Below are 272214 nucleotides of genomic sequence, written 5' to 3' on the forward strand. Positions count from 1 at the left end.
GGGGTGGATCCCCTCACCAAAGGCTCGGGAGTGCATGAGCAACGATATGTGGTGAGCGACGACATAGGTGAAGATGGTGGTTTCAGATCAAGCTGAAAAAACTCCCATGGCCACCAACAATCTTCCATGTGGCCCCACTGGCCATCGGGATCTGCGCTCTTGAGGGCAAGAATGCTAAGAGGGGGATACTGTTACGCGCATGCCGCCGGCCTCCGTGTCACCTCAACCAACCGCGAATCCAATCACACCACCCACCGGACTCCGACCACTTCCCATTACCTACTAATTTCATTTCACCAGTATCATTTCACATCCATATTTCACATTGTAATATCTAGACCCTGAACTTGGTAACGAATACCAACACCGGAACCCAATGGAACCCGACTCAGAATTAGCTACCATTAGTATATAAAGCCATGTACATCATCATAGCTACTCAGTTCGAATATCAACTTGGATAAGCCATCTACACTTTGTACTCACTCCTCCCTATCTCATCCGTCGGATTCCACTCCGAAGGATACTCCTGTTCACTTCTCTGACAGAACTCCGTTCTGTCCATCCAGATCCTTGGGCTCCGACTCAAGGGTGACGTTGCCAATAGCTTCGTCAATGCCCACGCACTCCGCCGGACTCCGTGCATGCACTCAAGCCCACTCGATTGGCACGTTCCTAACAGAGGCTCTGGGAGTGAAAAGTGATAGGGTGAATTTCACCATCTTCAAGATAAATAGAGAGGATAGCTGTAATTAGGTAATCAGAGGCATCAGTTTCCACCACTATCTTTTGATCAGAGATCCAGTGGATAAGGATGGAAGCATGTGTAAAAACATGTTTCAACTCATTGAAGGCAGCCAAGCATTTATCATCAAATTTCCATGGAGTTCCCTTGCAGGTGAGTCATGTAAAGGGAATAATGATATTGCTATATTCATGTATGAAGTGATAGCAGAAGTTGGCAAAGCCAAGAAAAGATTGGATATCCTTGACTTTTCATGGCACTGGCCAGTCAACAATGGCCTTGACTTTTTCTTCAGACATGCAAAGTCCTTCAGTTAATAGGATGTAGTCTAAGTATTCCACAGAATCCCAGTTGAATTCACATTTAGAGCCTTTGCAGTAGAGTTTATTAGCTCTAAGCTTGTGTAGGACCTCACAAACATGTTTCTGGTGATCTTCTGGATTGTTGGAATATATGAGGATGTCATCAAGATAGACTACTACTAATATATTGAGCATGTCAGAGAATATATCATTCACAAATCATTGGAATGCCATCAGAGCATTTGTGAGACCAAAAGACATGACATGGCATTCAAAAGAACCATAATAGATCTGGAAGGCTGTTTTCTATTTGTCCCCTTTAGCTATGCAGATAAGATGATAGGCATGTCAAAGGTCAAGCTTGGTGTAAATGTGCACAGAATGGGCAGAGTTAAGGAGATCAGAAATGAGGGGAAGAGAGTAGCAATCCTTTTTGAAGATTTTGTTTAGGCTATGGTAGTCAACACAGAGTCAGAGTTCACCAGTCTTCTTCTTGACAAATAGAACTGGGGCCCTATGTGGAGAGCAAGACACAGTAATGAACTCATTGCACAGATTATCATCAATAAACTCTTGTAGAGCCTTGAGTTCAGATTCCAAGAGGGAATAAATGGGTCTGAGTGGTGGAGATGTTCCTTTCTTGAGGTTGATTTTGAGGTCATACAGCCTGTATTCAGATAGCTTTTTGGAGAGAGTATCACTGAAGATGTCTGCAAAATCATAGTACTCTACTGGCACTGATGAAAGATCTGCCAGTTCTATGGATGTGGCTTTGGCTCTAATATTAGGTAAGAAAGACTGCAGTGTGAACTGCTGAGCACTTTCTTCTGCACTGACTCAGACAAATGCAGCAGCAGATATGATAGAGATCTTTGGGTGTGCTTTTATAGTAAAGGATTCTGAGAGAGGGTAGGAATAGATGGGTTTATACAGAATCAGAGCCTGCCAGCTACCTGGAGCAGATTTAGAATGTGGTGAAGTCTCAGAAGTTGGACTGATGGAGTCCAGTGGGCACAGAAGTCCCAGAATTGAGCTGGAGGGCTCAGAGAGAGGTGAACTGTTGTCCTGTGGGCATGGAAGTCCCAGAGATGCAGTGGAGGCTGTGAAATTAGTTGGAGTGGAATCCTAGTTGCTTGAATGGAAAGTGATGCTGTTTTCAGCCCAGTCAATCAGTGGATTGTAGCAGGAGAGCCAGTTGTATCCTAGGACAAGATTGCAAGATAAATCCAGATGAGTGACATAGAAGTCAATGGGGAAAGTGTCTCTAAAAGGAAAATAGATAGGAATAGTTGCAATTTGAGATATGCAGCTTTCAACAGAGCCATCAAATAATCAGAGTTGCACACTAGGGATGGTTTTAATAGGGATATCATTGGCAGCTATGTACTTATTGTCAACAAAGCAGTGGCTAGAACCAGAATCAATAAGAGCAAGAAAATGCAGAATGGTAGAAGCTGGAGACCTATCAGACTTCATACTAGTTGGTAATTCTGCTGAAAGTGGAAGGTGGAAGGATTGATTGGAAACAGATGTTGCATTGAGGGTGATGACCTCCAGTGTGTGAATAGAGTCAACACAACCCTGAACTCACATAGAAAGAACAGGTTTGCTTTCTAGTTTTCCAACTCAGTTGGAGCTGGTTCCTTAGGAGTGGTGTCTACTTCAGCTGTACAACCCTTGGTAGAGGCCACTGCCTTCTGCTTGTTGCAATCCTTGGTCTTGTGTTTGGCTCCACAGAACATGCAAAAATTGTTCTGGCACTGGCAGTTTTTTTCTTCTTGAGTAAGATGGCCATCTTTGTCTAGTTTATCAGCATAGAGCTTAAAGATGGTAGATTTTGGTGTGAAGCTGGAGTCTGAGGAAGAAGAGTTGGACTCCTTGGATTTGGGATTGGAGGATTGGTTGGAGATCTTATTGTCTCAGTTTTCATAGGCAATTTCAGTCTTCCAGGTCTAGTAGTGAGCATCAAGTTCTTGAGCAAGAAAGTGCATGTCACAAAGGTTGTTTGGCTTCCCATAGTGGGCCATGTTATCCTTGATGCAGGTACAGAGGCCATGGTAGAAGGCATGATAGAGGAAGTTGTCTCTGTACCTGATTTGTGAGGCATACTAGTTGAATTGGACCATATACTTCATGATCTGGTCTCCATCATGCATCTGAAGGTATTCTAATGCATCTTCAGCATCTCTGATGACATCAAAGGGGCTGAAGTTGCTGCAAAGCTCATCCAAGAAAGTCACATAGGAGAATTGCCAGGCTGGTGGATTCTGCAGATTGGGGTTAAGAATGTTTAGTTTGAACCAGTTAAGCATGGTGCTGGCCAGGAAGAAAATGGCATAGTTGACCTTGCTAGTATCCATTGCAAATGTGGTAGATCTGTAATTGAAGTTGAACTGAAGAGAGATGATGAAGGCCTTCAGTTTATGAGAGTCAGAATCATCAATTGGTTCTAGTTTCTTGACTTTGGTGTGAATAGTGGCTGGCTTAGAGTTGTTGAGAGAAGTGGAGACTCCTTATAACAGATTTATGAATGCTAAAAACATGTCCTGCTGGTTTGGATTGTTGCTTTCTGTGGGGCCATTGGAGCTGCCTGGGCCATTGGAACTATCTGAACCTCCTGGTCCATCTAGTCCATCTGGCCCTCCTGACCCTTCTGAAAAAGGGTTTGGTGGGTTACTATCTGGTTCCCATCAGATGAGAGTATGAATAGAGGTGTCTTCACTTCTGCCCTCCAAGTCTGGGCTGTCTGAATTTCCATGCATGTTGCCTAGAGATAAGAGGTCTATCAGAGAGTCAGTTTGGGCACTGTATATTAGGCTGGCCTGTTGGACTCTGTTGGTTGGCATGCTGGTGGCATCAAAAGGGTTAGAGGAATCATCATAATTAGATTAGTAGGCAGTGAAGCTAGAGTGGATGTAAGTTTCCCTACAAAAAGGTTGTTCTCCACCAGAGGCCAATCCAAAAAGGCCTGGTTGTTCCTTTAAGACAGAGGCCAGAATGTCTTCCATGGAAAACATGTTGTGATGGGTAGACTGGGTTTCTTTGGGATCAGCTTCTGTGGGTTGGATAAATGTGGTGGATATGATAAAAATTTTCAACTCAAGGGTTTGAGTTCAAATATACTGTTAGGAACATGCCAATTGACTGGACTTTCATGCAGGTGTAGAGACTGGCAGAGTGCATAGGCATCAACAAAGCTATTGACAATGTCACCCTTGAATCAGGGCCTAAGGATTTGGATGGATAGAATAGAGTTCCATCAGAGAAGTGAAGAGGAATATCTTTTAGAGCAGAATCTGATGGATGAGATAGAGAGGAGTTGAAGTGAGCATAAAGTGTAGATGGCTATCCAAGTTGATATTCAAACTGAGTATTTACAATGCTTATACATGGTTTATATACTATTAGTAGTTAATTCTGAGTTGGAGTCTATTAGGTTTTAGTATCAACTGTTTGCTACTATATTTGGGGTCTAGATACTAGAATGTAAAATACAAATGTGAAATGGTAATGCTAAAATGAAATTAGTAGATAATAGGAAATAAGCAAAGTCTAGTGGAATTTGTGGTTGAATTTGTGGTTGGTTGAAGTGACATAGAGGCTAGCAGCATACATATAACAGTCTCTTAAGATCAGAGAATACAATTGTGAGAGGACATATCAGAAGGAGTAAGGGTTCTCAAGGAATATTATGTCATTTGTGCTTGCCCATAAGGCAGGGGTTCACAAATTGGGTTGAGATTGGATTGCATATTGTTTATCTTCATATTTAAGACAAGCTAATTCTCATACATGTCTCAGACAATGTTCATGCTTCTGTGACAGGTTCATTGATGATATAGAGTCAGGTTGAGTGGACAAGTGCTCACAGCATTTGAGGTTACTGGCCTTGTAGTGTGAGTGATGCCATTAAGATATCTGACATTGTTATCATTGATGGTTGCTGAGAAATGAAGCACTTTGTCTTGAAAGAACTGAACAGATGACCTGACTATGTTGATCTCATATCCCTTATGATGTATGAGATGAAAGAGTGAAAGCAAGTTATTGTGAAGATCAGGTATGTGCAATACATTCTGGAACTCAACAGCCTCATGGACCTCTCTACTCCTCTCTTTAGGCTCAAACATAATTGTCTCCATATCTGCTCAATAGATGACTGAGTTGTCTGCTAACTAAATCAAAACTATATATAGTGTCCAGACATGAAACCAGTCTTGATGATGGCTCATGTGAGATGAAGCTTCTCTGTGTTCATATTTCAGTTAGATGATGCTGGAGATAAGAGATTAATACTTGCTTAGCTGGTGGTCTCTTCTGCAATGTTTGACTTCTCTGTCCTTGCCTCCCTTTCTTCTTGTCCAATTTTGTATTCTGACATTCTTAAGTGTGCTACATAGCTTGCTTCTTGGCCTTATGTTTGCTGAAACACTTCTCTTTGGTATGTCTAGAGTTGATGCACCAGCTGCAGGTGGTATCAGGTCATATAAGCAGCTTGAACTCTTACAGTGCTCACTTTGAATAATGTTGCTGAAGTGGTATCATGAGAGTTGCACTGCATCTCTTCAGTGTGGAAGGCAAGAACAAGTTTGTTGAGACTGAGAAAATAGAGGAGAAGAACTAATAACACAAAATTATTATAATTAGATGGAAGAGCACAGATAAGAGTCATATATTGAAGCTTTTCATCAAGTTGATTGATAGTGAACTTTTTGAAGTGGAGTGCTTTGATATTCTGTATAGCCTGTGAGATATATCCAACAAGAGTAGAGAGAGATTCTTTGTCATCCTTTTGAATGCTGAATAAGATATCATAAGCATTAAAACAGATGCCTAGTTTTTGCTATTGATAAATGTCTTTCAGTTTTGACCATATAGCTATGGGCTTACTCATAAGGAGACTGATGTAAGCACAATGTGATTCATCAATGCAAAGCCAGAGGTATTCTGCTGCAGATGAATGAGCCTGAAGATAAGTCTTTATCTCCTTCTTTTCAAGCTTTGTGGGTTCATTAGGGTTGACTTGCTCTAGCAGCTCCTTGGTGCCATTGAAGTGGCCAAATAGCCTCTTGATACATATGAAGACCTCAAATGAGGGTGCAAAGTGATTCTAATTGCCAGCATGGAAGTTGAAAAAGCCATATTTGATGGTGTTGATAATATCTGAGTTATTTATCATAGTGTGAGAAAAAAAAAGACAATTCAGGTTAAAGAGCATGTGATGGCCCATGATAGGTGGATGTGACTTTTAAATGGATAGTGATATCTCTTAGAAAAGTGAATGAGACTTCAATGTCTAGTGAATGGTTTGTGAGAGAGAACAATATTTTTTCTTGACTTAGTAAGGTGTGAAGCCTATAACATGTTGAGAGCAGGTTGTATAGTGCAGTGAGAGAAGTCAGATCTGGAGTCAAAGATCAAAAGCTGAGGAGTGTTGACCTTTGATCTTCAGTGTTGATAGCTATGATTATATAAGATAAAAGCAACATGGAGAGTGTTCCACTTCAACATATTGATGCCAGGAGAGAGAGAGTTTGGCTGGCTTGATTATACTTGATCTTGATGCTGAGAAGATAAGATGTTGAATGAAGATCACAAAGCTTGAAGTGCTTCTTGAGATTATTGATGCTTTGTGACACCTCTGGTGTTTTTGTGATAATGGCCAGAGTTGCATGCAGCTGCTTATGCCATTCTTGCTCTGCCTGTTTCAGTTTATATGGAGACTTGAGAAATGCCAGACCCACTTCTTTCCTTTCTCCTCAAACTACTCTGGCTTCCCTATATACATCTCTTTTATCAGCTTACCATCAACAAATGCTGATTGTTATGATTTTTCTATTTATCTTATCTTTTATTTTACTTTATTGAGGTGCTTATCTTATCTAGAGCATCTATCTTGATCATAAGGAGATTGCTTACACAATAGACAGTCCATGCTGTTATCCTTTAGAGCACAACAGACAATACTCTATTGTTCCACTCTCAACAACTAGATATAATAGTACTATAGCATAGAAACATATAATTGATAGAGACTATATTTATCAGCTATGAAATATATATAAGTAGTGTAGCTCTCACTGTAGTACATCAGCTTCAAGCTAAAGTTTATTCTATACCACTCTTTTTTTCTCAAGCCTAACTTGCTATGGCCTTGTAATGCACATTCAGAGCACACAATAGTGTACTTTAGCATGACTGTATAAACTCAATACAGTGCTAGTTTATCATGTGTTCTGATCATATGTCAAGCAGGTCTAACACTGATGAGATATTAACACTTTATAGCTCTAAGTTCTTGAGAGCTCCAAGTGCAAGAATAGCTTATAGAGTGGCCTATTTTGGTGTTAGAGCTATCCAGCCTATCTCTGTAAACTAGCTACACATATACTACTCTATTTGTAAACTAAAAGTCATTGGATTATCTCATTCTACTGAGTCAACTGGAGAAAGAGATTATTCTTACAATCCTATTATAATTCCTATCATCTATCTTCAGTGAACATATGTTTCAAATATTTAATAAACACCTGCATACCATGTTATCTGATCCACATTTCACTTTGTGGTTTGAAGCATATGTTTAAAGAGTTGTTCACTCTTAATCCTATCTCTAAAACTTGGTCTAATAGCATTCAAACAGCTAAGAATAACTTTCTGCTTATGCAGCAAGAGGCTCAGTTGAGCAGTGAAGGACAATCCAGATGCTTCAGAGAGAAACCTACTAGAGGATTTTTTGGCAAATGCTTCACTCTCCATAATTTCAATCAGTGTGGATCCTATGAGCAAACAAGCTCCTTTCTGCCTCTGTGCCTTTGATATGACTCCATCAGACATTGAGCTGATATATGTAGAGCAATCTCTCCTGGAAAACAGGGCCAGTCCTTTCTTGTTAAATGGAGAGATGACTTGCTTCTCTATATTTCTGATTGCAAGCCTGTTTTCATTCACTTTGACCTCATCTTTTATCAAGCTAAGCCCACAGCACACTATAACATTCACATCACCTCTCTCTGTACTTGCTCTCACTATGTATTCATGAAATGCACTTGTAACTGAAGTACATAAAGTGATCACTCTATACAATTTAAAAGAATGTGAACACTAACTCAAAAAATACAAATTATGACACAAGTTCCTAATCTAGTGCACAATATAACTTATAGTCCTCCAATTAGTAACTTCCCTTCACTCAGTTTTATATTCATTCCATAAAACATGTCATCTGCTTTAAAGAATCCTGAAGTCATAGAAATGTATCTCAAGAAGAAGATTTCAGCAGAGCAAATGGGAGAAGTATGAGATATAAGACTAGTATGCTCTATTTTAAATAATATGATGCTTTAGAACCTCCAATACTCTTCTATTACTTTATATGTTAGTTTTCAATTAGCTAATATCTGGATATTGGTTAATACTTTTATATAAAAATATATTATGTCTTAAAATAATTTATTAAAAACTTTAATAGCAATATTAGCTGATGTTATGTGTATGCAACTGGACTCCACTTTACACCACCAACACTTTGTCAACTATCAGATCCCACTGAAGTCCAACAAGCTGCTATTTCTTTTTATTTGATTTTACCTTTATCATTTCACATCTATATTTTACATCTTAATTTCTAACCCAAAGTTGGTAACAATTAGTTAGCATCAGAATTTATCAGACCCCAACTCAGAATTAGCTACTACTAGTATATAAGCTGTGTACATTCATCATAGATACTCAGTTCAAATATTAACTTAGTTCAGCCTAATAATCTTATCTTCACTCCAAGCTCTCCTCTAAGTCTAATAGACTCCACTGCATTAGAATACCTCACCTTCTATTTACTCTCCTTCCTCTGATGGACTCTGTTCTGTCATCTTGATCCTTTGGAATCTAACTCAAAAGTGACATTGCTAAAGCTCATGCACTCTGCTAGTCTCTATGCATATAATCAACTTCATTCTATTGGCATATTCTGTTAAACCTGCTCAACACATGATAAGAACATGTGGTAGACTGATACTGTATCATATTTGTATAGTCACATCAGAGTTCACTAAAGGTGTTCTAATCAGTGTATCAAGGTGTTTCACAGAACAAGCTCAAGAGGAGAGAAGTAGTATAGATAAACTTTAGCTTGAAGCTGGAGTGTTACAGCAAGAGTGATCCTATTTATATATAGTTACTCAAATAATAAATATAGTTTCTACAAATTGTGCATCTTTGTGTGCTGGTACTATAGTGCCTGATCATCAAGAGCAAGATAATATGATATTGTCTGTGGGCAAAGTGGGTGGCCTATTGTGATTAAGTAATTATCTTATGCTCAGTTGTTGAGTGTCCAAGATAAGATAGACACCCTGATAAGATAAGATAAAAGACAAGAAAAAATAGAAAAATCATAACATTACTCTTTTATTAAAACCATTCTGATGGCTCAATTAAGAAATAGTTTATAGTTATAAATTGCAGTGTCAGTATTCATGTCACATTCATCCACACACTAATTTGACTCTAGGCTATACCCCTTCCACTTAATGAGATATTCAACATGAGAACTGAATCTGGCACCATGGCAGCCACAGGTTTTATGAAGCTGGTGATCAAGCACTTGTTCAATTTCATAATATTCCTTGTCTTCAATCAGATTGGATTCAGGAGGAGGCAGCATTTCCTGATTAGAGAAGATGGAGAATGTGTATGGTGATAGGAGGATCTCATTGAATATGGGTTGTACCTTCCATGTGGCAGGCAGTGCAAGTTAATAAGCTAAAGCATCAATCTTTTTTGTGATGGAGAAAGAGCTGGTACATTTGTTGGCAAGCTTTTTCTTTGAGCATGGGAGATGGAGATTTGATGTGTCAAGCCATACTCAGTCCTCAATATTATATTGGATGGCAAGGTGACAGGACTTATCATATTGATGTTTCATAGTGTCAGCAGCCTTCTCAAGGGCAGTCTTTGTTTTTTCATGTATCTTGGCCATTTGTTCTATGAACATTGAGAAGATGAAGGTTATGGCATAGTGATATGATGAAGCAGTAATGTGCAGATGTCACCCATGATTAATGAAGAATGGGGTCTTGTCAGTAGCCATATAGATGCAGTTGTTGTGTTGGAAGGCTGTGAGCAGCAGCCAGTTGGCCCAGTCATCTTGTCAATGATCGATGAATATCCAGAGATACTTTTCCACCTCTTGATTGACTCTTTTTATCTGCCTGTCTGTCTGTAGATAGTAGGCAGTGGAAATGTTACTCTAAATCTGGAGTAAGTGATATAGATCCATTATAAACTTTGAGATAAACTGTAGCTCATAGTCAGAAATTACTATCTGTGGCATGCCATATTTGGCATAGACTTTGTCCTATAAGATCTTAATCCATTCTTTGGATGACAGTTCTATTGAGCACATAATAGAAATGATGGCCTTAGAGAAGTGATCAACTATGATGATGATAGCATCATAGCCATGGCTTTCTGATAGGCCAGTCACTATGTTCACAGAGATGTGTGTTTATAGTGCACTTAATATCTCATCTGGATGTGGTGAGGCCACCTTTATCTGTGTGCTTGACTTGGTGCATTGGGAGGTTTCACAGGCCTCAACATACTTCTCTATGTCTACTCTCAACTTCAGCTACCAATATTCTCACTGATAAACCAGAAGTTGTCTGTTCAGACTCTCTGCAGGCAGAAAACACAAAACCTATTTTGATAAGTGAAACTAAGACACAGAATCTGAAGGCTGGTCTAAGTGAGTCTAGTCATGTACCTCTGTATGGTGACTAATCTTTAAAGGAGTGTAGCAAGAGGTGGCTACAGGGGTATGAGACTCTGAATTGTTTACAGTGACTCACAGTATGTATATGAATTTTCCTATAGTAGGAATATCATATAAGGATCTGGACACTGGGTGGTGCAACCTATACATGGTGCAAACTTTTAATGCTGGAATCCTATATGCAGTTCTGATGAAGTCTAATGAAATTGTTAGTGTCATCTAGTTACTCTTTAAGTTCTTTTATTAGATAAGAGAGTGAGACTCAGATAGAAGCAGCAAAGAAGGAGATCCACATTTGCCCATGACAGTCAACAAGCTCTTATGAAAGGAGAGACTATGCACTGCTTGCTCTCTAATGCTAAGCTGGCAGAACTGCCTCAGAAATGGGTGGATGCACCAGAACACAAGAGCCCACTGACAGCAGAGGGTCTTAGCTGGTAGCCCTGTCACTCTGGCAAGGCAGGCTGTTTTATCCTGCTGGGAGGTCAGCAGCAGTCATAAACTGAGCAGAGCAGACTCACACAGAACCAAATTGATTTGTGGATCCACCATGCATGGGCCAGCTTAAGCTCTGACTGCTCACACTGAATCAGATCTGCTACAATGAAGTCATAAAGTGAGTGGACATGCTCTGCTGTCCAATGCAAAGGAATGCTCTGCCAGTATTCAAATTCAAAGTCAGTGAATGAAGAAAGGGGCATGATAGGTAATGCTGAGAGAGACATTGAGGTGAGTCAGTCTCTGGTCTCCATGTCTTTATACCTGACCATGCTGACTGTGGCTGCACATTAGAAACCCACCACCTTCTTGCCTTCATTTCTGCTAGCATGTTCTATTGCTTGGTGTGAGCTCTTGCCTGCTTCTTTTCCATTCAACCACCCACTTCTTGAGCTTCCTTTTCTCATTAATCAGATGACCAGTCTTGAGCTTCTTTCTCTCATCAATGGGGGTGATACCTTCTCTGCTTCTTTTTCATGTATTTGCCTTCTTTTTCTGTTGATCAGGGGTGCCCTGACCCAGTGGAGAGATCCCTGTACCTGTGAATTCCCCCAGCAGCACTGTCTCTGCAGTGGGCTCAGTTCTTGATCCACTTTTTTCTTGGCTGGTGCCATCCACTGCCCATGGCTACAGCCCTGCATATGTAAATGGCAGGTCTCTCATGCCATACTGCTGACCACATAAGCCAGTTGGTTGCTTATCTCTGATAGATTATCAAGGGATCACTACTACCAGGCTAAAGGAAAGCTCATCTCTTAACCACACAAAATCTGACGGCTTCGACCCAATGTCTTCTTCTTTTCTTTCTTCTTGTCCTTGGTGATCCATGCGTCTCTGTCCATACTCTTTACTGAGGTTCAGGTAACAACAAGACCGCCTCTGCTTGCTACGATCCTCAGCTTGGGAAGAAGACATGATTTCTCCGCTATACAGTGGTACATGTACAAGGACATCCTTTCCGAAGAATCAAGACAGCATCAATTGGGATGCAAGGGAACCTGGCGATAAGTCGGTGCGCTTTGGGCCCTTATTCCAAGCTCCTCGCTGATATGTAATTGACACGTCTACAGGTGGTCTCGTTCCTAACCAAGGAAGATATCCGGCCTATCCTTGGTTTGACATACTTCGCGAGGACAAGTGCCTGTTCAAGAATACGGTGCTCAGAGCTAACCAGCTACACAAGAACTACCGGGATCGGCCTCTGTTTGTACTAACAAGCTAATGTGTTCAAATTGCTCAGACGGTGTCTGTATCCTAGACGACTCTGATGTTCATCTTCCAGGGACCGTCACAAATGAGGTATTTACCGCAGTTCTCGCGTCTTTGGAGTAGATCCTCTCCTCGTGTTATTCTATTCTTTCCAAAACTAACCTATTGCAACTGTTTCAAGGAAGCGTATAGAGACATGCCAACTTACTCTTCAGAAAAATCAAAGACACTCTAGCGCCAATTGCCCGTCGACGGTGACCTAAGAGTGCGAGCCCTCGCTGTGAAGATGTCATGTTAATAACCGAAATTGTCCCATTGGTTGACGAACTGCGGACAGTGGCAACTCCGTAGGCTCGCTCTCCCCATACCGACGTTCACACATCACCGGCACATGGATCCTCAAAATTCAATAGGAATATTCACGAGTGATGCCTTAGGGACGTTATGGTGAAAAAACCATGCGCAGCAGTGCCAATAGGCAATTATTATCGTAAGTGCTGCGAATTTTCTCGTACTCACGTTTTATTTTTATATAACTTTTACTCCCTGGTTGAAGATACTATTAATAGCCCACCAGCAGGGTATAAAAGTCTGCCGCGATACCAGTCCTTCTCTGCATTATCTCATGATCCTGTCAAGAGTCGCAGTAGCTCTCTTGCTATCAAGCTTCTGTTCAGCGGCAGTCCACCATCTTTTTGTTGGAACCTTCTCCACCCATGCGATTTATGCACTGGAGTTCGACGACGAGACTTACTCGCTGACTCTTGCTGCGAACATTACAACACCCAGTGAACATCCGTGGATAAATCTGAGCGTGGGTGCTCATGTACCTCGCGCTGTTCTCTTGTCTTACCATCCACCTTTCTGCAGCATGACCGGAAAAGCCTTTACACGGCAAGCGACAGCGCATACGGATACTTCAATGTGGTGAACAGTACCAGCGTCACGTATAATGCATCCGTCCCTCTTGAGAGCAACTGTGCGCTTACTTCTTTACGACGTACATTGTTTCTATGACCTGACCCATTTCCTCTGATCAGGCTCATCCACTCGAGCTATATTTATCACCTCTTCCAAGGTCGAGCCCTACACCGTATACGGTATGTTGCGCGATCCTGCCTATTGTTTCGCTCACATTCCCGGATTCAGGAATACCCTTCGGAGACTGTGGAACCGTTATACCGGCCGACTTCTCATCCATTACCCAAAACTACACCTTCACATCGGGTTCCTCTGGCGTCCACGGTCTTGCTCTTCTTCCCAATAGCACGTATCTCTATGCTGCAGATGACAGCGACGACAAGATCTGGACATTCGGCGTCGACATCGCCACCGGAGAACTGACCGATATTGGAGTGTTAGACGCGCCTGCGGAAGGAAACAATCCCAGGCATCTAACAGTCCATCCGAATGGCGAATACTTGTTTGTCATCTTAGAGGTAAAACGGATGAAATGCTTTTTTTTTTTTGACTCAAGACTAAATTTCAAATTTTTGTTTCAGGAAGCGAACGAGGTTGCGCAGTACAGCATCGACGGGCAAACCCATCAGCCCGTTTACTTCAATGTCTCGTACTCTCTTCTCCCACAAGGTAAGCACCCCACGACACCATCAATTGCCCCAGCCAAGCAAGCAAGCAAACCAAATTAACGTATGCGACACCTTATACAGATTCCGATTCGACCACGCACTGGGCTGACGAAGTCCAGGTGTCCGCCAACGCGACTTACCTCTGGGCGACAACCCGGTCCCGTGAAACCAACGAAACGGGGTACCTTTCCGTGTTCAGCCTAAACGGAAACGGCTCCATCGCAAACCAGCTCTTCATCACCCCCACCACAACCTCAGGGGGCACCTCCAACGCCGTAAGCCCCGCATCGTTTGCGGATGAGTTTGCCGCCATCACGGACACATCCGTCGGGTTTGTCGAGATTTGGCAGCTGCTGGACGACGCATCAAACGCCACTGCCGTGGCTCACATCGACCTCGTCGACGGAGGGTGCTGCGCAAATGCCGTTTGGTATGACTGAGAGGTTATAATAATTTGATGTTACACAGACTTTGCGGTGGGCTGCCACCACAATTGGATGCGCTTGTTGTCTCACGGCACTACAGCCAACCGACTTCATGTGTGCAGCATGGAGAAATGATTTATTTCCGGGTGAGACCTCCGGAGATGGAGAGAATTCCGTATGTCCGCAACAGTTTCTTAAGTCCATGTGAATCATGAATTATGTATGTATAACAAAGCGAGTACAGATAGAAATTATTACTTGAAGTGAAGAGAGTTCAAAGCCTAGCGGTACGGTGTAAAGTGGTGAATGGATGTATTATATATGGTTCAGGATAGCCGACGGATTTCAACGGAAAGCAACAAGACGAAGAGAATGTTAAAAGTTCTTAGCTTTGCGGGTGAGGGAAAATGGGCAACGCGAGAGACAATTGCCTCAATGGGAGATACTTATATGCTGCTTCAGATTGTCTTTCCTGCCGAAAGACCTCAGGCAGCCTTTTTTCAGACATTTATGAGCTAGGGAGTTGTGAGCACCGGAACCGAGAGAAAAGGTCGAGCGCACGCTTTTGGCATGTGTGGAGGGCCCTGATATGCCTCTTCAGATGCTCGCCTCGAAAGAAGCACTTTCCGCATCCTTCGTACGCGCAAACGTATTGCCTTTCGTCCTTGTCGATACAGCCTATCTTCTTCAAGCCGAACGGAGTCGATTCAATCACCTCGTAAAGCCCTGCTTCAAACTGATCGTCTTGACGGAACTCCGGAACAACGGGAACTTTCCTTCCGCGACTTTTCTTATTGCCACGGTCGTCCTTCTCGCCCAAGTGCTTCGTCGTCGTGGTCGACCGAGTTCTCTTTCTGGGGTTCGAGGGTCCTGGACTAGGGCGGTAGGCCGAACCAGAATCCGATTCGTTGTCTCCGTGGTAGGAAAATTCGGATTCCGACCGTGGTGAATTGCTCATAGACTTCGTGTACGAGTTAGAAGCTGAGGACATCTCCGAGTTAGACTGTAGCATCCTAAATGGCGAGAAGTCCTGATAAGCGGGCTGTGCGTTTGCCTCAGGAGAAGGCAATGGGTCAGGACGTTGCTCCGGAAAGAATGAAGAGGATGCCGTGGACAATGAGGAAGATGTGAGTTCCGATACATTGACGCACATAAGAGTCGGTGTTGAGAGCGGCCACTCGGAGTCCGGCTCCAGTGGGGTAGATGGTGTCGCGGGAGGAGCCAAAGGAGGGTCCAAGTGAAATGTCGAAGTGTCGCCAGAAATGATGGGCGAGTCCGTTGGCAGAAGGTAAGAGAAAAGGTCTTGGAAGATGTCATCGGCGAAAATCATATCCGCGATAGCAGCGACATCCTGCCTGAAATCGAAGTCGGAGAGGTGGTCGTATGGGTCGTTCTGGGAAAACGGAGGACCTGAAGATTGGGTTGGACTCTCTGTCTCATGTGAATCCTCAGGCCGCGAAGAAGGGACGCCGTTCATCTGTAGAGGCTGGAAGTCAACGTTCGGGAGGGCGTTCATCTGCAGAGCGGTGGTGGTAATGGTTACTGCTGGAAATGACTTTGAGCCAAGTTTTTGCCCTTTTTATACGAAAACGCCAAGACAAATCGGGGATCCTCGATTATGTCTTGATTTCATATGCGAATCCAAAAGCAGATAGTCTTATATGCATCAGTTTATTTTAGATTTGCGTATGAAATCAAGACATGATCGAGGATCCCCGTATGGGGATAGCACTTGGGTTCACTGGTGTTGTCTTATGGTCACCTATGATTATTCATCTTGGCATATTCACCAGCTCCAAGAAACCATTTTTTTCTCTATGCAGCCCTACATTCTAAAGATATATGTACACTTGATTTTAATCTAGATGTGTGTCTAACATCTTCTATGCCAAAGCATTCACATTTCACAAGCTCCCTCTGCACTTGTGAAGATGAGTGGTTCATCATGTTGACTATACCACTGGAGTGGAATGAGGTAGGGATGGAGATCTGGGTCATTGCTGAGTTGGATCAGAGGTGCATTGTAGAGCATGTGTCCCCATTTGCCTGTCCACTGGTTCAATCTGCACTTTTAGTAGTAGATCCACACCAATGATGGCATCAGAAAAAAAAGAAAGAAATAAGGGCAGAGAGAGTTAGGATGCCCACACTGCTCACAATGCCTCTGATGATGGGATCAATGGGAGTGGAAGAGCCATTACTACTGGCAGTGTCATTCATCTTTTGTTGATGCCTGAAACACCTTCAGCCATCCAAGGGTATTCCACAGCTCCATGAGAAAAGATGATCTTCCACATTTCATGTCAAATGAATGTCATTTTTTTCAGTCTCATCCTTTTTGGTGAGTGAGAATGTGAGTCTGAGACTGGGCAACAGAAGGATCTAGCTTATTCTAGAGCTTGATGTATGACAGGATCCCTAGCATTGAGCCAGAGGGGGTTCAGAATATGTCTGTAGAGCAGATGGGGGAGTGTGAATAGTGACATCTGCTATCTGTAAGCCAAGCAAGCAGGAGCAGTAAGGAGACCATAAGGAGGCTGACACAGGTCAATACTCTTCTTTGGCTCCCCAGCTTGTCATGTATATTGGAGTTAATGAAGTAGGAGTGTGGACATGGTGAATGAGGAAAAAAAGTTTGAAAGAGAATGGATGCTAGAATAGAATGTCATAACATTAATCTCAGCATTTTGGTTGAAAGCTGAGATGTGCAGAATAGTGTGACATGCTGAAAAAAGAAGGAATATCAAATAGATAAGTGAACTTGTTTATATCATACTATTTCTATGTCTAACACTCTCCCTCAAAACATGTATGGTTTGCTTATATAATGCTCAGCACCTCTGCAAACTTCTTGAATTTTGGATGAGCCAATGGTTTTATGAGGATATCAGCAACCATGTTATCAGTTGGGCAGTATATCAGCCTGATGTGGCCTTGCTCAATGGTTTACCAAATGAAATGGCACGAGACTCCAATGTGCTTTGTTTATTCATAGAATACTAAATCTTTGGCAATAGAAAGTGCATTTTGACTATCAGAGAAGAGGATAATAGAGTTCATTGGGTAGATGAAAGAGTTTGCAATGAAGATGGAGAGCTCAGAGAGGAGTTTGTAAAGCCATATCATCTTCTCCAATGCTGGTGTGAGTAACATATTCAGATTTACCAGTGGAGACAGTAATGATTGGCTGCTTTTTTGATGTTCACATAACAGCACCTTGACCCATGAATAGGATAAATTCAGACATAGACTTTTATCCAGGCTGGTTGGCATATGCTGCATATCCAGGCATGTAATTCTGTGAATTATGACAATACATGGACTGTATTACAGTCTACTATGTGCACAATAAAGAATATAGCTAGAGCACAGTAAAATAGGACTTACATGACAGCTGGCTTGAGTGATGATAGATGGAGAGCATGGCCTAGCAGCAGAATGATATCAGAGGGGGTCATACTGCACATGAGGTTCCAGCACTTGACACTAATTGCACTAATACAAGTACAGAAAGACCCACTAAAAATAAAGAGCATATGATCAAAATATGATCAGGACTTTTGTTAGAAATGTGCCAGTTGACTGAACTTCTGTGCATGTGCAGAGACTGGCAGAGTGCATGGGCATCAATGAAGCTATTGGCAACATCACCCTTGAGTTGGAGTCCAAGGATTTGGATGGACAGAATGGAGTTCCATCAGAGAAGCAAAGAGGGATATCCTTCAGAGTGGAATCCAACAGACAAGATAGAGAGGAGTTGAAGTGAGCATGAAGTGTAGATAGCTATCTGAGTTGATATTTGAACTGAGTAGTTACAATAATTCTATATGGCTTTATATACTAATAGTAGCTAATTCTGAGTCAGATTCCATTGGGTTCCAGTGTCAATATTTGCTACTGAGTTCAGGGTCTAAGTATTACAATGTGAAACACAGATGTGAAATGATAATGGTAAAAATGAAATTAATAGGTAATGGGAAGCAGGCAGAGTCTGGTGGGTTTTGGAGTTAAATCCATGGTTGGTTGAGGTGATACAGAGGCCAGTGGCATGCATGTAACAGCTTTGCACATGACTTTGCATCACATTGATCAATGATGCATAGGTATTAAATTACCAAGAGACATGTTCTAGAACAGAGCATTAGTGCATAATGAGATAAACCTGAATATTGGAGAGATTGACTGAGAAATGAGAAGATTTGGTGAAAGAAATGACCAGGAATGATCTCAGAAGTCTAGAATAACTCCTGTGCATGGATTAATTGCTCTGGAGGAATAAGAAAGTGAAGAGACCAGTGGCCAGGCTACTAACAGAGATAACCAGTGTCAGATTGCATAGAAACAAAAGGCAGTCTGACCTGAAGCAGAATATGCATGTCAGACTGTAACATGCATGCAAATGATATGCCAGAGACTCTGGAATGGAGTCCTGTGCTTTGAAACTATATTTAGTGTGTCTCAGTAAGTACAGTAGTAGGCTATTTAAGTATCACATTATAAGAGTAGTAAACAAATTTCCAACCCCCCACAGTTGCAGTGTATTGGGCATAGAAAACCTTGCACTATAGCTCTGGGTTTGTGTTTATTACTTTGAGTGAGAAAATAGACCTATTATTGATATCATTGAGAGAGATTTGAGGACTGCATGAGGCACAAGAAGCTTGTAAGGGACTTGAATTTGAATTGATAAGAGATTTTGAATTGTGCCCTAGCCTGAGAATAAGAGAGCAGTGTCTGAAAGACACTATCTTGAGTTTTTGAGGTATTTGTGATGTGCAGCACTACAGGTGGCAGAGGTTTGAACTCTTTGGCTTGATTAATGTGGACTTTTTAGTTATTTCCACAGGTTGGCAGAGGTTTAAACTCTTTGACCTATAGACAGGGTTATTTGTGATATTTCCACAGATCAGCAGAGGTTCAAACCCTTTGGGTCTGTTGGACAGTGTTTTATTGTGTTTTGTGTCTCTGGATCACATAGGTTTGAATCCTGTGGGTTTATGATCAGTTTGAAAACTCATGCACAGAGGTTTGAATCCTTTGGCACTTGTGGACATATTTGTGATTGGTTTCTGCTTAGAGTGCAAAGCTTTGAGTTGTGTAGTGTATGTTTAGAGATTTGAGATTGATCTGAACTGTGCTTAGAAACCATTTTGAGAGTTTTATGAGAGTGTTTCAATGTATTGTATTGAGCTATAGTACTCTTTGCCTTAAGGCCCAGCAACATTTATTGGCACCTCTTGTTTTGATAAAACAAAAAGCTTTGAGACTTAGAGAGATCTGAGACAGTTGTATATGCACAATTGCTATTTGTGCATAGTGGAATTATTTGAGAAGACAATTGTGCTTGCTACAGATACTCTATCACATTATAATCGCCCTAATGAACTAAAAAGTGTTGTGTGTATGTTGGTGTGATTGTGATCAGTGAATAACACTCTGCTGTGACCATTTTCATCTTGCATGTATGCAAAACCACTTTATCACAATAGCCCTTAGAACTGATGCCAGAACCACCAATTATGATACATTGATTGTGTGTACTCTTGAGATAATAGAGGACTCAAAACCTGGCTTTTTGGTGAGTTGAACATAGGTCTTCCACAAATTGTGATAATGCTGATACTGGATAGCTGATTTTAGGGTGAGATCCAACTGTGACATATATGAGGGACTTTAGCAGCTCATGATAGAGTGCTTTTTCATGTGGCATAACAGATTCCATGGATATAGAAGGTGAATTCAGATTTAGATCAAGATTCATTTCTATTAGCATCACAAATAGTGCTATGTTCTGAACTCTGAATCATTTTATGATCTGGTCAATGTAGGCTGGCTGTCCAATGCTGATGGTGCACTTTTCCCAGTCTCAAGTGATATACATCCCCAAGAGCCAATGTATAGATCCAAGATCAACTAGCTCAAAATGTGAGCCTATTTCTCATTTGAATTAGTCTGATTGATTTTAGGAGTCTGCAATGATGATGAAATCATCTGTGGCAACTGTGATGATAGTATATTTGGTCTCTGATTTGATCCAGTAGAAAACAGCCTCATCTGCATTGCTAACAATGAATTCTAGAGAGATCATTGTTGCCTTCAGAGTCTGGTACCAGCCTCATCCTGCTTGTTTTGTGCTATACAGATATTTGTACAGCTTGGCACAAATCTTCTGACCTTTGAGGTGTTCCAGAATTGTGAAGAATTCTTCATATCTGTTTGAGAACTTGATATAGATTTTCTTGATGATGTCAGTATGCAGATACACATTTCTGATATTGGCTTGGTCTATGATTGCATTTTGAGAGGCAGCCATAGAGAGTAGGATGCAGAGAGTGGGAAGACAGACAACTGGAGCATAGGTGTTGAAGTAGTCAATGCCTTAGATCTGAGAGAATTCTTGGACTACAAAACAGGACTTAGTCTTTTTGGGCTTGTAAGTTTCATTTTGTTTGACCTAATAAACAAATCTTGTACTCATGATATTTGTGTCTATAGAAACATCTTCTCTTTTCATCACCTCCTATGCTTTCTTTTTTTTGTACTGCCTTATCTCTGTGAGCATTGACTCATGCTATTTTCTTTCATCAGAACTACTCAGTACCTCTTTCTCCACCATCATAGCATAGTTGACTGGTAAGTAGCTGTCTGGTTCATCATCATCATCATCATCATCTGACTTGTCTTCAAGTGTTGTTGCTGCAATTCTAGCTGTGGTGGGATGTTTGCACAAGTCTGGAGGTGGAAGTTGATCAGGTTTCAAGGCTGCAGATTGCTTAGGGTAGCTGGGTTGAGAGATAGGATCAGACTCTATGTCTATGAGTGGAGATTTGGGATGCTCTGAATGAGTTTCTGTGAGTGGTTTGTCTGGCAGATTTTCAAAGGGTTTAGAAGCAGTTGATGACTTTGGGAGAATAAGGTTGGTATCTTCATCCTCTCCCTTGACTATGAATGGTTCAGGAGTCAGATCATTCTTGTTGAAGTATATATCATATTCAATGCTGACTTTTCGCTTTTTGGACCAGTAAACTCTCCAGCCTTTGATTTCAGTATCAATACTCACAAAATGAGTTTCAATAGTATGCTCCTCAAGCTTCTCTGGTGCCTTTACTCAGATCCAGCATTGATATCCCCATAGGCAAAGATCTGAGATGTTAGGCTTCTTGTCAGTTGCTATCTCAAATGGAGTTTTCTCTGATGGTATTGCTTTTGTTGAGGTGCAGTTGTAGATCTATTTGGCATGCTGGTGAGCTTCAGCCCAGAGATACTTTGGTAACCCTGAACTGATTAAGAAAGCTCTAGTCATGTCCATCAGATAGCCATTTGAATGTTCAGCAATCTCATTCAACTGTGGAGAATCATGTACATTAAGGTGTCAAACAGTTTTCCTTGATTTAAAGTGCTGACCAAACTCTTCACTAGTGAATTCTCCTCTTTAATCTGTATCAAAGATTTTGATAGCCTCTATGCCTTGCTGGACCTTAATCCATATCTTGTAATATTTATATGATCCAAAGATACCTGATTTCTTTGATAGATATTCAGATTTTGATTCATAGATGTGTAGGTTATGAAATGTGCAGAAATAGCAGGCTCTCCCTAGTGATACTATAGATATCAGGCCTATCAGATCTCTAACAATCTTGTCACCACTATTTTTGACATATTCATACTGGCCTTGTTTTGGGAATAGCTTGCACTTTGCTTTGATCTTTACACAGATCTCACAAAATTCTGATTTAGAGTCAAGATTAAGCTCAATTCTTTTGATATAGATGAGAAATCCAGTGTGACTGACTTGTGAGAGTGATATGAGAGTGTAGGTTATTTTCAGTGCATGATATGCATTTCAAAAACTTGTGATGGTGGATTTCTATCCCTTTCTCATGAAAAATGGTAGTTGAAGATTCTCTTTTCCTATTGCATAGAAAACTTGGCCATTTGCAGCTTTGATGGGCTTCAGTTTAATTTTGGTGTAGTTTTTGAATCTCTGATGTTCAGGTGAGTATGTTTTTGATGCTTCACAATCTGCTAATACCATGACATTCTCTCCTTTTGCTGCATGAGTATCACTCTCAGCTCTGTAATCAGATGTGCATATCAATGTCACATTCTTGTGATCATTGTCATCAGCTATGACAGTGATAGCATGTTCATTGTCACTTTCATCAATAGCTGCAGATGCTGACTCCTTTGTCTTTTCCTTTCTCTTAGCCTTGTTCTGCCTTTCCACTACCTTTGCACCAACAATCTGCAATAAGATGGCCAGTTTTATCACATACTGGTTTTGTGCATTTGAGATGAGATCAATCAGATCTTTTCTTTGATTTTCCTCCAGACCTCTGGCCCTTTTCTTTGCTCTATCATTGAGCAGACATCACTATTTTTTTAGCAGTGGCCTTTAATGCAATCTCCTCATCTTATTCTTTATGCAGAGCTGCAACTAGGATGTCTGATGTCAGAGTCTTTCCAGTAAACTTGCTGGCAGTGGAGAGAATGCAATGAGTATGATCATAGGAAGGTGGAAGTGATTTTTAGATCATTGAAGTGTACTGATTACCTTCAATCTTCAGACCCATCTCTTCAATTCATTCACAGAGGATTTTTATTTTGGCAAGATGTTCATACATATTGCCTTCATCAGGGCATACCATATTTCCAAGCTGAGTAAGGAGATGCTCTTACACAAGATTGCTCTTGCCAGTTATGACAGTGATGAGCTTCTTCCAGATGAGAGCAGCTGTTGCCTCATCTTTAATCTCATTGAAGATAGAATCAGAAATGGCTTCATAAATGATATTACACATCTTTGTCTCTTTCTGCTTATATTCCTCCAGTTTATCCTCTAGCTTTTTTAGGTCATCATCTGAGAGTGGATGTGAAAATACAGTATTAGAGGACTGGTAGAAGTTTTTCTTGTGCTTGACAGAGTGCAGAAGTATGTGAGCTGTTTCTCAGAGGTGCTGGCTAAGACTCTTGTCCAGGAAGTTGGTGGTGAGCTTCTCTTCAAATGCTATCCAGTTTGATCTATTGTGTTAGACCCAAGTCACATGTGATCAGAGCATGTGGTAAACTGACACTGTATCATATTCATACAGTCATATCAGAGTCCACTTATATGTGTCTGTTGACTAAGTGCTTTAAGGCCTTTGCAAATTGGCTTGAGAGTGAAGTGGTATAGAATAAACTTTAGCTCAAAGCTGGGATTATAAAGTGAGAGCTAGCCTATTTATATACTACTCATTCATTGAGATAAATATAATGCTATTTATTGTGTTTGTCTAGATCTTTATGCCCATTGTCCTCAGGCATTGCTATTATCTACAAAAGAATTATTGTGCATCATCAAGAGTTGTCATTGTATTGAAAGATAATGATGGACTCAGCTTGTTGTGATGACTAAGCCTGTCCTATGGTTCTAAGCACTTGTCTAAGCATTCCAACTAAGCATAAATAGGGGTTAAATCAAAAGAAAGATAGAAAAATTGTAACATTATCCCCTCCTTAAGACTATTGTTCTGATAGCTTAATTTAGGGATAATTCATAATCATGTATTGCATTGTCAGCATTCATTCATTTTTTGTTGATCCACTAGTTAGATTCTGGGCTATAGCCCTTTCAGCTAATCAAATAATCAATTGTAATCATCATTCCTCTCCTCTCTTGCATGGATTTTGCAAAGATGGTGATTTAGGACTTGCTCAATTTCATAATGTTCTTTATCATTGACAAGTTCAGAGTCTGAAGGAGGCAGCCATTCTTGATTTGAGAATACAGGTGTGATTTATAGTGAAAGAAGTGTTTTATTAAAGACATTGTGAATTTTCCAGGCAGCTGAGTGATGAAGTTTGTATGCAGAGGTACCAACTGTAGTGATTATGAGGAAGGGCCCCATTTATTTGTCAGTGAGTTTCTGCTTCAGGTGAGGGAGGTGAAGGTTGATTGTGTCTAACCAAACCTTATCAGCAACATTGTAGTGATGAGCAGGAGCACAGTGTTTGTCATACTATTGTTTCATAGAGGAGGCTGTCTTTTTGAGAGCAGTGCATGTTTCTTCATGAATTTGGGTCATAGTATGTGTAAAGTCAGATGATGCAGGGGTGGAGGTGTGAGTGCATTTGGTATGAGAGATGTTAGGATGATAGCCATAATTGATAAAAAAAGGTGTTTTCCTGGTTGCTGAGTGTATGTAGTTATTATGTTGAAAAGTAGCAAGAGTCAGCCATTTGATCTAATTGTCCTGTCAATAGTTGATAAACAATTGGAGATATTTTTCAATTCCCTGATTGGCCCTCTCTGTTTCTCTATCAGTTTGAGGGTGATAAGCTGTGGAGGCATTTTGCCAGATGTTGAGCAGGTGATACAAGTCATTAAGGAACTTTGAAATGAATTGTAGTCTTCAGTCAGAGATTACAACTTGGGGCATGCCATATTTGGTGTACACCTCATTGCAGAGTATTTTGCTCCATCCTTCCAATGTTAGTTCCATTAAGCATGTGACTGAGATGATCACCTTAGAGAAACAATCAACAATGATGAGTATGGTATCATAGCTATTGCAGTCTGGTAATCTAGTAATCCTGTTGACAGAGATATGTGTCTACAGTGTTTGTGAGACCTCATTAGGGTGGAGTGGGGCAGTACATCATTGCATTATTGATTTCTCTCATTAGCATGTTTCACATTCCTTCATATAGTGCTTGATATCTTGGCCCAATTTTGGCCACCAGTACTCCTGAAGTACTAGCTCCTTGGTTTTGGTGATTCCTAGATGGCTCACAGTCACATGGTTGTAGCACATGGTGATAATTTCACCATAAAGTTGTTGATCCTGGGAGATGTAGATTTATCCATTATAATAGATTAACTCTTCTTCCTTCATTATTCCTTGCTCATGATTAAGGGATGAGGCCACTTGTTGGTCTTATTTACTGTTGTCCCTGGTCATGCTCTTGATCTATTTATAGATCTCCTCCTCTGATAGCATTATCATTGCTCTGAAGTGTTCAGGTTTTAATAATACCACTCCTTCATTATCCTCTCCTCTCTGATTATGGTCTGCATATCAGCTAAGAAGATTGGCTTTCTTGTTAGCCATCTCAGCCTTATGATGTAATATGTATTCATATTGAGAGAGCTCAGTCACCCATCATGCCTGTCATCAATTGAGTTTTTGAGGTGAACAGAAATATCTGAGATTTTGGTGATCCATTCAAACTTTGAAGATCTAAACTGTTTCAATCAGATAATAATGCTATTCTTCTAGAGCAAGCATTATTGTGAGTAACTCTTGTCATAGATCTTGTAGTTTCATTTGGTTACAGTCAGGGCCTTTGAGAGGAAGGCTACTGGTCACCATCTCTTGTCTTCTTTCTGAGACAGTACAGTGCTGATTGCTTCTTCACTTGAGTCAGCTTTAACCTTGAACTTCCCTTCTTGAGTTGGGATAGTGAGGATTACATTCTTGGTGAGTCATTGCTTTAAGTCATCAAATGCTCATTGTTGAGAGTCTCCAGCTCCATGGGGCATTCTTTGTCAGTTGCATCATTGGTCAGATGATTTTGCTGTAATCCTGAATAAATCTCTGATAGAAGTTCATGAAGCCTAAGAAGGATTGTAACTCCTTCTTTTTCATAGGCACTGGCCACTCCATTACTCTGGCCACTTTTACCAGGTCCATGCATATGCTCCCCTCACTAATGATTACCCTGAGATACTCTATTTCCAGCACCTTGAACTAGTATTTCTCTGCCTTGAGAAAGAGTTTATGCTTTTTCATTAGTTCAAGTACCTGCTGGACTAGGCACTGGTGTTCATTTTGATCCTTAGTCATGATAAAGATGTCATCTAAATAGATGGTGACTTTTTCAGTGGCAATGAGATCTTTGAAGATGTTGTTCATCATCCATTGGAAAGTTGTGGGCAAATTTGTGAGTCCAAAGAACATCACTGTTGGTTCAAATAATCTCCACTTTGTCTGGAATGCTGCCTTCCATTCATCACCCTCCTTGATATGCACATTGTTGTACTCCCAGCAAATGTCTAGCTTGATATGGCACTATGCCCCTCATAGCTTATCCATCAGCTTAGAGATCAGTGGTAATAGATAGTGGTTCTTGATGGTCATCTTATTTAGCTTTCAGCAGTCTTAGACTGGCCAGAGTTTTCCATCCTTCTTCTTGACAAAGAAGAAAGAAAAAGCCATAGAGGATTTAGAGAGTCTGATCTGTGCTGGAGAGATTCTCATCCAGGAACTTGTTAAGTTCTTATTGTTTCAGATTGCCAAAGGGGTCTGTTTTGCAATCTAGATTAGTATTGGCATTTAGGATCAATTTGATCATGTGATCCCAAGGCTTTGGTTCTGGTAATTCATTGAAACTCTCTTTCCTGAACAGATCCTGGTAATTGTGGGCCTATTCAGGGACCATTTCTTTGAATGTCTTCTCTTTCTTTTCTGCATTGGCTTTAGTGGCAAGGTTGTTAGCATGATGTATTGCTCAGATGCATAGTGCTTGCTGCATGTCTATAGCAAGAATAGTCTCTCTGTCCTTTATCTCCTCATCTCATCAGTCTTCTGGATTCTCATCCAGTAGTTCGAAAGGGATTTTTTGACAATAGTATCATACAAACATGATTTATCTGGTTTTTCAATTGATCAATGGATTGTGACATATTAGCCAATCATGGCCTAGGAATATTTCTTTTGTTTCTAGTTCTGTTACCACCAAATCAATTCATTTGAAGTGATCACCAATAGTTAACCAGAGTTCAGTGAACTTGGTTATTGAGCCAGCTTAGTTCTTGGTGCTATTCACATTATACATAGGTATAGGGGCAGCCATTGCTTGTCTGAAGAGTTGGTGTTTGTCAATGAAAGCTCAATTAATAGAGCTTCCTATACAGCCACTATTGATCAAGGCTGTCACCATATGTGTGGTTCAGTTGATGAGAGTTTTGATTTGAGCCTTTGTTGTCAGGTCTCATTCCAGGGTCTTGGCCTGATAGACATACCTTCAGGGTCTCTGGAGTTCATCAAGCCATTCTAAGGCTTAATACTATTCTGTCTTCCTCATCCTTTCAACCATTTCATTTATGACTTTTTTAGGATAGATCTTGTGTACTCAGTTTTTAAGTACTGCCTTCACTACTTCTTCCATTGTAGCATTTTTGATGGCCCTTCATGTCCATTCAGTGTTGAATGGTTTGAGCCAATGATTGGGAGTCTCTCTCTCTGTTCAGCCCATGAGCAGTTGAGTCTGTTGGTTTGGCAATTCCTTAAGTGTGTGTGTAATAGTAGTGGGCAATGATTGGAGTATATTCAGATGCTCATATAAGTTAGATATATTGGTATCTACAGAGGCACTATTAGTCCATCCCACAGCTACTGTACACACACTGTTCTGTTCTTTGGCCATCCTGGTAGAATCACTCACTAGTCAGCCCCATCTTTTATCTCTTTTATCTTTGTGTCTTTGCCAAGCTCTTCCTCTTTCTTCTGGAGCTCAGCAATCTGGGCTCATATGTCTTCATGGATTCATTTCTTCTTTGGGCAGTCCTGTGACATGTGTCCCTTCTGTCTGCAATTGAAGCATTTCCTCTCTTTCTTTAGCTGATCTATATCCATTGGCTTTCTGCTTCTGGTGTATGTTGTTTTAGTCCTGGTCTTCTGGATCCCATATGAAGGGGGCATTGGTTGATGAGATATTGGCTTTGGTGCTGGTCTGATTATCAGGCTTTGAGAGTTGTGGTTGGTTTGGTTTACAGTATTCCTGCAGGTTGGATTGCTCCACCTTCTGTTGCTGTCTCTCCTTGTACATCTCAATAATCCATTCCTTTCAAGTGTCATATCTCTTTGGGATATTCATCCTGATGTCTGATACTATCTTGATGTAGAATGGTGGTGCTCCTTGTTTAAGTGCTTCTACTATTTGTCCATTGTCAGTGATGTCATCCTGAATCCTGATGAGTTTTGCAAGCCATTCCAACTTATCAAAGTACTCTGTGGCCAGCTTGTCACCCATCTTATACTCCTTGATCTTTGATTTATGCACTTCTTGAATAGCAGGATCAATGAACTTGTCATTAGCATCTGTTTAAAGATGATCCAAGATGGCAGCTGATGATGCTGTCTGGTGGTCAAGTAAAAGTTCAGGGAAAGGAGAATCCACCACATTTTAGCTTTGTCTTTGAAGTAAGACATAGCAAATGCTACTTTGTTCATGTTGGTTCCAAGAAAGGCAGTGTAGACTTCAAAGTACTGTTCACAGCCTATGAGGAATTAGTTGATGTTGTCTGATGCACTCTTAAAAGGGCAGGGTTTCCAGAGTAAGTCAGAGTGGCACTGTAGAATAGTGGCATTCTCAGGTAATGCTCCTATTAGGTTTGGCCATTGATTAAAAGATAGTTGCTGCCATTCAGTCAGTGGTCTGGGGAAAGAATGAAGGGAGTTGTCATTGGTGACAGGGCTCCCCATTGGTCCTGCTTCTTTGCATAAAATTACCCCATTTTGCATAGTGAACTCCAGTCAGATAGCTTTGGAGCTGTCTTTGACAGGGTCCTTGCCACTTCCTTTGGCTTCATCTGATGGTGGTTGCCTGCTAAGAAGTCAGCTTCTCTGGCCAGTTCAGGGGTTTCAGAATCCAGTGGTTCAAGCTGTTGGTTGTTGTTGACTGTGAGTGAGCTAGGTTGCCATGCTTTGGGTTGAAGGGATGGAGTATGAATACCAGGTGTTGGTGGTTCAGATAAAGAGTACCATATACTTAGCTCACTTTGGTGTGACTGAGGGGGTCTACAGCATTGGCTGAATGTTATATTTTAACTTGTATGCTGGGAGTTGGCTGAGTTGGTCTTTCAGATGCCTTCTGTTATAAGTGTGAATAGTATGTTTAGTGGCAGAATATTATAAAATATCCTGCTGTTCCATATTATCTTCATATATATACTTCTGTCTCAGGCTTGACACTAACCATTTAGCATCTTGCTATAGAAATGCTACCTTCTCTTGGTATAGCTCCAAATATTCTTTCTCTCTGCTCCACTAAATTTCTTTTACCAGTGTCTCTTCATCTGTATCTTTTTTGACATGTTCTTATTCTCTCTACTTAAGAGGAATGTCTTAGGCTCTCCCTTCATTGTCCTTCTGTTCCCTGCTGTCCTCAGTGAGATAACTGTCATATTGGTTGTAAGTGAGTGATATCTGGGGTTAGATGGTTAATGAGAAACTGGTTGTTGTCTTGAGGATTGGTTGTACTGGGACCAGGTTGAGCAAAAGGCTGCTTGATGGATTTAGTGCTGATCTTGATGTCTCCTCTGTGGCTGCCCTGCACTCTGTGCTCCTCCAGCTCTTAGTGATAGTGGCAGAAGTTTCAATAAAAGCAGGAGTTAAGAAAGAGTGCTGCAATTCTTTCTTCTAGAAATCTCCAGAGGCCATGGTCAGAGACATGAGTGTTGAGGGAAACTCAAAGCTTGTAGGTATTAAGTACAGACTTAGTGTGTCAGAGAATAGTACTGGTGTCTGCAATACTGTCAGTTTCAGAGATAGGGAGATAAGTGTGCCTCTGAGTGGCTTCACTGGAGGTGACAGCCTTGGCTGATCCTGCTCATAGGTCAGTACTGGCAGAGGTATTTATTAGGCCCAGGTGGTGAAGAGGATCTGACCATGTGCAAGGTGAAAACTGATACAGCAGAGTGCTATCCACTGACCACACTCACACCAACATACACACAAACTCTTAGTTTGTGAGGGGATTATAATGCAATAAAAGTAGTAATCAACAAATATAATTGTCTTTTTCAATGAGTCCACAGTGTGCAAACAGTAATAGTGCATATACAACAGTCCTAGATCTCTCTAAGTCTCAAAGCTTTTGGTTTTATCAAAACAAGAGGTGGCAACAGGTGTTGCTGGGCCTCAAGGCAAAGGATACTGCAGCTCAATACAATACATTGAAACACTTCCACAAAACTCTCAAAAGATCCTAAGCACAGCTCAGATCAACTCAAAATTCCTAACACACACAATACATGACTCAAAGCTTCATGCTCTAAGCAGAAACGAATTATAAACACATCCACAAGTGCCAAAGGGCACAGATCTCTGTTCACAAGTTTCCAAACCAATCATAGACCCACAGGATTCAAACCTATGCAATCCAGAGACACAAAACACAATAAAACACTGTCCAACAGACCAAAGGATTTGAACCTTTGCCAATCTGCAGAAATAACACAAAAAGCACACACTAATCAAGCCAAAGGGTTTGAACCTCTGCCACCTGTAGCACCATATGTCACAAATACCTCAAAAACTCAAGATGATGCTCTTCAGACACTGCTCTCTTATTCTCAGATTAGAGTGCAATCCAAAACCTCTTATCAAACTGAGTTCAAGTCCTTCATGAGCTTTGATGCCTTGCTCAGTTCTCAATGCTCTCTCAATGATATTTGATAATAAGTTTATTCTCTCACTCAAAGTTACAAACACAAACCCAGAGCTAGAGTGCAAGGCTTTCTGTGCCCAATACACTGCAACTGTGGAGGTTGGAAACTCCCTTTTCTACTCATACAATGCTGTATTTAAATACTCTACTATAGTACTTACTAATACAATTCTACTATGGTATCTTCAAAGTGCAGAACTCCATGCTGGATCCCACAGATATTATTTGCATGCCTATCACAGTTGCCATGCTTATTCTCTTCTGGGCTAGGACTGTGTAATGTTTCCTTGCTAGCTGGCCTAGCCAAGTCTGCTCACTTTTTTATTTCCCCAGTGACACATCCCTGACAGCAGTAAACTGTTCTGGACCCCTAGAGTTATCTTCCATGTCTGGAGTCAGCCACAATAGTTATGTTCTCTTTTCCAGTGTCTTCACATTCCCTCCAGCTCACAAAATGCACCACTTCTGGCCTGACATGCACAAATTAACTCACCTAATATGATATGTGTCATACTTCAGTATGATGTAGAGTCTCTTGCTGTGTTAAGCATGCTAAGGCACTGTAAGTATGCATGTGAGTCTCTGAGCAGTACATGTGCTATTTATATCTGGAGGTAGTATTCCTCTATCTATTCCTTTGTTACCATCATTTTATTTCTCTATTCAGCATCCAGTTATTCAGATACCTTTCTTTGGGTCTCAGCTCTCTGTTCTAAGACATGTTCCATCAGTGCATCAATGGCTGTGCATCCTTCATCAATGTGATCAGGATTGCTGATCATATTTTGATCATATTCTTTTTATCTTTAGCATGCCCTCTTGTAATGGTATTGGCATGTTTAAGGCCAAGTGCTGGGACCTCATATGCAGTCTAACCCCTCTGGTATTAGTCTGCTACTAGGCCATGCACTCTGCTCCTTGTTACTTCAGTTTAGCCTTATGATGCCTAGGTTTCTGTGTGCTCTTATTCTATTCTCAGTTACATGCTTACTGAACTGAAATGCAGTCCATGTATTCTCAATTTTTGCAATTTTACATGCCTGAACATGGAGAGAGTGTGTCAGTGGCATGTGACTATAACCATGTGATAAACAGGTGCTGTATTGTGTTCATACAATCACACCTGAGTTCACTATATATAGATGCTAGCGTTATGCCTCAAGGTTAATACTAGTTGACTCAAGATAAGATAGTAAAATTAAGAATAGTTTGAGACTAGAGGTACATGGCATTGGCTATGCTACTTATATACCATTCATCTCCTAGATAAATATAGCACTACTAATTGTGAGTGTCTGTGTTATAGTACTTGTTATTCTAGGGTGTCATGGTTATCTATAAAAGGGGAATTGTCTTGTTGTCAAGATGTTGCTATGTGTCATGAGACAATGATTGATGTGCTAACTAAGATTGTCCCATAGTCCTAAGTGCTGATTTAAGCACTCTGACTAAGCATAAATAGAGATAGAAATAAAGATGAAAGGTGAAAAATCATAACATTATCTCCTCCTTAAGATTATCATCCTGATGGCTTAATTTAGGGATAGTTCATACTCATGTATAGCTGTATCCTTGTTCATCTGCTTCTCATTGACTCACTGATTTTATTCTGAGCTATAACCTTTCCAACTGATGAGATAGTCAATGGTTGTTGTCATTCTGTCCAATCATTCTGTCAGTAGTTGATGAACATGTAGAGATATTTTTTGATTTCCTGGTTGATGCATTCTGTTTGTCCATCTGTCTGGAGGTGGTAGGGGGTGAAGGCATTGCTTCAGATTCCAAGGAGTTGGTATAAGTCATTAAGGAACTTGGATACAAATTGAGGGCCCTGATCTGAGATTACAACCTGTGGCATTCCATATTTGGAGTAGACTTCATCCCAGAGGATTTTGGCCCATTCTTCTGATGATAGTTTGGTGGAGCAGGTGACTAGAATGATGGCCTTGGAAAAGTGATCAACAATGATGATGATAGTATTATAACTATTGCAATCAGACAGTCTGGTGATCATATCAATGGAAATGTGAGTCTATGGTGTCATGGGAATCTCATTTGGGTGTAGTGGGGCCAGTCAAGTCTTTGTGGAAGACTTGATTCTTTAACAGATTTTGCATGCCTTAATATACTTGTCTACTTCCTGCCCTAGCTTTGGCCACCAATACTCTCATAGTATCAGCTCCTTTGTTTTTGCAATTCCTGGGTGTCCAGCCATTGCATGATCATATGACATGGTGATGATTTCCTCTTGCAGTGATGATTGTCAGGGGATGTAGATTCTTCTATTGTAATAGAGTAGGTCATCTTGCTTCATGATGTCTCTTTTGTGATTTAGGAATGTGGTGATTCTCTGATTCCATAGGGCCAGTTGTCACATTACACTCTGTATCCTAGTGTGAATCTCCTCCTCTGTCAGCATCATCATTATATGGAAATGTTTCAGTTTTAATAATACCATCCTGTCATTATCCTCTTTCCCCTGGTCATGGTCAGCTTGCCAGCTCAGAAGGTCTGCCTTCTTGTTGGCCACCCTGGCTTTATAATGCAGGGTGTAGTCATCTTTGGCCAGCTCAGTGACCCATCAGGCCTGTCATCAGTTGAGCTTCTGGAGAAGGCAGAAGTATCATAAGTTCTGATGATCTATCTAAACCTCAAATGTCTGAGTCACCCCAATCAGATAATAGTGCCACTCAGCCAGCACTGACATAATAGCCAACAACTCCTTGTTATAGATCTTATAGTTCCATTCCATAGCTGACAGGGTCTTAGAAAGGAATGCTACAGGCTGCCATCATCCTTTCTGTTCCAGTGAGAGCATGGCACTGATGGCCTCTTCACTTGCATCAGCTTTCACCCTAAACCTTCTGTCCTGCATGGAAATCACCAGGATTACATCTTCAGCTAATTTCTTCTTTAAGTCATGGAACACAGCCTGTTGAGAAAGTCTCCATGTCCATAGGGCATTACTGGTAAGTTTCATCATTGGTCAGATGATCTTAATGTAATCATAGATGAATCATTGGTAGAAATTGGTGAACCCTAAAAACAACTGGAGTTCCTTCTTCTTTGTCAGCTCCAGCCATTCTGTTACTTCTGCTACTTTGATTGAGTCTATTTGTATACTCTCCTCACTAATGATGACTCCTAGGTATTCAGTATCTAGGACCTTGAACTTGCACTTCTCTGCTTTGAGAAACAGCTTGTGCTTCTGCATCAGCTTGAGCACTTGCTGTACCAGGCATCAGTGTTCTCCTTTGTCTCTGGATAAGATTAATATATCAGCCAGATAAATGGTTACCTTCCCCATAGTGATCAGGTCTTTGAAAATGTCATTCATCATCCATTGAAAGGTTGCTGGAGAGTTTGTCAATCCAAAGAACATAATGGTGTTGTGCTTGATAATGGCTAAGTGACTAAAAGAGGTGAATGAGGAATGAACTCTCAAACACCAACATCTAACCACTCAATACACAATCACCAAGTACAGTTGAGGTTGGTTGTTTCAAGTTTGTTAGAAGCACTCTTGCAGTCTTAAGTAAAATCAAAGAAACAGTCAATAAAGACAGTTATTCAACTCTCTCTTGCTTTCAAAGATGCAATACTCATGTGAGTAGTTTATAGCAATGTTTAAGTATAATTAGGACTTAGAATCAATGCCAAATTGCGCTCCAAATCAACTTAGAATATTCCAAAACCCAATGAACTCTAAAACCCAAATACTAAGTCTATCAAGCACTTAGGCTTGACTAGCTGCACTCTTGGCTGGCTAGCAGTCCTGAAAACCGAAGAACTTGTATTCTGATGCCGAAACCCTTATAGTTTGAAACCCAAATTAATCCAAAACCCAAAATACAGTTATTATTCCAATCTAATCCTCTCTAAGTGACAAAGCAACTTAAATAAATCACTAAGTTGAAGCAGAACTCAAAATCCATTGTCCCAGAGACTAACTACAGTGAGATAGAAGACTTGAACATGGAGGTGGATCGCTTGCTTGCTATTTTCCCCTCTTTTCTACTTTTATACATAAAAAATAGGTACAGAATCTATAAATAACATGTCTAAAATAATATTTCTCCTATTTGAAGCAGAATCAGGCTGCTATTTCAGATTGATGGCACTCCTGGACTCTCTTAGGTCTGCCCAGATCTGTCTGGCCACTGCACAGCTTTATTTTAAGCCTACAGTGTCTGTGGGTACCTAACTCCTTTCTGTCTACCCAGAGTTTTAATCCTCTGAGTTATTCTTAGTAGCTTGATTGATCAGGCCCAGTCAGACCTGGTCAACTGGTCCTATCCACTTTATTTCTCTCAATTCTAAGTCCCTTAGGTCACCTGATACCTAGAAAATTTGGACTTAGGCATTTGAGTCAAAACTCAGAGTGCTAGCTACAGATCATTGGATCCCTATTCTTACTACTCCTGGATGATGCTGTCTTTACTCAATACTCCACAACTGGCTATGGTATTACCCCTAGCTGTCTTAGAATATACTTGTCTTAGTGGCATGTAGAATTGGCCCTAGTTGAGGTACCATTTCTAAGTCCAACTTGGACTTAGTATTTTTCAAGGTGTGATGCAGAACTTTTCTAAGTTTGAACCTGACTTAGGATTTTTATCCTTAGGCCATGTTATTTTATAAAGTCCCTTTTGGACTTAGTATTAGTGACTAGCATGACTATCAGCTTGGAGCCTCAGCCATAGTTCTCTACTGGCTAATGATCCTCAGTTACTAGCATATTCTAGTGTGTTATGCAGAATTTGCAAATTATAGGGCTGGACATGTAGCCTGCATATCAATATACCACTCTATGTCTTGGCCCATTTTGGGCTATCAGTATTCCCATAAGACCAGCTCTTTTGTCTTAGCAATCCCTGGATGTTCAGCAGTCATGTGATCATGACAAGTGGCAATGATCTCACCATGAAGTGCTTGGTCCCTGAGAAGTAGATTCATTCATCATAACAGATCATTCTGTCCTCCTTCTTCATTCTCTGCTCATGGTTGAGAGATAGAGCCACTCATTGGTTCCATTTGCAGGTATTCTGAGTCATGCTCTTGATGCACTCATGGATCTCCTCTTCAGTCAGCATGATCATTGCCTGGAAGTGTTCTGGTCTTAAGATCACAACTTTCTTGTTGTCCTCTCCCCTTTGGTTGTGATCTGCTCTCCTGCTCAGCAGGTCTGCCTTCTTGTTTGCTATACCATCTTTGTGATGCAGCATATAGTTGTATTCTGATAGTTCAGTGACCTATCATGTCTGTCAGCAGTTTAGCTTCTGGAGTATATGGAAGTATTGAAGGTTCTGGTGATTGGTTCAGATTTCAAAGGTCTGGACTGATCTAATGAAATAATGCCACCACTCAGCTAGGATGAGCATTATTGTGAGCAACTCTTTGTCATATATCTCATAGTTGCATTCCATGACTGTGAGCACCCTGGATAGGAATGCAACCAGATGCCATTTACTGTCCTGTTCTTCAGAGAGGACAGCACCAATAGCACCTTTGCTTGAGTCAGCCTTGATGCAGAATTTTCTGTCTTGCATCAGGATGGCAAGGATTATGTCCTCTGCTAATCAGTATTTAAGGTCATTGAATGCTGATTGTTGGGCCAGGCCCCAGGTCTATGGAACATTGCTGGTTAGTTGCATCATTGGTCAGACTATTTTGCTGTAGTCATGAATGAAGCATCAGTAAAAATTCATGAAGCTGAGGAAGGACTGTAGTTCCTTCTTCCTTATCGACTCCAGCCATTCTGTGACCCTTGCTACTTTGATGGGGTCCATCTTGAGTTCATGAGGTCAAAGAACATGACTATGGGCTCAAATAGCCCTTAGTTGGTACAGAAGGTGGCTTTCTATTTATTGCCTTCTTTGATGTATATATTATTGTACTCCCAGCAAATGTCCAACTTGGTGTAGTATCAGGTGCCATAAAGTTTATCCATCAGCTTAGAGATCAAGGGGAGCAGATAGTGATTCTTGATCATCATCTCATTGAGCTTCTGGTAATCTTGTATTAGTCAGAGTTTACCATCCTTCTTTTTAATGAAGAAGAAGAGTGAGGCCATTGGTGAATTTGATGGCCTAATTCATCTACTAGAGAGGTTCTCCTCTAGGAACTGATTGAGCTTGTGTTGCTTGTTATTGCTAAGTGGATATATTTTGCAGTCCAGATTAGCATTGGCATTTAGAATCAGCTCAATTGCATGATCCCAAGGCTTCAGTTCCAGTAACTCATTGAAACTATCTTTGTCAAACAGGTCCAATAGTTGCATGCCCATTCAGGCACTATCTCTTCAAACATCTTGCTCTTCTTTCTCACATTGGCCTTTGCCACCAAATCATTGGCATAATGTATAGCATGAATGTGTATAGCTTTCTGCAGGTCAATGGTGAGAATGGTCTCACCATCCTCTATTTTCTCATCTCAACAGTCCTCTAGGTCCTTGTCAGGAAGTTCAAAGAGGATTTTTTAGCATTGACAATAGGCAAATGTGATACATTCAGTTTTCCAGTTGATTAGTGGATTGTGATGTATCAGCCAGTCATGGCCAAGAAATATTTTCTTTGTTCCCAAGTCAATGACAGCCAAGTTGATTCATTCAGAGTGATCTCTGATTGTGAGCCTGAGCTTGATGAATTCAGTAATTGAACCAGCTTAGTTCTTGGTGCCATCTGCATTATAAACTGATATCAGAGCTGCAGTAGCCCAAGTGGAGAGACTGTGCTTGGTGATGAAAGCTCTGTTAATTGAGCTGCTTGTGCAGCCACTATCAGTTAGGGCAGTGACTGTGTAGGTTCTTCAAGATGTGAGTGTCTTGATTTGAGCTTTAGCCAATAGGTTCTGATCCAGTGTCTTGGATTGTTGGATGAACTTCTGTGGTTCTCAAAGTTCATTGAGCCATTTCAGGGCTCAGCATTATTTGGCCTTTCTCATTCTCTTGATCATCTCATTGATGATTTCCTCAGCTCAGGTTTTGTGGACCCAATTCTTGAGCATGGTCTTTGCCATGGATTCATTCTTCACATTCTTGATGGCTCACCAAGTCTATTTAGTATTGAATGGTTTTAGCTAACCAGTGGGGCTTGCTGCCCCTGTTTAGCCTGTAGGCAGTTGAGTTTATTCTTTTAGTGATTCTTGTAATAGAGTGGTAATGTTGGATATATTTGAATGCATGCATAATTTAGACATAGATAATACTACAGAAATAATATCAGTCCATCCAGCATCTGCTTGTGACACACCACTTGATATTTTGGCTGAGTCAGCAGAATTGCTCACTGCTTGACCCCATCTTTTACCTTCTCAACCTTTGTGTCCAGTCCAAGGTTTTCTTCCTCCTTCTGTAATTTGGGAATCAGCATCCATAAGTCTTCTCAGATTCACTTGTTCTTCTTCTGTGGGCAGTCTTGTGCCATGTGGCCTTTCTGGCCACAGTTAAAGCACTTACCTTTCTTTTTGAGCTGATCCACATCTATAGGCTTACCCATTCCAGTAAATATGGTGTCTGTACCAGTTTTCTTCTCACTGTAGAAGAAAGTTGAGGTTGAGCCACTAGACTTGGTGAATGTGGTCAGATTAGAAGAGGTAGATTTCAGGCTCTGTCCCTGATGCTTCTGTCCTCTCATGGACAATATAACTTGTTCAGCCTTCTGCTGCTGTCATTCCCTATACATTATGATGATTCAGGCCTTCCACTTGTCATATCCCTTTGGAATATTCTGGCTAAGGTCCAAGATTATCTTGAGATAGAAGGGTGGCACTTCCATCTTCATGTACTTGACCATTCATCTGATGTCCATGATGTTATCATGGACTCTGGCAAGTTTGCTGAGTCATTCTAGTTTGTCAAAGTATTCAGTGGCCAGTTTATCAGCCATCTTGAATTCCTTCATCTTCTGCCAGTGTATCTCCTGGACAGCAGAGTCTGTGAACTTGTTGATAATCATTTGTTTAAGCACTGGCCATGAGGGCATCTAGTGGTGCTGCCATATGGTTGACCAGAACATAGGGGCTAATAATACTCACTATGTTTTTGCCTTATCCTCCATGTGAGTCATGGTGAACATCACCTTGTACATGTCAAGAAGGAAGTATGAGGTGAAGACCTGGAAATATTGGTCACAGTTAGTGAGAAATCTGTCAATGTCCTCAGATGCTCCTCTGAAGGAATGGGGCTCATGGATGAGAACCAGTTTGCAATTGAGGATGGTGGTGTCCACTGCAAGTGCCATCATCAGGTTCAGGATCTCACCAAATAGTCAGATATTCCAGAATATTAGAGATCCTGAGAATAAATGGAGAGAGCTATTGTCAGCAACAGGATTTCTCAGTAGCAAGGCCTTCTTGCATATGATGTGCCTGTTTTGGATGGTAAATCCTAATTCAAGTGCTTTAGAGTTGTCTTCTTTAGGCAGAAGGGCCATGGGGGCTTTTTGGCTTCTGCTGCCTTCAGCTTCATCTGGCAGCAGTTGACTAGCAAATGGTTGGTGCATAGGTTGAGCCCACAGGTTCTGATAAGGGTCCCTAGGCCAGAGTCAGCTCTGTGTGAGCTGGAATGCCATGCTACAGATGGCCAAAGTGGTGAATGTGTATCACATCAAGGTGCTTCATATTAAGAGTGTCATGTAAATGGTATGACTCAGTGCCACACTTGGCATTCACAGCATCAGTTCAATGTCAAACCTTGATTTGTATGCTAGTAGTGGTGCCAGCTGATATCCTAAATATTTTTCATTGTAAATAAAAATTGCCTGCTTAGTGGCTGCATCTTGAATAATATCCATGCACTCAAGTCTATCAGTGTGACATACCTTAGTCCTATAGGTGACACCAGCCAGGTGTCATCTCTTCATAGTGTGGCTGCCCCTTTCTGGTACAGCTGTAAAAATTCTCTCTGGCACTCCTTCTGTGCCTTTCTTGCTAATTCTTTTTCTGTTGAATGTTTCATAAATATGCTCTCCCACTCAGAGAGGAGATCCTCTTCCTTGTCACCCTCCTCATTCTCATCCTCCTCGATGAGGGAATTGTTGTCAAGCAGGTCATAGGTTTTTGGGATGACCTGGCTGCTGCTGCTAGATGCTGGGTTCAGCATCACTTGGTCTGAAGCAAAGAGAAGGCTCTCACTCTCTTTGCTGCTCCTTGAGAGCTTTGATCTGTATTGCTTCCACCACCACTGCTCTGTGATATCAGTGGAAGTTTCAGTAGAATCAGAGTCAGAGAAAGAGAGATGTGAAGTGCCTGTCTAAGACCTGCTTGAGATCTCTGGTGAGGTCGATGTGCTCCTCATCACCTCCAAGATCTTCTCTGTGACTAGGAAGGTCTATATCCTGGCCTGGAATATTGTTGGTCTTGGTGATAGAATCAGTCCCATATAATAATAGGTGGTTGTCATCAAGGTCAAGTGATGTCCTTCAGTGGATATTGTCTGTATAGATAATGCCTTTGGTGGGTGTCATCTATGAGTCAGGCTCAGATATGGCTGGGGTGCTGGGCTCCTGAAACAGGGTAGGGAAATCAATGAGGGTATAATCAATAGTGGAGGTTCCAGGGCTCCCTAAGCCCCTCCTCCAATCAGCTCTGTCTTGAGCTTGGAGATATCACCTGAAGAGAGCATCCTCTCAAGCTGCCTCATACTTGATTCATGTCTGCTTCTGGATGTACTTGGCAAGAGAGTTGGTACATGAAACTTCATCCTCTGGAGAGAGGACTGGGTCAACTGGGTTGATTGGTTGTACTGGGCTTGGTGGGCTCTGTACACTTCTTGCTCAGTGAGCCTCATAATGTCTCTGACATCACTCCAGTCAGTCAGCCTCTCTGGCAGCTGCTTGCCAGTATCTTTCTTCTGTCTCATAGTCATAGGCATAGAAGGGGTCATCAGTCCTGATGACTCTTGTTCTGTTTCTCTTGCTGTCAGTACTCTGGTTCCTGATATGGAGCTCAGCAGAGATACTCTTCCTGCTTCCTGTAGGCATTGCATATAGGAATCCATAGTTGCTGTTAGGTGGAGGACTTTCATTCCCTCAAGCCACCCCAGAGGCATCAAGGGAGTCTCTGGCATGATATCCAATGCTAGGCTCAGAGGGTATAGCTGAGAGGGTGCCCCTTGTCATAGGGATATGGCTGGGGATATCTGTGCACTCAACTGGTGGGATAGACATGTCAGGCCTTAGTCTTTGAAACCCTGTAGCTCAAGGATTGCTATCATCTCTGACAATTGCTGTTGGGGGTTATGGCAGATATTAATGTCTTTCTTCTTCTCTAGGATGCTCTTCAGATGCATCTCCAGAGACAGTTTCAGGTATGGTTCCTTCTGTGGGCTGAAAGGACTGTCAGGCAGAGGAAGGGATGTTGTGGAGGGGGAGGTCAGAGGTGACATTTCATAGAATATGTCAGATGTGCTGAAACTGTTGATAATGATGGATAGTTCAGATGGTGATTGATTGGCATTCTCAGCACAGCTGAATAATCACCAATAATCCTAACAATGTTCCAATGATGGAAGTGAGGAGTTCAAAGAACTTGTGGTCAAAGTTTGGGTCTGATAGGTTGATGGTGAAGGGCATTTGGTTTCTCAGCATGATTGGGCTTGAGAAAGAGAAGCTAGAAGCTTCAAGCTAATTGTTAAGCCCAAATAACATATGACTGAAACACATAATAAACTGACACTGCTTTGCATTCAGGCAGTCATATCAGAGTCCACTGTATGTATCTATTTGTCTATATGTTGCAAGGCCTTTGCAGTTGGCTCAAGATAAGATGGTGAAGAATAAACTTTAGCTCAAAGCTAGAGTATTATAGTGAGAGCTATGCTACTTATATACTATGCATCATCTGTCTAAAGATATTACTACCTAATTGTGCATTCTAGCATTATAGAGCATTTTGTCCAGTGTCATTAAGCTACCTACAAAAGGGTATTGTCTATCATAGAGTGGTTACTATTGTGTCAAAGAATAATGACTGACCAGATGTGTTGTGATGACTAAGCCTCAGTCCCATGGTCTTAAGCACTGGTCTAAGTGCTCTGACTAAGTGAAAATAGAGGTCAATCCCTTGAATAAAAGATAAAAATGAGGAAAAATCATAACACACTGGTGATGACAAAATCTGCAACAGAGATGATGGAAAATTTTGTATATATGAATGCCTATCAGAGTGAGATTCTTATGTCTGTCTAAATCAAGAGCCAAAGGTGTACTGTCATGTCTGAAATGTTCATAAAGCTTTTTGAAATATATCTAATGATATAATCAACAAAGAAAATAACAATAGTTTTCAGAATGCTTATACAGCATATATAATATCTGAAATGTCATTCTTGAGTAAGTGCTGCACAATAACTACAGAAGCAGAGAGGCTTACAGACTCCTACACCTGTAATAAATTTAAGTTGTGTTTCTTATCCTTATAGACAAGGAAAAGCTCATCAAATGTAGCTGCAACAGCAAGGAACTAAGCATGAAATATCAATTTGAAATTGACATAGATGTTATGGAGAGAAAGAAACATCTATGATAAAGTATGGCAAGATGGTATGAAAGTGACTACCAACTATAAGATCATGATGATCAAAGTTTATTTGAACAACTTTAAAGAATGAAGACATATGTTTTTATATTCTAATAGTATATAATCTGTGTAGCTCTGGCTGTGTCTTTTCACACATTAGAGTCAAATAAAATGCACATTTGAACACAAGAGATAATCAACATCTATATAAAAGTGAAGTATGACTCATGAAAGAATAAACTGAGATACACATTAAGCAGGATCTACAGCTAACAGAGAGAGCCTTAGATTTAGATTTATACAGATAAACACAATAAGAAAGGAAGATTACAGGAAAGCTCTTACAATTGAGATCAGAATCATGGGATTAGTATGAGTGCTTTTATATGTGCTGGAGGCCTCTCAGGCTGATACAGTCTGTCCAGTGAAGAGTTTTTGTGTGCACATGAGATAAAAACTGATACAGCAGAGTGCTGTCCACTGATCACAACTATACCAACACACACACAATACTTCTTAGTTTATTAGAGGATTATAATATGATAAGAGTAGCTATACCAAATATAATTGTCTCTCCAATGATCCACTGTGTGTGAATAGCAATAACATGAGTATAACAGTCCTAGATCTCTCTAAGTCTCAAAGCTTTTCATTTATAGAAAACAAGAGGTGGCAATGAATATTGCCAAGCCTCAAAGCAAAGAGTACTGTAGCTCAATAAAATACATGGAAACACTCTCACAAAACTCTCAAAAAGATCTCAAGCACTGCTCAGATCAACTCAAAATCTCTAACACATATAATACATAACTCAAAGCTTTGCACTCTAAGCAGAAACACTTCACAAAGAGTTAAAACCTCTGTGCACAAGCTTTTAAACCAATTGTAGACCCACAGAATTCAAACCTATGTGATCTAGAGACACAAAACACAATAAATGCTGTCTGACAGATCTAAAGGGTTTGAACCTCTGCCATCTGTAGTGCCATGCATCACAAATACCTCAAAAACTCAAGATAGTGCCCTTCAGACACTGCTCTCTTATTCTCAGGCTAGAGCACAATTCAAAACCTCTTATCAATTCAAATTCAAGTCTCTCACAAGCTTCAATGCCTCACTCAGTTCTCAAATCTCTCTCAATGATATCAATAATAAGTTTATTCTCTTGCCTGAAGTTATAAACACAGACCTAGAGTTAGAGTGCAAGGCTTTCTCTGCCCAATACACTACAACTATGGAGGGTCAGAAACTTCTATTCTATTTATACAACACAGTATTTAAATACTCTACTATGGTACTTACTAATATAACCCTACTATAGTATCTTTAAAGCACAGGACTCTATGCTGAATCTCACAGATATTATTCACATGCATATTGCAGTTGCTGTGCTTATTCTGTTCTAGATCAGGACTGTACTCACTCTTCTCTCACTAGCTGACATTGGCTAGCTAGGCTAGCCAGGTCTGCTCACTTTTTTATTTCCCTGGTGAAGTATTCTGATATCAGAGAACTATTCCAGATCCACCCTGATGCTATCTCTCATGTCTGAAGTCAGCCATAATGACTATGTTCTCTTTCCCAGTGTCCAGACATTCCATCTGACTCACAATATGTGCCACTTCTGGTCTAGCATGCATCACTTAATCCATCCAATAGTTAGATGTCATACCTTGGTATGATGCAGAGTCTCTCACAGTGTTATGCATGCTAAGGCACTGTAAGTATGTATGCAAGTCTCTGAGTGCTAAGCATACTATTCACTCTTTAGTAGTGTTTCTCTATTTGTTACTTTGTTGTCATCATTTTATTTCTCTGTTTAGCACCCAGTTATTCAGATACCTTTCTTTGGGTCTCAGCTCTCTGCTCTAAGGCATGTCCCATCAGTACATTAATGAATGTACATCCTTGATCAATGTGATCAGAATTGCTGATCATATTTTAATTGTACTCTTTTTATTTTTAGCATGTCTTCTTGTAATGATATTAGCATGTTTAGAGCCAAGTGCTGAGATCTCACATGCAGTCCAACCCCTCTGGTATTAGTCTATCACTAGGCCATGCACTCTGCTTATTGTTACTTCAGTCTAGCATTATAATGGCTATGTTTCTTTGTGCTCTAGCTCTATTTTCAGCTATATGCTTAGTGGACTGGAATATAGTCCATGTATTCTCAAATTTCACAATTTTACACATCTGAACAAGGAGAGGGTGTTTCACCAGTGTTCTTCCTGATTGCTAGACATACTCAGGATATCATCAAGATAGATTGTGACCTTTCAAGTGGCAATGAGATCCTTAAAAATATCAATCATCATCCACTGGAAAGTCACTGGTAAGTTGGTTAGTCTGAACAACATCACAGTCAGTTCAAATAGTCTTTGGTTCATTCAAAATTCTGCCTTCTATTCATCTCCCTCTTTGATTCACATGTTATTGTATCCTCATCTGATGTTGAGTTTGATGTAATATCAGGCACCACATAGCTTGTCTATTAGCTTAGAGATGAGCAGTAAGAGATATCAGTTCTTGATCATCATCTTATTGAGTTTCTGGTAATTCTGGACCAGTCAGAGCTTTCCATCCTTCTTCTTGATGAAAAAGAAGGGGGATGTCATAGGCAATTTGGAGGGTCTCATTTATCCACTAGATAAGTTCTCATTCAGAAATTTGTTGAGCTCTTGTTGCTCTGCATGATTGAGGGGATAAACCTTGCAATCAAGGTTAGCATTAGCATTGGGAGTCAGTTCAATGATATGATCTCAGGGCTTTGGGTTTGGAAGTTCATCAAAACTTTTCTTGCTGAACAGATTCTGGAAATCCCATACCTATGAGGACACTATCTTCTCAAATGTCTTGATCTCCTTTTCCATGTTGGCCTTTGCTGTCAGGTTATTAGCATGATGTATGGCTTGCATATGAATAGCTTTCTCCATGTCAATCATAAGGATAGTTTCCCTCTCTTCTATTTCTTCATCCCACTTATCTTTCTCATCCTTATCAGCCAGGACAAAAGGGGTTTTCTGACATGAGCATTTGGTGAATGTGATGCATTCTGTCTTTCAATTGATCAAGAAATTATGCTGTACTAGCTAATCATGACCAAGGAAGATTTCCTTTGTTCTCAAATCTATGATGGTGAGGTCAATGCATTTGGCATAATCCCCTATGGTTATTCAAAGTTTGATGAATTTGGTAATAGATCCTACTTGGTTTCAAGTCTCATCTGCATTGTAAACTGGTATCAGAGCCACAGTAGCCCTGGTAGAAAGATGGTGCTTGGTGACAAAAGCATAATTGATTGAGCTCTTAGTGCAACTGCTGTCAATCAGGGCTGAAATGGTAAATATGGATTGATTTGTTAAGGTTTTGATCTGGACCTTGGTAATCAGATCCTTCCCAGTCATCTTCTGTTGCTGGATATATCTTCAGGGTTTGCATAGTTCATCTAACCATTCTGGTGCACAATTCCTCTCTGTATTGTGTATATCTTCCATTATCTTGTCTATGACCTCTTCAGCCCATGCTTTGTGTATCCAATTCTTAAGTATGGCTTTTGTCTTCTATTCAGTCCTAGTGTTACAGATGGCTTGCCAAGTCCATTCAGTGTCAAATGGTTTTAGCCAGCCAACAGGAATCTCTTCTCTTGTTTGGCCTATAGGCATTTGAGTCTTCTTGTTTTGCAATTCTTTCAATGTGTTTAGAACAGTGGAGGCAGGTATATTCAAATGCATGTGTAAATAATCAGTACCTACAGAGCTAGCATAAGTCTGCCCAGCAGTATTCCAAGACACACTATTAAGTCCTTTGGCTGATCAAGTGGAATTGCTCACTCATCAGCCTCATCTTTTACCTCCTCAATCTTCATATTCTTGCTATTCTTTTTGATCACATCTGCTTCCTTTTGTAGTTCAGCAATCTGTGCTCTGATATATTTGCAGATTCATTTCTTCTTTAGACAGTTCTTTGACATATGACCCTTTTTCCCACAGTTGAAGCACTTTTCCTCCTTCTTTAACTGGCCTATGTTTATTGGTTTCTTCTGGCTGGTGTCAGTGGTCCCAGTTGTTATCTTCTGGGCAGAGTATATAGGGGTAGTGCTTGTCTTAGGTGGGGTGGTGATTGTAGTCATCACTCCCTTGTGGCTTTCTCCATTGGTCTTCTTGTTGGTCAATTGGTATCTACTCATGACCTTCTGCTGTTGTCATTCTTGGTTTATGACAGCAATTTGTTACTTCCACTCATTGCATCCTTTTGGAATGTTAAGTCTGATGTCTGAGATGATCTTAATATAAGAGAATGGTACTCTGAGTTTCAGGGCTTCTATCATTCACCTGTCTTCACTGATGTCATCTTATGTGCCTGCCAGTTTAATGAGTCTTTTGAGCTTGTTAAAGTGCTTGCTGGCTGTCTTGTCACCCATTCAATACTTCTTCATCTTGTTCTTGTGCATCTCCATCTTCTGGATGGCTGAATCAGTAAAATTCTTCTGAACTACTTCTTTAAATTGCTCTCAGGATAGCAGCTGATAATGCCTCTGGATTGTAGAATATAGTTTGGCAAGTTGTAGAGTCTACCATTCCTTCACTTTGTCCTTAAAATAGGAGGCAGCAAAGGTGACTCAGTATATATCACTGGTTATATAGGTAGAGTAGATCTGGAAATAAGCCTTGCAGTCAGTTAAGAAGCAGTCAATATCATTGGACTGCCTTTTAAAAGGGTGAGGCTTTCATACAAGGTCAGGCTTGCATTGAATTAGTGTAGCATCAGTGGTCAGAGGGTCCATTGGATTCAGATACTTATCAAATAGCAGGTTGTGATATTCTTATAGTGCTCCAAGGAATAAGCATAGTGATCTATCACCTGTGACTGGACTCTCAGTGCCTGTTGGCTTATCTCTCCTAATATGTCCATTGACAACCTTGAACTCTAGCTTTCTAGCTTCAGGATCATCCTAGTCTTCTTCAGCTGGTGGCTGTCCAGCAACAATCCAAATTCCTCAGCTCTTCAGTCAGAGAGTCCATCATGAAGTTGCTGATTCAGAGTGAGAGAAAAGATGCCAAAATGCCAATGAAAAGGAACAAACCAAAGGCATAGCATGAGTGGCTTATAGTGAGATTGAGTAAACTGAGGGTGTCAGAATTGATTGGATCAAGAGTGCCATGTAGATAGCTCATTGCAGCATGACAGGAGGGATTCTCAGCATTAGCTGAATGTCATATTATGATCAGTAGGCCAGTAGGTCAGCCATTGGCTCTTCAGAATAGGCTTTATTATATAAATATATTGCCTGTTCAGTTATACAGTACTGCAAAATGTCAATCTTTTTCTGGTCATCTATGATTAGATACTTCTTTTCTAAGAGCATCACTCTCTATATGATATCCTCTAGAATTTCTTAAGTGCACTTTCTGTACAATTGGTTAATTCTTTTTTCTGCCTCTAGCAGATCTCTCTGTTAAGTCATTCTTCATCAGTTTCTTCTTTCTCACCAGGAATGCTCTCTAATAGCTTGTACATTGAGAGAATCACTGGTGCCTCCATGATAACTGGAGGAATGTTCTTGCTGACTGGGTCTGGGGTCAATAGAAGGCTGGAAGGGTCCAGCAATAGGCTGCTGTCCTTTATTGTTAGTACTTTCCACTGCTTCTGCCATTATGTACTCATGATATTGGTGAATGAAGTTGTTTTTGAATAGTCTACCAACTCAAAATTGGAGAAGCCTTTGGATGATATTATCTCCAATATAGGTGGGCTCAGAGGTTCTAATTCTATATGTGAAAAGAGGAGTGACATGAGATCCAGAGGATGAGATGAGTTGTTTAGAGTATTCTAACTCAGATCCAGGCCAACTAGGCTTTTGGAAGGGATGGCAAGTTCTCTCCTGAGCAGTAAGTCTGTGACATTGAGGGTCATTGGTTGATCAGGATGCTGTGTTGCAGTTATCATACTGAGCATGCCAGTGCACAGTGCTGTGTTCTTCATACCAGTAGTTAAAATAATCTGGTCTGAGTACACCTGATGCAATAAGAGTATCTCTTGCATTACCATTGCTGTTGAGGTCAAGCTCTGAGAGGACACTCAAATACTTAGGGCTCAGGGTTTCAGACATGATATGATAGGTCAAGCTGAGGGTGGATGCTATTCTGGGAGAGATCTCAAGGGAGTCTCAAGCATAGTTTCCAATTCCATACTCAGAGGGAGTAGTAGAAGAGTCAGAAGAGAATATGGCATCAAAGATGTCATAGAGAGATCTTTAGTAAGTCCAGATGAGACTGGAGAAAAGTGTGCCAGAACTTGATTGAGATGGCACCTCTGCTGCTCCACTGAGAGACTGTTTTATTAGGGTCAGAGAGAGTATCAGAAGTTATCAGGCTGGCTGGCTTCTTCTCTTTGCTATTTGTTAATAGCAACTGGAGGTGGCTGATTGTCTTTGAGTATATTTTCTTGTGTGGGCTCATTGGTTCAGGGAGGCTCTGCTGAGAGGTCATAGAAGAGGAGGATGAGAGAGACATTTTGTCAAATTCAGTAAAAGGTCTGCAGAGATTAGTAGTATCAAATGATCCAAGCAGTCACTGACTGGTTTTCATAGCAAAGATAGACTATAACAAAAAGCCTGAGCAGGATGCCAATAATAATGCTCAAGAGCTTAAAGAAAAGAGTAGTGATATTAGAGGTTGTTGTCAGCATTCAGTTTCCTTCACCTGATGATGGTGTAAAGAAAGGGAAGCTAGAAGCTTTGAGCTAATTATTAGACTCAAACTCTATGTGATCTGAATACATAATAAACTAGCACTGTATTGTGTTTGTACAGTCATACTAGAGTCCACTTATTGTGTTGTATCAGAGAGTGTATCCAAAACAAAACAGACTAAGCTCAAAAAAAAGAATGATATAGATGAAATTTAGCTTAAAGCTGGGTATCTATAGCAAGAGCTATCCTACTTATATACTCATTTGTAAAGATAAATATAGTCCTCTACTATTATAGCTTTCTGTATTGTGATACTGTAGTGTCTAATTGTTGGATGTGCAACAAATGAGTATTGTCTATTATCAAAGCATGGTTCACTATTGTTGCAGCTTGTCTATTGTACTCATTCTCATTGTGTGGCAACTGTCCCATGATTCTAAGTGCTCTGTGATAAGATAGATGTCCAATAAGATATAATAAGATAAAAGAAAAAAGAAAAAATTATAACAGTATATCAATTAATCCATCCAATAGTTATATATCATACTTCAGTATAGCACAGAGTTCCTCACAGGGTTATATATGCAAGAGCACCATAATTGCATATGCAAGCCTTTGGTCATTATATGTGCAAGTCCATCACAGTTACATACACTATTTGTCCTTTGGTATTATTTCTCTTATTTATTACTTTGTTATCATTATTCTATTTCTCTGTTCTAAAGCATTTCCCATCAGTACATCAATAGATATATATCATTGATCAATGTGATCAAAAGTGCTAATTATATTTTGATCATATTCCTTTTATTTTTAGTATATCTTGTAATGGTATTAATGCATTTAGGGCCAAGTGCTGGAACCTCATGTGCAGCCTAACCCCTCTGGTATTAGTCTACCACTAGGCTATGCACTCTGCTCATTTTTACTTCAGTTTAGCATTGTAATGGCTATGTTTCTTTGTGCTCTAGCTCTATTTTTGGTTACATACCTAATAGACTGTAAAATAGCTCATGGATTCTCAAATTTTGCAATCACTATTAATCTCTCTAAATTGCCACTCAAGTGTGACTCCTGTATTCTAGAGAAATAGACTAAAACATCAATCCTAAAAACATGACAGGAGAGTCACAGAAAACAACAAAGGCTTGAGATTGTTTGAGTAGATTTGATTGGCTCTCAGGTGATGGTGTCACAGATAAGTACACAGTATGCCATAGACATTGTTGATGACTATTCCAGCTATGTATGGTCAGTACCTTTGCAGAATAAAGATGATTCTTTCTTAAAACTTCAAGCATAGGAACAGGCTAGAGAAAATGAAACAGAACTCTAAGTTGGAATCTACTGTATGGACAGCAGTGAGCTCAAATCTAACAAGATGACTATTTGGTTCAAGTTCTGCAGTGTTCAGAAACAGTTTACTGCTCTATACATGTCCGCCCACATTGGATGAGTTAAGAGACAGCATTGTGTCTTGATGAATAAGGCCTATGCTATATGACTGTACACATCATGCTCAGAAAACATTTGGGATGAATTCTATCTGACAGCTGCTTACTTTGATAATCTTACAGCTATCAAATCACCAAATGGCATGATGCCATATGAGAAGTGGCATGAGAGAAGACCAGATGTAACTCACCTGCAAGAAATCAGTTGTAAAGCTTTTATGCTGATTCAGAATCAATGTAACCTCAAGATACTATAATGCTCAGAGAAATATGTTCTCATAGACTACAATGCTAATTTAAAGACCTATCATTGTTATCACAAAGCATCCTGCAAAGTTATATCTTCTCACTATATTCAATTCATCAAGTCTCACCAACTCACTTTACAGCTCTCATATCTGCTCAACCAGATCAGAACTTCACCTTTCTATCATCCACTATCAGTGCTATCACTGAGACTCTACCCTCCTCCTCTCTTATCCTTGATGATGACCTGCCACTTGTTTCTCTCTCCCAACTGCAACTCATTCTGAAAGTGCCTACAAATCTGTGCCTTCTATTGTTTCAGACACTGAGAGGAATACTCCACCTGCTTCTTATTGCTCTGAGAGACTTTCCTCTGAGGTGACACCAACATTCTCATAGCTTGACTGTATATTATCTGAAGTAAGAGACAGCATACAGCACATTAGAGATCAGCAGCTGAATAGAGACAATTGCTCACCAAATTACATGCTACTCCTCTGGCTACAGTATCTGATCCTTCTAATACTGATGACACCTCTCTCAATGTTGATGACACTGCTTGCAAAGCTCTCCACACATTCCTGACTGATATGCTTAGCTCTGAAGCCCTTCTCACTATTGATGATCTCTTTTCCAATATTGAGCATGAAGTCTTGACTGTTATTAGCCTTGAGGATGAGCTTGCAACATGAGAGGAGGTAAAACAGTCTGCTGATGCTGACTGCTAGCTCACTGGCTACTATGATGAACTTCAATCCTTAAAGGACATAGAAGTTTACAAACTGGTCCTGCACTCCCCTGTCCTCCAAAGTCACAAGATCTGGAAGGGCTGGCTCACTTTTAAGATCAAGAGGGACAAACATGGTGATGCCATATAATAGAAAGTTCATATCATCTTCAAAGGCTTTGAACAGATTTTCAGCCATGACTACATAAAAACTACCTCTCTAACTGCCCAAATGGAGTCTTGGTGAATTTTGCTTCATCTCACAGCTGCTTTTGATTGGGATACTCAGTAAATTGACATTAAAACTGCCTTCTTATATAGCCTTCTGCCTAATGATATGGTATGAAGCAGAGTGGCCATATTTGGAATTGCACAATGAACAAGGCTATGCTTTCCTGAGGGTTTACACAGTTGAGTAGTGAGTATTGCATCTACTATTGGAAGACAGATACTGGGATCATAATGGCTGCTGTCCTTGTTAATGATTTCCTCTCTATCACTAGCTTAAAGGAGGAGAATGAGTTCTTCAAAAAGCAAATGAATCAGAAATAGATCATCTCAGACCTAAGAGAAGCCAAATTTTGTGTTGGTATTGCAATTCAATAGGATCATGCCAACAAGACTGTTGTACTATCTCAAATAGCTTTAATTGACTGGATCATCTGACAATTTGGCCAAGCAGATGCTCACCCTGCTTCTGCATCTATAGAACCCAGTCTTAAACTTAGATGATATGATCCATCCTCTTTATCAGATAAAGATTAAGCTACCCTCCAGAAGATGCCATATCAATCTGTTGTTGGATCCCTCATTTACCTTCCTGTCAGAATCAAGCCTGACATATCCTATGCAGTTCAACAACTGTCAATATTTCTGGATTGTTATACCTTCATACACTGGAATGCTGCCATCAGTATTGTCAGATATCTGAAAGGCACTATGGACTTAAAATTACATCTTGGAGATAAACTAGATCTGACCAACTTGATTGGTTACACAGACTCTGACAGGACTAACTGTCTTGACACATGATGGAGCATTGGAGGCTACTGCTTCTCTCTTGGATCAGAACTGGTGTCATAGAATGCTAAGCAACAGCAGACTGTAACCCTGTCTTCATGTGAAGTGGAATACATAGCTGCATGTGAGACTACAAAAGAAGCTATTTGGATTTGAGTGTCTGCTAAAAGGTTTGAGACTTAAACATGACCAGGCTACTATAATTAATTGCAACAACAGTAGCACCACAAGTCTCTTGGAAGATCCATCTCTCCATTCAAGAGTCAAGCATATCAATATTAAATACCATTTTATTTATGAATGTGTCAAAAACAAAGAAATCAGACTCAGCTATATTAATACCAAGCATAACATCACTGATTGCTTTACCAAAGCTCTAGATACCATAAGCTTTGTGTCTCTGAGGGGGTATATGGGGTTGCATAAGTAGAAGTTGAGGATGAGTGTTGGCATCCCATTGTTCTTGAGACAATAGATGTCAGATACACTAAAGACAAAAGACTTACCTTATTCATAGAAATTACATTGTCTATAGAGTGGCAAATGCCACTCAGTTGCAGTAGTATAAATACTTTGTAAATATCTAAAGCTATCTCAGTCAATTATGCTATAAGCCCCAGACTGAGATATACATTATCTGAGAGTTAGTTTCTCAAAAGCTGGAAAGCTGCAGAGTCAGAATGTGGTGATAACTGCAGTCCCAGGGGGTTATAGTGTATTGTTGCAAGAGAAACAGGAGCTGGAGCAGCAGATGTATGCAATAAGAATGCAGCAGACTAGCCAAGAGTCAGGAATGCAGACTCACAGTAAGGAGCCACCCCTAGATAAACTGTTAGAGCAAGAACCATCAGATGAGGATAGAGAGCAGACTTTTTCTAGGCATTCAATGAAGGCAGGCAGGAATCACACAATAACTCATGGAGTTTCCAGATCAGATTCACTATCACCTTCAGAGGATGTAAGAAACAAAAAGTGGAGAGAAGCAATTAGAGTTGAGATAGCAGAGAACTCATCTGATGATTCTGAAGCAGAATCTCTGTCCAGAACAGTGAACAAAAAGCAGGTGTAATTGGATCTCATATCTAAGATAATACTGACTGCATGCAGTGTGATGCTGGAGCTAAAGATACCATATCTCAATGTTCCAGATGTTATGAATGTGGACAAGAAGAGAGATCCAGCATAGATATTATTAAAGAAAACAGGATTTGTACCATATATGATCAAAGAAAAAGTGGTTGCTTATCAGTTAAAAGCACCAGTGAAACAGTGAGTTATTAGAGCAACTCATGAAGTCCCCCATAGCCATGACAGTTGGAGAATTGCTTGCTCTGTTGAAGGTTGGTAGTGTGATAAAGCAAGAGCTGACTATGAAAAAAGTATCTCTGAGAAAATTCAAGAAAAGTAGCAAGCAATAGTTTGGGCTAGTCATAAAAGAAGAATCAGAGCTGAAGAAAGATGAAGTCACTGAGGCTCTTCTATTTGCAGAGATGACTGAATGAGAGAAATAGATTGCCTAGAGATGCAGTATATCTATCAGAGATCCTATTTGAAGAAACCTTTATTGCCACAACAGAAATGAGAAATAGAGTCTCAGAAGGAGTGGTCATCTGGCAAAATTCTTTTGAGCAATATCTAAATGATGTAGCAGAGAAAGGAGAAGTTTCAAAGCAGGTCTATATGGCTAAAGACTCACAGACCTTATGCTCTGTCTTCTCTTTTATAAATGGCATGAAGCAGTTCAAAAACTTATATAATACAGACTCATAAATTGTGTTGATGTCTAGTTAAGTTGCTGAGAGTCTGAGTTTGATATATAACCCAGACAAAGTGATAAACATGCAATCCATAAATAAACAAGTAGAGAAGTTCCTCAGGATGGCAAAGAATATCCCATTCTTGTTTGGTGACATTACAGTGTACTTCTAAGTACATATCATTAAAGATCCAGCCTATGATGTATTGCTCAGAAGACCATTTGATGCATTGACTATGAGTACAGTGTATAACACTGCTGATGGAGGACAGACAATCAAGATAAAAGATCCTAACTCTATGCAATATGCAATGATACCCACATTCTCAAGAAGGCAAAAAAAATTCATAACACACAAAGTAGATGAGAGTTTTCAGTGATCAATGATTTGATTAATGATCAAGGAGATTTAGCACCAATAATTGAAACTGATCAAGATGGTGATCTGATAATCAGCAGATATGCAAAACCCATCAGATCACATAAATTTAAAAAAGAGGAATTGCAGGCAGTATATACTATCATCAGCTCAATGGTGTATGATGAGGATACAAAGGCACATAGGACTTTATCCTCATATTTTGGGGCACTTAAAGAAATAAAATATATGAAAAGACAGAGAAAAGGCACAGAAACATGCACATGACACATACACACAACTATGCAGAGCCAATCCAGATTGAGGTATAGAGATTAACTTCCTTAAAAAAGTCAGCATGGAGTATTCTCCATCTACAGTAGAATCTGTAAAGGATGTCTTTGTGACTAAAAAATATAAGCTAGTAGTGTAAAAAATATAGCCTATTACAGGAGGATTACTATCAGAGTTCCACATTGTATATGAAATCAGAGGAGATCCATTAGTCAGCATGCCTCAATTGAGTACCCACCCACTGGAATATACACCAACAGAAAGGTACACCTAAATGCAAAGAAATAATTGATAGAGTCCATGCAGAAGACTTTTTCTGGCCAGAAGAGCATAAGAAACTTTTTGTATTTCTTGCAAACTTTCTTCTCAATAGCTATGTGTCATAGGCATAACCAGGCACAATGATACTCAATCATATAGGACATGTCATTTCTAGTATACATGCAGTACTCTAATATAGTCCACAAGATCTATTGCAATGCATATGCAAGGCTTGCTGTAGATGCTTAAGCTATTCACAGCCAGTATATAAAAGGCTAGTATACTGCAGAAGACTAACCATGTGTTTTATTAGAGATTTATAAGGAATATTAGAAAGAATAGTGTATTATTGGCTATACAAACTTTTAAATATATTATGCTTCATATAAACCTCACAGTCTTGAAGGTTTTACATTATAAAAATTTTGCTATACTCACTAAGCTTAATACTGCAGTTACCAAGGCTGTTTAATATAGTACACCTAGTATTAGTAAATGAATAGTATAAGTAGAGTACTATATGATACAAGAGAGGACAGCATATTATAGAGACCCAGAGGGAGTTGCTTGCCTACAAGTACCCTATCTTGGATATCTTTTAGATTCAATACACACACTCAAAGTTATAGTTCTCTACAGCTCTTAGAGAAATAATAACTAGCAAACTTTCTGATTGTTATATAATTATTAAAACTTTAAATACTTATTTCAGCTTCAAAAACTATGCTATGCCTTTACAGATTACCTTTGCATAGCATTCTCAATATTTAAGTTCACTTGCATACATCTGTGCTTTAGAGAGCAGTCTAAAGCTAGGATTGAGCTCTTTAGTCACTAACAATCTAGTACAACCATTTCTGAATCTAGAAAACAACACCACTTGACTCTTTTAAGTTAGACACCTTAGATATTCCAACAATAATAGTTTGCACTACTTCATACCCAGATTCATATGACATTTGTTACAATTTTTCTACTTATCAGATATCTATCTAATCATAAGCATCTATCTCTTATCTATCTGGCTGGACTGGTAACCATGACCATACCAGATAGCTTATACCATTGTACTATAGCTCATGACCAATGACTTGACAATGGATAGTATTTAATTGTTTTATGCATATACCACATGCTCTTTAGTTTCAGACCACAGACAGATATAATAAGTAGAACTATATTTATCATACCCAGAAAAATATATAAATAGCATAGCTCACACTGTAGGAGGCTCAGCTTTGAGCTAAAGTTTATTCTATACCATTCACTCTTGAGTCACTTGCAAATACTTTGAATCTCATATCAAGTCAGACACTAAAGTGGACTCTGGTATAATTATACAAATATGATACAATGCTAGTTTATTATGAGTTTATACTCATATGATGCTTGAGTCTAACAATTAGCTTGAAGCTTGATCTGCCTTTCTCTCAGCTATTATTGAGAGTACTACATGAAATCTTCCCTTTACTTTGCTATTGCAGTTTTATCTCTGTTCTTGTAGTAACTCCACTTTTCATCTATCTCTTATGTCTACAGATAAAAAGTATATAATTAGTATCACAGACTACTAGCTCATTGGAACATCTACTGACAGAACACCAGACTCTCCTAGATCTGCTCTTATCCTCATTGTTATGAGACTATCAGATGCTATGAGTTCAGAATATCTGGATATGCAGTCCATCTTCTCTGCCAGGTTGAAGACACTTGCCTCTCAGCTGAGCAGAAAGTCCCACTTCCTAAAAGCAATCCAGAAATCCATACTATAAACATCAATGCCAAAGAAGGAGTCATCCTTTGAAGAGAGTATGGCAAAGAAACACCATTGGTCAAGATCTTCATCATAGATCTCAACAAAAAATGACAAAACTTAACAGAGAAACACTGCTCTGCAAGCCCTCCAGCCCTATCTGCAACTGACAGCCCTTCTGACAGGGCAAGTAGCTCTATCATCTCACTGATAATGACAGTGACTCTCTATCATCACCATGATGCTCTTGCCAAACCTGTAGCACTCCTCTACTCTGAAGAGAAAGATTCTCTTCTGATGGCTCTAATTTCAAAGCCTCCAATACTGCTGTCAGAGAAGATAGTGAAGTCCCCTGTGGACTGATACTGCAATGAGTATCAAGTGAGGATTAAACCTCTTTACCTCTCTACTTCCCTCCCTAAAGCCTCAGGGCTTTTCTTAGTCTAACTGCAAGAGCCACTGATGAAGTCTTACAAACTGTACAAGAGGCAGTCACTCAACATCAGGCCACCTCCCTTTAATAATGAAACTAAAAAAGGCTGGAGGCTCAATGACAATAAAAACAGAAGCTAGAATGAAAGCTCAACATATGATGTCTGGAGCAGAACCTTTTCCATGCCTCCTTCTATGCTCTCATACTCTGTATTGCTCTAGCCCATACCTATGAACAATAGCCTGTGAGATCAGTCACTCTGCTCTATACTCTCTCTCAACAGGTTGAGAGTCCAGTTACCTCCATCTGAGCTCTTATCATCTCAAGTGGCATGGATAAATATACCTAGCAAATTCATCAAGCTGAAGAGCTCAATTTCTGGGACCACTATCAGGCCTAGGAGGAATTAGATAGAGTATGAGCCTGACTTAAACAGAAGGCCTGATGGATTCAAAAGACAATAAAACAGGAAGAAAAAGAAGAAGTGGCTAAAAAAGGAGTATCAGAGGATTCAGAGAGAGACAGCATACACTCTGCCCACTGAGGCATCATGGTGCATGATAGACTTAGAATGCTGATGGGCTGAACCAGTCTGAGCAGAAGAGCAAGAAGAAATTTTTCAGTAATGTTATGGTTATCACTCTTTTCAAGTTTAACATGCAATATCCCTCTTATGCTTACCAGACACACTCTCTCTATAAAATCAGATGGAAATCTGAATTCATGCCAGCAAGTCTCTCACTGTTATAATTTTTCCTATCTTTTCTTTTCTTTTTCCCTTCAGAAATGATCCCTATCTTTGCTTAGTCAGAGTGCTTAGGCTAGTGCTTAGGACCATGGGAACACTTAGCTCAGCAATCCAGTCAGTCATCATCTTATCGCACTGCTGTGTGCTGTGAAGAGAGAGACAATGCTCCTTTTGTTCCCAAATAGCAGTGCAGCAGTAACAGCACAACAGCAGGACAACAGCTTTTGTGGAGAGCCTGGCAACAGCAGGGGTAACAGCTCTATGACAGACAATATCTTTTGTGAACTTCTATTAATAGTTAGATAACAGAACAGTATTTAAGTAGCACTGTTTTTGCTGTAGTAGCTCCAGCATTAAGCTAAAGTTTATTCTTCACCATTTACTCTCGAGCTCAGGCTTCTTGCCACATCTTGAACCACTACCACCATTGACTTTGTGAACTCAGTCAGTCTAATCCAAAGTGTGAGGTTCTGAACTGTTTATCACATGTTGATAGTCACATGAAATTTAGGCTTAATAATTAGCTTAATGCTTATCATTTCCTTCCTCAAGCCCAATTATGCTGAGGAACTGAATGCCCCCTGCCTTTAACCCTTCTGATCCAAACTTTACTCATGAGTTCTTTGAACTCTTGGCTTCTATCATAGGAATCTTGATCAGTCTATTGGTGATCATACAGCTGTACTGTGGACACCAATCGATCATAGCTTGGACAATCAGGCACTATCACAAATTCCAATGCATCCAAACCATCCTCTGCAATGTCACACCAGACCTCCCCCTTCACAACATTCCTGCCTCTGCCCGACAGTCCTTCTGATCCACAGAAGAAACAGACCCTGAAAACATCTCTGAGAGCTTGACTCAGGAACATCCTAGGGAAGAAGAGGAGCAGCATCAGCAGCACACATACCCTCTGTGATCCCTGTCTGCAATCATCCAAGACCCTGGAAACTCTTGGGCTACAAGGTTTTGACAACCCCAACCTGACACCCCTATTCTGTCCTCCAAGCATGGTGTCCCAGCAACCAGGATGACAACTCCCGTTCCTAGCACTGGCATTAGGTGCCATGCTAGAGACTCCATGGATGGCTCAAGGAACCATAGGTTCCAGAGGCCATGGATCCTGAAGATCAATGTCAGCACAAAGTAAAAGTACTGACCACAGGACAGGGATCGATAATGACCCCTACTGGAATGATGACAGCAATGAGTGCCACTGGTGGTGAACTGCTGCCATCAAGGCCAACTGGTTGGAGCACTGTGCAGCTAGCGATGATACTAGCAGAACAGAGGGCATACGAACAGTTTCAACAGAAACACAACCAACCTCAGCCTCTCCTTTAGTCCTCTCCAGAGAGAACCAAATTTGACATGCCCAAAACCTTCCCAAGTACAGGCAGAAGCAGGCACACATTGACAACAAAATCACAAGAGAGAATGTCCTCTTCAGGCAGTACCTCCAGGCATGAGCAGCAGAGGAGTGTTGAAGGAATGAGAGAGATAGTCAGACTACCACAGCTATTGGAACAACCACCCCTGACTCTCCATTCTGAGAACCAGCCACTCCCACCACTGAGTCCAACCCCTGGGCAGACCCCATCAGGAATGAGGCCCCAAGTCACCTCAGCAACAGCTGCCCACTATTGTATGGGACTGATATCATCACAGACACAGATGACATCCCCATATGAGAAAATGAGATACCAGAGGAGAGAGAGACCATTGGAGGGGACAATAAGAGTATTGACCCTACTGGTGATCTCAAGAAGTTCCTTGACAGGAACTTTGCAGCCCTATTCCTCAACCCAAAGTTTTACAGAAACTTCTGCTGGTATTGCAGAGCAATGGCACTGACAACAATAAGCATCGAGGAGCTGCCAGAGCAGCCTGAGCAGCCTGCTCCTCAACTCAGACTCAATAACACTGATCCCAGCATGCAACCTCAGCCCAGCCACCCTGAAGGTCTTCAACCCACACAACAGTTCCCTCCTAGAGAAAGAGGAGGTGACCAACATGGACAACAAGGATGAGGAGGAGGACTCTGATCAGGAAGTTGAAGATCCTCTCTCTGAGTGGAAGGTGGGATTTAAGCCCCTAACAAGGGAAGAGTTGCAACAGAAAGAACATGAGGTGTGAGAAGAGGACTTCATTCAGTTGTATCAGGAGCAGGTAGCTGAGTTATGGAGGGATGACTGCTGGCTGAAGTCATCCATAGGATGAAGGTATGCCTCTGCTGATTTTATTGAACAGGAGGAGATTTTACAATATGCAGCCACTGAGCAGGCTATTTTTAATTTTAATCAAAGATATTTACATTATCAGATGGGACCATTACTGCCATACAAGCTGAAGTATGGCAGAAGAGAGGCACCCAAGCCTTGGATGCTGAGTGTAATACCACCCAGATCAGCATACACTGCACCATCAATCTGATCAGCAACATCACAATATTTGTTCACTATGTTGGCCATTTGCAGTTCAGCATCTGAGCTGTCCCAATATCGACCCAAGCCAAATAGCCACTTCCCAAACCCATGGAGGTTCTCAGTTCAGTGATTATTTGCTGGACAACCACTGCCTGATGAAGCCAAAGGCAGTGGAGCAGCCCCCACAGCTTTGGAAGGAGATGGCTCTGATGCCATGGCCCAAAGATGGACCATCCAGAATAGGCAGATCATGTGAAAGAAGCCTCCCCCACTGGAAAGTCCCATTGCCAATGATGGATCTCTCCATTTGTTCTCTGGTCTGTCAGAAGGATAGGTGGGCCCACCTGGAGGTGCACCCCTAAACCTGATGTCTCCTATCGCCGCAGGGGTGCAGATTTTAAAGGTCATGCCAACCTTGGTATAGGATCTGCTCCCCTTCAAAGAGGCTTCAGATGACATCGATCAATTTCTTATGGACTGCAATCAATATTTCTAAGTATTCACCTCGTACTTCCTACTTGACATGTACAAGGTGACATACACTTTGACTTATCTGGAAGATAAGGCAAAGGTGTGGTGGGTGCTTCTTGCCCCTGCCTTCTGGTCAACCATGTGACAACATCACCACTACTCCTCATGGCCAGTATTCAAACAAATGATCTGAGACAAATTCACAGATCCAGCCATCCAAAAAGTCCACAAACAGAAGATGAAGGACTACAAGATGGGTGACAAAGTGGCCACCAACTACTTTGATGAGTTAGAACGACTCAGAAAACTTGCCAGAGTATGAGAAGACATAGCTGACATCAGGCAGATGGTCGAATATATAAAGCAAGGACTACCATCCTCATACCTCAAGACTATTTCTGACCTCAGCTATAGTATCCCAGTCAGCTATGAGGAGTGGAAAGCCAGAATTATCATCATGTGGTGAGAATGACAATGCCAGAAGGTGGAATCGTCCATCTTATCGTGGGATGGACATCGAACTCAGGGACAGGGCTGGAAGCTCTCTAACTCCTAGGCAACCATGTCATCTAGGCCTAGTGGCTCAGCCTCAACTTCTCAATATGCTGAGAAGCAAACTGGTACAGGCATGACATATACTGAAACAGGTAAGCCAATGGATGTAGATCACCTCAAGAAGAGAGAGAAGTGTTTCAATTATGGTCAGAAGGGCCATATAGCACGAAACTGTCCCCAGAAGAAGAACAAGTGACCCAAGAGGATATTTGGGTGCAGATTGCTGAGTTGATGAAGGAGGAACAAGACCAAGGAGGTAAAAGGCAAGGCTGAGCAGTGAGCAATTACACTGACTTGGCCAAAGAAACAAATAACAGATCACAAACTGCTGGACAGACTGATATTTTACCCTCTGTAGTACCATCCTCTATGTCTAAATTATGCATGCATCTGACTATACCTGACCCCATTATTCACAATCATAAATCGCCTAAGGAACTGACTCCAACAACTCAAGCGCTGACAAAGGGCTGAAGAGAGGCAGAGAGCCCCAAAGGTACATCATCATCAAAAGTTCATCAAGCTAAAAATATGAAACAGACTCAATCATCTTCAGGCCAAATAGGGGTAGAGAATCCCACTGATTTGCTGAAGCCATTTAACACCAAATAGACTTGGTGGGCCATCAAAGATGCAAAAGACAAAGTGGCAGCAAAGACAGTACTCAGGAACTGAGTATACAAGATCTGAGCCAAAGAAGTGATCAATGAAATGATCACTGGAATGCAGGCCATGGAATGGTGTTGAGCCCTAGAATAGCTCAATGAATTATATAGGCCACAAAAATTCATTCGACGTTCCAAGTCCCTAGGACAAGACCTATTGGCTAAAGCCCAGATCGAGACATTAATATCTCAATCTACCCATGCAGTCACTGCCCTGATCAACAGTGGCTGCATGGGAAGTTCCATCAATCAGGCTTTTGTCAACAAGCACTAATTGTCCATCTGGGCAACAGCAGCACCTATCCCAGTCTATAATGCAGATAGGACAAAGAATCAGGCCAGATCAATCACTGAATATGTGGAGCTTAGACTCACTATTGGTGATCATTTAGAATGAATTGACCTGACAGTAACTGATCTAGGAACCAAGGAAGTATTCCTTGGCCATGATTGGCTAATCAGACACAATCCACTAATCAATTGGAAGACCAGACACATCATTTTTGCTCAATGTCATTGCTGGAAGATTCCATTTGAACTACCAGATAAAGATTCCAAGGACCGATGAGATGAAGAGATAGAAGATAGTGAAACAATCCTCACCATTAACTTACAAAGGGCCATCAGCATTTGAGCAATACACCATGCTAATGACCTAGTGGCAAAAGCCAATGCCAGAAAGGAGGAAAGGACATTCAAGGAAATAGTACCTGAATGAGCACATGACTATCAGGATTTATTTGAAAAAGAAAGTTTCAATGAACTACCTGATGCAAAGCCCTGGGACCATGCCATCGAATTAATTCCCAATGCAAATGCCAACCTAGATTGCAAGTGTTACCCACTGGGCAATAACGAACAATAGAAATTAGACAAATTCCTTAAGGAGAACTTATCTAGTGGAAGGATCTGGCCATCAAAGTCACCAATGGCATCACCCTTCTTTTTCATCAAAAAGAAGGACAGGAAACTTCAACCAGTACAAGATTATCAGAAGCTTAATGAGATGATGATCAAGAATTGTTATCCACTTCCCTTAATTGCAGAGTTAATGGACAAACTCTGAGATGCCAAGTACTACACCAAACTGGACATTCAGTGGGGGTACAACAACATGTGCATCAAAGAAGGTGATGAGTGGAAGGCCGCTTTTTGAACCAACCACAGTTTGTTCAAGCCAATGGTTATGTTCTTTGGACTCACCAACTCACTGGCTACATTCCAGTGGATGATGAATGATATCTTCAAAGACCTCATTGCCATGGGGAAGGTAACAATCTACTTGGACAACATACTCATTATGTCCAAAACCAAGGAGAAACACTGAAGGATAGTATGACAGGTACTGTCCTTAATGAGGAAGCATCAACTTTTCCTCAAGGCTGAAAAGTGTGAATTCGAGGTATTAAAAACCAAATACCTTAGAGTCATAATCAGTGAAGGAAGCATCAGAATGGACCCTGTCAAAGTGGCAGAAGTGACTGAATGGCCAGAACTGATGAAGAAGAAGAAACTGCAATCTTTTTTTGGATTCACCAACTTCTACTGATGATTTATCCAGGATTACAGCAAAATAGTCCACCCTATGATGCAATTAACCAGGAATTTTCCATGGACTTGGAGAATTTCCCAATGGGCAGCATTTAATGACCTTAAATGCTGACTAGCTGAAGACATCATCCTGGTCATACCAAGCCAGAATGGAAGGTTCAGAGTGGAGGCCAACTCTAGTGAAGGTGCTATTGGAGCTGTACTCTCATAGGAACAAGATGGCAAATGGTGACCAGTCACTTTTATGTCAAAGGTGCTCACTGTAATAGAGCACAATTATGAAATCTATGACAAAGAACTCCTTGCCATAATGCTCACCCTTGCTGAATGGTGACATTATCTCATTGGAGTCAATCAAACCTTCAAGATCTGGACTGATCACCAGAATCTATGATACTTCTGACAACCCCAAAAGCTTAATCAAAGACAAGCCAGATGGGTCATGGAACTATCCAAATATGAATACACACTGCACCATAAGGCTGGAGCAGCAAACAAGAAGGCTGATTTCCTCAGCCAAAGAGCAGATCACAACCAAGAAGGAGATGACAACAAGGAGGTCATATTACTATGGCCGGAACACTTTCAGGCAATGATCATGCTAATGGAAGAGGAGATGCATGAATGCATCAAGAGTGCCACATGGAATCCCCATAAGTGGGATTAAAGAATTGCCTCATCACTCAACCACAAGCAGGGACTGAAGAAAGAAGGAGGAATGATCCACTACAACAGACAGATCTATATCCCAAGAGATCAGGGACTTCAAGATGACATCATCACCACCTGTCATGATCACATGACTGCCAAACACCCAGGAATCGCTAAAACAAAGGAATTAGTCTTGAGGAAATATCAGTGGCCAAAAATAGACTATGATATCACCTGATATGTCAAGGCTTGTGAGGTTTGCCAATGAGGTAAGACTTCAACACAATCTAGAGCAGCTCCACTCCACCCAAATGAGGTCTCTTCATCACCATGGACCCACATCTTGGTGGATATGATAACTGGACTTTCTGAAAGTAACAGCTATGACACAATCATCATCATAGTTGATCACTTCTCGAAGGTGATCATTCTGATCACCTGCTCAACAGAACTGACATCTGAGGAATGGACAAAAATACTACACAATGAGATATATGCAAAATATGGCATGCCTCAAGTAGTAATTTCAGACAGAGGACCACAATTCATGTCTAAATTCTTAGACAACTTATACCGACTCCTCAACATCAAACAGAATGCTTCAACAGCATATCATCCACAGACAGATGGCCAAACAGAATGGGCCAACTAAGAAATTGAAAAGTATCTCAGACTTTTCATCAGCTATCGACAGGATGACTTGATGGAATGGCTAGCACTCACCACATTCCAACACAATAACAGAATTTACTCAGCAATGGGTAAAACACCGTTCTTTGTGAACTATGGATGGAACCCATCAGTTGCGCAAATGAGGCAGATTCAAACAAAAACACTGGCATCAATGGACTTTGCAACAATGATATCAAAGATCTATGAGGAAACCAAGACAGCTCTCGAAAAGGCTGCCACAACCATGAAAAAGCAGTATGACAAACGCCAATGTCCAGCACACTAATATTCAACCAATGACAAAGTTTGGTTGGATACAACAAATCTCCACCTACTGAGACCAAAGCAGAAGCTCTCAGACAAACAGACAGGACCATTCAAAGTCATTGCCAAGATTGATAATTCTGCATACAAATTGCAACTCTCAGCAACTTGGAAAATTCATAATGTTTTTAATGAAATATTATTGACACCATATGTGGCTCCAGCCTTTCCAAATTAAGAATGACCACCTCCACCTCCAGCAGAACTCATTGACGATGAAGAACATTATGAAATTGATGAAGTGCTAAACCACAAAACCCAAAAGGTTAAAGCATGAGGCAGAGGTGTGAAAACAACTGTTGACTATCTAGTCAGCTGGAAAGGATATGGATCAGAGTCAAACCAATGGGTCAACAAAAAGTATATAAATGCAAAAGAGGCAATTCGAGACTATGAGCACAGGATCAACAAAATGGATATAAAGGAGGTCATGTTCAACATTATCCCTGAGCAAATACATCGACCTGCAGTCAAAGTCTTTATGGATCTGCAAACACATGCTATGACAGGTCCAGCAGATTGGCCATCTCTGATCAGCAAAGGACATGTTAGAGAGGATAGAGAGGCTGATGCTGTGACAGACGAGCCAGAAATGGTGCAACATACAGAACCAAGGTATCCACCATCTGCAGAAGTGATACCAGGGGACATACAATGAAGAGCAATCTCCAAGGAGGATGGAGGTGCTAACACTGTGTCTGGCCAGGATGACTTATCCTAACTTAACCATCAGAATGATAGTTTTAAGGAGAGGATAATGTTACAATTTTTCCTATCTTTTCTTTTTCCCTTCAGAAATGACCCCTATTTTTGCTTAGTCAGGGTGCTTAGGCCAGTGCTTAGGACCATGGGAATGCTTAGCTCAGCAATCCAGTCAGTCATCATCTTATTGCATTGCTGTGTGCTGTGAAGGGAGAGACAATGCTCCTTTTGTTTCCAAATGATGGTGCAGCAGTAACAGCACAACAGCAGGACAACAGCTTTTGTGGAGAGCCTGGCAACAGCAGGGGTAACAGCTCTATGACAGACAATATCTTTTGTGAACTTCTATTAATAGTTAGATAACAGAACAGTATTTAAGTAGCACTGTTTTTGCTGTAGTAGCTCCAGCATTAAGCTAAAGTTTATTCTTCACCATCTACTCTTGAGCTCAGGCTTCTTGCCACACCTTGAACCACTACCGCTATTGACTTTGTGAACTCAGTCAGTCTAACCTGAAGTGCAAGGTTCTGAACTGTTTATCACATGTTGATAGTCATGTGGAATTTGGGCTTAACACTCACCTCAGCCTGATATGCCAAATCTCTGGGCATACAGTCTCTATCTCAAAGCCAGCCAGAGTAGTGACTCTGCTACATCAGCAGGCTCTTTCAGAAAGAGCAAAGAATCAGAATGACTAAGTGGGCCACCTTTACCACCTCTGCCATTCTCCTCTACACCAATACCATTGAGTCCAGCAAGCTCAGCACAAACTCCAGCCAATAACTCAAGCTTGTGGTCACTCTCATAATCTTCTCTGAAGTTCCAGCCACTGAACCCTCTTCTACAGCCTACAGACACTATGAGCCTCTTAGCCCACCTGTAAATCTACTCTGGTCCAAAAACCAGATATGTTTGCAGATGCCTATAAAGACCTTGACTGGTTTATTGCAGGCTGCAAACTATACTTTGAGATACATAGTGTGTACTTTGGCTTAGACTCTCACCATATTATATTTGCAATCTTGCACTTTGAAGAAAAAGCCCAAGACTGGTGAGTACTTCAACAGACAGAATATTTTAGCAATAGCCATAGATACCACTGCTTTTCCTCTTAGAAGCAGTTTCAGGAAGACCTTGTCATGAAATTCTCAGACTCTGCTGTTGCTGATGTACACTAAAAAAAGATGTATGAACTTTGACAAGGATCAAAAACAGTGACTGAGTATTTCCAAGACCTCAAATGAGAAGCTAAACTGGCTGGCCTGTCTGATGACAAGGCTGATAGAGAGCACCTGGTGACTGCCCTCAAGCAAAGTGCCCACTAGAGCCACATCAAGATGATCAGTGCTATTGGAATCAACATGCTGAAGGGGTATGATTAGTAGAAGGAATGAGTTAAAATTATGGACTGAGAACAACAGCACAAACAGATGCAGAATGCTAGAATCTACACTAGGAACATATATCAAACCACAGAGAAAAAGGAGTTCTCCTTGACTAGAAGAAAGACAGTCACTCACTATTTCTCAGATGACAAAATAACATCAACTGGCACCATCTTTGGAGAGCAAGAAAAGCTCATGAACATTGACAGAATGAAGGAGAGCAAATGTTTCAATTGCAGTGAAAAGAGACACTTAGCAAAGAATTGCTCAAAGAAGAAGAGGATACATAAATAAATACATGCCCAGATCACACAGTTGCAGAAGAAGGCAGACACCATAGAAGAACCAAACAGCAAGAAAACAAAGATTGAAGAGATAAAAGATGAGGCCAGCAAGTGAGTGATTCCACTTATCTGGCCCAAGGACTTAACAGTGCACCCTCAAAAGCTGCTGATCAGACTTATAATATGTCTATAGGTACCTGTAATTTAAATACACATTTGAATATATCTGACTTGACCTCAGCACTGAAGCCACCTAAGAAATCACAAACACTAACCAGAACTCAAATGCCCATAGGCTAAACAAAGAGAGAGACCTCCAACAACTCTGTATTTAGATGGCTCAAACCATTTGAAACAGAATGGATTTGGCATGCCATCAAAAATACCAAAACAGAAGAAAAAGCAAAGATCATACTCAAGAACTGGGTATATAAACAGGGCTGAAAAGGTGATTGATAAGATGATAGAAGGAATGTGAAGAGCAGAATGAGCCTGGACACTGGAATGGCTGAACAAACTTTGAAAACCTCAATAATATGTTTGATAGCAGAAGACTCAGGAAAGAGACCTACAAGTCAAGGTCCAGATTGAAACCCTCAAAATCTGGACCATCCATGCAGCCATCACTCTGATCAACAGTGGCTGTATCCAAAGCTCAATCATGACTTCATTATTCAAAATCATCTCTCCACTAAAGTGACTGTGGCTTCCATCCTAGTTTACAACATGGACAGTACCAGAAATCAAGCTGGATCAATCATAAAATTCATTGAACTCTGTCTAGTCATTAGTGACCATGCTGAACAGATCAACCTAGCTATCATCAATCTAAGATCCAAGGAGATTTTTCTTGAATATGACTGGCTGATCTGATACAACTCTCTAATCAACTGAAAAACCAGCCAGATCACATTTGTGAGATGCCACTGTCACAAAACCCCCTTCATTCTATCAGATGCAGATCCAGAACATTTATAGAATGAAAAGATGGAGGAGGAAGAAACAATACTTGCAGTAGATATAGAGGAGACAATCCATATACACACTATGCACTATGCCAATGACTTAGTGGCAAAGGCTAATGCCACTAAAGAGGTCAAAACATTTGAAGAAATAGTTTCTGAGTGAGCTAAGGATTTCTAAAACCTCTTCAATAAGGAAAATTTCAACAAACTCTCTAACCCAAAGCTCTGGGATCATGTTATCAAACTAATCCCCAATGAAAACACTAATCTGAACTGCAAGGTCTACTCTCTTAGTTATGCCAAACAGTAAGAGCTCAACAAGTTTCTGGACAAAAATCTGTCTAGTGAATGCATCTGACCATCAAAGTTGCCTATGGCTTCATCATTCTTCTTTATCAAAAAGAAGGACAGCAAGCTACAATCTGTCTAAGATTATTGCAAACTCAATGAAATAACAATCAAGAATAAATATCTGTTACCATTCATCTCAGAACTCATGGACAAGCTATGCAGTGCCAGATACTACTCCAAGCTTGATATATGCTGGAGGTATAACAATGTCCACAGTAATGTTCTTTAGGCTCATCAACTTACTCATGACATTCTAGTAGATGATGAATGACATATTCAAAGACCTCATTGCCACTGGAAAAGTCATCATCTATCTCGATAACATCCTCACAATATTCTGAGATAAAAAGAAGTATCAACAATTTGTTCACCAGGTTCTGGCAATCATGAAAAAGCACAAACTATTCCTCAAAGTGGAGAAATGTGAGTTCAAAGTCCTCAAGACAGAGTACCTAGATGTTATTATTAGTGAAGAAAGGATCCAGATAGACTCAGTCAAAGTCAGAGAGGTGATGGAGTGGCTAAAACTGATAAAAAAGAAGAAACTACAGTCTTTTCTCAGCTTCATCAATTTCTATTGCTATTTCATCAAGGACTACAGCAAAACAGTGTGACCAATGACCCAACCCATAGGCAATATATCCTGGGCTTAAGACATCATGCAGTCTGATGCTTTCACTCATCTAAAAAGACAACTGGCAGAGGATGTCATCCTGGCCATCACAATGAGCAATGGAAGGTTCTGCATAGAGGCAGACCCCAGCAAGAAGGCCATAGATGCTGTCTTATTATAGGAATAAGAAAGCAAGTGGCAACCAGTTGCCTTTCTGTTTAAAACTCTCACTATGACAGAATAAAATTATAAGATCTATAATAAGGAGCTACTCACTATTATGCTTGCTTTAGTGTTACGATTTTTCCCTTTTTATTTTCTTTTACCCCTATTTATGCTTAGTCAGAGGGCACCGGACCACAGGAGAGCTTAGTCAGCACAACTAACTCACCCATCAAAGTCATTTCAACAATTAAGCCTAATGACATACAAGCACTCTTTTATGTATGGTAACAATGCTCAAGGACAATGGACACCATGGGCATGGATACACACAATAGGTAGCGATATTATTAGGAACGTTTGTTTAGTATTTAAGGACTAACACTCTTGCTGGTATACTCCAGCTTCGAGCTAAAGTTTATACACACCATTCTACTTCGAGTCAACATCTGATCTTATATCACAATAAATGGATATACACAAAGTGAACTCAGCTGATCCCTTGAAGTGTGAAGGGACACCTGTTTATCACATGTATTTGCTCACATGATGCTTGGGCCTAACAATTAGCTCGAAGCTTCTAGCTTTCCTTTCTCAAGCCCAATTGTGCTGAGAAACCAAATGCCCCCCACCACTTCTACTGACCTGAATTTTGACCATGAGTTCTTTGAACTCCTTTCCTCCATCATTGAAACATTGATAGGACTTTTGGTGATCATCCAGCTGTGCTGGTGATGCCATTCTATTACCGTGTGGGCTCTCAGGCATTACAACAAGTTTCTATGTATCCATGAAATTCTACGAAACATAACCCTGGATCTCCCCCTACATGACATCCCAGAATCCCGATGAATGACCTACCAGCCCCCAGAAGCCAGGCCTAGCAGCATGCATCAGAGGGATGGTGAAGAAGAAATGGGAGGACAACGCTCCCCCCGACTCAAAGACACAGACGATAGTGTCTCAAGAAGGCACAGTATATTCATACCAGGACTGCCCCCCAACCACGAAGATGAGGACCTCCCAGAAGATTTCTTCCACCAGTCTCCCTCCCCTGATTCTGCCCTCTGAGCCCCTGGAATTGCTGACCATGCCAGGGACTCTCTCGATGCCCCTCGGATGGCTCGCTGATCCAGCCCCCAAACTCCTAGCAGCCAGCCTCACAGCCCCTGTCCTTCCACCCAAAACAGCTCGCAGGTGGGCGGACCCTCTCCAAATGATGAAGAACAATGACGACAAGTATAGGAAGAAACCATACACTGGTACTTCCTGACCTGGGACTTCACTGTCCCTTTTGACTATGACGATGCTGTTCGACAAGAGGAGCGAAGGCAGTGGGATGAGCCACAGCCAATACGTAGTGAGTCAGAGGAGCAGCAGGAAAGAGAGGCAGCAGAGTATGATGAGCTACATAGAAACGAGCAGTGGGAGATTGAAAGAAACTGATTTGCCGCAATCAACAAAGGCAACTGATATGGACTATGCCCCAAGATCGCCAGTGTTCTCGCACCCATACAAAGTAACCCAGCCCTGGTTCCCCCTTTCAGAGAACCCAGCACCCTGAGCAGTGGATTCCCAGAGCACTGGGCAGATGGCACCCAAACCAGACAATACCTGAGGCCCCCCACTCCTGAGTATCCCCCCTCTTCCTGCACCCCCAGTGCCAATTCCACCTTCAGAAGTGATGAGTCCATTCTCAGACACTATGGGTTATGAGTCCCTGGGAATGCTCACATCCCCACCCGAGCTCTCAGGGGATTCCTCGGAAGTCGAGTTGTCAGGCAGCTTATTCACGATGACTACCGAAACAACATCCGCCTCTATCACGAGCAAGTGGAGGTGGCACAAGCAACAGGAGGAAACAGGTACCAGCCAGACATCGGGGCCTGATCAGCCTCAGTTTATCAAGGGCCCCTAGTTGCTGGACTGAGCACCCAGCCAGGAGAGCAAAGTGACAATACTCCAAGAGGCTGCGGAGAGTTTCTACACCCAGCCTGTCAGTTCCCTCCTCAAGGAGGGTGACAAGGATGAGGAGGAAGAAGAAACTGAGAGTAGTGGACCACCTCGAGGGCCCCCATACGATTCTTCAGAGGAAATAGATGAAGAAGAAGTAATGAGGCTCGCAAGGGAAGAAAGGGAACAGGAATACCAGGGGTATTATCTGCAAGGGGTAAATTTTCTATGGCATAGCAGCACTTGGCTGGCATCACGCATGGGACAATTATATTTACGTTCAGAACCTAACCAGCGAGTAGAAATTCTGAGATGGGTGGCCACTGATCATGTGACCCAACTGTACACCGAACGATACTCAGAGTATCCTATAAGCCAACCATCAGCGTACTCAACAAACCTCATCCGACCAATGCTGAGAACACCCCCCGTTAACCCATCCCAGGCCGAGTATCGGGCCTCCTCAGTCCAAAGCATGCCCACAATCTCTGATCAGTCCACAGCCACCATGGCAACTCGCCTAACCCGCTCCCATATACAACTGAGGGTGGAGTATCACAATTCTTAGACTGGCAAAGAAAGCCGACTATTAGGAGCCCAACCACCACTGGACCAAGCCAGTCCAAGCAAAAAAGGAAAGGAACCAGTATAAGATGACTCTGAGGCTGTCCATCTCGGATTCACCATCAGGGACAGGGTGATCATTTGGGCAGAAGAAACCAAAGGGAGCCCAGTCGCTGACAACCACTCCTTACACTCATTCCCCAGACTACCAAAAGAGTGGAACCAGCCCCCTTTCGATAGGTGGCCCAATCCAATAGGTGCCCTCTCCAACAATGCCAATGTCCTTCAGTGTCAATCTGATCTTCTTCGGAAACCCCACCCCTTCAAGGGGGTCTCCAATGACATTGATCACTTCCTTGTCGATTGCGAACAGTACTTCAAAGTCTACATTGGGTACCTAGGCACCAACATGAACAAGGTCACTTTTGCCACCTCCTATCTCAAAGAGAAGGCTAAAACGTGGTGGATCCTCATTTTCCTGAACTTCCACTCTAACACCTGGAGTCACTACCAGTACCCCTTGTGGCCAGTATTCAAGAAAATGCTAAATGACAAATTTATTGATTCTGCAGTGCAGGAGGTGCACAAGCAAAAGATTAAAGAGTACAAAATGGGAGATAAGGTGGCAACCGACTACTTTAACGAGTTGGAATGGCTCGCCAAACTAGCCAGAATCAGAGATGACACAGCAAACAACAGACAGATGGTGGAAGCCCTCAAGCGAGGGGTCCCCTCCTTGTACCTCACGATGATCTCTGCAATGAGCGTCAAAATGCTGATGCCAATTGGATATGATGAGTGGAAAGAAAGGATTGTTGAGATGTACAAGGAGCGACAAAGGCAGAAAGTGGAAGCATCAACCTTGCAAGACTACAGCAAGAGACCAACACTGCCAACCCCAAACAAGTCAGGGCAAACTGCTGGGAAATCATCAGGAACCCCTGCAGCACCAACCTATGGCAGCCAGAAAACCAGGATGGGAACGACATATACCGGTACCGGTAAACCAATGGACATTGACCGAATGAAGAAGGAAGGCAAATGTTTCAATTGCAGAGAGAAAGGGCACATGGCTAAAGACTGCCCGAAGAAGAAATGAACCTGTGAAGACATATGGGCCCAGATTGCTGAATTGCAAAAGGAGGATGAAGAGCTTGGGAAGGAAATGAAGATTGAGGAGGTAAAAGATGGGGCCGACCAGTGAGCGACTCCACTGGATCAGCCAATGGACTTTATAGTGTGCAGAACTCAACCATTGAACAGACTTATGAACCCTCTGTAGTTATGCCTATGCCAGTAAACATGCATTCGAATATACAGACACTTAACGCACACTCCAATGAGTCGAAAAAGAAACCTCAAATGCCTGCAGGCCGAACAGGGGCAGAGAGCCCCCTGAAGTGGCTCAAACCATTCGAGACCGAATGGACATGGAGGGCCATCAAGGAAGCCACCACTGAAGGCACAGCAAAAGCCACATTACAGGGATGGATACATCGAACCAGGACACAGGAAGTCACAGCTGAAACCATCAGCGAGCTAAAAGTTGCTGAGTGGGGACAGGCCCTCAAGTGGTTGGACGAGCTGAAAGGTCCCCAAAAGTTCATCTGACAAACCAAAACACCAGGCAGGGACCTGATGACAAAGGCTCAAATTGAAACCTTGACCAACAGGGCGATACATTCAGTGACCACCTTGATCGACAGCAGGTGCACCAGCAGCTCCATTAACTGGACTTTCATCCAATAAAACGCACTCCTCACCTGATCCACCACTGCCCCTATACCTGTGTATAATGCCAATAGAACAAAAAACCAAGCTGGATCAATAACAGAATTCATCGAACTCCATCTAACCATCGGAGATCACTCTGAATGAATAGACTTGGCTGTAATGGATCTCGGGACCAAAGAGTTATTCCTGGGCCATAATTGGCTCATCCGACACAACCCATTGATTAACTGGAAAACTGGATGACTTACTTTCGCCTGGTGTTGATGTCGAAAGATCCCTTTCGAGTTACCTGATGAGGATCTGGAAGACAGATGGGACAAGGAGATGGAAGATGGTGAGACCATTCTGGCTGTTGATCTACAAAAGGAAATACACATTCGGACAGTACATCATGCCAACAATCTAGCAGCTAAAGCCAATGAGGGGAAGAAAGAAAAAACATTTGAAGAAATGATGCCAGAATGGGCACAGGATTACCAAGACCTCTTTGAGAAAGAGAGCTTCAACGAACTCCCACACTCAAAACCCTGGGATCATACCATCGAGCTGATCCCCAATGCCAATGCCAACCTGGATTGTAAAACCTATCCCCTCGGCATCCAGAAACAACAGGAGCTCGACAAGTTCCTTGATGAGAACCTGTCCAGTGGACATATCTGACCATCAAAATCCCCCATGGCCTCACCATTCTTCTTTGTAAAAAAGAAAGACAGCAAACTCTGCCCTGTCTAGGACTATCGAAAACTGAATGAAATGACCATCAAGAACCGGTATCCATTACTCCTGATTTCAGAACTCATGGACAAGCTTCGTGGAGCCAAGTATTACACCAAGCTCGATGTCCGCTGGAGATACAATAACATCAGAATCAGAGAGGGGAACGAGTGGAAGGCAGCTTTTTGGACCAACTGAGGACTGTTCAAACCAATGGTCATGTTCTTCAGCTTGACCAACTCCCCTGCAACCTTTCAATGGATGATGAATGATATATTCAAAGATCTCATCACCACGGGGAAGGTTACAATTTACCTGGATGACATCCTCATCATGTCAAGGACAAGGAAGGAACACCGCAGTCTGGTCCGACAGGTACTCGCACTCATGAGAAAACACAAGCTGTTCCTCAAAGCAGAGAAATGCAAATTTGAGGTATTAGAAACTGAATACCTCAGGGTGATCATCAGCAAGGGAAGCATTAGAATAGACCCGATCAAAGTGGCAGGAGTGATGGAATGGCCGATGCTGGTCAAGAAGAAGGAGCTACAGTCCTTCCTCAGATTCACTAATTTCTACCAAAGGTTCATCCGGGACTACAGCAAGATCATCCGCCCAATGACTTAACTCACTGGTAATGCCCTATGGGGATGAGGGAACTCTCAGCAACGTGCCTTTGAAGACTTAAAGCGATGATTAGCTGAGGACGTAATTCTCACTATCCTATCCCAGAAAGGGAAATTCCAGGTGGAGGCCAACTCGAGCAATGGAGCCATAGGTGCTGTGCTGTCACAAGAACAAAACAAGAAATGGCGCCCCATCGCCTTCCTCTCCAAGGCGTTAACTATGACAGAAAGAAACTATGAAATCTACAACAAGGAGTTGCTGGCAATAATGCTCGCCTTAGAAGAATGGCAACATTATCTAATCAGAGCCCCCAAAACCTTTGAGATCTGGACAGACCACCAGAACCTCAGGTATTTCTGTCAACCACAGAAGCTAAATCAACAACAGGCATGATGGGTCACTGAACTCACCTAGTATTAATACACCCTTCATCACAAGGCAGAGATAGCCAACAAGAAAGCCAATCTGTTATCCTGCTGAGCTGACCACAATCAAGGAGGGAACAATAATGCCGGAGTGATAATGCTACAGCCTGAACATTTCTGGGCCCTAATCATGCCAACAGAGGAGGAAATCCATGAGCAAATCAAAAGCACAACCCGTGACACCCATAAATGGGATCAAAAGGTCGCCCCTTCCCTTAATCACAAATGGAGAATGACAAAAGAGGAAGGGATGATCCGATATGACAGGAGAATCTACATTCCGCGAGATCAGAGCCTGCATAGGGAAATCATTGCCATATGCCATGACTATGCCACTGCAGGACACCCAGGCATCACTAAGACCAAGGAGCTCATCCTACGAAACTATTGGTGGCCAAAGCTAGGAAATGACATCATGAAATATGTCAAAGCCTGTGAAATATGTCAAAGGGGAAAAACCATGACACAGCCACGAGTGGCCCCCTTGCATCCAAACAAGGTACCGTCCTCCCCATGGACACATATCTCCGTTGACATGATCACCAGACTGCCTAACTGTAACGGCTATGATGCGATCCTCATCATAGTCGATCGGTTTTCGAAGACTATCATTCCAGTTGCATGCTCCACAGAATTAACCTCAGAAGGGTGGGCTAAGATTTTGTGTGACAAGGTATATGCCAAGTATGGAATGCCCCAAGCCATCATCTCTGATCATGGACCTCAGTTCATCTCGAAATTCCTGGATGACCTATATAGACTGCTTAACATCAAATGAAATGCATCAACAGCCTACCATCCACAAACCAATGGTCAAACTGAGTGAGCAAATCAGGAAGTCAAAAAGTACCTTTGGCTATTTATCAATTACCGACAAGATAATTGGGTTGAATGGCTGGCTTTAGCTGCCTTTCAACACAACAATCGGGTCCACTTGGCTACAGGACAGACACCATTCTTCATGAACCATGGATGACATCCTCATGTCGCCCAAACAGCCCATCATAAAACAACAATGCCCGCCTCCACAGATTTTGCCATAACCATGACAAAAATCCATGCCAAAACCAAGACTGCCCTGGAAAAGGCAGTGTCTGCAATGAAAAAACAATATGACAAACACCGTCGACCGTCACTTACATATCATATCAACGACAAGGTTTGGCTCGACACAACAAACCTCCATTTCCCATGACCAAAGCATAAACTCGCTGATAAGCACACTGGCCCTTTCCCTATAGTCACTAAAATTGGGGAAAGCACCTACCAATTATGCCTGCCAATGACATGGAAAATTCACAATGTATTCAATGAGACACTTCTCTCCTCGTATATCGCACTGGCCTTCTTCAATCAGCAATGCCTGCCACCACCACCACTGGACCTCATCAATGATAAGAAGCAATATGAAATTGATCAAGTCCTAAATCATAAACTCCGAAAAGTCAAGGCACAAGGGGGTGGCATGACCATGACGGTGGATTACCTTGTCAGTTGGAAAGGCTACGGTCCAGAATCTAACCAGTGGGTCAATGAGAAACATATGACAGCAGATGATGCTATTCATGATTATGAATTATCCCTCAATTAAGCCATCGGGACGATGGTCTTAAGAAGAGGGTAATGTTATGATTTTTCCCTTTTTATTTCCTTTTACCCCTATTTATGCTTAGTCAGAGGGCACCAGACCGCAGGAGAGCTTAGTCAGCACAACTAACTCACCCATCAAAGCCATTTCGACAATCAAGCCTAATGACATACAAGCACCCTTTTATGTATGGTAACAATGCTCAAGGATAATGGGCACCATGGGCACAGATACATACAATAGGTAGCGATATTATTAGGAACATTTGTTTAGTATTTAAGGACTAACACTCTTGCTGGTATACCCCAGCTTCGAGCTAAAGTTTATACACACCATTCTACCTGAAGTCAATGTCTGACCTTATATCACAATAAACAGATATACACAAAGTGAACTCAGCTGATCCCTTGAAGTGTGAAGGGACACCTGTTTATCACATGTATTTGCTCATGTGACACTTGGGCCTAACACTTAGTGGAGTGGTGACATTACCTCATAGGTGCAGTCTGAAAGTTCAAGATCTGGACAGACCACCAAAACCTTCAATACTTTCACCTTTCTCAGAAGCTAAACCAGTATCAGATATGATAAGTCACAGAACTGGCCAAGTACAACTTTATGCTGCAACACAAGGTCAGAACCACTAATAAAAAGGCTGACCTATTGAGCTAATGTGCCAATCACAACCAAAGACATGATAACAATGAGAAGATGGTCATTCTGAAGCCAAAACACTTTCAAGCAATGATCATACCTACAGAGGAGGATGTACACAAATACATCAAAAGTACTATCAGACAAATAGAGCTGTGGAATCAAAAGATAGCTCCACCAATCAATCACAGCAGAGGAATGATGAAGGAGGACAATTTAATCTACTATGATGGATAGATCTATATACTCAGGGATCATGCTTTTCATAGCAAAATCATCATCTGCTTTCATAATCATATCACTGCAGGACATTCTGAGATCATCAAAACTATAAAACTAGTCCTATGCAAATATTGGTAGCTCAAACTGAAGATATGAAAAAATATGTTAAAGCATGTAAGACTTGCCAATAGATCAAGTCTAGTATGCAGGTAAAGGTAGCACCTCTACACTCAAACAAGATACCAATAAAAGAGTCTTTAACAACTTTCTGATTCATCATTACTCTATCCTTTCATTGGCTTGTGAGTTATAAGGCAAGATTCTAATCCCTTTTATTCCATATTTCCATTTTAGATAGGCTCCTGCAGCTTTAAACTGCTTGCTATTATCTATTACTCTCAAGAAAATACCACTCCAGCAATAGATGATGTCTTTAAACAACCATTCTGCTATCACTTGTGCTGATTTATTTGCTAAAGTTCTTTCCTCCATCCAGCTAGTTGACATGCAACATCCATGTACAATGTACTTATAGTGGTTTGATGCTTTAGGCATATGTATCATGTCTGCATGTAACATCTGAAAGATTGATGGCATAAATGTTACTGTTGATGGCCTTTAATAACCATTTTCTAGCACTGTTGGCATATCTCACAAGTGCTAACATATCACAGGATGCTTCATTCCATCTCTTGCCATCAGAATCTTTCTTTGATCAACATCTTAGTCACATACATTCTCTGATGTTCAAGTTGATCATACACAGCCTTCATTATATACATCCTCTTTTCTGAATAGATAATGAGCTTATACTCTGACTTAATATCCCATCTGTACAGCTTGCTTTTATCCACTATAAAATTCTTTGCATATCTTATGAAGTTCTTATATTGATCATCTTTGAATCCTGGAAGTCATGTGATAGAATTCTCATGCCACTTAATTACCTGTGGTAATTGTCAATCCAGCATTTTTGCATGTCCATTCCTATGGGACTCATCATGGCTCTCTATATCACTATGTAACTCAGCTGCATCAGACAGGATTAGCCTCACATTATGCAATACTGAGTGTGTCTCACTACACTCTATTGCCTCCTATATTACTTTATCCTCATGAAAGTCATATACTGCTCTTTCAATAGTTATGAAGCCATGCCAAATATCAATCCTGTCTTTAAAGTCTGCTATATCCTCTACTTCATCCTCAGTCTTGTTAATGAATTCTCAAGGATTCTCATCAAGTGGCTCATATTCATCTTCTGGATTAGAATATTTCTTGTCTCCAGATTGAAAGCTATACCCAGATAGCCCATCTGGTGCATGTCTCTCTTTAGGAATATGCATCAGTGTAAAGTGGAACATTAGTTTAGACTGGAGTAGTTTTATATTCAGTAATTATATTTTACATAGTTAGCAGTAGATAAAAGAGCAGTAGTTACACATAGATAGAGAGCTTTCAGACCTCTGCAGTCTCAATGCTAGCTTGAGAAGCAAGTGTCTAGATTAAAGGAATCAGTTTGAGGCTTTGAGCAAGAGAATATATTGAACTTAAATATTATTTTGAGTGATTTAAGATATGTGCAAGACTCATATAGCTTGACCAATAACAAAATGACCGTGGTTAATGTCGCTGTAGGGAACGAGCTTTTAACGGCCTCGGAAGCAAGAGCGGCTGCAGTCAGTAATGGGCCCGCCGGGGAGTGCATTCAGATTTTAGCCGCAACCGCGGGATTCTGTAATGACGCGCGTTTCGACAATACAGATGACGACTCACCTGTAGAGATTCGGAAGGTTCACGGTGATGCTACTGGTATGTATCTTAATATGGCTTTCCACTATCTTTCCACTTACACTGAGGATGTTTAGATACCGGTCTACTTCGCTTTTCAGAGAGCATCATGCCCATCGAGGACAGCCAAGCAACATGGATAGAACGTGCGAAGCTTGCTTTCAATTCCAGTATGCGCCTTTCTTTGCTAGCCACGTTATATTTTGATGATCTGTATAGAAAACAAATTTGCCATGAAACTACTACAAGCGGCGCTTCCCCAAGAGAAACCGATTACCTCAATGCCCATCTTTTCCAATGACAACTTCAACATGTCATCCGATTATATTTTATTAGTCAAAGGAGTAAGTCTTGTCCTGTGTTCACTGTTGTCGGCTATCTAAAAGCAATAGGCCCCTGAGATAGTATTACGCCGGTGTAGCCACATGATGGATTCGAAGGGATTGATTGTGCCAATGGACGAGACCATCGCAGACCGTTTATCGGCGATACAAGAGCAATTCGCGTCAAACGGCCAACGTGTTCTACTCATGGCAAAGAAGATCATTCATGGTTCCAAATTGCCGACAGACTTCTTCGTCGAATCTGGTTCTTTCCCTATGGAGGACCGTATTCTTGGCCTCAACTCCGACTTGACGGTGGTAGGTCTGGTAGCACTGATAGACCCTCCAAGAGATGATGTCAAGGAAACGGTTGCTGTAGCGTGCCGGGCAGTCGTTCGTTTTGCAATGGTTACAGGTCGGTTTTGGCATCGTAGGCGCTTCGTTTACTAAATCCAATCTTGAAGGTGACTTCTCCTCTACCGCTGCCGCCATCGCTCAGCAGGTGGGAATTATCACGACGCCAATGAGCGAAGTGAAGCATATTAAAGACCTTCCATACGACACTTCTCTAGAGTCAGTGGCTGAGTACGAACCCGAGATTGATAGACGTTCAAGTCCGGAAATGAGAAGTCTTGTCCTCAGTGGTTCTGACCTCGTCGGCATGACCGAGTCACAATGGAAACAAGCCCTTGCATTTGATGAGATTGTTTTTGCCCGGACAACCCCCCAGCAGAAACTCCAAATAGTGAAAAAATTGCAGGCGGAGGGATGTACCGTTGCAGTGACAGGCGATGGGGGTGATGCTTAACGGTTTCAAACTTACGCTATTTTTGCTCACATCACATCTTCTTATGCAGTCAATGATTCTCCTGCCCTGAAACAAGCTGACGTTGGGGTAGCCATCGCTGGAGGCTCCGAAGTCGCTATGGAAGCCGCGGATTTGATACTACTCTCAGATTTTTCTGCCATAATCACCGGAATTCAGTATGGACGGCTATGTTTTGAGAACTTACACAAGTCAATATTGTACCTCCTGCCTGCCGGTATGTTTACGAATCAATCCTGTCGTTACCATCTGCCTGACATGTGACTTAGGTAGTTTCTTAGAGCTCATGCCTGTTGTTCTGAACGTACTCACCGGGATACCGCAAGCGTTGAGCAGCTTCCAGATGATCATAATTTGTGTTTTTACGGACGTTTCTCCTGCGTTATCCATGGTGAACGAGAAGCCTGAAGCAGATCTCTTGTTACGCCGGCCCCGCGATCGTAAAAAGGACCGTTTGATCAACTGGAGACTTCTGCTGCATGCCTATTTCTTTCTAGGTATCATAGAAGCAGTGACGTCCATGGTCGGGTGAGTCTTCGATAACGATGCTACCGTTTTTTTTTTTTGAGTCGAACATGAACGTTGGAGCGTTCTACTTTGGATTTCAGCGGAATGGTGTTCCATTCTCCGCCCTGTGGCACAAGTATGGAGGCTACGACGCTGACCCTGATCTAATTAAGGAACTCACACACAAGGCATAGTCAATCTGTATGGCGGAATTTTGTTGTTTCCCGACGGGCCCATTGACAACAATCTGTAGATTTCTACAATTTAGTCATGATGCAGTGGTTCAATCTACTTCCCACACATACCCAAAGGCTGTCGTTGTTCCAGCAGAATCCTTTCGCTTCCAAAACGCGCAATATTTTCCTGTTCCCTGCTATGGCTGCTGCACTTGTATTTGCTTGGTCAGTTTCTCCCAGGTGTCTTCGCCGGATTTATATTAATCAATCCGAACAGTTTCTTCTCCTACATCCCTTGGTTTCAACAAGTTCTTTTGACGCGTGGAGTTCACGTGGAGTTCTTCTTCTTGCCGATTGCGTGAGTCATTTTCGTCTGTCCAAGCTGGGCGACATGGTGTTCAATCTTTTTGGTCTAGATATGGTACTGGAATGCTTTTCCTTGACGAGGCACGCAAGTGGTGGAACAGGAAGCATCCAACATCGTTCCTTGCACGAATTGCGTGGTAAGGATCTTGATTTCAACTGCCATTATTCTGTCTCCTCTGTAATAGAAACAAAGGAACAGATGTTCTTTATTAAATAAAGAACGTGTCTCGTTGATAAGTCTGAAAAAGGAGATACACTGGACGATCGAGACGAACTTTCGCTATTTTGTTTGTATCCACCATCCTTGCTCGGTGCATAGTTGGATGATTCCAGGTTCATCCATTTATCAGTTCTGGTTCCACATGAGTCTTGGCTGCCGAAGGTACATCTCATTCTCTAAATTCTTCGGAGGCATGGAAACACTCGTAATTAAACTGGCTCAATCAGGCAGTAAATGGAGATGAAGGCGACATAGTCTGTTCATACGGCTGATCCATATTCATCGCACTTTGCACATAATTCGTAGATTCTTCGTTCTCTCATGTAAGTTCGTGAACTATGTCGTAACTAGTACCGCCATCTAGGATGAGGGTTCCATTAGCAAACTGAAACACCCTTCAATTGAATTGATTGGGAGAGGGCTAGATCATACGCTCCAAAGGCCTTCCATTTTTTCAAAGCTATTTCTACTACTATGCGGGACGATAATAGGATGGAGGGTAAAGACACGGTCTCAATTATAGCATTATAGATGTTCCGAATAGCAATCCAGTATTACACGTGATAATCGATCAAGCCACCAGAGCGAAGCTCGCGCTTGTAAGGAGAGCCGAGATCCCGTACTCTTCCTTTGCAGCAGAACCTTAGTTCTATACAGGGCAAACAAGAGCGGGTTTCTGGCCATCCTATAAATTCTGACACAACAACCGGTGTCTAAGCTTCAATTAGTAAGAGAACAAACATCCAACTGTGCACTCACCGCCGCCATCAGGCTAACCGATAACCTCGTAATCCTTCATCTTATCCACCGGACTACTTTTGAGGGTGATCTTAACCTGAGGGACCGAGCCATCAAAAACCTCCTTGAGGGCATAACTCAGAATTTTGAATGCCTTGACCCCGAATTCAACCAAATCCATCTGAGCTATATCCTGCCCTCCGGCCAGCAAGGTATGAATCTCCTCCGCCGCCGCACGAAATACCCCATGCACCTTCTCCCGATGCTTCCCCTCCCACTGCGTCATGATCTCGAAAGCACGATGGACGGTCTCCTGGTTGATCTCATGGTAATTCACCAGCAGGACAAGCACCAGGTCCCGGAAATATTCGACAGTCGATTTATAGTCAGAGAAATCCTGAGATGCGTAGGATGCCTGATCAATGCGGAAGCAGTGCACTAACGACCAAGCGACGAGGCCCTGGAATTCCAAAATGATGAATAGCTTCTCTATCGCAGAGAGTAAGACGACAGCCGTTGCTGCGCTGATCGCTGAGCAGCCAAACGATGAGAAGAAGTGGCATGTAGTTGAACCCAGATTACGCACCTATGAAGACTCCCCGCTTCTTTGATCTAGGTGAACCATCCTTGCGATAAAAAAGGCGTCTGGTGAACGGGCTGGTGGTTCCTAGTGTACTGGCGAACGATGGTATGGGAGGCTGCTGGTAAGAGAATCGCCGGATAGTAATAGAGGCGACGGGAGCAGATATTGATATTCTGCCTGTATGCCGACTCAATAATGGAACCTGGCGCGCCAAGGGTCGGAACGTGAGCATCAACGTCAGCGGAAGAAGGGTGTTTGTGGCTGTGTTTATGTGCCGAAAAGCCGCACTGGCAAATGCTTCCTTTCAGTTTCCCACCGTCGCGCCATCAGCGACTTTTAACTTAGACAGCGAATTTCCCTGGACTATAATGAATGGTTCACAGATATTATCTCAATGCTACACTTTGTGCTCCAGCGTATACATGGAATGCAGTATCATCTACAGCTTCAAATTGTCATTTCATTTTCCAGACCTTTTCTTCAATGCTTTGCACTTCTGGACTTCTGGATACGGAGGTTCCACAAAGCTAGCGCGCAATGGTATGACACTCACCCAGCCATTTTATATTGCCCAAACCATCGGATCCAACAGGTAGAGACGATGCTACCAAAGGTCGCACCAAGCTCTCTCCGTCTGAGGCAACCACTGGAACAGCAAACCGCCAGATTTCTCAGCTCCCGGATCACCTCCGGTAGCTAGACCAGCAGTAGGATTCGCAACATTCACGAAATAAGCCTCCAGCTGCTTGAAAAGTCCTCCATAAGAGTTTCTTCGCATCGTCGTCCAGAAATTCTTGAGACCTTCCCCAGTCAAAAGTGCTCAAATAAGCAGGATGTTCACGTTGTAGAAAACCACCTCGTTGTCTTTGAAACCCCCTTTATCTTTCCCCCAGTTGTCCCAAAGATGATTGATGATTCGTATACAGAGTATATGGACAGGCTCGAAGAAGGTGGTCGACGTCGGACGAAGGACAGTTCCGTACGATATGGCAATCGATTGCGTTTGGGACAACGATGCAGACAATGCAGCGAAGAGAGAGTATAGGCTGCTGTATAGTGTCCCAGATGAATCACTCATACAAAGGGATGTGATATAATACGCACACGAGGAGTTCCTGCAAAGATCAGGACCGGATACCTGTGTTAACAGAAAGAAGGTCCATAAAATAGTAGCAGAATATGGGGCAGCGCACGTATAACGAGATCTATATGCCCGGGTAATAATTTATGCAGAGTGATATTTGTACATGCAGCTGACGTCTGCAGAGCTCTGAGCGAGTAATCATGGATTGGAAACTGCTTCATACACCGTCAAGAATTTATTCTGCCTGATCACAGTCAGTTGAGTTTCATTGGGGAAAAAATGGCGTAGACCGGCTATTTCTCTGTCTTTAAACTGTCGGGAAGTCGCAGATACTATCTGCAAGAAGAAGTCATTAAATAAGAGAGACACGTCGTTGAGCAACGCGCGAATCAAGAGCCTTGGGATGAAGATATTTTCCTTTCCTAACTTTGTCAATGCAGTATATTTTACCTGAGAGACTCCAAAAGGAATATCGGGGATCGATTCTAGAAAACCAACCGATCCACTTTTGCGAGCTTTGACTTTCCATCCTGATGTAAAACGACAAATAATCAATGTTTACTTACTGGCATTTGACACCATACCTAGTGTTCTGGTTAGATGCTGAAAAATAATCCGAAGACATAAGGTAATTCACGAGCATTCGGTGGTCCGTCGTCGTTCTAGATGAGCTTATCAAGAGACGATGTGTGTTGAAGCCAAAGCGCACAGTGAGAAGAACTATCGGGGCCATGGGGGTCATGGAAATCGGAAACAATATCAATGGAACCTAGGTAGAGTGAGCAAGGTATAATATCATGCGTTAACTGGTTGAGGAAAATCGACAGCCTAGAAGAACAGGAGAATTGAAGAATAACTCATGGAAAATGTTGCGGACGGATCATATCACTACAGGACCCTCAGGACCCATTTTCCAACTCGCTCGTCATTGATATTTGAATCCCCGTCGGACTCGACTTCACGGTCTTCAATTCTTCATTACAGACATGGTCGCACTAGCAAGATGATTAGGTTCCTGAGCAAGACTGACGTCAAGGCTTGGCGTGGAGAAGAAGGCCTTGATGCCATAAAGGCTGCACCAAGACCCCTTCCTCCGCACAGCATCATGGATTTCTTGAAGAAACAATTCGACAACGTTACCCACAGCGACCAGCAACAATCGGAGATAAAGCAGGAGAGTAGCGGTGGCTTCATGGAGAAGGTGAACAATGCTCTAGGAGGCGGAGAGGCTGGAGAGAAGAAGGAGGGTAGGCATGATTGTTTATATACAGTTGTAAATCGATGACTGACCCGATCGCATAGATCTCCTGGATAAAGGTGCGATTACTGCAAGATCGGTTGGGATCGTCGACTTAAAGGCTCGCAGGTGTCGACTTTGTCCAGGAGCATTTCCTGGGTCAAGGACAACAGTCGAATGAATCTGCCTTGGAGCAAGCCAAGGACGAGCAGATCTCTGATGCGATTCGGAGGGGATACAAGAGCATGACTGGGAAGGATTTCCCCATTGCCGATAAATCGTAGAATGCATAAGTGTTCATCGCGAAGAATTGGTACTGAAATGACACGTTACATGAAACCGCTCCGTGGATTCAAAACATTTTCACTCTTTGTTTCGTGCCTGTTAATCGATAATCAGTCAAAGTTCTGATCTTGAAAGGTCCACGACATAAATTCGAATAACGCAAAATCGGTCAAAACGCCGCTTCGGACGGAGTTGGATGCTCGTTCGCAATCAAGAGAAACGACCGGTGACCGGTCAGTCTAGAAAGGCCCGTTTACCCCCCAAAAAATGACCCTTGAGATTGCCTTGAAAACAGACAAAAATACGCAAATGTCAAGTGGTGACTATGAGGATTTCTTCAAACCATTCTCCTAAACCTGAGTACTAGCTAATGAGGAAAACTCCTGTAGTCGAATTTGGTAGACGCATGTGGCGGTCGTCGGTAGCACCCCATCGCCGTCAATTAGTCCGAATACATGCGGCAGCGTAAGGGCAAAGCACCAGGTTAATCCTTTTGTGGCACTAAAGCCACTGGCATGATAGCGGGAACTACTTATCGACAGAGTGAGCAATGGAGCAAATATTGCGAAGTAGAAAGCGTACGAGCTTGAGCTGGCCCAATGTGGATATACTCAATTTCGAAGCCGAGCCGCGTGTAATTTTAAATTCGGCATGTGCCAAAGACGCGGCACCTCTGCATTGGATTGCCATTTCTTGTCTGGGACAGGAGTTTCAGTAAAGACGCTGAGTAAACGGCGCTGTTACCTGTGCTCTTACTACATCAACTCGCTCATTTGCGCAGCCAAATGCTCCTCAAAACAATCTCCCTGTCCTAGGCGAACTTAAGCGACACACACTACAATGGATGACGGTTCGGAGCACGACGCTGGTGGCGCTATTACAACAAATGAGGGAACCAAGAAACGACGGGTGCAGAGGGCGTGCGATTTGTGTAGACGAAAGAAAAGTACGTGTTTCAATCGTTTCATCCTCGGAATACATTATCTGACCCTTGCTGTGCTATAGTTAGATGTATGAATTATTCGCGCTGCATCCACAGCATGGATTGACTCCCATCAACCTAGGCGATGCCTCGTCCATGCCCGACCAACGGTGCTCGATATGCGTAGCCGCTAATGTTTCCTGTACTTATCTTGAGGAGGCCAAGGTGACTTCATGCCTTCTGACGTACGGGCACGCGATTAACGTGTCTGATGTTTTGACGAATCGTTCGATAGAAAAAAGGTCCATCAAAAAAGTACATTAGTATTCTGAAATCTTCGATTAGTCCTGCTCATTGAATTCATCAGGTACATCCTTGAGTTAGAGACGAAAGTACAGAAGATGGAGAAGCTCTTGCACACGGTAAGTGAACTTTCCGATACCGAGGTCGATGCTGATTTTCTGGAATAGATGCTGCCGGAGGAGGAGCTCGAAGGGTACCTACACGACGAGTCTAACTGGAAGCACTGTGAAGACTTACCGCGGCGCGCCGGCACCGTCGAGTGCTTCACCACCGAAATAGAACACAAATATTTGATAGAACCCGAGAATGTTTTTCTGGAGCAAGCTTCGGAGTTCTTCAAGGATCAAACCATGGGCCTTCGATTCCTGGGTAAATCAAGTGGCGTCCACTTGATTCAATCAGCGGTGGATCTTAAGTATGGGGTCATAGAGCAGCCGCTTTACTTATTCCCCCACGTCAGGCCAGAGTTTTGGCACTCACCACGTTGGGAACCGAGCCAGCATGATCATTTTGTGACAGGTGCAGCCTTCACATTTCCTCCGGATGATCTTTTGTGGTCTTTGGTCGACATCTACTTTCAGCGCATCAACATCCTCGTCCCGCTCCTGCATCGGCCGACGTTCGAGAGGTTAATTGGAGAGAAACATCATACTCAGGACCACATGTTTGGTTCTTTGCTGTTGCTGGTGTGCGCTGTGTCATCAAGGTATTCAGATGATCCGCGCGTTCTGATCGAAGGAGAGGAGTCGAAGCAGTCCAGTGGTTGGAAATGGGTTCATCAAGTGATGGATACCCGTAATTGCAAACCGTTAGTAGGTGCGCCGTCATTATACGACTTGCAAGTGCTCTGTGTGAGTCTCTTTGACTGTTGTCTGTCGTAGAATGCTACATCGGTAACCCAGCTTTTTGCAGAATTCTTGGAGGGCTCTTCGGTACCTCATTTGGCGTGGACGGTCGTGGGTGTTGGTATTCGGCTAGCTCAGGACACAGGCAGCCATCGGCGAAAGGCGAACAATCCACCTAACACCGTTGAGGCTGAGATGTGGAGAAGGACGTTCTGGTAGGAGATAGCTCTTGCTGCCCTGTCAGTCCTCTGAATATCATGACAGGAGTCTCATATACATGGATCGAGTGATTAGTTCTCTTACGGGACGGTCAGTGGCTTTGTATGATGAAGAGTATGACTTTCTTCTGGTGCTTCCCTTACTGCTATATTGCTTACCGGTAACTTAGGATTGACGTCGACCTCCCTACCGAGTGTGATGATGAATATTGGGAAGCCTCTGACCCAGCACAGGCATTCAAGCAACCAGCTGGAAAACCTTCCGTCATTGCGTACTTCAATTGTTGTCTCAGACTCAGTCAGTTGTTGACGTTCTGCTTGCGCACAATCGTATGTGCATTTCCTTCCACCATTGTCCGATATGCTCAACCTGCACTGAACAGTACTCGGTGAAGAGGTCAAGAGCCTTGCTTGGCTTTCTCGATCCGAATTGGGAATATCAGGTGGTTGCGGATCTGGATTCGGCACTTAATAAATGGATTGACTCAATCCCTCCACATCGTACGCTTCTTTGCATCGTCTTTGGTCTTTCGTTCACTGTTATACAGTCCGATGGGATCCCAATCGCGTCAATCTTGTCCATTTCAATCAATCTGCGTCGTTGTATATGTACTACTATCACCTACAAAAACTAATCCACCGGCCTTTTATCACGAAACCACAAGACTCCAAGTTTCGATTTCCATCGCTTGCAATATGTACCAACGCTGCTCGTGCATCATCACATGTTGCAGACTTGCAACGTCGTCGTGCTGGAGTAGTCGCCGACAATGCTGTACGCCCTTTCTTCTTCTATTCTTTCTGGTCGATCTGACCTTTTGGATAGTTGTTGGCGTTTGATGCTGGGATTATCCTTCTGTTCAATATTTGGGGCGGGAAGCGTACGGGCTTGTCCTTGGACCCTTATAAAGAGATGGATGATGTCCATAAGTGCATGAAGGTTCTACAGAGCTTAGATTCACGGTCTGTTCGATGCTTCCGATGGTCACTTTTCTTGCATACTAACGTTGGCCACAGGTGGCACTTTGCGGGAAAGCTATGGTATGATATTATATATCTGCATGTTTAGGTCGATCCTCACAGTTTCTAGGGATATACTGTACGAGTTAGCCTTCGTGGGCGATTTGCCGTTGCCCAACACACCCTCCCCGAGTAACAAGCGAGAACGAGACGAGGATGAAGAAGAGCGAATTAGTGCCGAAAACTCGAACTACTCTTCTGAATCTTACCCCCTACCCGATGACCCGCAAGATGTGTCTACTTTTGACTGGCCTATTGAAGAGCCGGTATCGGTGCAGAACTTTGCATTGGACATGCCTCCGAAGTCTCTACAGCCTCAGAGTCATAATGTCCCGTTACCCATGAATAGCACTGAGCTTGGACGGGGCAATCCTACTGGCATGCCAACAGCGGAGGCTACGTATTATTACGACAGTAGTGATATCTTTACGGCGGAAGGTTCACGACAGATTTCGGAGGGAACGACAGGCATGTGGACGAATGACGACAATACGATAGCAATGTGGAACAGTGTTCCCAATACATTTGAGTATGTTTCTCGGTTTTTTTCTGCCGTAACATGTCTCAAGGATACCTTTCAGGATGGATGATTGGGATAATTACTTGGCTAGTTTCAATCTTTCTAATCAGAACTATCAGTAAAACACGATTGTGATGACCGTATGCTAATCATGTTGTAGTAGGACATACTTTACTTCTGGGATAATTATTTATTTTTTGGCCCAGTCGACGGCGGGTGAATTTGTTAACCCTAATTGAAAAAGAGGTCAGAGTAACACAGGGTAATCGAACCTTCTTTTTAACTTTCCATCTGTTAGCCTTTAGAATTTTGTGCGATGTCTCGTTCACGTCTATTGCGGAATGTGCCAGTACACCGTTGGTCTCCATTATGCGACTTAATTGTTGAGGAACTGTCTTGCAGGAAATATTAATTAATTAATTGGGGGTCCTATTTTGCAACAATGCCAGATGGCACGTGTTTCGACTGTATTCACATGTCCAGGATATAAGTACGTCCCATCATCTTCTCTTCCTTCTCCCATGGCTACCTCCAGTTCGCTCAGCAGCTCGTCACTGCTCGACGACCAAGATGAAAGCGTCAGAATTGCCGTCAAGGCCCTTGGAGACATGCGAAACGGGCATCCGTCGGCCAGAGAAACTCGTGAGCCTTTATCGCACGTTTTATCGCCTGATATTTAACTGCGATTTTGGATAGAGTCTGCAAATACTCCAGCTCTTTCTGTAGCTTCTACGTCACAGCCAACAACATCTCTCCCTAGTCCAAGCGTCTCTTCCATTGACGCCAAAATGTACGGAGGTGGAACAGCGCTGGAACCCGAGTTTGTGAAGCGGATGTCTCACCTGCCGCTGGTCAACAGCGCACTGAGGGTGTACGAGCAGGGAAAAGCAAGCTCCAGAGTTGTCAAGGTGTGTCGCGAGACGCTGTGGCGTGTGTTGTTCCTACTGACCTGGTGTCTTGCCAGTATGGTGCCGAAATGATGGAATCCGGTGTAAAGACAATATCGAAGCCCGTCATTGATCGGCTGCCAGTGAATGTCGAGCAATTGGACGAGTTTGCTTGTAGGCAATTGGACAGGGTGTGTAAATTTCCATTGAGAACGAGCCGCGCGTGCGGTGCACTGCGGATACGGGTAATCTTCCATGGTCGAAGCATAGGGCCTTAGCATGTCCGGATTTCGTCGACTGGATAACAGCAAGTTTCGAAGCGTTAGAGAGGATCACGGCTTTGCTCAATTTTGGGGGTCTTTGCTTGCACTGAATGTGGGATGCTGCTGGTTTTCCTGCATCAGGATTGTGGAACACGTCCTGTATACATGCTCCGGACGCGTCCAAAATCCCACAATCAGATAGCTTCTCTAACGTTTCGAAACTTGTTGTAAACAAAACCGATGGAACATCTGCGATCCGCTAGACCCCTTCAGGTACCGAGGGCGGCCCTGGATCCCATTTTGTTCTCAGGCTGGTGCAGCATGTTTCGAAGCGTTAGAAACACTCGAGGCTGTTCTCGATTCTGGCTTTTGCTCGCCCTGTTGGCGGTACAATGTCGGTCAAGCTTCGCTTACCTTCATTAGCTAAGGCTAACCATACTGCCCATCAACAGACTCGAGTGTCAAACACGTTCGTTTCTACCTCTTCGAAAATTGGTATAACCGCCATCCTGAAAACGAAGCGGATCTTGTGTCCCAGCTATCCTAGGAACGATTTGGTCTTTCTATCTCTTATCGGGAGCCACGTAATTGAGACAAGACATGCTAAGGCCTTCTGTTGTGTTTGGCCATTCAAGTATAAGCTAGGCTGCGCGCGCCCTGAATTGCAGACAACCGTCTTGCCTTCTGATCATCATGCAGACGAAACAATGTTAGTGCATGTCGCACGCTGGTACTCCGATCAGTCTATCATCCCCGATATCGGAATGCTCTTCCCTGGGGAGAGATCGGAGGGCAGCGTGCGATTATGTCCTATCTGTGCGGGCGCATGATTCTTGTCAAGCTCCAGGGGCTTCGGCATGTCTATTCGTTTCATTCTTGCATTTATCATGGAGAGGAGCTGTTTATTGATTCCCCTTTCTATGGTATTACAGCTGGACAGGTATCGTCGACCATCTTGCGATCGGGAAAGTTCACGAGAACGTGGACGAGGCAAAACACGTCAAGAATCAATGTCTTCGGATAGGGACGTAAGCGTGTCGCCTTCGGTAGAAGGCGATGATGCTAAGCGGGTGGGGATGTGGATAGACAGTGAGCCACTCCCTATTTCCCCGCATCCGTGATTTACAGTGATTTACAGGTACGAGTTCTTACGATCAGCGGCGTTCACCTACGCCGACGCCCGAAGTACCGGTAGAGGATGCTGATCAACAAGTTGCCCAAAGAAGCAGATGGCACACCGTACTGCTAGAAGCTGGAGGGTTGAGCGCAGCCCTGAGCGAAGAAAGCCTACGTCGGTTGCGATATTGTTTGAGCTGGTTGCAGGTGATCAACTTCCACTAATTTCTCCAGCACAATACTAATACAACCCTAGTATGCTACTGCTCATATTGACGCCCAAATTGTCGTTCTCCGAAACTTTGCTGCGGCGCTACAAGAGCGCCATTTTTCGAACCAAATTGGCGAGGGAGTTCCGTTATCAGAAGCTCACATGCATACCCTTGCGCATATACGTCAAGACATCGTGCATACTGTCCGACAGGTGGTCGATGTCGTGGGCAAGTACGCCGGTGGGGCTTCGTTGCCGGAGCCGGCCCGTCAGCGCGTAAAAGGTTTCATTCTCACATTGCCAAAGCGATGGGCCGCTGCGATGAGGAACGGCGCCTCTGCCGCTCCTCGAGGCGAAAATGAGCGGGAGAGCGTGGCTGCTGCTTCTGCGGGAAGGAGTCGGAGACACCATCAACCTAAGAGAGAACGCGGTGTCGCTTCCGTTACTGACACTCCCCAGCAATCACCAACCGCCTCTCCACGTATCCATCCCCGCACTATGGCGTCGGAAGACGGACACCGGAGGATGACCACGGACACAGCTATGGTTGCGGCCCAGCGGATACTCACGTTAGCGACGGAAAGTCTGGATATGATGCGTGGAGTCACGGGAGTCGTGAAGGATAGTTTGGATCGGGCTGATGCTTGGGTTGGAAGACTACGAACTGTAGGCATAAGGGGGGCTAGTGAAGGTGAAGAAACAGATGCCGAGAGGGAGAGTGTTGTGCCTCCATCACTGAAGCGGCGAGACAGTTTCGATATTCCGGGTCCGCCTACGGTGCCCGTGGATGCCCCTAGCCCTGATGTACGGCTTCCCTTGAGTAGGATGAGCCTTGACGAGGAAGACGAGGCTGAGGGTAGCGGGCGTATGGACGTTGACCCCGCTTGATGTCTAGAATGTAAGTGTGCCTGCACCCACAAGCACCCAGGTCTTCTAATCGGCATGTTCCTCAGGACTTCCATTCATTTCTCTTTACCTGTCTTTTGGACCTCCAGTGGGATAAATCCTTCTTATGCTGACTTTACTAACTTTACATATCTATCCATGTTACCACTTATCAAACGGGATATCCTTTTGAATTTAATTTAACCTCTCACTGTACCACCCTTGATGCTAAATATTTATAGACCCGGAGTCATATTTAATTTGTACTACCTGTACCATCATCAGCACATACAAATACGATGTATTTTGAATTATGTACCTTGATGGAGAAAAGAGGGTGGCGCTTTAGGTGAGTGGTTATCGCTATCTTTCTCCGTTTCTACTATGTTGCTCCGATAGACGGAACGTCCTTAGCCTCCTCCGAATAATGCATCCGGATGCTCGGGATCATGATAGTGTGATGTGGCGTTCCCACTTAACTTTATACAATGCATGCCCTATTATGGTGAATATCATGCACATGGACCAAGGTACAGGTACGCCAACGACCAACCAATTCATTACTCTGCAACGCACTAAGTACTGTAGATCATGATGACTGATGACTGATTCCGTCCATCGTTCGTTGAGGGGGGGGGGGGGCTAGACCGTTCTTGATCGGCACCACTACTACTGGACGAAGAAACGGTTCGCTTGTTCTGGCGGCTCGATAACTCGAAGGAGATGCTGTTTCGTGTCCCATTCGGTTTCGACGAATCTTTTTACGGTAACGATACGGTAGTATCACTCAGGCTGTTAAGTTTAGGCCGCCGATTCTCTCGTTTGGGAATCCCTTGTTCAATGCTCGTGCCAGTGGGCGTGCATGCGTGCTTGAACATTGAACACGGGGGGGGGCGTTCGGCATGTCCTCTTCGCCTACTTGCGTCTCTTTCAAACGGCAAACGGGTTTTTTTACGGTATCTGCGGCATGATGTTATCGAAGCTGAGGGAAATCAATGTGGGCTTGATGCCGTTTGTTTTTGGCGCTGCACATGGCACATGGTGCTGTTCACAGGCATCCCATGGCCGGCCTAATCATTTTCACCCAACCCAACCCATGTACTAGCATGACGTTTTGTAGGCGCCGATTGATTGGACCGCATAGGTACGAGTATGGGTTAGCGATTAACGAACGAAAACGGACGTCTCTGGCGTGTGTTTTTTTTTTGTTCTTTCAGGGCTGCGCTGGACGGGGGGGTGGGGGATTCTTTGATGAAGTCAATTAGCGAGTGTTGATAGAACCAACCCCCCCCCCTGCGTCGTGCGCCACGCTCCTGAAATTTCTGACTCGAGCATGATTGGTTCGGGGCGAAGCTGGTTGTTTCCGGGTGCTATCCTATCTTACGGGAAGCACCTGGTGCTGTCAATGATGATAATAAGCGCCATATGACGTCGGCGCAAATCGTGTTTTCTTTCGTTTTTGTCATGGCTTTAAACATGTTCCTCTCCGTATTTGTCGCGACGCGTGTAGATTGGCTCCCGACGGTGGCGGTATTGATAGATCCCTTGACGACACGGGTATGCCATGCCATGCCGTTGTCGGTCCTTTCTCTCGATGGCATTAATTTGGATAAACGAGAGTTGTTAGGGTCCAAGAGGTCTTGTGGTTTTCGGGCTTAGTTCAAGTTCAAGACAGTCGTAGCTTTGCACCCAATCAAATGTCAGGGTACGTTGAACTTTTTTCTTTCCTTTTCAAATATATCTGATTTTGCTCCGTTCATGATAGGTAGTGCTGATGGAGGTGATTCCCCGAAAATGATCTCAGGGCTGATGGCATCGGACTTGAGGCGTACTCCAATCCGGCGTCGGGCGATCCCCCACGAAAAGATGGAATATGCCAACTGCTTTACCCGACCCTGTCTGCTCTCCGTCGTCGGTATTAAATTTGATGCGAAATCAAATATACTACGGCGATCGATCGAGGAGGTGATGCCTAAATGCGGGAGGGGCGGTGAGCTCATCGCTGGGAATTGTTACCTGATTTGACCCAACCTACAAGTAATAGGCTGGTCATTTTGGAACCCCCAAGTGCAGACAAAACTATTTCCGGGGGAAAGGGGGAGGAGGTCGCACCTGTGTGGCAAATCAGCTATACCGAGGTCCTCATTCGCTAGACAAATCCAGTTACTTGACCTGACAACGTAAAAATCCGTGGTCCGTAACTCCATCTGGCTTAAGAGACATTGGACTACGCCTGAAGCCAAGGAGAAGACGAATGGAGGTTAAAGCTTATTAGACTCGATTCGAATATTTGCTACCTCTGTGGCGCGGTGGCGGTTATGAGAAGAACCGACGTGGTAGAACAGAGATTTTTCGGGGGCTAGTAACTTCAGGTAGTATTCCTTTGCAATGAGGGTTCTGCCAAATTGGTTTCCTTATGTCTTTCTCTACCTGATTTGTCCGTTTACAAAGCGGAACCTGTGGTCAAGAAGGCTATTCGCAAGAGCTCTTGTTCAGAACCCGAACGGTTCGAGTCAGGTGCCGTCGTGTATAGGAAGATACTTACGACGGTGTAAAATCCAGTAGTAGAAAGGCCCCGAGAGCTGCATCCGCAAGCCAACGCCTCGAATACGGAGGGGGGCCACCACGAGTCTCTTTCTTCTGTACAGCGTAGACCGTAACCCCCTCCCCTCCCACAAAAGGGGATATCCCGCTTGACATCGAATCACCGATCGCCAATCGTCCTAAAAGATACATGCACCTCTGACCGTAAACGATCAAGGATTAAGTGCATGAACCCCTCCCCTCTCTCCCTCCCTCTACCACGCACGATGGGAGAAGAAGAGAAAGTAATTATGTGGGAGCAATGTTCGCATCCCTCAAAACATACCATACCGTCTTGGAGCAGATTCACAAGTCCCCTTCATCTCAATTTTTTGCGTCTTACTTATATCCGGCGTCCACCGCACGCTGAAATGTGGGGGGGGAAAAAAGTGTTACACGTCAGAAAAGCTGTCAGCGTGTCATCGAGGAACAATCGGGCCGGAATGCGTGTGGCAGATTGCTCGAGCAAAGTGTCGCGGTCATCCCACCGACCCGTACACGATGGTCCTGCTAAAAGGAATGGTTTTCCATCCATCACAGACTTCAAAGCGGCCGCTTTCAGGCTTCGCTCAATGGTGGCGGTGCAGGTGTTTGTCCCTCAACAAAGACACCGCTTCCTCCTCCTCTTTTGCCATGGGACTAAACTGACTGGTCAATTAATGAAAGAGAAACTCACGCCACCTTGTGATTGTGATACATGGGACCCCCGCGATCTATCACCTCCTCCTCCGAGAAGGATCGGCAGGTAGGTGAAAAACAAAATTCAAAGTCCATCCTTTCTTACATACATAACTAAACCTTGCTAGCTACGCCGCCTGATAAACCGACACTCCATCCAGACATCCCTCATCCACGACCGCCTCCGCGCGACCCAACAAACGCTCGACACGCACGCAGCGGAGCTCGCGGCCGAGCGCCGGACCTCGGAGATGCTCCGCAGGAAACTCACGGTGTGCGAGGAGCGCGCGCGGGCTGCTGAGGGGGAGCGGGACGATATGCGGGAGGCCGTGGAGGAGCTGGTGAGACGAGGTAGGTGAGTGCGTTGACGGGTGAAGACGGATCCCGAGGAGGAGTTTTTTTTTTCACTCATGTTAGCGTTGTTTTGTTTGTTTTGGTGGTGTAGTGGAACGATCTGGGGATTTGACTGGGAGCGCTTGGCGGTGTGGTAGGCTGCGGGCGACGACTTTCTTGGGTGGGTGGTGGTCTCGGTTGTCGAATCGTTCATGCGTGCTGAGAATTTTCCTTGCACTAGATCCCTCTGAGGCCCTCGCCCCCATCCCTGCCCCACGAGCCCCGACGACGACGACGAGATACGCAGCGTCCGTCATCGCGAGCCTCACTGCCGAACGCGACACAGAGAGGCGAGCCCACGAGCGGACCGCCACAGTCGCCAAGAACACCATCGCGGTCCTGGAAGCCCAGCTCGCGCTCCGCGAGGCTGAATTGGAATCTTGCTTGGGGCATGTCCCGAGTCTAGAAGAGGAAGAAGAAGAAGAAGGGGAGGAAGAGGAGGAGGAAGAACCCGGGGGGATGTCGGATGGGGAAGCTCTCCGGGTGCTTGAGCTCAGTGCGTTGAGGCGGCGGAGGATCGAGATGGAGACTAGGGATTTGAGTGCCAAGGTGAGTAGCGCCTGTTTCTTCTTCTTCTTTATTTTTTTTTTCTTTTTTGCGTAGCTGATTTTTTTGCCCTCCACCCCCCATCGTAGCTGGAAAGTCTTCGATCCCGAGCTGCCCCTTCTCCACCTCCACCTCCCGCTCCTCCTGACCTTGACCTTAACCTGCAGAGTCCAATCGATGCTCTGAACGCCCAAATCCAGCAATTCGCAGCCCTGATAGACTCCTTCCGAGCGGAACGCCAGAGACTGCGCGAGATGATAGAGTTGGTACGGGTGCCGCATCTACCGACCAACATCAACTTTCTTTAATCATTCACCTACTTAGGACTCCTCCGCGGGATCTCTACCACCACCGCCACCACCGCGGGAGAAGGTAAACGTGAACTTCCTTTCCCCCCCCCCTTCCGCTCTGACATTCTGATTTATTTTCTCTTTCTGCAGAACCTCCTCGAGGCAGAGGAAGATGAGATTCCCATGGGCCTCGCTACGCCGTTGTTCCCTACCACGCTGTATCCGTATCCGGATCATGATCCACCACTACCACCGCGAACCCCTCCCGAAACAAATACACCTCTAGCTGAAACGGATCCGCTCTGTGATCTACGTTTTTCATAGCACCGACAGAGAGAGATCCTGTCCCATCTCTCCTCTCTCCGTCTCTCTCTCTTTTTCTCTTGTAATGTAGCCATCCATCTTGTATCTATACTACCTCTACAACAATGGATATCCTTATGCCTTGTGCTATACATGACTACAGCGGTCTCGTCTCTTCCTTCTTCTTGGTCTTCTTCGTCCTCGTCTCACTTGGACTTGGTACGTACTTTGCCGCGTGGCCGACGACGTAATTGGCGAATGGCCTGGCTTCATCCACTTTGCGCGGTGCTTCTGGGGGGGCTGGCGGGGGGACGCGTATGGGCTCTGGGGTCTCTGCTCGGGAAGTGCTGGTGCCGGTGCTGGTTGACGCGACCTTGACCGTGACCTTTTTAGTCTTGGAATTGACGGAGAGGACTTTATGCTGTGAAGGTGTCGGTGTCGGTGTTGGTGCCCCTCCCGCCGCCGGTAAAGTAGGGAACGCCCCAGCAGCCCTGATTCGCTCCTCCTCCTCCCTCTCGTGCTCCTCCTCCTCTCTTTTGATCTCAGCCTGCACACGAGCGATGAGCAGCTCGGGGTGGGGTGGCGCGGCGCGGCAGTGCGGACAGGCGTGCTGCGGGGGGTTGAGCGAGCATAGGACGAGGCCGCAGGTGGGGCAGGCGGAGGTGTATCGCGAGAGGGGGTGGACCCTCGCTGGCCAGGGGGGGAAGGGGGGTGGTTATTAAGCAGAGACGGTGGATGTGATGGGTTATTACCTTGGCAGAAACACCCGCCCTTGGGGTCTGGGGTTGGGGTGGTGGTGCTTTGGAGGGCGTGCAGGAGGGATTGGAGGGCTTTGCTTTTGGGTGTTGGTTGTCGTTGTGGTTTTCGTTTTCCTGGAGATTGGTTGGGTTTGGGTTTGATACGGTCAGAGGGTAGGGAGGAGCCTTTTCGCGTCCATGGCGTCGACGTTGACATGGGTACGGGATTCCGGTCCGACTGCCGGGGGAAAACAAAGCCTCCTCGGCTCAAAGAGTGTGGGAAAGGTACGCTTGTTATTATATATACTAGATGAAAATTTTATTTAATATGGAGGGTAGGGGGGGCGAAAACGACTACATGGGAATCCCGATAGTCGGGGGAGGGTACGAGAAAGGACTCTGATCCTGCTGATTCGCTTGTGCGTGTGGGTTGATCGCCGGGGAAGGGGGAAGGGGAAGAACAGAATACCCAATACAACCCAACTTGCAGAATCCGAATCCCAAACCCACCAGAAGGGTTAATTTGTTGTGAGGCCCAGACCGTAGCTCGGATGGAGAAGAGAAGTTGTACACCCGGAGGGGGGGGTTGGGCGACGTCTAGACTCTAGACTCTCTCTCCCTGCCGCCTTCTTTATACCGTGGCGTAGGATCTTTTTTAATCTGAATGAAGTGTGGGTGACACACGCTACGTCTGCCTGTGGCGCGAGACAGCGAATAGAGGCGAGATTGGGTGTAGAAAGAAATTTTTCATACCGGCGGGTATTATTATTATTATTATTAAGACGTGAGTTTGCGGTTTATACTTTTTATCCGAGTCTGGGGCGGAGAAGGAATCGGACTTGGGCGAAAAAAAAAGAAAAAAAGTACGGGGACCTTGGCGGGTAGTTTTTTTCGTGGGTATAGGCACACACACACAGAGCACCCTCCCCGTCCAACTGCCATCACGAAATGGAAGAAGAGACAAACTTGGAACTTGGGACCGGGATTAGCCGTGTGTAATAGAATCAACAGGGCGCCTGTGCTCGTTGCACATGGTGGGAAAGGTACTTGCTGTGCCCAGTTGGATAGGATGTATGGGATGTATGTATTCCTTCGTCTGGCACTTGGGGGGGACGTTGATCAGAGAGTGATGATAGCATCTGACGGTGGATTATGAAGATCAGATGATGATGAAAAGGATTATTTGGAATACCGAGTGTATGGGTCATTTGATGAGGTGAGAGAATGTTAGATGGACTCCCGGATTCCCGTGTTATCAATAATTGATACTTGTGAAACCGTATAAGCAGGGGAGGCGAACCAGGCTGGGCAGTTTATAGTATGGGTGATGAGAGATAATCGGTATTTGAGGCTATGTCGCTGGTTGGTTTCATTATGGGTAGTGATGGAAATCAGGTTTCGATCATTAGTACGGGAGTGTGATTTAAAGGTAGTGATGAGCTGCTGCGGGAGAAGATCAAGGACACTGCCATGGAATGTTGGAAACTAGTATGAGATTTAAGGGTGCAAGAAAGGGTGTGCTAAGCGCCGGGACTTCTCATAAGTCACTACCCACTGGGTAGATCGGTAGTAAGAAAATCTAAGATGGGAAGTTGGGAGGCGAGCGATGATATCAAACGGAACAGATGGACAGGGTCAGAGTGATTAGGTGCGATCCCGATGAAATAACTCGGAGCAATAATGCCAAAGGGGATGGGGGCAATTCGGTGATTGGAGATATCCGAAGGAGCGTGTGATTCGCGGAGATTGGAGCGCGGCGGCGATGAAGCGGCGCTTGAAAAGGCCTAATTGGGAGCGGAGATTGAAAAAAGAAAAAGAGTGGTGGATGACCATAGGGAGCAGGGGGGTGTGCTGACGGTTTGCATCGCGTCTGGGAAGTCGGTTCGTTTGACGGAATCAATTGAACTGCCCCTCGTTCTGATTATCCACGGCTTCTAAAGCGCTGAATGTCCTGCACGGTTCTTTCCTGACGCACTCCATCAACAACATCACCATCGCAAGCTATGCCCCCCAGTCCCGTGTTTGGCTGGTCCGTCTCTCCCTTATAATTCTTTGATTGCTTGCTCTGATCCTAGATCACCCCCAGGGATCCCCGCGACTCTGACAAGCCATCCGTGTCCAAGTCTCCCCCGAGCATTGACCCTCAGCTTGATACTGCTCATTCCCCCCGCTCTCCCGCCCGCTCACCCGACGAGGACGACAAACCGGACAACAAGCGTCCCTCCAACCCAGTAAGTCCCCACTTTCTCTCTCTCTCTCTCTCTGTGTCCAATCACGGCCCTGATGATCTGCTATCATAGTACCCATCATCCTTCAAGTCCGATAAGAAGGACTACCCTTCCTTTGACCGCCACCACTTTTTGCCTCCGCCTGCTTCCATGCCGCATCGCGTAGAGCCATACCCAATGTCCTCCACGTACGTGTCTTCATCTCATTCGCCCCCCGCCGGCTGACAAATTTTTTTTTTCCAGTCATCGCAGGCACTACGACGATCTCCATCGCCGCCCTTCCCCGCCCCCCATCGCCGCCATCACCCACTCCCCATCGCCGTCCGTGTCGTCGCTCGACCGTTCGTCGGTGTCCACCCCGCCCAACCGCCGCTCGTCGCCACACTCTGGGCTCCACCAGTCCGCGTACTACCACCACCACCACCAGGACTCGTCCGTCTACCAGCCCTCCCGCCTCCACCACAACATGCACTATCCCCCGCCCCGCGATAGCGGCTACTACTTGAACCACTCCTCCTTCGAGACCCGCCGGTACGAGCCTTCCGATCCCTACCACACCCAGCATACCCACCTCCCGATGCCTAACATCCCCACCCTCAACCCCGTCCGCGAGCCCTTTGCTCTCCCATACCCTATCCCAGGCGGCAACAGCGTCTCTATCATGTACACCGAGGACGCCGCCACAAAACTCAGCGACCGCGTCCGCCGACGCTGCTTCAACTGCTGCACGACCGACACCTCCACTTGGCGCCGCTCCAACCTCAGCCCTGGAAAAGTCGTACGTCCCTCTCTCTCCCCCAACCAATCCCATATACAAAACACCATAAAACTAAAATAACCCTTTACACAGCTCTGCAACAAATGTGGCCTCTTCGAGCGGACCCACTCCCGTCCTCGCCCGGAACAGTTCCCACACAAGCGCGGCCCTCTCGCCTCTTCGGCACTGCGGAGCCGGTCTCCCGCACCCCTCCCCCCACCCAACCAGATCGCGCCCTTGTCCCCGCCGTATCAGTACTCCTCCTCTGCGCCCCCGCCTCCGCCCTCGCTCCCCTCATTCGTGGATACTGCCAAACGCTCGTATAGCCCTCCGCCCCCGCTCCATTACGAAGAGAGGAGGCACGCTGCCGAGTCCATCTCGACTCCCGTGAGCCGCCAGCCGAGCCCCCCGCCCAAACAGGAAGTCGTCGCTTGATGGATTCTTTTTTCCTTCCGCGTGCTTTGTATTACCTATATTCTACGAAAAAAAAGACAGTTTCTTACCACTACCACCAACCATCCATCCATCCCCCCTCTCCCAGCCTGCCTGCTTGCTTGTCTGTCTGTCATATTTATACCTCTCCCTCCCTTCGCTGTCGGTTTTCTTGCTATCAGTTGACCTGGTCGTCAGTCAGTTCATTATGTGTGTGTATCCCTCGTTGGCTTTATTTTTTCCTTTCTGTCCGTTCTACGTAATCTGAAATATTATTTGCTTATGTCCCCCCCCACCCCGCTTGACCCGACCTCTCTTTTTACGTGTAAATGCCTGATGGATGCCCTTGCTTAAAATTTCTTTGTTGAAAAACAAAAGTAAAAAAGACAATCCCCTTGATGTATGCGATCGATCTTTGATCGACGTCGGGGGGATGCCATGGATGGCTGACTTGATCCGTGAAGGAGAGGAAACGACGCACCTCCCTCTCCCCCTCCCCTCCCCTTCCCCTTCTCCTTCCCTTTCGCCTCCCTCTCCCGTCGAGCCAAGCACCCGGGAAAAAGCCCCGAGAGCACATGGCGTTCCCGCTGTTTGGGTAACCCAGGTCGGCCGGTGCATTCAATTGGGTGGATTGGGGGGGGGGGAGGGGCCCTGTCTTCGGGGTGTGTTGGCATCAATACAGAATAGCTATATATACGTACGTGCTGTGTTTACCATCGTTCCCTCCCAAATCAGATGGAACGGTAGGGTGGGATGGGACGGATCATGGAAATCTGATTGGATGCTGGATGGGTTGGAGTGGTTCGCGTGGTTATGTATAGAACAGAACAGGACGCTGCCGTGTTTATTTTGGAGGAAGGGAAACGGGCGTACCTGACCTCAGGCCTCAAGCGTGGGACCTCCATGGGTTTGTTTGTTTTTTTTTTTTTTTTCTTTTCCCGATTCCTGCGAGTGTTGCGGCTGTGTTTCCCGCGGGGAGTGTAATCTTGTAACTAAGGAAGTGAGTGTAGACCCGTGTCTACGCCTGCGACCCAGTATTATATTCTGGAAGGGACATGGCACCAGGTATGATGGCCGTAGCCGGCATTGATCCTACCGGCGGTAATGCCGCGCTTCTGCGTTTACTAGCGAAGGAATGAATGCTCCTCAGTTTTCTATTGCATAGACACGGACTTTGTATCTCATTTTCTATTTTTTGAATGCTGCTGGGCTCGGTTTACCGCCTTTTGGGCGTGACACCGCCGACAAAAGTCAAGCCTTGATGTGGCTTCGCTCGGCTTCCCATATCACCCACAGTATGATGCGTTTTGGGACAGCTTTTACATGTGAGATACGTACATTCCATGTTTGAGTGCTGTAGTCCATCCGCCACAACTGAACATCCAGATCAACAGCTTGAAAGTTATCAAGTCATGCCGAGCCTCGCTCTTGATTATAAAAACCTGTTGGAGGGAGGATGCAGCATTCGACCTTGCCGCCGGTAATGTTGCATGCCGACGACGGCCATCAGCTTATGTATACGAAATTCCCCAGTCAAGAAAAAGACTCGGTCTGCATATATCGCATCGTGTGCCAAAGACAATCTAACCGTATAATATTATCAGTTTGTTCGCCAAAAACACGTGTGATTTATCAGCTGTTAAGGTATGATTTTCTATTTTTAGATGCTCGAGCGAGCATGTTCCCCAGGATGCTTACTCATTTTCTTAGTCATACAAGTATTCTAGTATTCTACATATTCTGGTAGTATAAAAGACGACGATCGCACTACCCACTCAACCCCGTACCGCAAGTGCTAGCACCAACGCCCGCTTAGAGCTCGGTAAACCCGGCTTAGTTGCTCCGGTCCTGCTGATGTCAGCCGGTTACTCACCACCTGAGCATGTGATAAACTGAATTCTCGTTATAACTTATCCCAAGCTCGATACTCTTCTTGATTGTTCACCACGACCATCATGCCTTCCAAAGCCAGAACTGCTGTCCTCCAAAAAAATGCCGACGACGTTGTCATCGTCAGTGCACTGCGGTCTGCGATTACCAAGGTATGGAGGGCGGAGGGGATACGTCACAACCTACTAGTACTCATGTTTTTTTTTTTCTCTTCTTAGGCGAGGAAAGGCGGTTTCAAGGATACGCGCCCCGAAGAGATCCTCTCGGGCGTCCTCAAAGCCGTGTATACCCGCGTCAACCTCGACCCCAAGCTCATCGACGACATCGCGGTGGGAAATGTGCTGCCCCCCATGGGAGGAGCCAACCCGGCGCGGATGGCCGCTCTCTATGCCGGGATTCCCTTCACAACGAGTATCAATACCGTAAACCGACAGTGCTCCTCTGGCCTGACCGCCGTAAACCAGATCGCGAATGAAATCAAGACGGGGCAAATTGATATTGGGATCGGTGCGTTTTCATACCCCTCCTAGATTCTTGACAGTTGGTTGGAATGTAAAAAAAAAAAAATTTAGGTGCTGGCGTCGAGTCCATGACGTTTGGATATGGGCCCTCTGCGATGACCGAGTACTCTGAACTCGTTCTGTCCAACCAGGAAGCGGCGGATTGTACGATTCCCATGGGTATTACCTCCGAGAACGTTGCCTCGGACTTTGGGATCACTCGGCAAGCCCAGGATGCGTTTTCAGCCGAGTCGTTCAGGCGAGCTGCTGCTGCCAGCAAGGCGGGCAAGTTCAGGGCGGAGATCGTGCCTATAAAAGTGAAGATTGTGGACCCCAAGACGGAGCAGGAGCATGAGATTGTCGTGGAAGATGATGATGGGATTCGGGACGGGGTTACTGCGGAGAGCCTGGCCAAGCTCAAGCCTGCGTTTGCGAAGAATGGGACGACGCATGCTGGTGAGTGGATGATTTGGCTCCTTTGGTTAAGGGAGTGGAGTTGCTGATGGATCACACAAAGGGAACGCATCGCAGGTGTCTGATGGTGCTGCTGCGGTTCTTCTTACCCGACGTTCTGTGGCTCAACGCCTCGGACTTCCTATCATTGGAAAGTTCGTAGATGCGGCTGTTACTGGTGTACCTCCCCGTATTATGGGTGTCGGACCGGCATATGCCATCCCCAAGGTGCTAGCAAAGACGGGGTTGACGAAGGAGGACATTGATTTCTTTGAGATCAACGAGGCGTTTGCGAGCCAGGCTGTGTATAGCGTGCAGACGCTGGGAATTCCGTTTGAGAAGGTGAACAAACATGGAGGAGCCATTGCGTTTGGTCATCCGCTTGGTTGCAGTGAGTTTTTGCTTTTGCTCCGTGGGTTGTTTGATGGATACTAACAAGTTTTATGTTCGTGTAGCTGGAGCGCGGCAAGTTGCAACGGGATTGAATATGGCCAAGCAGTACGACGAAAAAATCTTCATCACCAGTATGTGTATCGGATCTGGTATGGGCATGGCTGGTGTGTTTGTGAACGAGCAGTGATTGTAAGAAATTTGTATTTTGTACTAATGTATTTTTCTCGTAATGGATGGATCGCTCATTTCACATCACATTTGGAAGCCCGCCGCATCCCGCCGGCTTATGTAAGACCCCTAACCTGCTCTAACGCTCACGTACTGGTACGTCCCAGTTCTATTCATTATTAAAATTGATTTATCGATCCTTCTTTTTTTCAAAGACATTCATTGACTCCGATGGCTGACCTTCCTCAAGAACTGCTAGATATCATCATAGATGAACTTCAAGACGACCGTTGGGCGTTGTTTGCGTGCGCACTGGCGTCCCGCTTCCTTCTCCATACATCCCGACGGTACATATTCCGACAAATCTCCCTCGGACCCAATTCCGTGGACGCTTTCAATAAGATCATCGGCACATCCCCGGACATCCTCCCTCTCGTCCATGAACCCTTCATCCAACGTGGGACGCGGCTCCACAAGGACAAGGACTGGGCCATGCACAGCGATGTCCTGCTGGGTATCATATCTCAGTGCACGAACCTCCGTAAGCTCCACCTGAGCAGGATAACATGGCGCAGAGCCCCCCGCCGTCCGGACGATGACGTTGCGCAAGGCGATCGAACATGCAAACCTCACGGTTTTGGATCTGCGGTCGTGTTGGTTCGCGGACTATAGCGACGCGGCGATGTTCTTTGCGTGTTTTCCGCGGTTGAGCTGGCTGGCTGTTAGTGGGAGGCTTGCCGAGGACGACGATGCTCCACGGGGAGAGCCTCGGATCGATATCGATATCGATATCCGGCGCCTTCATTCTTTGACGATCTCGTTTACGAGCTATTGTTACTCGGGAGGAGGGGGAGGGACTCCTCGGGCCTCCTTCTCCCTGCCACGCGCGTGGATCGCCGTCTTCCAGAACGCGCCCGGCCCTTGCCCTCTGGGAGTCCTGACCTTTTTGATCACGGTCGACTGGGACTGCGAGCTTTCCACTCTGGTGTCGCTTTGGGATGCGCTCGACGCGGGGAGGGGGGGGGGGCGTTTGCGGGCCTGCGGAGGGTGGTGTTTAGGGTTGGGTTTGTGAGGAACACGCCTTTTGTGGTCGTCGTCGGTGCGGCGAAGGAGGCTATTGGCGCGTCCTGTGTACGTTTGGCGGCTGCGGGGATTTTGAGTGTGGAGTTGGCGAATGGTGAGTTGTGGTGTTGTGAGTTTTTTTTTTGGGGGGGCGAGGGTTCGTTTGCTTGTTTGCTTGCTTATTGAGGATCGTGGAGCCCGTTTGGGATGAGTGGGATGGTAGGCTTCGGAGGCATTGGTTATGCGAGAAGTAGAGTCCTCGGGGTAAAGTTAAGTTTATTGGTTTAGATAAATACCTGTTAAGCATTCAAGGCCATTCGTGGAGAGCGGCGAGTTAACGTCCTTCAAGATGCGTTCATCTGTATACTGTTCCATCTCCCGTCTTAACATTATAATATATCGTTGCATCTCTACCAGAACTTCCTATTCCACGCCAAAACGTTTTCGTATTTACATGCAAGGTTTTTCAGAGAGCATCTGGATCTTTGTTCGATGAAGTGCCAGCCCTGCTGGCAGTACTCGTCGAGTTCATTCTGGTCCGGCATCATTCAGTAGAATATCAATGATGGGTTAGGAATCTACATGGAGTTCAAGTATATCATTCCTTTGGTTCCTATGCCGTATCGGTAGGACATTTTATGAACGTAACTAGTGGTCTGTACTACTTCCGTGCCAGACGCAAGGTTCGATAGGCTGGTTTGGTTTAATTCCTTTGAGGAGATTTACACGTTACTGTATTCTGATTGATCAACAAATTCGTGGACCGTTCCTTGTTTGACGGGGCTTCTTCTGTACATGACAACGGCAAAAGTTCGCTGAAGATGAAGGTATATATCTCAACTGCTGACCTCAGTGGCCCCGGATTTGATGGTTGCCGCCGAGATCGACGGAGACTGACTGGATCGACCATCATTATAATTCATTACGCGGGTATAACCAGGGTAAGTCCAAACTTCTACCTGTCGCTTCGCAGTGGGTCGTGCACTTGGTTCCTTGCTGCCAAATCTCTCATGACCCACATCGCCCAGGATCGTGGAATCCGTTGGTCTGCCAGGGTCAGGCGAGAAGAGAAGAACGAGCCGGGCATCATGTTCCACTGACGCTGTTTGGTCCGATTCAGTTTGAAAGAACCCCGATTCGGCTAAGTTGCGCCAGCTTCTTGACCCCATGTGCCTGTGTGACTATGGTCTACCCATGGCCCATGGGCTGCAAGTTTTTCTGCCACAAGGCCCGTGAAGCATATAAAAGTGCATATGTCGAATAATATGTGTGTACTCTTTGAATGCACATGCTCCGTGTGGTAAGCTGGAAGGAGCCAAGTAAGAGCATTGACCCACCTTAGCCTCTTTATGGTCTCCTCACTGCTGCTCCTGCTTGCTTGGCTTACAGGTAGCAGGTGTCGCTGTCCGTGCTCCCCCATTTACTCCAAACATAATCTGAACCCCCCCCCCAATGCTAAGGATCCTGTCGTACGTCGAGCTCTAGAATAAGTTAGATCCTCCCGTCGCCCAGCCAGTTTCAGACTCACATTCTCGTTCGCCAAAAAAGGATAGACTGAAAAAAAAAACGACATCCGATCGATATGAAATGTGGAAGTCGTCTTTCTCTCGGAACTGCGGGATACCCTTGGACGGCCGGAGGTGTTTCTGGCGCTTTCGTGTTGACGCCTGAAACATTTCGTCCGTCGACAAGAACATATCTTTCAGTGCTAAGCTCAATCTGTACAGTGGTTTAGCTGCCGGTTTTTCTCGTATTCGTCCTGGGAGAAATTTTTGCAGAAAACGAGCCGAGGATGACCAGTGCGGCCGGGGGGGCAGTGCATCTCTCGCCGAACGAGATCTGGATCAAACAAACAAACACAAAACGGATGGACAACGCAACGATAACATCACCTGTTTGAGCGTCCGGAAGCGTAAAGATTATCAGAAAATCCAATAATCTTATCTCCTCGATCCTCATGGGTACTTGATCGGGGACTTGCAGGCCTGGAATTCGTTTTTGGATTTGCACAGTGCGCGTACGTTTGGGGGGGGGATTATTTTCGTAATTGGTCGCGGTAGCGATGTAGCATCATGGAGGCAGGCCTGCGATACTGCGTTTAAGCGTACTGTACAACAGAGAGAGATGGATGTACGAACGGCCCATGGTCTAGGCTTATCATCCGAACATTCGCAATGCGACCTTTAGCTGCGATCGTAGCTGCGCGCAGATACGGAACTGACGTCCAAGCAGCATTCAGGGGCTTAGGGTTTGAGATTTTATCCATCAGAGTGGACAAATGCAGTTGGAAAAGGATACGAGAAGAGGTATATCGTCCGTCCTGGACGGGAGCATAAGGGAATGTTGCGCCCGAGCTGAAAGCGCTCTGATAGTCTGATAGTCGCGACGACTCTCTCCGGTAAGTACAACCTGTAACTCACCCTAGGACATGAAACTCACTCACGAGACGTCAAAAATGTTTCATCTTCTTGGACTCGTGTGACCGAGCATGAATGTTCACTACCATCGAAGAGGTGCCGCTGCCGCCGAAAACTACCGAATGAATTATCAGTAAAGGTCCATGACATGGATAGAGAGGTGGCTATGCTTGCCTTCTCCTTCTAGTCCAGTCGTGAACACCATCGATGATTTGGACCCATTGCATGGATGATATCTGTTGCATCATAGATACACTGCATGGTATAACGGCTTCCAATCATTTATCGACTAACGAGACAGATTGACCGTACCAGGAAGTGCATAGAACCGAACGGACTTTCTTGATGGCGCAGACAGCACTGATGCCTACAGAGTCTTCCCTGGTTCACACCGAGGCAGTGCGAATGGGCGAAACTACAGGGCGCGTAAATCAGCATCTGCAGATACGGATCGATCACACGAATTCGTATCCATGAGACCTTTTTTTTTTTCTTCTTGCTGTTCCCTGGGTTTCTGGAGGAGAACAGGTGAGATGAGGCTGTTCATGCTGATGATCGCAAGCACCACGCAACGCCCCGTCAATTTTCGCATCGTCGACGAAGGAAGACGTGTACGCTGTCTTCAAGCTTGATATCAACTAAAAGAAAGAGTTCTGATGTTGTTGATATTGAAGGGGCGCCCGCACTATCTTACTCACCTCGATCAATACCGACGAAAGAAGGGGAGAGGTTTGGTTCGGAGCGCTTGATTAGTTTGATGGCAGAAGCATTGATGGCATCGTCTTGTATCAGTTCGTACGGAAGGAACACGGACCCTTGAATAATATTATCTTGTAGCAAGCATTGAAAGGATTGCGGCATGACTGAAGTATGTGTTTGTGTTTCAGAACAAGTTCATCTTTGCGATAGCTTAACGTGTGACTAGGAATGATACAGCGGATGTCTTCAGGGGCATGGATCTATTGAGGGAGAAAATGTTAAGGTCCTTCCTGTGCAGACTAAAAAAGTCACCCAAATTCGGGCCTTTGGGAGCCGGTTAAAGACCTTGAGAGAAATTAGTTAGGCTGTACCAAGGGTTAATCATTAATCCTCCGCACCTCAACTATAATTTTCGTCCGCAGCCTTCGATGGATAGCGGTTTACATCGAGGCGTGCTTGCTCATGAATGAAGGTAACCTTTAGAGGATGCATCGTTTCATTATCCATATACCACGAAAGAGTTTCATTTCCCGTACCAGCCAATAGGATCGCTGACAAGGATGAGAATGTCGTACACATGATCCGGAAATCGGAGAAAATCAGTCAAAAAGGTGTGGCCGTCCTCGGGTAATCCAGAGTAGACGCAAAGCGTGGAGCGTGGCCGGGCCTTGGGTGAAGCCATAAAAAGTCCTGGGATACATAAAAGGTATGGAGCCCATTGGCTGGACAGCTTCTAGCGCAGACATCGGAGTGTATTCATTCATTCTCATCAGTAGTCAAGACTTGGTCTTCATCCCCGTTCTCTGCGCAAGTGAAGGCTCCGAACGATCTAGCACATGGTCAAAGTTCGTCATCATGAAGATGAAAACCTTAAAAACATACATTCAGTTGCCCCGTTTCCCAAGCATACTGGCTGTCGTCCTCCAGGTATGCCGCTGTACTTCAAGGTTGAGCCGTGAGCCGGCACGGACACATCGATCCGATCTCCATCAAAATTCTTACCACCTCGGCATTTTCCGGCGTCCATTTTGAACTTGAACTTGCGACTTCAATTGAAGCAGTACTGTGCTGTGGCATTCAAATCATCTCTCTGGAATACAAAATCAATTGACGAAATCAATTGATCATCACGGGCTGAACGCCGTGGCCCCGTGGCTCAGAGCATAGGAATCATCAAGCGGGGCTACCAAATATCCGCGATCATTCAAACGGTGGTGTACTTTGTACGAAACAAGGTCCCGGTCCCCCCCAAAACTCCCGGATTCATCTGGCAGATACGTTTGTGAGCACTTTCACAACTGCCTGCCCTCTTCCCAAGTTCTTACAATTGATTCGCCAGCTTGTTCGCTCTTTTATTACTTGCGCCAAAATTGAACATGACATCACGTATGTGGTTCTCCGCATGGATGGATGGAGCCCACGCTGGTCATGTCAGGCTCCGGTGTCCTTGGTCTTAGCGCTGAGCGGTACCTGCATCTGATATTCTCACCATCAGTGTTGCAGGGGTCAGGGCGTGTCTTTTGCTCTCCCTCCAGCAGTGCAGTGGACAGGACTCGTACGCGGACATGAGTCGCCTAATGTACTTCATTATCGTTTCTCTGATGGCTGTCACTCTTGCATCGGCTTCAACAATAGTCCCGCGCGGGCCCCAGACTAATGCAACTTGCACCAGTGATTATGATTGGACTGACAACGAATCAGGTTTGAGTCCTTGTCTGCTGGCGTCGTATTTGTTGGGATCCTGTTTGACTGGTGGTGCGTGCATTGATAGTGGCTTCTTTAAGCGACTGATATGTCGATCGGGTGCAGATTACGGCGTATGGTCTTTACCGGCCGACTCTCATTATGACCCTCCGAATGTCGGTACCATGTCGTCGACTCCATGCTCATGGTACGTCAGAGTTATGTCTCTTCTCAATTGTCTTATCTTAGGATCCGGTGTAGTTCTTGGTCCGTTTATAACCTCTTAAGTGCTTGCACGGTATGCCAAGGCAATGTGAATTCCGTTCTGAGGTGAGGATGTCTCCTCTTCCATCAGAATAGTTCACCATGCTGAATGTCATTAGCTGGGCCTACTACAAAGCAGAATGCCCGGACAACGACTTGTCCACGACAACGTAAGACCACCTCGGAATTCGGATTTAAGGATTCTATTCACAATTTTTTCCAGGTTCTATCCTTACGATAAAGGTTATGAACTTCCTGAACCGGCTTCTATTCCGTACTGGGCCGCCCAAAATCGTTAGTTGACTTGGTCTTATTTCTTCGGAGGGGAGATTGTTCACCATCTACTCACATGATAGCGCTGAATTGGCCTGATGGGAGTTTTGATTCCTCGGATGCCAAAGACCTGTCTTCTCAAGGTGGGTTGAAGTTGACCGCACTTCGAATCATGTACAACTGACATATTTCAACAGATCATCCTGATCTTACTTCAGATAATGGCACCGCCAATAATAATGGCTCTTCCACTCCCGTCGGTCCCATCGTCGGAGGCGTTGTGGGCGGTGTGGGCGTCCTAGCTCTCTCAGCCCTTATTGCTTTCTTCCTTTTCCGACGCCATCGTCGACGTGGATCTACTACTAAAAGTGCAGATCGAACCAGTGGACAGGCAAACGGGGACACACGCTCTACAATGCATCTCCGGTCCAACTCAGCGATGACCCAGATCTCCGTCCCTACCTCATTCCACTCCAGCGGTGTAGTCAACATGATGAACCACTCACCTCCACTGAGCTCTCAAAGCCCAACCAGACCGACATTGCACTCACGTTCGAGTTCCAGCGACGTGGGAAGCCATGCATCGTACTTTGGCTCCATCCACGGAACGTCCGCGCTCATGTCTCCCACCACTGCGGAGTCACAGAGGATGTCAGTGAATCTGGAGGACATCATCACGCCTTTCACTGGCTCCCTCTCGGATCGTGGAACGGCGGCGTATCACATCGATGCGACTTCAATGTCGTCAGCGTCGCATGACACTGGTAGCAACGACGGAAGTGTGGGTCTCCCCGGGCATAATTCAAACAACAATCCGCGCATGAACCCGCCAGCATACAGCCGGTATCCCAACCAAATTCATCAGGCGCTGGAAGAAGCGCCGCCGGTGAGTACCGGGAAGGAAGGGATGCAGGTCCAGAACCCAGTGGGGAGTCGGCCTCATTCCGTAGTTCCGCCGCCGCCGCCTAGTGACACTGTCTTTGACGTCTCTAGGATAGCTTGATATATTTCACTTTTTGTGGATATTGCAGGGCTGATCGCCAAGCATATCTATATGTGGTGCTCGTGCAGGCCCGCAGAGTGTACTTATATGCGTATATTAAAAATGGAAGGATTATTCGCGATGTAGACTAGAATTTTGCCTGACTAGCGTGTATATTGTGCGAAGAGGGTCGTCGTGAAATTATTTTTCTTCACAGGCGTGGCGTTATGTGTGAGTATTTAAGGTTGTTCACCAGTCCGGCTTCTTTTCCCTTCAAACCCCCCCCCCACTCGTCATGCCACGGTCTATCTTGGTTCTTCACGGGTACATGTGTATTTCGTTGCGCTTCCTTAGGCCCGTTTGGCTAACAACTCTTGTGGAAAAGATACGCCCAAAATGCAACTATCTTCAGCAAACGCGTTGGTTTTTCTAATATCAGATCTGAGAGAAGCCATTGATAACATCGTGCTTCGCTTCTTTAGCTCGGATCTCTTCGAAAAGAATGCGGAAAGGATATCGAATTAGGTTCGTCTGTATGGCTATAAATTTTATAGGCTCACCCATGAAGTATTATCCTAGTTTTCGTCGACGCTCCCCATATCATCCAACCGGCCGATCTACGTGCTAATGCGTCACAAACTGAGCTGGGGGCTTTTGATCCCGCTGATGGCCAGCCTAGAAGGTGGTATGATGTTTATCGTGACCTCACTAGAGCTATCGGACTGGAAGAATCTCTCATGATGCTCAGAGATATTCTCAAGCAGAGGACATTTGATGTATGTGACCCTTCTTTCATCATGAAGACACATTTGGTTGAACTTTTAACGCGTCCACTGGCAGGGTGTATTTGGGTTCAGGTAAGTATTAATGTGCTCATGGCTAGAGAGGAAAAGTTCGAATGCGTTTCTGTTGTCAGCCAAGGTGCGGCGATGGCAGCCTTGCTTTCGGCATTGGTATGCCAACGGTTAAATTCCTTTGCCGCTGTTGATTCATGAACCATGGAGCAGCTCGAAAAACCTCAATCGTATCCTCCGTTTCTCACCGATGCCAAGCCGCCTCATCCCCCGTTGTGGGTCCCTTCCCTCGGCATTTCTTAAAAAAAAACGAAGCTGAACCATACATGTCCAGTCAATTTTGCGTCTGTATCGCTGGGTACAAGATTACAGATCCGCTGGCTGATCTTGTGTTTAACCCCACGTATGCAACACCGACACTTCATGTCATCGGTAAAAATGACATAGTGGTGCTCGAAGAATAGACGACAATTCTTTCAGGGATATCAGAAAGCAAACGCGTCGAGGAACATGATGGAGGTGAGATGCATAATCTGAAGTTTCCGGTAGAATCTTACCAGTGTTTTGCACAGGCCACTTTGTTCCGTCAAAGATATCATGGAGGAAATTCTTCTTAGCATATCTCTTAGATCCTCTGGGTGACATGCCATCACCTGGAAGGGGATGGAAGGCATGTGCCTGAGATCTTCTTTCTATGCCAAAGCATTTCACAAGTGCAGAGGGAGCTTGTGAAATGTGAATGCTTTGGCATAGAAGATGTTAGACACACATCTAGATTAAAATCAAGTGTACATATATCTTTAGAATGTAGGGCTGCATAGAGAAAAAAATGGTTTCTTGGAGCTGGTGAATATACCAAGATGAATAATCATAGGTGACCAGAAGACAACACTAGTGAACCCAAGTGCTATCCCCATACAGGGATCCTCGATCATGTCTTGATTTCATACGCAAATCTAAAATAAACTGATGCATATAAGACTATCTGCTTTTGGATTCGCGTATGAAATCAAGACATAATCGAGGATCCCCGATTTGTCTTGGCGTTTTCGTATAAAAAGGGCAAAAACTTGGCTCAAAGTCATTTCCAGCAGTAACCACCACCACCACCGCTCTGCAGATGAACGCCCTCCCGAACGTTGACTTCCAGCCTCTACAGATGAACGGCGTCCCTTCTTCGCGGCCTGAGGATTCACATGAGACAGAGAGTCCAACCCGATCTTCAGGTCCTCCGTTTTCCCAGAACGACCCATACGACCACCTCTCCGACTTCGATTTCAGGCAGGATGTCGCTGCTATCGCGGATATGATTTTCACCGATAACATCTTCCAAGACCTTTTCTCCTACCTTCTGCCAACGGACTCGCCCATCATTTCTGGCGACACTTCGACATTTCACTTGGACCCTCCTTTGGCTCCTCCCGCGACACCATCTATCCCACTGGAGCCGGACTCCGAGTGGCCGCTCTCAACACCGACTCTTATGTGCGTCAATGTATCGGAACTCACATCTTCCTCATTGTCCACGGCATCCTCTTCATTCTTTCCGGAGCAACGTCCTGACCCGTTGCCTTCTCCTGAGGCAAACACACAGCCCGCTTATCAGGACTTCTCGCCATTTAGGATGCTACAGTCTAACTCGGAGATGTCCTCAGCTTCTAACTCGTACACGAAGTCTATGAGCAATTCACCACAGTCGGAATCCGAATTTTCCTACCACGGAGACAACGAATCGGATTCTGGTTCAGCCTACCACCCTAGTCCAGGACCCTCGAACCCCAGAAAGAGAACTCGGTCGACCACGACGACGAAGCACTTGGGCGAGAAGGACGGCCGTGGCAATAAGAAAAGTCGCGGAAGGAAAGTTCCCGTTGTTCCGGAGTTCCGTCAAGACGATCAGTTTGAAGCAGGGCTTTACGAGGTGATTGAATCGACTCCGTTCGGCTTGAAGAAGATAGGCTGTATCGACAAGGACGAAAGGCAATACGTTTGCGCGTACGAAGAATGCGGAAAGTGCTTCGGTCGAGGCGAGCATCTGAAGAGGCATATCAGGGCCCTCCACACATGCCAAAAGCGTGCGCTCGACCTTTTCTCTCGGTTCCGGTGCTCACAACTCCCTAGCTCATAAATGTCTGAAAAAAGGCTGCCTGAGGTCTTTCAGCAGGAAAGACAATCTGAAGCAGCATATAAGTATCTCCCATTGAGGCAATTGTCTCTCGCGTTGCCCATTTTCCCTCACCCGCAAAGCTAAGAACTTTTAACATTCTCTTCGTCTCGTTGCTCTCCGTTGAAATCCGTCGGCTATCCTGAACCATATATAATACATCCATTCACCACTTTACACCGTACCGCTAAGCTTTGAACTCTCTTCACTTCAAGTAATAATTTCTATCTGTACTCGCTTTGTTATACATACATAATTCATGATTCACATGGACTTAAGAAACTGTTGCGGACATGCGGAATTCTCTCCATCTCCGGAGGTCTCACCCGGAAATAAATCATTTCTCCATGTTGCACATGAAGCCAGTTGGCTGTAGTGCCGTGAGACAACAAGCGCATCCAATTGTGGTGGCAGCCCACCGCAAAGTCTGTGTAACATCAAATTATTATAACCTCTCAGTCATACCAAACGGCATTTGCGCAGCACCCTCCGTCGACCAGGTCGATGTGAGCCACGGCAGTGGCGTTTGATGCGTCGTCCAGCAGCTGCCAAATCTCGACAAACCCGACGGATGTGTCCGTGATGGCGGCAAACTCATCCGCAAACGATGCGGGGCTTACAGCGTTGGAGGTGCCCCCCGAGGTTGTGGTGGGGGTGACGAAGAGCTGGTTTGCGATGGAGCCGTTTCCGTTTAGGCTGAACACGGAAAGGTACCCCGTTTCGTTGGTTTCACGGGACCGGGTTGTCGCCCAGAGGTAAGTCGCGTTGGCGGACACCTGGACTTCGTCAGCCCAGTGCGTGCTCGAATCGGAATCTGTATAAGGTGTCGCATACGTTAACTTGGTTTGCTCGCTTGCTTGGCTGGAGCAACTGATGGTGTCGTGGGGTGCTTACCTGGTGGGAGAAGAGAATACGAGACATTGAAGTAAACGGGCTGATGGGTTTGCCCGTCGATGCTGTACTGCGCAACCTCGTTCGCTTCCTGAAACAAAAATTTGAAATTTAGTCTTGAGTCAAAAAAAAAAAAAAGCATTTCATCCGTTTTACCTCTAAGATGACAAACAAGTATTCGCCATTCGGATGGACTGTTAGATGCCTGGGATTGTTTCCTTCCGCAGGTGCGTCTAACACTCCAATATCGGTCAGTTCTCCGGTGGCGATGTCGACGCCGAATGTCCAGATCTTGTCGTCGCTGTCATCTGCAGCATAGAGATACGTGCTATTGGGAAGAAGAGCAAGACCGTGGACGCCAGAGGAACCCGATGTGAAGGTGTAGTTTTGGGTAATGGATGAGAAGTCGGCCGGTATAACGGTTCCACAGTCTCCAAAGGGTATTCCTGAATCCGGGAATGTGAGCGAAACAATAGGCAGGATCGCGCAACATACCGTATACGGTGTAGGGCTCGACCTTGGAAGAGGTGATAAATATAGCTCGAGTGGATGAGCCTGATCAGAGGAAATGGGTCAGGTCATAGAAACAATGTACGTCGTAAAGAAGTAAGCGCACAGTTGCTCTCAAGAGGGACGGATGCATTATACGTGACGCTGGTACTGTTCACCACATTGAAGTATCCGTATGCGCTGTCGCTTGCCGTGTAAAGGCTTTTCCGGTCATGCTGCAGAAAGGTGGATGGTAAGACAAGAGAACAGCGCGAGGTACATGAACACCTACGCTCAGATTTATCCACGGATGTTCACTGGGTGTCGTGATGTTCGCAGCAAGAGTCAGCGAGTAAGTCTCGTCGTCGAACTCCAGTGCATAAATCGCATGGGTGGAGAAAGTTCCAACAAAAAGATGGTGGACTGCCGCTGAACAGAAGCTTGATAACAAGAGAGCTACTGCGACTCTTGACAGGATCATGAGATAATGCAGAGAAGGACTGGTATCGCGGCAGACTTTTATACCCTGCTGGTGGGCTATTAATAGTATCTTCAACCAGGGAGTAAAAGTTATATAAAAATAAAACGTGAGTACGAGAAAATTCGCAGCACTTACGACAATAATTGCCTATTGGCACTGCTGCGCATGGTTTTTTCACCATAACGTCCCTAAGGCATCACTCGTGAATATTCCTACTGAACCTTGAGAATCCATGTGCCAGTGATGTGCGAACGTCGGTATGGAGAGAACAAGCCTACGGAGTTGCCACTGTCCGCAGTTCGTCAACCAATGGGACAATTGCGGTTACTAACATGACATCTTCACAGCGAGGGCTCGCACTCTTAGGTCACCGTCGACGGGCAATTGGCACTAGAGTGTCTTTGAATTTTCTGAAGAGTAAGTCGGCATGTCTCTATACGCTTCCTTGAAACAGTTGCAATAGGTTAGTTTTGGAAAGAATAGAATAACACGAGGAGAGGATCTACTCCAAAGACGCGAGAACTGCGGTAAATACCTCATTTGTGCCGGTCCCTGGAAGATGAGCATCAGAGTCGTCTAGGATACGGACACCATCTGAGCAATTTGAACACATTAGCTTGTTAGTACAAACAGAGGCCGATCCCGGTAGTTCTTGCGTAGCTGGTTAGCTCTGAGCACCGTATTCTTGAACAGGCACTTGTCCTCGCAAAGTATGTCAAACCAAGGATAGGTCGGATATCTTCCTTGGTTAGGAACGAGACCACCTGTAGACGTGTCAATTACATATCAGCGAGGAGCTTGGAATAAGGGCCCAAAGCTCACCGACTTATCGCCAGGTCCCCTTGCATCCCAATTGACGCTGTCTTGACTCTTTGGAAAGGATGTCCCTGTACATGTATCACTGTATAGCGGAGAAATCACGTCTTCTTCCCAAGCTGAGGATCGTAGCAAGCAGAGGCGGTCTTGTTGTTACCTGGACCTCAGTAAAGAGTATGGACAGAGACGCATTGACCACTGAGGACAAGAAGAAAGAAAAGAAGAAGGCATTGGGTCCAAGCCGTCGGATTTTGCGTGATTAAGAGATGAGCTTTCCTTTAGCCCGGTAGTGGTGACGATAAGAGTAAAAGCCAATATGATTCCAGGTACTAGAACAACTTTGATCCGCCCATCGTGACCAGGAAGATGGTTAGCGGCCTCGCTCCAACTGGTCCCTCCAATTGTTACTGGCAGTCACTTTAAGCTTTCATATAACGCGCCGTTGCTTAAAATTGGGGTCAAGATGCAATAGTTGGTGGGACTGGGTTTTCTATACAGCGACGAGCCATATGCCGTAGGTGAGAAGCAAGGAACAATATTTGGGAAAAAAGGATGTGGCACATACTGTGGTCGCCGGCGGAGGTGAGATGCGATCCATTTTGGCGGTCCTTGGGTGAAAATTAAACTTGAGCGTTTGAACACCGAAGTTACCGAAGCAGCCACTAAATTGACATCGGGCCGACCGTTCCCGACTACCTACTGCTCGCATACTGCCCATTCCACGACGAACACGGGTGAAGAACCATGACTCAGGGCTAGGAGTTAAGCAGGATGGAAGGGGCTTCAAGAACTCTGAGGAAGCTGATAGCGACTACCTACGAGCAGGCGAGAAGAATTTGGTTTCCTTTGTACCATTGGGCTTTCCGACTCAACGATGCCGACAACAGGAGCTTATATGTCGACGAGCACATAGTAAACGAAACTCAGAAATGGTACAATGTGTCGACCACGAACACTTATGTAGCTATAGCCACCGATGACTTCCATTTTGTTGGCGTGTTCATCCATGCTGTTCTACTGGTAGGCACTCGGTCCTAAACTTGATTCAATGTGCGATAAAGAAGAAGGCCACTTTCTGGGACACGTGTCCCACTGGCAAATGGGTAAGTGACTGTGTGAACCTAACCAAAAGTTCCCAGCCGCCCTACAGAACCGAAGGCATTTTCCCTTGAAAACCATGAATGAGAAGCAATGTATCATGAGGCTTCCCAACATTTGATCATTATCAAGCCGGTACACGGACATACTTTCTCACCGACCAGTTACTCTCCGAGCCTGTGCGTACCAATGCCTTCAATTCCGCATCAAACCCATATCGCTGACCAGGTCTTCTTCGAAGCTGATCCAAACATGCTGTCTGTTATGCTTCGGAATATAACTTGTGACCTGACGTCCCCGGCCTCAACACTGGCGCCCCAAATGTCGTCTCTGCTTATCTCGATACCGCTAACTGATATTCCCTCTCTACTGGGAAGAACACTCGGAGCAGTTTTTATTGCGGATATTATAGCTTCAATGTTCGCGCCCTTGCGTTTACTAGTAAAATTCACTCCTGATGCTCACTCGATGCTTTAGCTTCTATGGAATAACCATTCTACAGACCGTCGTCTATTACAAACAATATCCTGAAGATCCGTGGTTCCTTCGATATGCGGTACGCTCTCACATCGAACTTGTCTCACATTTTGTGAAATGCAAACAGATCGCCTTACTATGGTGTGTTGCCGTAGAGTTGGAGGCCGACATCAGGATGAACATTAATACGACTCAATCTACAGGATATTCGATACCCTTCACGTTGCCTTGAGTACCCACGCACTTTATTTCTACCTTGTCAAATCGTCTGGAAACTATCTTGCCCTATTCGGAATTGTTTGGTATGTCAATCAAAGCCTTGGGTCCGTCGAGTTCTGACCTTGATTGTAGGAGCTTTCCTGTAACTTTCCTTCCTCGTTGTGTTTATCTGTATGAATCTAAGGCTCTCCCTGTTAGCTGCAGATCCTGCTCAATGTGCGTCTCGGTTTATCCTTTCATAAGTCATACTTCACCTTTATACAGATGTTGATTATCCCTTGTGTTCAAATGTGCGTTTCATTTGACTCTGGTGTTTGGAAAGACTCAGCCAGAGGTACCGCAGATTATACGCCGTCAGAATATGGAAACGTATGTCTTCATTCCTTCAGGTCGTTCAAATGAACCTTAATCATCATGATCTTATAGTCGGTAGTCACTTCCATGTCGTCTTGCCACGCTTTATCGTACGTGTTTCTTCCTCTCCATAATACCTATATCAATTCGAAATTGATATTTGACGCTTAGTTCCTTGCTGTCGCAGCTACATTCGGTGAGCTTTTCCTTGTCTATAAGGACGAGAAAACAACTCAAGTTTATTACAGGCGTAGGAGTCTGTAAGCCCCTCCGCTTCTGTAGTTATTGTGCAGCACTGACTCAAGGATGACGTTTCAGATGTCACATACGCTGCGTAAGCACTCTGAAAACCATCGCTGTTTCCTTCGTTGATTACATCGTCAGATACACCCTGAGAAGCTTTGTGAACATCCCGGACATGACGGTAGGCCTTTGGCTCTTGATTCGGACAGGTGCAAGGATCTCATCCTGATAGGTATCCATATATACGAATTTCTCCACCATCTCTGTTGCCGATTTCGTCATCGCCGGTGCGATGTGCTTTTATCTGCACAAGGGCAGGTCGATGACCAGCATCTCCAGGTGCATATTTCGCAGTCATAGTAAAGTATATCTATCTGCTCATAGACTAACGGGACTTCTTAGTACTACTAAGATAATTGTGAGATTAATGCGGCTCGCAGTGATATCTGGACTGGTGACGAGGTATGGATCTCAAGTATGCAATGTGTTGCAAACTAATCATCAGTGGACTTAGCTTATGCTCCCTTTTTACTCTCATTGCAGTGATTACTCTTGTTCAGTATTCAATCTTCCCAAATCTGATCCCAGTTTACAGTACATTGCCTGGCCTGAATCTCTCATTTTTGAAGCAATCAACTTTGTTTTGCCAAGGCGTTAGTATATACATCTTCTTCACCAGCTTCAAAAAACTGAAGTGTCACCAATAGTGTATATAAACTCTCTACTTGCCATGCAAGTCTAGCCTTACCACCCTTTTGTTTGCTAACTCTTTTCCCAGGCTCAATTCACGCAGGAGTTCGATGTGGTCTGTTGAAAAAGGACATCACGTTAACAAAAAGATAATGAGATTTGCTACCCCTGTCGCTGGAAGTGGGACTGCTGATTCTGGAGAGACAGTATGTACAATCTTTTTTGCGACCAAGACCAACTACCTGAAACTGTTGTTGAGGATATCACCATATCAGATCTCTCTGCAGCTGAAGCAGAGACAGTAAGTACAATGTGCATATTGACATTTCATTTATCTGAACTTTTCTTTCAGAATAGCACATTGCCTCTCCCTGCAATGGAAGGAAATCGGTCATGGTTTGAGTAGCATGGTAACATAGTTCACCCTATTTAGTTTAATTCTCTCTCTTTCTGTCCAAATATGACTAGTTTGTAATTAGACGTTGATCCAGATGCTAGTGCTTTCCACTAGAAGATGCTTGCAGCACAAGCACGAGTGAGGGTTCACTCCCCTGCTGCTTCTGTGATAAGCTGACGATGGTGTCCTAGGCAAAACACATTCGGAATAATCCATAGCAGTCAGTTGCGGAGGTGCCAGTGGAAAGAATATTCATTCCCCTACGAAACAATAATAACTTCTATTCATCATTTAATTAACTGTGGCAGACTGTGAGAATATCGAGACAAGGAAAGTATTGCCTTCAAATTGTAGAAATTGTACCATAACCAATGTCTTGCATTTTGGCTGACTCTTTTATTTGTCAATCACCATATCTACTCATAGGACCAAGTAACTTCGATAACCCCCATATCAAGTGTGCCAAGCTGGGTAAATGCACCACTGGAGAGGTCAATGTGGCTGTCCCCGCAGTCGGGGCATAGGTCAACCACGACGGCATCCACCCAGAGGCCGTTGTCTGAGTCTGTAGTCATTTAGACCAAATACTTAAGAAATAACATTGAAGGACATACTGATGACACCAATGTGTCTCCAGCAATTGGCACCATCGGCATAAAGGCTGGGAGGAAGAGCCACGACCAGGACGGAATTCTGGCTAGGTGCACCGCAAGCACCGTACCGGCTGTCAGGCTCATACCAAGTAGCTACAAGACAAAAATGGTGAATATACGGTTGAACGAACAACAACTTGGCTCCTTACCAGTTCCGTACCATACTTGAGCACTAGCAGTGGAAGCACATAGCGAAAAGACGGTAAATACCACTTGTCTGAGAGAGAACATGACTTTCCGATGTTCGAGTGACTGTGTAATTAGTCACTGGAAGAGATGACACGTACACCAGATGAGACCTTTTATGCGTTTTCCACTTTCGCCAGGGCCCAACGTATTCGTCATTGATCCAGGAAGCCCCAGAAGGACGTGCTTGTATACGTCCACCCTACATATTTCTTTCGTGTCCCTGCATATTGTGACTTATTAAGGGAAGAAGGAAGAGATAGACGCGTCAGGTCCAGGAGCCCACACGGTGCAGTGCACTCGATGCCCACGTACAGACCACCAGCGTGCGCGTTGTGGCAGACAATACAGGCATGTGTTTATCCTATGCCCTGACTCGGCAAGAGGACATCCACGACGGATCACCATCATCACAGTAACGTCTTTGTTCCTCGTTCCTTGGTCTTCGGCATAGAAAACATATCAGCATATACACACGCAGGTACCATCATGATGGCACACGTACATGAGCCCTTGAAGATGTCCCTACGCTGGACTGGTAGCTTTCTAAGAGAAGAGACCGTTGAACCAGAAGGCTGTTTCGATACGATGCTCCGACAACGACGGAGAGGGAAGACCTGGTAGGGATTTCGAGTTGACTTCCGCAAGAAATTACGTAGACGAATAATTGTGCCGGAAGCTACATATCGGTGGGACCTCATCAGAAGAAACCTCTATCGACGTACGTCACGATAGACAAGTCTCCTAGAAAAGGCTTGTCAGAATTTTTAGGGCATTTCGAACCTGCGGTGGTGCAATGGGATGAACGTTCTTGCCCGAATCGATTGATCGCTCAGCACGGTGAGCAGCTTCCCCCAAGGAAAATACGGTAGTTGCAAATAGACAAATAAAACCGAAATTACGGTGACTTGTAATTTCGGAGGTTTGGATGGAGTTTTCGGTGCTAGGGATCGAATAACACGGCATGGAATCGATGTTTCCGTCCCTTCTGATGGATGGTCAACCATGACCCGGGTTGGCGCCCGGCCATAATGACTTGCTTCTGCATCCTAACTGCCGTAAGGTTCAAAGCGTCAGTTACCACTTCGAAAGGCCAAAGGTCAGTGATTTCACTTGCATTAACTGCTTATATTCACGGTGGCCACCAATGCTACCCTTATGAAAGACCAAACAGTATACATTTGCTTCGATAGATCACGGGATAGCCATCTGGGCGAATGGTCGACGCTTATCAATAACCAACGGCAGCCCTTCCAAGATCCCGACAAGGCCCCCTTCTAGTTAAATTCCTTGGAGTGCCCACCGGGTTCAGTGTACTTTGGGAGGAACAGCTCGTCAGTCGCAGCTGCGAAAAAAAAGCACCATCAGTAAGAAAATTCCCATGCATGGGAACACAACAGACCTGGCGATTGGGCTTTCTCCGGCACCCAGATCTCAAACGGCGATGCAGCTTCAGTGGGCGTAAGGCCTTGCGTAGATTCCCAATAGGTGTCCATACTGAATTCCGATGATGATGACTGAAAAGAAGTCTGAGAGCAGCATCAAATCCGCGGCCTCCATAGCGTCTTCGGAACCTCCAGCGATGGCTACCCCACTGGAGAATCATTGACCGCACGGACATGACCAAACGTAGAGTAGCTTTTGGATCATTGGGTCTTACCCCCATCGCCCATCACCGGACGTCCTGCTTGCAGTTTTTTCATACTTGGAAGTTTCTGCTAGGAAGTTGTTCGGGCGAAACAGATCTCATCGAAAGCGTTTCCACTGTGACTTGATCATGTCGATGAGGTCAAAACTGCTTAGGACAAGACTTCGCATTGCCGGGACTGATCGTCTATCAATTTCGGGCTCGTGCTCAGCCATTGACTCCGAAGAAGCGTGTGGGAAGTCTTCAACATGCTTCACTACGTCGTGATAATTTCCATATGCTGAGCGATGGCGGCAGCGGTAGAGAAGAAATCACCCTCGAGATTGGATTTAGTAAACGAAACGGCTACGATGCGAAAACGGACCTGTAACCCATTGCAAAACGAACGCATGCCCGGTGCGCTATGACAACCGTGTTCTTGACATCATCTCTTGGGAGGATCTATCAATGCTATAAAACCTACCACCGTCAGGTCAGAGTTGAGGCCAAGAATATTTGATCCTCCAAGAGGGAAAGACCCGGATTCGACAAAAAAGTCTGTCAGAAGCTTGGCACCATGAATGATCTCCTTCGCTGTGAGGAGAACAAAGTTGGCCGTTTGACGCTAATTGCTCTTATATTGCCGACAAAAGGTCTCCTCGGGCCTCGTCAATTAAGTCAGTCGATGCCTTCGAATCCATTATGTGGCTCCACCCGTGTGATATTACCTCAGGGGCCTATGGCGTTTTAGACACCCCGACAACGATGAGAACCGGACTAGACTTGCTCCTTCGACCAATGAAACATGATACGTTAAAATAGCCATTGGAAAATATGGACATTGATGTGATCAGTTTCTCTTGGGGGAAGCGCTGGTAGTAGTTTTACGGCAAACTTGTTCTCTATACAGATCATCAAAATCGACACGGTTATCAAGGAGAGGCGCATACCGGAGTTGAAGGAAAGCTTCGCATTGTTCTCGATACTCTCTGAAATCAGTATCTAAACGTACTCCGTGTCAGTAGAAAGGTTAACGTCATATCCAAGATGCATAGTCCTAGCATCCACCGTGAAGCTCCCGAATCTCCACAGGTAACTCGACATCTGTATTGTCGAAAGGTGTGCCGTTACGATTGTGGCCAAAACACCTCTGTACCCGGCGGTCCCATGACTAACTGCAGCCACTCTTGCTTCCGAGATGGTCATAAGCTCGTCCCCGACAGCGGAAATGAACAATGAATTATCCTCCAGACACTGACCGTCATCCGTACCTATAAACGACTACGTAAGACAGTTTGCCCCTCTACTGACCTTAACGACGTTAGGATGGACAAGTCTCCTTGAAAAGACAGTGCAACGGAAAGGTGGTTTGAGGGAAGCGCTTGTGGCCGCCAAATGTACGCTTATGAAGGACAAAACAGTATAAATTTACTTCGATAAATCACGGTATAGTCATCTGGGCGAACGGTCGACGTTTGTCAATAACCAACGGTGGGCCTTCCAAGGTCCCAAGCAGTCCCTTCCAGATGAACTCCCTGGGGTTACCACCTGATTCTGTGTACTTTGCGAGGAACAGCTCGTCAGTCGCGGCTGCGAAAAAGAACACGATCAGCAGGACAATTCCGATGCACGGGAACGGAACACGACGAACCTGGCGCTAGGGCTTTTTCCGACATCCAGATCTCGAACAGCGATGCGGCTTCAGTGGGCGTAAGGCCGTCCGGCAGTTGTAATGGAAGAAGACCCGAAGCATACTTTCGGAGAGGACGGGACTGCTTGTCGTAAGGACTCGAGGCCCGGTCATTGAAGATGTCCAGTTCTAGACGAAGATCCTCTGAAAGAGGATACTGGGTGTCAGTGGACATTATAGCTCCCACAACAGCTCCCCTGGCCTAGAAAAGAGTCAGCTACGAGTAGGAGTGATGAAGATGAAGAAGATGATGACATACAAATGTTCGCCTGCCTGATGCGTACTCCATGATAAGTCGGGGCATCGAAAGGTGATAAGAACGGATGGACGCGAAATGAGGATCTCGATAGGCGGTGCGGCAGTAAAGCGCCTGGAAGCCATCAACAGCCAACAAGACAGGATGTTGCTTTTGCTCCCCTAGCTCGGAGAAGAGCTCGTCGAGAATGGCTGGTGCTATGGCTTTATCGGCGAGGCCGACCTCGATAAGCGTGGTTAACGGGGAACCAGCTTCAACCTTGACTTTCTCAAACGCGTGGGTTTTCTGTGTCGGAATGGATTCCAGACGAGATCTGTTCACAATGAGAATACGCCGGAGGGTTTGATGTGCATAATTGGGCTGCACGTATGTTTGTGTCCGGAGGTCATAAGTATGCAGAGTCGTTGAGTTCACAGTGCTGGCAGCTTTAAAAAAAATTAGCCAGCGAAGCAATGAAACTTTGGAGCAGGCCAACCTCTAGGCACGTATATGACTACCCAATCCTGCGCGTGGCAATATTGGACAGACTGAATCAGAAGGACACTCTTCCCGGTCCCCGCTCGACCGGCTGGGAGGTATGTTAGATTGATGACGCGGTTTGGACAGTGACCTACTGATGACGATTCTATGCCGTTCGCTCCCTTCATGCTGGGCGTGTCCGTTGAGTATACGCACCATGTCAACCGTCGATTGTCGTATTATTGAACAAGGACGAGACAGTATTCGGTGCTGGAAGCACATGAGAGTGTGCTAGAATTCTGAGAAAAAGGGAACGAACCTCGAGGAGCGTTGGCTTGGGCGACCCATAATACCGCACTGGGTCATTTTCCGTAGGTACAAACAAGGTAGCTTGGCCAATCATGTCCTCTCGTATCATATCTGGTCCGAAGGGAGGGTAATCAAGCGCTGGTCGACTGCTAGTCTCAAAGAGCTCGTGCTGAAGTTTCGACTCTGGCATTGGCCGGAATATCTGGCGGAGGGAGTTAGCCGTAGCACACCACAGTACGACAGATACGCACTCCATGACGGTGGTCCCTGCGAAAAAGTTTGCCCTTGTCCTTTGGTCCTTTCAGCTTCCATGACGCCGTACCTCCTACGATACTTGGGTGAGTTTTGGCTTAAGGCAGTCACAATGATACTGACTTGCTTGTGGGACCGAGGGAACGTCCGCGTAGTGTCGTGACTGCATAAGCGCAACTCCATGATTGATGAAAGGTCGATATGCGGAGTACGATGTCCCTGTGCGAGCCAATATCGCCTACAAATAATGAGGCAGAGAACAACGGCGAAGGACACGAACATACTGGCGCCATCTGCTCACCAAGACTGCTGCAAAAAGAAAGTAGGACTAATATTCCTTTCCCCTACAATATAGAGAAATATGGGTAAATATGTAGTCGACCTCACGGCCGGGAGGACGTCGATGAATTCGGGACGATAAACTTCGGAAAGGCGTCGAAAACGGCCGACGGTCACAGCTCACGTGATTATGTCACCAAGGTTTGCTTTATTTGTCTGGACCCTCGAATGATTTGAAATTCTATAAATATACTCCACCAGCTGCTGTGCTGAACTTCCTTTTACCGTCGTCGATGCTATGGAGGTGCGATAATTTCTTCTTCACTGTAACATTGCTGATGATGAACTCACAGTCTGTTCTGGACTTTTCGCGGGACTTCGATGTCGCTTCTCTGGATAAGGTTGTCATGACCTTTTACTCCGGCCAAGGCGAAGACGTGCGTACTGTGGTAATTTTCGTGTTGGGGGTTGAAGAGCATTTCAATTTGCAGGCAAAGATCGCTCAGAAAGTACTGACACAATTTGAAGAGCACCCGGATGCATGGACTCGCGTACCCGAGATCTTAGAGACGGCGTCGTTCCCCCAGACGAAGGTGCGCCATCGATTTCGCTTCCTTTGTTTCTAGGCTCATTTGGTGTAGTTCATTGGACTTCAAATATTAGGGAAATTAGTATCGACGCGATGGAAGACGCTGCCAGAGGGACAACGGCAAGGTGCGTTTGACTAATCCTTCACCTGAAATCTACATTCATTTTGTTAGGGATACGGAATTTCATTATATCGGCAACGGTCAAGGTCACATCCGATGAGGCACTTCTACGACGAGAGAAATTATATGTCAACAAGCTCAACCTAGTGCTTATTCAGGTAAGCTTTGTCGGCCCGTTTTGAGCGCCATTAATGCCACCTAGGTTCTGAAACAAGAATGGCCCCATAATTGGCCCAACTTCATTCCTGAACTCGTCGAATCTTCGAAAACCAACCTCACGCTATGCGAGAACAACATGACTATCCTCAAGCTTCTTTCCGAAGAGGTCTTCGACTTTTCCGCCGAACAAATGACCCAGGCAAAGATCACCAGCCTCAAACAGCAGATGTGGAATGAATTTTCCGAAATATTCAAGCTATGCTCCGAAATTCTGACCGAAGCAAACAAGGTGTCACTCATTAAGGCCACACTCGAGACCCTATACAAGTTCCTAAACTGGATTGCGCTGGGGTATGTTTTCGAGACCCAGATCATCGAGCTGCTTATCAATCGCGTAAGTCATATCGTCAATCTGTAACAATTTTGATCTCATGGTCCAACAGTTCCTCGAGCCGCCGGACTCCCGTAATGTTACGCTCAGATGTCTTGCAGAGATCGCGCGTCTTCCTGCCCCGCAGTACAACGACCGCGTCATCTTTGTCTACACGTCGGTCATGGCTGCCGTAAGCCGTATGATCCCTATACATGCGAACATTGCAGAAGTGTACAAAAATGCCAGTCCATCCGACGAGGAACTTGTACTGAACTTGGCGCTCTTCCTCACCAATTTCTTTGGTGAGCACCTGGAGCTTGTCGAAAACGATACCCACAGAGAACTCCTTCTCAGCGGGCATGCATACCTCGTCAAGATTTCTGCTGTGGAGGAAAGAGAGGTATTCAAGATCTGTGCAGAGTACTGGGCTAAACTGCTTTCGAATTTGTATAATGAGGTTACGGCGCTTCCTATAGGCAACCTGAGTCTGAGTCTCGCCGGTATACCGCACGTTCTAGGCGATCTCAAAATGCGGAAAGATATTTATGCCGAGATTCTTTCGAATTTACGCCTGGTTGTCATCGAGCGTATGGTCAAGCCGGAAGAGGTGAGTTAATCTTTACATGCCGTGCTCCTTCAGTTTAACTTGATTCCTTCCAGGTCCTCGTCGTCGAGAACGATGAGGGTGAGATTGTTCGAGAACATCTTAAAGAAATCGACACCATAGTCCTTTACAAGTCCATGCGCGAGCTTCTCATCTACCTCACCCATTTAGACGTGGTGGACACAGAGGCGATACTTACGCAGAAACTTGCTAAGCAAGTTGACGGGACTGAGTGGTCATGGCAGAACCTCAACACGCTTTGCTGGGCGATCGGCTCGATTTCTGGTGCCATGAGTAGGTATCGGTCACCTTCTATCTTCGCTCTATATTTATCAGCATTCTCAGATGAGGACACTGAAAAGCGATTCCTGGTAACGGTAATCAAGGATCTCCTAGGATTGGTCGAACAAAAAAGAGGCAAAGACAACAAGGCTGTCATCGCCTCGGACATCATGTACATTGTCGGGCAATACCCCAGGTTTCTTAAAGCCCACTGGAAGTTCCTGAAGACTGTCGTGAACAAGCTGTTCGAGTTTATGCACGAGACGCACGAAGGTAACGTTCACTGTTCATGTTTGCTTCTGTTTGCTGATTAAATACAGGTGTACAGGATATGGCTTGCGACACCTTCATCAAGATCGCACAGAAGTGTCGTCGACACTTCGTCATGCAGCAAGCGGGCGAGAAGGAGCCTTTTGTCAACGAGATTTTGCGATCATTAAATCGCATAACGGTCGATCTTTCGCCCCAGCAGGTAATGCAAAGTTTAACTATCCTTCTTTTCGAGTAACATCGAACTCTTCGTTCAGGTGCATACATTTTATGAAGCTGTCGGGTATATGATTGCGGCGCAACCTAATAAGTTTCACCAAGAAAAGCTTCTGGCTGAGCTGATGGATCTACCCAACACTGCCGTGTGTGCCTCAAATGCTCCGTTCCTTCCATGTAGCTGACACTGATGCTTTGTAGTGGGATACGTTGATGGTCCAAGCAGCCCAAAGCGCCGACGTTCTTTCCAGCATGGACAACGTGAAGCTATTCTCTAATGTCCTCAAGTCAAACGTTTCGGCTTGTGTATCCGTGGGGCCATTTTTCCTTCCCCAGCTTGCTCGGATATTCGCGGATATGCTGGGACTTTACAAGGCCGTAAGCGGGATCATCAGCGAGACCGTTGCTAGAGAAGGTACGCAAGTGTGCTCTTCTTTTTTGTAACTACAGAATGACCTATCGCGCCGTTTAGGTTCCATCGCCAGCAAGAAGACCCATATTCGTCACCTCCGTACGGTGAAGAAGGATATCTTGAAATTGATGGAAACATATATCCAGCGAGCTGATGACCTCCAGTCGGTCAATAATTCCTTCATCCCGCCCTTGTTGGATGCGATCTTGGGCGATTACAATCGGAATGTACCAATTGCTCGCGATTCAGAGGTGTTGAATTTGATGACTGTCGTAACTAATCGCCTCGGGGTGCGGAACAGCCTCTATCCATCCTCGAATAATGCTAACTTTGGAGTCCAGCAACTATTGACCCCGCAAGTGATACCGATTTTCGACGCCGTGTTTGAATCAACACTGGCTATGATAACTACCGATTTTACGGAGTTCCCGGAACATCGCCTATGGTTCTTCAGGCTTCTCGAGGCCATCAACAGAAACTGCTTCCCCGGTAAGGTTTTGCCGTAACTATGGTAATATCGATTGACCGACATTTCCGAAGCTCTTCTTCAGTTGCAACCGGACCAGTTCAAGATGTTCATGAACAGTGTATTTTGGGCTATCAAACATACCATGCGTGATATCGCAGATGTCGGCCTAGGCAGTACGTAATTTCATTTAGTTCATTTTTCGCCACGACAACTGACGTTCTGCCCCAGTGCTCAGCGAGCTGATTACGAAGTTCTCCCAATCCCCACCTGAAGTCGCGGGGCCCTTCTTCCAGCAATACTTCACCACGATCATGCAAGAGATATTCTTCGTACTCACCGATTCGGAGCATAAGAGCGGGTTCACCGCGCAGGTGGCGATCCTGGCGAAGCTCTTCCTGTTTGCCAATACAGTGCTGGAGAATGTACCTCTGTTCGAGGCCGAACGAATTGATAGAACGAACAGGATTCTGCTGCAGCAATACCTGGCTAATCTGCTTGGAAGCGCGTTCCCACATATGCAGAAGACACAGATTATCGAATTCGTTGGCGGATTGAACGAGTTTTATAGCGACGGAACCAAGTTTAGAGGGGCTGTGAGGGATTTCCTCATTCAACTAAAGGAGTTCTCTGGGGATGAGCTGTATATGGATGAGAAAGAGGCGGAGGCGCTAAAGAAGGCGGAGAAAGAGAGGCAAGTTGCAATGAGTATACCTGGGATGTTAAAACCATCACAGCTGGAAGAGAAGGAGGAGAATATATAGATGTTGAAGGGTGACGCGGTATCTAAGTTCCTTGCTTTGCTCTTGCTATCATCTGTAATATGTATCTTTCATCTTTTACCAATGTATCCTGAATTAAGCTATGTATGACCGAATTAGTATGTACAGTGGCTCCTAGCCGTGCAAGCCCGCAGCGGATCATAATATGCTATTCTATGTACGTGCATTTATTCACTTAGGGTCAGAAGTCTTTCATTTTACTCGACGCCTTCCAAAGCTACAACACCATCCTCCAAGACTCAAAACTTTCGGACCAGGACACAAAGATTTGATATCGACCCGTACGGAAGCTACCACCGCCACTAACATCATCATACGCCACGGCAAGTACAACTTGGCCAAACTGGACGCTACTTATTTTAGAGAATGATATTAGAACAGGGGATAATATCCATTGTCTGTACATTAAACATTCGGCAGCAAGTAACCGGGGGTGCATGGTATTGTACAGGTAGCAATGCAATGATTCATATATTGACCGTGATGAGACTCGCAGTGACATATGCCTTAAAAGAATCCTAGAAGCGGTCAACGAGGGAGTAGTGTCTCGAAGAGAACGAGCTTACATCCTTCGCATACGCCTCTAATAGCATTTGCACCCTCTCTTTGCTCCAGCCATATTTCGTCTCCATCTTCGTCCTCAACGCACCAGGAGCAGTGAGATACCTTGAAACTCGGACCTTTTCTCCTGGTGGCATAGAATTCCATGCCGCTATCGACTGCGGGAATGGATACGTGGATTTCACGCCCCCCCATGCACCTCCATCCGTTTGATGTACTATAGGCCCTGGAGTATACATACCAGTAGACGGCCACGGTGGGGAGGCTTTCACCGGAAATGAATCGGGATCACATCGTCCCTGCAATATCCGCCAAGGACTGAGACGAACTAGACGGGCTTCGCGTTCTCGTCTGATATCTTCGTTCCAAGGTTGTATGAAGTAACTGTGCATGAAACGGTTGTAGGAGAGAGACTGAAATGAACAGAAAGAAACGTCAGTAAAATACTTGATGGCTGCCTTCCTTCAATGGGAGGCTGGGTTAATAGGCCGACCATTAGAGATCAGACCCACGCCAGTCACTCTGCAGCACCTCTTACACATTTCAAGGAGCGTGCGAGTAATCACTCACCTCTATTTGCCCGGCAACAGCTGATTCTTGCGGACCGTTTTCGCAGCCGGGAAGGTTAACTTGTGTCTCATCAAAAGAGTGGTACCGTCCCAATGCGTCGTCAAAATATTCTTCAGTATGCTTGTCGTATAATCGGCTAAGATTTCGAGAATGCTCATCCTCGAGTTCAGCGGTACGCTCCTTGATATAGTTAAAATCACGTGCTGATTGCCTTAGGTCAGCTTCCATGGCTTCTAAACTGACGAATTTTGGGAAGCATAGAAAGATGAAGACAAAGTCTGAATAACTTACGATGGAATTCCGATATTTTGATTTGCTACAATATCAGAGGCAACGGCATCCAATCTTTCAAGGCGGTCTTGGAGTCGAAATTCTGCCCGCTTCGTAGGAAGAATCCGGCCCCTCGAGATTGGGGGCAAATATGGATTGCTGTACATGTACTCCTGCGATATCATGCCTTTTTGTCACACTAAACTTTCGGGGGAAAGATGGATATCGACCTGTAACGGGTGTTGATGGTGGTTGAGACTAAGCCTAATTTGAAAATGGGTCTATCCGGCTCGGTCCGGTCTTCTTTTTCTCAGACTCCCACTGGTCTAAACTTCTATTTCTTACCTTGCTACTGGCAATTATTTTTCCTTCCGACTCGGACCGCTGCAGACTCGGATATTCTGGTACTTGTAGGCCGTATCGTCATTCAGCAATTTCGAAATGTCCTTTGCTTCAGTTCAAACCGTCGGCCTACTTCTCCATTCCGTGAATGCGAACCCATTTGGCTGTAGTCACAAATCATCATTTTTCAATATTCGTTCTCTGGAGTTACGCTCACTGTCAAGTATATTCAGTATGTGGTTCCACCTATGAGTGCTGATGGCTGTTTTATATCCAGATTACCTGATCCTTGTTACAGTCTGAGCTAATCGACGGTATACGTGTCTCTCGAGATATTTAATCTGTTGCTTGATGCCATCAGGCTGTCCAACACACCACAATTCTCAGCCCTCCGATTTCTCCCTCATTTCATTGGCCTACATGTCATGTTATACACTTTGACGTCAGTCGTCTACAGATTTATAATCCTAGTTCCTTGCTAGGTGCGCGAGGCACGCATCTATAATCCCATAATTTCTGTTACTCTTATCCATATGAAAGCAGGTCATATTATCTTTCTAGTACCATTCGAACGCCTACCGATTCCTTCTCATACCCAACATACCAATGATGTTTTCTGTCAAGCAATCATTCTTACTGTTCCGTCTGTGTCCATTTGTATGGTCAATGCATTGGCCGGAGAAGGTAAGTCTTTCTTCGGCAATGCCGCTCTTGTTCTGACCAGAGTTCCCAGCCATTCGGTACTCAGTACAGTCCCAACGGCATCCTGGAGGCCTGCGACACTCCTTTGCAAGACATCGACCACTTCGTCACGTTTTCTACACACCAATTCTGCCGAAAATGAAGCTGGCGGCGGAGGCTAAAAAGCATATATTAGGTATTATATGACTTCGCCGTCCAGATGGCATCTCCTTCATTCCCATGGCATTTGATGAAACAATAAAGAACAAAATCTCGACGGCAAAGGATGTGAGGTAGACTATTAATATAAACCCATTACTCATCTATACTCCCATGTCCCCCGAGAACGGCGCTCTGCTGTGCGCGTTGGAGCTAAGTCCCTCCATCTGTAACATCAGAACGAGGTAGTTACGGCAATGAGATGCTGTGAAAGGAGATGACCATGGGGTCCGTGTTCCAGTTCATGAAACTTCGCTGTTTTCTAACAGTGGATGTTATGATGGATACCATACACCCACTCACCTATGCTCGTATCTGTGGTACTAAGGCCGTCTACTATGTGGATAGAAGGCTGCTCACGGCATCATTGGAGCGCGGGGCGCGATAAACCTTATCTATCGTTCTTCATATTCATCAACTGGCAGCTGCAATGATCACTTCCGGTTTTCTCTCGTATAATTTCATGGCGCTGCAACATTGGTCTCTTGTCCAATGCCATATCCTGTACCGGATTTCCGTTCGATGGCAGCAGTGCATTCGATACCACGCCCTCCGAATGTCCGCGCGGTTCTCAAGTTGAACTATGCTGTGGTCCATCAGTATCACAAATATCACCTGCCTAAATTCGAATGGGATATTACAGTAATCATAGCGCAATAGGAATCGCTCTAACGGTTCTTTGCCAGAAGTGACACGAGCGGTCCAGGTAAAGAGTGGAACGACCCTTTGATGAGATTTATCAGATATCCACAACTGTCCTCTCATTCGAGGTGAAACGCGTTCAAAGTCTCTCTTCTTAAGCGGTGCACCTGTTGCCGACCGTCCTTGACCATGCGTACCGCTATGTACTTCGTCTTCTTGCCCATCATTGTGAATCTTGCTATGAAGCTCATCGTGTGGACTTTACTTGTGCCCCGTGAAACCCCCGTTGACTACAGTAAGTATTTTCATCTCGTACTGTGAATCATAAGTATGAGCCCGTATATTTATTGATTTTCTGCAGCTTACGACGATGACGACTTCCCTTATGAATGGCCTATTCCCAAACCAGACACCATCTTGCTTGCTATCGAAGATTCTTCTGCCCGATTCAAAATTCAAGGCGCAGATGCAGATGCGGAATGGGCCAGTCTCGTCCCAGGCGACGGCCTTCTTCATCTCGGTGACCGACAGCGTCCTTTTACGCTCGGAATGTTCCATCAGCTGCAATGCCTCAACATTCTTCGCAAAGGCATTCTCGAAACTTATCACTCATATCCCCTTTCTGACAGTGAACTTGTCGCTCACTGTCTGAATTACTTACGACAAATCGTAACCTGCCATTCTGACACCTCGCTTGAGCCAGCGACGGGTCGTAATGTGAAAGTCCATCCGGACGCTTATGTATGTAATGACTGGGAGGTTGTTTATCGAGAGGCAGAGCATAACCAGCGCGACTTTGAAGAGAATCGGAGGCGTCAGGACAAGAATCATTATGTCTCGCGTTAGATTTTGACTCTAGTTCTACTTCGTCAATATAACAAAGCACGAGCCTCTGAAATTTATACATAATGCTAAGATTCATCATAACAGTTACTCAAGTACTCAAGGACCATATAAATTTATAAAATTTACATAGAAAGCCGATAACCAAATCCTAAAACGAATAAATCCTAGGACCCTCAGCTCCAGAGACTAGGGCATAGTAGGAACTATTCAGTACCAAAAATATCTCCAGTCTTAAGCTCCGTCAACTTCATCCGAAGCCCTGTACAGTATCGCGGGCCCCATCGTTGGCTCTGGAAGCACACTCCGTGCTACTACGATCTTTATTTATCAAGCTGGATACAATTAGTGAACTCAAGTACTCACCACCTACTACTGCGTCAGGCTTGGATCGGCTAGGAGCGCAGAGTGACGACGTAGGCAGGAATGTCGCCACAAAAGTCATCTGAATTAAGAGGATGGGAATAACCGCATTCATTTTTCACTGACGTTGGTGGTATGCGGGAAGGATGGTAGATTGTACTGCCTGGGACTTCGAAGATACGAGCCTATATACTGTCTGAGTTGGCGGATGTCGGTTGTCACTTACAAACATAAACTAGAATACATTGACAGGACTTAGCAATGGGCGGCATAAGTATTACAGCCCGGTCTACATCATGATTGGATTAGGGCTACTCAAACGTTATCATGGATGGCAGACCGAGAATTATTTGTGCGCTAGTAATGGTACAGTACCTATTCCTGACACCTGGTCCGATAAGTTTCGATACTTACCCTTGATATCGGGCCGTCTTGATATCACCATCATGATGATTCCTCGGCAAAACTTCTGGGGTCTCAGCCACTTCCATTACCGATCATTCGATCATGATAACCAGAGATTCTATGCCTGAGACACATGAGCAGCGGCCGGGTATCAAGAAGTCACGTAGTCATCTTAAAAGAACATTTCTGGTTCTCTCGGATTTAGATACCGTCACCGGAATGTCCTTCTTTAACTTCCAAATTGTTTCCCCCACTTTTCTGACCAGTCTGTCCTTATAGTTGAATTATATTACTGAAATTAAATCTCTTATTTCAGGTATTCAGCTCGATGAGATCGTCGCGATTGCTATTCGAGCCTATGACACCAGTAAGTTATGAGCTCAAATAAACGGCGAATGATCTTTATATATGACCTTCCTTTCAGACCCCACTATCCGTGCAATGACTGGCGGAAACAAGGCTCTGTACGATCCTTTTTTAAGAGCCGTAACCCGGGCACTGCTACTCGAAGGCAAGGTATGGCTCGCTGCTTCGGATGGTAGGATCCTTGGAGTTCTTGGAGGCTTCGGTCCGGGGACATTTCTTTGGGCAACGTCAGTTTCTCTTGGACCACATATGTCATAGATGGTCATTTGCTCACGGTTACACATTGCATGCTTAGAGAGGAGCAACGTGCCTTAGGATTCAACAATGCCTATGCTCGCCTTACGGAAGAAACAAAATATTGGTGGCAGAATATTGTACGTTTTTGAACCAGGTAATCTTCGGCATTCGCTCAAGATGGGTTTCCTATTAGTATGGGCCGCAGATCAAGGAATTCATGGATAACGCTCTTGGGGCAACCGTCTGTGCAGCTCCGTCTGGATCTCTAAGAAATTTGACGCATATTTTAAGGCAAATCTTGATGGATGGATGACACCACTGTTGGCGGTAGATCCGCCATATCAGCGCCGTGGAATCGCGACCGCCATGTTCAAAGAAATGACCCAACAGGTGAGTCTTGAATATCGTAGCTATTTTCCGTTCTCCAGGCTTAGAACGCCCCTTAGGCAATCCAAGATAAGGCTATCATGATAGTGGGTGCAGACAGCGATCTCAACGTAAGTGACATTCTGTGCACAGAACCGCCTGGGAATTTGTGAAAAATAAACCTAGGTCGGCATCTATGAGAGTTTCGGATTTGAACTTAAGGGTAGGACTGTTCTTCCGAGCTCTGTCAAAGGGGAGAGCCAGCCACTTTTTGCATTGAAGAAAATTCCTTAATGCAGTGTCTAATCATAATTTTCAATGTTGTAAATAATCGATCCATACACATGAAATTGACATAACTGAAGAACGAGCAATAAGAACAAGTTACCCAAGTCATGACCTTTTGTTGGAGGATATCCATATGTATACCCATACCTTTACCTTTTCGATCGTCACCTGTTCTCTTTTGATTATCACCTATTCTTACTTACCACATACACACACCCCCTGTTGTTACCCGATCACCTATATAGCCTGGCCATAGATGCCTGTATACCTCAGTTGTTTCACCTACACTGTGCCTGACTGAGGCATGTATACTGTTATCATGTCCCTTACTATATTACTCACCATCATTCGTAGACTCTTATTTATATTCTTCTGTAAATAGGTACAGTACTTATCCAATACAGTTGTTTCACCTATGCTGTGCCTGACTGAGACTCTTACTGATATTCTTCTGACAATACCTTTCTTTATCCCCACGGTGTCACTTGATGAACAAAATGTAAGATTGTCATGGAAAATAATAGTGTAGTTAATGCTACAGAAGAGCATAAATCGTAGGAACGGGAGCACCATACAAAACATCAAAAGCAGAACGTAATAGTGGATCAATGAAAGAAGATTCAGTTGGCGACACGCGATGCCATTCAAACCATATCTTCACCGGACTCCTTGGTTGTCAGCGCTACGACAATTCGAGCTCTTCCATCGTTCGATGCCGCAGCAGATGAAAACGTTCTAGAGCTATTAACTCTGAAAGAGTCGGAGAACCTATCTACCATGTCTTTGTTCCATGCTATACCCATTGCTACGCGAGTAATAATGAGCTGGGGAGAAAGTGCCTGTAGACTGTCAGTATATAGGAATATCTATTGTGATACGTTGACTCACCACCATGACCCCCCAAATTCCGGCGAATACTTGCTGAGAGGGGCTTTTTACAGCAAAGGCAACAACATACACGACACCAGATATCGTGAAAGGAGCTGCAGACTCAAGCATCATGGCAGAGATGCCGGTGTAAGTGTTCGTCAGCTCAGAGGGAAGAGTTTCGCGGGAAACTTTGTGGAACGACAACAGACGATAGCAGATAAGGGCGGTGACGATGACGTTGAACCCCACGGTCAAGCAAATCCAGGCGATAGCAAAATTAATAGGAAGACCAAAGAAGAGTGTCGATTCTGGGACCGCACTTTGCACAATTGTAATAATGATCATAGCTAGAGCAGAGAGTTAGCGATGATGAGTCTAATGACTTGCAGATCTCAAATTTACGGACCTGTCGATGCCAGCAAAACAAGAAAGGGAAAGCCTACCACCCATATATTGGAATTATAGATTATGTAGCAACGATACAGCTGGGTTTGGAGTTATTTTAAGCATTTATTCCCGAGTATGCACATGTGTAAACCCACCAGAAGGCCGTCTCCCATGATATTAGCAAAGGACACGGAGGCAGTACCCCATATTTCGTACCAGTCCGAGGAATGGTCAGCGAAGTATGCTGGAGCACCACCTGGATAATCAGGATACTGAATCCACATGAGTTGTCCGAGTTGCATGTTGGTTCCACCTCCGATGGCAGTGAGCACTACGAGGATCGCGCCAAAGAGGATATAGAAATTTCTCTGCTTTTTAACTGGGTTCTTGAGCAAGTAAACGAAAGACTGCACGTAGAGACAGATCTGAGCTCCTGCGACATAGGTAAGCAGCATCGTTCACTATCTTCACATGGAAAGTGATGACAGAAACACGTACCAAACACTATAGAGCCAACAATAATTGACACATAGATTGCGCGCTGCGTCTCCAAATCAGAATTGGCCATTAGACTTGGAAGCTAAGGTGTCCTTTGATGAGGGATATCATGGAGAACATCATTCGTTTCAACTTATACCTTGGGCCGTCACTGACTTCGAAGTTTAAGTTTGGAAGGAAAAATACCTACGACCACGTGCTTACTCCAGTGATAATGATCTTGCCGCCCATCACGATTCTGATTCATATACGCCACCGTTGTATCTATAGTAGACCATGCCGTCCAATGTGATGATGATGAACTCCCAGTCGCCAGTCAATACTATTAATTGACAGCTTCTGATTCCGAATCGATTTGCTCAATACAGGCCATTCAAACAGTAAGTACTTATTTGACAAGACTTGAATGTATAAAGTCATGTAGATATCGAATACTGTACCAGCCCCTCCATCCATCGTAGAAATCATTCTCTCTCTTATTCGTCTCCCGAATAACTGTTGTTTCTGAAATGGAAATGAAAGGGTATTCATATATACAAGCTGTTATTGCTGTCACGAGCGTGGCCTCGCTATGCTTCTCATCATATTTCTTCCTATCGACATTCGATCTTCTTCACTCCAATCCTCCTCACAGTGATATCATACGTCTCCCATATGGACGACGAGATCATAGTACGTACTCTTTACTAGCTGACTGAGTTTCCAAACCTTGACTTGGTTGTAGCATTCATTTCAGATGACGTCCCACTTTACTTTCCTTCGCAAGCTGGTTTAGCTGCCATGTTCATTGAAGAGACCGTCCATTACTCCTTTGATGATGCTGGCTACAATGAATGGTGGATCGGAGAAGCCGAGGGAAATGGAACAGTTCGCTTGGGCCCCCAGAACCGCCTTTTCTCCGTCTCTTTTTGGCATCAGCTGCATTGCCTGAGGGTGATGCATGCAGGTTTCAAGGCCGAGGTCGTGTCCCTTGATGACCTGCTGCACGCACAGCACTGTCTCAATCTTCTCAGGCAATGGATTCTTTGCCATGCAGATACTGCCTTGGAACCAAACGACTTCACCCAAAGGAACTTCAAATACGATCGCGGTAATCAGTTACATGTTTGCAACGACTGGGATACACTATATGCTGAGGTATCTCAAAACTGGCATGATTGGGTACGAACGTGGCAACTGAAGAACTTTAACGCAACAACGTAACGTTTATATCACTCCTTCAAACAATTTCAACTGAATATAGTATCCAGGGAAGATAATTAAACACCTTATGACATCATGTATAATCACATGTATTTTGTAGCATCAAAAACAGTACAAGGCGATGAACTTAGACAAACTCGTAGTTTCAGTGAATGCATTGTAACCAAGGTGCGAGATTGCCTAGGAACGGCATCATCTTGTCTGCCGCTGTAAAATATAGAAGCCTATGCGTATACAGTCAGCGACCGCCTAACTAGAAATCATTCGGACTACCAAACTCTGCGGTGCGTTCACCGATAACATCAAGATAGCAGGGATAGTGAACACAGCTGAGTTCGAAAGTGAGATATGTGCCGGATGGGCAGTAGAACGGAGGGCCTTCTACTGTACGTCCATCAGAAATATTGAGCAAACCAACATGCATCCTGGCAGAAGGCAAGCTTCCCCATGAGAGCCTCTTCGTTCGGAGTCGACGGTCAAAGGGGATCATGGATATTTCGATAGATGTGATGTTGCTCTGATCATCGGCTATGGCCGGACTCTTAAATGAGTCGGGGGCAGGCAATGTGAACGCGAAAGTGCAATTCTCCAAGCCATAATCTTGAGCTCTGAATTGTACAATTGTACTGAGCTAATGTCATTGGATAAATGAAACCTTGAGTGACTAGCAGATAAAGAACAAAATCAATCTCACCCGGTCATTAAGGAGGTAGTGTTGGTAGACTAATTGACTATAGCCGAAACTCTCGTCAGCATACACGTCCACTGGTTGTGGAAAGAACCTATCCGGTTCATAACGGGAGACCTGCCCAACAAGTAAAGGCAGATTATAGACAGGTGTTTTGAGGACAAAGCTCGAAGAACGATTCTGATAGAGCTTGTCGAGGTTTGTATACGCGTTCCTCAGTGGAAGAGCGTCTGGGGAGATTGTGGTCTGAAAACCCCATACACCGGACCGCAAGGTAGCGAGAATTACGATGGCGATGCAGTCGATGACTGTGCATAGGACAAAAATGTAAAGAACCCAAGTCGTATAGAGGTAACGAGGTGTGTCCTTCGTGCGGCCATTGTCTGATAAGGTACCATGAGTAGTAAGTATTTCGCCAGAGCTAGACTACATACCAAGTACAGAGGTCTCGGACGACTGAGAGGAGTCATCAGAAAGGTGCAGCTCACTAGCTACTTGGTCCAAAGCAATGTACTGATGACGATCACGTTGGCGCAAGGCAGCAAACATTCCTGATACTACGAGTGAGAACGATACTTCAGTATCTGAGTGTGTCGACAAGAATTGCTTATATTTATGGCGGCCAAGGATCTGACAATGATGTGCGGCGGGTGAACAAGGAAATCGACAGAGACAGGGTGAAAGCGTGATTTGATGATCGACTCGATGCACGTATTAAGAGAGGAAAACGATTGGGAGTGAGGTAATACTCTCGTATATAATATCGGCGAAGTTGGTTGGACCAGGCTGGTGGCTCCTGATATGGGCGGTGATACCAGGGAGCACACTGCTTCGTCCAAGTTGGCCATCGCGTAAGATACATCAACATGTTGGAGGATATCCGTATATGTCCATACCTTTACCTTTTCGATCGTCGCCCGTTCTCTTTTGATTATCACCTATTCTTACTTACCATATATACACACCCCCTGTCGTTACCCGGTCACCTATATAGCCTGGCTGTAGATACCCATGTACCTCAGTCGTTTCACCTATGCTGTGCCCGACTGAGGTACGTATACCATTATCATGTCCCTTACCATATTACTCACCATTATTTGTAGACTCTTACGTATATTCTTCTGTCAATACAACAACATTCCAATGAGGTAACTGACGAATCCAAAAATTCGTCAGGAAGGTCATAGATCACACCGCTTGACGAACCGATCTGTTCAGGGCTATGTCGAGAGTAAAAATTCCGTCGGCTCGTCATTCTCGAGATGGGAAATCACTTCTACGGAATCTCACGGCAAACAACTGAGAGGAGATGAAGTGTCATCTTTCCCAAGAAGGTGGAGTTAACGAGATCATCGTCTCTGATGTACAAGAGCGAAAGAGCGCACGATATTCCTCCATCACTGGCAAACATGGAGAAGGTCCATCCAGCTTCGGTGATATCTGCGAAACAACGACATCCCTGGGCCCGGACCAGGAAGAAAGCTGGGAATGTCCAGCCGGATTTCCATTAAGATGAGAGAATCTCCATCGGGAGCCAGTTTATCGGCTGGAGGTCATTGTGTGTACATCGAACCGTCGCTGATAATTGCTGAAGACTTTCATTAAGTTTCTCTAAGTGAGCACTGTTATCTTGTTGCAAATATGCAAAGGAATAGTGAGAGACCTACCTCTGATGCAGAGCGTGATCTGATACGATGTTGTCAGACCCCGATCTGGAAAATTTACCGACACTTGCCTGTAGTTGAATCTGTATTTGAGGGCTCAAGTAACTGTTTCGTCGGCATAGCATAAGTATTCAGATACAAGATGTGTCAGTGATGGCGATCTGGAGGCTGGCAGAGGACTTGCAGAGGATTCGGTCCACGAAAACGCCGTTGATTCGGTCAGAGAGTCACCAACCAGACGATCTCACGGTTTCATGGAGGAAAGCAGGCTAGGATATGAAAATCTGGTTGGCTGGAGGTGACAGTTGGTTGATAATTGAAATGATAACGGGCGGATCAAGCAAGTGGATTGCCGATTTTGATTTTCGATTGTATCCAGGAAGAACGACTTGTGAGTTCTGATAAATATCAATATATAGTTAGAGCAGAGAATTGAGGGTGATAGCAATACGCGAATTGTGGTATCATATTATATAAGATTAATAAAAAATTGATGACCTCCTAGAGGGTGCAAGCACCCTTTCTGCGACTGAGGGACTAATATCGGGGAACCCATTCTCACCTCCGCTCCCAGGAGAAGGAAGCGGGGACAAGTAGCCAAGCGCCCGTGCTAATTCCAGCTGACCCTTTAAGTACCCGATATAATTCCACAGCTTTGCAACGTCACCGTGCTCAGGTAGATCATGTTCAGGAAACATCACTAATCCCTCTCCCTGTGAAGAATTCCTTAAGTTCGTTACGAACTCACGTAATCCCATCGGGCTGTTTCTAGATAACGGGTATGCAACAGTGCGATTTCGGGGTATGCGACGAGACGGCGGCATATCCTCCGAGATGTAAGGAGCGGAGATTGAGTGTTCTGTGGCTTCGGGACTGAATGAGCGCGTGTAAGACTGAGAGTCTGTCGCGGAGGATGGTAAAGCATCTCGGGGATACCTCATATTCACCGGAAACTCATACACCTCCATGGACCTGCTTCCGGATGGTGGGTATGGAATGGCGCCATTTTCTTGGTTACGCTGGGAGTGTGATTTTTCTTCGGAGTTCCGAGGGGGATGGGAAAGTTCGTTGGTTTGAGGACCAGGTGTGTGGACGTAAGGCAGAGAGTCACTGCCAGGATATGGCGAGGTCGGGTTTGCCGACAGTTTAGAGTGAAATTCAGGATGAACATAAGATTCTGATGTCCCCCAAAGGGAGCTTCGACTGTCTCTGGAAGACAGATCCTTCACAGATACCCGTCTCCTTCGCTTGTTGAAGCAGAGATATATGGATATCATCACGACAGAGACAAACGAGGGTGCCGCAAGAGCCGTGGAAATAATCAAAACAAGGTCCGTTATATAGGCGCTTCCGAAAATGCTGCTGTTTATGATGAGTTACTGGTAAATACGGAAGATGGACGACACACTGTCGTGAGCTGCCAGTCGGAGAGGATACTAGATCTCGCTTTTCGACTTCCGAATTGAGGGGCTCCCTGACATTGAAGATGTCACTTCGAGAGAAAGACGACTCGGCATCTAACGGCGGTCTAGTCGACAAGGACGTTATACTGATGCTGAGAACAATCAATCTCATAATCAAAACAAACTCACTCTGGGTCTAGGAAAGCCATGATAGAGTAATTGCTTCGAAAAGGAATCAGTAGTGGTCATCGACTACAAAAGACGTTACTCACCCAGTATAAGCAAATGATGTATAGAACACGAGGCCCTTCGTAAAAAGGATGATGCTGGTAGAGAAATTCGACGCATCTAACCGACCCTCATGATTCAGAAAGCTGCGTAGAGAGAAACTTGACGGATCATCATCAAAATGCACGAGATAGATTGGGGTGGTCGCTCCAGCGAGCGTCCCGTTTTGAACACTAATGTGGAGGGCTTTAGATAGACAGAAAAGCTCGAAAAGTGTCATGCTAAACGTCGCACCAAATAATGAGTAACCGCATAATAGCTAACACAAATGCAACCCACAATATAAATAACCAAGACATCTAGATGGTCGGTCACAAAGAGCGATGTATGAAAGGATGGCGAGGCGACAAAAGAACGTTGGAGAAAGAAGCCGAAGAAAGAGGTCGGTAGGCAAGAGAAATAAGGTCAGTCGCTAATGTCCTCGACACGAGTACAGAGGTACTTTGTAGGGTACAGCAAAGCAACCAACATCGCATCTTCATCTATCAGCATAGTAGTGGCTGACTGGGGAGAGTATTGTTATAGAGATATTATCTGAACACCCGTAACAGTCGCCTGCTTTATCTCTAAACTTAGCAGACATGGGGAACTGCGCGGCAATGAGCGCTGATTTTGAATCGCGGCGGGGACGCATATATACCGCGAACTAGATTAGATAGCGCAGATCAGCATTCCGCGTTGCTCGGCCGGGGAACATGATCTACCATGTAGAAGTTCGCAACAAGCGCTAACGGGCATCGGAGGACATGACTGAACGAGGCTTGGTTAGTAGCCAACGTACTGTACTGATACCGAGTCTAAGGTCTCTACTCAATATATCATTGGTCAAATTGAAAAGGCTACAGCGGCGGACGGAGGGTTACCTTTATCAAGCGGTTGAGATGAGACGGCTAACCTGATTCGCCCATATACAGGCTCCAGGAGAAGTTTCTCATCATCGCGTTGAGAAATTAAAAAACCTTGCCGTCACACCGAGGTAGACGTCAATGAGTGGTCAGCAAAGAGTCTTTTAGACCACATGCTGGGACATCTAAGCCTTGATGCTTCCTGCTATTTCGAGATTTATAAAGCCTGATGCAAGAGATCATGTAGACTCACAAGGGGAATCATACAGTGACTGAAAATCATCCATCAAGACAGATGGAAATAGCACTTCTTATGAGGGTGATAGATTCGGTGCGCAAAGAACCACGCAACGGATAGCGAGTCACTATCTCTGCCTCGGTCGCGAAAATAGTACAGCAAGTGCCCGATATCTGACCATCGTCATGTTTGATGCCTGATGAATCGGTGAGTCATGCATGTACTTGCGAAAAAAAGAGCGGACAGACGTCACAGAATCAGGTTTCAAAGACAATCTCTATTGAAAGTATGAACAGAATTCCCATGGTACTCGGTAAACTAGGAAGTTTTGTCAAGCTTATTACATTTATTGAATAATAAAATGGCAGAAGACTGGAAAAATACTGAGACCGACAGAACAAAGACATCTTTCGTTGCCCCAGTAGAACTTGTTGTATTATTCGTGGCGTGAGCTGATTAAAACGTGTTTGCGTCGTCGTGGGAGTTGAGCGGTCGTTACTGTGTGTTACTGGGAGCTGAGGCCGCCCAAATCGGCAATGTCCGTGAAGACGGGTTATTACGGCTCGACATCTAATAAACAGTGCGAAAGCAAAACTCGAAGATCACACTCGCTACTGGTACCATTGAGTCGAGTCTCAGCTGGTGCACTATGTGCAGTACGATTCAGACAACAGATACCAATGATGCTCCCTGAGTACAGCAGTTGTGCTACAGTAGCTTGCAATCATCCCAACTTGAGCATCGTCTGACACTGGTCAGCACTAAATCTCTTTCCATGTAATTGGGAATCGACTGAATGAGATGATCCATAATGTCCAGATGCATTAAACTGTCCAGATTCTGGCAGTGTATGTTCTAACCTTGGTGCTAATACACTTCTTCACCCACCTATGCTTCATTTTTTCGTGCTGTAGCTACTCGCTGTCTTGTCGTACCTGGGACTGTGCTAAAAATTTTATGCTTGATGCGATGTGCCTGATAAGCCCTATCCTGACTACATCTTTAGACTTGGTTTCTGATTGTGCCAGTTCTGCTGCATTTGCTACTAGTACCTCTTTTTCCGATGCTTTGTACTTACAGCCATTTTTCATACAGCTTGACTGAGGGGTGTTTTTGATGGATGATGTCAATGAGTGCTAGCACTCAGACTTCATCATAAACTGAGTTTTGGGGACTGTGTGCATGCAAAAGTGGATCTGAGATCACCAAAATCTCCATAAACCAGCCCATAACCACTGTAAAATGTGTCTTCCAGTCCCCATAAGCCATGGGCTGGTCTCCTCAAGACATAGGTGCTCCTTGAAGCAGAGGTGGCTATCAGAGTGCTACCATCATTTTCCCATGAACCTGCTTATATACATCTATGGTGCTCTCTCATTCTGACACCATCTAGATGTCTTCCTTCAACTTCAAAATTGTTTCCCCCACTGACCTGACCAGTATGTCCTTTGATAGTGTTGGAGGATATCTGTACATTTCATCTTATCTTACTTTTCAATCACTCACTCTATTTACCTTATATATACTTACACCTCCTGTCGTTTTCTGATCACCTATATAGTCCAGCCATTCCTATCTGTATGCCTCAGTCACTTCACCCATGTTGTGCCCAACTGAGGTATGTATATCTCTACTGTGCTTATGACTATGATACTTACACTTGTTTGTAGATACTCACATATATTCTTCTGTCAATAGGTTATGAGGCTCTGTTGCCTATAACTACTCAGTCAAGAAGAATATGCAACATAATCTCAACTCAACTTACCACTTGAATTTATACCATACTACTACTCTCACCACTTTACACCACACCTCTAAATGATGTTGTCGATGTTGGGAATCACTATCCTCTCTGACATGAGTAGCCATTTCAACAGGAAGAACTACACCTCATGGAAACTCCAACTTACTGAGTTACTGAAGGGAAAAGGCCTATGAGGATACATTGCAGGAACTACTGTCTGTCCTGCCATCCCTGCCACCACTACCACATCCATGGCTATTACCACACCTCTTCCATCAGACCCTACTCTCATATACTCATCCTCTCCCTCATATGACAAGTGGATTTTTCATGATCAGCTTGTCCACTTGAACATTGTCCTCAATGTTCTCAACCCTATTGGTCTAGGGGTCAAGACCAACAGAACAGCAAAGGAATACTGGGACTCCATTGCTGCAGAACATGCAAAGAAAACAGATATGGCCCTTTTCAAGGCTGAGGCATTGCTGAATGCAGTGAAGTTTGATAGGAACAGTGACATCAATATTCACATTGCTGACTTGTGCATGAAACAATGAGCTGTGAATGACCTTCAAACCACAGCATTGAGTGATCAGGAGTTCAAGAGAATAATTATTTGCTCGATAACCCTGACTGATCACTGGATGCCTATCCTCTCAAGTTTATATGGCATGCCAACATCCTCTGATGTGTTTTCCCATCTTCAAACCCATGCTGCCACACTTCATGCAGTGGGTAAAGATCCTGCCAACTCCCAAGCACTTGCAGCTGGAGTTGGAACCTCTGTCATAGTATGTGGATGTCACAACCCAGATTGCAAGGCCTGTGATAAGACTAGGCACATCACTGAGAATTGTTATTGGCTGAAAGAGGAAAAAGAGGGATAATTTCCTGCCAACTTTGACCAACCTTGTTGTGCAAACCAGGCAATCTCAAACACCATGGCTGATACTATGAGGCATTTTGTACTTGCTGCATGTGCTACTACAGTGAAAGTTGATCATGATGATGATAGTATTGTAATTGAGGATGGCAGCACTGGTGAGAGGATATATGAGTAGAATGGTACTCATTTCTTCTGGCATTGGAATGAAACAGAGAGCAGCACTATGTTGATGTTGAAGGTTGAAGAAGACACAGACTTTGAAATGCCTCCTCTCACTGACATCAATGACTCTGATGATGAAGACATTGCTGGAGATGATGAGATACCTTCTGTCAAGAGTATAGATACCAGCAAGACCAACATCAAGAATGTAGGACACTTTACATGTGAGGCTGACCCTGCTATGACAGCCTTTGTCATGACTACATTCAAAGGCCATACTCCAGCCATCACTCTAACCTTCATGGATTCTGGCATGAATGACTACTTCAGGAATCATGATGACTTCACAGAGTATACACCAGTAGCCTTCCATACTGGCTCATCTGCAGTTGAGGAAAAGGAAATGTTTGAGATCCTGAGCCAGGGTACAGCAACAAAGGTCTTCAGACTGAATGAAAGAGATGTTAAGCTCACCTTCAAAAATGCCTTGCATTCACCTTCACTCACCACAAATCTCATCTCTGCAAGCATCTTAGACAAGGATGGGTTGTCAACTGTGTTCTCTGATGGCCATGCAGTTGTCCAGGATAAGTCTGATAAAGAGATCTTTGCTGAGCAAGGCTTGGATGGCATATATATGCTAGATGCTACACCCAGCCCTCAAGCTATGGCACCCTACTCATCAGCCCAGAATAGATTAGCTGAATGTGCCCTACACACCACTATAGAGGATACAAGAGCTCTACTAAGTGACTCTGGCCTCACTGACTGCTACTGGACTGAGGCTGCCTCTATATCAATCTTCACATGAAATCTTGTTCCTTCAAGTTGCCATCCTGGAGTGGTACCAGCAGAGGGTTTCTTGAAGCAATGACAGGACATGGGATTTTTATAAGTGTTCAGATCCACTTGCTGAGCAAAGAAACCTATAGCTGGTGGGGTTTTGGTAGATGGCAGAAGCAAACTCAATGATTGATCAAAGAAATGCACCTTTCTGGGATACTCAGGGTCCAATTACCATGTACTTGATCAATTGGGATATGTGTTCATGTCTTATGATGTCATCTTTGATGAAGGACCAGCACACTGAAGTGTGAGTGTGGGGGAGACAGAGGACAAACCTGCACTCACTACTTCTACTCATACTGAGATGCCTATGCTAACTGAGCCAACTGAGCCAATGCCAGATGCTTCCACAGAACCAACTCTTTGCTGATCAACATGCTTAATGCATCTCAGTGCTGATGCTGCTGAATCTCTGATGTCAAAGCAACAAGAGGCTGAGGCCCATATGAGCAGAAATGACTGGGCAACCAACAGCAAACAGCCACATGCTTCAATGGCTTCTGGTAATCCACCTGATCCATACATCCCATAAAATCATTAAGATGCACTGCATGTCAATGAAGAGTGATGGAAGGCAGCCATGGATGTGGAATACCAAATGCATATGATAAAGCATATGTGGGATCTAGTTGACAGATCAGTGGGTGTGAACATGATGGATTGTAAATGGGTCTATGGTATGAAATGGGATGGCGATGGTAACTGGATCAGAGACAAGGTGAAGCTCATTGGGAAAACCTATGAAGACCTTGGATACCATGCATCAAAGATAGACCCATGTGTATGCACCATTGGCAAACCTGGAGATGAGTATACCATCACAGATACTTACACTGATGATATGTGGGGAGCATTGTCAATTACAGAGGAGGCAAGCTGATGGAAGAAGAAATTAGAGGAGAAATGGGAGCTCACTGATATGGAGGAGAACTGTTACTTTCTGGGGATGAAGATTGAACAAGATCTTGAGGCTGGCACCATCACCTTCTCACAGTGCCCATATTGGGAGAATGTATTTCTGGACTTCAATCTTAGATATGTACAATCATGGACCACTCCTCTACCTGTTTGAATCATACTTGACAAGTCACAGTCTCCAAATACCCCAGCAGAGAAGGATGCTATGGAAAGATTCCCATACTGACAACTGCTAGACAATGTTATGTGGGGACAGCTTGCAACTCATCCCGACTTGTGCTTCCCTGTGAGCCTGCTCACTTGCTTTCAGTCTAACCCAGGGATAGAGCACTGGAAAGCATTAATACATGTCCTTGGGTACATAAAGGGGACAATGGACCTTGGTATCTCCTTCTTGCATGAGCAGCTGTTAACACCTGTTGGATTTGTAGATGCAGACTATGGGGGTTGTAGGGATACAACTTGTTTGATGTCTGGCTATGTCTTCACCATGGTGGGTGGTCTGATTTGCTGGTCTGATTTGCCGAAGCTCAAAGCATCAGGCTACCATTGCCCTGTCCACTGTTGAGGCTGAATACATTTCCCTTACTTGTGCAGTGCAACAGATGATGTGGATATTGTCTTGGATGGATGAGGTCCAACTACCTCAACCTCACTCCAGTGTATTGTATGGTGACAACCAGGGTGCTGTAGCATTAACAACAAACACATGGTCCCATCAGAAAGTCAAGCATATCTGCATTCAAGAACATTTCATTAGGGAGCTCGTGAAGGATGGCAAATTACATGTCAAGTTTGTTCAAGGGAATGCAAACCCTGCAGATATGTTCACCAAGCCCTTGCCTCATGATATGCACAATGGTTACCTCGAGATGCTCAACATTATCCCAGTAGATTGAATGGATATGGGGGAGTGTTGGAGGATATCCATATGTTTCATCTTATCTTACTTTTTGATCACTCACTCTATTTACCTTATATATACTTACACCTCCTGTTGTTTTCCGATCACCTATATAGTCCAGCCATTCCTATCTGTATGCCTCAGTCACTTCACCCACATTGTGCCCAACTGAGGTATGTATATCCCTACTGTGCTTATGACTATGATACTTACACTTGTTCATAGATACTCACATATATTCTTCTGTCAATAGATAGGGATGTTGCTCTCTGTAAGGAACACTTTTCTCTCAGATGCTCAGCTGAATGAGACTGTTGCGATTGCTGTTAGAACTTACGATACCAGTAGGTTATATCAGCTTATGATAATCTTGCGGGACGTTTATACATGACTTCCTTTTCAGTCCCTTCTATTCACGTGCAATGTCCTGTGGAGACAAAGCTCTTTATAATCCTTTTTTTTAGAGCTGTAACCCGTGCACTAGTCCAGGACGGCAAAATATGAATCGTTGTTTCCGATGGCAGGATCCTTGGAGTTCTAGGAGGCTTTGGACCCGGGAAATTCCTTTGGGCAACGTCAATTTACTGTTTCATACCCTGTTATTTGGATTGACTTTTTCTTTTATACCGCGTATCTAGGGAAGAACAGCGTGCCTTGAGGTTCAACGATACTTCTGCTAGGTTGACGTCAGAAACAAAGGATTGGTGGCAGAATATTGTACATATTTCATGTTGGGCGAAACTCGGCGCAAACTCAAGTCTATATAGTATGGGCCACATATCAAAGAATCCATGGACAACGCTCTAGGAGAAACTGTATCCACGTTCCTGCGAATATTAATGAAGCTGACGGCTGCTTAAAGGCAACCTCTACTATTGGATGACACCGCTCCTGGCGGTCGACCCACCCTACCCACGCCGTGGAATCGTGACTGCCATGTTCAAAGAAATGACCAGTCAGGTAGTTTGTAACATTGTAACTATCTTTCTCTCTGACCTTAGAAACTTCCTTCAGGCGATCCAAGATAAGACAATCATGGTCATTGGTGCAGACAATGATATCAATGTAGGTGGGACTATTCTCTCTGCAGAATCCCAGGCCTGTGTAACAAATATGTTTAGGTTCATGTTTATGAGAGTTTCGGGTTCGAACTGAAGGGTAAGACCGTTCTTGCGAGCTCTGTTAAGGGAGAAAGCTATCGGCTTTTCGCGCTGAAGAAGACTCCCTGAGTGTCGTGCGGAGATGTGGCTTTCAACGATGTCATAAACAATCAATATATACACTTCCATTCCGCTCAAATCTAGGATGAGTAGTCAAATGCAAGTTATATAAGCTGTTCCATTCTTCGTCCCAGCATTGGAGTCACAGGCACTTGTATAGAACGAGAAAAGCAAGCAATCCGGAAGTACATCAGGGAAAGAACGATACTCATCCACTACACCACAGGATCGCAATCCCGAAATATTTTGTCCCGAAGCTTTATGAAGCTCTCAAACGTGACAACAATGGCGGAGGAACGATTGTATCGATCGCATGTTGCTGGTGAGACTGCGCACCTTCCTTGTTATGACCAGTCACTTTGACCGGAGCGCATTTCACCAAAAATCCTCTTCTTCTTCCCCCTCCTCGTTATTTGTTCGTGCTTCCTACGACTTTGCCATCTTCATGGGAAGCCCCCAAAGATACTCATCATGCAGGCCAACATAGAAGGAGAGAAAGTCGGGCTTGTTTCGCCCCGTCGACAAGTTAGGCATCTCCCTTGCCATGCCGCGGTCCGACCCTGTGGCCGAGTTGGTCTGGCAAGTGCTCCAGCTCCGACAGGCAGTCGATGATGTCATTGCAGATATCCTTAGACGGTGGATAAATATCAGTCTCTCCTAGACAGGCGACGATATACCTTTTCGGTGGGATGAGGATGATATATGTAGGTAAATATCAGGCTTCCGCTTCTCTAAGTCAGCTAGAGTGAAGATGTATCTATCCATGACCGACTTTTTTAAGCCTCCAGCCTCTGGTAAGCCAGAATACTTTGTTGATGACCTCTTAAATCCCTAGACATATCTCATCCATTTCCCAATGTCGGGTGCGTCATCTGTCTGTGAACCAATAAGTGTTAGAGTGGCCTGTAAAAGCTGGATGCAGGAATTAGCCTTGTAGTAAAGAATCACGTGGAATAAATTCACCTAAATAATCTAACGAAGAAGATGAGCTAAAGAGATGACTCGACTGCTACGATTCGACAGCAATTCGTTTTGAGTACTAGAAACTTTGAAAATTGGGAATCTACGACGCGAGAGCTCGTAGTATATGATAGTGGGATAATCGGAGAGTTGTACGGCGAAACAAAAGGGAAAATAAACGGAGATGACGACGAAAGCGAGGTGGCTAAGTGGCAGTAATATGATTGTCCAGGGTTCAGGTCGCGTTGAGATCACATGATCGATCTTGCAAATTTCGGTCCCGCGACCACGATTGTAATCCCGCCCACACATACTCCCTCCGCTCCTCAAGCAGCTTAACCGGAATATATACTTTACATTCACTGAATGACTTCTCCCCATACGTATCCCTGAGTCATTCTTACGAGACCCCCTTTCAAAATCGGGCGACGATGGCTAGACAACGCTTGCACTAGTGCGAAACACTAGGATAGTAAAAACACCGTTTATAGATTACCGGATGCGCGAAATGAAGCTCTCACTGTCACGCGCTCCAATGATGCCGATGGTGTAGGGAAAAGGGTGACAACTGCGGATGTTGCAACCGTTTCATTTATCTTTCGCTGGAATGCTGGGAAGAAACCGGGTTCGATACCGCAGTAGAGACTGTAGCTCGTGAGTGTGTGCCTCGATTGACAATGATTCACAGCATTAATACATCACCCCCCTTCTCGGCCTATTAGACGTATTCTTCTGGCGGTAGCTACTGACAAAACGCAACAGCTCCTAACATCACATCTGTGATGTCAAGATATTATATGTCTATTTATGAAGTGACGTGGGATGAATGGTGTTCTTGCTCTCGTTCGAGCGTCTCATATCCAGGCGGTAAGTGCACTCGACCCTCATCCATACCCATAAGTTGCTGAAACTCGCTAGAAAATGGCTTAGGGCGAAAGAATATGATTCTGTGCTACGATTTAGGTAGGCCATCTTGATGGACAGTTCAGCATCATGTTGGTTTCCTTGAAACTATACTCCGCCATCATTTTAACATGATACAGCGTGGTCCTCTTCTATATATAACGCGCCGTATAAAACGTTCTCTAACACGGTACATCGGACTTCTCTTTTCTAGGACATTGACATTAACTTTCGCTATTTCATGAGTTCATCCGCGGACGCAATACTCCCTGAGATGGTGCTTCAAGGATGGCTCGACGCCAATTTCAATTCTCACCTTCTTGCATATTTCGCTCATGGTCAGACGTCAAGATCAAACATCTCTGAACCTGTCCTAACCGTTGAAAAGGTGTTTATACGGGCATTTTTGGAATGTCAATATGGCTACTACTAGGTATGAACATTGACTCAGCTCGTCAACCTGTCTTAAACCTTTTCCCCTCAGTTAACAGCGTCTCCAGGGCACGAATATACATGGGATGTATAATCACGGCTCTATACATCTTTGCCACGATCGCTGCCATTGCCTTATGGATCGATTTTAGCGACGCTTTTGTCATTGGAACATCTTTCCAGGCGCGATACGATTTGATGTCTTCATCTGTGTTGTTGGAAACTATGAGTGATATAGTAGAAGCACTGAACCTTCTAATTGCAGACTGCATTATGGTGTGGCTTTTTACTTCTACCGGAATTACTGCTCTTAATGGTCGCCTTTTAGATCTGGCGTTGTTGGGTTGTATGGGGACACGATTGGAAAGTAGTGATCACTCCGATTTTCTTCGTCATCATCGAAATAGGTATGCTGCTTACGCCGCTTGTGGCTTCATCGATGTCATCCTGCAAGCACTTGCCTTTTTTTTTGCAGCCTGCGGATGCATACTTTTAGTTCATCAGACCAAGGACGACGTTATTACGATAGCCTGGGCTCTACCCACCATGGCTATGACCTTAGGAACCAACATTCTATGCACCGGTCTGATTGTCGGACGTATTATTCATGTTGCTAGAGGACATCGTGGCGTTATGGGCGGCATCCGGACTTATCGTGGTGTTATTGAGATTCTCGTAGAATCGGCCGCACTGTATTCTTTGATCTACATGGCCCTGATGATACTCTACCCTCTCGAGGGTTATGGATACACATATGCCCAGCGGTTGACTTATCCTATCACTGTGGGTCTTTCTACTTCAATTCGCATCATTTTTGCCTAACAAGCCTCAGGGTATCGCACCTACCTTGATCATCGCCCGCGTTGCCTCGGGACAAGCCCGTCCCGTAGAGTCTTCACATGAAACTCAATCTTCCTTACACTTTCAGGCATCTCGTGGAAGCACTACTGAAGCAGAGATGGACGACGTAGAGGAGGATATGATGCAAGGAAATATGGAAGGAACTACGCTCATTACAGGACGACTCGAGCTATCTGGTTCGGTCGAAGAAGTCTGAAGCCGTGAGAGAGGGATTATGTCGACTTATCTTCGTGTCTAGATTGTCAATATTTTTTGCCTTGTCAAAATAAAGCATTCTTTTTGCTACTGAACACGACATATTGTGCATGTTGAACTCCCTCTTCACGTTTTTAAAGTTTTTTTTCTGTTCGTCAGGATCCTTATTAGGATAGGGGAGCTGAACACAGATGACTAGATATATTCAAGTCCAAGAAGAAACAATCCATGACAATGAAAAGCAGCGGGCGGCATGGGATTGAGATCCTCCAAAACACGAAGTTTGTTGACCCCAAAACGATGCTCCTAAAACATTAAAGTCGTGCTCAAAATTCAGGTTTGTTAAAAATGTTCATCTTTCCGGTGTGAATAAGCTTCCATCCTCTGTCAGGTCTGTCCATTAACTGGTCCGTCGTACACACGAAAAGATTCGGCAACAACAGAGAATGCCAGTGGGTTTACATTCCACCAAACAGAACATAAGTGAGCAGATGTTAGATAAATAATATATGCCAAAGTACTTGTATTATGTTACACATTGATAATATATTGCATCGTATTCTACTTTGGGACGGAATGCCCTTTTCTCTAATCATGCAGAAATGTCACCTATCACAGGCTTCAGGTCGCTAAAAGTCGACGTCGTCCAGAGATGAACGCTATTCGGCCACCCAGGAGGCAAAAACGCCGTCGACCTCTGGTCATACGAATATTCCACATGCTCGATATGCTCACCGAGCTGCTCCTCGTCGTCCGCGATCATATCGACAAACGTATTGTCAGGGAACGGCGAAGGGACAGTCGCCTCTGGCGAATCCGTCTGTGGAACGAGAAGTTGCTTTACCTCCACTCTCTCCAGCGGGCTCCCCCGCTGCTTCCTCTCCCTCGCTAGCTCGCTGATATAGAACGCCTGGATCGCCCCTGGCGGTCCCTCGATAGACAACGATCGGAGCAGAGGACACACCACCACCTGTCCCTTCGCCACCTTGCCATTGCCATTGTCCGGTTTAAGAGGCCCGAGAATGACCCTCGACGACGTCCATAACGTAGTGGGTGGCTGAATGCAAAGGTCGACGAGGCTGGGCAAGTGCTGGAACGTATCGCGCCACAGCGCTGTCGTCATCGCGGGGTTAGTGAGCTGGTCTTGAATACAGAAGGTGCGGACTTCGGATAGAGGGAACGTGGAGGGAATCTTTTCGTAATGGTCATGGGAGAAGATGCCGTGAGTGTAGAGAACGCCCTTGGTGAGTGCGACGATTGTGTACATCGTGGAAGGCATGCATGAGAGGCGCCATTCGGTGATGTGGTCGAGGTTCTTCAAGTTGGAGTGGTCTGAGGGGAGGAGCCGGGATAAGTCCCCGTTCATATTTCCGCCCGCAGGATCGTCGCTCTGCGTGAGATCCGTCCAGAGATACATGCTCGTATGTGATGGGAGGGATAGATACGAGAGCAGTCGTTTCACGTGAGTCAGATCGCTGAGCTTTCCCCAGTGTAGCTCTCGGAGTGAACTAAGCTCGACGAGCCGATCCGGAGGAGGCGCTGGAACGTCTTCCTCTTCCGTGCGAGAGGGTCCGGCGGAAACCATCGCAAGCACCTCCAAGGCGGGACATGCTTCAAGAAAATCGAGAAACTGTGAAGTAGTAGGACGGGAGGATTGTGGTACGGGCTGATGATGGAAGCAGACGTGCGTAAGAGAGGTGAAGTAACCACTGGGCCAGGTCGAGAAGTACTCGAGACACAGCTTCCGTAATTTCGGCATATGTCCGTTAAACAGCGCCGGAAGATGACTCCCTGCATCAACGGTACCGAGCGTGTCAATAGTCAAACTGACAAGCTCTGGAGCAGCTCCCGAAGCCGAAAGCGTCTCAAATACGATCGGCGTCGAAGTTTTCCACTCGGACAACCGCAAATGTAGCTCGCGCACCCTATGAATGTGGGGCGATAAGAGCTCGAGATCCTCGCGAGAGAAATCTGCCTTGCGCATGCCAAAGAAGACAGATAGCGGCGCGAGAGAGGAACGAGAGAGGAATGTGCCGGGAATGATGTAGTTATCGACGGTGGACCATAGGGTTGGGGTCGTATCTATGACTATTCGCCAATGCTTGCACACGTCGCGGAGGGAAAGCCACTCCCGGCTCCGCCGGTCGTAGACGTTGTTTTCGGGGACAGGAAGGAAAGAAGAGAGGTATTGCTGTGTCTCCCGGAATATGGCAATGAGAAGCTCGGTAGGAAGTTTGTTAATCGCTTGCAAGGCATTCCGAGCGCTTCTGACTTGTGCCGTTATTGAGATGAGCTTCGTTTCTAAGTCGTCCAGCTAGGTTGCAACGTACAGTCAGAAGGCGATAGACGTTGAATTCAGTTATTACTCACATCCGATGAACACAATTCCTCCGGACTACAGAACACAAGGATGAACATTCTGTATTTAGTAAAAATAAGCGCCCAAGAGAAAAAAACCCTTACCTCTGTCGAATTCGATATGACAACAGGTCCACCAGTTGCCGTGCACTACGAGTGACAGCAGATGGCCCAAATACGAGATATATCACGACGGCACAGAGCACTGTGAAGAGATGGCTCGAATCGAACATGGGTGACGAAGAACAAGCTGGGTTAGTCCCAGTTTGGCAATGAACGCTCCGGTCTATTAATTTCGGCAGCTATTTTTAAAACATGAGCCTGCAGCACGGGACACGCGTGGCAGGAGATAGGAAACTTTTAGGGTTCGTGCCTCAGGCTCGGTTACGAGAGTGGTACCCCTGACTTCAGAAGTATCCCACACCGTTAGCTAGGCGTGTCTGGCTAGGTGTATTAATGGGAACCGCTGTGAACCAAATATGTAGCCAACAGCGCCGAAAAGAGAGTGTGCAGGGCTCCACAACGCAAAATCCCTTGTAGTTCTGATTCCCGTCGTCCAAAGATCAATCCGGAAGATTTACTTGGATCATCAACCTGCATAGTAGTAATCCAGCGCAGATTCGCAAAGGCACTCGTCGACGGCTCCGCAGCACCACCCTAACGACAGTGATCAATCTTATCATTGCTTCATTTTTCGACTGCGCAATTTAGGAACGGCTGATGTCGGCATGCTAACAGATACCCGGGACCAAGAGAGGTGCATAGCCTGGAACCAGTCCTTTTCCAGGACCTGAGCTGTATTACGAGGACCATCGTTAACGTACATTTCAAGACCAGAAGTTCACTACATCCGATTCGCAAGAATAAAAATCCACCACTAGATAGACATTATGAGATCAATTTTTCAGAACAGAGCAGCTGCACACTCACCAAGAAAAGAAAGGACCTGAATCGATCAGCTCGTCCTGAAATCCGTGGGCGGGGTACATGGTCATCGCCAAGCCCCTAGTACCTACTCTCTGGCACTCGGTACTTGTTCAGGTTCCAGCACGCTTAATCGCTCCCGGCCCTTGCCTTTGACAGAAGTCGACCTACCACGGTCCCGTTGTACCGTGTGATCCTCGGTTGTGGTTGTGGAGCGCGCGTGAGATACATCAGTAAAGCCCAAAGATGGAGGTCCATGCCAAGACTCTTCGGGCCGGGCCTGTCCTGAAGCAACTCGGGCGATAATCAGCGTAGGTGCTATACCCTAATAACTCGTCAAACCAACAGCACGAAACGGAAACGAGGAGCTTTACAGTGATAGGGTAAACCAGCATCTGGGTGTACATGTACCCATTGCCACTGAGAGGGTAGCATACCATAAGCAGCAGGTAACTGATCGAATACAGCGCAGCGGATTCCACGAGAATCTCTATCACGTCGCGATACGTTCCAAGACCCACGCCGCGTTGTTGTCTTGTCACACGGACAATTCGCGTGACAATCAGAGTTGTGCACAAGATGTTTGTTCCCAATGTCGTGGCAATGGTGGCCACAGCCCATTTGGTTACAACATCGTCACCCGACGACGACGTATACTGATGAACGACGAGTTTGATTCTGCAAACTGAAAGTAAAAACGGTCAGAGCCTGTCTGAAAGACGAAGAGAGATCAATGTACATATCTCGCATACAATGAATAGGATGGGTAAAATCACTATTTTCCAGCTTTGACCCCATACAACCCAGCACCGCCAGATCTACGGAAAGGACATGAAAAGCCGCATGGGAAGAGGAAGACAGCACGTACTATCGTACAACTGGCGACGAGAATATTCAAAGCCGAAGCTACGGCGCTCATAATCTTTGAAGACAAGGGAGTGTCTATGAGATCATATCGGGACTGGACAGATGTCCCATAGACAAGAGCGATGCGCAGTTCAATCCATGAGACGGCAATCTGGATCGTGCAAAGGATGTACAAGGCTGTGATCAGGAATCCCATGTAAATCCGAGCCTTGCAGATGCAGTTGGTAGCTAAGCAATGCACGGACATTGCATAGAGGCCGGTATAGATACCTGTTGGTGAGCCATAGTTAGTAACACTTCAAAAAAGCATTTGTTCAGAACGACGGACCGTGGATGAAGAACCCACATATATAGGAATTAAGAGTTCCATCGAGATAGACCTGCATCTCTTCCTCGGAAAGATAGATGTCCATGAAAGACATGTCGACGCGGTCGCAAGAAGGTAGAAGGGAAGATACCCGCTGTCGAATATAACAAAGACCTTATATGCGAAGCACCATCCGGCGCGCCGGCAGTGCTGACGATGGGAGAATTTGAAAAAAAAAAAAAAAAAAGGCTGGCTGTCGCAAGCTGATCATCGTGATGAGTCTTTGAAGAACGAATAGCTAATAACATGGGGAAAAAATCAACGATGATGCCAGACAGGTCGCCTCGAAGTCACGGGTGCCAGTGAGCCAGGATCTTGCGGCTGGGGAGTGTTCAGACCCAAAGGCTGCCAGTGGAGTCAATATGAGCCGTCGGAAGTAGAGCGAGGTTTCTTACAGAAATGGTGGTGGTCCACATAGCGGGAACACACAAAAGGACATATGATCATCTTGACATCGCAGCTTAAATTGATAGGCCTTGCTGTTACAAGATGACATCGCGTATACGGGCCGTATATATATGCGTAGTGGTACAGGCCTCGAGGCTGGACGACAAATTAATATTGGAGCCAGCCAATCAACGCCGCGTTGCCTAACGCATGCTCCAGTGATATAAGAGCATTTATCTGTTGACCACCACCAGCTATTAGACTTTGGTATACCGAAGACACTCGTACTCACAAACGGTCGGTTTCCGACAGTAGAATTCAGCCACCGGTGCGCACTAAACATGCCTGGACCGCCTCTCTGACCAGTGGCGGAAGTGCATAGGACTGTCTCGGACCGGTGGCTGACAGCCAACGTCGAGTGTCGCACTGAGTCGCTCGTCTCCGCTCAATGAACACCAGCCTCCCAACGTCTTTGTCACGGTGAAACTGGTTTCAGCACAGGATGGGTACGCTATGTTGTTCATCTGCTTTGGCGGGTATACAAGCTTAATTTATTCTTGCCGTGGTCCATTGCAGGGCACATGGTGGATTCAGAGACGTGGGCGCGTGTGAAGACATTAAAGGCACCAGACGCTGTATGATGATATCCCAGACCGCATCCATTTTCATTGAGGAGGGCAGTTCTGCACCTCCCGCAGTATGGAAAGGCGATAATTATTGGCCTAGGACCTCCTATCGGTGCCAGAACGAAAAGACAGCTATGCGCCTGCTATTCCACATGTAAGTAAACGGACATTATGCATCAGTAGATGAACTGAGCGCACCTTGACCCAGCATACCAGTTTCAAGCTTGTTCAATCCACTGCTGACGGTATCGAGGACGATGCGCTCCAATGTCGTACATGTAGAGGTTCCAAATTTAAATTACTAGTCCCGGGGAAGGACTTTAGGCGTGCTCGAAATCTTTGGAAGACATCTGGTGGCACAGAAGAGTAGTACGAGTGAACGACGAAAAAGAGATGGATCGAGGGTCAGAGCAAGAAATGGAGTGTGGGAAAATGTAGATTTCAGTCTTCACCGCTACCACCATCTTCGTCCATGCATCGTTCAACCGACCTGCGACAATGGGAATATCAGCGCCGTAGTACGCCATACCTGTGCTGTATCTTGGCATAGCGAATCTTTGGAGACGTCGACCCGTTTTCCTGCCAATCCTGTCTCCTCACCAAATCAACGGACCCAAGACCGTAGCCAAGTGTATCTGAGACGACACCAGTAATAGGATCTAAAATGACGGAATGCAATACGTCGCCTCGCATCCAGCATCCCAGCGGAAAAATCACAGTATACCGGCGACGGCGCGGCTGGACGACTCGGAAGCAGAAGTGGGGATGTCCTTAGCGTTGGACAATGGCGCATATATCTACACTCCGGCACATTATACTGGTGCGTTTAGCTTTATCGCGATTAAGAACGTCCTGCTGACACAGAATAGTGGTATCGCGGACCTCTTTCCTCTGCCTACCGGAGGCGTGCACCCTACCATTGAGCAAGGAGAAAGGTTTTTCCAGCGATGAAGATGTCCTGGACGCCGCCCCATCGTTATACTCCTCGATTCGCGCTCTCAATATGATCGATGCTCGCTTACCTGACATTGGAATAGTGACCATCGATGGTCGATAATCTGACCCTTTGCTTCATCCATCAACGGAGCCTCGCCAGACTGTGGTTCGGGTCTAAACTTCTCAATGGCACCTGAACGTGGCCCGATACTCAATCTCCCGGTTACACATCGAGTCTCCCGCATATATGCGCGTCAGGCAAGCTATCGCCGGCTATCCGGAAATTTGCATCCTCGAATAGACCATGCGACTCGAGTGATGTTGAGCGAGGCAATGTTATCGGCTCTCAAGCGGTCGCCTGACATCGGGACGACATTGGTAGACCACCGGCACGGGCGACGATTTGAAGGAGAGAGATGTTCACTTTTGGACTTGCAGGAGGAATAATTGACAGCGCTTTTTTTTTTTAATTGCGCATAGCCATAACATTAATATCGGTCTCAGATACGCTCGACATCCCGGCACGTATTGAACAATCGACCCGTCTTCTACTCAGTACGGCTTATCTAATGGTGACGGTACTTTGGCAATACGATAGGCCAATCGAAGGTAAGAAGCACTTCTCGGCTACAAAGAAACTTGCATTGTTGTGTGGTTGGCGTAACTCCCCGTGCCGTTGAGTCTTCCATCGCGAAAATGGGGTTCCACGGTCCATGGTGTGCGCTATGTCCGACAGCAGGAGGTGCACATGGGGGCTTCACTTCCTTCGAGTCATCTGAACGTGTCCATTCTTTCTGTCTGAATGAAGTCAGGTAAATTTGCGGACGTCGAGGGAGGGCGACGAACGATGTTCCTTATCGGTCGTGAGCGCTCGGCTTGGGGGTTGAGAGGATGGGTTTCGTAGTGTGTCCTTGCGTCCGGCGTGCCTGAAGATACCGTATAGTGTAATGATGAGATGAAACATAGTGTTGGTAATGTCGTTGTGTCGCAGATATCACCGAGGCTGGATGGACCTTCTCCATGTTTGCCAGCGATGGAGGAATATCGTGCGCTCTTTCGCTCTTGTACATCAGAGACGATGATCTCATTAACTCCACCTTCTTGGGAAAGATGACACTTCATCTCCTCTCAGTTGTTTACCGTGAGATTCCATAGAAGTGATTTCCCATCTCGAGAACGACGAGCCGACGGAATTTTTACCCTCGACATAGCCCTGAACAGATCGGTTCGTCAAGCGGTGTGACCTATGACCTCCCTGACGAATTTTTGGATTCGTCAGTTACCTCATTGGAATGTTGTTGTATTGACAGAAGAATATAAGTAAGAGTCTACAAATGATGGTGAGTAATATAGTAAGGGACATGATAGCGGTATACATGCCTCAGTCGGGCACAGCGTAGGTGAAACGACTGAGGTATACGGGTATCTACAGCCAGGCTATATAGGTGACCGGGTAACGACAGGGGGTGTGTGTATGTGGTAAGTAAGAATAGGTGATAATCAAAAGAGAACGAGTGACGATCAAAAAGGTAAAGGTAAAGGTAAAGGTATATACGGATATCCTCCAACATGTTGATGTATCTTACGCGATAGCCAACTTGGACGAAGCGGTGTGCTCCCTGGTATCACCGCCCATATCAGGAGCTACCAGCCTGGTCCAGCCAACTTCGCCGATATTATAGACGAGAGTATTACCTCACTCCCAATCGTTTTCCTCTCTTAATACGTGCATCGAGTCGATCATCGAATCACGCTTTCACCCCGTCTCTGTCGATTTCCTTGTTCACCCGCCGCACATCATTGTCAGATCCTTGGCCGCCATAAATATAAGCAATTCTTGTCGACACACTCAGATACTGAAGTATCGTTCTCACTCCTAGTATCAGGAATGTTTGCTGCCATGCGCCAACGTGATCGTCATCAGTACATTGCTTTGGACCAAGTAGCCAGTGAGCTGCACCTCTCTGATGACTCCTCTCAGTCGTCCGAGACCTCTGTACTTGGTATGTAGTCTAGCCCTGGCCAAATACTTACTACTCACGGTACCTTATCAGACAATGGCCGCACGAAGGACACACCTCGTTACCTCTATACGACTTGGGTTCTTTACATTTTTGTCCTATGCACAGTCATCGACTGCATCGCCATCGTAATTCTCGCTACATTGCGGTCCGGTGTATGGGATCTTCAGACCACAATCTCCCCAGACACTCTTCCACTAAGGAACGCGTATACAAACCTCGACAAGCTCTATCAGAATCGTTCTTCGAGCTTTGTCCTCAAAACACCTGTCTATAATCTGCCTTTACTTGTTGGGCAGGTCTCCCGTTATGAACCGGATAGGTTCTTTCCACAACCAGTGGACGTGTATGCTGACGAGAGTTTCGGCTATAGTCAATTAGTCTACCAACACTACCTCCTTAATGACCAGGTGAGATTCATTTTGTTCTTTATCTGCTAGCCACTCAAGCTTTCATTTATCCAATGACATTAGCTCAGTACAATTGTACAATTCAGAGCGCAAGATTATGGCTTGGAGAATTGCACTTTCGCGTTCACATTGCCTGCCCCCGACTCATTTAAGAGTCCCGCCATAGCCGATGATCAGAGCAACATCACATCGATCGAAATATCCATGATCCCCGTTGACCGTCGACTCCGAACGAAGAGGCTCTCATGGGGAAGCTTACCTTCTGCCAGGATGCATGTTGGTTTGCTCAATATTTCTGATGGACGTACAGTAGAAGGCCCTCCGTTCTACTGCCCATCCGGCACATATCTCACTTTCGAACTCAGCTGTGTTCACTATCCCTGCTATCTTGATGTTATCGGTGAACGCACCGCAGAGTTTGGTAGTCCGAATGATTTCTAGTTAGGCGGTCGCTGACTGTATACGCATAGGCTTCTATATTTTACAGCGGCAGACAAGATGATGCCGTTCCTAGGCAATCTCGCACCTTGGTTACAATGCATTCACTGAAACTACGAGTTTGTCTAAGTTCATCGCCTTGTACTATTTTTGATGCTACAAAATACATGTGACTACACATGATATCATAAGGTGTTTAATTATCTTCCCTGGATACTATATTCAGTTGAAATTGTCTGAACGAGTGATATAAACATTACGTTGTTGCGTTAAAGTTCTTCAGTTGCCACGTTCGTACCCAATCATGCCAGTTTTGAGATACCTCAGCATATAGTGTATCCCAGTCGTTGCAAACATGTAACTGATTACCGCGATCGTATTTGAAGTTCCTTTGGGTGAAGTCGTTTGGTTCCAAGGCAGTATCTGCATGGCAAAGAATCCATTGCCTGAGAAGATTGAGACAATGCTGTGCGTGCAGCAGGTCATCAAGGGACACGACCTCGGCCTTGAAACCTGCATGCGTCACCCTCAGGCAATGCAGCTGATGCCAAAAAGAGACGAAGAAAAGGCGGTTCTGGGGGCCCAAGCGAACTGTTCCATTTCCCTCGGCTTCTCCGATCCACCATTCATTGTAGCCAGCATCATCAAAGGAGTAATGGACGGTCTCTTCAATGAACATGGCAGCTAAACCAGCTTGCGAAGGAAAGTAAAGTGGGACGTCATCTGAAATGAATGCTACAACCAAGTCAAGGTTTGGAAACTCAGTCAGCTAGTAAAGAGTACGTACTATGATCTCGTCGTCCATATGGGAGACGTATGATATCACTGTGAGGAGGATTGGAGTGAAGGAGATCGAATGTCGATAGGAAGAAATATGATGAGAAGCATAGCGAGGCCACGCTCGTGACAGCAATAACAGCTTGTATATATGAATACCCTTTCATTTCCATTTCAGAAACAACAGTTATTCGGGAGACGAATAAGAGAGAGAATGATTTCTACGATGGATGGAGGGGCTGGTACAGTATTCGATATCTACATGACTTTATACATTCAAGTCTTGTCAAATAAGTACTTACTGTTTGAACGGCCTGTATTGAGCAAATCGATTCGGAATCAGAAGCTGTCAATTAATAGTATTGACTGGCGACTGGGAGTTCATCATCATCACATTGGACGGCATGGTCGACTATAGATACAACGGTGGCGTATATGAATCAGAATCGTGATGGGCGGCAAGATCATTATCACTGGAGTAAGCACGTGGTCGTAGGTATTTTTCCTTCCAAACTTAAACTTCAAAGTCAGTGACGGCCCAAGGTATAAGTTGAAACGAATGATGTTCTCCATGATATCCCTCATCAAAGGACACCTTAGCTTCCAAGTCTAATGGCCAATTCTGATTTGGAGACACAGCGCGCAATCTATGTGTCCATTATTGTTGGCTCAATAGTGTTTGGTACGTGTTTCTGTCATTACTTTCTATGTGTAGATAGTGAACGATGCTGCTTACCTATGTCGCAGGAGCTCAGATCTGTCTCTATGTGCAGTCTTTCGTTTACTTGCTCAACAACCCAGTTAAAAAATGGAGATGTTTCTATATCCTCTTTGGCGCGATCCTCGTAGTGCTTACTGCCGTCGGGGGTGGAACCAACATGCAACTCGGACAACTCATGTGGATTCAGTATCCTGATTATCCAGGTGGTGCCCCAGCATACTTCGCTGACCATTCCTCGGACTGGTACGAAATATGGGGTACTGCCTCCGTGTCCTTTGCTAATATCATGGGAGACGGCCTTCTGGTGGGTTTACACATGTGCATACTCACGAATAAATGCTTAAAATAACTCCAAACCCAGCTGTATCGTTGCTACATAATCTATAATTCCAATATCTGGGTGGTAGGCTTTCCCTTTCTTGTTTTGCTGGCATCGACAGGTCCGTAAATTTGAGATCGGCAAGTCATCAGACTCATCATCGCTAACTCTCTGCTCTAGCTATGATCATTATTACAATTGTCCAAAGTGCAGTCCCAGAATCGACACTCTTCTTTGGTCTTCCTATTAATTTTGCTATCGCCTGGATTTGCTTGACCGTGGGGTTCAACGTCATCGTCACCGCCCTTATCTGCTATCGTCTGTTGTCGTTCCACAAAGCTTCCCGCGAAACTCTTCCCTCTGAGCTGACCAACACTTACACCGGCATCTCTGCCATGATGCTTGAGTCTGCAGCTCCTTTCACGATATCTGGTATCGTGTATGTTATTGCCTTTGCTGTAAAAAGCCCCTCTCAGCAAGTATTCGCCGGAATTTGGGGGGTCATGGTGGTGAGTCAACGTATCACAGTAGATATTCCTATATACTGACAGTCTACAGGCACTTTCTCCCCAGCTCATTATTACTCGCGTAGCAATGGGTATAGCATGGAACAAAGACATGGTAGATAGGTTCTCCGACTCTTTCAGAGTTAACAGCTCTAGAACGTTTTCGTCTGCTGCGGCATCGAACGATGGAAGAGCTCGAATTGTCGTGGCGCTGACAACCAAGGAGTCCGGTGAAGATATGGTTTGAATGGCATCTGTTGGGATTTTGCCAGAAAGTTCTAGAAAGGGCAATCCGGCATGATGCTGAGAGTTGATGAGCAAGCTCGAGAGAAAGAGAAAGTTGTAGTAAATTCTAGATATAAGCCTGGAGAGTACAAATACAAGCTCTGTAGGAGCTGTAAAAACAGAAGCTCATGCTATCTGGCCTTACTGACCTGGAGTCTACCCTGCACAACACCCAGGATTTCCAACAGCATGTCACCAACTGAATCTTCTTTCATTGATCCACTATTACGTTCTGCTTTTGATGTTTTGTATGGTGCCCCCATTCCTATGATTTATGCTCTTCTGTAGTGTTAACCACACTATTATTTTCCATGACAATCTTACATTTTGTTCATCAAGTGACACTGTGGGGATAAAGAAAGGTATTGTCAGAAGAATATCAGTAAGAGTCTCAGTTGGGCACAGCATAGATGAAACAACTGTATTGGATAAGTACTGTACCCATTGACAGAAGAATATAAGTAAGAGCCTACAAATGATGGTGAGTAATATAGTAAGGGACATGATAACAGTATACATGCCTCAGTCAGGCACAGTGTAGGTGAAAAAACTGAGATATACAGGCATCTATGGCCAGGCTATATAGGTGATCAGGTAACAACATGGGTTGTGTATATATGGTAAGTAAGAATAGGTGATAATCAAAAGAGAATGGGTAACAATCAAAAAGGTAAAGGTATGGGTATACATATGGATATCCTCCAACAAAAGGTCATGACTTGGGTAACTTGTTCTTATTGCTCATTCTTCAGTTATGTCAATTTAATGTGTATGGATCGATTATTTACAACTACTAGCACATAAATAATTCTTGGTCTGCCATCCATGAGAATGTTTGAGTAGCTGTAATCTGATCATGATGTAGGCCGGGTTGTAATACTTATGCCGCCCGTTGTTAAGTCCTGTCAATGTATTCTAGTTTATGTTTGTAGGTGACAACCGATAATAGCCAACTCAGACAGTTTATAGGCTCGTATCTTCGAAGTTCCAGGCAGTACAATCTGCCATCCTTCCCGCATACCACCAACGTCAGTGAAAAATGAATGCGGTTATTTCCATCCTCTTAATTCAGATGACTTTTGTGGCGACATTCCTGCCTACGTCGTCACTCTGCGCTCCAAGTCGATCCAAGCCTGACGCAGTAGTAGGTGGTGAGTACTTGAGTTCACTAATTGTATCCAGCTTGATAAATAAAGATCGTAGTAGCACGGAGTCGGCTTCCAGAGCCAAAGATGGGGCCCGCGATACTGTACAGGGCTTCGGATGAAGTTGACGAAGCTTAAGACTGGAGATATTTTTGGTACTGGATAGTTCCTACTATGCCTTAGTCTCTGGAGCTGAGGGTCCTAGGATTTATTCGTTTTAGGATTTGGTTATCGGCTTTCGATGTAAATTTTATAAATTTATATGGTCCTTGAGTACTTGAGTAACTGTCATGATGAATCTTAGCATTATGTATAAATTTCAGAGGTTCGTGCATTGTTATATTGACGAAGTAGAACTAGAGTCATAATCTAACGCGAGACATAATGATTCTTGTCCTGACGCCTCCGATTCTCTTCAAAGTCGCGCTGGTTCTGCTCTGCCTCTCGATAAACAACCTTCCAGTCATTACATACATAAGCGTCCGGATGGACTTTCACATTACGACCCGTCGCTGGCTCAAGCGAGGTGTCAGAATGGCAGGTTACGATCTGTCGTAAGTAATTCAGACAGTGAGCGACAAGTTCACTGTCAGAAAGGGGATATGAGTGATAAGTTTCGAGAATGCCTTTGCGAAGAATGTTGAGGCATTGCAGCTGATGGAACATTCCGAGCGTAAAAGGACGCTGTCGGTCACCGAGATGAAGAAGGCCGTCGCCTGGGACGAGACTGGCCCATTCCGCATCTGCATCTGCACCTTGAATTTTAAATCGGGCAGAAGAATCTTCGATAGCAAGCAAGATGGTGTCTGGTTTGGGAATAGGCCATTCATAAGGGAAGTCGTCATCGTCATAAGCTGCAGAAAATCAATAAATATACGGGCTCATACTTATGATTCACAGCACGAGATGAAAATACTTACTGTAGTCAACGGGGGTTTCACGGGGCACAAGTAAAGTCCACACGATGAGCTTCATAGCAAGATTCACAATGATGGGCAAGAAGACGAAGTACATAGCGGTACGCATGGTCAAGGACGGTCGGCAACAGGTGCACCGCTTAAGAAGAGACTTTGAACGCGTTTCACCTCGAATGAGAGGACAGTTGTGGATATCTGATAAATCTCATCAAAGGGTCGCTCCACTCTTTACCTGGACCGCTCGTATCACTTTTGGCAAGGAAACGTCCTCTCGGTTTCTTCCAGAGATAAGATTTGATGCTGTATCGCCTCCATGTCTGCTGTATCATCGTTATGGAAGGTAAGATGGGAAAAGACGGCTTCAAAGATGCACATACGGACACCCAGGACCGTGTACGCGAAGAAAACACTGAAGGATACTGTGAGCATTCGTGATCGGCTACAGGAGAGTGGCTTTATAACTCGCCTATACGTGAAGATGCCACGTATTGCTGCTTCAGCACACTCTAATCTGACCTTACATCGTGTCCAGAGACTATGATGACATATATTCGTTGTCATCGGAAATTCGTATACTCGGACAGACGCAAGTTTGACCATGCGATTCAATTGATGCCGATGAGTAGCGAGGCGACGTTACTGGCTCTGAAGTACTTGGCGGGCAGTTGACGTTGGGACGACACGGATAAAGCCACGATTTTCAAGAGAGAGATGTTCACTTCTTCGACTGGACCTGCAGGAGAGATAATTGACATAAGCACTGTTTATTATGCATAGGTGTAACATTAACATCAGCCACAAGTATGGGTGGCATACCTGATACATTGAATAACAGACCTGTTTTCTGTTGGACAATTGAATGGACCTACTCGACAGGACTTGAGTAACTGATAGTGGTACTTGGCACCATCATTCTATACTCCGACCCAACAGCCATTCTTTCAATGTAATAATGCAGGCCAATCATAAGGCAACAGGTGCCTCCCACCTGCAGGGAACCATGCTTCATCTGCATGCTTTTCATGCCAACTCCTCATGATGTTGAAGGACTCCACCATGTCACTTTTATGTCTGACAACATGAAGTACACATATGGCCTCACCACCTTCAGCTAATCTGAATGTGTTCTTTTCTAAGCTAGGGATATGCACCATACCATTATGGTGAAGAGGTTTTGCATGTGTGCAAGGCGAAAACAGATACAGCAGAGGGATATCCACTGATCACACCCACACCAACACACACAATACTTCTTAGTTTGTTGGGGGGATTATAATGTGATAGAGTAGCTATAGCAAGTACAATTGTCTTCTCAAATGATTCCACTGTGCATGAATAGCAATAGTGCAAGTATAACTGTCTCAGATCTCTCTAAGTCTCAAAGCTTTTCATTTATAAAAATGAGAGGTGACAATGGATGTTGCTGGGCCTCAAGGCAAAGGGTCCTGCAGCTCAATACAATACATCAAAACACTCCCACAAAACTCTCAAAATATCCTAAGCACAGCTCAGATCACTTCAAAATCTCTAACACACACAATACATGATTCAAAGTTTTGTGCTCTAAGCAAAAACCAATCACAAACATGTCCACAAGTGCCAAAGAGCACAGATCTCTGTTCACAAGTTTTCAAACCAATCATAGACCCACAGGATTCAAACCTATGCGATTCAGAGGCACAAAACACAATAAACATTGTCTGACAGACTAAAGGGTTTGAACCTCTGCCACCTGTAGCACTGTGCATCACAAATACCTAAAAAACTCAAGATGATGCCCTTCAGACACCACTTTCTTATTCTCAGGTTAGAGCACAATCCAAAACCTCTTATCAAACTGGGTTCAAGTCCTTTGTGAGCTTCAATGCCTTGCTCAGTTCTCAATGCTCTCTCAATGATATTCAATAATAAGTTTATTCTCTCACCTGAAGTTACAAACACAAACACAGAGCTAGAGTGCAAGGCTTTCTGTGCCCAATACACTGCAACTGTGGGGATCAGAAACTTGTATTCTACTCATACAATACTGTATTTAAATACTCTACTGTGGTACTTACTAATACAATCCTACTATGGTATCTTTAAAGCATGAGACTCCATGCTGGATCCCACAGGTATTATTCATGTGCATATTGCAGTTGCCACACTTATTCTCTTCCAGGCCAGGACTGCACAATGTTTCCTTGCTAGTTGACCTCAGCTAGCTGGCCTAGCCAGGTCTGCTCACTTTCTTATTTTCCTGGTGACACATTCCTGACAGCAGTAAACTGTTAACTGTTTCAGACCCCCAGGGTTATCTCCCATGTCTGGAGTCAGCCACAATAGTTATGTTCTCTTTTCCAGTGTCTTGACATTCTCTCCAGCTCACAAAATATACCATTTCTGGCCTGACATGCACCAATTAACTCACCCAATATGATATGTGTCATACTTCAGTATGATGCAGAGTCTCTTGCTGTGTTAAGCATGCTAAGGCACTGTAAGTATGCATGCAAGTCTCTGAGCAGTACATGTGCTATTCATCTCTGAGAGTAGTATTTCTCTATCTATTCCTTTGTTGCCATCATTTCATTTCTCTGTTCAACACTCAGTTATTCAGATACCTTTCTTTGGGTCTCAGTTCTCTGTTCTAAAGCATGTCCCATCAGTGCATCAATGGCTGTGCATCCTTGATCAATGTGATCAGGATTGCTGATCATATTTCAATCATATTCTTTTTATCTTTAGCATGCCCTCTTGTAATGGTATTGGTGTGTTTAGGGCCAAGTGCTGGGACTTCACATGCAGTCTAATCCCTCTGGTATTAGTCTGCTACTAGGCCATGCACTCTGCTCATTGTTACTTCAGTTTAGCCTTATGATAGCTAGGTTTTTGTGTGCTCTTATTCTATTCTCAGTTACATGCTTACTGGACTGAAATGTAGTCTCTGTATTCGCAATTTTTGCAATTTCACATGCCTGAACATGGAGAGGGCATGTTAATGAAACACAATAAATGCTGTCTGACAGACACAAAGGGTTTGAACCTTTGTTGATCTGCAGAAATAACCAAAAGTGAGCACTAATCAAGCCAAAGGGTTTGAACCTCTGCCACCTGTAGTGTCTTGCATCACAAACACCTCAAAAACTCAAGATAGTGCCCTTCAGACACTGCTCTCTTATTTTCAGACTAGAGCACAATTCAAAACCTCTTATTAAATCTAATTAGAGTCTCTTTCAAGCTTCTGTGCCTTGTGCAGTTCTCAGATCTCTCTTAATGATATCAATAATGGGTCAATTCTCTCACCCAAAGTTACAAACACAAACCCAGAGCTGGAGTGTGAGGCCTTTATGCCCAATAGACTGCAACTGTGGGGAGTTGGAAACTTGTCTACTACTCTTACAATACAGTACTTAAATAGTCTACTACTGTACTTACTAAGAGACATCAAATATAGTAGTTTCAAAGCATAGGACTCTGTTCTGAAGTTTCTTGCATATCATTTGCATGCATGTCACTGTCTGACATGCATATTCTGCTCTGGGTTGGGACTGCCTTTTGTTTCTATGCAACCTGACACCAGCTATCTCTTTCCTTTCTTATCTCCCTAGGGCAATTAATCCATTCACAGGAGTCATTCTAGACTTCAGGGATCATTTCTGGTCATTACTTTCACCAAATCTTCTCATTTTCTTGCCAAGCACCAATGCTCTGTTCTAGAACATGTCCCTTGGCCAATCAATACCTATGTATCACTGATCAATGTGCCACAAAGTTTCATGCAAGGTCCTGATCATATTTTGATTGTGTGCTCTTTATTTTTAGTGGGTCTTTCTGTACTTGTATTAGTGCAATTAGTGTCAAGTGCTGGGACCTCATGCACAGTATGACCCCCTCTGGTATCATTATACTGCTAGGTCATGCCCTCCACCTATCATCACTCAAGCCAGCTGTCATACAAGTCCCATTTCATTGCACTCTATAATGTAAGATGAACAATGTAATCAGAGCTCAGTTGGCACAGTATGGGTGAAACAACTGTATTGGTGGTGTACCATATTTAATGTAAGATGAATAATATAATCAGAACTAAGGAGTGAGTAAGTAAAGTATGCAAGGTATATGAGCTAGGTAACACATACCTCAGCACAGTACAGGTGAAATGATTGAGGTTGTGGAAGTAACTACATGGTATATATACTGTCAGTATGAAGTTTAGGGGTACAGAAAAACAAACGAGTCCATAATGGATGACATACAATATAGTTGGGACTGCATCAGATATTACATGTCTCATTCAACACTCTAGCCATATTCTTTATTGTGTGCATAGTAGACTGTGATACAGTCAATGTATTGTCATAAACCGCAAAACTACATGCCTGGACATGCAGCAGGCATGTCAATGGGTAGGAATGTAACAATACAGCCATAAACCATAGAAAACATATCGCCCATGGTATGGTATGGTTGACCATATACAGGCAGTTTCCCAGATAGCTGACAATGTGTCCAATGCAGTATGCTGCGTACATGCGGAAGGTGTGATATGAAACCGCCAGTTCGACTATCGAGGCGTGTTCAAGTGCCGGAAGCCCAAATCAGTGGCGAGGCTTAGCGAAATTATGCTGAAAGATAGTATCAATGGATATTCCAGATATTCTAAGTAATCTGGCATGAGAAGTATAACAATGGGTTGGGCTTCCAGGACACCTTCCGCCGGAAAAAATCATTGTCCTTCCTCGATGGTGGGGTGCATTCCTTTGGCGGGTGCAAAGAAAGCGGGATCGAACCGGGGCCTGTGCCACTATTCAGTGTCAGCGGATCTTCTTATTCGTAATAAAAGTTAACGTACTAATGCAAGGTGCCTGGGTGTAGATACACGCACCGTCATGTAAAGATAGGAAGATCCTCACTTCTCAATCTTCGTTCTCCCGAATCCACTCCTCCAAAGCGTAGAAGAGCGACTGCGACGATAGTGTACATTGTGGAAGGTATACATGAGAGGCGTCATTCGGTGATGTGGTCGAGGTTCTTCAAGTTGGAACGGTTGGAACGGTCTGAATGAAGGAGGCAAGATCAGTTTCCATTCATCCTTCTGACAGCAGGATCGACGTGAGATCCGTCCAGAGATACATTTCTGTATCGACGGGAAGGATAGATATGGTAGATATGACAGTAGTCGTTTCACGTAAGTCGGACCGTTCGGCTTTCTCCATTGTAGCCTTCGGAGCGAAGTGAGCTCAACGAGCCAATCCGGAGGAGGCGCTAGGACATCCCACTCAGTGCACAGGGTCCTGCAGAAACCATCGCAGACAACTCTAAGGGGGGACATTCCTGGGAGACATCAAGAAATTAGGAAGTGGTAGGAAGGGCGGATTGTGGTATAGGCTGGTGCTGGAAGGACAGATGTGTGAGAGAGGCGGAGAGGTACTTGAGACACGGCTTCCTTAATTTCGTCCTACATATGTTCGTTTGAACAGTGATGGAAAATGACTCGGTAACACCCTACATGAACGGTTGTCAGCGCGCCGATAGTCAGACTGACAAGCTCTGGAGCAGTTCCCAAAGCCGAGAGCGTCTCAAATACGTTCGTCGCGGAAGTTTTCCACGCGGATAACCACAGGCGTAGCTCACACAGCCGATGAATATCGGGTGATAAGAGCCTGAGATCCTCGCGAGAAACATCTGCTTTGCGTACGCAAGAAAAAAAGACAGATAGCAGGGCGTTCAAGGAAATTGAGAGGAATGTGTCGGGAATGATATAGTCGTCGACGGTGGACCATGGGGTAGGGGTAATACCTGTGACTAACCTCCAGTGCATGCACACATCGCGGGGGTAAAGCCACTCCCGTCGGTCGTAGATCTTATTTTCTGAAACAGGAAGGAAAGAAGAGAGATGCTGTCACGGTCTTGTTTCTCAAAGTATAGCAATGAGAAGCTCGGCAGGGCGTGGGGAGTATATTAATCGCACATCGGAGTTGTACAGTTGATGAGATGAGCCTGGTTTCCAAGTTGTCCAGCTTGGTTGCAATGTGCACTCAGAAGTTGATACATACAAAATTGAGTTTTTTGAAGGCAGTAACCACCAGTTCCTCCGGAATACAGAGCAAAAATATCTGTATAGTAGTATAACCGCTATAAAGTCGAAAAATGCTCTTCAGTCAAAAGCCACTGCCAGCTATCGGAGTAGACGTGCGAGTAATTACTCGTCCACCGGGACAGGTCTGCTGCCTGTGGGCACTTTGATTAAGTCGCCAGGGAAGAGTGCTCGAAGTTCTAGAAAATTGGCCTTGCAGACGAGTACGAGCTCATTATGAACAGAGTGAGCGACAAAGAAGAGATCTCAAGTCCAATGGAGCGTGGGAAAATGGGACAATCTATACTCCGCTCAGCCGACCCACGATGGGAAAATCTGCACTGCAATACGCCATCTACATGCTTCATCCATGGTTGCCTGACTTGCCTGGAGAGGGCAACCGTGTTCTCCATTGCACGTTTCCTGCCAGTCTGCACGATGTCTTCCTCCTCGCTCAGTCTGACGGCCCACGGTCACAATTAGCTGTATCTGACAAGACGCCGTTAGTAGTATCAAAAACGAAGAAGTCCAGTACGTGGCATCCGCACTCAGCGTCCAAGGAATGTGCAGAATCAAATTCGTAGTTGCAGCGGGCGCGGCTGGTTTCCTGATCATCGAGGTTCTCCTACTCTCCGGGGAGGTTAATTGGTAGCACCAGGGGCGAAGATCTCCTTGTCTTTAGGCAACGTCGCGCGTATATTAACCCAGTCACCTTGTAGCAGTGCGTGTATCTTTATGACAGCTAGGAAGATCCCACTAACACATAATAGCAGGGCTGCGGGCCCCAATCTATCCCGCTTTCTCTGTAAAAACAAAAGAATGATGTTCGAGTGGGGGAGGACGATTTTTTGGTGATGCGGGTGTGCTGAAGGCCTGTTCCCTCATTATACTCCTCGATTTGCACCTACTCTCGGTCCCTATGCGATCTCTGCAGCCTATCTGACATCGGAATGGCGACAATTTTTATCCCGTCCCTCGCCGGACTCGCCAGAACTGGTTTGAGTCCACGCTCTCAACGAGAACGGAACATACACTGATGATTGCACTGCCGCCTACACTTCATTGGCATCAAATCCTTCGCATATATGCAGATGCAGCCAGATGCAGCAGCTGCCTCGCAAGAACTCGCTGACAGATTCGGTCCACTATTGCCGTCTATCCGGAAATCCGCATCCTCTCTCCGGCTCATCATTTTTGAGCCACTAGCAGGACAGACCCATGCGACTCAATTGATATCGATGAGTAGTGAGGCAATATCATTAGGTCTCAAGAGGTTGCCTGACGTCCGGACGATACTGGGAAACCACTGGCCCGGGCGACGATTTGAAGAGCCCAGACGTTCCCTCCTGTGACTTGATGTACAGGAGGGATAATTAAGGACTTCTGAGTCGTCGGTGTGTGCTTTTTATTGAGTACTAGCATAGGCGTAACAAAGTTGACATCAAGGACACCTAATATCCCCGGCTCATATTGAATAATGCACCCTTTTTTTTTCTCGAACGATGGGATGAACCTGTTAGAGGATATCTGTATGTATACCTTCTCGATCGTCACCCGTTTCCTTTTGATTATCACCTATTCTTACTTACCATACACACACCCCTTGTCGTTACTCGACGGTATTTTGACGCCATCACATTCTGCATCCTGATCCCACAGTTGTCCCAATATGACGACGTAGGCCGATTGAGGGCGATAGGCCCTTCAGAAGCAAAGTTGTGCGTTAAAGCTTGCACGTGCGAAGCCAACCAGATTTAACTCCGACGTAGGACGTCTTTTTGCCACCATCGCCGCAGCTCTGAGCCAAGTGCTATGAATTACTCTTCCAAGTACGTTTGGCATTCAGGCTGCATCTCCACTTTCGCTGACATTGTAACGTCATAGCCCTTGGTCTTCTTCAGGTTCCCCGCCTCCAAGGTACAATACCTTCCCAGATGACGACGCAGGTACTTATCGTGCTCATCCACACGCTTATCCTGGTCTGATATCATTCTTCTAGGTCCAAGCAATGAGCGGATGCCCTTGAACCCGCAAAAAATACAGAGATTTAGAAAGTGCTCGTCCTTGAAGGCCATCATCATCCTTCTCTTGCTAACGGGCACCATCTGGCACTTTATTGACGACTACTCGAACATCCACCGCTCGGACGTCCAGGAGAGGATCCGCCATCGCGAAAAGTTGGAACGTCTGAAGCGGATCGAGAACGAGGACGCGCAGAGAAAGCTGGCGCATGAGCGAGAGGACGAGGAGCGACGTTTGACGTTCGAAGAAGAGGACCAATGGCGGAAGGAAGAGAGGGAAAAGCAGGACAGAGCAATCGAGCGCGAGGAGGCACAGAGAAAGCGGCGTCTCCAACAGGAGGATGACCAGAGACGGCGCGCGCATGAGGAAGAAGACAACAGGAGGAAAGTAGAGAAGGAAAGAGAGGACAGAGCCATCCAGGCCCGAGAGATCCTTGTAGCGCGCAGAGAGCAGGCTGTCCAGGTGAAGGACGATGCGATGCGGGAGGATGAAGAACGCAGGAAGCGCGCAGCGTTGACCTGGCACGACTTGACGGCGGAGAAACGGTGTTTGGGCTACGAGAAGAGGATGTATCACGCGGACCTGATAAACATACCTTATGGGGAGGATGCGCAGAGCTGGTGCATGAGGACGGCCATCGATATCCATGGAGTCACGTATGACCATCCGGAGTTTTGCACGAAAGAGAGACAGGTGTGTTCGATTTACTTTTTTGAGGGCTGTAGTAGGTGCTGATTTGCTTTGCTGTCCAGGATGGTGCCGTTAGGATCGTTGGACATTGGACCGTCACATCAAATGAACCAACGTGCAAGACGTGGTGGGGTAATCACAAAAAGAAAGTAAGCTCTTGTTACAGTCCCGTCAAATCCTGCATGCGTAATTGACGACTCTTCCCTTTCTCTAGGGCTGCCACGGCTCCCACAAAATGGTACGCCATATCCCCTCATTCGCTACCTAGCCTTGAATGGCAATCTTTCATAGCGTGTTGAAGCACAAATGTTCAACCATCAAGAGCCGTGGGACAACTGGGCTGAGATGTGTTTCTCTACCCCTTCTGAATTCGCCTGGGATAGCTTTCCTCACCCTGATACGTGTGAGAACAAGGTCGGTGGTGCTTTAAATCGTGAATGTTAGGCTGATTTGTTCTCTCTAGGGGAAACATGGTATAATTTGTAGTTGGTTCATCGATGTCGATGAGAGTGAGTGCCCGTGAACGATATAAATGTATTTCGTTATATTAGCTGTCTCTTGCCATCAACCGTTGTAACAAATAACTTGTATAACTTGTTTTCAATGCAGAATTGCAATGCAGAATTAGTCGCCATGCAAACTTGAACGCCGTTGCATATCGAACTCGTAGCTCGTGCATCTGATTGTTCAACGTTCAGCAGTCATGTGTTCGTGCCAGTAAAATCTCGTAGCTACGCTTTTCTCTTTCTTCTTTCTTTACTCGATTGACTGTGTACTACGTACCAAGTCAATACCGTATTCGTGACGTGATCTCTCGTGTTTCCACCCCGCTAGGAATTATCCTAACAAAGGACATATCATCTTCGCCACCTGAACGGCTTTCCTCCGTTACGGAAAGAGGTACAGTGATTTTCTGAAAGGAAAGTTCAAGCCAATGGAACGTCAACTATGGATCATTGCACGTACCGTCTCCACTTCGGTCACAAACAGACTGGGTATAGTGATATCCTCCAAGGAAGTTTCGGCAAGTCGGTCCCGTGGAGGAAGAGACTGTACGTACCGTCTGTCCTGAATCGGCTGACCCGCTCACGGCGACAGGCAGAGCAGAGTTGTTTACTTCGTGGTCAACAGAGCGCTCTTTCGCGACAGACCACATCGAGCTCTTGCGCGAATTGAGCCTGGTAAAAGAAAGAGTTCGCAAAGTGGAAAGAGAAAAAAAAAGTAGCCCGAGGGCTGGACTCGCATGGCTAGTAGAGAGTTTATGTAGACTGTTAGCAAGACCTTAGTTTCAGAAGTAGGCGAAGAAGATGTGGAGTACTGACGCCTTGGTAAAATGAAGTTGATGGCTACGAAAACGAGAGTGTTCGGCCAGGCTACGTACTGTGAATTGGGATCAGATTCGCGAAGAATCGAACAGGTCATGAACTGGATTAATCACTGCAATGAGAGTGAAAAGGGAGCATAAACTAAGTCCGCTGATGATTAGTTTGCAAAACGTATTGCGTGCTCGAGACCCTCACCTCGTCGCTACCCCAGATATCACTACGAGCCGCATCAGTCTCAGAATCAGTTTGGCAGTACTATAAGCAATCCCCCTCAGACCATTTCGCAAATAGATAGATATACCTATGAAACACGCACCTGGAGAAGCTGGTCATCGATCTGCCCTTTTGCAGGTAAAAGCACATCGCACCAGCGATGATGAAATCTGCAGCAGAGATGGTGGAGAAATTCATATAGATGGATACCTACCACCAGGGATGAGATTCTTGCGCCTAGAGCCAGCGAACTCGGCCTACCCTAATAGTCGCAATATCCAGAAAGCTTTTCAGTTTGTATCTAACGATGCCGTCAATGAAGGGAGGAGCGGTGGGTGGTGGTTCTCAGAAAGCTTACGTATCGTACATGATCCCTGAACGAGTCAATGCTCCAACGTAACTGCAGGAGAAACGGGGGCTTACAGATTCCTGCGCCTGCAATAAATTTAAGTCTTGATCTTCTTTCTAGACAAGACAAATCTCACCAAATGTAGCTGCGACAGCAACGAACTGATTGTCAAATATCAATTTCAGATTTCCATAGGAGAAGGAGAGGAAGAAACACTACAATGAAGTGTGGCAAGACCACATGAAAATGACGGCCGACTGTAGGATGGTGATATTAGTCAAGATTCATTGGGCGAACTTTAATGAACGAAGACGAACGTTTCCATATTCTAACGGCATATAATCTGTTATCGGCGATGGCTGAGTATTTACGAACATCAGAGTCGGATGAGGCGTACGCTTGGACACCAGGGATAATCATCATCTGTAGAGACATTCAAACACGATTTTTGAAAGGACAAGTCAAGATGCACATTGAGTAAGAGCTGCAGCTAAAGGGGGGAGCCTTAGATTCGTACAGGTAAAAGAAGCGAAGAAAAAAAAGCTACTGGAAAGCTCCTGCGAGCAATGTCAGAATTTGGTGGACCCCGAGGCTTTGGTTGACGTACCAAACAATTCTGCCGAATATGGTGAGATAGTTTCCGAATGATTCGATAAGGTAGAAATAGAGTGCGTGGGTGCTCAAGGCAACATGAAGCGTGTCGAATATCCTGTAGATTGTGCGTGTCGTGATACGGTTTGGTAGCTTGCTGGAAACATACCATAGTATGGCGACCTATACATGTTTCAAGATGTATGAGAACAGTTCATTGCAAGACTTTGGGTATCCGTACAGTATATCGAAAGATGCACGGATCGTTAGGATTGATTTTGTAATAGATGGCGATCTGCAGAATGGTTATTCCATAGAAGCTAGAGCGCGGAATGGACATCAAGAGAGATTTCTCAAAGAAAGCACACGTACATTGCAGCAATAGTAGTACCGATATACACCGCTCCTAGCGTCGCTCCAAAGTCCAGGCGAAGGGGAGTACTAAGTACTGGGGTGAGCGATGACATTTGGGTTAGGGAGTCTGTGGACATTGGGAACCGTACGGTGCTTATATAGCGAGGCAGGGCATAGAACGGTGGAAATCATCTTCTCCGACGCCATTGATTCCTATTCATAGAAAAAAAGTTCCGGATTCGTGATCGACTGACTACACACGAAATGTCCAAGCAGGATTTAGCCCACAGCACATATATAGCCACGGCCTTTTCAAACATTTTGACGTGCTAGTGTTCAGAGAATAGCAGATCGCTTATTCTCCAATGCATGGCATACGGTATTTGCAAATCATCTTCGGAGAAGTCATTTACTGATTCTGTCAGATTGAGAAAAGTTCCATTGTTGAATTATTCAAACATGATTCATGACGTATAAATCCGATACCTGTCTTGTCAATTCTGAGTTCAATGGCTGAGGACATTGGTATGGCAACTGGGATCATGTGGATATTTCCATTGTCCTGTTGACAAGGATCGACTGTTGCTTACTGATACGGATGGCTTAAGTCCCTTCAATTGTATAGATTTGGATAATCGGAAGGCCTGAAAGTTCTGCAGAGAACACTGCAGGCAAAAAGATGAAAAGCATGAAATGAGTGGACACACCTCGTTCTATAGGCCAACCGGGGGTTCCTTACTTTGGTAGTGGCATTGATCATCGGCACGAGGTCCCATTAAGGAGCAGGCGGACCCACAGTCTGGTGTTCGAACGAAAATCATGGAGCGAAGTCGGCGAATAAGTTACGGTCACCCGGACCACCTTTGGGCCACAGGAAAAGCCGACACGTCCTTACGAACGACCACCCTGAACATTGTCTATCCTTTGCCTTCTCCCTGAGGGACCTAGTCTATTGCCGGTGGTGTTTCTATTTCGTCGATTTTGCTGCGTCTGACTGATACTGCATCAGCGTGGAGTTTCGATGTGTATGCCTCGGCCCTCTTCGGGACTAGTATTATAAAGCAGAACTGGTGCGCCAGCGACTTCGGATACGAAAGAGCAGCGCAGAGTGGATTTTAAATTTGAGGGAAGTAATAGGCTATATACGCGTCACCGTGGGATTATGAAAGGATTTGGTGTCAACGATGATTTTAGAGTGCAAGAGTACCGATAATGACAGTAGAGTCTCGACGGGACAGCTGTCAAGTAGAGCTACCCGGCACTATTGTCACTGAAGACGTAGGTATTCACAAGCTACCCTGCTGCTCTGAAGTCCTGTTCCTCGGCCTCGCAGAACAAGTCACTATATGCCGACAAGAAGCTATCCTCCTTACCCTTCATCAACCGAAGCATATATCCAGCCTCGGCCTTTTCGTCACCACCTATGCTCTCATACTAATGCCGTGTCATCTGCTGGCTCTCAGTAAAGTAAACAAGGTCGGTGCTCTCCCCTCTTCAGACCAAAGGGAAACTTGCCGAATGTGGCTACGACAGCAAAGAACTGCGGGTCAAATATCAGTGACGAATCATGTTTCATGAGGAATAAAGGCAACCTACGATGAACCAGGGCAAGACTACGTGAAAATGATGGCCGACCACGAAAGCGTGATGGATTATAGGGAGATGTGAGAGAACGAAGGCGAACGTTTCCATATTCTCGCAGCATATAATCTGTGGTTCCGGGAGCTGAGTCTTTCTCGACGCACGCATGGACTCCGAAAGCAATTAACATCTAATAACAGTCAAAAACGGCTCACCAAATGAACAATAGATCAAGATACGCACGTTGAACACGAGCTGCAACCAGCTGGGCGAGAAGGCTCACGTATCGAATGTCAACGAAGTGAGGAAAGATTCTTACCTGAAAAGCTCCTTTAGCTGACATCAGAACTCGATGGACAGTTGGAATCACCTTCGAAGATAGCCTGCCATTGATTCCTATTCATTAGAGAAAAGCCCCGGTTCCTTAGATAGGCGTCCTCGGTTTTGCTGCTTCCCGCCACCGGTCTTCATACTGAATAACTTGTGGACAATTCAGAACCTGTATCGACATCTGTTGTACAAAGCAGTACCGCTTATGCTACATCAATCCAATCATTACAACGGGTTGGTAGGGCCAAAAGGAGACAGCATGATGGAACCACATCAGGGCGAAAATGTCATAGGACCCAAACTGCTATTAGAACGGGTTCCATCTGTTACGGGGAGAGGTATACTGATATTCTGGAAGGAAGGTCAGCCAATAGCATAGAACTGGTGGAACATTGTACGTACTGTCTCTGCTCCGGTCACGGAGAGACCGGGTATAGTGATATTCTCAAGGGAAGGTTCAGGATGTAAGTCCATAGCGCTGAAAGGATTGTACGCACCGCCTGTCCCGAATCAGCCACCCCATCATTCGGAGCAAATCTGATCATCTTTTGGTCAATAGGATGGCCTCTCCCAACCGACCACGTTGAGCTTTTGCGCGAGTTGAGCCTAGGAGGAAGGGTTATATCTAAAAGAGGATGGCGGCCGTAGGACTCACATTGCGAGTAGAGAATTTATATAGACTGTTAATGAGGAGTTAGTCGTAGGTACGAAAAATAGTCAAAAGACTGACGCTTCGGTAAAATAAAGGTGCCGAGGGCCATGAAAATGAGAGTCTCAGGCCAGACAATATACTGGTTGTTTGGGGAATATGATGGGAGAGCCATAATGTAATCGACAGAAACACTCACTGCAACGAGAGTAAGGAGGGAGAACGTGCTAATAACGCTCGTAATCAGTCTCCATAACATTACAACCACGAAATCATACCTTGTCAAAGCCCCAGATATCACCACGACTCGCATCAATCCCACGATTGTTTTGGTCGTGCTATCCCTCCGACTTTAGCAAGCACAGAGCTTACGATCAGAGGCCGCGCACCTGGACAAACTGGTCATTGACCTCCCCTTGTGCAGGTAGAAGCACATTGCACCAGTTATGGCGAAATCAGCTCCCACCATCGTGGAGAAGACAGAGTATATAGATGTCTTCTAAGGATCAGATCCTCTGTTCGATTTGGCAAGAAACCAGGACGTACCCTAATAGTCGAAATGTCCAAAATGCTTGAGATCCTGTATCTGATAATAATATCAATGAAGTGAACGGTGATGGCTCCAGGATGCCTACGTGTCGTAAATCACGTCTGGGAAACGTGATCGAGTCAGTGCTTCTCCGTGATCGCAAGTGATACATACAGAGTCCTGTGCCTAGAAGAAAATCAAACCATCACTACGAAACTCTCCTTCAGGCCAAGGGAAAACTTGCCGAATGTGGCTGCGACAGCAAAGAACTGCGGGTTAAATACCAGTGACGAATCATGTTTCATGAGGAATAAAGGCAGCCTACGATGAACCAGGGCAAGACTACGTGAAAATGACGGCCGACTATGAAAGCGTGATGGATTATCAGGGGAGATGTCAGAGAACGAAGGCGAACGTTTCCATATCCTGATGGCGTATAGTCTGTGGTTCAGGGAGCTGAGTCATTCCGATCATCAAGGTGCAGGTTAAAGAAGACATACGCTTGAACACCGGTGGCAATTATCATCTAGAAACAGTCAAACACGGTTTGTCGAATGAATAATCAATCAAGATGCGCACATTGAATACAAGCTGCAGCTAGCAGGGAGAGAAGAATCATATGGTATCACATATCAACGAAGCGAGGAAAGATTGTTACCGGAAAACTCCTGCAAGCAATGTCAGAACTTGACGGACACCGTGGCTCGGAAATATACGTACCAGATGATCCTTAACAGAAAGACGTAATTCCCAAATGAATCGATCAGATAATAATAGAGAGCGTGGGTGCTAAAGGCCACATGGAGCGTATCGAGTACCCTGCAGATAGTTGCATTTGAAGGTGCAGTTTGGTGGCTTCCCGTAACGTACCATAGTAAAGCGACCTATATACGTTTCAAAACGTATGAGAAAAGTTCAATGCGAGAACTTGGATCCCGTACAGTATATCGAAAGATCCATGGATCATTAGGGTTTAGTTTGTAATAGACGGCTGTCTGCAGAAGAGTAATTCCATAGAAGCTGAAACATGCAGTGAGCATAGAAGTGAATTCTGAAGGAAAGCATACATACACTGCGGCTATGGTAGCACCAATATAAATCGCCCCAAGCGTTCCTCCAACGCTAAAGCCTGTATCAGCTATCAGTATAGAAGTAGTAAGCGAAGACATAAGGGGAGTTGATGTCGAGAGAATAGCATGTCACTTATATACCAAAGCGTGGCATACGACACCTCGAATTACCTTCGAAGACAGCCTGCCGTTGATTCCTATTCATTGAGAAAGGTTCCGCGTGCCTAATTCATTACGCAATTCAAGCGCGCGAGACATGCCGACGTCTGAATTGGTCTCGTAGCAAGTTAATCTTTATCACCATAGGCATTTGGAACTTGAGGGGCAAAGGTAAGAAAACAACTTGAATTACATGAGCATAGGCTGTTATTCTTCGTTGATAATGATTAGTGTTCCTTTCTGATACCGCGAGGAACTCGGAGTTACATCGGGGGTTGTGCGAGGGGCACATTGTCGTCAATTAATTGTGTCTCCGAGTCGGGTCAATAGTGATAATGAAATCGCGGCGAGCGACTGTGTCGGCAGCGGAACTTCAGGGACACGATAATAGTATTGAGTGGCCCGTCTAGGTGCATTAGTGTTGACCTCGTCAGGGTGTTTAGGGCTGAACATGCTAGGATTTTAATTTTTGACAACGGAGGGATGAACACATACTGAAAGATGGTGCTATTTTTGTAATACTCGACACTGATGATCCTTTGGAAGATTGAACTTCAAAAACAATTCGAACAGCTGGAAAAAGATGAGTATAAGCGCTGAACATAACTTTGAAGATCGACAACACACTGAAGGACCCTGAGACCGGGGTATCAAATAGAGATCGCCGAAGTTTGTCGTTTTGCCCTGCTTTCCGCATACTCAGGTCTGTTTATTTGTTCTCTGGTCACCACTCTTGACAACATGAGTGCCGTGAACGATGAACTGGTGGTATCCACTGACGGCTATGTCGAGAGCGAGCCGGCTCTTCTCGGACGGGCCCACAGATACGGGCACGCCGCGGCACTGCCACGCAGCAGAGAGAATCTGAGATATCAATGGGAGATAGCGGTAAGAGGAGAAAAGGAGAGCGGGCTCATTTGTATTATATAGGCGAAGAGGCACCCGTAATGCGTCAAAGCACGCGAGATTTCCCAGACTGCGAACAGACTCTGAGGGCGGGCGAGAGTGCTAAGCCACAGGCAGTGGATCAACATGGATCAACATAAACGTCATGCACGTGAGGACGGGCTAGGCGGGCCGATGGAATTTTTGACACCAAAATACTTAGAGCTATCCTTTCTCCTAAAATCAGTACGCGTATCTCTGGACATTCTAGCCTAATCTGCCGTGGAATTTTACAGCTTTTAATGATAAGCTCGCCTTGTTCTGGGAACCCATGGGAAATGATTATTGATATGTCGCGTAACTGAAATCATGTTGATGCGCGTCTTCGTAGTGTCGCTGACTATTATGTAAGCAGGGCTACAATGTCCCAAGACTTCTTTGGTAAAAATACCCCCTTTAATACCCATTTTGCTCTTTTCCTCGACTTTTCGAAAAAAAAACCCACATACACCGTCTACTGCGTTGTATTCCAGGCTCTTTCGCGGTACTTCATCCTTCTCTCCGGAACTTTGAGCCAATTTTAACAGTCATGCACAGGCTGGCTCCTTGTTTGCCTAGCCTCAGGGAGCATTCTCCAGTCATTTTAACAGCAACTATTCCAGTATCAGCGTCATGGACGTCCAATCAAAATTGACATCGTTAGGATCGAGCACGAGGGAACAAAGGACATTCGGGACGAGAAAAGGTGCTCGGCGTTTGAGACGCACAAATGGAAGAATGAGCGTTAGAGTAATCAAGCCCCACGAAGCGGGAGCATCGGCAGGAGGAGGACAAGAAGAGGACACATCATCTCTTCGTAACAGTACATCAGCATTGGATGGTGAGGATTTCTTAGGCTTACATTTCCAGGTGCTAGCTCACCGTCAGCTATATAGGCCCTGGTCTGCCCAACCGCCAGCGTTAACGGCATCTTAGAAGTCGTTCGACGCCCTCAGTCGTTCGATGTTGTCAAACGAGGTTCTTGACTTTAAAAACTGTGTGTCGACATGATTGCTAATGCGAGGCTTCCATTGAAAGTGCTCACTGACCAGAGTCTTCGTTGAGCCTAGGTTCGGCCTGGATCAGATATCACGACGTCGGCAAAGGTGGAGCTTTTTTCCCCCTTGTCCCGAAAAGGTGATCGTTGATATTTTGAAGCTTTCAGGTCCTTAGCTTTCTGAGTTTTGGGCTCAGGGTAGGCGAGAGTCAGGCGGGGGATGTTCTCGCAAAGTCGGCTGGCATTCGTCAGAATTCAAGATCTGAGCTCGAGTTCTGAGCGGGTCTGAGGTTAGACCTTGAGCTTGAACTCAGTACTCAATATCTTAGTCACCTTGGCTCGATTTCTCTTCTTTAGCACTGATACTGAGCTCAAGATCTCGAGTGCAGTAGGCTGTGGGTTGAGACCACCGCAAGCCTATGTAATTAAAGTACGTAGTAAATATACGCGTGCTCCTGGTCGTCGTCTCAAGCTCAAGCTTAAACGATCTCTCAGGTGAGACGTACACCGAGTGTATAAATCCTTGAAGAATTCTGATGAGTCTACTATCAGAAATCGCACTCAAACATTAGAAAGAGGAATAAAATAACAGAGGGAGATTCGAAGCTTGAGTCAAATTTTCCGCAAATTTCGATTCCCTCACCAATGACACCGGACACCGGACTTACCTATGGCCGAGTTGACATATTTTCAAGACAGGACCTTCGTACTTTTTTCATGACAGAACTTTGTCTTCAAGCTCCCCGAATTTTTTCTTAGTACTCTAGTCTAGCGATGATAGCGATCTCAAGATCTCTACTTCCTCCGCAACGCCATCGCAAACATTCAACCCTCCCTCATGGACATGTCCGGCCCTCGGGTTCACGCAGTCTGTGAGACCCGACGCTTTCCTCTTAGCCAAGCTGCTCACCCTGTTCGTCGTTCTCGACAGCTTTTTGTGTCTAACCGTTGACCAAACCTTTCCTGCGCGAGCCAGCTCCATGGTTCGTCCCCGAAACCCTAGCCAGAGACAAGGAGTTGTTCAATTAACACGTCTGGGAATACAGGTATCTGTAGATTGGTCTATTCTGGCTGACAAGACATTGTGGCTTGGCGTGCGAACCGAATGGGTGTACGACTCCTCGGAAGCGATATGGAATTCACACGCGGACTTCGAACAGATATTCAGTTTCTGGCTTAGCGTGTCCCTATGAACGCGTCTTGGATCAAAATCGGTCATAGGCTGGCTCGTTTATCGCCCACAACACACTCTTGGCAGTCGAACTCAGGAACCCGGAACCGGACAGCTACTGCCTTCACAAAGCCGTCTTTGTCGGTATACTTGTGCTACTTTCCCTCCTGTCGAGACGCCTCGGTGAGGCCAATTTCTCTTGCAGACACCGAAGTACATTCCCTTCTATCCGTTGTACGATACCTCTGGTTTGGCTCAATACCCGCTGCGCGAGTGCTTCCCACACAGACGTCGTACTTCGACATGGGGAAAGATGATACATGAAAACATCTCACGACGACGCCTCTACACCCCGTATTGTGACTATCTTGGTCAGCATTATCATGCGGTTTCTCGATAGTCTGCCAAAATTATCACTCATGTGTGAGCGACGTGTTATAGGCGACGTTTTATTGGACAAGGCTGTCTCGGTTTTCTCTTCGCATCCTGTTTCTAGGATGACAGAGGTGGGTGTTAAACTATTTGCTACAGGCAGCGTGTTATTGGCCCAGCCCATCCGGGTTTCTTTTCACATCCTGCAGAGGTAGGTAAAAAATTAGACGACGTGTTATTGGACAAGCTCGTCTCTTCACGTTCTGTTTCTAGAATGACAAAGGCGGGTGTTGAACTATGTGTCATAGGCGACGTCCTATTGGCCAAGCCAGTCTCTTCCGAAGCCGATTCTGGAGTGACAGAGGCGGGTGTTGAGCGATGGTGACATAGGCGATGTGTTATTGTTGGATAATCCCCTCTCGATTTTATTGTCATATTCTGTTTCCGGAATGAGAGAGGCGTATAAAAGGTGGACGGGTTGAGTCTTCACTGCAGTAGTCGACACTACATGGCTTTTGCACCTCTCCTCGCTGCTCTCGCCTTACTTGCCGTTGTACGCCAGTCCGACGGTATTGCTTAACCTTCTGCCATGTGTAACGACGCTCATACCCTTTAACTAGCTGCCCTCACCAAGCGAGTGGCATGCGCCGATGGTGTCCACACCGTCACCAATGAGGCCTGCTGTGCCCTATTCCCCGTCATAGCCGACATCCAAGAGAATCTCTTCGATGGAGGAGAATGCGGAGAAGAGGTCGGCATTTTTCTTAGTCTTCAACGAGTTGTTCGCTGATTATGGGCGGAATTGTATCTAGGTACACGAGTCGCTTCGTTTGACCTTTCACGATGCCATCGGGTTTTCCTTTACTAAAGGGTAAGCCTTATATCCTCGTATAAATGAAAGCTGACGATCTTGACAGCGGGGGTGGTGCTGATGGATCTATCGTCACTTTCTCCGCCATTGAAACGGAATTCCACGCAAACATTGGTATTGGTATGACTATAATGATAGTTCTTTGAGACCATCGTTCACGGATTTTTCATCTAGACGGAATAGTAGAAGTACAGAGGCCTTTTATCACTGCCCACAACATGACTGCAGGAGACTTGTACGAACATTTAATACATTTATGACTCTGATATTCTTAGAATTCCCCCAGTATCCAGTTGGCTGGCGCAGTTGGGGTGTCCAATTGTCCAGGAGCTCCCCAATTGAACTTCTTGTTGGGACGTCCCCCAGCCACTGCACCCTCGCCAGATCTACTCGTCCCAGAACCTTTCGATACGGTAGATTCAATAATTGCTAGATTTGCCGACGCAGGGTTTTCGTCTTCTGAAATTATAGCTCTCCTATCTTCGTGCGGCATTGTTTCCTTCTATCCTTGCAGAGGCCCCATTTGATATCTCGCTCCAGGCACTCTGTCGCTGCTGCCGATCACGTAGACCCTACGGTAGTGTTAATTCATCTATCTATTGTCTTCTTTCGCTCAAGGGCTTTTGTAGATTCCGGGGTGTGTATCTTGCTGGGGTCCTTGGCTTTGTCTTTACTTATTTTATATAGCACTCCCTTCGACTCGACTCCGGGACTCTTCGACACTCAATTCTTCGTAGAAGTCCAATTGCGAGGCACTTCCTTCCCCGGGTACGTATCCATTGCTTTCCCCTGGCGGGCTAGTCGCTGACAGACATTCGGACAGAACCGGTGGTAATCAGGGTGAAGTTGAGTCGCCACTGGCCGGAGAAATACGACTTCAATCCGACGAGACGGTAAGTCGCGGCCGCATGTTACCTGTCATCGATGGCTCATTACGATTACTAGCTGGCTCGGGGTGTGTCCACATTTTGACCGATGCTTGAACCCAACTTCAACTTTTCCATAGATTCGCGAACGAACTGCGACTGGCAGTCTTTCGCCAGTACGTGATGTTGCATTTCTCAGCAGGGGTCAATCTCAACAGCGCTATTCTCACAGATAACCAGGCCAAGATGCAGGCCGACTTCAAGGCCGCTATGTTGAAACTTTCTGTTACCGGACAAGACGTATCTCAGATGGTAGATTGCACTGAGGTCATCCCAATCCCTTTGGCAGCTGTTGCGCAGAACGCCCACTTGCCTGCCGGATTGGACATGAATGACATCGAACAAGCGGTAAGGCCGTTTTGACATCTTTTCTGGGACGGATTCTCATTTGCCTGTTAGTGTGCCACTGCGGCGTTCCCTACTCTCACGGCTGATCCTGGTCCTGTCACCAGTGTCGCTCCAGTGTAAGAGATACCATATCGTATATCTTTGTTTACTGATTTCTTTCTTTTATACAGTCCACCATCCTAAGTCATTTCCACAGACAAACAGGAAACTTTCCCATTTCTTTTAACTTGATATGCAACAATCGTGAATGTAACTGATCCGGAAACTCTGTAAATAACGCGTTTCAATATTGTATTTTTTGGTCCGCCCGTGCCGATGTTCTTCACAAATTATCCGTATGAACTCCCTGGTGTGCACCTCAAAACGTTCGGCTACTCTCTTTCACATGAACATTCTCCTCTGGGTTTCAAGCGGCTCATTAACGCCCTAGGCAGCCCGGGTTGGCAGACTCCGATCCGATGAACTTCGACAGTACAGTTGGGCCGCCGACTCCGGCATTTTCACGCCCTAGGGCAAAGGATTTTTTATCACAGCGCGTTGAAGTGCACATATGGACGGACGTTTGGACTCAGACTTGCATATTTCTTTCAAAATCGTCTGGTAACCTGGCGGAAAAAAAAGTCGGAGATGGCCTACAGGCGACCACCGCACGCAATACTTGTATTTGACATTGGTGTCGATTCTTCCTCTCCATAGGAAATACAGTATCATTTGAAGCGGGTTCGGCGCCAGTCTACAGAATCTTCTGTATTAACGGCTCCGGATCGTTATGGCGCAGGTGGTACGTTAGGTAGTGCCAGCAATACCGCTCCCGCCGCTATAGCTCGTACTGAATGTAAGGAACTAGTCATTGACACTGAATGGTAGGCATATAATCAAAGCAAGTGGTGTGTATATCCTTAAGCAAATGTTATATCGCCCGTGCTACTCAACTGGCTTCCTCCTGCCGCATGGAAAGGTAGAGAGACACTCTAAAAGGAAACTTCAGGTCAGCCAGCAGAATGGTCAATGACGGAATTGTGTACGGTACGTACCGTCTCTGCACCCGTCCCGGAGCCACCAGGTATAGTGACATTCTTGTAAGGACTGTCAGGCCTACATCCAGTTGTGAAAATATTGTACACACCGTCTGTCCTGAATCAGCCGCCCCATTTTCAGCGTCATGATGAGCAAATCTCATCTTCTGGTCAGCAGCAGCACGGTCTTTCCCGACTGACCACATGGAACTCTTGCGCGAGTTGAGCCTGAAAAATATCTACTGTGTATTGAATGTAAAAGGATAGGAGGGCTCGACTCACATCGCGAGCAGGGAATTTATATAGACTATCGGTCTCTTAGCGAGGAATCACGCGGAAAAATATTCAAATACTGACGCTTTGGTAGAATGAAGGTGCCGATTGCGAAGAAAATCAGAGTATCAGGCCATGCGATGTACTGATAGGTTGGGATATAAGGCGGGGAGAGTCACAGTGATTCACGGGAACACTCGCCGACACAAGAGTAAGAAGAGAACATGCGCTACGTATGTCCGTGATCAGCCTAGAAGGCAATGGGTGTATAACAACTATACCTTGTCATCAGCCCAGATATCACAACGATCCGCATTAGTTTCACAATTGTTTTGATAGTGCTATGTAAGCAGTCCTCCAAGATGAGAAAATACAGAGACCTTAGGAAGAGAGAGACGAACCTGGGAAAAGTAGTCATAGACCTGCCTTTGTGAAGGTAGAAGCACATCACGCCGGCAATAGTGAAATCGGCTGCTGTCATTGTGGAGAAAACTGTATATATGCACGTCTATGACCAAGCATCAGAATACTTCATGCATCTTAATGGAGAGCTTACGGCCTACCTTAACTTTCGAAATGTCCACAAAGCTCGAGATGGTGTATCTGACAATAACATAAATGAAGTAAATGGAGATGACCTCCCGGGTTGCTCACGTGTCGTAGATCACATCTGATAGGTGGCATGCTCGCGTCAGTACTAGGATGTGATCATAGAAGTAGGGCCTACAGAGTCCCGTGCCTGCGAAAAGAAATTAAATCACCCTGCTCTGTTTCGACGAGAAGGAGAATCTCACCAAATGTTGCCGCGACAGGAATGACCTGAAGATCATACACCGATTTTGAGTGTCTTGACCTATATACTATAAACAGTGAAACACCTACAATAAGCCGTGGTAAGACCGTATGAAATTTAAGGCCAACTATGAGAGTATAACATATCAGAAGATGGGCCCAAAACCTATGGAGATTTCAGGGAACAAAGACAAACGTTTCCATATTCTGACACCGTATAATCTGCGATAGCAGTAGCTGAGTACTTCCAATCAATCAATGACCTGGTCGAAGGAGACGCACGCCTGGACACCAGCGTTGATCAATATCTATTGACGGATAAGTGGCGCTTGTTAAAGGATATGACGATACGTACATTAATCAAAAGCTGCAGCTAACGGGAGCGGAGAATCATAGCATCACAGATCAATGAAGTGTGGGGAAAGACCGTTACCGGAAAGCTCCTGCAAGCAAAAATCAGGCTCGACGGAACCGATGGCTCTGACATACATACCAGATGATCTTGGACAGCAGTGCGATATAATTTCCAAATGATTGGATAAGATAAAAATACAGAGCATGGGTGCTCAACGCAACGTGGAGCGTATCGAGGATCCTGCAGATCACAGTCGATCAAGACACAGCTTCATGCCTCCAACGTGGTGGAAACATACCATAGTAAGGCGATCTGGAGAGGGTTTTCATAATGTATGAGAGAGGTCCAACGCGAGGGCTTAATATTTCGTACCCCATATCGAAAGATCCATGGGTCATCAGGATTTAGTTTGTAATAGATGACGGTCTGCAGAATGGTTAATCCATAACAGCTGGGGTACAGTGTGAGCATAACAGAGATTACGAAGAACAATGCACGCACACTGAAGCTATAGTGGCCCCGATGAAAAGCGCTCCTAGGGTCTTTGCCAGCTCTGAGGGAATATCAGCTATGGGTACTGGTAAGGGAAGCGACGACATCTTGAGCGCCTGTGTTGAAGGAACAGCACGCCAGTTATATCCTAACGCATGACACATAGAATTTTAGAATCATCTTCGAAGAAGGTATGCCATTGGTTCCCGCGATTCTGTCAGATAATTAAAAGCTTCCGAATCGATAATTCGAACACACGAGCGGCTATTCCTTGATCTAGAGGCAGTTTTAGCACTGGTTCAGCACTGAGCACCTAATGACCGTCAGAATCAGTTGATGGAACATTTATTTATACATAGGATGGGAGACAAAGGATCTGAACGGTGCTTTGCTTCAGTCAAGCTTTCTGATGAACTCAGTTCGGAAGATGCCGAAGTACTTCTCACTCGATTCGTACCTCTGGCTGCGAATTTTCGAAAATGTGGAACTCTACTAAACTGGGAGAGATTGTATCGCTCTCAAGGTTTGCCCCCCCCACTTTGAGTCACGTCGGCGCTAGAAGCTTGATTTAGTCCAACGAGCCCGGATCATTTACTTAGAAACCCCGAGGACCACACGGTCTCAGGACTTCTTCGAGATTCCCTCAGACTGAGAAATAGATGCTGTTTCCGGGCGGTACTGCATCCTTCGTCTACGACAACAACGGGTAGTGACAATCTGCGTTTCAAAACGAAGGCCGGTCGTGTGAAACATGGGAGCGAGGGCTGAACGAGATCAAAAGCATTGTCGTTTTCTGTAGACGCAGAGAACTGACTGGAGCCGAGGAAGAATAAGGCCCCAGGGCATATCACAGGCCTGGGCTGTCCTGCAGAATGATGAGCTTGCGATTACAATGTGCTTGGATACGAAAGGCCTGCCGTCGGTCGCGCTAGCCTGTGTCAACTCTGCCTGGACACTCGGGATGTCCTACTCCATTGCCAGAGAGTGGAGGACGACAAGAATGAAGGTGATTATTTATCGCCTTCGGATCCTCATTAACTGCGACCTCCAGCGTCAAGCCAACCGGGGCTTCGGCCTCAGAAGACAATTGAGTACAAGAAATTCTGGGTGAGTAATTGCTGTGCCTGGGCTCGTAAGAATACATGGTCCTCGTATCGCTATAGCGCTAGTGATCCAGCAGATAACAGAGAAAAGGTAGCCATTGGGACCATAGGGCATAGCAGTACGACATGAGTGCATTGTCATGCAAATGTCATATCAGCCAGACTGCGATTTCCTTCTGGAATGGAGACAGATATAGCGATCAGAAAAAGGTCAGCTCACTGAATATCGATCGCAGTACATTGTACGCACCGTCACTCCTGAATCAATCACTCCATTGCTTGAATCGTGAGGCGCCAATCTGAGAATCTCATGCCTCAGGCAACAGCGAGTTAAACACTGACGCTTTGACAAAATAAAGTCGATTGCTATGAAGACGAGAGCGTTAGGCTAGGCAATATACTGTAAAGAAACCTAGTATGAGATTGGAGACAAATACAGGATGGAAACTGAGGAATCAGTCACCGCAACGAGAGTAAAAAGCGAACATGCGCTAGGAACACTTATGATTAACTCGCAAGGCATCGCATAGGAGAGAGATCTATATATCGTTGTCAGGCCAGATATCACTGCAAGCCGCGTTAACCCTACAATTATCTTAGTCGCACTATAAACCTTACCTAGAGAAGTTGATCATTGATCTACCCTTGTGCAGGTAGAAGAAGCACATTGCACTGGCGATAATAAAATCGGCTCCTATGACCGTGGAGAAAACTAGGGATTAGACCCCCTCCGACGTCCGACGTACGAGCCGAAGACCTCCTCTGATGGTCGAAAGCTTGACAGGGTGTACCTGGAAATGAATTCAATGAAAAATCGGTCATGCCTTCCGGAGGGCTTACGTATCATAAATCGCATCTAACAAGCGGAGTCGAGTTAGTACGGCGCCGGAATTATAGGAGTGTCACTTACAGAATCCTGTGCCTGCGGGGAATTTAAGTTATACCTTTCTTCTTTCATCAGGACAAGGAGTATCTCACCAAACGTTGCAGCAACCGCAAGGAACTGCGGGGCCGAATACCAGTGTCAACTTGTGTTCGCATAGGTAAAGTGAACACCTACGATAAAACGTGGCAGGACTGTATGAAAATGACTGCCGACTGCGAGACGATCATAGTTAGGATTGTATAGAGGATCCTTCAAGGAACGAAGATGAACACTTTACTATTCTGACAACGTACAAGCTGTGGCATCGATTCCGATTATCACGGCGCAGATCGAAGGGGACGCACGCTTGCACGCCACACACAGTCAGCATCTGGGCTCCTGTCAGACACGGATTACTGAAGGATATATAAAGACGCACATTGACCAAAAGCTGCAGCTAATATGGAAAAGGGGGCCCGATCTCACAGATCAACGAGACGAGGAAAAACTGTTACTGGAAAACTCCTGGAAGTGGCTCGAAATTCAGAACTCGACAGAAAAAAGGCACCGCTTGACGTATCAAATAACCATGAACAAGGCGAGATCTTTTCCGAACAATTCGATAAGGTAGAAATAGAGTGCGTGGAGGCTCAGCGCAACATGGAGTGTATCGAGCATCCTGCAGATCGGATTACGTCAAGATACAACTTCGATATATGTCCCCTTCGTGCGGGCAACGCACTACGGAAAGGCGACCTGTATACAGTCCATGCTGTGTGAACCAAGTTCAACGCGAAAGCTTAGGATCCCGAACCGCGTATCGAAAGAGCCACGGATCGTTGGGAATTTGTTTGTAATAGATGACAGTCTGAAAAATAGCAATTCCATAGCTAAGGTGTAGTGTGAGCATCGACGCGAATCCTCTAGGAAATATCACGTACACTGCAGCTACGGTGGCACCGATGTAAATTGCGCCGAGTGTCACTCCCATGAGCGAGGGAACATCAGCCAGCCGTATCGGAGTGACCGGCGATGTCATTTTGGGAGCCGGTTTTTGAGGGAGTATCGCGTTGCTTATGTACGAGCACATAGTATCCGGCATTTGGGAACAACATTCGATGAAGGCCTGCATCGAACTAATTCCAATTGACCCCGTCAAATAGGGCAAAGTTTCGAATTCATGCCCCGACATGGCAATGAAGCAAGCGGGACCGATATCCACGAAACCATAATCTATGTTGAGTGTGTTTTTTTTGGGTGAGCGATGCTGGTGAATAAGCGCAGGTGGTCATTAAGAGTATTTTTCGTCTATCGTATTAATGATCAACGTTGCTCCACGGTGCAAAGATGTGAAAAGGTCACCATTGGGGTCAGACTCTAACCGATAGAGAGCATGTCCGTCGAGTGATCGCACAACTACAACAGACAAGTTTTGCTTTTGACAGTTCATTTCGGATAAGGATGCGACTAGGAGCCAGCATATCAGTCATGTCTGCAGACGTTGCGGTTCCGCTTGATCGTGTTAAGGTTGACATGGTGGTTAGGCTGCTTCCACGTTAGCCGTTCGCCAATATGCAAACAAGAAACGGCGTACCTCCAAAGCGTGATGAACCCATCAGGTCGAACCCGGGTTATAAACCCGATGTATGTGCACCATTCCAAAACATAATAGGCATCTCGGGAATACCGTACCGCTGCTGCCTTCGTTAACATGGGCCCCATGTCAGTAGATACACGCACTCAAAAAAGAACTTTTATTTCCAAAAACATGGACATCGCTCATGCGCTCACAAGCCTCCTCACGCCGTCCTTAGGTTGTCCAAACAGAGTACTGCGATAGAAAAATGTCCAGGAAGGGGCCATCGTTGGCGTACGATTCTTGTCGTCGTAAACAAGAAAGCAAATACAACGCCGAAGCCATATCCATTGGCTCGGACAACCTTCTGAGCTTGGTCTTAACGCCGTGTCATGTGGTGTATGCACCGTCCACATATTATCGAGTGTAAATAGGCGACCTCTTGACTGAGCTTGCTGAAGCGTTCTTCCCCGCCATAATGGATATGCAGGTTGCATGTGCGCTAGTAGCCGACACGAGCGAGCCGTTACTGCTGTCGTCGAGATTAGAACGCGCCTCTGATTTCAAGCAGAAAATAACGCACTCTGCTGCACCATGACCATTCTGGGGAAAGCACAGTCACGTATCTTCTATCATCGCTGCCGGAATATCGTTGCTGGTGAGCGGTGCCTGTGTCGAGAGCCTTCAAGATGATGGTGGACAGTGGCAATTTTTCTACAGCGCTTATAATAACCAAGGCCAGCTAATTCATTGAGAAACATGTCGTATTTGAAGAGAAAAGCGTCCAAGTTACACGACTGGCAGTGATGAAGGATATCATTGGGCAAGAACATGGTGAGTGCGAATGCTGCTTCTGAACTCAGGTGGCCTGCCCTCAAGTCCACGTGTTTGCTTAAGGGGTACCATGTATTTCCAGATAATAATATCACAAGAGAACGGCCAAAAGGTGCCTTTGACTGGGATTTTCTACGCTACGTCTGATGTGGATATTCTTCAGCTTCCTTCATTGACTCAGACTTACCAAACTATGATCACAACCCTATCTCAGTGTCCTCAGTGCGGGTTCGCGCCATCTGAAAAGCCCCTTCCCAATGGGATCTCCATCGCTCAACTGCAGGATTTTTTTGCCTGTAATGACGCTCCCGTATGTGCCGAACGTGCGGAACTAGAAGCCGTTATCCGTGAGGGAGAGCAGTATTTGGCCTTCCTCCAGCAACGCATATCACAAACCCAGAATACCCTCGACTCACTCTTGAAAGAGCAGAACCGAGCAGTCAAGCACATCGCTGACTCGAAATTGGTCTTGAATCCCGTCCATCGTTTACCTCCCGACATTTTGAGCCACATCTTTCTTTTATGTATCTTTCCGGACAGCGAGCCGTTACAGTCCAGTGATAGCGACGCGGATACTTCATTGCTGGACTCCCTCAGCATCACGAATTCTCCGTGGAACTTATCCTATGTCTCATCTCGATGGCGACAAGTTGCTTTAACCACACCTAGTCTCTGGTCATTCATCGGGCTCCAACTTCACAGATACCAGGGCCACACGCGTTCATTATTCCGTCTCGGAACATATTTGGGAAGGTCCGGTACACACCACCTCACTGTTGCTATCGAGAGTGATGAGGACACATTGGACCATCCCATTCTTCCCATAATTCTCTCCACCTCTCCCCGCTGGAAAGAACTCTTCATTAGTCTTCCCTTCTCTGCATTCCGCATTTTCAACAACATTTCCGGTTCACTGAGTTCCCTTACTTCACTTTGTGTGTTCCTACATGGTGAACCAGACACAGAATCCGAGCCGATAGCCATGATCGAAGCATTCCGTTTCGCACCGCAGTTACAAGAGTTAGAATTTGCAGAATGGAATTGGAGGATCCTCTTTCACAACCTATTTTATTTTCCATCAGAACAAATCACCAAAGTGGTGTCAGAGGGAAACAACATGCAGCCCCTCGCCCTCTTACAAAAAGTGCCAAATTTGGTGCATGGCACATTTTCGGCAGACATAGATTTCCTCTCAGATGCACCATCTGATGTGTGTTGGCACACTCATCTCCAGGTGCTGATCATAACCGAGAATGCTGAGAGATTCATAGCTGAGCTGTTTTCAAGACTCGCTTTGCCAGAGCTTCTCCAGTTACGGATGGAATTCAGTGATCCAGGAGAGGATAATAGTATTGTTTTGCCGGAATTCACTACAGAGACTGCACCAGTGTTGGAGTATCTGTGTATACAGATCAAAGATTCAATGACTCTTGACAGTCAAACATTGACACACCTATTGAAGCACACCCCATTACTGAGGAACCTGAAACTCAGTGGCAAGGTGATGACCAATGATGTCTTTCTCCAGCTTGGAAGGAAGACAGAGTTTTCATGGTTGGTCCCTCAGCTATGCAGGATAGACTTGAGAGGGTCAACATTTGAATTTGAGGATGCCAACAGTATCATTGTTGGAATGGTTGCATTTTGAAGTGAAGCTGTTGAGGGTGGCACAACCTTGCAGACACTCATTCTGGATGAGCCATTTTGTTTTGAGGATGATGATCTTTCTGCAAGATGGCACACACTCTGCCAAGAGAGTCTAGATGTTCAGTATGGTGGATGAAAGGTGTTGTGGAAGTTTTTATTGCATTTTCTGATAGAATGAATTGTTAGTTCTGAGCAATGTGTGGATAAGCATGTTGCTGTGACACTTGTGATATTCAATTATGGTCTCCATGATCTTCTTTGTATTTGCAGCTGTTTATGTATAAATAGCTGTCAGTTGCTCTCATCTGTTAACTATAACAGTTGAGGTGAGCATTATGCAAAACTATTATGTACTTGTACTTACTGTGTCTCATAACTTACTTTGATTGTATCTAGTCATTCTTATACCAAAATTCTATCAGGTCTTAAGCTTTGTCCTTACCTGAACTTAAAGTGATCAATATTATTCTATATCTTATTGCTCTTTATGCAATGTCTACTGTTACAAGCATATCAACTGATTCTACCAACCTTTCTGCCTCTGTGCTATGGCTTGAGACAAATGGAGTAAATTAGCTTATCTTTGCTACTCACTTTGAAATAGCTGTGGCAGCTAAAAATAAGATCAGATCACTTTATTAGCACCACTCTCCATTCAAGGTATAATATATGTTCTATTACTGAGGACCAAGTTGCTGAAATTTATCAATAGGACAAGAACAAAGTCATCTCTCAATTCCTGTTGTCTCAGTGTATTCATAATGGTTTTTTATATTTAGTTCATCATGCAATTGCTATCACCAAACAGTGAGTAGAAATTATGAAGTATTACATGGAGAAAAGAGCATATCAGCAAATATAGTAGAATCAGCAAAGGCTAGCAAGAGAGTTATAGCATCCATAGTCACTTTAATAATGATAATAACATTACTGTCCACTTTCATTCTCTGTCACAAGCAGGATATTAATTCTGACCTTCTGAAAAACATGATTTCAGAAGAGTATGATTATCAGTAACACTCAAAGAAAAGTCACCATCTGCAGAATGGTGAAAAAGAGAGAAAAGTACAAGATGATGATAAAGTGTTAGCAGCTGTACCTGGCAAGATTAATGGCAAGTCCTAGAGGCATTATTCAAATCATGGTTGCTTCAATTGTAGAAGTTACAATTGTTAGAGGAAGGACTGCCCCAAGCCTCTGAAATAAGGCTCAATTGATAGCAAGAAAAGCAGTGACAAGACACCAAATACTACTAATGCTGTCATAGGCCTTGACAGTGATTCAGAAGTGGAGTGTGCATTTGTTGCTTAGAGTGATAAAGATGATAAAGAACTGATTTGGGCCTCAGACATTGATGCTGATTCTATATCAGCTGATGATGCTTCAAATCTATCACTCTACTCACTGACTGATTCATTGAATACTAGCAGTGACTTAAAATCTCATTCTTTTATATCTGCACTGAAAAAGATTCTAATACTAAAGATGGTGAAGACTGGTTTTCTGATTTAGAAGGCCAAGTTAGTCCATGAGGTTGCAGTTGAAACTCTGATGAGTTGGTCAACAGTGATATAGATCTTGACATTAATCAAGAAGATGATAACAAAAGTGGGACACTGTATCTATCACATCTGAATCAGCTGCAGCAGTGTATCAGCCCATGACAGACTTACCTTGTAGCAAGTTATATAACTCTGACATCACCAAAGATCTTTCACCATACTGTGATGTATTTAAAAACTTTATTGAAACTCCTCTTAGAAAGTTTATGGCAGTGAACATGCAGCATTTTATTGTGCAGGGTATTGGAGATATTGTATTTGAAGTCCTAAATAAGAAAGACATATTAAAGCTTCAGCTCACCAAGATCTTGTATTCTCCAGAAGTCAGCTATACTTTGATTTCAATAGGCCAATTTGACAATTTAGATTGTATCTTTACCTTCAAAGATAATGCATATATACTTGATGGGCCAAATGGAAACTGAATTGAGATTGTCTCAAAGACCAAAGATGGTTTATATTGAGTTGTCCATTCACCAAATCAAGATGTAACAGCCAATGCAGTTGAAGAAACCATTTCTTTAATGGACTTTCATCATTGCATAGATCATATTGCTCCAGAAGTAGTCTGCCATCTAGTTGAGAAGGAATTCATCATTGGAGTGAAGCTAAACATGAATGAAGAAGAACCTACCTTCTGTGAGTCATGAATTTATGCCAAAGCTACTTATAAACCTTGCAGAAAGGTATCAGAGAGCAGAGAGCTGTAAAAGTAGATGGTGAGATTCATTTGGATATATGAGGACCAGCACCAGTTGCTATGCTTCAAGGTTGTTATTATTATATCATCTTTATTAATAACAAGATGAGATACACCAACATTTGCTTCTTGCATTGCAAATATGAGGTCTTCAAAGCTTATATCAATTTTTATATCTGGCTTTGCACCTAATATGATAAATCTATGAAAATTTTACATTCAGATCAAGAGAGTGAACATCAAAGCAAAGAATTCATACTATATCTCAAGGAAGCTGGCACAGACCAGAAGTTGATGGTACATGATTCTTCTTGGCAAAATAGTGTGGCTGAACATTATAACAGAATCCTGATGGAGTGAGTTTCAGCACTCTTACATGCTAGTGAACTATCTTGAGTCTTATAGGCAAAAGCTGCTTATCTGGTTGATGAATAGGATGATGATGAAAGCTTTGAATAATAGCACACTATATGAAGCTTTAATGAGCAAGAAACCAAACCTTCACAATGTGCATAAGCAAGGCTCTAACATATAGGTTCAGACTGAAGAAAGAGCAAAACTAAATGAAAATCAGATTTGCAAGATGAAATATATGGGTGTAGATGACCAAAACCAAGGCTTCCATATCTACTGGCCAAATTCTCATATGATCACCACTAAATAGAATATATACCATAACTAAAGTGATCTATCAGCACAAGATCTCAAGAGAGAGGACTTGGACATTCAAGTTAAGACTCCTGAAAATAGGATACACCTTGATGCTATTTATGTAGTTCCAACTATGCCTACAATAACCTCACAACAATCTCCAGTTACCCCTGTATCTTTCTCACTCCTATCTGAATCTATATCTCATGAAAAATGAGTGCATTTATGATATTATCAAAGATCATAGCATTGCATCTAGTTGTCTATCAGACCTATGTTTCACAAAGAGAATTCAACTGCCACCAGAAAATGTTGCCAAAAGTACACCCACTATCCCATCTGAAGAATTCAAGGATGCAGAGAGTCTGAAACTTGAAGGAGAAGGTCAGGCAGACTGGATGATGGGTATTGATGAAGAAGAATATGCACTGGCAGCCATAGTAAGCAAGATAGAGGGATTGGACCCACATGGTTTGGCTGATGCATGGAGCCATTCTGATTGGCCTCAATGAGAAGCTGGAATAACTGAGGAACCCACAAGTCTGAATAATGCTGATATCTGAGAACTCATTGAATTACTTTCTGGAGAAAATGTTGTAGACTCAAATGGGTCTTCCATGATAAAAAGGATGAATCAGGTCATATTATTTAATATAAAGCCTGACTCATTGTCTATGAGTTTTCTTAAATTTCAAATGTTGGCTATTTTCTAAGTGATTTATTCACATCTGTCATCTGATTAGCTTCTATCTGACTTGCCTTAGCTTGTCTCTGCAAGTGGCATATTTGTAAGTTAGTGTCCAAGAGGAAGAATGGACAATCTCTTACTATACAAAGTGCCTTTGATGGCAAATTTTTTCTGGACACCATTTCAAGTCACAATCAAGAGAAGCTTCATCATTCCAGAGGGACTCTCACTGTCTATATATAAGAACTGGGATATGTAACTGCTTGAGATCATCTTTCTCTTGCCCACACAAAGAATTCACTCTTCAACATGAACTCTTATAGCTAAGTTCACTGTTATCCAGTGACTTATGGCTATGACTGCAATGGGAACTGTTAGACCCAAGTGACACATGATCAATAACATATGGTAAATAAGCACTGTATCACATCCATACAATCATGCTTAAGTCCACTTTAGTGTGTTTAGAGATATTATGTCTCAAGATCAATGCTAGTTGACTTAAGTAAAATGGTAGAATAAAGGATAGTTTAAGATTAGAGTTACATGATGTTAGCTATGCTACTTATATACCATTCATCTCCTAGGTAAATATAGCACTACTAATTGTGAGTGTCTATCCTATAGTACTTGTTGTCTTAGGATGCTATAGTTATCTATAAAAGAGAGATTGTCCTATTGTTAGGGTGTCACTATGTGTTGTAAAGCAATAGTTAATGTGCTGACTAAGACCATCTCATAGTTTAAGTGCTAATCTAGACACTCTGACTAAGCATGAATAGGGGTAAAAGAGAAAAATAAAAGATGAAAAATCATAACATTACTTTCTTCTTAAGACCATCATCCTGATGACTTAATTTAGGGATAGTTCATATTTATGTATAGCAGCATCAGTGTTCATCTGCTTCTTATTGATCCACTGGTTTGATTCAGACCCATATCCCTTCCAGCTGATAAGATAATCTATAGTTGTCATCATTCTGCTGCCTCATGCTTTGACTTTTCATATTTTGTGGTTGAGGATTTGATCAATCTTGTAGTGTTCCTCATCATCAATGAGTTCTGGAGGAGATAGAGATGGTTGTTCTTGGTTGGAGAAGGGAGGGATGACATATAGCATTAGGAGAGTTTTGTTGAAAACATTGTGAATGCACTATGTGATGGGTAGTCAGAGTTTATACACTGAGACCTCAACTTTTGCTAGAATAGGAAATAGGCTCATTCATCTGTCAGCCAGTTTCTTCTTTGGGCACAGTAAGTGTAGATTTGTTGTGTCAAGCCATACTTTATCATTGATGGCATAGGAGTGTGGGGAGTGGCAATGTTTATTGTATTGTAGTTTCATAGTGGCAGCAGCCTTTTCCAAGGTGATCTGGATTTTAAGGTGGATTTTCATTATTTCAGTGGCAAAATCAATGGAGGCAGGTGTGGATGTGTGTAATTTTGTAGTGACAGCGATTTTGGAATGTTGATCATAGTTGATGAAGAAGAGAGTCTTTTCCATTGCTGAGTGAACCTGATTGTTATGCTGAAAGCTCACCAGTGTGAGCCACTCTGTTCAGTCATTCTGTCAATAGTTAATAAACATGCAGAGATACTTCTTGATCTCCTGGTTGACATGTTCTATCTGTCTATCTGTTTGAGGGTGATAGGCAGTGGAGGCATTACTTTGGATTCTGAGGAGTCAATATAAGTCATCAAGAAACTTGGATATGAATTGAGGGCCTTGGTCTGAAATCATGATCTGTAGCATTCTATATTTGGAATAGACCTCATTCTGAAGGATTTTGGCCTATCCTTCTGATGATAGTTTGGTGGAGCAGGCTGTTAGGAATGTGCCAATAAAGTGGATTTGAGTGCACATATGGAGACTGGCAGAGTGCATGGGTGTCAATGAAGCTATTGGCAATATCACTCTTAAGTTGGAGCCCAAGGATTTGGATAGACAGAATGGAGTTCTGTCAGTGAAGTGAAGAGGAGTATCCTTTGGAGTGGAATCCAATGGATGAAGAAGGAGTTGAAGTGAGTACAAAGTGTAGATGGCTATGCAAGTTGATATTTGAACTGAGTAGTTACAATAGTTATACATAGCTTTATATACTAATGGTAGCTAATTCTGAGTCAGGTTCTATTGGGTTCTGATGTCAATATTTGCTACCAAGTTTGGGGTCTAGATATTACAATGTGAAATACAGATGTGAAATGATAATAGTGAAAATGAAATTAATAGGTAATGGGAAGTGGCTAGAGTCCAGTGGGTTTCTGTGATTGAATCTGTGGTTGGTTGAGGTGACACAGAGGCTGTCAGCATGCACATAACAGTATCTCCCCATTAGTGTTCTTGCCCTCAAGAGTGCAGATCCTAATGGCCAGTGGGGCCACATGGAAGATTGTTGGTGGCTGTGGGAATTTTTGCAACTTGATCAGATACCACCATCATCACTCTAACTATGTCACCTCCCACTGTGTATTGTTGCTCACATACTCCTGAGCCTTTAGTGAGGGAACCTATCTCTGATGGCCCTGAAGAGGCCAAGGAATTATTTCATCTGGAATGGCAGACTGTGGAGGAAGAGTATGTGGAGGCCATAGGAGTCTACTTGGAGTGGAAAAGAGAGCAAGAGAGAGAGGAGAAGATCCAGGCAGACTGTGTGGCCTGGAAGGCATGGAGAAAGAAGCAGCAAGAGAGATTAGAGAAGAAGAGGGGGGAGATCTGGCAGGCAGCAGAGAGGCAGGTAAAGAAGGTAGAGGAGGCATTGAGAGAGGCAGCTTGAAGAGAGGCTGAGGAGAGGGAGGCTGCAAAGGCCACAGTGAGGGCTTCAGCCTCAGAGATAGAGCAGAAGAGGATAGTTATAGAGGATGGGTTGCAAATGACCCCCATAGAGGCTATTGACTTTCATCTGCATCAAGTGCTGGTAGAACAGTTTAGTTCTAGCCCTGGTCTTCACTTTAAGAGAGTGACTGGTTGTATGCCTCCAGAGTCCAATGATGAGCAGGGCAAGGGGACTGAGGGAGATGATGAGTCAGAAGAATCTGAGGGGATCCAGAAGAGGAGAAAGAGGGTGTAAGAGAAGAAGAGGGTAGTGGGTCCAGTGGAGAAGGGCTATAAATGCAAGTTCAGGTCGAGGAGTGTAGTGAATAAAAAAAATATAAATATAGGATTTTGACTTTTTGAAAGTGTAAAAGAGATGATTGAAGTGGTATTCAGTGGTTAGAATTGAAATAGTAAGATGGGACTCCAGTGGCATCCAGAGTAGTGTTGTATCAAGAACAGAATGATTGAGTAACTTTAGATAAGAGTCCTAGTTTGCCTGAGTATTGATGGTGGAATTCTTCAATAAATTCATCAGCAGAGAACTCAGAGGCTGGTAACCAAGCAAACTCTTCATTAGTACCTTCATAGCCTAGCCACTGGATTTTGTACAGCAGTGGGCAGCAGAACTGATAGTCCAGTTTAGAGTTGAGGATTTGGGCTATTTTAAAATGTTCTTCTCTATTGACTTTGACTGGAGGCAGTGGTGATTGAATTTGGTTAGGAATGGTATTTTCTTCTATGGGTTCCAATTGTGACATATAGAAGACTGGGTGAATAGACTGGAGATCTGGCAGAAGCCTCAGGGTGAAGGAGTGGAAACTAGATTGGACTATGATTTCAAAAGGACCAAGGTATTTCTCTGAGAATTTTCTGGTTGGGCAGGTGGTTTTAATATGTTTGGAACTGAGATAGACCTTATCCCCTACTGTGAATGGGGGTGCCAGAATCTGATGCTTATCTGCTTGGATCTTGTAGTGAGACTGAGCTTCAGAAATTTCATCCTTCAGTATTTGATAGAGTTTATCAAGGTTGACTGCAAAGTCTCAGGCCCAGACAGAGGTGATGTCCCTTTCAGAGTGAATAGTGATGTTGGGGTGGTAACTCTTATTAGCAAAAAATGGGAAAATTCCAGTGGATGCATTAGGGGTATTGTTGTAGGTGAACTCAGCAATAGGTAGGAGAGTGTCCCAGTTGTCCTGTTGGTAGGAGCAGTAGATGCAAATGTACTGTTTCAGAGTTTGATTTGCTTGTTCAGTTTGTCTGTTGGTCTCTGGATAGTAATCAGAAGTAAGGTGGAGTTCTATGTCAAGAGCTATAGCTAAGGCATGAGTAAACTGGAAAACAAATTTAGAGCCATGATCTGATGTGATATGACTGGGTACTCCATGTTTAGAGAAGACATGGATAAGAAAAAGTTGGGTGAGCTCCATAGAGTTAATAGTGTTATGAGTGGGGATGAAGATAGCTTGCTTGCTAGCTCAGTCTATGACTACTAAGATGGTGGTAAATCCATTGGAGTCCAATAGTTGTTCAATGAAGTCCATGAAAATAGAATCCTGTGGCTGTTCAGAAACTGGCAGAGGTTTGAGTAACCCATAGGGGCAGTGTCTAGGTGCCTTATTGTGCCCACAAACTGTGCAGGACTTAATATAGTGTCAAACATATTCATGCATCTTTGGCCAGGTATAGTTCCACCAGACTAGTTCTAATGTCTGGTTTTGACTAAAGTGACCTGTCAAGATGTGGTCATGATTGTTCTGTAGTATATGGAGATAAAGATCATCAGAGTCTGGAACATAGATACAGCCTTCAAACTGAAGGATGTTGGATTTGTCAATGGACCACTGAGAGAGAGAGGATTCAGAAGTGGCCTTAGCCTGGTGGAGGCCATCAGAGCATGTAGGGTCAGACAATTATGTTTGTTTGATATCTGTGTGAAGTTTGTTGATATCCATGATGGCACTAGTCCATAGGGTGGAGCCTTTAAGATAGATTGTGTGGAGTGATGCAGAGAGTTGTTCTCAGATAAACATGGGTCAGAAATTGTGGGGGTTAACTTGGGCATATTAGCTATCTCCCTCTTTAGGGTAGATGTCTCATCATCTAGTGAGCACATCTGGTTTTCCACCAAGTTTTCCAGGGCAGAACTGAATTACTAGATTGAACTGGAATAGGTATTCAGACCAGCAGACCTGTTGGCAGATTAGAATCTTGGTGGTGGTGAAATATTTAAGATTCTTGTGGTCTGTTACAATGTTGATAGAGTCTATAGAGCCTTCAAGATAGTGCCACCAATGTTTAAAGGCTTCAAAAATAGCTAGAAGCTTTTTATCATGGGTGTCATAGTTGAGTTCAGCATTGTGGAGGCTCTGGGAGTGGAAAGCAATGGGGTGAATTTCACCATCTTCAAGATAGATGGAGAGGATAGCTGCAGTTGCATAATCAGAGACATCAGTTTCTACCACTATCTTTTGATTGGAGATCCAGTGGGTAAGGAGAGAGGCATGTGTAAAGGCCTGTTTCAACTTGTTGAAGGCAGCCAAGTATTTGTCATCAAATTTCCATGGAGTTCCCTTGCAGGTGAGTCATGTAAGGGGAAGAATGATATCACTATATTTGTGTATGAAGTGATAGTAGAAGTTGGTGAAGCCAAGAAAGGATTGGATGTCCTTGACCTTTCATGGCACTGGCCAGTCAACAATGGCCTTGACCTTTTCTTCAGACATGTGAAGTCCTTCAGGTGATAGAATATAGCCTAGGTATTCCATGTAATCCTGGTTGAATTTGCATTTGGAACCCTTGCAGTAGAGTCTATTAGCTCTAAGCCTGTATAGGACCTCACAAACATGTTTCTGGTGATCTTCTGAGTTGTCAGAATATATGAGGATGTTGTCAAGGTAGACTACTACTAATATATTGAGCATGTCTGAGAATATATCATTTACAAATTGTTGGAATGCCACTGGAGCATTTGTGAGGCCAAAAGACATGATATGCTATTTGAAGGAACTATAATGGGTCTGGAAAGCTGTTTTCTATTTGTCCTCTTTGGATATGTGAATAAGATGGTAGGCATGTCACAGGTTGAGCTTGGTGTAGATGTGTGTGGAGCAGATAGAGTTGAGGAGGTCAGAAATGAGAGGAAGAGGGTAGCAATCCTTCTTAGAGATTTTGTTTAGGCTATGGTAGTCAACACAGAGTCAGAGTTCACCAGTCTTCTTTTTGACAAATAGGACCAGAGCTCCATGTGGAGAGCAGGACAGAGTAATGAACTCATTGCACAGATTATCATCAATAAACTCTTGTAGGGCCTTAAGTTCAGATTCTGAGAGAAAATAAATAGGTCCAAGTGGTAGAGATGTTTCTTCCTCAAGGTTGATTTTGAGGTTGTATGGCCTGTGTTCAGGTAGCTTTTTAGAGAGGGTATTGCTGAAGATGTCTGCAAAATTGTGGTACTCTACTGGCACTGATAAAAGATCTGCCAGTTCTGCAGATGCAGCTTTGGCTCCAATATTAGGCAAGGAAGGCTGCAGTATGAACTGCTGAGTGCCTTCTTCTGCACTGGCTCAGACAAATGCAGCAGTGGATATGATGAAGATCTTTGGGTGTGCTTTTATAGTAAAAGACTCTGAGAGAGGATAGGAATAGATGGGTTTATACAGAAATAGAGTCCACCAGCTACCCAAAGTGGATTTGGAATGGGATGAAGCTCTGAAAGTTGGACTGATAGAGTCCAGTGGGCACAGAAGTCTCAGAATTGAGCTGAAAGGCTTGGAGAGGGGTGGATGGTTGTCCTGTGGGCATGGAAGTCCCTGGGATGCAGTGGAGGCCACAGAATTGGTTGGAGTGAGATCCTGGTAGCTTGAGCAGAAAGTGATACTGTTCTCAGCCCAGTCAATCAGTGGATTGTAGTGAGAGAGCCAGTTGTACCCTAGGACAAGATTGCAAGACAAATCCAGAGGAGTGACATAGAAGTTGATAGAGAAGGTGTCTTCAGATGGGAAACAGATGGAGATAGTTGTAATTTGAGATATATGACTCCTGATAGAGCCATCAAACAATCAAAGTTGCATGCTAGGGATAGTTTTAATGAGGATTTCATTGGCAGCTATGTACTTAGTGTCAACAAAGCAGTGGCTAGATCCAGAATCAATAAGGGCAAGAAAATGCAAAATGATACAAGTCAGAGAACTGTTGGGTTTTGTAGTAGTCAGTAATTCTGCTGAAAGGGGAATGTGAAAGGAGTGATTGGAAAGGGATGTTGCATTGAGGGTGATAACCTCTGGTGTGCAAATAGAGTCAACACAACCCTGAGCTTGTATAGAGGGAACAGGGTTGCTTCCTAGTTTTCTGACTCTGTAGGAGCTGGCTCCATGAGAGCAGTGTTGACTTCAGCTGCACAACCCTTGGTGGAGGCCACTGCCTTCTGCTTGTTGCAGTCCTCAGTCTTGTGTTTGGCTCCACAGAATATGCACAGGTTGTTCTAGTGCCAGCAGTCTTTTTCTTCCTGAATAAGACAGCCATCTTTGCCTAGCTTGTTGGCATAGGGCTTAGAGGTGGTAGATTTCAGTGTGGAGCTGGAGTCTGAGGAAGAAGAGTTGGACCCCTTGGATTTGGGGTTAGAGGATTGGTTGGAGGCCTTATTGTCTCAGTTTTCATGAGCAATTTCAGTCTTCTGGATCCAGTAGCAAGCATCAAGTTCTTGGGCAAGGAAGCACATATCATGAAGGTTGTTTGGCTTCCTATGGTGTGCCATATCATCCTTGATATGGGTGCAGAGGCCATGGTAAAAGATGTGGTGGAGGGAGTTATCTCTGTACCTAATTTGTGAGGCATACTAGTTGAATTAGACCATATGCTTCATGATCCAATCTCCATCATGCATCTGAAGGTGTTCTAATATTGCCAGGCTGGTGGATTCTATGGATTGGGATTAAGAATGTCTGATTTGAACCAGTTGAGCATGGTGCTGGCCAGAAAGGAAATGGCATAGTTGATCTTGTTAGCATCTGTTGCAAACACAGTAGGCCTATCATTGAAGTTTAAGTGAAGGGAGATGATGAAGGCCTTCAGTTTGCGAGGGTCAGAGCCATCAAATAGTTCCAGTTTCTTGATCTTGGTATGAATAGTGGCTGGTTTAGGGTTATTGAGGGAAGTGGAGACTCCTTGTAACAGATTCATGAATTCTAGGAACATGTCCTACTGGTTTGGATTGTTGCTTCCTGCAGGGCCATCAGAGCTGTCTGGGCCATTGGGTCCACCTGGTCCATCTGGTCTATCTGGCCCTCCTGAAAAAGGGTTTAGTGGATTACCACTTGGTTTCCATCAGATGGGAGTATGAGTAGGGGTGCTTTCACCTCTACCCTCTGAGTCTGGGCTGTCATGCATGTTGCTCAGAGATAAGGGGTCTATTGAGAGGTCAGTTTGAGCACCATTGAAGAGGATCTGAGTGCATGCAAGATGAAAATAGATACAGCAGAGTGTTATCCACTGATCACACACTCACACCAGCATACACACAATACTCTTAGTTCATGAGAGGATTATAATGTGATAAAAGTAGTAATCAACAATTATAATTGTCTTCTTTAATGAGATCACAGCATGCAAACAGTAATAGCACACTTACAACAGTCTGAGGTCTCTCTAAGTCTCAAAGCTTTTCGTTTTATCAAAACAAGAGGTGGCAACAGGTATTGCTGGGCCTCAAGGCAAAGGGTACTGCAGCTCAATACAATACATCAAAATACTCCCACAAAACCCTCAAAATATCCTAAGCACAGCTCAGATCACCTTAAAATCTCTAACACACACAATACATGACTCAAAGCTTCATGCTCTAAGCAAAAACCAATCACAAACATGTCTACAAGTGCCAAAGAGCACAGATCTCTGTTCACAAGTTTCCAAACCAATCATAGACCCACAGAATTCAAACCTATGCAATCCAGAGACACAAAACACAATAAAACACTGTCTGACAGACCAAAGGGTTTGAACCTCTGCCACCTGTAGCACCACATATCACAAATACCTCAAAAAACTCAAGATGATGCCCTGCAGACACCACTCTCTTATTCTCAGGTAAGAATGTGATCCAAAACCTCTTATCAAACTGGGCTCAAGTCCTTTGTGAGCTTCAATGCCTCACTTAGTTCTCAAAGCTCTCTCAATGATATTCAATAATGTGTTTATTCTCTCATCCAAAGTTACAAACACAAACCCAGAGCTAGAGTGCAAGGCTTTCTGTGCCCAGTACACCACAACTGTGAGGGTCAGAAACTCCCTTTTTTACTCATACAATGCTGTATTTAAATACTCTACTATGGTACTTACTAACATAATTCTACTATGGTATCTTCAAAGCATGGGACTCCATACCAGATTGCACAGGTATTATTTGCATGCATATTGCAGTTGCTACACTTATTCTCTTCCAGGCCAGGACTGCACAATGTTTTCTCACTAGCTGACCTTGGCTAACTGGCCTAGCCAGGTCTGCTCACTTTCTTATTTCCCCAGTGACACACCTCTGACAGTGGTAAACTGTTCCAGACCCTCAGGGATATCTTCCATATCTGGAGTCAGCCACAATAGTTATATTCTCTTTTTCAGTATCTTAACATTCCCTTCAGCTTATAAAATGCACTGCTTCTGGCCTGACATGCATTAATTAACTTACTCAATATGATATATATTATACTGTGGTATGATGCAGAGTCCCTCACTGTGTTAAGCACACTAAGGCACTGTAAGTATGCATGCAAGCCTCTGAGCAGTACATGTGCTATTCATCTCTGATGATAGTATTCCTCTATCTATTCTTTTGTTGCCATCATTTCATTTCTCTGTTCAACACCCAGTTATTCAGATACCTTTCTTTGAGTCTCAATTCTCTGTTCTAAGGTGTGTCCCATCAGTGCATCAATAGCTGTGCATTCTTGATGAATGTGATCAGGATTGCTGATCATATTTCAATCATATTCTTTTTATCTTTAGCATGCCCTCTTATAATGGTATTGGCATGTTTAGGGCCAAGTGCTGGGATCTCACATGCAGTCTAACCTCTCTGGAATTAGTCTGCTACTAGGCCATGCACTCTGCTCCTTGTTACTTCAGTTTAGCCTTATGATGCTTAGATTTCTGTGCACTCTTATTCTATTCTCAGTTACATGCTTACTGGACTGAAATGCCATCCATGTATTCTCAATTTTTGCAATTTTACATGCCTAACATGGAGAGGGTATGTCAATAGAAGCACATGCTGTTTCTCAAAGCAGAGAAATGCAAATTTGAAGTCCTGGAAACTAAGTACCTAGGAGTCATCATTGGTGAAGAAAGCATATGAATGAACCCAATCAAAGTGGTGGGGATAATAGAATGGCCAGAGCCAATAAAGAAGAAAGAACTCCAGTCATTCCTAGAGTTCACCAATTTCTACTGGTGGTTTATCCATGATTACAGTAAGATTGTCTGACTAATGACAAAACTTACTGGTAATGCCTTATAGATGTGAGGATTATCCCAACAGACTGTATTCTATGACTTGAAGAAGAAATTAGCTATGGATATAGTCTTAGCAATTTCTACACAGGGCAGGAGGTTTAGAGTGGAGGCTGATGCAAATGAAGGAGCCATCAGCACTATGCTCTCACAGGAACAAGAAGGATGATAGCAACCCATAGCATTTCTTTCCAAAGCCCTATCAGTCATGGAACAGAACTATGAGATCTATGACAAGGAGTTATTGGCCATTATATTAGTGTTGGCCAGTGGCATCATTATCTGATCAGGGCAACTCAAACATTCAAGATTTGGATGGATCACCAGAACTTATAGTATTTCTGCCTTCCTCAGAAGCTCAATCAACAACAGGCCTGATGGATCACTAAGCTAGCCAAATATGACTACACCCTACACCATAAAGCCAGGGCAGCCAACAAGAAGGCAGACCTCCTGAGCTGACAAGCTGACTATGATCAGAGAGAAGAAGACAATGCTGGAGTAGTATTGTTAAAACAAGAATATTTCTACATAATGATAATGCCAACAGAGAAGGAGATTCACACCAAAATATGAAGTGTGATGCAACAACCAGCCTTATGGGATCAAGAAATTGCCATGTCCCTGAATCACAAGAGGGGCATCACAAAACAAGATGACCTACTTTATTATGATGAAAGAATCTATATTCTCTGACAATCATCATTATGAGAGGAAATTATCACTATGTCATATGATCATGCAATGGCCAGACATCCAGGAATCATGAAGACAAAGGAGTTGGTACTGAGAGAGTATTGGTGGCTAAAGTTGGGACAGGAGATGGATAAGTATATCAAGACATGCAAAACCTGCCAGAGAACCAAATCTTCCATGAGAGCCAGACCAGTGCCACTCCATCCAAACAAGGTCTCCATGAAACCATGGATCCACATTTCTGTTGATATGGTCACTGGACTATCTGACTGTAATAGTTATGATACTATCATCATCATTGTCAATTGCTTCTCCAAGACTATCATTTCTGTTGTCTGTGTTACATGCATGCCAACAGCCTCCATGTCACCTCAACCAACCATGGATTCAATCATGGAAACCCACCAGACTCTGGCTGCTCCCCATTATCTATTAATTTCATTTTCATCATTATCATTTCACATCTATATTTCACATTGTAATATCTAGACCCTGAACTCAGTAGCAAATATTGACATCAGAATCCAATGGAACCCAACTCAGAATTAGCTACCATTAGTATATAAAGCCATGTATAACTATTGTAACTACTCAGTTTAAAGATCAACTTGCATAGCCATCTATATTTTATACTCACTTCAACTTCAACTTCTTCATCCATTGGATTCCACTCCAAAGGATACTTCTCTTTACTTTCCTGACAGAACTCCATTCTGTCTATCCAAATCCTTGGCCTCTGACTTAAGGGTGACATTGCCAATAGCTTCATTGATGCCCATACACTCTGCTGGTCTCCATGCATGCACTCAAACCCACTCAATTGGCATGTTCCTAACAGTATATTTGAACTGAAACCCTTGAATAAAAATTTTTATCATGTCCACCACACTTACTCAACCCACAGAAACTGATTCTGAATAAACTCAGCCTATCTATCACAACATGTTTTCCATAGAAGACATCCCAGCCTCTATCTCAAAGGAACAACCAGGCCTTTTCAGATCAGCCTCCAGTGGATGACAACCTTTCTATAGAGAAACCTACAATCACTCTAGCTTCACTGCTCACCAACCTAATTATGATGATTCTCTTAACCCTTTTGATGCCATCAGCATCCCAACCAACAGAGCTTGATAGGCCAGCCTGATGTATGGTGACACACCCTCTCTATATTAGGCATGTAAAATTGCAAAAATTGAGAATACATGGATGGCATTTCAGTCCAGTAAGCATGTAACTGAGAATAGAATAAGAGTGCACAGAAATCTAAGCATCATAAGGCTAAACTGAAGTAACAAGGAGCAGAGTGCATGGCCTAGTAGCAGACTAATTCCAGAGAGGTTAGACTGCATGTGAGATCCCAGCACTTGGCCCTAAACATGCCAATACCATTATAAGAGGGCATGCTAAAGATAAAAAGAATATGATTGAAATATGATCAGCAATCCTGATCACATTCATCAAGAATGCACAGCTATTGATGCACTGATGGGACACACCTTAGAACAGAGAATTGAGACTCAAAGAAAGGTATCTGAATAACTGGGTGTTGAACAGAGAAATGAAATGATGGCAACAAAAGAATAGATAGAGGAATACTATCATCAGAGATGAATAGCACATGTACTGCTCAGAGGCTTGCATGCATACTTACAGTGCCTTAGTGTGCTTAACACAGTGAGGGACTCTGCATCATACCACAGTATAATATATATCATATTGAGTAAGTTAATTAATGCATGTCAGGCCAGAAGCAGTGCATTTTATAAGCTGAAGGGAATGTTAAGATACTGAAAAAGAGAATATAACTATTGTGGCTGACTCCAGATATGGAAGATATCCCTGAGGGTCTGGAACAGTTTACCACTGTCAGAGGTGTGTCACTGGGGAAATAAGAAAGTGAGCAGACCTGGCTAGGCCAGTTAGCCAAGGTCAGCTAGTGAGAAAACATTGTGCAGTCCTGGCCTGGAAGAGAATAAGTGTAGCAACTGCAATATGCATGCAAATAATACCTGTGCAATCTGGTATGGAGTCCCATGCTTTGAAGATACCATAGTAGAATTATGTTAGTAAGTACCATAGTAGAGTATTTAAATACAGCATTGTATGAGTAAAAAAGGGAGTTTCTGACCCTCACAGTTGTGGTGTACTGGGCACAGAAAGCCTTGCACTCTAGCTCTGGGTTTGTGTTTGTAACTTTGGATGAGAGAATAAACACATTATTGAATATCATTGAGAGAGCTTTGAGAACTAAGTGAGGCATTGAAGCTCACAAAGGACTTGAGCCCAGTTTGATAAGAGGTTTTGGATCACATTCTTACCTGAGAATAAGAGAGTGGTGTCTGCAGGGCATCATCTTGAGTTTTTTGAGGTATTTGTGATATGTGGTGCTACAGGTGGCAGAGGTTCAAACCCTTTGGTCTGTCAGACAGTGTTTTATTGTGTTTTGTGTCTCTGGATTGCATAGGTTTGAATTCTGTGGGTCTATGATTGGTTTGGAAACTTGTGAACAGAGATCTGTGCTCTTTGGCACTTGTAGACATGTTTGTGATTGGTTTTTGCTTAGAGCATGAAGCTTTGAGTCATGTATTGTGTGTGTTAGAGATTTTAAGGTGATCTGAGCTGTGCTTAGGATATTTTGAGGGTTTTGTGGGAGTATTTTGATGTATTGTATTGAGCTGCAGTACCCTTTGCCTTGAGGCCCAGCAATACCTGTTGCCACCTCTTGTTTTGATAAAACGAAAAGCTTTGAGACTTAGAGAGACCTCAGACTGTTGTAAGTGTGCTATTACTGTTTGCATGCTGTGATCTCATTAAAGAAGACAATTATAATTGTTGATTACTACTTTTATCACATTATAATCCTCTCATGAACTAAGAGTATTGTGTGTATGCTGGTGTGAGTGTGTGATCAGTGGATAACACTCTGCTGTATCTGTTTTCATCTTGCATGCACTCAGATCCTCTTCACCATATCAGCTTGAGCACTTGCCATACCAAGCATCAATGTTCTTCTTTGTCTCTGGACATAATTAATATATCATCCAGATAAATGGTTACCTTCTCTGTGGTGATCAGATCCTTAAAGATGTCATTTATTATCTATTGGAAGATTGTCAGGGAGTTTGTCAATCTGAAGAACATGACAGTTGGTTCAAATAGTCCTTGGTTGGTCTGGAAGGCTGCCTTTCATTCATCTCCCTCCTTGATTTGTATGTTGTTATAATCCTATTGGACATTCAACTTAGTGTAGTAGTGAGTCCCTTGAAGCTTGTCCATGAGTTTTGATATCAATGGCAAGAGATATTGGTTCTTGATGGTCATCTCATTCAACTTTCAGTAGTCCTATACTGATCAAAGTTTACCATTCTTCTTTTTGATAAAGAAGAAAGGTGAGGCTATTGGTGATTTGGACAGTCGGATTCATCTGCTGGTGAGGTTTTCTTCAAGGAATTTGTCAAGCTCTTGTTGTTCCTGATGCCTAAGGAGATAGACCTTGCAGTCAAGATTGGCACTTGCATTCAGTATCAATTCAATGGCATGGTCTTAGAGTTTGGGGTCCAGGAGTTCATTGAAGTTTTCCTTTTCAAATAAATCATGATAATCCTGTGCCCATTCAGGCACCATCTCTCCAAAGGTCCTCTCTTTCTTCTCCATATTGGCTCATGCTATGAGGTTATTAGTATGGTGCACCACCCATAGGTGTAATGTCTGGTTCATATTGATGGTGAGAATTGTCTCACCATCTACTATCTCTTCATCCCATCGATCCTCAGAGTCACTGTCAGAGAGCAAAAATGGCATTTTCCAGCAACAGTATTGGATGAAGATAATTTGTCCAGTTTTCCAGTTGATAAGCAGATTATGATGTATCAGCCAGTCATATCTGAGGAAGACTTCTTTGGTTCTCAATTCAATAACAGCCAAGTCAATCTGTTCCAAGTGGTCTTCAATAGTTAGTCTAAGCTCCATGAATTCAGTGATTGAGTCTGTCTGGTTTTTAGTGCCATCAGCATTATAGACCAGTGTTGAGGCTGCAGTGGCCTTGATGGGGATTTAATGCCTGTCAATGAAGGCTCAGTTAATGGAACTCCTGGTGCAACCACTGTTGATCAGTGCTGTGACAATAAAGGTGGTCTGATTTGTGAGGGCTTAGATTTGGACCTTCACTATGAGGTTTTGTCCATGGGTCTTTTGTCATCATATGAACTTCTTTGCTCCTCAAAGTTTGTCCAGCCATTCTAGTGCCCTTTCTCATGTTGTCTCTTTCACTCCTTTGACCAATTCACCACTTATTTCTCCTGTTCATGATTGGTGGATCCACCCTTTAAGGTGGTGGTTGCTTCTTCATAGGTTTAGGCATCCCAGATGTTTCACCAGGTCGACTCTGTGTCAAATGGTTTTAGCTATTTGTTAGAGGTCTCTCTCCCTGTTCAGTCTGTGGGCAGTTGAGTTGGTGCTTTGAGTGATTCTTTCAGTGGTTCAGTAGTCATAGGAACTCAGAGTATATTCAAATGTACATAAATAGTTGTATCTACAGATGGTATATGAGTCTGACCCATAGCTACTGGTAACACACCATTAAGTCCTTTGGCTGATTGAGCAGAGTCACTCACTCATTGGCCCTGTCTTTTACTTCCTTAATCTGGGTGTCTGTTTCCAGGTCCTTGAGTCCTTCTGCCTCCTTCTGTAATTCTGCAATCTGAGCACAGATGTCTTCTCAGGTGTGCTTCTTTTTTAGGCAGTCCTGTGACATATATCCCTTCTGTCCACAATTGAAGCACTTCCTCTCTTTCTTGAGACAGTCTATATCCATTGGCTTCCCACTGCTGATATAAGTTGTCTCTATTCTGGTCTTTTAAGTGGTGTAGGAAAGAGTTGAGGTTGTTGGCATGTTTTTTACTGAAGATCCTCCACTGGTATTCTTTCCATTCTCTGTTTGATGGAGCTTCTTCTGTTTGATTGTGATACTGGTGCTTGCTGCCTTCTGTTGCAGCCTTTTCTTGTTCATCTCTATGATTCTGGCCTTTCATGCATTGTAGCCCTTCAGGATATTGGTGCCAATATTGGAGATCATACTGATGTACAATAGAGGTACTCTAATCTTGAGGTATTCCACCATTCATCCATCATCCTCAATGCTCTCCCATACTTCCACTAATGTCCCCAAGTGTTCCAGTTTATCAAAGTATTCACTGGTGATTTTGTTGCTCATGCAAAGCTCCTTTATCTTGTTCTTATGAATCTCCTGAATGGCTAAATCAATGAATTTGTCTCATACCATCTGTTTAAAGATGGCCCAGGACAGATATCAGTAGTGCTGTCGAGTGGTGGAATACAAGGTGGGGGCTATTAGAATCCACCAATGCTTGGCCTTGCTCTCAAAGTAGGAGGCTGCAAAGGCAATCTTGTTTATGTCTGATCTAAGGTAGGCAGTATATATCTCAAAATATTATTCACAATCCACTAGGAATCAGTCAATGTCATCTGATGTGCTCTTAAAGGGTCAGAGATATGGAGAAGATCTGGCTTGCATTGAAGCATAGTGGCATTCTAGGGTAATGCAACCATTAGGTTAGGATATTCATTAAAGAGTGGTTGCTTCCATTCTGCTGATAGCCCAGAGAGTGTGTGTAAGGACTTGTCATTGGCCATCAGACTTTCTTTGGGGTGCATCTCCTTCTGCACAATGCACCAGTTCTATATGGTGAACCTGAGCCAGGTGGCCTCAGGGTCATCAGCTCCTGTTTCATTGGCTGGGGCTTATCTTGCTCTGGCAAATAGTTGGCCTTCCCTACTGGCCCAAGGGTTTCAAAAGCTGACAGGTCATGAGAGTTCTTGTGTTCAGGGCCAGTTGATCCTCATACTGGCTTCTTGGCTAGCAACAGAGTTCTGCAAAGGTCAGCTGCTAGTAGTTCAGATGGAGGGGGAAGTATATTCAGCATGCATTGGTGGTACTGATGGAGTATTCAGCATTGGTTGTATCTTGTACTGATAAGGCAGTAATGCCCTCAGTTGATCTTCAGAGTGTGTCCTGTTATAAATATAAATTGCATGGTTAGTAGCCATGTATTGTAATAAATGTCTTTTTCCTTCATTGTCCACATTCAGATATTTTCTTCCCAATAGAGCTATCAGCCAACTAATGTCCCTCCATAACAGAGCCATCTCTTTCTGATACAACTCCTTGAACTCCTGTTGATGGGTGTAGTCTATTTCTTCTTTTAGCACCTCCTTGTCCATGTCTCTATATTGTAGCCAGGGGTCAATCTCTATCAGGAGATCTTTTTCATCCTCATCTGACCCTTCCTCCTCACTGTCCTCCTCACTGTCTTCTGAGAAGTCATCAGGCAGCTTGTAGGTGGGCAGCTCAGAGGCTCAGACCATTGCTGGAGATCTCTCTGTCAGCTCAAGCTTGAGTGTCAATACTGATGGTTCAAGTAGAAGGCTGTCAGCTGGATCAAGAGAGCCTGGCCCTTTCAGCTCACTGGTCCCTCTGCAACTCTCTCTCTCTCTCTCCACTCCTTTGTTATATTGGTGAAAGTCATTGTAGAAGTCATGGTTGAAAAAGAGGGTGGTGATACATTCATGTAGGAATTGTCAGAGGGCTTGGTCAGAGATCCTGGTCCCAGAAGAGACTCATATCCCATATTTGTCAAGGATGGAGCTGGCATCAGAGGGTAAGGAGCTGCTGCTCCTGGTACTTTCTTCATATGTGGAAGGCAGGGGTTCATAGTCATCAAGGTTTCTGGCCTCATCTGTGGTGAGGACTTAGGCATTGGCTCAGCAGTCCCTGAACCAGAGATTGTCCTCATTGTCAGGGCCCTACTCTCAGGGTCCACTGTCATTACTGTTGGTAGGGCTGGGGAGCAGAGGATCAGTGACCCTGATCTGCTGGGCTTCTTCAGCAGTGGTTTCTGGGAATGTATCTCCTTCCTCTTTATAATATATATCTCCTTCTGCTCCTTTGTATAGCCCATAATGTTCTGCTGAGGCAGAGCCCCACTCTGCTGCTTGTTCTTCTCTAGCTTGCTGTCAGTACTGCTCAGTGTAGTAGGCCTTATCAGTCTCCCACTGCTGACGATTGAGCTCCCTTTCTTCTGTATCCAGCCAGTCAAAGATTCCTGGATCATTGAAGTCATATTCCTCAGCTTCTGCTTCTCTTTGTGCAAGTATGTTGATGTTGTGCTCATAGAGATCACTGGAGGTTGAGAGGAGCAAGCTGGAGGTCTGTGGAATGGGACTTTCTCAGGGGGTGGCATATCTGGACCTCCTTCCTACAAGTCTTCCAACCTCTATAATAGAGTCTTGGGCATGATCTCCAATGCCAGGCTCATGGAGAGTGGTGGAAAGGTCAGAGGATGGCAACTCCTCAAAGAAGTTGTTGGAGAGGTCTTCATCTTCATGGTTTGAGACAGCTGGTGGAATCCAGGGGTTTCTGAATTCCATATTTGGATGCTCATTTTGTCTGCCAGCTGCTCAAGGAGGTCCATCTGTTCATTGGAGTTCTTCCTGAGGGCACCTTTCATTCAGGCCACTAGGCTGAGTTTTGGATATAGTTTCAGGCATGGACTGAAAGGAGGTTCTGACAGAGAGGAGGTTGTCATGAAGGGGAAGGTTGGGGGTAACATTTCATAGTATCTGTTGAATTTGCCTAAAGGATTGGTAGTGTCTGACTACCTAAGCTGTGACTGATTGATGTCTGCAGCAAAGCTGAATGATGGCAAGTAGTCTTAGAAGTGTTCTTATGATGGAAGCTAATAGCTTAAAGAAGTTGTCAGTGAGATCAGTAGTTATAATGTTGATAGAGGGCATTCAGTCTCCTTTTCTTGTGATGGGCATAAGAAAAGGGAAATAGAAGTCTCAAACTAATTGTTGGATCCAAGTGACATGTGATCAATAACATATGGTAAATAAGCACTGTATCATGTTTGTACAATCATGCTTAAGTCCACTTTAGTGTGTTTAGAGATGTTGAGTCTCAAGGTCAATGCTAGTTGACTTGAGTAAAGTGATAGAATAAAGAATAGTTTAAGACTAGAGTTACATGGCATTGGCTATGCTACTTATATATCATTCATCTTCTAGATAAATATAGCACTACTAATTGTGAGTGTCTGTCCTATAGTATTTGTTGTCTTAGGATGCCATGGTTATCTAAAAAAGGGAGATTGTCCTGTTGTCAGGGCATCACTATGTGTCATGAAGCAATGGTTGATGTGCTGACTAAGATTGTCTCATAGTTTAAGCACTGGTCTAGGTGCCCTGACTAAGCATAAATAGGAGTAAAAGAGGAAAATAAAAGGTGAAAAATCATAACAGGAACCTCATCATATATAGTATCATTCCTCCTCAGATGTGACCAGTGCTAGTGCAGGCCCTCTCTCCAATACCCTCCATATCCAGTTCATCTTCCTCTACTACTATTGTAGCCCTTCCTGAGATGCTCAAAGAGTGTCTGCAAATGTATTTTGCCAAAGTGTGTTGCCTGGTCTATCTTGGTGAGTGGCTTCTATGATATTAAGCAGATGGTGCTTACTTTAATGGGTAGTGAAACAGTTGCAAGAGGCAAACAAGTGTTGTGTTTCAGACTGGGAGTACCCTGACTATCTTACTGATTCTGTCACAAAAGAGTGGGTGACTCTGTTAGAGGTGTTCAAGATATTTGAGGAGGAATTTAAAGAGGAGGAAAAAGCAAATTAGCCAATTTAGAGTGTGCAGTGATGTCAGTTTCTAGATGGTAAGAATCTTCTAACACATTTACTCTTTCAACATTGACTGATTGAATTCATTGTAGTGGTCAATATTGTCCTTGAGAGATTGAAAGGCAAAAGGGAGATTACTATCCAGATGATGAGGGAGAATTTGCTAGACTGACACTTTCTTGGCTGAAGTTTGTCATTATCTACATTACTATTCAGGTTTTCACTTATGCTGCACTCACTATGTTATATGAACATATCTCTATTGCATTCTCCCTGAACTTCTCAGTGTACATTTGATTTTGTTCTCTGAGAGAACACACTCAAAAATATTGGTTAAGTTGCTACATACTTAAGAAATGACATATTCCAGTGATGAGGGAATCATGCACAATGGAGGGTCTTAGACAACTTGATCATTGACAAATAGCAACCAAATTTGAAAATAGTGATGATGCATCAGCAGCTTATAGGTTCCAACACTTTGAGCTATGTGGGTGGAGGACACTTGTTTATAGCAACTTTACTTGTCAGGGGGTTTATCTACTGATATGTGTGACTCATAGGTGCAGCATCTCTTTAATCAGCATTAATGCAAGACAGACACACTGGAGTTGTATATCCAGCCCATCAAATCTTGGCCAGAGACTGGGAGATGGTTGATGAATCAGCAGAGGATGGCACTGACTCTGTTGCCCACACTGTGTGGACCTTCCTTGCAAGAGCAATCATTAGACCACTTCAGCAGATGGTCAAGCATCTGATATTCCAGTGTGTTTCTTGTTACTCTGAATATGAAATACACTTTCTTATAAGGTTTCCTTCTGTTTAGCCATGAGGTGGAGCATATTGAAGCCTTTGTTGACATTTTCATACCGGTGCTAGAGATACTGTTTGCAGAAAGGATTGCATGAATGACTAATGTCATGGTGACTCTTCCAGAGAGACACCTCCTGAGATTGGCTGATGGTGTTGATGATTTGTGAGCATTGATATCATGTCTTCTCATCATTCTACATAAACTTTCCAGTACAGATTAAAGGAGATCTCTTAATAGTGCTTTAATATCCTTTAGAATACCACACTTTCATCTCATAGTATGCTCATGAATCACTTCTTATGCACCACATTCTATTTCAATACCTAAGTTAATGTTGACATGCAAAGGCTCCAATTGTAAGAGATATAGACCTCATATGCATATCTCTGTTTACCAACATCCTTCTATGCCTATTGATCTTTTGTAGTGATCACTTAGCATCTTAATCACTTACTATCACCTATGTCTACCTTACTTCTTTGTATCTCTGACTCTTTACTTTCAGTACTTCCTGTTGGCATATGTAGCTTTTGGGTCAAGGAACCCCATAAGGTATCATATTCTTTACTCTGAGGCATACTTTTCCAGATAACAAACAAACACCTGAGGTCCTGGGGGTGTACAGCACCACAATGATGTTGCCACTAATTGACTTTAACTTATGATGGTTTGAGTGGCATGATGAATAATACCCTTGAAGTTCTACAGCACCAGATGGAGAACTCAAAGAATATATATATTATGCTCACTACAGCACTTCTTCATCAAACATACTGAAGTGAGAGGAACACACTATATGATTTCATTCCAAGAAGGATGCCAGACCAGCTTTCTCACAGTAGAAATCAATGTTGCTTATTCAGGACATCTCTGCCACTCCTGCTGAAAGAAAATGACATGTCAGCTGCCAGCAAACCAACCAAATGTATTAGTCTTACTCTAAAATATTAGTGATAAAGTTTCTCCCTCATAGCTCTTATAAAGCAGCCAGATGAAGAGCCTGCACTTGTGGTCACTTCAGCAAGATCTTCTTGCTCTCTATTATAAGGTACCACAGAGGTGTATGCTCATGTCAATATAAAGCCAAGGCAATGACCATCTTCAGATTTAGGGTATCAAATGCCTGATTAAGCTCAAGCTCTTTAAGCCTGAGAAGGATTAATGGTGAGGTGCTAAGGGCTGATAAGAGCAGTGAAATGTCTCCATCAAAGAATGCAGTGTTCAGTTCTCATAGCATTGGTAGACTTGAGAACATGTCAACAAGAGACATAGAGAATGATTGGAAGAGAAAACACAAGGTTTCAAGAGAACAGCCTGACTGACTGACAAATGCTGTGAAGTTGTTGGCATTGTTCTTGCTGACAATATTATTGATACAGAGATTGGTGAGAGTGAAGAGCATCAAACAAGAAAAGGATGATATATCTGGGGCCTCAAATGTGGCCAAGGATGCATGGACAAGAGGATAGGAATGGGCCACAGAGGTCATGTGCCATTTGTCATAAATTTGGAATTCAAGAGTTTGGAGCTGCAGGGATTCACAAAGAATAATGAACTGCTCTTTGACAATGAGACCAGAGGTGGTAAATGTGGTAATCTGTGACCAAGGTAGGTCATTTGTTACCAACAAGTCCATATGGATGTCATTCAACATGGGTGCCCTATCAAAGAACCCAGCAGGTAGGGCTTGCCAGAAAGGCATATCAAAGACCAAGCAAAACAACTCAAGAATGGGATAATTGGCTGGAGCAACCATGGAAAAGAATTCTAGAGCTGACATGCTGAAAAAGCCTTTGAGGATGATGCTGACAGTCTTCCAGTGGTGACACTCATTGCTGAGAGTCAGATACACCTCCTTCATCTGATCAGGATCCATGTAAAAAGAGATGAGATGAATGGTGAGGGGTGTCATTCCAGAATGAGCTAAAGCAGCTTTTAATATTGGGATAGTGTCCATATCATATTCATCAACTGTAATAGAGAACCAGAGGGAAGGGAGGAATAGGATGAGTGTTTGCAAACATGACCTAGGATCTAAGGGAGTTGTGTGATGCTAGTGAGACAGTTTGGGTGATCCATTGATATGCAGGCTACATGTCCAGCCCTATAATTTGCAAATTCTGCATAACACACTAGAATATGCTAGTAACTGAGGATCATTAGCCAGTAGAGGACTATGGCTGAGGCTCTGAGCTGATAGTCATGCTAGTCACCAATACTAAGTCCAAAAGAGACTTTGGAAAATAACATGGCCTAAGGATAAAAGTCCTAAGTCAGATTTAAACTTAGAAAAGTTCAGCACCACACCTTGGAAAATACTAAGTCCAAGTTGGACTTAGAAATGGTACCTCAAATAGAGCCAATTCTACATGCCACTAAGACAAGTATATTCTAAGACAGTGTAGAGGATTCACCTGCTCTAGACCATTTCTTTGACCATTTCCTTTGTTACTTACTCTGCTTTTACTTTTCTTTGTCTGTACAGTGTTTACTTGTCACCATTAGTTAGCCTTCCCCTTTCTTTCAATATTTTACATTGTCTTATTACATGCCACTCCACAAATAGTATAAGTACATAGCTACTTAGTACCAATAGAACCCATCTCCCCCCATCTTCTCTGGTGTCCATCCATATCTTAAAGTGTAATAGCCAAGCCTTTACCTACAACAGCTAGAGGTATAATACCATAGCCAGTTATGGAGTATTGAGTAAAGATAGCATCATCCAGGAGCAGTAAGAAGAGAGACCCAATGATCTGTGGCTAACACTCTGAGTTTGACTCAAATGCCTAAGTCTGAATTTTCTAGATATCAGGTGACCTAAGAGACTTAGAATTGAGAGGAATAGAGTAGATAGGACCGGTTGACCGGGCCTGACCAGGTCTGATCGATTGAGCTACTAAGAATAACTCAGAGGATTAAAACTCTGAGTAGACAGAAAGGAGTTAGGTATCCACAGGCACTGTAGGCTTAAAATAAAGCTGTGCAGTGGCCAGGCAGGTCGGGGAAAGCATAGGGGAGTCCAAGAGCACTGCCATTCTGGAATAATGGTGTGATTCCGCTTTAAACAGGAGAAATATTATTTTGAATGCTTTATTTATAGATTCTATATCTGTTATTGGTGTATAAAAGAAGGGAATGGGAGGGAAATAGCAAGCAAGCAACCCACCCCCACATTCAGGCCTTCTAGCCCACTGTAGCTAGTCTCTGGGACAACAGATTTTGAGTTCTGCTTCGACTTAGTGATTTATTTAAGTTGCTTTGTCACTTAGAGAGGATTGGATTGGAATAATAACTGTATTTTGGGTTTTGGATTAATTTAGGTTCCAAACTATAAGGGTTTCAGCATCAGAGTACAAGTTCTTTGGTTTTGAGGACCGCTAGCCAGCCAAGAGTGCAGCTAGTCAAGCCTAAATGCTTGGTAGACTTAGTATTTGAGTTTTGGAGTTCATTGGGTTTTGTAATATTCTGAGTTGATTTGGAGCGCAATTGTGCATTGATTCTAAGTCCTAATTATACTTAAACATTGCTATAAACTACTCTCATGAGTATTGCATCTTTGAAAGCAAGATAGAGTTGAATAACTGTCTTTATTAACTGTTTCTTTGATTTTACTTAAGACTGCAAGAGTGCTTTTATTGTACTCGAAACAACCAACCTCAACTGTATTTGGTGATTGTGTATTGAGTGGTTAGATGTTGGTGTTTGAGAGTTTATTCCTCATTCACCTCTCTTAGTCACTTAGCCATTACCAAGCACATCAACAATGTAAATGCTGAAAGATTCCATTCAAGTTACTGGATGAAGATCCAGATGACAGATGGGATGAAGAGATGGAGGATGGTGAGACTCTTCTTGTCATGGATATTCAGAATGCCCTTCACATAAGGGCTATACATCATGCCAATGATCTAGCCACTAAGGCAGCAGCAGAAAAAGAGGAGAAGATGTTCAAAGAAATAGTGCCCAAATGGGCCTGAGACTACAAAGACCTCTTTGAAAAGGAGAGTTTTGATGAACTCCTGGAGCTCAAGCCTTGGGACCATGCCATTGAGTTAATTCCCAATGCCAATGCCAATCTTGACTGCAAGACATACCCCCTCAGAAATTATGAGCAACAAGAACTTGACAAGTTCCTGGACAAAAACTTGTCCAGCAGGAGGATCAGGCTGTCAAAATCACCTATGGCCTCATCATTCTTTTTTGTCAAAAAGAAGGATGGTAAACTCTGACCTGTCCAGGACTATCAGAAGTTCAATAAAATGATGATCAAGAACTGATACCCCTCCCATTGATCTCAGAACTGATGGATAAACTGTGAGAGGCTAAATATTACACCAAACTAGACATGCAATGGGGATATAATAATGTCCACATCAAGGAAGGTGATGAATAGAAGGCCACCTTCAGAATGAATTGAGAGTTGTTTGAGCCTACCATCATGTTCTTCAGACTCACAAACTCACCTGCCACTTTTCAATGGATGATGAACAACATCTTCAAAGAACTCATTGCCACTAGAAAGGTGACAATCTACTTTGACAATATCCTCATCATGTTGAAAACAAAGAAGGAGCACAGAAAGCTAGTGCAACAGATCCTAGCCCTAATGAGAAAACACAAATTGTTCCTCAAGTGGAGAAATGTGACTTTGAGGTACAGGAGACAGAGTATCTGGGTGTTATCATCAGCAAAGAAAGCATCTGCATGAACCATATCAAAGTGGCTGGAGTGGTTGAGTGGCCAGAACTAACAAAGAAAAAGAAATTACAATCCTTTCTAGGATTTATCAATTTCCACCAATGGTTCATATGAGACTACAGCAAAATTGTCCAACCAATGACATAACTAACTGGCAATGCCCTCTGGACATGGGGACCATCATAACAGGCTGCATTCAACAACCTAAAATGCTGACTCACAGAGGATGTAGTGTTAGCCATCTCAAGCCAAGATAATCAATTCCAGCTAAAAGCTGACTTGAGCAAGAGAGTGATAGAAGCTGTCCTATCCCAGGAACAAGATGAGAAGTGGCAACCAGTCACCTTCTTCTCTAAAGCTCTAACTATGACTGAGAGGAATTACAAGATCTATGACAAGGAGTTACTCACAATAATGCATGCTCTAGAAGAATGGTGACACTACCTCATCAGTGCCACCAAAGTTTTTGAGATTTGGACAGACCATCAGAATCTCAGGTATTTCTGACAACTGCAGAAACTAAATTAATAGCAAGCCCATTGGGTAACAGAGTTGAGCCAATACTCCTATACCTTACACTACAAGGCAGAGACAGCAAACAAGAAAGCTGACCTTCTTAGCCAATGGGTAAATCACAACCAAGGAGGGCATGACAACAAGAGAGTCACCTTATTAAAACTAGAACATTTTAGGGTGATGAATATGCCAATGGAGAAGGAGATCCATGAATGGATCAAAAGCAGCACCAGAGACACAGGCAAATGGTACCAACATATGGCCCTATCCCTGAATCATGAAAGGGGGATGATGAAAGAAGGAGGACTAATTTGTTATGATGGATGAATCTATATTCCTCAGGACCAAAGCCTGCAGAGTGAGATCATCACCACATGTCATGACCATGCAACCAAGGGACACTCAGAAATTGCTAAGACTAAAAAACTAGTCCTATGTGAGTATTATTGGCTGAAGATGGGACAAGACATTGAATGCTATATCAAAGGATGTGAGATCTGTCAATGAGGAAAGTCCTCAACCCAAGTGCATCCAGTGCCACTCCATCCAAATAAGATACCACAAATGCCCTGGATGCATATCTTCATAGATATGATCATCAGGCTACTAGACTGTAATGGCTATGATGCAATTATTGTCATCATCAACAGGTTCTCTAAAGTGATCATCCTGATCACTTGTTCAATGGAACTCCTGAGGGCTGGGCCAAAATCCTATGATACAAAGTCTATGTCAAACATGAGATGCCCCAAGTAGTCATTTCTGACAGAGAACCACAGTTCATCTCCAAATTCATGGATGACCTATACCATCTACTTAACATCCATCAAAATGCATTGACCACATACCATCCACAAACTGATGGGCAGACTGAAAGGGCTAATCAAGAGATAGAAAAATATCTCCACCTCTTCATCAACTATTAACAGGATGACTGGATCAAATGGCTAGCTCTCACCACCTTTCAACATAACAACTGCATTCACTCTGCTACTAGAAAATCACCATTCTTCATCAACCATGAATGGCACCCCAATGTTGCCCATACAACACATACCCACATTACTACTCTCACATCTGCAGACTTTGCCACTATGATGGCAAAAATCCATGATGAGACATGCACCACCCTTAAGAAGGCCATGTCTAATATGAAAACACAATATGACAAACATTGCTAGATGGCACATAAGTACCACATACATGATAAAGTCTGGCTGGATACAACTAATCTCCATCTACCATGACCAAAATGGAAGCTATCAGACAAATGCACCAGTCTCTTCCAGGTACTCACCAAAGTTGGTGCAGCAGCTTACTGACTCCAACTTCCCACCTATTAGAAGATACATGATGTCTTTAATGAATCTTTATTAACACCATATATCATGCCAGCATTCTCCAATCAAGAACAGCCTCCTCCACCACCTCCTGACTTGATCAATGACAAAGAAAACTATGAAATTGATCAGATTCTAAACTATAAATTATGCAAGGTAAAGGCATGAGGGGGGGGGAATGATCACAATGGTAGATTACCTGGTTAATGTTAGAAACATGCCAATCAAGTGAGTTTGAGTGTACACACAGAGACCAGCAGAGTGCATGAGTGTCAATGAAGCTATTGACAGTGTCACCCTTGAGTCAGAGCCCAAGGATTTGGATAGACAGAATGGAGTTCTGTCAGGAAAGTAAAGAGAAGTATCCTTTGGAGTGGAATCTGATGGATGAGGAAGAAGTTGAAGTGAGTATGAAGTGTAGATAGCAATGCAAGTTGATATTTGAACTGAGTAGTTACAATGGTTATACATGGCTTTATATACTAATGGTAGCTAATTCTGAGTTGGGTTCCATTGGGTTCTGATGTCAATATTTGCTACCAAGTTTGGGGTCTAGATATTACAATGTGAAATACAGATGTGAAATGATAATGGTGAAAATAAAATTAATAGGTAATAGGAAGCAGGCAGAGTCTAGTGGGATTTGGCAATTGAATCTGTGGTTGGTTGAAGTGACACAGAGGCTGGCAGCATATGTGTAACAGTTAGCTGAAAGAGCTATGGCTCTGAATCAAACTAGTGGGTCAACAAAAAACAAATGGATGCAGCAGATGCTATATGTGAATATGAATTATCTCTAAATTAAGCCATCAGGATGATGGGCTTAAGGAGGGGGTAATGTTACAATTTTTCCTTATTTTAATTCCTTTTCTCAAACTTAACCCCTATTTATACTTAGTCAGGGCATCTAGACCAGTGTCTGAGACTATGGGACTGGCTTAGTCATCACAACAAAGCCCAGTCAGTCATTGTCTTTCAATACAACAGTATTGCCCAACAACACACAAGGACACTATTATAGATAGTAATGATGCTCAAGGACAATGAGTATAATAGCCAGCATGAACAAAACAAGTAGAAATATTTATAGTAGCACAATAGACATATATAAGTAGGACAACTCTCACTGGTATACTCCAGCTTTGAGCTAAAGTTTATTCACATACCATTCTACTCTTAAGCCAATCTTAAAAGCCTTGTCACATTATAATCTACATTCACAATAGTGAACTCTGACATTCCACTCAAAGTGCAAAGTGACATCAGTTTATCACATGTTTAAGATCATGTGCAGCTTGAGTCTAACAACCAAGAATGACCACCTTCACTGCTATCAGATCTGATCGACAACAAAGAACACTATGAGATTGATCAAATCTTAAATCACTCTCTCTAAAAAGTACATGCATGTGGGAGGGGAATGATGACTACAGTTGACTACTTGGTTAGCTGCAAGGGTTATGACTCAGAGTCTAACCAATGGATTAACAAAAAATAGATGAATGCTGTGGATGCTATTTATAAATATAAATTATCCCTTAATTAAGCCATTAGGATGATAGTCTTAAAGAGGAGGTAATGTTATGATTTTTTTATTTCTTCTTTGACTTAACCCCTATTTATGCTTAGTCAGAGCACCTATATCAGTGCTTAGAATTATGAGATCAGCTTAGTCATTACAACAAACTGAGTCTATCATTGTTCTTCAACAACACACAACAGTCTTTTGTAGATAGTAACAATGCTCAAAGACAAAGAACACAATGACTTGAACAGATACAATAAGTAGTAGTATTAATATCTCAATGAACAATCAGTATATAAATAGAATAGCTCTTGCTGTATATTTTCAGCTTTAAGCTAAAGTTTATTCTATACCACTTCACTCTCAAGCTGATTTGCAAAGGCCTTGAAGCATTTGGTCAATAGATATATATAGTAAACTCTAGCATGATTATACAAATATAATACAGCACTAGTTTATCACATGTTCTGATCATATGTGACTTGGATCTAATAGGACTACCCAAGTGGTTACTGATTGTCATCTCTGACAAAGTTAGATGATAGCTAGAAGCCCTAGAAGCATCTCAATGATGGAGGCTAAAAGCCTAAAAAAGTCATCTGTGAGATCAGAAGTTGATGTGTTCAATGGTGGCATTCAGTTTTCTTCATGCATATTGTGCATAAGAAAAGAGAAGATAGAAACTTCAAGCTAATTATTAAGCCCAAGTGACACATGACCTAAACACATGATAAATAGGCACTGTATTGAGTTTGTACAGTCATGCTTAAGTTCACTTCTGTACTTATGTGATGTTATATCTCAAGGCCAATATAAGTCAGCTCAAAGTAGAATGGTGAAGAAATAAACTTTAGCTCAAAGCTGGGGATATACAGTGAGAGCTACACTACTTATATACTATTTGTCCATAAGATAAATATATTCCTACTAATTGTGTGTTTTTAGATTATGATGCTCATTGTTCTTGAGCATCACAACTATCTACAAAAGAGTATTGTCCATTGTCAAGAGGCATCATCATTGTCAGAGAACAATAGCAGACTTGGCCTATTATGGTGACTAAGCCTGTTCCATGGTTCTAAGCACTGGTCTAGGCACTCTGACTAAGCATAAATAGGGGTTAATCAAGAAAGGAAAGCAGAGAAATCATAACACATCACAGATGCCAGGTTTGAACTCAAATTCAAAAAGTCTCAGATGGATATTGTCTCACCATGTGGCAAGACAATTAGTTATAGAGATAAGATATGAAAGCTGTACAGCCTTAGCATCATTGCTTCAGAAATAACTCAGACCTATGCTATAAACCAGTCTGGTCATAGCAAAAGTGGCATAAGATATTAGATCACTTAAATATAGAATCAGTAAAGAGACTGTTTATAAAAAAAACAGTCAAAGGGATGGATGAAAATGAGTCAGCTGAGCTTCAGACAGATTGCAAAGCCTGCATAAAAGCCAAGCATCATACCAAGCTATTTCTGCATGAAGCTAAAAGAGACTACACCAAAATAGGTGAAATGACATTTTCAGATCTGTGGAGACCAGCCTGAACTCAGGGTATCCATGGCAAAAAGTATTATATAAGCTTCACAGGTGAGAAATCCCAGAGGACAATGTTGTATTTTCTGAAGTCAAAGCAAGGTATAAAAATCTAAAAAAAGATTCAGCAGTACTAAAAATACATCAAAGTCCATAAAGAAAAGAATCTGAAGTTTATAAGAATTGACAATGAAAAGAAATATGTCAATGAAGAGGTAAAAGAATACCTCCAGGATAATGAATGGCATACTGTTGGAATTGACTGCAGCATACTCCCTATATCAAAATGGAGTTGCTGAGAGAATAAATTGGACTCTTGTGGAGCATGCACATGCCATGCTGAAAGAATGTCACTTACTAAAATTTCTACAGTCTGAGGCAGTGGTATATGTTATGTACCTGAAGAACTGATCATCAACCAAAGCTATCAAAAATGATCTGACTCCAGAAGAAGTGTTTTAGGATATGAAACTGAATATTTTAGCACTTCAGGAGTTTTGAGTAAAGTGCTGAGTGTTGTAGCAAGACAACAAGAGGTCAAAACTAGACCTAAAGTCAAGAAATTTTATTTTTATAGATCTCACAGATGAATCTAGGGCCTAGAGATATTATAACTCAAATGAGACAGATTCAGACTTCAAGAAATGTTATATTCTCAAAATGCAACACTACAGAGCCTACAGATATTGACTATGTAGTTTTCACCCTTCATTGCTAAGGAGGAGTCAGAGAGCAAAGTTGAGCAGACTCTAGATAGAAATGATGATATTTCAGATGATTTCATGAATGCTAGAAATGCTGAATCAAAAGAGGAAATATCTCTTGATATACTATCAATCAAATCAAAGTTATCTATATGGTATGGAAAGATGATTAAGCCACATGACAAATCAATCCAGATTGCATCAATAACTCAACTGAGTTACTGGACACTTCATAACCTAACTACACAGGCTGTGAAAACATTGAAATGGCAGCACACCTCAGAAGAATCATCTTTGGAAGCTGAAAATATTGCAATAGACTATGCATGTGCTGGGAAAACTGCAGACAACCTCAGTGATAAGCCATTAAGTCTTGAAGAAGCCAAGACAAGGTCAGATTGGCATTATTAGAAGAAAGCAATGGATAAAGAATACAATATATTGACTTCTCTAGGCATATGGCAGCTGAAAGAATTACTCAAAGACAGATCTCTTGTGGATTGCAAGTGGACTTACAGATTGAAAAGAGATGGTGATGAGAAAATCACCAGGTATAAGGCCAAACTCATTGCAAAAGTATTTTCACAGGTATCTGGAATTGATTTCTTTGAGACACATGCATCTGTTGTCAGATTAGACACATTTCACCTACTTATGGCAATTGCTGCCTAAAGAAATCTGATCATTCATAGAATGTATGTTGTTGGAGCTTACTTAAATGGTAAACTCAATGAATCCATTTACATGGCATAGCCACCTGAATATTCAGATGAGAGTGGAAAAGTGGCACACCTCAAATTAACACTTATAGATTCAGGCAATCTGGCTGAGTCTGAAATGACAAATTAAATGCCACATTTTTGGGACTAGGATACACTATGTTGATCAGTGATCAATGTGTGTACATCAGACAAATGAGTTCTGGTCCCATAATCATAGCTGTACATGTCAATGACATGACACTGTTTGCTCTGGATGATGAAACCATGTCTAACATGAAAGAGCTTAAGAAAAAGCTAAATATCATAGATATAGAGGAGATTCAAGACATATTGGACATGAAGATAGACAGGAATTGGGACAAGAGCACTATCACCCTATCCCAGAGGGTATATATTCTAAAAGTACTTGAGTAAATGGGCATGAATGACTGTAAACCAGTCAAAATAATTATAGACCCAAATGTATAGCTAGAGAAAATTCTGACAGGAGACCCACAAGGCATTGATACAGCCATCAGGCAATATTATCATACTGATGTCAGATATCTGATGTATGCAGCCAATGGATCCCCACTTGACATCCTGACATTACACATGCTGTCACCAAATTATGCAAGTATGTGCAGAATCTGGCTGCTGAGCATGTCACAGCTTTGAAGCAAGTTTTCCACCATCTAAAGGGGACCCTAGACTTCAGTATCACATATGGAGGGACTATGGATAAACTGATACCTTATTCAGATTCAGACTGGGGAGAAGACAAAACAGATAAAAGATCAACATCTGGTTATGTCTGTACCTATGCAGGAGGAGCTGTTACTTGGAGCTCAAAGAAACAGCTCACTGTAGCCTTATCCACTATGGAAGCAGAGTGTATGGCCCTTGTGCATACAACCCAGAAAGTAATTTGGCTATGAGCACTCTTAACTGAATTAGAATTACCACCTCATGGTGCAACTACCATTTTCATCAACAATCAATCAGCAATCAAATTTGCTGAGAGCCCTATATTCCATGCATGATCAGACCATATAGACATATGGCATCACTTTGTTCATGAGCATATGGCTTCAAATAAAGTCAAAGTTCAGCACTTTGCATCAGAGGAGAACTTAGCAGATATATTCACTGAAGGCCTACCAAGACTATTACATGAGTATCTATCTGCAGGTATTCTAGGAACTCAGATTTGAGGGAGAGTGTTAGGATAGCAATCCTGAGCAAGTACTTGAAAGTACTTGAAGACACTATGTCAATCAGTTGCAGCTGACTTGGACTGTGATCAGGGCTTATATAGTAATTCATAGAAAGCTCTTGAAGTAGTACAAGATGTATTTAAGTATGATGTCTCTCTCTCAAGAGGCTAATCCAATCCTCTGTACCTTACTCTCCTCTGTACTTTCAGCAGACTTGCAGTAGAAGGCCCTCCATTCTACTGCCCATCTGGCACATATCTCACTTTTGAACTCAGCTGTGTTCACTATCCCTGCTATCTTGATGTTATCAGTGAATGCACTGCAGAGTTTGGTAGTCCGAATCATTTCTAGTTAGGTGGTCACTGACTGTATACCCATAGCACTTCTATAATTTACAGCAGCAAACAAAATGATGCCATTCTTAGGCAATCTCATGCCTCGATTACAATGCATTTGCTGAAACTACAAGTTTGTGTAAGTTCATCACCTTGTACTATTTTTGATGCTATAAAATACATATGACTACACATGATGTCATACAGTGTTTAATTATCTTCCCTGGATACCATATTCAGTTGAAATTGTCTGAATGAATGATATAAACCTTACATTGTGGTGTTAAAGTTCTTCAGTTGCCATGTTCATACCCAATCATGCCAGTTTTGAGATATCTCAGCATATAGTGTATTCCAGTTGTTGCAAATATGTAACTGATTACTGCAATTGTATTTGAAGTTCCTTTGGGTGAAGTCATCTGGTTCCAAGACAGTATATGCATGGCAAAGAATCCATTGACTAAGAAGATTGAAACAGTGCTGTGCATGCAGCAGGTCATCAAGGGACATGACCTTGGCCTTGAGACCTGCATGCATCATCTTCAGGCAATGCAACTGATGCCAAAAAGAGATGAAGAAAAGGCGGTTCTGGGAACCCAATCGAACTGTTCCATTTCCCTCAGCTTCTCCGATCCACCATTCATTGTAGCCAGCATCATCAAAGGAGTAATGGACGGTCTCTTCAATGAACATGGCAGCTAAACCAGCTTGCGAAGGAAAATAAAGTGGGATGTCATCTGAAATGAATGCTACAACCAAGTCAAGGTTCGGAAACTCAGTCTGCTAGTAAAAAAGGCATACTATGATCTCGCCGTCCATATGGGAGATGTCTTGTATCACTGTGAGGAGGATTGAAGAAGATCGAATGTCGATAGGAAGAAATATGATGAGAAACATAGCGAGGCCATGCTCGTGACAGCAATAACAGCTTGTATATATGAATACCCTTTCATTTCCATTTCAGAAACAACAGTTACTCGGGAGATGTATAAGAGAGAGAATGATTTCCATGATGGATGGAGGGGTTGGTACAGTATCCGATATCTACATAACTTTATACATGCAAGTCTTGTCAAATAAGTACTTACTGTTTTAACAGCCTGTATTGAGCAAATCGATTTGGAATCAGAAGCTGTCAATTAATAGTTTTGACTGGCGACTGGGAGTTCATCATCATCACATTGGACGGCATGGTCTACTATAGATACAACCGTGGCGTATACGAATCAGAATCATGATGGTAGGGAAGAGGGGCGGCAAGATCATTATCACCGGAGTAAGCATGTGGTCGTAGGTATTTTTCCTTCCAAACTTAAACTTAGAAGTCAGTGACAGCCCAAGGTACAAGTTGAAACGAATGATGTTCTCAATGATATCCCTCATCAACGGACACCTTAGCTTCCAAGTCTAATGGCCAATTCTGATTTGGAGATGCAGCGCGCAATCTATGTGTCAATTATTGTTGGCTCAATAGTGTTTGGTACGTGTTTCTGTCATTACTTTCCATGTGAAGATAGTGAACGATGCTGCTTACCCATGTCTCAGGAGCTCAGATCTGTCTCTATGTGCAGTCTTTCGTTTACTTGCTCAAGAACCCAGTTAAAAAGTGGAGAAATTTCTATATCCTCTTTGGCGCGATATTCGTAGTGCTTACTACCGTCGGAGGTGGAACCAACATGCAACTCGGACAACTCATATGGATTCAGCATCCTGATTATCCAGGTGGCGCTCCAGCATACTTCGCTGACCATTCCTCGGACTGGTACGAAATATGGGGTACTGCCTCCGTGTCCTTTGCCAATATCATGGGAGACGGCCTTCTGGTGGGTTTACACATGTGCATACTTGGGAATAAATGCTTAAAATAACTCCAAACCCAGCTGTATCGTTGCTACATAATCTATAATTCCAATATCTGGATGGTAGGCTTTCCCTTTCTTGTTTTGCTGGCATCAACAGGTCCGTAAATTTGAGATCGGCAAGTCATTAGACTCATCATCGCTAACTCTGCTCTAGCTATGATCGTTATTACAATTGTCCAAAGTGCGGTCCCAGAATCGACACACTTCTTTGGTCTTCCTATTAATTTTGCTATCGCCTGGATTTGCTTGACCGTTGGGTTCAACGTCATCGTCACCGCCCTTATCTGCTATCGTCTGTTGTCCTTCCACAAAGTTTCCCGCGAAACTCTTCCCTCTGAGCTGACCAACACTTACACCAGCATCTCTGCCATGATGCTAGAGTCTGCAGCTCCTTTCACGATATCTGGTATCGTGTATGTTATTGCCTTTGCTGTAAAACGCCCCTCTCAGCAAGTATTCGCCGGAATTTCGGGTCATGGTGGTAAGTCAACGTATCGCAATAGATATTTCTATCTATTGACAGTCTACAGGCACTTCCTCCCCAGCTCATTATTACTCGCATAGCAATGGGTATGACATGGAACAAAGACATGGTAGATAGGTTCTCCGACTCTTTCAGAGTTAATACCTCTGGAACCTTTTCGTCTGCTGTGGCATCGAACGAAGGAAGAGCTCAAATTGTCGTGGTGCTGACAACCAAGGAGTCCGGTGACAATATGGTTTGAATGGCATCGCGTGTCGCCAACTGAATCTTCTTTCATTGATCCACTATTACGTTCTGCTTTTGATGTTTTGTATCCCGTTCCTACGATTTATGCTCTTCTGTTGCGTTAAGTACACTATTATTTTCCATGACAATCTTACATTTTGTTCATCAAGTGACACCGTGGGGATAAACAAAGGTCGTGGCTGGGTAACTTGTACTTATTGCTCGTTCTTCAGTTAAGTCAATGTTTATGGATAGATTATTTACAACATCAAAAAATTATGATTAGACCCTGCGTTAAGGAATCTTCTTCAATGCAAAAAGTGGCTGGCTCTCCCCCTTTACAGAGCTCGGAAGAACAGTCCTACCCTTAAATTTAAATCCGAAACTCTCATAGATGCCGACCTAGATTTATTTTTCACAAATTCCCAGGCGGTTCCGTGCACAGAATGTCACTTACGTTGAGATCGCTGTCTGCACCCACTATCATGATAGCCTTATCTTGGATTGCCTAAGGGGCATTCTAAGCCTGGAGAACGGAAAATAGCTATGATATTCAAGACTCACCTGTTGGGTCATTTCTTTGAACATGGCGGTCGCGATTCCATGGCGCGCTGATATGGCGGATTTACCGCCAACAGTGGTGTCATCCATCCATCAAGATCTGCCTTAAAATGTGCGTCAAATTTCTTAGAGATCCAGACGGAGCTGCACAGACGGTTTCCCCAAGAGCGTTATCCACGAATTCCTTGATCTGCGGCCCATACTAATAGGAAACCTATCTTGAGTGAATGCCAAAGATTACCTGGTTCAAAAATGTACAATATTCTGCCACCAATATTTTGTTTCTTCCGTAAGGCGAGCATAGGCATAGTTGAATCCTAAGGCTCGTTGTTCCTCTCTAAGAATGCAATGTGAAACCGTGAGCAAATGACCATCTATGACATATTTGGTCCAAGAGAAACTGACGTTGCCCAAAGAAATGTCCCCGGACCGAAGCCTCCAAGAACTCCAAGGATCTTACCATCCAAAACAGCGAGCCATACCTTGCCTTCGCGTAGCAGTGCCCGGGTTACGACTCTTAAAAAAGGATCGTACAGAGCCTTGTTTCCGCCAGTCATTGCACAGATAGTGGGGTCTGAAAGGAAGGTCATATATAAAGATGATGCGCCTTTTATTTGAGCTCATAACTTACTGGTGTCATAGGCTTGAACAGCAATCGCGACGATCTCATCGAGCTGAATACCTGAAATAAGAGATTTAATCTCAGTAATATAATTCAATTATAAGAACAGACTGGTCAGAAAAGTAGGGGAAACAATTTGGAAGTTAAAGAAGGACATTCTGGTGACGGTATCTAAATCCGAGAGAACCAGAAATGTTCTTCTAAGATGACTACGTGGCTCCTTGATACCCAGCCGCTACTCATGTGTCTCGGGCATAGAATCTCTGGTTATCATGATCGAATGATCGGTAATGGAAGTGGCTGAGACCCCAGAAGTTTTGCCGAGGAATCATCATGATGGTGATATCAAGACGGCCCGATATCAAGGGTAAGTATCGAAACTTATCGGACCAGGCGTCAGGAATAAGTACTGTACCATTACTAGCGCATGAATAATTCTCGGTCTGCCATCCATGATAACGTTTGAGTAGCCCTGATCTGATCATGATGTAGGCCGGGTTGTAATACTTATGCCGCCGTTGTTAAGTCCTGTCAATGTATTCTAGTTTATGTTTGTAAGTGACAACCGATAACAGCCGACTCAGACAGTATATAGGCTCGTATCTTCGAAGTTCCAAGCAGCACAATCTACCACCCTTCCCGCATACCACCAACGTCAGTGAAAAATGAATGCGGTTATTCCCATCCTCTTAATTCAGATGACTTTTGTGGTGACATTCCTGCCTACGTCGTCACTCTGCGCTCCAAGTCGATCCAAGCCTGACGCAGTAGTAGGTGGTGAGTACTTGAGTTCACGAATTGTATCCAGCTTGATAAATCAAGATCGTAGTAGCACGGAGTGTGCTTCCAGAGCCAACGGTACCCAGGATACTGTACAAGCCTTCGGATGAAGTCGACGAAGCTTAAGACTAGAGATATTTGTGGTACGGAATAGTTCCTACTATGCCTCAGTCTCTGGAGCTGAGGGTCCTGGGATTTTTCGTTTTAGGATTTGGTTATCGGCTTTCGATGTAAATTTTATAAATTTATATGGTCCTTGAGTACTTGAGTAACTGTCATGATGAATCTTAGCATTATGTATAAATTTCAGAGGCTCGTGCTTTGTTATATTGACGAAGTAGAACTAGAGTCAAAATCTAACGCGAGACAATGATTCTTGTCCTGACGCCGCCGATTCTCTTCAAAGTCGCGCTGGTTATGCTCTGCCTCTCGATAAACAACCTTCCAGTCATTACATACATAAGCGTCCGGATGGACTTCCACATTACGACCCGTCGCTGGCTCAAGCGAGGTGTTAGAATGGCAGGTTACCATTTGTCGTAAGTAATCCAGACAGTGGGCGACAAGTTCACTGTCGGAAAGGGGATATGAGTGATAATGCTTTTGGGAAGAATGTTGAGGCATTGCAGCTGGTGGAACATTCCCAGCGTAAAAGGACGCTGTCGGTCACCTAGATAAAGAAGCCCGTCGTCCGGGACGAGACTGGCCCATTCCGCATCTGCATCTGCCCCTTTAATTTTGAATCGCTCAGAAGAACCTTCGATAGCAAGCAAGATGGTGTCTGGTTTGGGAATAGGCCATTCATAATGGAAGTCGTCATCTCGTAAGCTGCAGAAAATCAATACGTAAACGGGCTCATACTTATGATTCACAGCACGAGATGAAATTCCTTACTGTAGTCAACCGGGGTTTCATAGGGCACAAGTCCACACGATGAACTTCACCGCAAGATTGGCAATGGTGGGCAGGAGGACATAATACATAGCGGTACGCATGGTCAAGGACGGTCGGCAACAGGTGCACCGCTTAAGAAGAGAAACTTTGAACGCGTTTCACCTCGAATGGGAGGACAGTTGTGGATATTTGATAAATCTCATCAAAGGGTCATTCCACGAAAGGAATGCTTTACCTGGGCTCAGAGACCACCGGCATCACTTCTGGCAAAAACGTTAGAACGATTCCTATCGCACTATAGTTACGGTAATATCCCATTCGAATATAGGCAGGTGACAATTGTGATACTGATGGACCGCAACATAGTTCAACTGGAGAATTGCGCGGACATTCGGAGGGCGTGGTATCAAATGCACTCCTGCCATCGAATGGAAATACGGTACAGGATATGGCATTGGACAAGAGACCAAATGTTGCAGCTCCATGAAATTATACAAGAAAACCGGAAGTGATTACTGCAGCTGCCAGTTGATGAAGACGAAGAACGATAGATAAGGTTTATCGCGCCCCGCGCTCCAATGGTGCCGTGAGCCCCCTTCTATTCACAGAGTGGACGGCTTTAGTACCACAGCTATGAGCATAGGTGAGTGGGGGTATGGTATCCTTCATAACATCCACTGTTAGAAAACAGCAGGATTTCATGAACTGAAACACGGACCCCGTACTTATCTCCTTTCACAGCATCTCATTGCCGTAACTACCTCGTTCTAATGTTACAGATGGAGGGATTTAGCTCCAGCGCGCACAGCAGAGCGCCGTTCTCGGGGGACATGGGAGTATAGATGAGTAATGGGTTCATATTAATAGTCTACCTCACATCCTTTGCCGTTGAGATTTTGTTCTTCTTTATTGTTTCATCAAATGCCATGGGAATGAAGAAGATGCCATCTGGATGGCGAAGTCATATAATACCTAATATATGCTTTTTCGCATCCGCCGCTAGCTTCATTTTCGGCGGAATTGGTGGATAGAAAACGTGACGAAGTGGTCGGTGTCTTGCAAAGGTATTGTAGGCCTCCAGGACGCCATTGGGACTGTACCGAGTACCGAATGGCTGGGAACTCTGGTCAGAACAAGAGCGGCATTGTCGAAGAAAGACTTACCTTCTCTGGCCAATGCGTTGACCATACAAATGGACACATACGGAACAGTAAGAGCGATAGCTTAAGAGAAAACATCATTGGTATGTTGGGTATGGAAAAGACTCAGTAGGCATTCGAATGGTACTAGAAAGATAATATGGCCTGCTTCATATGGATAAGAGTAACAGAAATTATGAGATTGTAGATGCATGCCTCACACACCTAGCAAGGAAATAGGACTATAAATCTGTAGATGGATGACATCAAAGTGTATAACATGACATGTAGGCCAATGAAATGAGAGAGAAACCGGAGGGCTGAGAATAGTGGTGTGTTGGACAGCCTGATGGTATCAAGCAACAGATTAAATATCTTGAGAGACACATATACCATTGATTAGCTCAGACTGTAATAAGGATCAGGTAATCTGGATATAAAACAGCCATCAGCACTCATAGGCAGAACAACATATTGAATATACTTGCTAGTGAGTATAACTCCAGAGAGTGACTATTGAAAAATGATGATTTGTGACTACAGCCAAATAGGTTTGCATTCACAGAATGGAGAAGTAAGCAGATGGTTTGAACTGAAGCAAAGGACATTTCGAAATCACTGAATGACAATATGGCTTGTAAGTACCAGAATATCCTGAGTCTGCAATGGTCTGCGTCAGAAGGGAAAAAAAATTGGGCTCTTTCATTTTTCTAAGTTTGTGATACCTATTCCCATCCACATAGGTTGGACAAAGGAGCTAGGAATAATTTCCAGTAGCAAGGTAAGAAATGAAAGTTTGGACCAGTGGGAGTTCTGAGAAAGAGGTGACCAGACTGAGTTTTACTGAGCCAGATAGACCCATTTTCAAATTAGGCTCAGTTTCACCATCAACACCCATTACAGGTCAATATCCATCTTTCTCTCAAAAGTTCAGTGTGACAAAAAGCATCATATCACAGGAGTACATGTACAGCAATCCATATTTGCCTCCAACCTTGAGGGGCTGAGTTCTTTCAATGAAGTGGGCAGAATTTTGATTCCAAGATCATCTTGAAAGATTGGATGCCATTGCCTCTGATATCATAGCAAATCAAAAAATCGAAATTTCATTGTAAGTTATTCAGATTTTGTCTTCATCTTTCTATGCTTCTCAAAATTTGTCAGTTTAAAAGCCATAAAAGCTGACCTAAGGCAATCAGCATGAGATTTTAACTATATCAAGGAGTGTACTGCTAAACTTGAGGATGAGCATTCTCAAAATCTTAGCTGAATATATGACAAGCATACTGAAGAATATTTTGATGATGCATTGGGATGATACTACTCTTTTGATGAGACACAAGTTAACCTTCTCAGCTGTGAAAATAGCCTGCAAGAATCAGCTGTTGCTGAGCAAATAGAGGTGAGTGATTACTTGCATGCTTCTTTAAATCTGTAAGAGGTGCTGCAGAGTGACTGGTGTGGGTCTGATCTCTAATGGTCAGCCTATTAACCCAGCCTTTCATTGAAGAAAGGCAGCCATCAAGTACTTTACTGACATTTCTGTCCATTTATTTCAGTCTCTCTCCTACAATTGTTTCATGCATAGTTACTTCATGCAACCTTGGAATGAACATATAAGATGAGAATGCAAAGCCCACCTAGTTTGTCTCAGTCTTTGGTGGATATTGCAGGGAAGATGTAATTCTGATTTATTTCCAGTGAAAGCCTTTACACTGTGGCCATCTACTGGTATGTATACCTCCAGGACCTATAGTACATTGAATGGCTCAGGCTCACACTTTGTCACTACCTGTCCCTCCAAAGCCCAAAAAACCAGCCCCACCCAGCCTGGGCATCACTACAAATCATAGATCAGATACTAAATGATGAGCACTGAGTTTCTTTGGCATATAGAATATGCTAGACCCATTTATAGTGAGTCTGCTGACATGCTCTGAACATGTCTATGCATGTAATTTTGTGAAATACAGTACTACATACTAAGTACAAAAGTACTATTAAGCATGTGAAGCAAAATAGAGCTAGAGCACAATAAAAGAAAGGCTAGCCATGATGGGCTTGGGTGACAATTGGTAGAGTACATGACTTAGCTTCAGAATAATACTGAAGGGTCACACTGTGCAGGAAGTCTCAGTACTTCACACTGAATGAACTGATAATGGCACAGAGCTTGTGCATTAAGAATAGAAATCACACAGAACTATAGATATGACCTTGCATGTGAGAGACTGTGTGCAGTACTCTTGTGCAGGACTTTGTGTAGTACTGATATATGATGCATAACCATGGGATGGATTAATTGATGTGCTCTAGGCCAGAAATGATACACATTTCAAGTAAGATAGAATATCTGGACACTTAGCTAGAGAATATAATAATTGTGGCTGACTCCAGACATGAGAGATAACCCTGGAGGCCTGAAACAGATCCTGAGAGTGGCAGAATAATCCCAAGGAGATAAGAAAGTGAAGAGACCTGTAGCTAGATCAGCTAACTGATGTCAGATTGCATAGAAACAGAAGATGCAGTCTCAACCTGGAGCAGAATATGGATGTCAGACAACAACATGCATGTGAATGACTCATGAGAGACTCCAGAATGGAGTTTCACACATTGAAATTACTATATTTGGTGTCTCTTAGTAAGTACAGTAGTAGTCTATTTAAATACCATATTGTAAGAGTAATAGACAAGTTTCTGACCCTCCACAGTTGCAGTGTATTGGAGATGAAGGCTTTGCACTCTAGCTCTGGGTTTGTGTTTGTAACTTCAGGCAAGAGAATAAACCAACTATTGAGATCCTTAAGAGAGATCTGAAAACTGTGTGAGGCATCAAAGCTTCCATGAGACTCTAGTTCAAGTTAATAAGAGGTTTTGAATTGCACTCTAGCCTGAGAATAAGAGGGCAGTGTCTGAAGGGCACTCTTTTGAGTTTTTGAGATATTTGTGATGTGAGGCACTACAAGTGGCAGAGGTTCAAACCCTTTGGATCTGTAGACAGGGTTTTATTGTGTTTTTGTGTCTCTGGATCACATAGGTTCAAATCCTGTGGGTCTATGATTGGTTTGAAAACTTGTGCACAGAGGTTTGAACTCTTTAGCACTTGTGGATGTATTTTAAAAGTGTTTCTGCCTAGAACATGAAGTTTTGAGTTGTGTACAGTGTGTTTTAGGAATTTGGAATTGATCTAAGCAGTGCTTAGGACTATTGGAGAGTTTTATGGGTGTGTTTTGAAGTATTGTATTGAGCTACAGTATCCTTGCCTTGAGGCCCAGTAATATTCATTGCCTTCTCTTGCTTTTAAATGAAAAGCTTTGAGACTTAGAGAGATCTGAGGCTGTTATACATGTGCTATTGCTATTTATGCATAGTGGATCATTGAGAAAACCATTATATTTGCTATAACTTCTCTTATCACATTATAATCCCCCAATGAACTAAGAAGTATTATATGTTTATATTGGTGTGGTTGTGATCAGTGGATAGCACTCTGCTGTATCAGTTTTCATCTCACACACATGCAAAATCTCTTCACTAGTTCTATATCTGGAAAAATATTAAGCCACTATTAAACAATTACAAATATTCAGCACTGCTTCCACTGGGATCCATTCTGATGTTCTGTTGTTGTCAGTATAGAAGGGTGGATGATAAGAATAATAAGAATAATAAGATAAGCAATGAAGATGTGGGTAAGAGGGATGAAGTGGCAAGGCTGGTAGAATATGTCTTGGCAGCGATAATCACACCAGATAGTCAGAGAGTTTGATAAGTGTATTAAACTTTAGCTCAAGACTGTGGTACATCACTTTAAGATACTGTTCTTAAATACTTGTCTGAGAACCCTTTACCCTACAGGCAATTATTGTTTCATCTCTATAGTCCTATCTTATTGTTTAAATGATAATAACTGTGTCTATCTGGTTGGATGTTATTGTCATTCTGCTATGTCATTGCTATAGTGAGGGTATTGTAGGCCACAGTGGTTGCTAGAAAAAGGGCATGGAGTAATGCCCACTATTGTGCTATTGCTAACTGTTTATTGTGTGGCATTGAGTAAGATGCAGCTTGTTGCATTGTCATGGCATTGTCATCCATAGTTTCCTCATGGTTGGGGCTATGCTATAGTTGGGCTTAGATAAGCATTGGCTTACTAAACATTGGCAGGTCATGATTTTAGGGGTAAAAGTGTGAAAATTATGACACAAAAAATACATTCAACTTGCCTTAAAACCTCCATCATCTCATATCCCTCTGTTTGTAAAACAAATTGTTATGATTTTTTCCTTATTTTATCACTTTTGTTTCTTATCTTATCAGGATACCTATCTTATCTCAAGCACTTATCCATGAGCATAGAAAATTATGTAATCACAACAGACAAGCAGTGCTATTGTCCTTGGTCATCTTATCTATGAAAAATGCCCCATTGTCTACTCCCTGACAACCAGGTAGAACCAGTAGTATAGTGCAGAATGGTACAATAGACAGTAGTTATATTTATCATGACTCAGACCATATATAAGTAGGATAGCTCTCACTATAATAGTCCAGCTTTGAGCTATAAGTTTATCTCACACTATCTCCTCTTGAGCCTAGCTTGTCTTTAGCCTTGAAGCACTTCACCTGTCAGAACATATTGAGTGGACTCTAATATGACTGTATGAACACAATACAGTGCTAGTTTATCACATGTTCAGATTACATGCCAGTTAGATCTAATAGTTAGCTTGAAGCTTCCTGCTTCTCTTTTCTTATGCATATTAGAGGTAAAGGAAACTGAATGCTATCAACTCACAACATTACCTCTGACTTTTTCAAGCTCTTGAGCACTGTTATTGGCATCCTGATTGGACTCTTTGTTATTGTATATCTTTGCCAAGGAAATCAGTTTGTTACCATCTGGGTAATCAGATATTATCATGGCCTTCAAACAATCTATTGCCAAACCTGAAATATTACACCCATCCTCCCTCTCCATGGCTTTCCTCCTGAGACTGTCTGAGCCACTGATGAGCCTGCACAAAAAACAATACCAGAAGCTGCCCCAAGGATTACAAATTTGAAAACTCTTCTGACAGAACAAGAAGAACACTGATACCACCAATAATACCACTAATGTGTTCTCTGTCATAACTCACTGTACCTCCCTCTGGTCCCAGATCATGAGAATGAGAATCTCTCCAGCAACTTCTTTAGTGTAGAACCATTCTCTGCTCCTTCTACTGCCCTCTCAGAGCACAGAATTGGAAACTATGCTTGAGACTCCTTTGATGCCACTAGAATGGCTACAGGCTCCAGCCACAACTCTCCCTACATGACTTCTGACAGGAACTCTATGAGTTTCTATCTCAGCAATCAGACCAATAGGCACAGTGATGTCAATCTCTACTGGCAGAGTATTGACTGCAATGTTGCAAGGGCCCATAGGGCATAGCCAGACAGGACCTGATTGGAGTTCAAAGCCTGGCACAGTGCTAAAGAAGCCTATCAATGAGAACAATATGAAGAAGAAGGCAGGCAACAATGAAGAAGAGATCACTATAAGCAGGATAGGTACTATAGCATACTCTAGAGTCTCTTCTGAGAGCCAAGCTGGCAAGGCTCATTGGTGAGCTAGTCTGAATCTGAGGTTCCCAACCCACACACAGCAGGTTCCCTTCTCTGAACTCCTGACACACCTTTATCCACCTATGGAATCTGTCCCCCATCTCCAGTCCACATCTCTGACTCAACTATCTGATGACTCATCTGAGGCAGAGTTGCTGGAGTACTCCTCAACAAGCAGAATACTAACTGATTTTAAGAGTATCATGCAGCAGTAGAGACAGCAGAAGGCCAAGAAGAATCCAGTGAGAGACTCCTCCTCTAAGCTACCTCTCCTGATGACCCTAGACTCAGCACTCAAGAATAGCTCACCTATGATAGTGAAACCCCAGGTGCTATCTATCTTTGACCCATCTGATGACTCTCCTGAGAAGGACAGTGGGGACAGCAGGAGAGATGACAATCAGGATGTAGTGTCTTTTGACTAGTCTAAGAGATTTTACAAATGTGAATCTGAAGAATTATTGGAAGAGGAAATACAGCAGAAAAGGGGAAAAGAGTTCAGAATGATATACCAGAAGAGGGTCATTGAGATTCCTCAAGATATAGGATGAAGTATGACTCTGCTGGAGAAGGAGTATTTAGTAGTGTCTGACCTTGAAAGAATTGATATTTTACAGTATAGCACCATAGAGCAAGCTATTTTTCTCTATAACAAAACCCATCCCAAATACCACCTGGCCAAGCTTCTGGGTTATCAATCTCAGTTCAACATCTGACCAATGCTGAATATGCCACCTATTCCTCTGAAGCAAGCAGTTTATTTGGCACCAACTATTCAAACTGTTGCTATGATTTCCACATACTGTTGGCAACCACAAACCCTACAAGCTGAGAACTCAATCAGATACTCTTGGAAGCTAAAGGGAAGCCAATTGATGGGAGGATAACCTCTGGCTGATGAAGCTGAATCCAGTGACCAGGCTGAAGAAGATGATCCTGAAGCCACTACACAGAAGATCATGGTCATAAATAGAAGAATTGTCAGGAAATCAGAAGGCCAAATTGTGGGAAGTCCAATTGCTGATGACCACTCTCTTCATTCATTCTCTGGATCACATCAGAAAATTCTGCTCTTCCACATATATTCAAATATAATGAGACCACTTGCCAATGATTCAGTCCTCATCCAATGTAAACCCAACCTTATATAAAAGCTATAACCCTTCAAGGAGAACTCTGATGATATTGATTGCTTTTTAATTAATTGCAAACAATACTTTGAGATGTATTCTGCATACTTATCAGCCAACATTTATTGAGTCACCTTTGCTGCATCTTACTTTGAGGACAAGGCTAAAGTCTGATGGATATTAGAGAGTCAGAACCTCTACTCTATCATCAGGAGGCACCATTGACTGCCATCCTGGCCAATATTCAAGCAGATAGTATACAACAAGTTCATTGACCCAGCTGTCTAAGAAGTTCATAAGAAGAAGATGAAAGATCTTCAGATGGGAGAACAAATGGCCACTGAATGCTTCAATGAATTTGAGTGACTTGCAAAGTTGGCAGGGCTCATTGACAATATTGAAGATGATGGATGCCTGATGGAGTACCTGAAAAATGGAATTCCCCACTCTTACATCCAGATGATATCTGACATTGGCTTCAACATCCTGAAGGAATACAAGAAATGGAATGTGCAGATCATTACAATAAACAAGAAGTGGCACTGACAGAAGACAGAGAATGCTTACAGGCAGGACAATAGGAGGCCCAATCAAGGAAAGGCTAACATGCTGACTCCTGCCAAACCTAACACTTTCTCTTTAACTTCCAAGCCCTCTTATTCTGCCCAGAAGACCAGTACTAGGATCACCTACATCAAGCAAGAGAAGCCTATGGATGTTGACAGGCTAAAGAAGGAGGGGAAGTGCTTTAACTGTGGAGAGAAGAGTCACCTGTCCAGAAACTGCCTCAGAAAGAAGAAAACCCCTGAGGAGATCTGGGCACAAATAGCCAAGTTGCAGAAGGAAGCTGATGGGCTCAAATAACTTGAGAAGGACATGAAGGTGGAGGAGGTAAAAGATGGAGTCAACAAGCGAGTGATTCCACTCAGTCAGCCAAAGGACTTAACAGTGTGTCTTGGAATACTGCCAGTCAGACTTATGCTAGCTCTGTAGGTATTTATTTACATGCACATTCAAATATACCCAATTCTGTTACCCTAAACACACTGAAGGAATTGCAAAAACCAAAAACTCAACTGCCCATAGGCCAAACAGGGAGAGAGACCTCTAATGACTGATTAAAGTCATTCAACACCAAATGGACTTGGTGGGTCATCTGAAATTCCAAGGACAAAGCTGAGGCCAAGGCTGTGCTCAAGAATTGGATACACTGAACATAAGCTGAAGAAGTGACCAATGAAATGATTAAAGAGATGAGAAAGACAGAAAGAAACTAAGCATTGGAGTGGCTGGATGAGCTGAGGGGATCAAAAAAGTATAGTTGATGACAGAAGGCTGTGGAGAGGGACCTGACCACAAAGGTACAGATCCAAACCCTGACCAACTGATCTATGCATACTGTCACCACCCTGATTGACAGTGGCTGTACTAGGAGTTCCATCAATTGTGCTTTCATCACCAAGCACAATCTTTCAACCTGAGTCACTGCAGGTCTGATCCTGGTCTACAATGCTGATGGGATCAAGAACCAAGCCAGTTCAATCACAGAATTTGTTGAACTCCACTTAATGGTTGAGGATCACATAGAATAGATTGATCTGGCTGTGACCAACTTGAGATCTAAAGAGATCTTTCTTAGTCATAACTGGCTCACATGGCATAACCTGCTGATCAATTGGAAGACAGGATGTATCACCCTTGTGCAATGCCACTGCTGAAAGATCCCCTTTGAGCTACTGGATGAGAATCCCAAAGACTGATAGAATGAAGAGATGGAGGATGAAGATACTATTCTCATAGTTGACCTGAATCAAGCAATCTGCATCTGAGCAACACATCATGCCAATAATCTGGCTGCCAAAGCAAATGCTGGAAAGAAGGCCAAGATGTTTGAAGCAATAGTGCTAGGATAGGCATAGAATTATTGGAATCTCTTTAACAAAGAGAATTTTGATGAGTTGCCAGAACTGAAACCTTGGAATCATGCAATTGAACTCATTCTGAATGCCAATGCTAATCTGGACTGCAAAATGTACCCTCTTGGGCAACTGAAACAACAAGAACTCAACAAGTTCCTAGATGAGAATCTTTCCAGCAGAAGGATCCAACCATTGAAGTCCCCTATGGCTTCTCCCTTCTTTTTCATCAAAAAGAAGGATGGGAAACTCTGATCAGTTCAAGACTACTGGAAGCTAAATGAGATAATGATCAAAAACTATTACCCACTTCTTCTGATCTCAGAGCTGAGGGATAAACTCTGAGGAGCAAAGTATTACACCAAACTGTATGTATGATGGGAATATAACAATGTCCAGATCAAGAAAGGGGATAAATGGAAGGCAGCATTCTGAACTAACCAAAGACTTTTTGACCCCATGATCATGTTCTTCAGACTAATGAACTCTCCTGCCATCTTTCAATAGATGATGAATGACATTTTCAGAGACCTCATCATGACTGAAAAGGTTACTATCTATCTGGATAATATCTTGATCATGTCAAAGGATCAGAATGAGCACTGGTGACTCATATGACAAGTACTTGAGTTGATGAGGAAGCACAAGCTCTTTCTTAAGGCCAAAAATGTGAATTTGAGGTACTAGAAACTGAGTACCTCAGGGTTATTATTATGAGTGAAGGAAACATCTGGATAGATCTGGTTAAGATGGCAGGAGTGATGGAGTGGCCAATGCTGACCAAGAAGAATGAGTTGCAATCATTCCTTGGATTTATGAATTTCTACTGCTGATTTATCCAAGATTACAGCAAGATGGTTTGCCCTATGATATAACTCATGGAGAATACCCCTTGGTCCTGAGGAATTGCACAGCAGTCAGCACTTAAAGATCTGAAAAGATGATTGGCCAAGAACATGGTACTGGCAATACTGACAGAGGAGGGACAATTCAGAGTTGAGGCTGACTCAAGTGAAGGAGCAATAAAAGCAGTACTCTTGCAGGAACAGGATGGGAAATAGTAACCTGTTGCCTTTCTCTTGAAGGCACTCACCACTACTGAATGCAACTATAAGATTTATGACAAGGAACTCCTTGCCATCATGCTTGCACTTGCTGAATGGAGGTATTATCTGATTGGTGCCATTCATACCTTCAAGGTCTGAACCAACCACCAAAATCTATGATACTTCTGACTACTGCAGAAACTTAATTGATGACAAGCTCAATGAGTCACCAAGCTCTTCCATTATCAGTACACTTTACACCATAAGGTGAAAACAGCAAACAAGAAGGTGAACTTATTAAGCTGCCAACCTGATCACAATCAAGGAGGAGAAGATGACAGCAGAGTGATGCTTCTGAGGCTGGAGCATTTCAGAGCTATGATAATGCCAATAGAGGAGGAAATGCATGAGCAAATCAAGAGCATGATGCAACAGATGGAGTCATGAGACCAGCAGATTGCCCTCTTCATCAATCATGAGTGGAGCATGACTAAATGAGAGGATCTAATCTATTACAACAATCAGATCTATATCTCCTGAGATCATGCACTCCAAAGAAAAATTATTGCTATGTCCTATGACCACATCACTGCAGGACATCCAGGAATTGCAAAGACAAAGGAGTTGGTGTTAAAAGAGTATTGGTGGCTGAAGATAGAACAAGACATCAAGAAGTACATTAAGGAATGTGAGACTTGTCAGCAGACTAAGTCAAACATCCAGGCACATGCTGCTCTGCTTCACCTGAATGAGGTCTCCAAGAAACCCTGGACTCACATCTTGGTTGATATAGTCACCAGACTCTCAGATTGCAATGGCTATGATGCCATTCTCATCATTGTTGACCAGTTCTCTAAGGTGAACATTTCAATCACATGCTCAATGGAATTAACATTGAAAGGATGGGTGAAGATATTATGTGATAAAGTCTACATGAAGTACAAAATGCCTCAAGTCATCATTTCAGACCAAGGCCCACAATTCATATCAAAGTTCTTGGATGATCTCTATCACCTCCTTAACATCTGAAGCAATGCCTCAACTGCTTACCACCCATAAACTGATGGACAAACAGAGCATATCAACCAAGAAATTAAAAAGTACCTCTGGATGTTCATCAATCATAGACAAGATGATTAGACTGAGTAGCTTGCTCTAGCAGCATTTCAGCACAACAACCATATTCTTTCTGCAATCAGCAAGACCCTCTTCTTCACCAACCATGGACATTACCCATATCAGCTGAACAAGCCAATGCACTAATATTGAACCAGTGAATGGGCCTTACCTATACATGCAAAAGTCATGCTGATGCTTGAAGATTCTATATTACCCATTTAGCTACAATTATGGAACAGTAGTAGAACTTACTAGAATACCTGTAGAGGTATATAAGTTCTGTAGTCATACCACTAATAACAGGTTCTTCATCTCTCCATTCCCTTATTGCTGCTAACAGGTTATGGGCCCCAATTATAACTAAATCTTAATGATAACAAACTCACCTCGCATACACTCACAATAACTCTAATATGTCCACCAACACTTTCTTATCCACTGCAAAACTTGGCAAGTACTTTGCAAAACTCCCTACATGTAAGGCCAATGGTATGAACTGGATCTTCTTTCATGACCATTTTCTTTTCACTATTAATGCTGCAGGTCTGAGTGTCCATTTTGAGGACATTGCAACTGCAGCTGAACTGACTGCACCTGCTATGGTAGACCCCAAGAACCTCACAGCAGATGAGACAAATGTGATGAATGAGTATGCAAAGAAGCATCAGATTTGGAAGTCTGAGCAGGCTATAATCAAATAGAGAATCACTTCAGTCATCTCAGATTCATTATTCTTGAAGGTGAAGGGTGAAACAATGGCAAAAGTGATATGAGAGAAAGTAAAGTCAGAGTATGAGAAGAAATCAAAGATAGTCACAGTTGACCTGTGCTGAAAGCTCCAGGATGAGTGGTGCACAGAAGGAGATGATGTGAAGACTCACCTAACAAAGCTACAGTCCATATGCAAGGACCTCATCACAATGAGAGCTGACCCAGGTGATGATAACTTTGTTGCAATAGTCTTAGGATCACTTTCTGCCTCATTTGAAACATCTCTCTCTGTGCTTACAGGTGCATCCACACTTCTTGGCAAGGCTCTCAACCCTGACATGGTGCTACAGGGCATCAGTGACAAAGCAGACCGATAAAAGGTCAGATCAGAAAAGAGTGAGAAGGAAGCCACACTCTATAGTGGGAACAGTGGAAAGAAGTCAAAGAAATCAGTGGAATGTTACAACTGCTACTGGAAGGGACATATGGTGAGAGATTGTTGGGCAAAAGGAGGAGGAAAAGAAGGACAAAGACTGAGGAGGGGGTATGGACAGGCAAATTCAGCAAAGACAGACAAGGAATTTGATGCCACATGGTTTGCAGAGAAAGAAGAAGACAACTTCTTGAATCTACCAGCATTCCAGGATGTCAGCAACAGCAAAGAAGAAGATGCTGACAATGAAACTGATAAATTAGACATTAGTACATCAGAACTCATAGGAGAAATAATCTCACTGACTTCTGGGAATCTTGCAGCAGCTGCTGCTGATCCAGAATATGAGTATGAAATTGACATCTTTAACTCTGGTGCTACACAGCATATCACACTATCACACTATCAGCTGATAAACTATATAGCTATCAAGCCTTGAGAGATAATAGTAGCAGATAAGAAGTTCAAAGCACTCAGAAAAGGTGACATGTATATCACAATTTCTAATGGAAAGGATCAGATGACAAAGGCTCTTGTTAAAGATATACTCTATGCACCTAACCTTAGAGTTACACTACTTTCTGTTGGCCATATCACTCAGGCAGGATCTTTCCTTAACTTCAAAGATAATGAGTGTCATGTTTTCAACAAGAAGCATCATCAAATCAGATCAATACACCATATCAATAGGCTATATAGACTTCATGTACCAGCATCCCACCTCAAACCTATCATATTGATGATAGACCATATATTGTCACACTGAATAAACTACATTGTTTGATGAGTCATTTTCCTGTTGATGCAGCAAAAAAGCTCATGAAGGATCAATTAGTTGATGGTCTAGAACTTGATGAAGGAATTCCTATCTCAAAGGAGCAATATCCATCATGTCTCCATAGTAGAATGATGAGGAAAGCAATGTCTAAGACCAGGGAAAATGATGCATCAGAGAGAGTAGATGATCAAGTCCACAGTGATATGTGGAGACCAGTGATGATTGAGACACCCCAGCACAAGAAATACTATGTCACATTTACAGATGATGCATCATACTATTCTGTAGCTATGCTACTCCACTCAAAAAATGAAACATTACAGTCATTTAAGGATCTTGAGATGAGATGAGACAAGGCACATGGTATCAAGATAAAAACATTACATTCAGATAGAGGAGGAGAGTACAAGAGTCATGAATTCAATGACTACTTAGCTGAAAAAGAAGTCCAGCATCACTTTACAGTCTATGACACACCTGAGCACAATGGAGTCACTGAGAGACTCAATTAAATGCTTCTTGAGAAGATTCAAGCTATGCTTCATGCTGTAGGACTACCAAATAACTTGTGGGGCGAAGCACTGAAACATGCCATTTGGTTAAATAATCAGATATCATCAAAGGCTATTGGTGGCTGTACATCATATGAAGTGTTTCATAAATTGAAACCAGACTTGTGGAATATCCAAGAATGGGGCTGCAAGGTCTGGGTACATGTTGGAGACAGTCTAAAGCTTGAAGGATGTTATGATTTTTCTATCTTTTCTTCACTTTAATCTCTATTTATGCTTAGTCATCACAACAAGCTGAGTCTGTCATTGTCTTCCAATGCAATGACACCTCTCAATGATATACAACAACTCTTTTGTAAACAGTAATAATACTCAAGGACAAAGAGCATAAAGACTCAGACAGATACAATTAGTAGTAGTATTTATATCTTAACAGATGACTAGTATATAAGTAGGCTAGCTCTCACTGTGTATCCCCAGCTTTGAGCTAAAGTCTATACTTCACCATTCTACCTTGAGCCAACTGAAAGGCCTTAGAACACAACACCATATAAACACATATAGTGAACTCAGGTGTGACTGTGCAAATATAATACAGTGCCTGTTTATCATGTGTTTTAGATCACATGTCACTTGAGCTTAACAAAGGATATGCTCATGAGGGTCAGTGGCTTGGTTTTGACTAAGAAAGTAATGGACATCAGATCTATTATTCAAATAGTCATATCATACATGTCAAATATAGCATCAAATTCCCAGAAACATGCAGAAGTGAAGGAGGGATACATAGAGTGCTGAATGAGGAGAAGAATGAAGAAGTTAGTGATAAAAAGAAAACCAAAAACATCTAGCACACACCTGCATTGTCTAAGCAAATATCACTTTCTCTACCAGGTTCTCCACTCACTACATCACCAGACACCCCACTATGAAGCCCAACACTAAATCCAACTAAACTGATTGCAGCACAAGAAATTTCAAGTAAAATTGATGTGAAGAATATTATCAAAGGTACTCAGACATGTCAAGCTGCCCATTTTGCTGAGACTGAGCCAGTCACTGACTCAGACATCATGGAGTATGCATATTCAGCCAGAGGAGACCTGTCTGATAAACCAAGTGTGAAAGAAGCAATGATGAGAGAAGACTGGCTGCTATTCAAGCAGGCCATGGACATTGAGATGGAAGCAATGAAGAGAACAGGCACATTTTATAATGGACCAGTGTCAAGGCCAATTGAACACAATATCATCAGATCAAAATGGGCACTACAAATTAAGCAAAAGGCTAATAGAGAAATCAACAAATACAAGGCTCATCTTATTGCACAAGAATTCACTCAAGTCTAAGGAGTAGATTACTTCAAGACATTTTCACCTACAGCAAAACTATTCTCACTCTGTATCATCCTCTCACTTGCTGCATATTTTAATTGGAACATCAAAGTGTTCAATTACTCAGCTGCATTTCTCAATAGTGAGTTTTCAACTGATGAAAAGATTTCATGGAACAGCCACCTTATTACACTAATAGAAACTCAAATGATGTCATATGTCTGCAGTACACAATATATGGACTTAAACAATCTAGCTGTAAATAGTATGAGAAGCTAACATCAGCACTTGCCATGCTAGATGTCTACCCTCTCAAATCAGATTATGCAGTCTATTATTTCAATCAAGGGCATAATTTCATATTTATTGTCATCCACATTGATGATAGTACTATTACTGGCAACTCACCTACACTAATCAATAAAATATAAGAAATCAGTTGCATCTTTAAAATCACAATGCTTGGACTGATCAGCTGGCTACTGAGTATGGAGATCACACAAAACAGAAAGAAACACACTCTGACACTCTCACAGACCACTTACATTGATTCTCTTCTATGAAAATTCCATATGACAGAATGTAAAGCTGTTTCTGTTCCTCTTGATCCATCCACCCAGCTCTCATACAAACAATACCCTGCTCTATCCAATCACAAAGCCATTGATGACATGTGAGATATTCTATACCAGAAACTGGTTGGGGGACTTGTCTGGCTTGCTACAGCCACACACCCAGACTTAGCATTCACAGTCTGTGTACTCTCATATTTTGTTGATAATCCTGGTCATCCACACTGGAATGCAGCAAAATGAGTACTTCAATACCTGAAAGGCACTTGGATTCTAAACCTGACTTATAATGTATCAGATGAGACCCTAGGCCTTGACATCTTTAGTGATGCTGATAGAATGTCACTTGAAACAAGAAAAGCCATATCATGCTATGCATTCATCTTGAATGGTGCTGCCATATCATAGTTATTGAAGCAGCAAGAAATTGTTGCTTTATCAACTACTAAAGCTGAGTACATTGCAATGACCTCCACAGCCAAGGACACACTTTGGTTCCATGCCTTCATCTTGGAAATATTCAGCATGGTTACATTTTCTCTCACAATTTACAGCAACAATCAATCAGCAATCTCTCTAGCACATGCAGACCTTGGTCAATTCCATGCATAAACCAAACATATTAATATACAATATCATTTCATTCATGACAAAATACAGGCAGGAATACTCAATGTTATCTATTGCCCTACAAATGAGATGGCAGCTGACATTCTCATTAAGGCACTGGTCTTATTCAAATTCCAACCTCTTGTTCAGAAGCTTGGAATTATTTCAGCTTGAGGGGGAGTGTCAGCTGAACAAGCCAATACACTAATATTGAATCAGTGAATAGGTCTTACCTGTACATGCAAAAGTTGTGCTGATGCTCAAAGATTCTATATTATCCACTTAGCTACAATTAAGGAACAGTAGTAGAACTTACTAGAATACCTGTAAAGATATATAAGTTCTGTAGTCATATCACTAATAACAGGTTCTTCATCCCTCCATTCCCTTATTGCTGCTAACAATCTGCATATTATGATTACCAATTGACACAATACCATGACCCTCACATCAACTAACTTTGCAAATCTAATGACTTCTATTCATATCAAAATGCACACCACTCTCAAAAAGGCAGCTGCCACTATGAAAATGCAATATGATAAACATTGCTGACTAGCACATAAATATTCTATTAATGACAAAGTTTGGCTCAATGCCACCAACTTCACCTTCTCTGTCTGAAATGTAAACTGGCCAACAAATGCACTGGACCATTTCTGATCCTGGCAAAAGTCAGTGCCTCTGCTTACTGCTTAAAACTCTCTAATTTCTGGCATGTACATCCAGTCTTCAATAAAATCCTCCTCACTCCTTACATTGCACCTGCCTTTCCTAACCAGGAGACTCCTCCTCTTCTAGAGCCTGATCTAATCAATAACAAGGAATATTATGAGATGGAGCAAATTCTTGATCATAAACTGGAAGGTTCAGGCATGTGGTGGAGGCAGCTACACTGTCATTTATTACTGGTCAAGTGGAAGGGTTATAGACTGAAATACAACCAGTGGATTCATGAGCACAATATGAATGCAGACAATGCTATATGTGACTATAAAATCTCCATCAATTGATCTATCAGAATGATAGTCTTAATAGAGCAGTGATGTTATGATTTTTTCCTTACCTTATCACTTTTGTTTCTTATCTTATCAGAGTACCTATCTCAAGCACTTATCCATAGGCATGGGGAATTATGTAATCACAACAGACAAGCAGCACCATTGTCCTCAGTCACCTCATCCATGAACAATGCCCTATTGTCTACTCTCTGATAATCAGATAGAACCAGTAGTATAGTGTAAAATAGTACAATAGACAGTAGTTATATTTATCATGACTCAGACCATATATAATTAGGATAGCTCTCACTGTAATAGCCTAGCTTTGAGCTATAAGTTTATCTCACACTATCTCCTCTTGAGCCTAGCTTGTCTTTAGCCTTGAAGCACTTCACCTGTCAGAACACATTGAGTGGACTCTAGCATGACTGTATGAACATGATACAGCACTAGTTTATCACTTTTTCAGATCATGTGCCAGTTATATCTAACACAAATTCATCTTATAGGCAGAAGAAGCCACCTATATGCTAGCCAGAGCCTAGCCAAAACTTTCCACTTGTTCAACAGTATGACTAGAGCTGTGATATCTTCTCATTCCTACTGACACATCTCTTTCAACCATACAGAATTGTCCAGCTTTCTCAGCTTGAGCTCTCTCCTTGAAGGGTCCCTCTAGCTATGGCACCTTTTTATCAATTGCTTGCTACTGAATAGCAGCCATGGTATGCCATCCAGACATAATTTCCACTTATATTGAAACTTTTGCAGTCCACTCAACTGAGTACAGCATTTTGAAAGGCTGAATTTCCTGGTCACATGGATTTATCTTATGCAATATACTTTTTACTAGAGACATAAAAGTGGTTTGATTATTTCAGATATCAGAAATGACAACAAAGCCTGCTTGAAACTATTGCTGTCTACATCAAAGCACTTGCATATTATCCAACAAATACATTGTCATTGGTCAATGTCAATGCAGATTTCATTATTTTTGTTTCTCAACCAATCACAGGAATCCCAGACAATTATCTTTCAGTCAATTCAGATATCAGCATCTTTCAATGTCTGACACTCAGCCTACTAAGATGGATCACATGACATTCACCTCATACCATGTTGTTCAGAACTATCTGTCACTCAAACTTAATATATATCCATCCATCTTTGCTCCAAAGTCTATTCTGAACAACAACATTTTATCAGTAAGTCTCTTACTGATTCTCATCCTTGCAGCTGAGCTTCCATAGCTATTGATCTCTCATTGAGCTACACCACATTGGCTGCTGCTACTCTAACTGAGAATGGCAATGTGATGTCTGATACCAGTAGCAGTAGAGTTATAGATGGCAGTAATGGCACTGCCCCATCCTAAATATATAGAGCTCTTAGAATATATGCCCTAATTTTGCTATGCAGATTTCAATTTTGAATCATCATGACTTTCCTTTGTCCATGATAAGTGAACTGAAGGTGAATAGACTAAACTGCATTGCATTGAATGCATATGCCATAATGAGTCCTTGTGTTGATGAATTAAGACAAGAGAGTGATTCAAGATATCTTTAATATTAATCCAGAAGAGTATGAGGATGTATCTTAGATCATGTGCATAGCAGCCTAAGTAGAAGTATATCCACCACAGCATCCAAACATGAGTGCAAACTTGAATGAAAATGGCAGGAATAGACAGTAGTAGGAGTAGTCTTCTCATTGGCAAGGGGTTCCATAGTAATGTCAAAGAATAATGTGAATGCAGGACTCAAGAGTTTTAAATTATTGTGAGTGGAGTAAGTCTGAGTTGATGATAGCAAGTTGTCTCAAAATTTGATTCAGAACAGAGCCAGAAATGACACAGGATTCAAATGGTGATTAGACATTAGACTGTTCAGTTATCAAACTTGAAAGTGAGAAAGTCTGGTCTGATAGCAAAATCATTGAGATTGTTCAATCTTATAGATCTGAGAGGAGATCATCACTGATGGTAAGTATAAAGTTATCAGGATATAATTTTCCATGTTTTCTCTTTTTATATCCTGAGTTCAATATAGCACATTAAGTTTGGTCTTAATGAGCATTTCACATGTGGGAGTTGAAAGTTTTATGATAACATGAGTCTGAATCATGAATAACTGCATATAGATAAAATAGTGTCAGAATTTTTGGTTCAGAAAATACAACCATGAGCTCAAGGTCTCTTCCAAAAGGTGCATTTTACTGATGGTTTTTCTATGCTATGTCTACTCTGAATGCTCTTCAGTTTTATTGACTATGGAAATAATAATCACAACTGTTATAATTTTCCCACTTATTTTATCTTTTTTGATCTTATCTTATCTTATTTCAGGGCATCTATCTTATTCAGGCACTTAACAATCATGAGACAACTACTTGACCACAATAGACAGCTCTCATTATTATCTCTTAATGCACAATAGATGCCTCATCAACAGACAATATCCTATTGTCCTGTCTCTAATGATCAGATAACTATAACACTATAGCATAAGAATGAATAATAGGTAGAGGACTATATTTACATCTTGCAGAAATGTATATAAGTAGGATAGCTCTCATTGTAATACCCCAGCTTTGAGCTAAAGTTTATTTATACTGCCTTTCTCTTCTCAAGCCTATTCTGTGAATAGCCTTGATACACTCCATCAGATTGCATAATACATAGACTCTATCATGACTGTATGAACTTGATATAGTGCTAGTTTATCATGTGTCCTGATCATGTGCTGAGCAGATCTAACAATTAGCTGAAAGCTTTTTTTTCCTTTTCCTTGCACTATCAGCAGATGAAGGAAACCAAATGCTGACAACCTCTGATTGTTATGATTTTCCTTTTCTTTTCTTCTTTAACCTCTATTTTCACTTAGTCAGAGTGTCTAAACTAGTGCTTAGGACCATGAAATAAGCTTATATCACCATAATAGACAGAGACAGCTCATTGTTCTCTGACAGCAACAAGCCTCTTGATGATAGACAATACCCTTTTGTAACAGTAACAACACTCTAGAACAACAAGTACTATAATGTAGGAACCCACAATTAGTGTGTATATTTTTATCTAGTTTTCAGAATAGTATATAAATAGTATAGCTCTTGCTGTACATACCCAGCTTCAAGCTAAAGTTTATTCTATACCATTCACACTCAAGCTGACTTGTCTTTGGCCTTGTAGCACTTCACCCACTCAGCACAATAGTGGACTCAGACATGACTGTATGAACTCAATACAGCATCTGTTTATCATGTGTTTCAGGTCACATGTAACTTAGGCTTAACACTGATATCACCATCAACTTCTTTTGGCTCTTGAGCACTGTTATCAGCACTCTGCTCAGGTTTTTGTCATCATCTATCTTTATCACAGAAATCAATCAGTCACTGCCTGAATCATTAGATATTACCAGTTCCTTCAAATCCTTTACTAAATTCAACAAAATGTCTCTCCCTTTCTCTTCTTCTATGACCTCCCAGCAGAGCCTCCCTGAAGAACCAATGAGCCTGCAGATGGGCCCATGCCTAAAACCATTCTTCAGCTGCTTCAAGAAGCTGCTGATCAAATACAAAGAGAAGAAGCTGACTAGATCAGCAACTTCCAATACCTATCATGACCCTGAAATAGCATCTCTGGAGCAGCAAAGATGCTACTTCCATTGAATCCTGGCACACTTCTCTTCAGTCCTGACTGGACTCATAGACAATCTCCCACAAGACTTCTGAAACACTTCACCTTTTACTGATGCTTCTTCTGCTCTCTCTGAGCACAAAATTGGAAACCATGCTCAAGGCACTCTTGATACTGCTGCTGAACTGGCTTCAGGCCAAGGATCAACCTAAGACTCCACTCCAGAAATTCAGACTCCCTTCAACTTAGAACTTCTCTCAGACACTGACCTCCACAGTGATCACATTGAGAAACACCTCCTTGAAGCAGTGGGAAGGTTCCAAAGGAATCTCAACCACTGCTATGATGAAGATGCTGAAAGTCAGGAATCTGATCCTAGTCTCAACTCCCACAGACAAATCTGAATCTCATTCCAGAAGCTGAGTTGGTCTGAGCTGATCAATGGAGAGTTCCACACACTCTCTCTCACTGCATAAGAAACCCCCATCTCCATAACTGGAATCAGAAGGTCCAACTCTGCTTATATCAATAATGACACCCTCTAATGAATCCTCAGATAGTGAATTGCTGGACTATTCTGGGATGACAACTTCCTTTAGTGATTCCACCAATATCATGACCAATTGGAAGAGAAAACAACAGAGTCTCAGAGTGAGATCAGACAGCTCATTGCTGGGCCTTTCTGAAATCACCACCAGCCTTCTATTAGCTCTGGACCTAGCCAGCAAGGAGGACTCCCCAGCAATGATAAAAGCATTAATAGATCTCTCAGAATCTGATCTGTTTAATATATTCCAGTAACTGGGCACTACAGAGGAATAAGATCTAAAAGATCTCTGTAAAAAAATAGATCATGAATGGCAGGAGGGGTTTAACAGGATGTTTAAGCAAAGAGGAGCCAGACTCAGAGAAGATATTGCCTGAAGAGTAACCCCTCTAGGAAGGAAGTATATAGTAGTGGGTAATCAAGAAAAAATTGACATTCTGCAGTATTGTGCCATGGAACTGTTGAGAGCAGGTTGCATAGTGCAGCAGGGAAAGCCAGATCTGGAGTCAAAGGTCAAAAGCTAGTAAGTGTTGACTTTTGATCTCCAGTATTGGTAGCTATGATTATGTAAGATAAGAGTGACATGGAGGGCATGCTACTTCAACACTCCCCCTCAACTGAACATGTCTACAGAGGTATTGAGATAAGTCCAAGTAAGGTAATCATGTGTCTGAGCTTCTCTCTTCCCAATCTCTTTGTCAAGGCATTGGCTGGCATATTGTTGGTTTGTAAGTGAACCACATGGATGCACCCCTTCTCAACTTTATCATGCAGCCAGTAGAATCAAAGGTCAAGGTGTTTAACCTGGCCATGATGTTCAGGGTTTCAAGCAACCAACAGAGCAGACTCATTGTTGATATAGAGAACTAAAGCATTAGTGAATGTATAGCCAAACTCTGTGAACAAGTTGGGAAGCCAGAGGATTTCCTGACTGGCAGATACAGCTGAAACATATTCTGCCTCTGTTGTTGAGAGTGTCACAAATGCCTGAAGACAACTCATCCAGCTAATGGTCCAGTACCCATTTTGACAATAAAGCCACTTGTGGAATGCCCACTATCTTTATCACCCTCATGATCTGCATCACAATAAGTCTTGAAGTTGAAGACTGATGAATCTGACTCAGAGTCAGAAGAGTAGACAATGTGATAGTCAACTGTACTCTTCAGATAGCATAAAAGCCATTTGAGAGCTTTCCAGTGGGCTGTGCCAGGGTTTTTGCTGAATCATGAGAGTACACTCACAGGATAGGCAACATCAGACCTGGTAGCAATAGCAAGGTAGGCCACAGAGCTGAGCATATTCAGATATGGGATTGTCCACATTGTCTCATATTTCTCTGGTGTTTTGGGAAACTGATCTGCTGTAAGTTTTATGTTTGGATCCAAAGATGTCAGAACAGGGTTGCAGTCAGCCATTCCTGCACATTGCAGAATATCTAAGATGTATTGGTGCTGAGAGAGAGTGTGTGTTCAGTTGGCTTGGTCACACTTGATCTCAACACCAAGGAGGTAAAACATTGGATCCAAGTCTTGAAGCTTGAAGTGCTTCTTGAGATCATTGATGACCTTTGCAGTGCCATCTGGTGTCTTTGTGGCAATGGTCATATTATCAACAAAGACTGGAATGATGATACATTCACTGTCCCTCTTGTAAATCCAGACACTATGCTCGCATTTTACTTGTTCAAAACCCATAGCATTGGTCAATGTTGCATGTAGCTTTTTGTGCCATTCTCTTTTGGCTTGCTTTAGTCCATATAGAGACTTGAAGAGATGCCAGACCCATTCCTTTCCTTTATCCTCAAAACCTTCTGGCTGCTCCATATACACCTCTTCTGTCAGCTCACTATTGAGAAATGCTGATAAGATATTGACACTCCATAGCTCTAAATCCTCAAGGGCACCAAGTGCCAGTACAGCTTGTAGAGCAGCCCATTTTGACATTGGAGAGAAGGTTTCAGTGTAATCAAAGCCAGGTCATTGTGAGTATCCCTTTGCAACAAGCCTTCCTTTATAGCACTCAATTGATCCATCAGCATTGCATTTCACTTTGAATACCCAGTGACTCCTGACTGCCTTTTGATTTGGAGGGCATTTCACCAATTCAAAGACACTGTTTTCAACAAGTGCCTGTATCTCTTGCATAGTGGCTTTATATCAACTTGCAGCTTCCTCTGGAGAATGTTTTATAGCTTCACAGAAGGATTTAGGTTCACCATCATGTGTAGATGCCTTATAAGCTGCTTTTGTCATGCTTTCAAATGCAACTTTCAGTCCTTCCTCCATTGTCAAATGCTCTATTGTCTGGCTGGAGAAAGCTATGCCTTCAAGAATAGTTTTGTCTTCCATAAAGGCTGTGTGTGCTTGATCCTCTGCATCTCTTGCATGATCATTGTTGTTAACATTTCAGCACATTCCACAATCATAATCAGGGCTGGAATCATATAAGCCATCATCATGTATTCTGTATTCATGTTTGCCTAGATCTGTTGGAGGTGGTGGTGATGGTGATGGAGTTAGGTCTGAGAGAGATCCATCGAATGGTGAGCCAGGAGGAGTCATGACATCATGAGAAAGGGGTGATACTGGAGGTGATGGGCTTAGAGAAGGTAAGGGATTTGGTGCTAGAGAATTTTCTGGAGGTGGAAGATCATCATTGTTAAGGTCTCTCCCTTGATCAGGCAGCATAAGAGAATCTGACAGATTTGAGAGTGAAGAAAATAGATCACTGAAAGGGTTGATAAGAGTTTTTGTGTTTCCTGAGAACACCTGCTCATCAAAAACAATATGGTTTGATATGATGAACTTCTTAGTTACAGGATTCCAGCACTTCCATGCCTTTGTACCTGATGAATATCCAATGAATATGCATTTGGTGGTGTGTGGCTGAAAACCTTGTCGCTTGTTCTTTTTGACATGGACATAAGCTAAGCAGCCAAAGACATGCAAGTTAGAGATGTCAGGTTTCTTCTTGTGCCAGCCAATGTATGGTGTTGTTTTAGAAAGTGGTGCTGTAGGGCAATGGTTGTGCACATATACAAATGCAAGCACTGCTAGTCTCCAGAAGGAGGGAGAAAGACAAGCTTCATAGAGTATAGTAATAGCTCCTTCAGCAATATCATGATTTGCATGCTCTACATTTCTATTTTGATGAGGCTTATCAGGCTCAGTATGACACCTTGATATCCTTTCTTCTATGCATAACTGATCAAATTCATGACTCATATACTCTCCTCCACCATCATCTTGCTCCTCTAAGATCTTCAGACCATGAAAATTTTCAGCATAGGCTTTATAGCATTTAAATTCAGCCAGAGCATTGCTCTTATGCTTTAGCAAGGCAACAGTCCAAAAATGCAGAGCACCACATATAAAAGTGATCCAGTAGCAATAACCTTCTGGTGTAGCAACTGGCATAGGTCTCTTAAGATCAGAGAATACAATTGTAGGAGGATGTTGAAGAGGATCTGAGCATGTGCAATGTGAAAACAGATACAGTAGAGCATTATCCACTGACCACACTCAGACCAACACACACACAAAACTCTTAGTTTATGGGAGGATTATAATGTGATAAAAGTAGTAATCAACAAATATAATTGTCCTCTTCAATGGGATCACAGTGCATGAACAGTAATAGCATGCTTACAACAGTCTGAGGTCTCTCTAAGTCTCAAAGCTTTTTGTTTTATCAGAACAAGAGGTGGCAACTGGTGTTGCTGGGCCTCAAGGCAAAGAGTACTGCAGCTCAGTATAATACATCAAAACACTCTCACAAAACTCTTCAAAAAGTCCTAAGCACAGCTCAGATCAACTCAAAACCCTTAACACACACAATACATGACTCAAAGCTTCATGCTCTAAGCAAAAACCAATCACAAATACATTCACAAGTGCCAAAGAGTGCAGGCCTCTGTTCACAAGCTTCCAAACCAATCATAGACCCACAGAATTCAAACCTATGTGATCCAGAGACACAAAACACAATAAAACACTGTTCAGCAGACCAAAGGGTTTGAACCTCTGCCACCTGTAGCACTGCACATCACAAATACCTCAAAAACTCAAGATAATGCCCTTTAGACACTGCTCTCTTATTCTCAGGTTAGAGCACAATTCAAAACCTCTTATCAAACTGGGCTCAAGTTCTTTGCAAGCTTCAATGTCTCACTTAGTTCTCACAGCACTCTTAATGATATCCAATAATCAGTTTATTCTCTTGCCTGAAGTTACTAACACAAATCCAGAGCTAGAGTGCAAGGCTTTCTGTGCCCAATACACCACAACTGTGAGGTCAGAAACTCTCTCTCTATTCATACAATATCATATTTAAATACTCTACTATGATACTTACTAATACAATCCTACTATAGTATCTTCAAAGTGCAGGACTCTATGCTGGATCCCATGGGTATTATTCATGCACATATCACAGTCACTACACTTATTCTCTTCCAGATGAGGACTGTGCCTACTGTTCTTTTGCTAGCTGACATTGGCTAGCTGGCTTCACCAGGTCTGCTCACTTTCTTATTTCCCCAGTGACATCTTTGACAGCAGTAAACTGTTCCAGACCCTCAGAGTTATCTCTCATGCCAGGAGTCAGCCACAATAGCTATGTTCTGCTTCCCTGTATCCAGCCAGTCATTCCATCTGACTCACTAAAGATGCAATTTCTTGGTATGATGCAGAGTCTCTCACTGTGTTATGTGTGCTAAGACACTGTAAGTATGTGTGCAAGGCTGAGAGTGGTATGCACACTATTCATCTCTGGGGTAATATTCCTCTACTTATTACTTTGTTGTCATCATTCTATTTCTCTGTTCAATACCCATTTACTCAGATACCTTTCTTTGGATCTCAGTTCTCTGTTCTAAGGCATGTCCCATCAGTGCATCAATGGCTGTGCATCTTTGATTAATGTGATCAGAATTGTTGATCATATTTTGATTGTAGTCTTTTTATTTTTAGCATGTCCTCTCATAATAGTATTGGCACATTTAGGGCCAAGTGCTGGGACCTCACATACAGCCTAACCCCTCTGGTATTAGTCTGTTACTAGGCCATGTACTCTGCTTATTGTTACTTCAGTTTAGCATTATGATAGCTAGGTTTCTGTGCACTCTAGTCCTATTTTCTGTTTATGCTTACTGGACTGGAATGCAGTCTATGTATTTGCAATTTTCACAATTTTACATGCCTGAACATGGAGAGGGCATATCAGCACCCTGACTAAGCATAAATAGGGGTTAATCATCGAAAATAGGAAATAAAAATAAAAAAATCATAACAGAATAGGGGTTAAGTTTGAAAAAAGGAATTAGAAAAGAAAAAATTATAACATTACCCCCTTCTTAAGACTATCATCCTGATGGCTTAATTTAGAGATAACTTATAATCACATATGGCATCATTGGCATCTATTTGTTTCTCATTTACCCATTGGTTGAATTCAGATCTGTAGCCCTTCCAACTGATGAGGTAGTCAACTATCATGGTCATGCCATAACCCTTTGCCTTGACCTTCCACAGTTTATGGTTTAGTATTTGGTTGATTTTGTAGTGTTCTTTGTCACCAATCAGGTCAGGAGGAGGAGGTGGCAGCTGTTCTTGGTTTAGAAAAGTCAGTGTGATGTAAAAGATTAATAAAGACTCATTAAAGGTATCACGGATTTGCCAATAGGAAGGGAGACATAAATAGTATGCTGAAGCACCAACTTTGGCTAGGATTAGGAATGGGCCTGTGTGTTTGTCTGCCAGTTTCTGTTTTGATCATGGCAAATGGAGATTTGTGGTGTCTAGCCACACTTTGTCATTTGAGTTATATATGTGGGCTTGGCATCAATGCTTATCATATTGTGTTTTCATAGCAGCTGCTGCTTTCTTCAGAGCTGTCCATATCTTGTCATATATCTTGGCCATGTCCATGACAAAGTCTGTTGAGGCCAGTGTCATTGTATGGGTACATGTGGTTTGTGCTATGTTAGGGTGTCACCCATAGTTTATGAAGAAGGGTGTTTTTCTGGTTGCAGAGTGGACATGATTGTTATGTTGGAAGGCTGCAAGTGACAGCCATTCAACCCAGTCATCCTGTCTGTAATTGGTGAAAAGTCATAGGTACTTTTCAATTTCCTGATTAACCCTCTCTATTTGCCTGTTGGTTTGGGAGTGATAAGCAGTTGATGCATTGCATCAGATATGTAGTAACCAGTAGAGGTCATCAAGGAACTTGGACACAAACTGTGGTCCTTGGTCAGATATTACCATTTGTAGTATGCTATATTTGGCATAGACCTCATTATGAAGGATTTTCACTGAGCCTTCTGATGTTAATTCCATTGAGCAGGCAATCAGTATGATTGCCTTTGAGAACTGATCAATGATGATGATGATTGCATCATACCTGTTGCAGTCAGAGAGACCTGGGATTATGTCTACTGAGATATGGGTCCATGGGGTTATGGATACTTCATTGGGGTGTAGTGGGGCTGCCCACATCTGGCTAGATGACTTCCCTTGCTGGCAGGTCTCACATTCTTTGATATATCACTC

The 272214-nt window shown here is 43.8% G+C and overlaps 58 protein-coding genes and 1 pseudogene across 59 annotated transcripts; 29 read left to right on the plus strand and 30 right to left on the minus strand.

Moving 5' to 3' along the window:
* Nucleotides 1-13134: 13134 nt before the first annotated feature.
* On the plus strand, nucleotides 13135-14622 carry BT62DRAFT_953511 (putative carboxy-cis,cis-muconate cyclase). The gene is made up of 6 exons (XM_043188270.1): nucleotides 13135-13343; nucleotides 13400-13508; nucleotides 13570-13629; nucleotides 13679-13968; nucleotides 14032-14116; nucleotides 14197-14622. The coding sequence occupies exons 1-6, from the start codon at nucleotides 13155-13157 to the stop codon at nucleotides 14556-14558; spliced, it is 1095 nt and encodes a 364-aa protein (XP_043036877.1). The 5' UTR covers nucleotides 13135-13154; the 3' UTR covers nucleotides 14559-14622.
* Nucleotides 14623-14984: 362 nt separating this feature from the next.
* BT62DRAFT_821981 (uncharacterized protein) lies at nucleotides 14985-15201 on the minus strand (the record flags this gene model as incomplete). The annotated part of the gene is made up of 2 exons (XM_043182360.1): nucleotides 14985-15058; nucleotides 15105-15201. Coding segments are annotated over 2 exons (171 nt in total), but the record flags the coding sequence as incomplete, so codon positions are not given.
* A 35515-nt stretch (nucleotides 15202-50716) lies between these two features.
* Nucleotides 50717-50902, plus strand: BT62DRAFT_903051 (uncharacterized protein; the record flags this gene model as incomplete). The annotated part of the gene is made up of 1 exon (XM_043183510.1): nucleotides 50717-50902. A coding segment is annotated over one exon (186 nt), but the record flags the coding sequence as incomplete, so codon positions are not given.
* A 29213-nt stretch (nucleotides 50903-80115) lies between these two features.
* On the plus strand, nucleotides 80116-82632 carry BT62DRAFT_921888 (calcium ATPase; the record flags this gene model as incomplete). Its single annotated transcript, XM_043184355.1, has 12 exons — nucleotides 80116-80314; nucleotides 80371-80463; nucleotides 80513-80637; nucleotides 80686-80934; nucleotides 81032-81189; nucleotides 81223-81413; nucleotides 81474-81659; nucleotides 81712-81970; nucleotides 82051-82085; nucleotides 82203-82350; nucleotides 82403-82483; nucleotides 82542-82632. The coding sequence occupies 12 exons, from the start codon at nucleotides 80116-80118 to the stop codon at nucleotides 82630-82632; spliced, it is 1815 nt and encodes a 604-aa protein (XP_043036880.1).
* Nucleotides 82633-83335: 703 nt separating this feature from the next.
* On the minus strand, nucleotides 83336-84296 carry BT62DRAFT_328305 (uncharacterized protein). Its single transcript, XM_043180515.1, has 3 exons — nucleotides 84036-84296; nucleotides 83471-83980; nucleotides 83336-83424 (listed from the first exon to the last, which is right to left on the minus strand). The coding sequence occupies exons 1-2, from the start codon at nucleotides 84262-84264 to the stop codon at nucleotides 83484-83486; spliced, it is 726 nt and encodes a 241-aa protein (XP_043036881.1). The 5' UTR covers nucleotides 84265-84296; the 3' UTR covers nucleotides 83336-83424; nucleotides 83471-83483.
* Nucleotides 84297-86234: 1938 nt separating this feature from the next.
* BT62DRAFT_934988 (uncharacterized protein) lies at nucleotides 86235-86749 on the plus strand. The gene is made up of 3 exons (XM_043186831.1): nucleotides 86235-86363; nucleotides 86419-86433; nucleotides 86483-86749. Exons 1-3 carry the CDS (start codon nucleotides 86309-86311, stop codon nucleotides 86635-86637), a joined length of 225 nt encoding a protein of 74 aa, XP_043036882.1. The 5' UTR covers nucleotides 86235-86308; the 3' UTR covers nucleotides 86638-86749.
* A 562-nt stretch (nucleotides 86750-87311) lies between these two features.
* On the plus strand, nucleotides 87312-90680 carry BT62DRAFT_1078462 (uncharacterized protein). Its single transcript, XM_043179389.1, has 15 exons — nucleotides 87312-87584; nucleotides 87644-87649; nucleotides 87703-87785; nucleotides 87856-87875; nucleotides 87928-87982; nucleotides 88031-88714; nucleotides 88766-88923; nucleotides 88973-89041; nucleotides 89097-89256; nucleotides 89310-89427; nucleotides 89475-89701; nucleotides 89753-89889; nucleotides 89944-89967; nucleotides 90017-90475; nucleotides 90528-90680. The coding sequence occupies exons 1-15, from the start codon at nucleotides 87479-87481 to the stop codon at nucleotides 90586-90588; spliced, it is 2367 nt and encodes a 788-aa protein (XP_043036883.1). The 5' UTR covers nucleotides 87312-87478; the 3' UTR covers nucleotides 90589-90680.
* Nucleotides 90681-90866: 186 nt separating this feature from the next.
* On the plus strand, nucleotides 90867-94154 carry BT62DRAFT_934990 (Opi1-domain-containing protein). Its single transcript, XM_043186832.1, has 7 exons — nucleotides 90867-91108; nucleotides 91163-91374; nucleotides 91431-91544; nucleotides 92549-92705; nucleotides 92755-92939; nucleotides 92989-93841; nucleotides 93897-94154. Exons 1-6 carry the CDS (start codon nucleotides 90988-90990, stop codon nucleotides 93829-93831), a joined length of 1632 nt encoding a protein of 543 aa, XP_043036884.1. The 5' UTR covers nucleotides 90867-90987; the 3' UTR covers nucleotides 93832-93841; nucleotides 93897-94154.
* A 2670-nt stretch (nucleotides 94155-96824) lies between these two features.
* On the plus strand, nucleotides 96825-98546 carry BT62DRAFT_328489 (uncharacterized protein). Its single transcript, XM_043180516.1, has 5 exons — nucleotides 96825-97156; nucleotides 97218-97440; nucleotides 97535-97603; nucleotides 97664-98031; nucleotides 98118-98546. The coding sequence occupies exons 1-5, from the start codon at nucleotides 97109-97111 to the stop codon at nucleotides 98334-98336; spliced, it is 927 nt and encodes a 308-aa protein (XP_043036885.1). The 5' UTR covers nucleotides 96825-97108; the 3' UTR covers nucleotides 98337-98546.
* A 232-nt stretch (nucleotides 98547-98778) lies between these two features.
* Nucleotides 98779-99575, minus strand: BT62DRAFT_921894 (uncharacterized protein; the record flags this gene model as incomplete). The annotated part of the gene is made up of 2 exons (XM_043184356.1): nucleotides 98779-99311; nucleotides 99374-99575. The coding sequence occupies 2 exons, from the start codon at nucleotides 99573-99575 to the stop codon at nucleotides 98779-98781; spliced, it is 735 nt and encodes a 244-aa protein (XP_043036886.1).
* Nucleotides 99576-101184: 1609 nt separating this feature from the next.
* On the plus strand, nucleotides 101185-102947 carry BT62DRAFT_328768 (uncharacterized protein). The gene is made up of 5 exons (XM_043180517.1): nucleotides 101185-101387; nucleotides 101445-101589; nucleotides 101659-101774; nucleotides 101830-102364; nucleotides 102437-102947. Exons 1-5 carry the CDS (start codon nucleotides 101362-101364, stop codon nucleotides 102776-102778), a joined length of 1164 nt encoding a protein of 387 aa, XP_043036887.1. The 5' UTR covers nucleotides 101185-101361; the 3' UTR covers nucleotides 102779-102947.
* Nucleotides 102948-104730: 1783 nt separating this feature from the next.
* On the plus strand, nucleotides 104731-106198 carry BT62DRAFT_1009196 (thiolase; the record flags this gene model as incomplete). The annotated part of the gene is made up of 5 exons (XM_043177517.1): nucleotides 104731-104817; nucleotides 104884-105172; nucleotides 105238-105621; nucleotides 105683-106009; nucleotides 106074-106198. The coding sequence occupies 5 exons, from the start codon at nucleotides 104731-104733 to the stop codon at nucleotides 106196-106198; spliced, it is 1212 nt and encodes a 403-aa protein (XP_043036888.1).
* A 4318-nt stretch (nucleotides 106199-110516) lies between these two features.
* Nucleotides 110517-111401, minus strand: BT62DRAFT_935001 (uncharacterized protein). The gene is made up of 5 exons (XM_043186833.1): nucleotides 111240-111401; nucleotides 110894-111186; nucleotides 110756-110834; nucleotides 110670-110702; nucleotides 110517-110617 (listed from the first exon to the last, which is right to left on the minus strand). Exons 2-3 carry the CDS (start codon nucleotides 111037-111039, stop codon nucleotides 110798-110800), a joined length of 183 nt encoding a protein of 60 aa, XP_043036889.1. The 5' UTR covers nucleotides 111040-111186; nucleotides 111240-111401; the 3' UTR covers nucleotides 110517-110617; nucleotides 110670-110702; nucleotides 110756-110797.
* An 83-nt stretch (nucleotides 111402-111484) lies between these two features.
* Nucleotides 111485-111761, minus strand: BT62DRAFT_1009201 (uncharacterized protein; the record flags this gene model as incomplete). Its single annotated transcript, XM_043177518.1, has 2 exons — nucleotides 111485-111624; nucleotides 111683-111761. The coding sequence occupies 2 exons, from the start codon at nucleotides 111759-111761 to the stop codon at nucleotides 111485-111487; spliced, it is 219 nt and encodes a 72-aa protein (XP_043036890.1).
* BT62DRAFT_935003 (uncharacterized protein) lies at nucleotides 111647-113777 on the plus strand. Its single transcript, XM_043186834.1, has 7 exons — nucleotides 111647-112112; nucleotides 112167-112248; nucleotides 112302-112370; nucleotides 112424-112474; nucleotides 112528-112598; nucleotides 112661-112720; nucleotides 112775-113777. Exons 1-7 carry the CDS (start codon nucleotides 111959-111961, stop codon nucleotides 113578-113580), a joined length of 1293 nt encoding a protein of 430 aa, XP_043036891.1. The 5' UTR covers nucleotides 111647-111958; the 3' UTR covers nucleotides 113581-113777.
* A 76-nt stretch (nucleotides 113778-113853) lies between these two features.
* On the plus strand, nucleotides 113854-115167 carry BT62DRAFT_935004 (uncharacterized protein; the record flags this gene model as incomplete). Its single annotated transcript, XM_043186835.1, has 9 exons — nucleotides 113854-113883; nucleotides 113945-113978; nucleotides 114042-114084; nucleotides 114139-114335; nucleotides 114400-114416; nucleotides 114476-114512; nucleotides 114567-114628; nucleotides 114688-114872; nucleotides 114926-115167. Coding segments are annotated over 8 exons (550 nt in total), but the record flags the coding sequence as incomplete, so codon positions are not given.
* Nucleotides 115168-116331: 1164 nt separating this feature from the next.
* BT62DRAFT_823791 (uncharacterized protein) lies at nucleotides 116332-116548 on the plus strand (the record flags this gene model as incomplete). The annotated part of the gene is made up of 2 exons (XM_043182371.1): nucleotides 116332-116428; nucleotides 116475-116548. Coding segments are annotated over 2 exons (171 nt in total), but the record flags the coding sequence as incomplete, so codon positions are not given.
* Nucleotides 116549-116908: 360 nt separating this feature from the next.
* Nucleotides 116909-118398, minus strand: BT62DRAFT_953524 (putative carboxy-cis,cis-muconate cyclase). The gene is made up of 6 exons (XM_043188271.1): nucleotides 118190-118398; nucleotides 118025-118133; nucleotides 117904-117963; nucleotides 117565-117854; nucleotides 117412-117499; nucleotides 116909-117331 (listed from the first exon to the last, which is right to left on the minus strand). Exons 1-6 carry the CDS (start codon nucleotides 118376-118378, stop codon nucleotides 116973-116975), a joined length of 1095 nt encoding a protein of 364 aa, XP_043036894.1. The 5' UTR covers nucleotides 118379-118398; the 3' UTR covers nucleotides 116909-116972.
* A 1959-nt stretch (nucleotides 118399-120357) lies between these two features.
* On the plus strand, nucleotides 120358-122941 carry BT62DRAFT_329363 (uncharacterized protein). Its single transcript, XM_043180518.1, has 23 exons — nucleotides 120358-120471; nucleotides 120534-120711; nucleotides 120770-120848; nucleotides 120897-120910; nucleotides 120973-121071; nucleotides 121121-121130; nucleotides 121187-121204; nucleotides 121253-121278; nucleotides 121332-121357; nucleotides 121415-121452; nucleotides 121514-121538; nucleotides 121591-121602; nucleotides 121661-121676; nucleotides 121727-121766; nucleotides 121818-121924; nucleotides 121988-122047; nucleotides 122100-122127; nucleotides 122181-122238; nucleotides 122293-122317; nucleotides 122364-122481; nucleotides 122535-122576; nucleotides 122628-122810; nucleotides 122864-122941. Exons 2-22 carry the CDS (start codon nucleotides 120545-120547, stop codon nucleotides 122679-122681), a joined length of 1062 nt encoding a protein of 353 aa, XP_043036895.1. The 5' UTR covers nucleotides 120358-120471; nucleotides 120534-120544; the 3' UTR covers nucleotides 122682-122810; nucleotides 122864-122941.
* Nucleotides 122942-123088: 147 nt separating this feature from the next.
* BT62DRAFT_903468 (uncharacterized protein) lies at nucleotides 123089-123404 on the minus strand (the record flags this gene model as incomplete). The annotated part of the gene is made up of 2 exons (XM_043183528.1): nucleotides 123089-123231; nucleotides 123287-123404. Coding segments are annotated over 2 exons (261 nt in total), but the record flags the coding sequence as incomplete, so codon positions are not given.
* A 3175-nt stretch (nucleotides 123405-126579) lies between these two features.
* BT62DRAFT_903094 (uncharacterized protein) lies at nucleotides 126580-127946 on the minus strand (the record flags this gene model as incomplete). The annotated part of the gene is made up of 6 exons (XM_043183513.1): nucleotides 126580-126728; nucleotides 126790-127030; nucleotides 127088-127509; nucleotides 127560-127652; nucleotides 127699-127813; nucleotides 127863-127946. The coding sequence occupies 6 exons, from the start codon at nucleotides 127944-127946 to the stop codon at nucleotides 126580-126582; spliced, it is 1104 nt and encodes a 367-aa protein (XP_043036897.1).
* A 695-nt stretch (nucleotides 127947-128641) lies between these two features.
* BT62DRAFT_935010 (uncharacterized protein) lies at nucleotides 128642-132740 on the plus strand. Its single transcript, XM_043186836.1, has 16 exons — nucleotides 128642-128687; nucleotides 128737-128820; nucleotides 128875-128976; nucleotides 129025-129097; nucleotides 129145-129251; nucleotides 129296-129646; nucleotides 129696-130232; nucleotides 130286-130523; nucleotides 130575-130784; nucleotides 130832-130983; nucleotides 131039-131143; nucleotides 131199-131412; nucleotides 131470-131699; nucleotides 131751-131898; nucleotides 131950-132051; nucleotides 132107-132740. Exons 1-16 carry the CDS (start codon nucleotides 128682-128684, stop codon nucleotides 132637-132639), a joined length of 3192 nt encoding a protein of 1063 aa, XP_043036898.1. The 5' UTR covers nucleotides 128642-128681; the 3' UTR covers nucleotides 132640-132740.
* A 297-nt stretch (nucleotides 132741-133037) lies between these two features.
* On the minus strand, nucleotides 133038-134321 carry BT62DRAFT_935012 (uncharacterized protein). The gene is made up of 4 exons (XM_043186837.1): nucleotides 134080-134321; nucleotides 133789-134026; nucleotides 133224-133631; nucleotides 133038-133175 (listed from the first exon to the last, which is right to left on the minus strand). Exons 1-4 carry the CDS (start codon nucleotides 134241-134243, stop codon nucleotides 133125-133127), a joined length of 861 nt encoding a protein of 286 aa, XP_043036899.1. The 5' UTR covers nucleotides 134244-134321; the 3' UTR covers nucleotides 133038-133124.
* A 353-nt stretch (nucleotides 134322-134674) lies between these two features.
* On the plus strand, nucleotides 134675-135397 carry BT62DRAFT_935013 (uncharacterized protein). The gene is made up of 2 exons (XM_043186838.1): nucleotides 134675-135084; nucleotides 135134-135397. The coding sequence occupies exons 1-2, from the start codon at nucleotides 135010-135012 to the stop codon at nucleotides 135242-135244; spliced, it is 186 nt and encodes a 61-aa protein (XP_043036900.1). The 5' UTR covers nucleotides 134675-135009; the 3' UTR covers nucleotides 135245-135397.
* A 977-nt stretch (nucleotides 135398-136374) lies between these two features.
* Nucleotides 136375-136788, plus strand: BT62DRAFT_903425 (uncharacterized protein; the record flags this gene model as incomplete). The annotated part of the gene is made up of 1 exon (XM_043183526.1): nucleotides 136375-136788. A coding segment is annotated over one exon (414 nt), but the record flags the coding sequence as incomplete, so codon positions are not given.
* Nucleotides 136789-137713: 925 nt separating this feature from the next.
* Nucleotides 137714-138884, plus strand: BT62DRAFT_1078480 (uncharacterized protein). The gene is made up of 8 exons (XM_043179390.1): nucleotides 137714-137818; nucleotides 137870-137920; nucleotides 137978-138146; nucleotides 138215-138293; nucleotides 138350-138397; nucleotides 138448-138546; nucleotides 138603-138653; nucleotides 138709-138884. Exons 1-8 carry the CDS (start codon nucleotides 137773-137775, stop codon nucleotides 138814-138816), a joined length of 651 nt encoding a protein of 216 aa, XP_043036902.1. The 5' UTR covers nucleotides 137714-137772; the 3' UTR covers nucleotides 138817-138884.
* A 433-nt stretch (nucleotides 138885-139317) lies between these two features.
* Nucleotides 139318-140619, minus strand: BT62DRAFT_935017 (uncharacterized protein). Its single transcript, XM_043186839.1, has 4 exons — nucleotides 140223-140619; nucleotides 140087-140165; nucleotides 139699-140027; nucleotides 139318-139649 (listed from the first exon to the last, which is right to left on the minus strand). The coding sequence occupies exons 1-4, from the start codon at nucleotides 140520-140522 to the stop codon at nucleotides 139455-139457; spliced, it is 903 nt and encodes a 300-aa protein (XP_043036903.1). The 5' UTR covers nucleotides 140523-140619; the 3' UTR covers nucleotides 139318-139454.
* Nucleotides 140620-140829: 210 nt separating this feature from the next.
* Nucleotides 140830-141901, plus strand: BT62DRAFT_953537 (uncharacterized protein). The gene is made up of 3 exons (XM_043188272.1): nucleotides 140830-141237; nucleotides 141290-141764; nucleotides 141816-141901. The coding sequence occupies exons 1-3, from the start codon at nucleotides 141075-141077 to the stop codon at nucleotides 141826-141828; spliced, it is 651 nt and encodes a 216-aa protein (XP_043036904.1). The 5' UTR covers nucleotides 140830-141074; the 3' UTR covers nucleotides 141829-141901.
* On the minus strand, nucleotides 141865-143335 carry BT62DRAFT_329832 (uncharacterized protein). The gene is made up of 4 exons (XM_043180519.1): nucleotides 142891-143335; nucleotides 142463-142839; nucleotides 142042-142399; nucleotides 141865-141992 (listed from the first exon to the last, which is right to left on the minus strand). The coding sequence occupies exons 1-4, from the start codon at nucleotides 143003-143005 to the stop codon at nucleotides 141961-141963; spliced, it is 882 nt and encodes a 293-aa protein (XP_043036905.1). The 5' UTR covers nucleotides 143006-143335; the 3' UTR covers nucleotides 141865-141960.
* A 1210-nt stretch (nucleotides 143336-144545) lies between these two features.
* Nucleotides 144546-146582, minus strand: BT62DRAFT_329872 (uncharacterized protein). The gene is made up of 6 exons (XM_043180520.1): nucleotides 146516-146582; nucleotides 146091-146457; nucleotides 145796-146032; nucleotides 145713-145745; nucleotides 145529-145648; nucleotides 144546-145482 (listed from the first exon to the last, which is right to left on the minus strand). Exons 2-6 carry the CDS (start codon nucleotides 146108-146110, stop codon nucleotides 144600-144602), a joined length of 1293 nt encoding a protein of 430 aa, XP_043036906.1. The 5' UTR covers nucleotides 146111-146457; nucleotides 146516-146582; the 3' UTR covers nucleotides 144546-144599.
* A 6654-nt stretch (nucleotides 146583-153236) lies between these two features.
* BT62DRAFT_1009216 (uncharacterized protein) lies at nucleotides 153237-153586 on the plus strand (the record flags this gene model as incomplete). Its single annotated transcript, XM_043177519.1, has 3 exons — nucleotides 153237-153317; nucleotides 153372-153422; nucleotides 153479-153586. 3 exons carry the CDS (start codon nucleotides 153237-153239, stop codon nucleotides 153584-153586), a joined length of 240 nt encoding a protein of 79 aa, XP_043036907.1.
* Nucleotides 153587-155636: 2050 nt separating this feature from the next.
* BT62DRAFT_935025 (uncharacterized protein) lies at nucleotides 155637-156994 on the plus strand. Its single transcript, XM_043186840.1, has 6 exons — nucleotides 155637-155778; nucleotides 155829-155873; nucleotides 155925-156148; nucleotides 156201-156279; nucleotides 156348-156655; nucleotides 156705-156994. Exons 1-6 carry the CDS (start codon nucleotides 155682-155684, stop codon nucleotides 156927-156929), a joined length of 978 nt encoding a protein of 325 aa, XP_043036908.1. The 5' UTR covers nucleotides 155637-155681; the 3' UTR covers nucleotides 156930-156994.
* Nucleotides 156995-158510: 1516 nt separating this feature from the next.
* On the minus strand, nucleotides 158511-158912 carry BT62DRAFT_903480 (uncharacterized protein; the record flags this gene model as incomplete). The annotated part of the gene is made up of 1 exon (XM_043183530.1): nucleotides 158511-158912. A coding segment is annotated over one exon (402 nt), but the record flags the coding sequence as incomplete, so codon positions are not given.
* Nucleotides 158913-159903: 991 nt separating this feature from the next.
* BT62DRAFT_329926 (uncharacterized protein) lies at nucleotides 159904-161780 on the minus strand. The gene is made up of 6 exons (XM_043180521.1): nucleotides 161406-161780; nucleotides 161079-161347; nucleotides 160950-161028; nucleotides 160585-160895; nucleotides 160217-160535; nucleotides 159904-160163 (listed from the first exon to the last, which is right to left on the minus strand). Exons 1-5 carry the CDS (start codon nucleotides 161497-161499, stop codon nucleotides 160299-160301), a joined length of 990 nt encoding a protein of 329 aa, XP_043036910.1. The 5' UTR covers nucleotides 161500-161780; the 3' UTR covers nucleotides 159904-160163; nucleotides 160217-160298.
* A 1349-nt stretch (nucleotides 161781-163129) lies between these two features.
* Nucleotides 163130-163840, plus strand: BT62DRAFT_1009221 (uncharacterized protein; the record flags this gene model as incomplete). The annotated part of the gene is made up of 3 exons (XM_043177520.1): nucleotides 163130-163277; nucleotides 163327-163506; nucleotides 163554-163840. The coding sequence occupies 3 exons, from the start codon at nucleotides 163130-163132 to the stop codon at nucleotides 163838-163840; spliced, it is 615 nt and encodes a 204-aa protein (XP_043036911.1).
* Nucleotides 163841-163959: 119 nt separating this feature from the next.
* Nucleotides 163960-164964, minus strand: BT62DRAFT_1009222 (uncharacterized protein; the record flags this gene model as incomplete). Its single annotated transcript, XM_043177521.1, has 5 exons — nucleotides 163960-164187; nucleotides 164240-164493; nucleotides 164534-164606; nucleotides 164677-164721; nucleotides 164770-164964. The coding sequence occupies 5 exons, from the start codon at nucleotides 164962-164964 to the stop codon at nucleotides 163960-163962; spliced, it is 795 nt and encodes a 264-aa protein (XP_043036912.1).
* Nucleotides 164965-165178: 214 nt separating this feature from the next.
* On the plus strand, nucleotides 165179-166422 carry BT62DRAFT_329974 (uncharacterized protein). The gene is made up of 4 exons (XM_043180522.1): nucleotides 165179-165396; nucleotides 165448-165824; nucleotides 165888-166245; nucleotides 166295-166422. The coding sequence occupies exons 1-4, from the start codon at nucleotides 165282-165284 to the stop codon at nucleotides 166324-166326; spliced, it is 882 nt and encodes a 293-aa protein (XP_043036913.1). The 5' UTR covers nucleotides 165179-165281; the 3' UTR covers nucleotides 166327-166422.
* BT62DRAFT_972425 (uncharacterized protein) lies at nucleotides 166386-167457 on the minus strand. The gene is made up of 3 exons (XM_043189073.1): nucleotides 167050-167457; nucleotides 166523-166997; nucleotides 166386-166471 (listed from the first exon to the last, which is right to left on the minus strand). Exons 1-3 carry the CDS (start codon nucleotides 167210-167212, stop codon nucleotides 166459-166461), a joined length of 651 nt encoding a protein of 216 aa, XP_043036914.1. The 5' UTR covers nucleotides 167213-167457; the 3' UTR covers nucleotides 166386-166458.
* Nucleotides 167458-167667: 210 nt separating this feature from the next.
* Nucleotides 167668-169186, plus strand: BT62DRAFT_935031 (uncharacterized protein). Its single transcript, XM_043186841.1, has 5 exons — nucleotides 167668-168064; nucleotides 168122-168200; nucleotides 168260-168588; nucleotides 168638-168841; nucleotides 169059-169186. The coding sequence occupies exons 1-4, from the start codon at nucleotides 167765-167767 to the stop codon at nucleotides 168830-168832; spliced, it is 903 nt and encodes a 300-aa protein (XP_043036915.1). The 5' UTR covers nucleotides 167668-167764; the 3' UTR covers nucleotides 168833-168841; nucleotides 169059-169186.
* Nucleotides 169187-170384: 1198 nt separating this feature from the next.
* Nucleotides 170385-170798, minus strand: BT62DRAFT_903479 (uncharacterized protein; the record flags this gene model as incomplete). The annotated part of the gene is made up of 1 exon (XM_043183529.1): nucleotides 170385-170798. A coding segment is annotated over one exon (414 nt), but the record flags the coding sequence as incomplete, so codon positions are not given.
* A 7837-nt stretch (nucleotides 170799-178635) lies between these two features.
* BT62DRAFT_330070 (uncharacterized protein) lies at nucleotides 178636-180615 on the plus strand. Its single transcript, XM_043180523.1, has 7 exons — nucleotides 178636-178819; nucleotides 178875-178936; nucleotides 178990-179705; nucleotides 179765-179851; nucleotides 179917-179940; nucleotides 179994-180116; nucleotides 180166-180615. Exons 1-7 carry the CDS (start codon nucleotides 178803-178805, stop codon nucleotides 180223-180225), a joined length of 1089 nt encoding a protein of 362 aa, XP_043036917.1. The 5' UTR covers nucleotides 178636-178802; the 3' UTR covers nucleotides 180226-180615.
* BT62DRAFT_935034 (uncharacterized protein) lies at nucleotides 180350-182698 on the minus strand. The gene is made up of 21 exons (XM_043186842.1): nucleotides 182553-182698; nucleotides 182422-182500; nucleotides 182350-182363; nucleotides 182197-182298; nucleotides 182137-182146; nucleotides 182062-182079; nucleotides 181987-182012; nucleotides 181907-181932; nucleotides 181809-181846; nucleotides 181726-181750; nucleotides 181664-181675; nucleotides 181599-181614; nucleotides 181502-181541; nucleotides 181344-181450; nucleotides 181223-181282; nucleotides 181141-181168; nucleotides 181025-181082; nucleotides 180946-180970; nucleotides 180763-180880; nucleotides 180669-180710; nucleotides 180350-180615 (listed from the first exon to the last, which is right to left on the minus strand). Exons 1-21 carry the CDS (start codon nucleotides 182669-182671, stop codon nucleotides 180490-180492), a joined length of 1089 nt encoding a protein of 362 aa, XP_043036918.1. The 5' UTR covers nucleotides 182672-182698; the 3' UTR covers nucleotides 180350-180489.
* Nucleotides 182699-183973: 1275 nt separating this feature from the next.
* Nucleotides 183974-184769, minus strand: BT62DRAFT_935036 (uncharacterized protein). The gene is made up of 4 exons (XM_043186843.1): nucleotides 184486-184769; nucleotides 184359-184380; nucleotides 184127-184305; nucleotides 183974-184074 (listed from the first exon to the last, which is right to left on the minus strand). The coding sequence occupies exons 1-4, from the start codon at nucleotides 184503-184505 to the stop codon at nucleotides 184059-184061; spliced, it is 237 nt and encodes a 78-aa protein (XP_043036919.1). The 5' UTR covers nucleotides 184506-184769; the 3' UTR covers nucleotides 183974-184058.
* A 605-nt stretch (nucleotides 184770-185374) lies between these two features.
* BT62DRAFT_330189 (uncharacterized protein) lies at nucleotides 185375-187021 on the minus strand. The gene is made up of 14 exons (XM_043180524.1): nucleotides 186695-187021; nucleotides 186565-186643; nucleotides 186344-186507; nucleotides 186282-186291; nucleotides 186203-186220; nucleotides 186124-186149; nucleotides 186039-186064; nucleotides 185949-185986; nucleotides 185868-185892; nucleotides 185798-185809; nucleotides 185730-185745; nucleotides 185641-185680; nucleotides 185536-185590; nucleotides 185375-185432 (listed from the first exon to the last, which is right to left on the minus strand). Exons 1-14 carry the CDS (start codon nucleotides 186790-186792, stop codon nucleotides 185407-185409), a joined length of 633 nt encoding a protein of 210 aa, XP_043036920.1. The 5' UTR covers nucleotides 186793-187021; the 3' UTR covers nucleotides 185375-185406.
* Nucleotides 187022-190546: 3525 nt separating this feature from the next.
* BT62DRAFT_330547 (manganase peroxidase) lies at nucleotides 190547-192857 on the plus strand. The gene is made up of 15 exons (XM_043180525.1): nucleotides 190547-190885; nucleotides 190937-191067; nucleotides 191129-191187; nucleotides 191234-191307; nucleotides 191362-191422; nucleotides 191474-191671; nucleotides 191728-191764; nucleotides 191817-191824; nucleotides 191875-191955; nucleotides 192011-192080; nucleotides 192133-192142; nucleotides 192194-192229; nucleotides 192286-192461; nucleotides 192513-192577; nucleotides 192632-192857. The coding sequence occupies exons 1-15, from the start codon at nucleotides 190825-190827 to the stop codon at nucleotides 192642-192644; spliced, it is 1080 nt and encodes a 359-aa protein (XP_043036921.1). The 5' UTR covers nucleotides 190547-190824; the 3' UTR covers nucleotides 192645-192857.
* Nucleotides 192858-193280: 423 nt separating this feature from the next.
* BT62DRAFT_331329 (uncharacterized protein) lies at nucleotides 193281-194257 on the minus strand. Its single transcript, XM_043180528.1, has 9 exons — nucleotides 194177-194257; nucleotides 194032-194060; nucleotides 193952-193979; nucleotides 193835-193895; nucleotides 193760-193784; nucleotides 193679-193705; nucleotides 193588-193595; nucleotides 193496-193537; nucleotides 193281-193432 (listed from the first exon to the last, which is right to left on the minus strand). Exons 2-9 carry the CDS (start codon nucleotides 194037-194039, stop codon nucleotides 193386-193388), a joined length of 246 nt encoding a protein of 81 aa, XP_043036922.1. The 5' UTR covers nucleotides 194040-194060; nucleotides 194177-194257; the 3' UTR covers nucleotides 193281-193385.
* A 459-nt stretch (nucleotides 194258-194716) lies between these two features.
* Nucleotides 194717-195939, minus strand: BT62DRAFT_331033 (uncharacterized protein). Its single transcript, XM_043180527.1, has 7 exons — nucleotides 195888-195939; nucleotides 195399-195702; nucleotides 195270-195348; nucleotides 195196-195209; nucleotides 195036-195137; nucleotides 194894-194985; nucleotides 194717-194764 (listed from the first exon to the last, which is right to left on the minus strand). Exons 2-6 carry the CDS (start codon nucleotides 195551-195553, stop codon nucleotides 194916-194918), a joined length of 420 nt encoding a protein of 139 aa, XP_043036923.1. The 5' UTR covers nucleotides 195554-195702; nucleotides 195888-195939; the 3' UTR covers nucleotides 194717-194764; nucleotides 194894-194915.
* A 1683-nt stretch (nucleotides 195940-197622) lies between these two features.
* Nucleotides 197623-198186, minus strand: BT62DRAFT_935043 (uncharacterized protein). The gene is made up of 5 exons (XM_043186844.1): nucleotides 198105-198186; nucleotides 198061-198064; nucleotides 197938-198037; nucleotides 197797-197882; nucleotides 197623-197748 (listed from the first exon to the last, which is right to left on the minus strand). The coding sequence occupies exons 1-4, from the start codon at nucleotides 198126-198128 to the stop codon at nucleotides 197840-197842; spliced, it is 171 nt and encodes a 56-aa protein (XP_043036924.1). The 5' UTR covers nucleotides 198129-198186; the 3' UTR covers nucleotides 197623-197748; nucleotides 197797-197839.
* Nucleotides 198187-199136: 950 nt separating this feature from the next.
* BT62DRAFT_1009237 (uncharacterized protein) lies at nucleotides 199137-199535 on the minus strand (the record flags this gene model as incomplete). Its single annotated transcript, XM_043177522.1, has 2 exons — nucleotides 199137-199465; nucleotides 199517-199535. 2 exons carry the CDS (start codon nucleotides 199533-199535, stop codon nucleotides 199137-199139), a joined length of 348 nt encoding a protein of 115 aa, XP_043036925.1.
* A 530-nt stretch (nucleotides 199536-200065) lies between these two features.
* Nucleotides 200066-200464, plus strand: BT62DRAFT_841374 (uncharacterized protein; the record flags this gene model as incomplete). Its single annotated transcript, XM_043182443.1, has 2 exons — nucleotides 200066-200319; nucleotides 200365-200464. Coding segments are annotated over 2 exons (354 nt in total), but the record flags the coding sequence as incomplete, so codon positions are not given.
* A 602-nt stretch (nucleotides 200465-201066) lies between these two features.
* Nucleotides 201067-201643, plus strand: BT62DRAFT_935045 (uncharacterized protein). Its single transcript, XM_043186845.1, has one exon. It carries the CDS (start codon nucleotides 201086-201088, stop codon nucleotides 201413-201415), a length of 330 nt encoding a protein of 109 aa, XP_043036927.1. The 5' UTR covers nucleotides 201067-201085; the 3' UTR covers nucleotides 201416-201643.
* Nucleotides 201644-226623: 24980 nt separating this feature from the next.
* On the minus strand, nucleotides 226624-227427 carry BT62DRAFT_921926 (uncharacterized protein; the record flags this gene model as incomplete). The annotated part of the gene is made up of 2 exons (XM_043184357.1): nucleotides 226624-226730; nucleotides 226875-227427. 2 exons carry the CDS (start codon nucleotides 227425-227427, stop codon nucleotides 226624-226626), a joined length of 660 nt encoding a protein of 219 aa, XP_043036928.1.
* Nucleotides 227428-238435: 11008 nt separating this feature from the next.
* Nucleotides 238436-238876, minus strand: BT62DRAFT_903224 (uncharacterized protein; the record flags this gene model as incomplete). Its single annotated transcript, XM_043183517.1, has 1 exon — nucleotides 238436-238876. A coding segment is annotated over one exon (441 nt), but the record flags the coding sequence as incomplete, so codon positions are not given.
* A 564-nt stretch (nucleotides 238877-239440) lies between these two features.
* On the plus strand, nucleotides 239441-240724 carry BT62DRAFT_935046 (uncharacterized protein). The gene is made up of 5 exons (XM_043186846.1): nucleotides 239441-239609; nucleotides 239675-239952; nucleotides 240010-240088; nucleotides 240146-240476; nucleotides 240515-240724. The coding sequence occupies exons 1-5, from the start codon at nucleotides 239540-239542 to the stop codon at nucleotides 240714-240716; spliced, it is 960 nt and encodes a 319-aa protein (XP_043036930.1). The 5' UTR covers nucleotides 239441-239539; the 3' UTR covers nucleotides 240717-240724.
* Nucleotides 240725-240994: 270 nt separating this feature from the next.
* On the minus strand, nucleotides 240995-242042 carry BT62DRAFT_996005 (uncharacterized protein; the record flags this gene model as incomplete). Its single annotated transcript, XM_043190557.1, has 8 exons — nucleotides 240995-241102; nucleotides 241158-241208; nucleotides 241265-241311; nucleotides 241412-241463; nucleotides 241520-241598; nucleotides 241667-241835; nucleotides 241893-241943; nucleotides 241995-242042. Coding segments are annotated over 8 exons (605 nt in total), but the record flags the coding sequence as incomplete, so codon positions are not given.
* Nucleotides 242043-243059: 1017 nt separating this feature from the next.
* Nucleotides 243060-243480, minus strand: BT62DRAFT_1034224 (annotated as a pseudogene; the record flags this gene model as incomplete). The annotated part of the gene is made up of 1 exon: nucleotides 243060-243480. A coding segment is annotated over one exon (290 nt), but the record flags the coding sequence as incomplete, so codon positions are not given.
* Nucleotides 243481-244410: 930 nt separating this feature from the next.
* BT62DRAFT_935052 (uncharacterized protein) lies at nucleotides 244411-245028 on the minus strand (the record flags this gene model as incomplete). Its single annotated transcript, XM_043186847.1, has 3 exons — nucleotides 244911-245028; nucleotides 244721-244864; nucleotides 244411-244671 (listed from the first exon to the last, which is right to left on the minus strand). Coding segments are annotated over exons 2-3 (187 nt in total), but the record flags the coding sequence as incomplete, so codon positions are not given.
* On the minus strand, nucleotides 244831-245141 carry BT62DRAFT_331522 (uncharacterized protein). Its single transcript, XM_043180529.1, has 2 exons — nucleotides 244922-245141; nucleotides 244831-244864 (listed from the first exon to the last, which is right to left on the minus strand). Exon 1 carries the CDS (start codon nucleotides 245090-245092, stop codon nucleotides 244922-244924), a length of 171 nt encoding a protein of 56 aa, XP_043036933.1. The 5' UTR covers nucleotides 245093-245141; the 3' UTR covers nucleotides 244831-244864.
* Nucleotides 245142-257417: 12276 nt separating this feature from the next.
* Nucleotides 257418-257792, plus strand: BT62DRAFT_903429 (uncharacterized protein; the record flags this gene model as incomplete). Its single annotated transcript, XM_043183527.1, has 1 exon — nucleotides 257418-257792. A coding segment is annotated over one exon (375 nt), but the record flags the coding sequence as incomplete, so codon positions are not given.
* Between the last annotated feature and the right edge of the window lie 14422 nt (nucleotides 257793-272214).

Source organism: Guyanagaster necrorhizus (assembly GCF_019112545.1).
Source record: "Guyanagaster necrorhizus MCA 3950 unplaced genomic scaffold BT62scaffold_23, whole genome shotgun sequence".
NCBI classification, from domain to species: Eukaryota; Fungi; Basidiomycota; class Agaricomycetes; order Agaricales; family Physalacriaceae; genus Guyanagaster; species Guyanagaster necrorhizus.

Coding starts and splice junctions, on each gene's coding strand:
- BT62DRAFT_935003 (XM_043186834.1), top strand. CDS start 111,959: ATGGCTGTCACTCTTGCATCGGCTTCAACAATAGTCCCGCGCGGGCCC. Junction 112,113..112,166: donor GGGATCCTGTTTGACTGGTG/GTGCGTGCATTG, acceptor GATCGGGTGCAG/ATTACGGCGTATGGTCTTTA. Junction 112,371..112,423: donor AATGTGAATTCCGTTCTGAG/GTGAGGATGTCT, acceptor GAATGTCATTAG/CTGGGCCTACTACAAAGCAG.
- BT62DRAFT_935012 (XM_043186837.1), bottom strand. CDS start 134,243: ATGATATCGCAGGAGTACATGTACAGCAATCCATATTTGCCCCCAATC. Junction 134,027..134,079: donor CAAAATATCGGAATTCCATC/GTAAGTTATTCA, acceptor AAAATTCGTCAG/TTTAGAAGCCATGGAAGCTG. Junction 133,632..133,788: donor CTGTTGCCGGGCAAATAGAG/GTGAGTGATTAC, acceptor TGTTCATTTCAG/TCTCTCTCCTACAACCGTTT.
- BT62DRAFT_935043 (XM_043186844.1), bottom strand. CDS start 198,128: ATGGACTGTATACAGGTCGCCTTT. Junction 197,883..197,937: donor GCCTTGTTCATGGTTATTTG/ATACGTCAAGCG, acceptor AGCCACTTCCAG/GAGTTTTCCAGTAACAGTTT.
- BT62DRAFT_935013 (XM_043186838.1), top strand. CDS start 135,010: ATGTTTTCTGTCAAGCAATCATTCTTACTGTTCCGTCTGTGTCCATTT. Junction 135,085..135,133: donor CAATGCATTGGCCGGAGAAG/GTAAGTCTTTCT, acceptor CAGAGTTCCCAG/CCATTCGGTACTCAGTACAG.
- BT62DRAFT_329974 (XM_043180522.1), top strand. CDS start 165,282: ATGTTTGCTGCCATGCGCCAACGTGATCGTCATCAGTACATTGCTTTG. Junction 165,825..165,887: donor ACTACCTCCTTAATGACCAG/GTGAGATTCATT, acceptor CAATGACATTAG/CTCAGTACAATTGTACAATT. Junction 166,246..166,294: donor TGAACGCACCGCAGAGTTTG/GTAGTCCGAATG, acceptor GTATACGCATAG/GCTTCTATATTTTACAGCGG.
- BT62DRAFT_330189 (XM_043180524.1), bottom strand. CDS start 186,792: ATGTCTTCGCTTACTACTTCTATACTGATAGCTGATACAGGCTTTAGC. Junction 186,644..186,694: donor GGTGCTACCATAGCCGCAGT/GTATGTATGCTT, acceptor TGCATGTTTCAG/CTTCTATGGAATTACTCTTC. Junction 185,433..185,535: donor AGCTGATTTCGCCATAACTG/GTGCAATGTGCT, acceptor TCGGAGGGATAG/CACGACCAAAACAATCGTGG.
- BT62DRAFT_330547 (XM_043180525.1), top strand. CDS start 190,825: ATGGCTTTTGCACCTCTCCTCGCTGCTCTCGCCTTACTTGCCGTTGTA. Junction 191,068..191,128: donor GAGGAGAATGCGGAGAAGAG/GTCGGCATTTTT, acceptor AATTGTATCTAG/GTACACGAGTCGCTTCGTTT. Junction 191,308..191,361: donor CCACGCAAACATTGGTATTG/GTATGACTATAA, acceptor TTTTTCATCTAG/ACGGAATAGTAGAAGTACAG.
- BT62DRAFT_331329 (XM_043180528.1), bottom strand. Junction 193,785..193,834: donor CACCTTCATTCTACCAAAGC/GTCAGTATTTGA, acceptor AGAGACCGATAG/TCTATATAAATTCCCTGCTC. Junction 193,433..193,495: donor CCGGGACGGGTGCAGAGACG/GTACGTACCGTA, acceptor GTTTCCTTTTAG/AGTGTCTCTCTACCTTTCCA.
- BT62DRAFT_329832 (XM_043180519.1), bottom strand. CDS start 143,005: ATGTTTGCTGCCTTGCGCCAACGTGATCGTCATCAGTACATTGCTTTG. Junction 142,840..142,890: donor GTCCGAGACCTCTGTACTTG/GTATGTAGTCTA, acceptor GTACCTTATCAG/ACAATGGCCGCACGAAGGAC. Junction 142,400..142,462: donor ACTACCTCCTTAATGACCGG/GTGAGATTGATT, acceptor CAATGACATTAG/CTCAGTACAATTGTACAATT.
- BT62DRAFT_972425 (XM_043189073.1), bottom strand. CDS start 167,212: ATGGAAATGAAAGGGTATTCATATATACAAGCTGTTATTGCTGTCACG. Junction 166,998..167,049: donor ATATGGACGACGAGATCATA/GTACGTACTCTT, acceptor ACTTGGTTGTAG/CATTCATTTCAGATGACGTC.
- BT62DRAFT_329926 (XM_043180521.1), bottom strand. CDS start 161,499: ATGTCTTTCATGGACATCTATCTTTCCGAGGAAGAGATGCAGGTCTAT. Junction 161,348..161,405: donor ATGTGGGTTCTTCATCCACG/GTCCGTCGTTCT, acceptor GCTCACCAACAG/GTATCTATACCGGCCTCTAT. Junction 160,896..160,949: donor ATTCATTGTATGCGAGATAT/GTACATTGATCT, acceptor TTTTACTTTCAG/TTTGCAGAATCAAACTCGTC.
- BT62DRAFT_935025 (XM_043186840.1), top strand. CDS start 155,682: ATGAGTTCATCCGCGGACGCAATACTCCCTGAGATGGTGCTTCAAGGA. Junction 155,779..155,828: donor TCTTGCATATTTCGCTCATG/GTCAGACGTCAA, acceptor ACCGTTGAAAAG/GTGTTTATACGGGCATTTTT. Junction 155,874..155,924: donor GTCAATATGGCTACTACTAG/GTATGAACATTG, acceptor TTTTCCCCTCAG/TTAACAGCGTCTCCAGGGCA.
- BT62DRAFT_935036 (XM_043186843.1), bottom strand. CDS start 184,505: ATGGCAGGCTATCTTCGAAG. Junction 184,381..184,485: donor ATGGCAGGCTATCTTCGAAG/GTGATTCCAACT, acceptor CTTCTCGCCCAG/CTGGTTGCAGCTCGTGTTCA. Junction 184,306..184,358: donor GGTTGCAGCTCGTGTTCAAC/GTGCGTATCTTG, acceptor GACTGTTATTAG/ATGTTAATTGCTTTCGGAGT.
- BT62DRAFT_331522 (XM_043180529.1), bottom strand. CDS start 245,092: ATGGTATATGTGTCTCTCAAGATATTTAATCTGTTGCTTGATACCATC.
- BT62DRAFT_935045 (XM_043186845.1), top strand. CDS start 201,086: ATGGAATTCAGTGATCCAGGAGAGGATAATAGTATTGTTTTGCCGGAA.
- BT62DRAFT_331033 (XM_043180527.1), bottom strand. CDS start 195,553: ATGTGTCATGCGTTAGGATATAACTGGCGTGCTGTTCCTTCAACACAG. Junction 195,349..195,398: donor GGGGCCACTATAGCTTCAGT/GTGCGTGCATTG, acceptor ACTGTACCCCAG/CTGTTATGGATTAACCATTC. Junction 194,986..195,035: donor CTGCTGTCCAAGATCATCTG/GTATGTATGTCA, acceptor TTTTGCTTGCAG/GAGCTTTCCGGTAACGGTCT.
- BT62DRAFT_935031 (XM_043186841.1), top strand. CDS start 167,765: ATGCTGCTTACCTATGTCGCAGGAGCTCAGATCTGTCTCTATGTGCAG. Junction 168,065..168,121: donor TCATGGGAGACGGCCTTCTG/GTGGGTTTACAC, acceptor CTCCAAACCCAG/CTGTATCGTTGCTACATAAT. Junction 168,201..168,259: donor TGTTTTGCTGGCATCGACAG/GTCCGTAAATTT, acceptor TCTCTGCTCTAG/CTATGATCATTATTACAATT.
- BT62DRAFT_1078480 (XM_043179390.1), top strand. CDS start 137,773: ATGTCCTTCTTTAACTTCCAAATTGTTTCCCCCACTTTTCTGACCA. Junction 138,294..138,349: donor AATATTGGTGGCAGAATATT/GTACGTTTTTGA, acceptor GTTTCCTATTAG/TATGGGCCGCAGATCAAGGA. Junction 138,654..138,708: donor GTGCAGACAGCGATCTCAAC/GTAAGTGACATT, acceptor AAATAAACCTAG/GTCGGCATCTATGAGAGTTT.
- BT62DRAFT_935034 (XM_043186842.1), bottom strand. CDS start 182,671: ATGTCCACAGACTCCCTAACCCAAATGTCATCGCTCACCCCAGTACTT. Junction 182,501..182,552: donor GGTACTACTATTGCTGCAAT/GTACGTGTGCTT, acceptor TCCGCGCTCTAG/CTTCTATGGAATAACCATTC. Junction 181,847..181,906: donor TGCCGTTAGAATATGGAAAC/GTTCGTCTTCGT, acceptor ACCATCCTACAG/TCGGCCGTCATTTTCATGTG.
- BT62DRAFT_934988 (XM_043186831.1), top strand. CDS start 86,309: ATGGAGAAGGTGAACAATGCTCTAGGAGGCGGAGAGGCTGGAGAGAAG.
- BT62DRAFT_935017 (XM_043186839.1), bottom strand. CDS start 140,522: ATGCTGCTTACCTATGTCGCAGGAGCTCAGATCTGTCTCTACGTGCAG. Junction 140,028..140,086: donor TGTTTTGCTGGCATCGACAG/GTCCGTAAATTT, acceptor TCTCTGCTCTAG/CTATGATCATTATTACAATT. Junction 139,650..139,698: donor GAATTTGGGGGGTCATGGTG/GTGAGTCAACGT, acceptor GACAGTCTACAG/GCACTTTCTCCCCAGCTCAT.
- BT62DRAFT_329363 (XM_043180518.1), top strand. CDS start 120,545: ATGCTGTCTGTTATGCTTCGGAATATAACTTGTGACCTGACGTCCCCG. Junction 121,453..121,513: donor TCGTCTTGCCACGCTTTATC/GTACGTGTTTCT, acceptor TTTGACGCTTAG/TTCCTTGCTGTCGCAGCTAC. Junction 122,239..122,292: donor CAACTTTGTTTTGCCAAGGC/GTTAGTATATAC, acceptor TGTCACCAATAG/TGTATATAAACTCTCTACTT.
- BT62DRAFT_934990 (XM_043186832.1), top strand. CDS start 90,988: ATGGCTACCTCCAGTTCGCTCAGCAGCTCGTCACTGCTCGACGACCAA. Junction 91,545..92,548: donor CTTGTAGGCAATTGGACAGG/GTGTGTAAATTT, acceptor ATGGTATTACAG/CTGGACAGGTATCGTCGACC. Junction 92,706..92,754: donor GGTGGGGATGTGGATAGACA/GTGAGCCACTCC, acceptor AGTGATTTACAG/GTACGAGTTCTTACGATCAG.
- BT62DRAFT_935001 (XM_043186833.1), bottom strand. CDS start 111,039: ATGGCTTCACCCAAGGCCCGGCCACGCTCCACGCTTTGCGTCTACTCT. Junction 110,835..110,893: donor GTCAGCGATCCTATTGGCTG/GTACGGGAAATG, acceptor CATCCTCTAAAG/GTTACCTTCATTCATGAGCA.
- BT62DRAFT_328768 (XM_043180517.1), top strand. CDS start 101,362: ATGCCCCCCAGTCCCGTGTTTGGCTG. Junction 101,590..101,658: donor ACAAGCGTCCCTCCAACCCA/GTAAGTCCCCAC, acceptor CTGCTATCATAG/TACCCATCATCCTTCAAGTC. Junction 101,775..101,829: donor CCATACCCAATGTCCTCCAC/GTACGTGTCTTC, acceptor TTTTTTTTCCAG/TCATCGCAGGCACTACGACG.
- BT62DRAFT_953511 (XM_043188270.1), top strand. CDS start 13,155: ATGATCCTGTCAAGAGTCGCAGTAGCTCTCTTGCTATCAAGCTTCTGT. Junction 13,630..13,678: donor CGAGCCCTACACCGTATACG/GTATGTTGCGCG, acceptor TCCCGGATTCAG/GAATACCCTTCGGAGACTGT. Junction 14,117..14,196: donor CTCGTACTCTCTTCTCCCAC/AAGGTAAGCACC, acceptor CGACACCTTATA/CAGATTCCGATTCGACCACG.
- BT62DRAFT_935010 (XM_043186836.1), top strand. Junction 128,821..128,874: donor ACTCCGGCCAAGGCGAAGAC/GTGCGTACTGTG, acceptor TTCAATTTGCAG/GCAAAGATCGCTCAGAAAGT. Junction 131,144..131,198: donor TGGATCTACCCAACACTGCC/GTGTGTGCCTCA, acceptor GATGCTTTGTAG/TGGGATACGTTGATGGTCCA.
- BT62DRAFT_935046 (XM_043186846.1), top strand. CDS start 239,540: ATGGCCAATTCTGATTTGGAGATGCAGCGCGCAATCTATGTGTCAATT. Junction 239,953..240,009: donor TCATGGGAGACGGCCTTCTG/GTGGGTTTACAC, acceptor CTCCAAACCCAG/CTGTATCGTTGCTACATAAT. Junction 240,089..240,145: donor TGTTTTGCTGGCATCAACAG/GTCCGTAAATTT, acceptor ACTCTGCTCTAG/CTATGATCGTTATTACAATT.
- BT62DRAFT_330070 (XM_043180523.1), top strand. Junction 179,852..179,916: donor GGGGTAATCACAAAAAGAAA/GTAAGCTCTTGT, acceptor CCCTTTCTCTAG/GGCTGCCACGGCTCCCACAA. Junction 179,941..179,993: donor GCCACGGCTCCCACAAAATG/GTACGCCATATC, acceptor AATCTTTCATAG/CGTGTTGAAGCACAAATGTT.
- BT62DRAFT_328489 (XM_043180516.1), top strand. CDS start 97,109: ATGGGACCCCCGCGATCTATCACCTCCTCCTCCGAGAAGGATCGGCAG. Junction 97,157..97,217: donor CCTCCGAGAAGGATCGGCAG/GTAGGTGAAAAA, acceptor AAACCTTGCTAG/CTACGCCGCCTGATAAACCG. Junction 97,441..97,534: donor GGAGGAGCTGGTGAGACGAG/GTAGGTGAGTGC, acceptor TTGGTGGTGTAG/TGGAACGATCTGGGGATTTG.
- BT62DRAFT_953524 (XM_043188271.1), bottom strand. CDS start 118,378: ATGATCCTGTCAAGAGTCGCAGTAGCTCTCTTGTTATCAAGCTTCTGT. Junction 117,855..117,903: donor CGAGCCCTACACCGTATACG/GTATGTTGCGCG, acceptor TCCCGGATTCAG/GAATACCCTTTGGAGACTGT. Junction 117,500..117,564: donor ACTTGTTTGTCATCTTAGAG/GTAAAACGGATG, acceptor TTTTTGTTTCAG/GAAGCGAACGAGGTTGCGCA.
- BT62DRAFT_1078462 (XM_043179389.1), top strand. CDS start 87,479: ATGGATGACGGTTCGGAGCACGACGCTGGTGGCGCTATTACAACAAAT. Junction 87,876..87,927: donor AAAAAAGGTCCATCAAAAAA/GTACATTAGTAT, acceptor TGAATTCATCAG/GTACATCCTTGAGTTAGAGA. Junction 89,968..90,016: donor CACTTTGCGGGAAAGCTATG/GTATGATATTAT, acceptor CACAGTTTCTAG/GGATATACTGTACGAGTTAG.
- BT62DRAFT_953537 (XM_043188272.1), top strand. CDS start 141,075: ATGGAAATGAAAGGGTATTCATATATACAAGCTGTTATTGCTGTCACG. Junction 141,238..141,289: donor ATATGGACGACGAGATCATA/GTACGTACTCTT, acceptor ACTTGGTTGTAG/CATTCATTTCAGATGACGTC.
- BT62DRAFT_328305 (XM_043180515.1), bottom strand. CDS start 84,264: ATGCTCACGTTCCGACCCTTGGCGCGCCAGGTTCCATTATTGAGTCGG. Junction 83,981..84,035: donor GAAGCGGGGAGTCTTCATAG/GTGCGTAATCTG, acceptor TTGGCTGCTCAG/CGATCAGCGCAGCAACGGCT.
- BT62DRAFT_329872 (XM_043180520.1), bottom strand. CDS start 146,110: ATGTCTTGGTTATTTATATT. Junction 145,746..145,795: donor ACATCATTTGCTTATACTGG/GTGAGTAACGTC, acceptor TCCTTTTCGAAG/CAATTACTCTATCATGGCTT. Junction 145,483..145,528: donor CCGACTGGCAGCTCACGACA/GTGTGTCGTCCA, acceptor CATCATAAACAG/CAGCATTTTCGGAAGCGCCT.